This window comes from Antennarius striatus, chromosome 21 (assembly GCF_040054535.1).
Source record: "Antennarius striatus isolate MH-2024 chromosome 21, ASM4005453v1, whole genome shotgun sequence".
Lineage (NCBI taxonomy): Eukaryota > Metazoa > Chordata > Actinopteri > Lophiiformes > Antennariidae > Antennarius > Antennarius striatus.
The window spans coordinates 15,027,005-15,270,931 of record NC_090796.1 but is presented as its reverse complement, the minus strand read 5'-3'; the positions used below and the strand labels follow the sequence as shown (position 1 = coordinate 15,270,931).

General features: G+C 45.2%; 15 protein-coding genes, 4 long non-coding RNA genes and 2 other non-coding genes across 46 annotated transcripts; 9 read left to right on the top strand and 12 right to left on the bottom strand.

Moving 5' to 3' along the window:
- The first annotated feature begins 23,021 nt into the window (after nucleotides 1-23,021).
- Nucleotides 23,022-107,295, top strand: LOC137588470 (zinc finger MIZ domain-containing protein 1-like). 4 transcript variants are annotated; one of them, XM_068305581.1, is made up of 23 exons: nucleotides 23,022-23,157; nucleotides 45,989-46,075; nucleotides 76,691-76,800; nucleotides 81,633-81,746; nucleotides 84,210-84,315; nucleotides 98,555-98,690; nucleotides 98,933-99,047; nucleotides 99,273-99,490; nucleotides 99,576-99,777; nucleotides 99,877-100,152; nucleotides 100,228-100,410; nucleotides 100,499-100,573; nucleotides 100,651-100,819; nucleotides 100,902-101,043; nucleotides 101,478-101,688; nucleotides 101,773-101,878; nucleotides 101,959-102,119; nucleotides 102,199-102,266; nucleotides 102,370-102,438; nucleotides 102,519-102,763; nucleotides 102,842-103,005; nucleotides 103,096-103,380; nucleotides 103,470-107,295. In XM_068305581.1, exons 3-23 carry the CDS (start codon nucleotides 76,732-76,734, stop codon nucleotides 103,575-103,577), a joined length of 3,222 nt encoding a protein of 1,073 aa, XP_068161682.1. In that variant the 5' UTR covers nucleotides 23,022-23,157; nucleotides 45,989-46,075; nucleotides 76,691-76,731; the 3' UTR covers nucleotides 103,578-107,295. The 4 variants fall into 4 exon arrangements, with proteins under 4 accessions (XP_068161682.1, XP_068161681.1, XP_068161683.1 ...); XM_068305580.1 differs by having other exon boundaries at nucleotides 100,496-100,573; XM_068305582.1 differs by lacking the exons at nucleotides 23,022-23,157; nucleotides 45,989-46,075; nucleotides 76,691-76,800; nucleotides 81,633-81,746; nucleotides 84,210-84,315 and adding an exon at nucleotides 89,122-89,223 and having other exon boundaries at nucleotides 100,496-100,573.
- A 716-nt stretch (nucleotides 107,296-108,011) lies between these two features.
- Nucleotides 108,012-110,544, top strand: ppifb (peptidylprolyl isomerase Fb). Its single transcript, XM_068305176.1, has 6 exons — nucleotides 108,012-108,242; nucleotides 108,390-108,420; nucleotides 108,689-108,777; nucleotides 108,856-108,952; nucleotides 109,403-109,478; nucleotides 110,138-110,544. Exons 1-6 carry the CDS (start codon nucleotides 108,093-108,095, stop codon nucleotides 110,268-110,270), a joined length of 576 nt encoding a protein of 191 aa, XP_068161277.1. The 5' UTR covers nucleotides 108,012-108,092; the 3' UTR covers nucleotides 110,271-110,544.
- Nucleotides 110,545-111,386: 842 nt separating this feature from the next.
- On the bottom strand, nucleotides 111,387-125,351 carry LOC137588712 (zinc finger CCHC domain-containing protein 24-like). 2 transcript variants are annotated; one of them, XM_068305944.1, is made up of 4 exons: nucleotides 123,886-125,310; nucleotides 122,866-123,066; nucleotides 113,085-113,249; nucleotides 111,387-112,660 (listed from the first exon to the last, which is right to left on the bottom strand). In XM_068305944.1, exons 1-4 carry the CDS (start codon nucleotides 124,096-124,098, stop codon nucleotides 112,547-112,549), a joined length of 693 nt encoding a protein of 230 aa, XP_068162045.1. In that variant the 5' UTR covers nucleotides 124,099-125,310; the 3' UTR covers nucleotides 111,387-112,546. The 2 variants fall into 2 exon arrangements, with proteins under 2 accessions (XP_068162045.1, XP_068162046.1); XM_068305945.1 differs by lacking the exons at nucleotides 111,387-112,660; nucleotides 113,085-113,249 and adding an exon at nucleotides 116,403-117,472 and having other exon boundaries at nucleotides 123,886-125,351.
- Nucleotides 125,352-125,643: 292 nt separating this feature from the next.
- LOC137588711 (annexin A4-like) lies at nucleotides 125,644-132,512 on the top strand. Of its 2 annotated transcripts, none has more exons than XM_068305942.1 (15): nucleotides 125,644-125,790; nucleotides 126,977-127,367; nucleotides 127,483-127,520; nucleotides 127,683-127,817; nucleotides 128,678-128,765; nucleotides 128,841-128,935; nucleotides 129,020-129,133; nucleotides 129,260-129,350; nucleotides 129,808-129,887; nucleotides 129,964-130,020; nucleotides 130,096-130,189; nucleotides 130,300-130,395; nucleotides 130,492-130,550; nucleotides 130,634-130,756; nucleotides 130,839-132,512. In XM_068305942.1, exons 2-15 carry the CDS (start codon nucleotides 126,986-126,988, stop codon nucleotides 130,896-130,898), a joined length of 1,512 nt encoding a protein of 503 aa, XP_068162043.1. In that variant the 5' UTR covers nucleotides 125,644-125,790; nucleotides 126,977-126,985; the 3' UTR covers nucleotides 130,899-132,512. The 2 variants fall into 2 exon arrangements, with proteins under 2 accessions (XP_068162043.1, XP_068162044.1); XM_068305943.1 differs by lacking the exon at nucleotides 125,644-125,790 and adding an exon at nucleotides 125,851-126,180.
- Nucleotides 132,513-133,996: 1,484 nt separating this feature from the next.
- On the top strand, nucleotides 133,997-134,790 carry LOC137588713 (uncharacterized). The gene is made up of 2 exons (XR_011034089.1): nucleotides 133,997-134,423; nucleotides 134,516-134,790. It is a non-coding gene; the product is annotated as an uncharacterized lncRNA (long non-coding RNA).
- A 3,941-nt stretch (nucleotides 134,791-138,731) lies between these two features.
- On the top strand, nucleotides 138,732-142,695 carry LOC137588609 (cerebellar degeneration-related protein 2-like). Its single transcript, XM_068305765.1, has 6 exons — nucleotides 138,732-138,953; nucleotides 139,658-139,770; nucleotides 140,491-140,639; nucleotides 140,725-140,880; nucleotides 141,416-141,626; nucleotides 141,707-142,695. Exons 1-6 carry the CDS (start codon nucleotides 138,872-138,874, stop codon nucleotides 142,271-142,273), a joined length of 1,278 nt encoding a protein of 425 aa, XP_068161866.1. The 5' UTR covers nucleotides 138,732-138,871; the 3' UTR covers nucleotides 142,274-142,695.
- Nucleotides 142,696-142,840: 145 nt separating this feature from the next.
- Nucleotides 142,841-150,909, bottom strand: polr3e (polymerase (RNA) III (DNA directed) polypeptide E). The gene is made up of 21 exons (XM_068305764.1): nucleotides 150,662-150,909; nucleotides 149,397-149,499; nucleotides 149,102-149,152; nucleotides 148,914-148,991; nucleotides 148,710-148,825; nucleotides 148,503-148,585; nucleotides 148,204-148,311; nucleotides 147,842-147,891; nucleotides 147,622-147,741; nucleotides 147,383-147,468; nucleotides 147,198-147,242; nucleotides 147,008-147,099; nucleotides 146,667-146,787; nucleotides 146,486-146,567; nucleotides 146,312-146,371; nucleotides 146,026-146,183; nucleotides 145,868-145,929; nucleotides 145,326-145,786; nucleotides 144,056-144,133; nucleotides 143,827-143,949; nucleotides 142,841-143,746 (listed from the first exon to the last, which is right to left on the bottom strand). Exons 2-21 carry the CDS (start codon nucleotides 149,433-149,435, stop codon nucleotides 143,690-143,692), a joined length of 2,070 nt encoding a protein of 689 aa, XP_068161865.1. The 5' UTR covers nucleotides 149,436-149,499; nucleotides 150,662-150,909; the 3' UTR covers nucleotides 142,841-143,689.
- Nucleotides 150,910-150,957: 48 nt separating this feature from the next.
- Nucleotides 150,958-151,039, bottom strand: trnal-aag (transfer RNA leucine (anticodon AAG)). The gene has a single exon. It is a non-coding gene; the product is annotated as a tRNA-Leu (tRNA).
- A 410-nt stretch (nucleotides 151,040-151,449) lies between these two features.
- Nucleotides 151,450-161,819, bottom strand: eef2k (eukaryotic elongation factor 2 kinase). Of its 7 annotated transcripts, none has more exons than XM_068305921.1 (19): nucleotides 161,561-161,819; nucleotides 160,666-160,973; nucleotides 160,313-160,372; nucleotides 159,276-159,376; nucleotides 157,287-157,347; nucleotides 157,168-157,205; nucleotides 156,775-156,946; nucleotides 156,532-156,681; nucleotides 156,319-156,451; nucleotides 156,119-156,246; nucleotides 155,356-155,551; nucleotides 155,184-155,248; nucleotides 154,584-154,661; nucleotides 154,180-154,236; nucleotides 153,325-153,456; nucleotides 152,741-152,929; nucleotides 152,525-152,649; nucleotides 152,234-152,412; nucleotides 151,450-152,155 (listed from the first exon to the last, which is right to left on the bottom strand). In XM_068305921.1, exons 2-19 carry the CDS (start codon nucleotides 160,909-160,911, stop codon nucleotides 152,046-152,048), a joined length of 2,220 nt encoding a protein of 739 aa, XP_068162022.1. In that variant the 5' UTR covers nucleotides 160,912-160,973; nucleotides 161,561-161,819; the 3' UTR covers nucleotides 151,450-152,045. The 7 variants fall into 7 exon arrangements, with proteins under 7 accessions (XP_068162022.1, XP_068162019.1, XP_068162021.1 ...); XM_068305918.1 differs by lacking the exon at nucleotides 154,180-154,236 and adding an exon at nucleotides 153,945-154,010; XM_068305920.1 differs by lacking the exon at nucleotides 154,180-154,236 and adding an exon at nucleotides 153,945-154,010 and having other exon boundaries at nucleotides 160,666-160,919.
- Nucleotides 161,820-162,699: 880 nt separating this feature from the next.
- trnal-uag (transfer RNA leucine (anticodon UAG)) lies at nucleotides 162,700-162,781 on the top strand. The gene has a single exon. It is a non-coding gene; the product is annotated as a tRNA-Leu (tRNA).
- Nucleotides 162,782-163,204: 423 nt separating this feature from the next.
- Nucleotides 163,205-166,971, bottom strand: LOC137588555 (uncharacterized). 3 transcript variants are annotated; one of them, XM_068305696.1, is made up of 7 exons: nucleotides 166,649-166,971; nucleotides 165,449-165,532; nucleotides 165,041-165,129; nucleotides 164,762-164,947; nucleotides 164,540-164,677; nucleotides 164,059-164,251; nucleotides 163,205-163,974 (listed from the first exon to the last, which is right to left on the bottom strand). In XM_068305696.1, exons 1-7 carry the CDS (start codon nucleotides 166,944-166,946, stop codon nucleotides 163,670-163,672), a joined length of 1,293 nt encoding a protein of 430 aa, XP_068161797.1. In that variant the 5' UTR covers nucleotides 166,947-166,971; the 3' UTR covers nucleotides 163,205-163,669. The 3 variants fall into 3 exon arrangements, with proteins under 3 accessions (XP_068161797.1, XP_068161795.1, XP_068161796.1); XM_068305694.1 differs by having other exon boundaries at nucleotides 164,762-165,129; XM_068305695.1 differs by having other exon boundaries at nucleotides 164,540-164,947.
- Nucleotides 166,972-172,379: 5,408 nt separating this feature from the next.
- Nucleotides 172,380-174,672, bottom strand: LOC137588810 (uncharacterized). The gene is made up of 7 exons (XM_068306097.1): nucleotides 174,549-174,672; nucleotides 173,860-173,943; nucleotides 173,694-173,782; nucleotides 173,420-173,605; nucleotides 173,187-173,324; nucleotides 172,769-172,961; nucleotides 172,380-172,684 (listed from the first exon to the last, which is right to left on the bottom strand). Exons 1-7 carry the CDS (start codon nucleotides 174,670-174,672, stop codon nucleotides 172,380-172,382), a joined length of 1,119 nt encoding a protein of 372 aa, XP_068162198.1.
- Nucleotides 174,673-189,464: 14,792 nt separating this feature from the next.
- socs3b (suppressor of cytokine signaling 3b) lies at nucleotides 189,465-193,049 on the bottom strand. The gene is made up of 3 exons (XM_068305575.1): nucleotides 192,829-193,049; nucleotides 191,816-192,161; nucleotides 189,465-191,718 (listed from the first exon to the last, which is right to left on the bottom strand). The coding sequence occupies exons 2-3, from the start codon at nucleotides 191,942-191,944 to the stop codon at nucleotides 191,161-191,163; spliced, it is 687 nt and encodes a 228-aa protein (XP_068161676.1). The 5' UTR covers nucleotides 191,945-192,161; nucleotides 192,829-193,049; the 3' UTR covers nucleotides 189,465-191,160.
- A 2,816-nt stretch (nucleotides 193,050-195,865) lies between these two features.
- Nucleotides 195,866-209,368, top strand: LOC137588008 (CDP-diacylglycerol--glycerol-3-phosphate 3-phosphatidyltransferase, mitochondrial). Of its 2 annotated transcripts, XR_011034003.1 has the most exons (12): nucleotides 195,866-196,017; nucleotides 198,417-198,627; nucleotides 199,177-199,254; nucleotides 201,250-201,349; nucleotides 201,437-201,626; nucleotides 202,112-202,290; nucleotides 204,578-204,774; nucleotides 205,425-205,716; nucleotides 206,588-206,736; nucleotides 206,914-207,036; nucleotides 207,275-207,447; nucleotides 208,625-209,368. XR_011034003.1 is itself a non-coding variant. In XM_068304702.1 (11 exons), the coding sequence occupies exons 1-10, from the start codon at nucleotides 195,902-195,904 to the stop codon at nucleotides 207,031-207,033; spliced, it is 1,632 nt and encodes a 543-aa protein (XP_068160803.1). In that variant the 5' UTR covers nucleotides 195,866-195,901; the 3' UTR covers nucleotides 207,034-207,036; nucleotides 208,625-209,368. The 2 variants fall into 2 exon arrangements, 1 of the variants encoding a protein (XP_068160803.1); XM_068304702.1 differs by lacking the exon at nucleotides 207,275-207,447.
- LOC137588012 (uncharacterized) lies at nucleotides 197,947-198,389 on the bottom strand. Its single transcript, XR_011034005.1, has 2 exons — nucleotides 198,235-198,389; nucleotides 197,947-198,122 (listed from the first exon to the last, which is right to left on the bottom strand). It is a non-coding gene; the product is annotated as an uncharacterized lncRNA (long non-coding RNA).
- Nucleotides 209,369-209,513: 145 nt separating the features above from the next.
- LOC137588010 (cytohesin-1-like) lies at nucleotides 209,514-218,632 on the bottom strand. Of its 10 annotated transcripts, none has more exons than XM_068304703.1 (12): nucleotides 218,530-218,632; nucleotides 213,825-213,907; nucleotides 212,924-212,988; nucleotides 212,678-212,744; nucleotides 212,429-212,547; nucleotides 212,055-212,248; nucleotides 211,530-211,678; nucleotides 211,334-211,446; nucleotides 210,754-210,832; nucleotides 210,597-210,668; nucleotides 210,272-210,426; nucleotides 209,514-210,192 (listed from the first exon to the last, which is right to left on the bottom strand). In XM_068304703.1, the coding sequence occupies exons 1-12, from the start codon at nucleotides 218,615-218,617 to the stop codon at nucleotides 210,114-210,116; spliced, it is 1,263 nt and encodes a 420-aa protein (XP_068160804.1). In that variant the 5' UTR covers nucleotides 218,618-218,632; the 3' UTR covers nucleotides 209,514-210,113. The 10 variants fall into 10 exon arrangements, with proteins under 10 accessions (XP_068160804.1, XP_068160810.1, XP_068160813.1 ...); XM_068304709.1 differs by lacking the exon at nucleotides 218,530-218,632 and adding an exon at nucleotides 216,598-216,755; XM_068304712.1 differs by lacking the exon at nucleotides 218,530-218,632 and adding an exon at nucleotides 215,255-215,396.
- LOC137588011 (uncharacterized) lies at nucleotides 215,239-216,111 on the top strand. Its single transcript, XR_011034004.1, has 2 exons — nucleotides 215,239-215,377; nucleotides 215,460-216,111. It is a non-coding gene; the product is annotated as an uncharacterized lncRNA (long non-coding RNA).
- Nucleotides 218,633-220,766: 2,134 nt separating the features above from the next.
- Nucleotides 220,767-223,208, bottom strand: LOC137588544 (uncharacterized). 2 transcript variants are annotated; one of them, XR_011034063.1, is made up of 4 exons: nucleotides 222,699-223,208; nucleotides 221,967-222,090; nucleotides 221,770-221,884; nucleotides 220,767-221,671 (listed from the first exon to the last, which is right to left on the bottom strand). It is a non-coding gene; the product is annotated as an uncharacterized lncRNA (long non-coding RNA). The 2 variants fall into 2 exon arrangements; XR_011034062.1 differs by having other exon boundaries at nucleotides 220,768-221,884; nucleotides 222,699-223,176.
- Nucleotides 223,209-224,237: 1,029 nt separating this feature from the next.
- On the bottom strand, nucleotides 224,238-232,428 carry timp2a (TIMP metallopeptidase inhibitor 2a). Its single transcript, XM_068305526.1, has 5 exons — nucleotides 232,026-232,428; nucleotides 228,694-228,794; nucleotides 228,506-228,614; nucleotides 226,605-226,729; nucleotides 224,238-225,987 (listed from the first exon to the last, which is right to left on the bottom strand). Exons 1-5 carry the CDS (start codon nucleotides 232,153-232,155, stop codon nucleotides 225,790-225,792), a joined length of 663 nt encoding a protein of 220 aa, XP_068161627.1. The 5' UTR covers nucleotides 232,156-232,428; the 3' UTR covers nucleotides 224,238-225,789.
- Nucleotides 232,429-233,665: 1,237 nt separating this feature from the next.
- Nucleotides 233,666-239,863, bottom strand: sfxn2 (sideroflexin 2). 2 transcript variants are annotated; one of them, XM_068305237.1, is made up of 13 exons: nucleotides 239,796-239,863; nucleotides 239,308-239,462; nucleotides 236,317-236,553; nucleotides 236,033-236,203; nucleotides 235,858-235,956; nucleotides 235,652-235,727; nucleotides 235,018-235,103; nucleotides 234,791-234,851; nucleotides 234,638-234,704; nucleotides 234,513-234,562; nucleotides 234,387-234,436; nucleotides 234,253-234,300; nucleotides 233,666-233,961 (listed from the first exon to the last, which is right to left on the bottom strand). In XM_068305237.1, exons 3-13 carry the CDS (start codon nucleotides 236,469-236,471, stop codon nucleotides 233,862-233,864), a joined length of 963 nt encoding a protein of 320 aa, XP_068161338.1. In that variant the 5' UTR covers nucleotides 236,472-236,553; nucleotides 239,308-239,462; nucleotides 239,796-239,863; the 3' UTR covers nucleotides 233,666-233,861. The 2 variants fall into 2 exon arrangements, with proteins under 2 accessions (XP_068161338.1, XP_068161339.1); XM_068305238.1 differs by having other exon boundaries at nucleotides 239,308-239,431; nucleotides 239,796-239,850.
- Nucleotides 239,864-239,904: 41 nt separating this feature from the next.
- On the top strand, nucleotides 239,905-242,860 carry arl3b (ADP ribosylation factor like GTPase 3b). Its single transcript, XM_068305375.1, has 6 exons — nucleotides 239,905-239,937; nucleotides 240,440-240,583; nucleotides 240,698-240,814; nucleotides 240,898-240,948; nucleotides 241,568-241,753; nucleotides 241,911-242,860. The coding sequence occupies exons 1-6, from the start codon at nucleotides 239,935-239,937 to the stop codon at nucleotides 241,956-241,958; spliced, it is 549 nt and encodes a 182-aa protein (XP_068161476.1). The 5' UTR covers nucleotides 239,905-239,934; the 3' UTR covers nucleotides 241,959-242,860.
- The last annotated feature ends 1,067 nt before the right edge of the window (nucleotides 242,861-243,927 follow it).

Here is a 243,927-nt window from a genome sequence, read left to right as displayed (position 1 = left end):
GGAATTGATGAAGAGAACATTGTACGGTATCAACAAACGGTGTTCATGTGGTTTGTTTTTGGCTCTAATATTCAGCTCAGACTGTAAAGTGCGATCTGCACAGCTGGAAACTGTTCCATCTATAAAAGGAAAATGAATAATAGAATGTTTTGTAAAGGTATGGCGTACAATCCCATGCGAGATGCCTTCTCTGTAATGTTCATATTTATGCTATGCAAATAAACTACAGCAGCAGATTAGGGAGATTCGTAGTGAGTCACAGCTTATCGCATAATTGGTTGAATAATGTATGAAATAAATGTGAACAAGTAGAGTTGAAACACCTAAATGAGAAGGAACCGTTTTCTCTGGTGAATCCTGAGGTGGCTTTGACGAGAAAATCTTAGATTCATCCAACGTGTTGTTTTTGTTCTGCTAAAATGTCGGACGAATGAGGGTTTCTGCTCGATGGTTCGGCTCCGTTCAGCAGACGGTGAATGGTGTTTCATTCTGGTGGTGTTTGTTCCCCTCCCGTCTCCTGCAGCAATCTGTCTGAAAAATGCATACATAACATCCTGTGAAAATAGCTTTCTGCAGGGACTCCACTAAAAAGCGGCGCTGCATCAAATGTTCCTGTCATTCTCCGCTAGGCCGACTTGATGACAAAATATTTGCATACTGCACAATCTGAGCGATTGTGTGGAAGTGTGTGCTCCCTGAGAGTCTCTGGGCGTTTTAATAACAGGATCTTCTTCGTTCATTAAGGGTCACTTCACCTCAATTAAGAAGTGTTACGTTTTCGGAACCCTCTTGGTATTTAAGGAGCTTCACTGAAAATTAGTTTCTGCTCTGGGAATAGAGGTGTGGGGGTCTCAGGATGTCTGAGGGGTAGGGGCAAAAGCGATGAAAGAGGGTACCACCTGGACACATATCTAAAACCATTTGGAGCAACATAGAGACCTTGAGGGGCATCCTACAGGGCAGATGACCATCAAGAGGGTTAGGGTAAGGGGTGCATTTGCCCCCTTGACCCCCTTTCTTGATCTTCTTGGAACCACAGTAGAGGTGGTACCAAAAAAAGTAGTTCCAGGTACTTGTTACCCATAGGAAACCCAAAAAAGGTGAGTGTTTCATCATTTCGTCGTCGTGTCGTGTTCCTCTACTTTTGGTGAACTGTCCCTTTAAAGAAGCACATCACCAGTAACGACTGATACAACCACATCTGAACATCTTTACCTTGATTTATTAGAAGCTTGATATCAATTAATCATTTTACTGATTCCACCAGTGTGGGGGAAACAAAAAAACCCCAACTCAACTCAAGAATTAGTATGCAACTGGCCAAAAAAAAAGACAACTGAGGCGGGGAGGAGGGTTATTTCATTACTGGCTCCTCTCCCTGGTTGAACAGGAGTGAGTGGATTCGATTCTCTGGCTGTGATTACCCAGCCCTCGGCTGGCGGATGGATGACTGTGAATCAATTGTTTTCAAGGGGGACGCTCTACGGGCGCTGTAGTAGTTAAAGATGAGAGGGAGTCTGGTGGAAGAGCCGACCTCCAGGTAGTCTCATCGCACCTTAAATATTCATCGCACACTTAAGGGCAAGGGGAAACCAACGTTGGCCCCTTCGCCTCAGCATCTGCCACGGTTAAACGAGCAGTCGCCATGACTGAATGGGATATGTTTAGTCTTGCTTTGTGTCATCCAATCAGGGCTTAATATGCACCCAAGACAATACTAATCACACCAGGCTGCTCCTCATTATGGGTTTACGTAATGCCTGCGAGAGAAGTCTAGGCCATGTCTCTGCCGTGTTAAAGACCGGAGAACAACGCCGAACATCACGCCTGCAGCCGCCAACGCGCTAAGGTCTCGATGTGAGGTATGAGTCCAGGCTGCAGCGGGAATTAGATATTTGCAGGGAGGCTTAAAAGATGCTGCCTTCCTCTGAATCACTCAATACCACCCAATGTTATTGACGAGACGTATTGACGACATGTGAGGGAGGGAAAGGCCGCTAAGAAGCCGGCGTATCGAACGCGCAGTTGGACGATTTACAGCTCTGGAGAGGAAGCTAAAAAACAATAGATGGATTCACCTCGGAATGACACGATGCAAAACATGACCCATGCAGCGGGTTTGTCAGTGACAGCAGTGTGTGGGTGCTACCAACAGGTGGCGCTAGTTCACCAGCCTTCCTGTGTAAATCATCTGACAGCTCCTTGGCTCCAGTGGCGCCACAGAATGAATGAAAACATGGATGCAGTGAGAAGCAGCACGTTTCCCTCCCTTTACAGAGCCTGACACTGAAACGAGTCATCCCACCCCCAAGACACACACACGCATATGTGCACACACCAATCCCATCACGCTCTCCCTCCCCCATCCCCTTGAGGAATAAGAGGGGATTATGTCAAAGCAATTCAATTGTATGAGAGGAGGTAATGAACTCCTCCTTTTATCTATTCATTTGCGTATTAAACTATTTATTTGTGCCTGTTATCTGTTAGATATAAATCAGAAACGTGAGGATGGGAGGATGACAGTCCTTTTTGGCAGACGTTCCAGATTGAGCGGCTTTTATGCATCACTTTTTTCTTTTTTTTTATTGAGGATGGCGCTCAGAGGCGGGGGCAGGCTCAAGGGAAAGTATTTTAATCGTCCATACACATAACACTCATGATTTTCCCTCCAATGACGAGACACACACTCCTTGTTTAGTCGTCCCTTCTCTATATAGGTCAGTGGTCTGCAGTCCATTTCATGTTCTGTTGCCTCTACGCCATCTAAATTGCCCAGCAGGAAGGTGCCATTAGAGCAGTTTGTTTGCAAGGTAAGCAGCTATGAGAAGTGACAGCGGTAGAATTACTAATGCACTTTGGCTGTCATTTCTCCCAGAAGCCCCTGCAGGGAGGGCCTGATTAAATTGATATTCAACCTCCTGCATGTTGTGGGCCCGGGCTTCATTAGCATAGGACTAAGATGACACAGAGAGGGACGGCATGAATGTTGTAGGAAACAGTTTGACACTTTGCTGTAACTAATTTTCCAATTATGATGGGTGCCTGCAATGTTTCGTTTTAATGACTCAGAATCACGCTATTCACAGGGCATGTATGTTTTCAAAATCAAGACAGACGGCTTGAGAACACAGGAAGCGTTACTCAGGGTGGCAGCGGCGCTATACGCTTAGAGAAAACGCCAAAAACGCCATGGAGGAGGCGCCGCAGAGAAAGCTAGCGAGCATCGACAAAATAGCAAACAGGTTTTGCTCAAGATGGAGATGTTTTCATGTTGCTTAAGAAAAATCATATTAAGTTGGCTAGGAAGTTTTTTGACTTGATGTCAAACAATGCATTTCAAATTAAAGTCAATTTTTATTTCATGTTTTGTAATTTTCCGTTAACTTATATGTTGAGTTGAAGTTTATTTCACACATGCAATTTCTATTTTACGCCCTCATGATAAGTCAGTAAAATACATATTTGAATGGTTTTAGGATATGTAGTCTGGAATCAAATTATTTGTTAATTTAATGGTGCGTTCAGGTGGCGTTAGAATAAGAAGTTTTAGGCCAGAGTTTCAGTTTGACATAAGATCATTAATCAAACAATGAGTTAATTAACTTTGACTTTTTAATATCACTAACATAGAATAGTTGATTGCAGTCATTTCTAAATCTGATCAGATGCGACTCTTTTATTCAAATAAAACTTCATTTCTCATTAGAGAGATTTTTAATATTTCCTTGTATAAATAGTAAGAGTCTGAATGAATGACTAAATCATTTATATGTGATAGTTATGTGAATATTTGAACCCTCCAGTTGTGCACGGTGCTGCAGAGGAGGCCGGCTGACCTCCCTTTAACCTGAAAGGCTGTTTTATCGAACACACGTGTGCACAAAACGGCGTCACGTGTGCACAAAGGTGTCATCTAGTACCCGAACCCCTTTAGTGAACAAACACGCTGCAGGTTAGCTTGACGCTGTTTACTTAAGATTTAGCGTGGAGTAAATCCAGTTTCTTCTACAGATTAGAGAAAGAAGCAAAAAAACAAAAAGCTCTGATATGGAGCGTGGATTTCTGATGTTATTTTTCAGGTTTAACTCATATTTGCTTTATGACGTGTTAGAAATCTCCTTGATAGCATCTTCATTTAAAGCCAAAGAAATCCTCAGAGGTCCCCCCCAGCATTAACATCAGCAATCTGTGGTGAAAGCTGTGGTTAGCACTGAGCAAATATTTAACACCGCTGCTGAAGACATCATCACCACTGCAAATAAATGAATTGAATTCTGTTTAGAGCCGCCCCCCAACCCCCGCTTCTCTTACCTAAATGGATATTTGATCCCAGGGGAGCACCTAGTGCTTTGCAATCTGCGCCAGCTTCCTGATGGCGCTTCCCCATCTCTCTGAGAAGCAAGCTCCGACTCTGAAGTCTGTGTGGTGGATGATAAATATGCTAATGTGTCTGGAGGTGACTCGACATAGCAGATAGCACTGTGAAGGGAGAGTGCCACCAATCGTTTAAAATATGGAGAGAAGGGAGGACAGGGACTCGAGGGGGGATGGAGAAGGAGGTATGACAGATAAGACAGAATGAGAGAGACAATTGGGTAAAAGAGCATCTAAATTTGGTCTGATTCAGGGAAACAATCTTTATCTGTGACTGTATTGTCACTGATGGGGTATATGGTTACACGTTTAGCTTAAGATTTCAGCTTTGTAATGGCATATTAGAGCTTCAAGAGGCCTTAATTGAATCTTGTGAGTTGAATTGAGTTATATTATCTCTGTTTTGGTTGTAGTTTTATGTGTAAATGACCAAAAAAATAAACAGGACAACATAGGAGTTTAGCATGGTTATCCTGAACCGTAGTGGTCCAAGTTGCATAGCAGCTTTGAGGAGAATGATAAACCATGTCAGTGGTGGTAAACTGAGAATCATTTCATGATTGGGACAATCTGGAATTACAGAACAGGCTAAACTATTAGAACTGCGTTACCACTCTTTGCTGATGATGTGATGGTTTCCTTGGATGCTCCATGCAGCCCAGTCCGTCTGAGGCTCCAGTTCTCTTCCGGGACTATGTAGATCGCTTAAGATGCCCCTTGGGTGCCTCCCTTTTGAGGTTTTACAGGCATTTCCAGCTCGAAGTAGACCCCAGGGTAGACATGGAATTTACTGGAAGGATTACATATCCCATCTAGCCTCGGAATACCGCGATATTCCCCCAGGAGGATAGGAAACTTTATTATGACTGGGTAGTCCTGCTTAGCCCACCGCCGCCACTATGGATCGACCCTGTATGAACAGAGCAGGAAGTCTCAAAGAGGAAATGAATGTTGACAGTGTCAAAACTGTTTTACTTCATATCTGTTTGGATTTAAATGCACCTCAAACTGTAGTCAATAAACAAAATGTGCCACAGTAATATTAGACTATCCTCCGGCGAGGTGTTTGCGATCTTAAACATAGCCTGTAGCTTTCAGAGGGTTCCAAGACACAATCAACCCAAAAAAAACTCTGCAAGAAATGCTGGGAATGAAACGACAATCACTGAAGTTGTGTGAGCGTGACATCAGCTCTCAAACCGCCATGAATTATTTAGAAGTGCGAGTGAACCAGATATTCTGAACCAGAAAACTTCCACATCAACCTGAGGCTTTAAAAAGTACATGTGCCAGTTAATGGAATTCTGCAATTCATACATTTTTTGCCTCTGGGCTTTTTTTTTCTTTGCCATTCTACCACTGTTTACATCTGACGGAGGCCTTCTCCTTGGCCTTCTCCTTATGTCTGCAGCTCGGAGCGTGCCGAGCTTCCTCGGTCTGAACAAAAACTTCTGTTAAAGTGACAGCGGCGGATATGTCAGAGGCAACATCAGGGTCTTCAGGAAGCATCTCAGCAGCAGCACAGACATATTTAGGATACAGAACAACACCTAAATCCTCCAAATTGTTGGCACATGTCTGGTGAAGACAAGTTTCATCTCTGCTCCAACTCGTCCATCCCCCTTTTCTTACCTGCGTCATAGTTTGCATCAGAAACGTCTCAATGGGTTGTATAAAAATGACTTCAACCAGGATTCAGGTGTATGTTCTGACACAGCGTCAAACTGTAATGTTGAAGAGGACCCAGTTTCAAAATGTTATATTTAATGCAAGACTAAAAATAGTTGTGGAGTGAAATCAGTGTTTCCAATGAGCTACCGTGTTAGCATGTTTTCGTTAGTGTTTTGAGACTTCACGTTTCAGAAACAGTTCAACCAAAAGACAAAAACATAACATAAAATATAAAGGAAATGAACACCTCTGAACATTATTTGTTCAGCATACATATGCCACATGTACAGGTATAACTAGGCTTACATTGTTTTGAGATATGTCTCTTGATTATATCGTTTTTCAAAGAAAAATACACAGATAAATAAAAATCGAGTTTCGGTCATTTTTCGACACTTGATGTCTGTCATTAATATTGTAATCATAAAATCACTAGTAAATCGTTGAACGCACATAATACCATGTTACTGTACAATAAATAAGAATAAAACCATATAATATCATGTTATTAGTCCATTGCAACCTAAGTGACCCACAATGAGAAGCGGCAAGAAGCGACTGAAGACGTTTATTCTTTACTAAATCAAAAAATAAAATTTAATTGTTATTTATGCATTCATAAATAAGGTTCAGTACAGAACTGGGAATAGTTATCTTCAGTTAAGCCTGGAGACTAGATAATTTAATTTGTTATTTTTCAACTTATGTCGTGTCTCCTCGAACAAAATTAACGAGGTAAGCCGAGTTTTACCTGTACCATGATAAAAGATAAAGCCACGCCTCGTTATTTCTACTGAACGATCTTCTTTGAAAACTTAATGTTAGTTCTTCTGACACCTTCACTAGAAGTTTCCTGTCTGGAATAGAAAGACTCCATTCATTGGAGTCAGAGCTGTCCAGAAGCTGCAGCTTTAATTTGGGCTTTCCATTTGCACCCAAATAGGGGTGAACGGAGGAGGTTAATGCAGCACGAGTAGCTTCCCACAAAGAGGGAGTGTTGGCAAGCTGTAGGTGTCACTGTCGACGTGGGTTTGAGCTCCGCCAAGCGTGGACGTTGGGAGTCCAGAGCGCCACCCAGCCCCCTTTGGAGGAGACGTGGTAAGTCAGATGTTCAGGATGCACGGGGCATTGTCTGCCTGGATGTTCGATGGGCTGGCAGCAAGAGGTGACATCTGGTGACTAATGTGCTCAGATGTGAATGCTGCTCCCTCAGTTCTCTGGGCAGCAGCTGCTCTGCAAAGGCAGAAATGAGATGGGGTGGGGTGGGGCAGGGTGAGGAGAGGGACCCGGGGAAAGATAAGGGAAGAGGGGGGTGGTCGGCAGGCCGAGGTGGGGGGTAGCACTCGATTTGCGCACCGTGTTTGCATGCGAGATGTTCACCAAGCCAGCCGTCTGACACTGAAGGGGTGTGTTCTGGGGGGTTGGGTATGTCAAGGGAAAATCAATGACTTTCTGTCTGATTTTGGAGGAGGTGAAGCACGCCGGCCTCCCCCCTCTTTGCTCCCCGCTGCCTCCCCACGTCCGCCGAGAGACCACACAGATCAGGCATGGCCCTGGTTTGGTCTGCTTTTGTGTTTCCTGCAGCCTTTTAGTCACCAGACGTCTTGCTTGAGTCATGAGCGAGACAGATGCAGTAGCGGCGAATGTAGATGGATTTGCGTTTGTCAGCTCAAACCAATGAAAGCACATATGAGGGAACCAATGAGTATGCCCTTTCAGGTAATCTTCATCATCATTCAAGAGGAAACGACCTTTATTTTTGGGTAATGGAATAAACCAAACAACAGATGATTGACCACGGCTGGACAGAGAACATCTACCTTTGTTAAAATTCTAAAACAAAAGTCGTCAATGAGGAATCAGAGGCACTGGCTCATCCTTTAGGCAGGAGAGATTTCCCATGAGCCAACAGGATTTGAGATAACCGCTGTAACAGCTTCATCCCATCCTGTCATCCAAGAATCCCTTATGGTTTGGTGTTTGGATGACGGACAGCTGTTCCAGAAACCTCTTCCTTTCGTCATTTATGGTCGTGCCAACCCAGAGGTCACATCGCTGCAGAGGTCCCCCCAAGACCCCATGATTTCTCTGCTCCAATCAGGAGCTCAAACATCGTAGGAGGAGGAGGGACACGACCGCAAAGAAGACCAAAATTACAGCAGTGGTTTGGTTCCACGTCAGTCAATCGTCTCTAAGGAGCTGATCTCGCCACACATGTTTTCGGCATTTCGGTCCCGTAATCTGGGCAAAATGATTTGTCGCCTCGCACTCTCGAGCGAGGGCACAACTTGAATCCGGTGGTGGATCAACACATTCAAACATGTGGTGATTTGTGGGTATTCAAATGGACATGCTACTTCTTAGGAGACACTTGAGCTCCACTTGAAAGGCGTCATGGGCTGCTTTAGATTAGGGAGGCGGTGGGCTGCTTTAGATTTGATGAACAAGAAGTGCATATGTATACCACAAGGAATGTTAATGAAACGCATTCCTCCCTGTTTCTCATGGAAACCGGCTCGGATTTAGGGATAAGGAGGTGGGGAGAGAAATGGGGTCCCCCCACCACCCCCTTATACTCCTCCCCGAGAGAAAAGCTTACAAGATGCATCCGGGAACGACTCCTCCAGGCTGAAAGGGAAGGAAAATGGTGTGGGACGAGGGCACATTGAGAGACTGTCAATAGGTGACATGGCTGGGTCACACGATGAATGTCGTGTTTGTTGTGATGAGCAAATACAACACACAGATTTAAGAGGGGATGATACGACAAACACCTCGCTGTTTTCACCTGTGTGCTTCATATCGTTGGTTTGTTTGTTGGTGAAGTCAGACAAAAGCTTTTCCATCAACCGTTGATGTTTACACATCCTCTTTTTTCAGCGTTCTGTAATATAGCACTCCGGTTTGTTCAGAATCCCCTCCGCGAATCTCCATCCAATCCTGATGCAGGAGTCTGAGGGCCAAAATGATCTGAGGAGCTTTGTCGTCCGGGGCAAAGTCTCCAAAGTAAGTAGTCCTCAATCCTTTTTGCGACACGGAAATGTCTAACGTCAGGAAACATTTTCACGGACCGACCTTTAAGGTATGAAATAAAACAATACGACCACCATAAAAACAATTTTATTTTAAATATAACAAAAACATGAATCCAGTGTGAATAACCTTTATTAGTAGTGTTCCCGTAGCATCACAAAATCGTAGTTTTTGGTTGGTTTTGCAAGCTTGGGAGTTTCAGTTTAGCGGTAATGTATTCTTTGTTAGCCTGCCGGAGCAGCCCCTTTAAGAAGGTAGTCATGTGACTGAGGCAAGCATCAAGAGTAACTTATAGACAGATGTGGAGGAGAGAATCCACTCAAAGCATTGTTCAGTATCAGATCAGAAAGAAAACAGAAATAATGTAAGTTCTGGATTCTTTCAATTTTGAATCACCTTTATAACTTAGCTTAGATTTGCATAATATTTGTTCTCCTCCTTCTCTTTTATTTTTTTGATTTTTTAACAGATCCTGTACGAGAGACCTCCTTCATGTTCTCCAACTGCAGTATCTCTCATAATTAGATAATTAATTATTCTGAGTTTGCATAACAGAATCTTTTCGGTCATTAAATATTATTAGTCATGGAATTCAATAAGCGCCTCGAAGGCAAAGTCACTTTTTTTAAGGAGACTTCTCCCCGCCAAACGCACACACACTATTTAAACCTTATCTTTTATCCTCGTCCTGTGCGGTCGTGCGTATTATGAGCGCCCTTTAAATTGCAGTTAAGACCAGGATTGTATATCTGCAGGAATCTTGTTGGAATATTTCCATGAAACGGCTCTGCATTACCTCCTGCGATCAAACTCGTGTTTTCAATCCAATCACAATGGCTTCCATCTCATGCAAATGAGACGGTTTCCCGGTTAATGAACGAAGCTGTCGTTTGAAACCCGCTCGACATCGCCAGCGCCGGCTCTGATGTCAGAGCGATTATTGACCTTGTGTGATTATTTTCTTTGTGCTGAATATACTGAACGCATCCATCACCGGATCATTTATACAGTGTGTCCGGATCATAATTCTATTTACCGCAGGCTCTGTAATGTGGTATTGATTGTCGAACCATTAGCATTTATACACCCATCAGTAGTGAGGAGTTCTCCTGCCGTTATAAACGAGCGTGTTATTGAAAATTCCTCTTCCCTCTCGGAGAAGAGGATGAAGAATCCGACCGGCTCTCTATTAGCACACTGGGATTTTCTCCCATGTGTCACATGGAGTGTAATTGCAATGTCACACTTCAAGGACTTCATGTGGGCGGACGGGTGGTCGACCACAAGAGAGAGGACTGTAGTCAAAATACCAATTAATGAAGGCCAGGGAAATACGACCTGAACCGGTCCAGGTCTGTGTCGACGGATGACGGAGGCTGTCCGTTGAAATTGTATCCCATCAGCCCTTGGTCGCGGGTCAGCGCCCGGTGTCAGCGCCGGCAGATTGCACCATCCTCCGGCTAGATCCCGGCTCGTGCCCTTGAGCGTTCATCCAGAAGTTCATCCTTTAATACGACCTGATGATGGATTCACAATTTTATGCAGAAAATGAACTCCAGCTCCTCAGAAACTCTTTTATTATCATTCAAAGCGGTGAGTCGAGCGCCGCCTGAACATTTTTAACTCCTCCAGGGGTCACAAAAGTCAATGCACTCATCTCCTGCCTCTTAATTCACCTCCGTGTAAAGGTGCGACCAAACCACTTGTGTTCGTACAACACAAAAGAGAATATTGTTGGCTCTGCAGGGGAGGTTACGTCTTCACCCACTCCCTGAGTAAAAGTGGAATGAGGTTTTAGTGCAGCTGACATTGGCTTCTCTGTGGAAAGAACATCTGACAACCGTTCTAGACTCACCATCCCATCCTTGTATACGTGCTTTTGAGGAAGTTGGAGGATGGATACAAAATCAGCTGAGACCGGATCTCGTTCTTTACCACGTGTCACAGAATGGATTAAACTCGTATCTCGAGGTTCGACTATATTTTATCCCTTTAATCATTTTCTGTTTGGAACTTTGGTGACCGACACCTGAAATGAACTTTCCAAGCCAATCATCTAGCGTACTTACCGTGAAGATAATTATACATTTAGCGCTCGCTGGCGGGATGAAACCGCGAAACAGCGGTGGAAACACTTTTGTTGATGGAGTCTGGGTTTGTGTTCCTAACAGCTGGGTCCCATTATGACTTGAAACCGGAGCGTCCTCCGGGTCCATCGAGAGGGTCTGGCACTCACCAGTTATCAAAACACATGGTGGAATCCAATCGGAGCCGCATCGCTGCCTTCAAGTCAGGACCTGGCCGGTGGGAGATGATGAGACCGCCATCGTTCGCAACAGAATGGGAAGGGAAGCGGTTCAGAGAGGCAGCATCTTAATGCGGATTTTGTCTTTTTGGTCCGGTTCTCAGTTGAGAGAAGACGTCTCGTCTGTGAACGGATGTAAAATAACCAGATCATCCTTGATCCGGAGTTTAAAGCACCTGAAGAAGTCAGCGCTAACATTTACATTCTGAGCTAAGCTAATATTACCTGAGCCGCGGCGTTTGCTTTACTATAATTTCATGCTCAGACACACCGACTACATCTCATCTGAGGCCGGAGCGCCGGTCCTCATCTCCTCCTGAACAAATAAGGTTTTAAATTCTTTAACGTTCCGCATTCCTCCACACAAATCCACATGACAGATATACTTTGGTTCATGTCGTTTTGAGTTACGTCGTTCTCAATTATATGTCGATTTAAAAAAATACATTGAAAAATATAAAATTAACTATGTCTTTAGATTAACACATACATAATATCATGTTACTGTACAATAAATCACAATAAAACAAATAATATCATATTATTTTCCCGTAGCAACCCCCGTGACCCGGAAAGGGGAAGAAGAGACTGAAGACGAGACAGAGACATTTCTTCTGTTATATTAAAAAATTAAAATTAATGGTTAAAGTACAGTACAAAACTAGGAATGGTTACCTTCAGTTAATCCGGGAGACGTGTTAATTTAACTTACGATGCCCCTCTTGGAACCATTTAACGACATAGGATCAGGTTTACCTATGAAGCACCTTTAGGTTAGCGGTTACGGTGAAGAATATAAACAGTGTCATGTTTGTTTTTTGCTCCTCATCTTCAGTTATTCAGACGACTCCTTTAACACCGTTTTGCTCCAGTATGTCTCTATAAACACTAAACGACTCGAGCGGATCCTGAAGGAACTGGGTGAACCTCCCTTTTAAGGGCCCTCTGAACTGGGATGGAGTGAAACCAGCGGGGACTTTTCTTTTGGAGGCTGGTGATTGGATGATTCATCGGCGTGAATGGCAGACTGAGCGCGTGGGATGAGACCCTGCGCTATCTTTACCCTTTCCTCTTACACCTGCTCATCTCATCCTCCTCTCTGTAAGCGGCTCTGCAGTGCGTAGCAGCGATGCTACGCCGCAGCCCACGGGGGACCCCCTCTCTTTTTACACCAGCCTGCACCATCTCTGCACAAAGGCAGCATGAAACGACGAAGGCAGGGAGGGTTACGGCTGTTTCACCCTCAAATGACTACAAATACTCAACATACACTCAAACAGAGATGCCGCGCGACTCCCCGCGTCTTTGTTTTCCTCACCTACCAGAAAGCTCTGCAGCCGTGAGACAAATTGCTGAACGGCATTAGCACTACAGTGAAGGATGAAAGTGCAGCGAGCAAGGCAAACAAGCATCCCATTACAACCGCCACTTAGCAACAAACACATCTATTACAGCAGCTGAGCGGGGCTGGAGGTGAGCCCGCACACACCTCAAAGGTGCCGCAATCCAGGGCAATGAGATTCAGGATGCGCGATGCTGGGAATTTCAACGAGAACACGAGGAAAAAAGGAAAACAAATGGCCCTCCTGCCTCGCTCCCTGCTGAGGAATCAAGGGCCACAGCGACTATTCACACTCCCTCCCTGAAAGAGTCTCTTCATCAGACGATGTTTTCTGCTTCTTTATCAGCAGCTTCTTTCCCAGCATCATTTTTTTACTGCCGACATGAGTGTGACATCACTTCCACTGAGACGCTCTGCTGGATTCATTGGTTCCGCTGGATCGCAGTGATTAATAGAGGTCTTAATAAACCGACTAGCCTCCTCTTTTATACCTCCATGATTCTACCCACAAGTTCTTCCCCGGGGCTGCACCTCACTCTGTGATGTGTGTCATATCAATCCTCAGACAAAAACCCTCCTTCTTCTTCAACACACTAATTACTGTGGTGCAAATCCTGACTGCTGTTGTCATGGTAATTGCCTTTCGGGGGCCGAAGGCACAGAGAAAGCTCAAGTGACTGAGAGGAAACGACAGGAAGTTGGGGCAAGATTGCCGCCCGTTGTGCGCCGACGTATGTCGTGTTTCGTCTTGTTTTACGGCGTGTACCGTCGGCAGTTTACCTTGACTGGAAATGATGGGACCGCCGCCGTCAATGCCGGGGAATGGATTTGATGCGGGTGAGCGGGGATAAGTGTCCATTCAGCGCCGAGCCGATTGCCAAGAGGTCCCCAGAGCGGAGACTGGCTAGTTTATCCGCCGAGTTTAATGGATGTGTCGGGTTCAAGGAGGGGTCAGGGGAATAGAAAGGACAACACATGTCAAACAACATATACAGGATGAGAAAAGTAGGATCATAAAAAGACGTTTATTGTCTGGGCAGCGGATGCATGAAATAAAAAGCCTCGCACCTTCATCATCATTATGGATCAACCGGAGACGCCTCTGACAGTTGGCACCGGCGCAACGCGAAAATGAGGAGCTTTCACTCCTCCAAGGTCTTAGAGTTTGGATCCTCGTTGTGTTTGCTTGCGTTTGTTTGTGTTTATCTCTTCGGGACGTCCTTGTTTGTTGTCATTCATCCTGCTGGACCCCAAGCATGGGTGGCTTTCTGCTGCGAGACGCTTCATCATCACGTCCCTGCTAATATCATTTTAATTAACTGCTGCTGCCTTCGTTTGCGCTGCCAAGTCAGGTTGGGTTGTGTTTGGATACCTCCACCAATCAGAGACGGAAGGAGGTCACGTGACTTGTTCGGAAGAAAAGTTGCCGGCGACAACTTGTGCAGAGTAAACCATCCGTCCTCTGATAGGTTGATCTTCATCATGTGACGAACACCCAACGGTTCGGACAACATTTATCCCACATATGGAACAGAAAAGTTAAGAAATTATTGACAAATCAATTTTTCACACAGATGATCAACCGAGAGTAAAAAAACAGGCTAATCATTCATGGATGGTGTTCGTTTCATCCATTACCTCAAAACATGTTTGTAGTAATTAAAGTTCGAGTTCAGAGAATAATCTCTGAAGTTGTTAGAAATCATATGATCCCTCATTAAGAGCTTCATCAGAAAATAAATTTAAACAGAGGAGCATTAAAATATTAGTTTCAACCTTGGGGGGGGATTACTGCACTTCATTCTAATGGAAAACAACGACTTTTATTAAACCTGATGACGTCATTGAGATTCCTTCGACCTGAGGCATTCCTTGTTTTTTTCCTGAACCAGAAAACTGATTCCGAAATCTAAGTCACCGTGCCGTCGCCCTGGCGACGCTCCTGTTCCAATTACAACTGATACCCTTGGGACAAAACTACAAAAACAAAAGTCAGACTCCATTTTCTTGCTCATTAACACTCCTTCCATGTAGAATAACGGAACCACTTTTCCGTTAATCTACATTATATTTCAGGCTACACTGCCTCCTACTGTCCCGGAAGACACATTGCAGCTTCTACAGGGTGGATTGGTGTATAAAGAACTTTTCGTGAAGCTTCTGCATGTTCAACAAAACCAGAGGTGGAATGATGATTTTCCTTAAACCCCTCCTTGCAGGAATTATAGACCTTCTAAAAGAAGGTGTAACACCCGGCCATGAGCACGCTGTAGATGAATAATGCTCCAACCAACCACACATCTGTTATCTATGTCAGGTAAACAGAATAATAACTACTATCCCCCTTTTGTGATGTGAATCCAATAAATCCCTTCCAACCTCATGAATGCTCCGACAACGCCTCAGAAGCAGAGGACGGAGCTGGCGGAGCCTCGGAATCTCTCCCTCCATGTTTTCCAGATTAATTCAAAGCATCCCACTGCTTGGGAAATGACAACACTGAAGCGACAGCCTGAAGTTACACTTTGATGGACACAGTGGTCTATCTCTCCCGTCGACTTCAGCGGTGGAATTGTGACCCCCGGTCATTCTGGCGGGGCCTTATCTTCGCCGGCCAAATGCAGGGAGTCTGATGGAAGGACTAAGGAGATGATTTGTGGACAGTCTGGCGTGCTAACAGTGCTAACGCTGCATGCTGTCTACGAATATACTGCAGAACTAGGGTGGGGGGGGGTCGCATCCAGTTTGATCAGATACATCAGATATTAGATGGATGGAATCCAACAGGGAACGCCGGGATCCTAACTAAAAAGTTGACTTGGGTGGAGCTGATGTCTCTTTAATTCAGTCAGCATCCTTCCTCATCGCTGGATCAAAGGTCACGTGTTTATTTATAGAAATTAAGCTTTGTGCATTCTTCTCTCATGAGAAACATAACATACAGAACATTCAGTCAACGGCGTTGCCAGGACACGAGCGTCAGCGTCCTCCATGCCCGACGTCAGTGACATGAGGAAGACGAGGATGACCCGGCTTCCTCCTTCAGAGCGGCGCCAGAGTGTTTCTTATCATTAAACATGTGGTTTTTATAAAAGACTTGCTTACATTTATTTGTGTGTACTCCTTTGTGACTTTATCTTTTATTAGATTAAACGACTTCTCTGAGGTCATTACACTGTTGATTCTCTCACGATAACATTCCTGTAATAAAACACATTTATGATTTTATTAACGATATTCTTATCCTCTCGTGCGTCTGCGAAGGAGTGCCTGAAGTGAAGCCGTCAGCTCCTCGGCGGGAAAATGCAGGATCCTCCTTTGATTCCATGCATGATAAGTGTGTGTTTGTCAGTGCAGTCGACGGAGCTATGCAGACGAGCGCCTGACGCCTGGTTGCTCTCTCTTTCGACATGTCAGGTGCCGTGTTTACGCAGCCTGTTGCCTGGCAACCGCTGCCAAACAGACCGGCGGATGAGGGAATCTGTAAAGCAGAAGTAGATGTTGTCATGAGGGCGTTTGTACGTGTGTGTGTGTGTCCACGGAGCATTTAACATCATTACCTCTGCCAACCAGAGCGAGGTTGTGTGATCACTCGTGTTTGTTTGTCTGTCTCGAAAACACGTCAACAGATTCTGATGATATTTTGAGAGGGGAGGGGCTTGGAGCCGAGGAGGAGGAGGTTATTGGATTTTCAAACTGATGCAGGATTGTTTATTCGTATTATTTTCTGGTGTTTGTTGACAGGATGCCTGAAGATTGACTGGGCGTTGGGCCATCGAGAGGCGGGGCTTCGGACCAAGATGGACCCTATTTGCAAGTTTCTCGTTAAGCAAAAGGCTACAGGTAAAAAAAAAAGAATTTCACTTTTTTGCAGCAAAAAAACAACAACATTCGTACAGAAAATCTAACTGTGACTTATCCAAAGTTGAGTAGGCGGGGCTGGAACTTACATTACCTGTGATTGGGCAAGAGGTGGGGTTTATCCTGGACAGGTTGTATGGACAGCTTTTCACTTCTATGGAGTATTTTTAGACCGTAGGAGAAAAGGTTTGAAATATTTAAATTACTATTAGTAAATGTCAACAACAAAACATTCACACTTTTGGTCTGAAGGTCAACGACCTTTGTGATGAGAACATCAACCCAAGAAGGCCCCAGGGCCAGATTCAAACCTAGAACCTGACCGATACAGGAAATACCACAGACTACATTCTGGACTAGAGCCTAGACTAGTATTTGAGGTGGAGGCTTGACTTGAGTCTAGACTAGAGTCTGGACTAGACTCTTGACTAGACTCAGGACTGGACTCAGTGGTGGAAGTTCGACTTAGTCTGGACTTGAATCTGGACTGGAGTCTGGACTAGACTATATGGTGGAGTCTGGACTGGAGTCTGAACTGGAATCTGGACTTGAGTCTGGACTTGGCTCTGGACAACTGCGATTGTCTCGTCTAGCCACTTATCCGCCTTGCAGGTTTGTGACTCTGATGAAGCTCATCTCAGCTGGCTATGGGTGAGAGGTGGGGTACAACCCGGATCGGACGCCAGCTCATGGCAGCGTGGAACCACCTCTTGAATCTGCAGGAACCTGATTCCTGGGAATTCAAGGCTGTATATTCACTTCATGTGAGATGGCGTGCGACGATACCTGCCGGTGGAGTAAATCATCAGGAGGGAATCACTCAGCTGAGCTTCTTTGATGAATAAACGCTGAAGAGATTCAACCTGACCTTAAGAAAACGTGACATTTCCCAGGTGAGGAGCCGGAACCCATCGTCTACGATAAGAAGAGAATCTTGCTGAAATGTCAAGGCGCCGGACGGACTGACAGCTCCATCATCAGGGGACCGGCTTCTTTCTTTATGAGCGAATATGAAACGGAAATGTAATTTACTGTGGTATCTCATTACGCCCTATAACGTCTTGCTAATAATTAAATGCTCACATTTAGCAGAAAACGACTCGTTGGAGGAGATCGCAAGCCGGGATTCTGACAAACATGCGACGCTTTGACTATAATTGACTTTTCAATCTGCCCTGGAGTAACAGGAGAATAATGGGGCTGGAAATAGCTAGTTAACCTCCTGTCAGGTGATACATAAAACCAAAACAGAAACGTCTTCATGGCGCCGCTATATAGCCAAAGCTTTTCCAGCCAGCGGGAACAGAGGGGTGTCAAAGTGTTAGTTGTTACACACAAGTGATTTTATTAAGTGGAACACCCGCTGTGAGCTCAATCTGTCACGCGGGGATTGTTTGACGCAAATTATACATAATTCCCGGCGCATGGCAACAGGTTCAGTACGGAAAAACAGCGCTGCTCTGTATAGGAAGCCATTAAATCCTAAGTCTTTGTGATCATCTAGATGTCTTTACAAGAATGAGTAATACAAGCTTCTATGAACAATATCCATGTTTTATCCTTTATATTACTTGATTTAATGCATCCAAATGTCGACAAAAATGAATTGAGACCACGTTTGTGGCTCTAAATTGCCCATAGTTGGATATGTGTGTGTTAAACCTGAAAAGGTGAAAAGTCAACTGGGACCGTCAAGAGAATCAACATTTCTAAATAAATAATGGATGTCCATAAAGGGTTAAGAGGAAGAAGGAATAATATTCAGTATTGTGTTTTGTGAATTTAAGGGAACGATGGGATTGATTCCTTTCTGGCTCTTCGCTGCCATTTTTCTCCTGATCCTGATTTTTGTGGAAAACTACCCAACAAATAAACAAATGAATAAACATCTGCAGGTGAAAGAGGAGCTAATGGATGATGAATACTGATATGTAGGAGTAATAGACTAAAGAACAACACAGTCCACACTTTTTTCATTTTATTCCAGTTAATCTGTCATGAAGAAAAACGCTGCCTTCAACTTGTGTGATGAAAATAAAAGTCAAGCTCACATTAAAGTCGCCCCAGTGATGTCATCCTCTCTTCTTCATCGCCATCAGCCCGGGGGAACCGTTTCTGGCTGCCTGCCCCCCCTTTTTGAGCACACACTGATTGGCTCTATCTCCCCCCTCCCTGCACCAAAGAAAAGCAGAGCGACTCGGGGCTTCATAGTAAAAAAAAAAAAAAAAATCTGGAAGAAGAAACGGGAGGCGGCAAATGATGGGGAGGCTTGGGCCCAACCTGCCAGCGTCTGTCGGTTCTCCTCCTGCCTGCCTCGCCTGCTGTAATGAGAATCAATGGGCTTTATCACATTTCCCTCATGTCTTTTTGTCAAACTGAGTGCAATCCACTGTTTGCAGAGCCTCCTCCTCCTCCTGATTCCCTCCAATCCTATTTGTTGACTCCCTTTGCTCAGTCTGCTGTCACCAGGTCAAACACAATCCCCATAATAACCCAGATGTTTGGAGAGGACCCCACCCGGGCCTGAGGGACGAGCATCTGCAGGTAGAATTTAACTCACATTTTCACCTCTCAGCAAAATAACCCGACGGATGTTCAGCTCTCAGGATAAGGAGACCCTCAGGAATCCCGTCCGAACCCTTCGGAAGCGCCGGCGAGCAGCGTGGGCTCGCCGTCCGCAGCAAAGAACGCCCTGTGAACACATTTGGACTGGAAGATGGCCAGTGGTTGGTCGGTTGTGGAGGATGTGGGTCGGTCTCTGGAGCCTGGCGGTTGTTCATTCATAAACCAGGTGGGAACTGTAAATGAAAACGCAGACGTCTCCCCGCTGACACTTTGAATGATCACACTGTTCTGTTTTTTGTGTGGCGGTGGGACGTCCGCGTCCAACATCCACAAAGTCAGGCTTTGTCTGGAGGTGGCGAATAGAATCTGGACTGAAAAGCTATTTTTGTAATCAGAAGTCCGGTCGGACCTGATGTTAAACTGGACGTGCTGGTTCAGTCCATTCGTCTTCATGACAGCCGTCTGGACGACGTCCAGGACGTCCAGACAATCTGGTCTTTAAGGGGCTGTAAAGACTGGACACTGTCCAGGACTGAGTTACGACCACTTTAGAACCGATACCAGAACTGGTAACTATCAGTACACAGCAGTATCTCCGCTGTAGTTTGAAACTACTAGGATCTAAATTGTTGTGTATGTCAACTAAAAAATAAAATTGTTGTGTTGTAATGGCGATGTTGCTCCACACGGTGGCGCTGTTTATGACCAAGAGCAACTGAGGACACGTTTTTGACCCAAACCAATGGAACATCGTAAAAATATATATAACTATCAAACAAACATTGAGTAAACAACACTAACTAACAGCTGTTCCCTGAAAAGGAGCGAACATGATGCTTGTTCATGTGAGAAAAAGGACCAATCAGCTGTCGGCTAGGCTACCATTGGTTTGGATGATGCAAATAAACAAAGGGGAGGATCCTCGTAACAAAAAATAATTTATTCAGAGATATTATTGGTTGATTTTTTTCCCCACTTCCTTAGCTGCTAAATGCTGCTAGCAGCTTTTCAAAGGTGTACCAGTCCCACGGTGAACAGTCTGTGTAAAAGGGGCTACGATCTGCTAGCATGGCTATAGACGTTGGGCTTAAAAAGAAACAGATGAAAACGGTGAACCAAAACAATGAGCTGAAAGACAATAAAACGCTCAAAGGGGAAGTGCAGAGTTGGGTGTAAGATAAAATGTTAATCATCACAGCTTGATATCAGCAAATTGATTATTATTACTCTCTTAAAGCCTCCTTAAGAATTAAGTATTTTTTGTAATTACTGGTGAAACAGAAAAGGCTGTCTACAGTGAAGTACGTTGGGTAAGTTCGGCACCTGCTGCTGCTTCACTCTCATGAAATTTTAAAACATTTCCTCTGACAGACTGCATGGTCTCCTTGACCCAGATGTGATGAGGACAGAGTCCCGTCTATATTTGGATGTCTGGCCTTCATGGCATCATCGGCAGAGATGTCACAACATCGTCATCAGGCATCTGACAGGATGCCCCCGTTCATAGGGGAGGTTTTGTGTATTCATCTGTAGTCCGTCTCAGAAGATGTACCTGTAGTTCTTCCTCTGGTGATATTTAAAACTAGCGAGAGCATTAACGTCTAACTGCAAATACTGTACATGTAGCTATAGGCTGTTCACTATCTTATGCTTTCACTTTAGATGAATAAATACTGAAGCTTCATGCTCAAATAGTGCGTAAAATGTAAAATGAATAAGTTCATTCTATGTGTGATCTGATTCTTCAGAAGCTGCAGACTTTAAAGCGTCTTAAAGGAACTCTATCTTTGGGGTTTATTGATTCGGATCGGTGGTGATGTCATACCGCGGTTTTTACCTGCTAGCCAATACCTTTAGCTCGGAGGCTAAAGGTTCAAGCTTCGCTACATCTTTTCAGATCAGTTACAGATCCTGGGAGACGTTGTCTGTTTGAGTTTTAAAACTAGTCTCCATCTGCTTCACATGGGTTTTTTTTGTGCTCTAAAGCGCCATGTTTTTTGGTGGACTTGGAAACCTCCCCAGATTTTCCATCGGATGGGAGGTGAGGAGAGGATGAGTGACTTTTCATTTCTGGGTGGTGGACGTTTCCTTTGAGATCGGGAAACTTTTGACCTATAGGACCAAAGACTCTTCAGTAAAATGAGCACAAAGTATTTTCTGGTTAACAAGTTTAATTTAATATTTCAACTTTATAAATTCCCTACACCTTAAAATGCAAATAGTCTGGGTAATAACATGTCAGTATGGTAGAAAATAGCTTGAGTACATATACTTAAGTTACTTTCAAACAGCTTAATGTCATTAAAAATCATAATTCAACATTAAAATAACTTTTAAGTTTATCAAAAAAGTATTACAATTTTCTATTTTAATTTATTAGTTTAACTTTTTTTTAATTTATGACTATTTCACATTTAGTTATTATTTATATATTCATAGTTTTTTCCTCCTCAGGCACCAATAAAGTATTTCTGGTAGTGATTTTTGTGAGGATACCTCCAGGAATAGAACTGTAGATTTTGGGTGAATAGTTCTTTTAAACGTGTTTCGAGTCGGACAGGTGGGTTTTTATCCTAAACTCATCCCAAACGGCGGCGCTCCGTTCGTCTGGACTCCAGCGGGACCTGGAGCTTCACGTCAGCCGCTTCAGGGACGCTCCTGCCGCTTCCCGTCACCTTTGAGCAGGACAAATGGTGCCTATTGTTCCAGGCGTTCCCTCCCCCTGCAGAGACAGCTGTGCTGGATATCAGGGGACCGTAAACGCACCGCCGGAGCCGAGCACCGCTCAGACTCAGCATGACGAGTCTGTCAGCAGCGGGACTTCTAACTTTGGGCTCCCGACCGGCGGCAGCGGAGGGTCGGAGCGGATGCTGCTCGGTTCAGTCGTGGCTGTTTGACGCTACTGCTGCGGCTTGCGCTGTCGCTGCCGCTACCGCTGTCGCTATCGCTGCAGATACGGCTTCGGCTGCCGCTACCGCTGCCGCTGCCGCTACCGCTGCCGCTGCCGCTACCGCTGCCGCTACCGCTGCCGCTGCCGCTGCCGCTGCCGCTGCCGCTACCGCTGCCGCTGCCGCTACCGCCGCCGCTCTCAAACATGTCTTTGTTATTCAGAGCTTTCCGTCAGAGAGCGGCGACCTGCAAAACCCGGAAGCCGGATCTCCGGGCGTGCGCGAGGGAGACGGCCGCCGGGCGTTTTTCTAATGTCAATTTTTATTTGACAGATTACACGAATATATATTTTTAACGGTTCATTTTCAGGCACGTCATTATAAAACGATCATTTTCATTTTGTGTTTATATCCACCTTTTCATTATTATTGTTTATTTTACGGTTTCCTTTTAGTTTTCTTATTTTTTTTTTATGAATGGAAATCAAAATGTTTTGTTGGATATTATATTCTCAGGTCTGTGTTTTTGTAAGAAAAAAAAACAAACCTTAATTCTTTATAGAGGCAGTTATGAACATTAAACGTACCTGTTTGTGTTATATGATCGAACAACAACAATGTGCTATTAATAGCACTACTAAGTGTAAACATTTATTTATTTATGACCTTTGTTTTTGTTTGCTGCTGCAATAATACAAAAATAATTGTTATTTTTGACCAGATCAATAAAGCGACACGCAGATTGTCTGATCTCCATATTAATACGAAGACCCCCCCCCCCTCATATCCGTCCTCCCTCCCTCCCTCCCCGGTATGAAGCGCTGTTGATGAGACGGACCGGATCGGTCGTCCCGTTAGATCCAGTCTCCCGATTTGCCGCGGAGCTGTCCGGCTCCGTGCTCCTGGCGCTAAAATCCGCTGCGGGTTTTGCGGGCCGCCGCCGTGCGTGAGTCCCTTTGGTAATAGAATAGCCGATGTAATTTGACACTTCAACTTACTGCGCTCTCTCCGAGTCTGTTCAGTTACTCACTGACGTTGAGCCAGTTCTCTGAGGGGGAAGATATTTAAAAACGGGAGCCGAACATTACCGAGGACTTTCTCCGCTTCATAACCGGGTGAGTAACTGTAAACTTAACGGCTGCGTCTTCCCGGTGTGGCGCTGCGAGGCTCCGGTGCGGGGACGGTTTTGTTTCCACTTTGGCTCAGATTGTTCCCAACAATAGAGTGACCACTTGAGCTGACACCGAGGCGCACGGCGGAGCCGGAATCACCCAACGAGCGGCGGAGGTTTTGCGCGCTGTTACGCGCCCGACCCGTGCGCCGTCGGTCGGGACCGAACCCGCACCGGCGGGCTGCCGGGGCAGGTTGTGCATTCGGAGCCGCGGCGGTTGTCCGCGGCGCTGGAGGAGGCTACATTGTGTGCGTTCGGGTCTGCAGAATGGATCGCACCGCGCGGTGTGCGAGGCGTGCGTAAAGGTTTTCTATCCTTTCTGGTTTGTGATGTACACAAAGCACATGGTTGGTCCGATGTGGGTCGGCTTGTTGAAGCCGGATTATTCCCGAATTGTCTTTTTTTTCTCTCTCTCTCTCTCTCTCTCTCTCGCTGCAACGTGTTGTTTAATAATCTGCCTTTATGTCATCACTGCTTCTCAAGGGGTCGAACAAGTTGGCTCCCCCAGATTCCTGCTGTCCGAATATGGAACCAGTTCGTATTTAGGGAGGGAGCAGTGAGGGAGGGAGGGGGGGGCTCCACTTGCTCTGCATCTGTCCAGGAAACCAAAAAAAAAAAAAAAAAAAGAAAGATGAGAGAGAGAGAGAGAGAGAAAGAAAGAAAGCATGGGGCCAAGTGGAAAAAACTCCTCTGCTCCCCATTCCAATGAAACAAGCTGTTTATGTTTCGATTGTTTTCCTGTTTGTTTGTGAAAAATCACTAACAAACAATCTGCTCCTTGTTTTTCCTCTGCTGTTGTTCGAAACTTCCTCCTCCTCCTCCAGCAGCATCTAAAACGTCTCTGATGATCACCTCCTTCTCTTTGTTTACATTTCTGTCCTGCCCCCCCCCCCCCCCCCCACACACACACACACACCTCACCCCACCTTGATGCGGGATGTGAAGCTGCCATCCTTTTTTTGCACCTGGCGCTTTGATTGCCCCTTCATGGGCCAACCTTTCAGTCCGCCTTGCATCCCGAGCGCTCGCCGGCGCTGGAGACGGAACGCTCAGGGGGAAACTTTCAGTGTGGATCAGACTGGGGGGGCCCCCTCTGTGGGGCCCCAGGTTGGGCTCCTGAATAGCCATGGGCCAGACCCCACCAGGCTGACCTTCTTCTATTCAAGTTGAGGATGTTGAAACACCAGCCGTCAGACAAAAGACACATTGAGACAGGGATCTAGAACCCAGCACGTGCGTCTGGGCCCTGAAGTAGACCATTTATTAAAGCCGACCAATCAGAGGCGTCGGCACATGGCGAGGCTTCTGGTGCTCATCCTTGGACAGAACCAAACTTCATCTATATTTACAACTTGTAGAGTCAGCTCCGGGCGTGGGCGACACGTTTTCGTCTGGACATATCCACTTGAAGCTGGAAATATCCGCGTCCACACGGGAAATAATCGAACCCTCAGATCAGAGAAGAGACCTCATTACCTCCAGACGCCCTACTCCGTTCTGTCCTTTCACACAGCAGCGTGGTGCTCCAACCAGAAGGATGATGTGACGGTGTGTAATGTCGTAATGTTATTGATTCCACCTGGGAATTCCTCTTGCGGCGCTCTAAGAGGAAAAAGGCGAGCGGCCGCTCGTCCTCCGCGGCGGGAGGTTTGTGTCGAGGTTCCCTTTGTGTCGATGGAGGAGATCCTGGGCTGGAACGACGCCACCGGGGCAGCTGGAGAATTTTAATCGTCAGGTTTATTTTGGTGTTTTAATAATCCTGTTATGACGTTTATGAGCAATCGTAGAACTTTATTTGAATAGAGCTCTCCGGCAGCGAGTTTAAGAAACACAGTTTGACTCTGTTGTGTTTGTTTTATGGCCTTCATGTCTTGTTGTGCAGCAGATTGAGGTAGAACACAACTTGTTTCACGTCTCTGAACTAACTTTTTCGTCTCGTGAATCTCAGAATAACTTTTTACTGCTCCCATCTCGATCTCTCAGTCGGGTCAGATTCCACCGGATCTTAAAGGAGCGGTTAAACCAAAAACGAAAACTTTCTCAGCCCCCAAAAATTACGGATAACGTTTCTTCTGCAAGAAATTTCTGAAGCGTGGCGGCAAAACTGCGTCCTCCTAAACCACTGAAGAAGATGAGGACTTGTTTAAAATGACTCTCTGGGATCCCAAGATGAGCTTCTGCTCAGTGAATTAACTAAATCAAAACTTCACGTAGGCTAGTAGGATAGTAGGTCACAAAGATAAGTTGGAACGACTGAAAACAAGCAATCAAACATCGGGAAACCAAAACCTGTCACCTTGTTAGTCAGGTTTGGATCATCCTCACTTCCATCGAAGTGATTTTGGTTCTAAAAGGAGGATGTCGCCATTGACAAGTTTTGTGTCGGTTCCCTCTGGTGCTGTGGGAACCAATATGTGGGCGTCGGTCAGGAGGACGTCCCACGTTAACACACGTGGACGTACTTAAGAAGGATGCAGCCGCTCCAAGTACCAACTAACTGGATGTACGGAGAATCGGGAAGACTGGAAGCAAGGATGGACGGCTCGTTGTCCCGTCTCCAGACTCGGCCTCTGTCCACCGTCCCAACCGATGCTCAGTCCGCCTCTCGGGATACCCAAACAAGCTGCATTCCTCACGTACGTGGTGATTTACGGCATGCTAACACGTGCGGCGACGTCCGTAGAGAGGATGGCCAGACTGTACCCGACAGCCGACTGTTGACTGTTAATACCAGGATTCTATTTTGAAAACACGGCTCAGGCGAAGGGAATCGCTGCTCGTGTTTGTGTTGGTGCAGCCGGGAGATACGGAGCGACAGGAGGGACGCCGTCGGAACGCCGTTCAGCGTGCAAGGCCACTTTGTGCGGGGTTTTGTTTGTCTTTTTGTACCAAAGTTGTGCACAGAGACAGTTTCAGGCGGGAGTAGATTGATAGAGGAAAGTAAACTAACTTTCTTTAGATTAATTCCGTCTTCATGACCCGAGAAAGGCAGACAGGATGAATTTAAAGCAACATGTCAGACTTGTTAAAAGTTGAGCCTGTGCACGTCTGACCGTTGTGCATATTAGCATTGGATTTAAACGCATCCTTTTGCCTTAATCCCATTGTTGACTCGCCTGCTAAGAGCTGAGTGTGTTATTTTTGCTCTTTTTAGGGAGCCCCTCTCTGCATAATCTCACTTAATCTAATCTATCCCCCTCTATAATAGACTGGGAATGATGTGACTTTTTAGGAAAAGCCTCGGTTTAGATGGCCCAAACGCACGAGCGTGCCGGCTTCTTCGCCAGCGCCTCTGGCAAAGCTCTTGTGAAAATGCGAGTGACCTCTGTGCCCTCGCCGCTCTGAACAATAGACCCGCCTCCTCTTACAGCTGCAGCGGCGCTGAAGGGGAAGTTAGCCGTAACGCAAAACACACATCTCATCATTAATATGTTTCATGCTGTATTGTTAGCTCGTTCTCATGTCAGCTGGATACCCCAGAAAAAAATTCCCTCTTTAGTTCTAAGATCAGTTCATCTGCAGTTTGTGATCATTTGCACGATTAATTGTTTTATTTTTAAAATTTGTTTGACCCAAATGTTAGTGAAAGAGGACAAAACGATCATTTGATGGATAAAAAATAGTTTCAGATTTCACATTAATCTTCAACATTAATTTGGAATGAAAAAATAATTTTGCAAAAAGTACAGTTCCTGCAGTCTGAATTTTGTCCCTAAAAGGTTCTTTTTACATAAAGAGAATTAAAAGTTCTTCAGGGAGCAGAGAAAGGATGCATGTCGATGATGTCATCAACAAGAAGAAGTCAAGCTTGACTTAACTTTATATTACAAGCTTGGGTATTTTGATTCTAGCTTGCTTATATGCAGATAATCAGCTTTCAAAAAGACATATTTACGTAATTTTCTTTGCAGGTCTTCTGATTTTTGAGCTAAATATGTTCGCGATCCTTCAATCTGAACATTTTTAGTTGTGTGCTATTACCTCGCAGGTTGCCAGGTTTGTGCACAAATCATTGAGTCATGTTTAAAATTCATGTCTGGAAAAATATTTGCTATATTTGTTATTTGCTGAGAGGTAAAGTCAAACAGTTGTCATGTGACTCGAGTCCATGCCTCAAGTACGAAGGATGACAGTAGATTAACATTCAGCTTCAGTTTATCCAGTAAAAGTCTGCTTCCAGCTTTGAAAATGATTATTTGTCAGTTTCCTGCTGCTGTCGATAAATAACTGATATTGATCCCTGTTGAATCAACAGCTGATCTCAACTAGGAGCAGAATTGTTGCATCATCAGGTTTCCTGGAGGACTTGAGAGTCAAAATAAACTCCAGTCTTTCCCTACAAAGGGTATAATTGGAGCCTTTGAGGCCCCCCCAGCAGCCGCAGCCTCATGCATGTTGAATGCGACATGCTGGGAAAAACACGCGGCGATGATGTCACAGCGCAACGTGCAAATGAAAGGATGTGGATGATGAAGAGCAGCCGGCGTCTTCGGCTTCATCGAGGCGCTTTATGTTTGTGGCGGGGGTTTACTTTCTACATTTCAAATGGGGACGTCTCGGAAGGTGTGATCTCACTATCAAATAAGGGCGCGGGAAAGACTCCCGGAGACGGAGATCCACACCTCTGATGAGTAATGAAGGTGATTCTGGGCAAGTGGTGGAATTACATTTAACAGAGCCCGGGGGGGTTCATATCTCATTGTTCTCTGACATGGAAAATTAACTGGGATTTACTAATACACCGGGAACGTCCTTCCCTCCATCCTCTCCCTCGCTCTCCAAGAAAAGCTGCGAGGTTAATCTCCCCCCCCCCCCCGGCAATCTCAGTCCTCCTCTTTCTCCCCACCTCAAACGCAAACGTCGGTTTGCTGGAGATGCAAAACACAAGTAGATGAAATCCCCACACATGTTGCGCGCTTGTTGTCGACACACAAGAGGCTCGCATTCAAATTTTTTTTTTTTTTTTGCATTTCGCTTGTTTTCCTTTTGCATAGTCGCCGTGACGACGCCTGCACTGACCCGGAGCAGAGAGAGGCTTTACCTCCCGTCAGCTCTGACTCGTCTCCTCTCGTCATTCTTAAGATTCAGTTACACCAAACCTCTTAAATCTGCTTCATGGGGTTGATTTTGGTTTGATTTCTGTTTGCCGTCATCGCAGGTTGAAGGTATTCGGGTCATTCTGGGATCAGTCGTCATGAGTGATAAATTAATTGTAGCTGCTGTGGGTTTTTTTTCTGTCCTTATGCAAGGAAATCACTTTTATTATGCTCATTAAAAGCTGTTAGAAGAGTTCACACACACACACACACACAAAAAAAAGATCTTTTCAAGTGGTTTAAATGTGGATTCACTCAGAAAGAAGCTGGAGCTGTGGACACAGTTAGCATCTATCAGCAGTTAGCATTTAAATCAAAAATGAAGAAAGTCATACAAAATAAATTTGCCTTGTTTGCAACTATGCGTTGAGAAATCTGATCAAAAAGATTTGAACACACTTTTGTGGAGTTTGGATGGTTGGTCTTTTAAATCTCTCTACTCTGTCGATCCAGATTCAGGGTTTTTTTTTTTTCATGTCTATCGACATTGTGATGAATTTTATTTACATTTTACTTTGTTCAGCAAAAACTTCTTGAATACGTGTCACTCAGACTGAAGGGATCCGTCGGATCAGAACCCATTCGGGTCTGGTGTTGACCCGGATAGAGAGGACATTGTCCAGATCGAGACCAGAATCAGTGTGTGTGTGTGTGTGTATGTGTGTGTGTGTGTGTGTGTGTGTGTGTGTTGACTCTGGTCTGTTTCCTCATCCGGCGTCTGGCGGGACGTCCCGTCTCAGCGGGACACGCTAACAGCACGACCACACGCGCTGCTGATGAATGGATGAGTGTGTGATGTAAACACACAATCAGACACATATGTAGACTTCACGCCACTATTTTTAGGCGCAGATTGTATGAGTGTTTCTTTTTTTCTAACAGCAGGGTGTTCTCGCTTTGAGAGAAGCTGTAGCTGACCACATTATTTTTACACACACACACACATACACACACCCCTACTCCTTCCTGGCAATCGTTGCGTGGTCCGGCGTGTCCTTCAGCTTCCAAAAATGTTGACGGCGGCTGCTATTTCTGACCATCTGCTCTAAAACGGGGGCATGTTGGAGTGGCAGCGCCGGAGGGGACGAGGGCGGGACATGATGGAAACGGGGGCGGGATGCATCTTTTCCGGCTTGAGCGTTGAGGATGACGGGGGGGGGGCAATACCGGGGCTCGGTTCTCCTCCTCCTGTGCTCGACTCAACGAATCAAACATCGGTGAGGTGAAGGAGTCTGAGGTCAGAGGTCAGCCTCGATCTTGTGTGTGTGTGTATTTGTGTGTTGGTGTGATACCATTTCTATCTTCTAAGAAATCTAACACAAAGGAACTTTTGTGTTTCCACCCAAATCTGCTTGTTTGTTTGTTAGTTTTTTGGCAGGAATCAGTAAAAACTACCAGATGGAGTTTGATAAATTTTGGCGGCAAATCAGGTCACGAACCAGGAAGAAGGAAATGCGCCAAAGAGTCGCTATTTATCTAAAATATAAACTAGAAACATCTGTGATAAGAAAGAGTTTTCAGGATATAAATAAAGTTAGTTTATACAGTTTATGTTAACGGGTAAAACACGCACAAAAAAACCCCCAGCGGAGACGTCGAAAGGTTAATGCTAACACGCTAGACAGGGTTGGTAATATTAGTTTTGAAACTTTATTCCATAGTTTTTTTTAATTTATTTAAATGTTAGTATGCAAAAAGGAAACAAAACCTGATGGAAAGATGGGATGAATACTAATGAAGCTAAAGGGGCGGAGCCAGGATGTTTTTCAGTTTTTTTTAAGAGTTTTTAACATTTTGGAGTTCTTTTTTAAAAAAAAAAAATATTTGTAACGATTCTCCCAGGTAGATAAATTTGAGGTAGATAAATTTATTTTCTTGGTGATAATTTGAATTTTAATTGCAAATTTAAATAATTGTTTTTCAGATAAACAGATAAAAACTGTAGAAATATTCCTCGGGGGTAAATTTGAGACGTTTCACTCGTGTCACGTTTGTTACGGGCTGTAAAAGGCGGCGCCTCCCGCCTCCTTCAGTTGGGGGGGGGGGGTATCAGACGGTCATGTGACGGGTAATTATATTTATGTTGGTCCCGTTTAATCCGTCCCGGCCTGACTTGTCTTGGAGTAAATCTTTTCAGCAGATTAGATGCCGGTTGTGAACTCAAGCGGCCGGGGAAGGATTCCCTTTCTTTTTTTTTGTCTTTGTGATCTTTGTTTGTTTTTGACAAGCTAGTTATGGCGCTATTAGCCACGCCGCGCCGCCTTCCTGTTCCCTCGCAGTACAGTTTAATTGGGAGGAGGACGTCGCCGACGACCTCTTTTGAAGAAGAAGAGGCCGCAAGAGTGCCTCGGCGTTCCACCACCGCCCTCAGCTTTTTTTGTCAAGGATTGAAAGCGGACGACAGGAAGTTGGAGTCCGATTCTTCTCCAGCTCGGGGGCCGGAGCGGGACGGATCGCTCTGCTCGATCTGCAGAAGTTGAGATAGAGATCGACCGCCGCCTGCAGCAGCCGCCTGCAATAAAACCCATAAATATCCCAATGATTAGTTCAGTCCCACATTCATTAGCGCGCGGCATGAATCATTACCCCTAAATGAATGAATGAGGATGAATGAACTTTTCACGCACAACAACAGCGTTGTCAGGTTTTATCAGCCCCTCGTGAGTTTACGGGCCGACACCCCCCCCCCCCCCCCGAGAGGTCGCCGATGCTTTGATTAATATCTCTGCTGGAGGTTTGGGAATTCCTACAAGCCTTAAATGCAACACAAGGGGCTTCACTTTTCTGCTAAAAGTAATCTTGTTAAAAATCTGTTTGGTTTTACATCGCCAGGTTTTCCAGGCACCACGCTGGGATGGTTATTGGTTCAAAAGTGGCGTAACTGCACATGCTAGTTCCTGAATTCATCCAGATTATTTAAAATTGAGAGATTTGAGGCCGTATAATCTCTCATTTGTGTTTAGCAGCCTTCTATGAAGTTTTTTTTTAGCAATCAGCGATGCGGGTTTCACATAATTAGAGATAATTAATTAGATTGGAATAAAATTCCCGGATCACTTTTGATGTAAATCCCGCTGACAGACCCAGAGACGGAGCTTCACATGAAGCAGTTCCTTCATTTGCCTACAGAATCGCTTGTTTGGAGAAGCCTTGAATGTTGCATCCCCCGATTTGTATGCAAATCATCTCTACCTAAATAAAGCCTGCAAAATTTCCCTAATGTTTACTGCAGCAAAATCACATTTCAGCCTTATTTACGCCGCCGTCTCCACCTGAAGACATCGTTTCAGAGTTAATCTCTTCCCGACTCGTCGTGTTTTTACGCTTTTAAGAGGAAGTGATGAAGCGTTTGTCTCTGATGGAGTGTTTTGCTTCATAAACAACCAACGTTAATGTCGCTGATGTCGCGTGCTGGCTCTGCAATCAACCATCAGTTTAGGTAACATCATTATTCTGCCAGTTCACACGACAGGAGGAAGAACCATGAGGATGACACGAAGGAGGAGGAGGATATTTGAGAGGAGTAGTCTACACTCAGCTGAACTCCCAATGTGTCTTTTAATATTTAGCTCCTGTCAGTTAAAATCAGAAAGTTTTTCACTTCCTCTAAAGCTTGCAGAGAGAGGAGGAGGGGTAGGGGGTGCTTCACGGGTGAAAGCCCTGGAACATGAATATTTAATGGTTGCATTTTAACCAGAGTCATAAAATCCAAGAGGATGTGGCTGAAAAGGGGAGCAGTGAGGAGTGCAAAGTAGGCTCCTTGTTTCTTTTATATGCCTGAACGTCATGCAGCTCCTGTCTGAATCAAATATGTGGATTGTGTCAGGATCGTTAAAAGCCGGGGCCTTATTCGCCGATGTGTTTCGGCCTGTTTTTTTTTTTTTTGCAGTGTAAGGAGCTTGTTCTACAACACACAGAACCTAAGGGTTTCTCACTCTGACACTTCCTCTCTGCAGAAAAGGATCCCATCCAGATCCAGATTTAAAAACCACTTTGTGCAGATCGGAGCCTGATAACTGCAAATGCAACCTTTTCCTTCTCCTGGCCTTGTCATGCGTGCGTTTTTGTAAGATTCGGGCCGTCCCGACAGACGGCCAGCAGATTGTTAGGTTTGATAAAGCTCCGTCTTTCTGCATCGCCCGGTTATTTTCATGCGTGTGTAAGCTTTATTCTGCCGAGGTAATCATTTGTCAGCCAATATTGAATCTAGTTAAATGGAGTCATAAATTGCACTCACTTAACTCGGCCCTACAATTACGTTTAATATTGCTTTGTGGAAAAGGTCAGCCGGCAGCGGATCATGTTCTGAGCTGGCGTTTATGAGTCTTTTTAAGCTCCGGAAAAATCAGAAGCCTGGCAAAGTGATTGTGCAGTACTTAACGGCAGCGCTGTTTGTGTTTTCTATCCTTAGATGCTGTTAATGCAGTGTTTAAAGTGTGTGTGGTTGGCAGCTTGCAGATAAACCGCGCTGGACGCCCTCGAGGCTTTCCCCTCTGAAAGGTCCAAAGTGCAGTTGTCCAGTCTGTACAGCAACAATGGAGTGGTTGTGCAAACGGAGTCATCAGCGCCACCGGCGGGCCTGGCAAACCAGCTTATCAGGAGGGACGGGTGGCGGCGGCGGCGGCGGCGTCAGCAGTGGTGGTGGTGGTGGTGGTGGGCGTGGCGTTCAGTGGCGCACAGCCTCCCGGTTCATTGGGGCGCCGCTGCTCAGGCTGCAGAGACACAGCTGGGTGGCGGTCGACGTAACGGCGGCTTTGTGATGGAGTAACAGTATGCATGTGTGTGTGTGTGTGTGTGTGTGTGTGCGTGTGTGTGTGTGTTTGCATGCTTTCATGTATAAAACTCGTACTTGTTTGTGCACACTTGTTGGACTTACTTCCATTTAGTCGCTTGGACGCTTCTTGATGACATCATTTGTGTTCATTCTGCTATTAGCACGAGTAAGTTAGCCTTTAGCAGCAACGTTAGCATTTTGGGTCATTTAATACACGGGTCCCCAACCAGAACTTCCATTATATCTGTTTTCTTTCTGATCTGATTCTGAACGATGTTAATGAGGCGATTCTCTCCTCCACATCTGTCACTTTTGATGATTGTCGAGATGCTCGCCTCGGTCACATGACTACCTTCTTAAAGGGGCCGCTCCGGCTGCTAAACAGAACACATTACCGCTAAACTGAAACTCCAAAGCTAGCAGAACCAACAAGAAACAAACGTTGGTGTGATGTTAAGAAGACACTGCTAATAAAGTTGATACAAACTGGATTCGCCTTTATTATTATATTTAGGAAAAAAAATACGTTTTTATGCTGGTGGTATCGTTTTATCTTGTTGGATTTATCCACCGCACCTCAAAGTTGATCCAGCATCGAGTCACAAGCATTTGTTGATGTGATCAGAAACAGTTCCGTGTGCCTGGTTGTCATGGTGATGACATCTTGGATGCAGAGCAGCTTTGCTGTGATATCATCCATCCATCTGTTGGCAATAAAGGTTGCTTCCAGCTGCGCTCCTGACCCGTCAGGTCCACCTCCTGACTGTTTCATGGAGGCGTTTGGAAGCCTCTCACCTGGCGCAGGTGTCACACGCCCCCGACCGGATGGGTCCAGTTCACGACCGCCGCTATCAGCGTGTCAATATTTGCATGACGTTCCTTTGTCAGCGTGACGCGTTTTGATGCAGTCGTAGCGGATGCTGGAGCCGCTCTGATTTTAGTTTCTCCCTCTGTGAGGCGTTTGAGTTCTCGCTTTCGCTGCGACTCCTCTGGGACGCAACAGTCGGAAGCGGGAATCTCCAGGTGCCGTGTTCGTCTTCAGATGTGACTCTGAGCTGGTAAATATTTAGAGAGCAAACTTTTTGATACCAGCAGGGATTAAAGTTGAGGGAAACATGTTTTTTCAAGGAAAGTAAATGTCAGCGTGCGCCACTGCTACGTTTTCTTCGTTTTAACGCCGGGCTCAATCCCACGGAGGAAATGGGATTGTTTTTCCGAGTCCGGTTTATTTTGATGTGGCTCGCCCACTGGAAGCTCGTTCCCTTTGTTCCAGAAGCATCCAATCCATCAACGGGGATCACCGCCGCCCACAAACACGCCACACATTTGTTCTGCTGCTTCGCCTCGCAGGCTTTGTGGAGGGGAAGGTGCCAAAGGTGGATGTTAAACATGTCAAGTGTTATCTGCCTTATTTATTCGCTCGCTTAATATTCATGAGCTGGGCAACTTCAGATCGTCTCTCAGGTCACGTTTGTGTTTGTTTGCAGTCAAAATCACTTCCTCTTTTCATTTTTAAAGGAGTGTATGTCATTTCCCCCTTTTGCACGAGTCAGTGAAGGCACCACGGGCTGTCACTCGCCCTTCCTGACACCTCCTGGGACACATTCCGACTTCTGCGTGGTTCTCGCTTCCCTGTTTGCTCGCATTCACGCGTTTCCTCTCGACTCAAGAGGAAGGCTAACCCAACTACTAGCAGGGGCTTCTGGGAGGTCCGGCCGCCGCTCGGCCTCGTCTGGACCGCCGTGACCGTCGTCTGGCGGCGGCCTGCAACACAGGGGGTCAGACTCAGCGTGGAAACCGAGATCGCAGCGGTCGCCTGGTTAAATATGTTTCCGGTGTTGAAAGAGAGACTCCCTCGACTGGCTGCAGCCTCTCGGAGCCGGACGCCGTCAGCATGGCGGCCGCCGCCGGAGACGGATGGGTTTCCTGGCCTTGCAGGGAGATTTGGGCTGAATTAAGGCGACCAGATGAGCGCGCTGCAAAAAATAGAGCAGCTAAAAGGCAGCAAAAGCGCGGAATTTATAGCAGAAAACACTTTAATGGTCACGAAATAAGTACTGGTCTACTTCCCACTGCTGCGTTTGAGAGCGTAGGAACTCAGAGCTCTGGTTCAGGCTCTGAGATCTGATACAGGAACGTTTGGCTGCAACAGATGGAGTTTCATCTCCTGTCGCCTCTTGCTTGATTAGTATTGATCGGTCGGGCTGAATTGGCTTCTTGAATCCCTCATTCTTGCTTCCTAAATCCATCGCGAGTTCTGCACAGCGATCCGAGGACACGCTGAAATATTTCCCAGAACAAGACCATTTTCCAGCCTCAGTGCTTTACGCCTAAATGAGTCTGGGGGATTGTTGACCTCCAATGGTGATCTGGGTTTTTTTGCGCCGTCCCCCTTTTCACGGTTCTGTTTTTAAAACCCTCGCTGCACCTGCGGTTTGTATAGGCATGAATCTTACCCCAGACAAAAGCAGGAGTTCGCTTCAGCTTGGAAGAATTCCCCCCGCGGTGCCCGGATGACACGGTCCGCTGTGCCGCCGCTGCCGGTTGGCTCTGGAATGGGCCAGCTTGAGTGGAATGATGAAATGGAAAAGTTCCAGCGCAGTGAACACATGCACGCAGGAGGTAATTGGAGAATTTTGCCACCATAGAAACTCCACGCCGGGGAGAGACGGGCCGCAAAGTTTGATTGCGTTCGCTCGTCGACGGCGGCGGCTTTGGCTGGAGTTTCATTTTTAATCTGAATCAAGATTCAATCATTGAGATACAGAACAGGAGGCAGCACAAATAGGTTCTGGCACCTCATTATTAATTCATAAAACTTGAGCGTTTGGGTACGGGATGATTGACGGGTAACAGTTACGCTGGATCCTCGCGTTAGCGTAGCGTAGCGTCGGTGGTCGTTTCCAGAACAGGTGTCTTCTCTTTCAGCTTGGTTTAATTAAGTTAAGACTCCTCATCGCCACTTCCTTAGCTACTTCCTGTCTGATCTGATGCTGCAGGATCGGAGCGTGTTCAATGGAAAGCAAATGAATGATTGATAAGAGAAGCAAAGATGCTTCAAGTCCTGCTCAGAGGCCATAAATAATGAAGGACGGTGGCGCATGAAGACAAGAGATTTCATCTCTTGCTGGATTTACCGCTAATATTTTTGTGTTTTTACGCTATTTCTTTTATTTCTTCATTGCCTGTTGTCATTTTTCTCAAGATTATTTTATATACTTACTAGATTGTACTGAATAACTCTAGATGTACAGTAGAACCTCGAGATGGAAGTTAGTTCACCATCAACTGGATCCAGGATTTTTGTAGGGAAATCCTTTGAGAATCTGTCTACGTACTTATAGCACTTAAGTGTTCCTGTGTGTTTCAAGATATAGAACATTCATAAACTATTTATACACCATTATTTGTATTCCTATCTATGAATTTATGCATGGTTTGTGCATAAATGTAAACAGTAAATAGCATATTGCTATAAAATACCTCTGACAGTGATGTAATGGTACCAACTGGAGAATTAGCCGTTTATCTCATCTCTGTCTTGAATGGAAATGTGCATTTATTGACATTTTATGTCGCCAACTTTCCATTTCAGATTTGTTTTAGATGTGGACAAACTGTCGACACCTTCTAAATTAGATTTAATTAGCCGCCGCTCGTACATCCAGCTCGTATTGTGCTGTACTCGAATGTTCGCTTTGGAGTGGAGCGGAGGTGCCAGAAGGTATAAAAGATGTTGGAAGAGGAAGATGAGGAGATGTTTCTGGCGGCGGAGCTGCCTGCTCCTGTCTGCTGTCAGGCTGGGTGTCATCCTGCCATTGTTCAGGCCAGAAATCAGCTCCGACTCCCATTGTTCTGCACCCCGATCAGCAGCTACAGGCTGTTCTGCCCGATATCTCTGCACTTCGTCATGTTTGTAAAGTACAGTGTCATCCCTCAGCCGTGATAAGAGGCTTCTGCTGCCTCTTTGTGGCTCGGGAAAACGAGAGGAACATTAAATTCTGCAAACCGGCCATAATGAGCTTCATCTTATTACCTCCACCGGGGCGACTCGGTTTGCACTGCCGTCTGCTTCCCCGTTAGCAGATCGCCGTTAAACTTGATGGAGTTTGGTGAAACTCGATGTAAGTGTTGAGCAGGTGTTAAAGGTGTGGGTCTGGGAATTTTGGTGGCAACAGGTGACAAGATTTTGAGAAGACTCTGCCCAGCAAAAGGCGGAACTCTTCCAGGATCTAGATGTCTGTTGGTATGGTGATACGTCAGGTAAATAAGGAGGATTTGATGTGTTTAAAGGTGACCTCACCTGTACCGGCTGTGACATCATCCGATCAGAAGGGGTGGCCTCCAGCGCTTCTGAACGGTACCTCAAAGCGACACGTTGACGGGTCCTTGTCATCGACCCGGTGTTTGTAGAGGAGGATCTCCCTGCGACTCGTGGGAAAACACTCGTGCTAAAAAGAAGCCCCGCTGTTTGTTTTCCAACGCCGTTTGTCTGGCGTGGCGTTGAGGCCCGGCGGGATCATGGAGCGTGAATCTTTCTGTTGTACGCCGGCGTTGATGTGAGCCGCCTCCTCTTATGTGAGCTGATTGTCTTCGCCGCTTTCATGTGGTTTGCACTTTGTCAGACACCTAGCTTTTAGTGCAGCTGCTAGTCCCATTCAGCGTCTCCTGGACAGGCTGCAGCAAGTTGTAAATCCTTTTTTTCTCTGGTGCCCCATGTATTTTTCTCGCCGGCCTGACGTGCTCTCACATTTAGCAAAATAAATGATTTTGTTTGCATTTATTCCTGCTGAGCTGAGCTCGACGCTACAAGAACCCTACAAGAATAAAAATGCAGTGTAATGCTGTATTCGGTTGCAGCCACAGTCGTGAACAGGAGTTATTTCTGCTGTCGGAGGCATTGGAAGAGAAACTCTTGAGTCTTTCTCTCTATGCAATGTTTTGGTGAATCATCAGAACAAAAGATCAGCAGCATATTAGAAAAGTTTCTCACTTCCTTGACAATAAGGCAGAAGTACGAACCGGAGGTCAACGGTGGTGCCCAGGGAATGTTTTACAGGAGAATAAAATCTGTTGTCAGCCAGAGGAAGAAAAAAAAAAAACCTGCTTTACTTTAAACAATTTACTTTTTCAGTTTTGGATGAATCCAGCAATTCTGGCACAGGGGTCCCAGCGCAACTCTAAACACACCGAACGTATGATTAGATAATCCTTTACTGATACCCCACTGGGGAAATTAGAACTTAAACCATACAAGAGCAATTAAACACAAAATTACAGGCGTTCGCAGCGAACCCACAACTGGTGTTGTAGTCGAACTAATTGTGCAACACTGTCAAAGTGAAATAGAGTTGGAATTAGCAATTACTTAATTTGCTCCAGCCTGGGTTTCAGCTGCGCTAGAGTGGCGGCCGAGGGCGACGACGGCCCTAGAAAGTTTTATAACCAAACCAAAGAATCTTATTAAAATCATTTAAAGTTTGCCTTTTTTAAAAATTTAATATAATACTGGATCATAGAATATGACGTTAAATGACTCAACTTTAGAATGAAGCAATTTTTTCCCATTAGAAAGGATGTAATGTTTTTCTGGCCACTAGGGGGCGAGGCAGTGACCACAAAACATTTGCATCTTCTTTTCAGCGCTGTTTTGTCTCCTCCAACTCCTGACAGAAATCTTTGACTATTTAGCTGCTAAATTTGTAAAATTTATGTGTTTTTAGCTGATAGCATTCAGCAGATTTGTCAAAAAAGTTTAGGGTGAACGCTAACTGTCTGCTAAGACGAGGTTAATGAGAATGAGTCAAAGGAGTAACTTCATTTGAACTATGAGCTAAAAGAAGCTAAAACATTATGTAGGTGTATCACTACGACGTGTCAATTCATAGGTTGCGAGCATAAAACTAATTTCTGCATTTTTTAATCAGTTCCTGTTGGCTAAACGTTCATTTTAATATATCGTGCTAATTGCAGTTCGGCTCCTGATATAAATAAATATTCTCACGGTAACAGCTTGAACTCAACATGTGATTGAGTTGTTCATTAACTCGATTGATCGAACACGTGGCTCTGCCGTCTTTAACGGCCCGCCGCCCTCTGATGTTTCACTCCAGTTAGCCGCCTGACGTTTGGCTGCCGTGGCGACGACACACAAAGACGCTGCAGATGAGAATCACCTGTCACCAGGAAGCACAGCTCATCTCCTGTCAAGGCGGCTCGTCAGAGCGCCTATTAAGGCTAATGGCGGCGGCCTGTGATGAGGGCGGCTAGCTGGATCTATGACCCGAGCGGCGGCGGCGAGATCTTTCCCACTTGTTTATTTTTCTGCTGATGCGTTTAATTTCTACCCCGTCCAGTGATGTGACATGAGGGGGGAAACCAGAGAGTAGACAAGGGAGGGGAAGTATTGATCGACGCCACCCGGGGTGAAAACAAACGCACACAGACCCCAGCAGTCTGAAGTGAATCTGCTTCGTTTTGTTTTTCTTGTTTATGGTTTGTGTTCTTAATTTAAATTCATTTAAAAAATCCCAAAATGAAGCTTCTAAAAAACATTAAATTCTCTCAAGTTATTCTTTTTGCACAGGAAGTCAATGCCGAGATCTGATTGGCCCAGCCTAGCGTTAGTACAGAATCTGAACCAATAAGATGCTTTCCCTACATTAGGCACAAGTTAAGTAAAATATAATTAAAGTGTTTAATCGCGTTTTAACTAGTGAAAATAAAACCGTATATGAAAAATTATGCAGTTGTAGGAAACAGTTGAATTTATGACATCTCAGCGTTGATTTTTTTCCATCTTGTTTTTTAGTTCTATCCACAGTAAAGTGCAGATTTAAGTTTGGTGGAAACAGCTTGTGCTTGCAAAAAAAAAAAAAAAAATCAAATTCGATCATTTTTTAATTTGTTTTAAAAAATAATTAATGCATCACCATAGTAACATTCCCCTTACCATCAATCATTCTCTAGTTTATAACTCCTTAAGAGCATCCGTAAGACGTTATGAATGACATCCATTATATTTAATGACTGCTGGTGTAGCTTTAGATGTGTTTATAATAAATAGTAATAAATGTTCACTTGAATGATTCCACATTTAAAAACACTCGTCAAGCAGATGTGCGTCGGTAACCTCCTCCCGCCTGGAGCCATGAAGATGATCTGCTTCCCTCACGTCGTTTTTTTTCTACCGTTTTGGTAAAAATTTAAACCTCTTCTTGTTTCTTCCGACCAAAGATGTTCCTATAAAGGTCATTTCTAGAGGTCATTTCTGCCAACCGGCACTTTAAGACGACACGATTGAGTCGTTTGTACAGTAATCCCTCAAACGGCACCTTCGATATTCGCCGAACGCTCTCCGATTTCTTCTCCGGTGGCCGCCGTAGCCGCGACGGTGCTCCTGCTCCTCCGTCTCAATGGCGGAGCGTCCCGCCTAATGCATCGTAATGGTTGACCATTATTTACGTGGCGTATAAACAAAGAGAAGCGAGGAATTGATGGAGTAATCCACTCTGGCAGTCATTAGGCGTGGAGACAGAGGCGCCGGCGCCGCTGCCTCCTCTTCCTCCCGCCTCTCGAGTGGAGCAGCTAATAGAAATGGGACTCATTAAGACACCTTATACTCCGACGCACCCAAGATCATGAGCAATCGCTAATTGATTGTCGTTAGCGCTCTCAATGAGACGCTCGGCCTGTTTTCCCATTTGTTATGAACGGCTTTGTTTTCTTCCGCGTCTCCTTCTCGTCATTATTGATGTCGCTTCTTTTTTCATTCTTCTGTTTTCTTCCTCCTGGAGATGCTTCGCCGCGACTCCGACGGCACTTTTCTGCCCGATTAGAAGTCGGAAATGTTTTTAAAATGTCATATTCCGACCCGTGGAGGAAGGGCGGGTGTGGGGGAATGTGCTTCTGCTGACATGGTCACAGTTGAATAGTTGTGGGGGGAGAGGAGGCACGTCTCTGATTATTGGCTTCCTCTTTTCCTCCAGAACCAGCAGATTGCGTTCATCCCTTTAATCATTTCTCCCTCCCGATGGTAATTTTCCCCTCTGTGCATATGTCTGCTCCCCACCTTTCTCCTTCCTTATGACGGGAAGGAGGGCTAAAATGCAAATGCGTGGTTCTTTCTGGTGACAGATCAGGCCTCATTACTCCCGCCTCTCCTTTGGAAATGGCCTGGGACCATCTTCCCTCCTGCTCGTCTCCGTCTCACCTCCAGTGAACCGTCCTCTCCTCCAGGGCCGGAGAACGTCCAGGTGACCACGGAGGAATCTCCAGCTGCAGGGCATCGGATCTGCTTTGCAGATGAAGCAGGAACCGGAGGAGGGGAGGTGTGTTTTTTTTTAGTTTTTTTTTACGGCGTTTCTTTTGCCAGAAGCCTCCACCTCCATCTCCATCGCCCTCGTGGGAGTCGCTGCACCTCCTCGCTCTGATAGGGAAAGACTGGAAACAAAGGAAGAAAAATAGAGGCGCCCTCTCCGGGTTCTCCTGCTTTTGAAATCAGATCCAGTGAAGACAGAAGAGGAGGAGGGAAAAAAATGCAGGCCATCAATTCATGGGACCCCCCCCCCAGTGAAATATGAAACAGAGGTATTTAAAGTGTTCGTACCTCCACCAAGACCCAGAAATGACAATACATTAGCCTAGCTTACCTGACCCACGCTCCTCCTTTACAGCCCCCAAATGTCCAAATGCATTCTGGTTAGCGTTTAGCTTTCCAGCTAGCTCCACGAGGGCAGGTAAAGCAGGCGCTACTCCCAGGTATGACAAGGTTGCCCTTCCTGCTCAAGTGGCTTGTGAAGAGGCTTAAAAGCTGAGCTTGAATGCACCATAACTAGCGTAACTGACGGGCAGGTAATAGTCCTCCTTACCAGCAGGTGGCGGTAGTGGTTTGACACTTGTGTCTGATAATTGTTGTTACAATAAAGCAAAATCTTCCCACCCATTCCGAATGCATCGTCTGAGTTAGCCGAGTCAGACGAGTCAGACGTTCACCTGGAAAGTTCTTAAGCCTTTTTTGTGGCGTCACTTCATTACCTGCATTCATTTGAACAAGAGAATTATGGGTATTAATTGTGATTTTTACCCTTAAAATACTTCTTCTGCCAACACTGTGTTCACATGTCTTGTGAAAGCGGACCCTCCGACTTCTGCGTCTTCACAAGCGTCTGGCTCGCATTCTGGGAACGCCAGGAATGATGTCATCGCTCAGATTGTTGAAACAACGGAGGGGCGGCCGTTTGAGGTCGTGAGCTTTATGTTACAAAGCAGCACCGCTAAAACGTCACGTTAATGCTAATGATGTGAACGCAGCCTGTTTTTTGTTGTTGTGATGCTGCGTTCACATTCCTCTTCTGGAACTCATTTTTCCAATTGTTCTGACTGCACCTGAATCAGTCTCAGTAAACAGAAAAAGGTTTGTTTGAGTGTTTAATATTTATCACACGTGTCTTTATGACCTGTTTTAAATGAGAATTTACGGTCGAACCAATTTAGAGGAATAACATTAACGCAAACTCATTATTTTCTAAATCAGTAGAGAGATTGATGTAATTCTAGTCAAATAAAACAATGAAAGTGTTCTATGACAGTTGCTCCTTAATTAATTTGTCTGTAATCTCCTCATTAGTGTGGATGTAAATGGACAGACGGCTCGTCTTCATCGTTCTGCGCCTGGAAAGCAACCACTTCTATTGTCCCGCCGTTTTGTCCTCTGACTCGGCGCGTCTTTGTCGCGGCGTCTTTTGAAAGCGGGGTTTGGTATCTGGGTCGATCTCTCATGTCTTGAGCGCGTCAGCAACAGGAAACAGCCTAAAGGTTTGATTCCTGTGCCGAACCAACTCCAAGTGGAAAGGGGACGCCGTGGAGGGAGGTGAACTAAGGTCAGACGCTTCAGAGCCGGTGAAAACTTCACGCTGTTTTTGTTTGAGTTATATCAGAATAAATTTCAGTCTGCAAAAAGAACATTCAACACAATCGACCCAAAGCTTTTGTTAGAGCCAATAACATAATAGCAGTCCATAATGTCATTACAGCCAATAACGTAATAACAGCCAATAACGTAATAACAGCCCATAACATAATAACAGCCAATCACGTCAAAATAACCAATAACAATAACATAATAACAGCCAGTGGCGTAATAGCAGACAATAATGTAATGACAGCCAAAAACGCAATAATAACCAATAACAATAACTTAATAACAGCCAATAGCGTAATAACAGCCAATAACAATAACATAATAACAGCCAATAACAATAACGTAGTAACACCTAATAACGTAAAAAAGTCCTGAACCGATAATTACATTAGTAGCCAAAAGTTATTGCTACTAACGTAATTATCGGTTAGAGTTAGTTTATTAATAACTCTAGTAATAAAGAGTTAGTTTATTACTAACTCTAACCTTACCCTAACCCCAACCCCTAACCATAACCCTAACCCCAACTTTAACCCTAACCCTTAACCCTAACCCCAGTCTATAACTCTAACTCTGAACTATAAATAGCTTTTATTATGTTATTTCATTATTAGATTTGGGTAGATTTTATCACTTTATTGGCTGATATTACATTAGAAGCTTCTTCAGCTTTGCTGGTGATTCTGTTCCTGACCCGTGAAAATGCTTTTATTCTAGCCTCTAAAGAGTATTTACCAGTTAGCATGCTAACGTAGCCTCCTGGGAATCCTGGCCCCGCCTGTGTCCAGATCCAGGTGAGCAGGCTTTTGTAGTTTTTTTTTTTTTGCAGTTCCTCTTGCAGCTTGTGGGAACCGGTGCTGACTGGGGAGGAATGAGTCCCATTTTGACTCCATGAGGACCCAATTAAACCGGGTCGGGCCCGTCTGAAGGAATAATAACCATGATGAATGCTCCTCGGTCGCCGGCTCAAAGGAGGCGGGAGGACGCTTTCATTGTCCCGCCTGTCGCCGCACAGTTTGTGTTTTTGTGCTGCATCAGGAGGTTTAAAATCCCTTTTCTGTTGTCTTTAAAACAGTATGACTTTTCTTCACGCGACTCTGGTGTGGGTGTGTGTGTGTGTGTGTGTGTGTTTGTGATGCATTTATAGACTTATTTTGCAGCTTTGAAAGAGTCCGTTTTTCAAGTATCCCTCCAGCTTGAGACAAAACGATGGAGCTCTGAAGCTGGAAACCAACATGACATAAATCAGAATCAGAATCCTTTATTATTACTTTATAAAAACTGTTAAACAACCACAATTTCCCGATCACACACTTATAAATTTACAGTTTAAGGACATTTATTTCAAGGATTTACCCATCCTGACTGGGATTGTCAAAAACCAGGACTTGCGGGGATCCGTCTCTGGCGAAGCTTTCCTGCATACATGTTCATCAGCTAACAAGCAATCACACAAATTACTCACTTCCGAGGTGAAACCCATTAACTGGTCCCATAGGTGTGTGTGGAGGGGGCGGAGCTTGCTTGTCAAAAGAGGTTCACACCCAATTTCCCCACGTTAAGTTTTGCAGAAATCGGTTAAAAGTTGCATTACTTTTAGAAAGAAATTTTTTTTTTTTTTTCAAAATCAGAACCAAATTTTCCAGGTTTCTCTCCTTCCTCGGAGTCTTGTGGGAACCCACCAGGTGTGTTACGTCATCCTACTTCCTGTCTATAGGGATGCCTTTCCATTTTTCCCTCCGATCACTAACAGAGACGTTTTGCTTCATTCCGTCTTCATGAATCCCTCTTCCTCGGGTCGGCCTCGGCGCCGTCCTCCGAGACAGAGAGTATATTTTTCTCTGTCGGGGTAATTCAGAGAAAAACTACTTTAATTAGATAACATGCCTCTGTATTTCAGATTTGCACTTTGCCAGCAGTTTGTCAATTACTGCTTGTGGTTTCGTGCTGCCAGTCAGTCTTTGTCTGGCGCTGGAGCCTCCTCCTCCTCGCCGCTGCAGAGCCGTGTTATTGTACTTAAACAAATCAATTCTGTTGCAGTTGAGCTTTTTTCCCCTCCATCCCCCGTCATTATGAACTGTTTGCAGTGCAGAGCACATTGATTTTTCACAGCCCTGGAAAAGCTGTTGATGAATAGCACAGGGGTGTCTGGGGAGAATCTGGCATTAAAAAGGAGGCGCCCAGCATCAGCCCTTCCTCCTCCTCCTCCTCCTCTCCTGACCCGTCGAGCCCCCGGTGCTCCTCCACTTTCCCTTTTCAGAGAGCGCCGCTTCCAACAGGGGAGAAACGCAAGCTTCAAAATCTAGCAATGATTTTAAGGAAGCGGGAAAAGTGTCTTGGCGCCTCCCGCTGAACGAAAACCTCGTTTTGAGATTTCAGCTTTAGCTGCACGTCAGAATCATGACTTAGAGACGGCTAGCATGTGGCGTCGCCATGCCGACGCCCGATGAGATGATACAGGATGCAGCTGCTGGTGTTAAGGGAGCAGTTCCCCCCAAAAAATGTAGCATGTAGCCTGTTTGAGGCTACATGCTAAGGCTGTTTGTGTTGATTTGATGCTAACATCCTTCGCTGAATGTTGACATTTGAAAAGGCCTGAAATTAAAGTTCCCATGCAGGAAGCTTAAACGAAGACGTTTTGTCGTCCTCGGCTTCTTTTAGTACTTGAAGGTATTTCAGCTCAGCTGCTGTTAAACATTAGCACTGAACTCTCCTACGCTCCCGGTGGTCTTTAAACCTGACATAATGTTAAACCGAACTCCTTCTTTAAAACATTTTTATGCTTTTTTTTTTTTTTTTAACCAGTGAAAACTGAACCGCCACACGTTTCCTTTACGCGGGATGGTGTTGATGATCCGTCACCGCCACCACCCGCCACAAAGGGGGCGTGGCCAGCACTTATAATAAGATATGATTGACTTTCTTTGGGTAGTTGATGGATCATGAGGAGATAATTGATGGGTTTGTTTGTACTTTCTCTTAGGGACCGAAGGCGTGAGGCGCTGAAGTGTTTCTCCTGGCGTGTGAATGGGTGGGGGGGTCGAAGAATCAAGGACTGACGTCGACACAGGTGAGTTCTTACCGGCTAGTTTGCGTGTTGCGTTGTGCTGCATTAGCAAAGAAGATAACGCAAGCGTGTCGTTCACTGATGTTCCTTTTGCCCACATGCTGAGGAATTTGCCCTCAGACAGAAGGTCGTCCTTTCATCGGCGACCACCAAATCCGTCCTGACGCAATATGTGGCGGTTCGGCTAAAAGGGAGAATTACGGCGTGCAGAGGGAATGTAATTGGTTTGTCCAGAGTATTATAACACACAGCTATGACTTGATGGATTAGGAATTGGGACACACACACGGCATAGATAAGAGCGCTTAATCTTGATTAGAGCGGTATGAATGCTGAGAAATATGGCGCCCTGGCAAACATCTGCCCGCCACACAAGCCGGGTTGGGATAAAGCAAAGTGATTATTGTGGAAAATGTCAAGCGAGGTAGGACAAAGAGGGGGCAGGCGAGAGAGGAAGAGGGTAGACGACATGAGAGCTTCGCTGACGGCTCAGATTGTTTGGCTCTTACCGCTGAGAGGATAAAGATGGTTTGATGTGACGGCCAACGCTTTTAGCTCGGATGCAAAGCAAACCTGTGGTATCTACAGAAATGCCTGACGATATATATATATTTTTTAAATTAAAAAAAGAGAGACCGGAGATTTAAAACTGGCATACATCTTCTTCTGTGCTTTAAGACAAGGCCGTTTTGTTGGAATGCGCCTTTAAACGCGACTTAAAATTGATCGACAAGCCCGTTGAAGGACGGGTTTCTCCGCGTTGGCTGATGTCTGAAGGTTGCCGGGTCGAACCGCGAGGCGATGCTGACTTTCTGTTAACCTTGCTGAAGGGAAAACAAGGGAGGAAAGAACTCCCCTTCCTGTCAGCCGTCTCTCTTTCTGTCTGCGCTCTGGTGAGATCTGGAACTGATAAGTGCGAGGCCTCTGGTAACCCAACAGGAAGGATGGAGGGCCCGGCCTCGAATCCCCTGCCCCCTCCCTCCAGATTCCACCCCCCGCCCCCGCTCAGGCAAACAAAGAGAGCAGAGGCTGCCACTTAATCAACGTTCAAAAACATTTAAGCCTATTAGACGGATTATTATCACCAGTCTGAGTGAACTCTAGTTCTGAAGAGAGTTCTGTTGGATGTAATAACGGGGGAGGCGTTTTGATGATTGGCCAAATTACCGCTTCACACCCAGGCACAATCCCAACTCCCTTGTTCCGCTGAGCGGCGTCGAGTCAAGTGGAAGTACTTTATTAAACAAGCGCACGGCGGAGAAGTGAGAGTGTAACATTCAACCCCAACACCCCGACGCCTGAATGACAAGCTGCTAAGCTGATAACGGGCGGCGGCGGCGATGGCGGTGGCGCTCCGTGGCTCCCACAGCGGGAGATTTAAAGGTGGAGAAAGGAAGAAAAAGGGAAATGGATCTTCTTGACGAACGCTTCCGGCCTGCTCGGGTTTTGTTCTTCTAATCAATCAAGGATTCAAGATTATAAATAAATGAAAACTTGACCCGGATGTTGTGTTACCATGGCGATGGAGGACGCTGTTGTTGCACCCTTTCATTCATTCATTCATTTATTTCACGAAACGCTTCTTCCGCTGTCGTGGATCACGGGGGTTGCTGGAGGACTTACAATCAAGAGGCGGGGTACACCCCAGATGCGTCGCCAGCGCATCGCAACACCACACAAAAGACCAACAACCACTTGTACACACACTCACACTTATGGATAATTTGGAACCGATCAATTCAGCTAAATTTTGTGTTTTTGGAGGTGAGAGGAAACTGGAGAACCCAACGCTCCGCTTATTTCCACCAAAATGTTTCCCATCATTCCTTGAAGTTTCCGTGTTGCTCAGAGATCCGTCGTGGACGTCCGGCAAACGAGTGCATCTGACATCTGAGATGCTTGCGTCCCGTCTCCGAGTGATCCTCTTCTCTTGTCGGAACCTTTTTTTAGATAAAACCCAACTGAGGGAATCTGAGGCGGAGATGTTCCTGGATGGTATTCCTCCCGTGCGATAGCGTGAGATAACGTTCCGGGGCGACAGCTGAATAATTAGCCCATTAGTCAGAGAAACGACGTGGATAAACATGACACCCGTCAAGGAAGCGCCTCTCGTTTTTTTGGCAGATATCCTCCCCATATCCGCCCCAGGAATCTTGTAAGTCTCTCCCACTTGTGGAGGAGCCTGAGGGTCGGGGTCAAGGGGGCGGAGCCTGAGCTATCCCAACGACCTGGATGTCTGACGAGCTAACTAGCTGTAGCCTAAACACCAAGTGGCGTTTTGTCATATTTAACACGCCTATAAGACCACCAGCAGGGCACCACTCGCCCGTCTCACCTGTCTTCACATTAGTTCATAACAAAGAAAAACGGCGACGCGCTCGCCGCTTCCTTTGATGGGAAAACTACACCTGGTATCCCCCTTTGACATGCCTTCCTCAGCTAACGCGTCAATTTCCTGCTCATTATGAAAAAGCCCTACAAGCCAACGCATTAATTACCAGCGCGGTGTAATACGTTAAAGAACACTTGGCATTGAGACGCGCTTGGCGTGAATGGTCCACCTTGAAGCCGCGTCTGCGATCAGATCTCATTAAGGAGCCTTTCTTCCTCCTCATTGTCGGCTTCCTCTTTGTCGTTGGAGGATGTTTCTCTGCTGGCGTGCGGGAGAGACGTTTCTGTTGTAGGATATAACTCAACAAGTTTGACTTGACTCCGCGCCGCTTCTGCTAAACGCCGTATTAGTAACGCGTCCGCAAACAGCAAAGGTCATAACAGCGATGGCAGGCTTGAATCAGTTCTTTAGCGGATCTGCTAGGAGGACACATTGAAGACCAGATCCTTGAAGATGAACAGGAATCAGAAGATATGGTGGAACCAATCAGGTGATGCCAGAGGAGGGGGGTAAGGATTGGGTACAGGGCGAAGGAAACGACCGTACATCAGAAACGGAACTTCATGTTTCAGGATTAAAACTGGACGATGAGGATGATGCTAATCCCGACGTTAATCCCAATGAAAGGGATGATTGAGTCATCAAGGCAAAGCAGCTGTTTCGTGCGCCGCCTCTAATGGCTGATGGCGACGGCGGCGGGTAAACGGCGGTGAAACATTCACGCACCTGGGGACAGCGAGGCGCTAATGAAGTCAAAACAAGACTTTTAACGGCTTTGTTTTGTCCTGAGATGAGATTAGCGCGGCCTTCGTTTGGCGATTCGCGCAGAAAGAGGCTGCTGGGTAGAGAATATTATTTCCATTTGGACGTAATCTAATTGGCTGGGGGGGTAATTGGTGCCACAGGTGCTCGGCCGGTTTTATCCGGACGGCAGAGGAGTTATTCCCAGGCGGAACAGTTGTCCATCCTGACCTCAGCGGCGAGGACAGAAAAGGCGAGAGGAGGAGCAGGAATGAGGCGATGAAGAGCAGGAGACAGGAGGAATATTTAGACAGCTGCACGTGGAGCGGATCGCTGTCAGCCGAGGGGGGAGTGGGCGGATATTTCCCCGAGCCCCGAGGCTGAAAGGAAGGGGCGTGGCCTGACTGTCCCGTACGGTACCGGCGCCGCCGTGAGTCAGCCGGTCACATGTCTGCAGCTGATTCACCCCAGGAGGTCGACTTGTGTCGTCTTCCTCACAATCGACGCAGTCTTCCGCCTCTAGCCGTCCATCGCTCGCCGTCATCTGGGGAGGGGGTGGGGGTGGGGTGTTTGACTCCTTTGTCGCCGCGTTCTGATGGAGACGCCGGGCTTTTCTCATGACTCTGAGGTTTCATTCCAGGGGGGGGCGGCATCAAACAGGCAGGCTGTCCTCGTGTCACGTGATGTCCTTTTGTGTCCCGTGCTGTCTTTAGGCTCCTCCCTAAACCAGCGACCACATTAAAGCTCCGCCTCCAGCCCCATCGCAGGCAAACGTATAGCACATAGACACACACACATTGACACACACACACAGATATGCACACACAAAAGGAGACACAAAGACACACACAGAGACCTGCGTTAATGAGCTTAAACATTTATTAGAGCAGGAAGTGAGGCGGTACAGATTAGAGCCTCGACTCTCGGTGTTTACATCTGTGCTGCTGCTGTTCAGCTTCAGCCTGACGTAGAGTTGTGTAGCACTCGTCGCCGGGTCGCTCCTGACCTCTAAGGGTCACACGGCACTGGGACGAATGGGAATGTGATCTCCGGCTGATGAAAACGGTTTAAATGATGCATTCAGGCACAATAAGATAAACAGAGTCAGTGTGAACGCTCCAAATCTGAAATCAGTTCAATCCGGTTCAGTCAGCTGCATTCATGGAAGTTATTCATTTTAATCGCATTTAACTTTAAGTCAGGTTTTATATTTTTACCTTTTAATTTTTAGAACGGATGGATCAATTTAAAAATAGATTAAGAATACATTTGATTGGATTTTAGGAGCATTCAGACACAATAGGTCAAAAACAAACAACAGTAAGGTGTTGTGTGTTTTTGTAATGAAGAAATCCGTAAATAAACAACAAGAGTGGGTTTTTCAGCAAAAAAAGCAAAATATAGTTATGAAGGAAATGAACAGAAATGAGGAGGAGGTAACAGATCGGGTACAAGTAGACTCTAAACTGCTCCCTGAGAGAAAATCTATTGATATGAGTGGATAAAAGTGGGAGCGATGACACCCGGGTGGGAACGGAGCGCCGATGCTGACGTCGGTCGGATTTCTCTCCCGACTGGGGAGCGTTCAAACAATCCGCTGTGTGTTTCCAGTCACATGGCTCTTGAGTGCCAGAGAGGCAGCGTGTACATCCTGGAATTTCCTGGAGCTTCGTAAACATAAACTGTCTTTGTTTGTCCCCGTCGCACACAGGAGGCTCTTTCAAAACGAGACTGCTAAGTCCAATTCCCGCACGAAAAACGTAATAAACTTCACATAAAATAGAAGGTGGATGTCATTTTTCTGATCGGCTCCATGCAGATGGAAAGTTAGCTGAGGTTTCTTCTTCTTCTTCACGGCGAGACGTCATCGCAGCGTTCTGCGAAACGACAGAGGAAGATGGAGCTAATTTTAAATTACATCGTCTGCAGAAGATCTCAAAAGAAGATCAGTTCCGGATCTCAAGCTTCCATGGCGCCGTTCGGCCCACGTGTTCACATAGATTCATAAAGTTTTAACATCCAAGAAACTTCTGAGAAGTTCTCAGTCGTTTGTGAAGGAATTCACTTTTTTTTTTACACATACGAGATGCTAATGCTAAAGTCCTTATTAACAAAACCGGGTTTGGAGCACTTTTTTTTAGCTGGACTGAAGGAACATCACGGAGGTAATATTTAGCGTATTTCATTCTGACTTTGACTCACGCTTGCGGTTACTCCTGATTTCAGATGGAAGAGAAAAACAGAAGGAAGTGTGTGACTCAACCTAACTTCTCCTTTGTCGATCGTCTCATCCTGGACGAGAAAATATATTTACAGAGGCGGATTAAGGCCTAGTTCAAGTTCCAGAATGCACTTTAATCCCATTTATCTCACTGAAACGCATATTTTTTAGCAGTTAAACTAAAGCCATTAATGCGTGAGTGGCTGGAGGATGGCAATGCATTAAATCATTATTGAAGTGTGTGTATGTGTGTGTGTGTGTGTGTGTGAGTGTGTGCTGTAATTGATTGGGGGTGTTAAAGTCAGGGTTCAATGGATGCTCCGATCAAATACTCGGTTAAAGACTGAAGAAAGATCGACTGCGTTTGAGGCTCTAAGCGGATCCGTGTGCGTTTTAGCTCCATTTCATGTTTAATATGCGTATATATAGTTTATACATAGTTTATATATAGTTTGTATCTATTTATATCTAAACTATGAAGACAAATGTTTGGATGTGTTGCGCTGGCATAAAACGAAACGGCCCACATTTCAACCTCCGGATGTTTCCGTGTCTCCTGTCGCTAATCTCCTTTTTAGCCGCCATCTAACACAATTTCATGGTGTTGATAGTGAATCTAAAAATTCAATAGCTGCTCATGTATGCCGGGATTATAATTTGGAGTCTCTGTGGGGGATGTAGGTCAGCTGAAAGGCTCTATTTCCTCAAATATTGTAATCCCCATTTGTTCTGCTTTTCCAGCAGCTTTGAGGTCTCTGTCAGACGCCGACGCCCCGGGCGGGACGGTGGCTCCGAACGCCGCCGTCTTGTTTCCAGATGATTTATCTAGTCATTCTGTACCGCCGTCTGTTTTCAGATATTTGTTGGCTGGATTACGTAAAAACCACCTGATGGATGCTGATGAAACTTGGAAGTTTGAGCCAGATGTGAAACTGTCAGATTCTTGGGAACATTTTTCCATCCAGAAGGTCACGTTTGTGGTGGAACTGGGGAACGGTCGGGGGGTCGGGCAGGATATTCCCAGTTAACCTCGCCGTAGCTCCACTCAGGGAAAGGAAGTCATCCATTCAGGGGGGGATAAACCAGTTTACCTCTCATTGATTAAAAAAACTGATCCCGCCATCAAACTGTTCCGCTAATTTGGCCGTCCTCAGCCGAACTCCTCCGGCGAACGTTTCTCTGAGCTGCAGGAATAGTTTTGTGAAGCCAAGCATGAACATAAAAAATTGATTTGTTTATATATCATTTCAGCGTAATAGCTTCGTGCTCCGATTCAGTGACAAACCCTGATTTACTTTGCAGAAGAGGGGGAAAAAAACCAAACAGGGGGTTGTGGGGAGGATTACTCCTCACTGACGGGCTCATATTCGGCTCCTGTGTTGTATAAACCTGATAACAAGTATGGCACAAGACACAGCTTCTTTTTTTTTTTTTTTTTCCCCAACAAAACTCATTATGCCGGATCAATGTTCCCCAGAGAAACAGCAGACTCAAACGCCACACACCGAGATGGAGGAGGGTGTCGAAATGTGGAACAGCCCCAGGCTGCTTTTTGATGGTTCAGAAGGCCGAGGTACATACCACACACCTGCAATTAGGTGGATGCTTTTATTCAGCTGGCAGAATGCATCTGTCACACACACGCACGCACACACACACACACAGGCTAAAACAATCAGCGTTTGTTTGCCCACTTCATTCACCACCCAATAAAAACAGAGGTGGATCTAAAATGTACAGTTTAGAGCGTAAACATCCCAAAAAGCGTTGCTTCACTGCAGAAATTATTGTTTGCAAAAAAGTTGGGGCGCCGAACTTTAAGAGCAGCAACGACATTAACCCGTTTAATCAATCGGTATCAGCACTTAGTATCCAGAAAAACAAGGCGCTATTGCGGCTACGGTCTGATAATTTTTATATTAAATGTTTTTATTCTGATTTATTGCACAGTAACATGATCTTATGTGCTTTCAATGTTTTACTAGTGATTTTAGGATTCCAGTATTTGTGGCAGTGGAGTGAAATGATGTAAACTTGATTTTTATTTTTCTTCATAATTTTTTATATACAGTAATCCCTCGCTTATTTGGCTGCCAGCATCTTCTGTTTTAAGACAGACTTGATGCTACTGGCGTGTTTTTGCAGTTTTATTGTTATTGATCATTTATTTTAGAGCGAAACAAACCAATCCTGTGACTCCACTTCAGCAGGAAAATCTGTAAAAACCAAACAGGTTAAGAACGACGACCCCTCCAACCACCATCACCTTTGTGCCCTTTCATACAAAAAGGTGAGGTTAAAAGCGCTCCCACCTCAAACAGACTTAATCTACTATCTCTGGTGACCCCTGCGACCCTTTCCCGACCCTCCTACCCCCACCCCACCCTCAGCAGCGCCGCAGCTCCAACTCCTGTTTGGCATCATTTGTGGCTCTAAATACCTCCATCCAGATCAAAACATAGCGTGTGGATGAATCCACATTAGCAGAGTTTGCCTCGCAGCGCCGGCGGTGGATGTGTGTGTGTGTGTGTGTGCGCTCTGAAGTAGGTCATTGATTTGGAACCTAGACTCTGATTACGTGCTGGCCTAGAAATGGGCTATAATCGGTGTCTCTCATACCAATACAGCTTTTCATAAGTGGCAGATATTTCAAGGTCAGGACAACAGTTTGCGTCTCGAGCAGACGTCATTTATTTTCCCGGGTTTAACGGATCCGTTCTTCTGGAATCATTTTCTTCTTGTGCGTTTTTACGATGCATTACCACCAGGTGAAGAAAAAAAAAGAAACCAAAACGTTGAATATCATGTTCATCTCTCTTCATAGGGATGGGAGGATGCCAGATCTGCAGGCATGCCCCGTTCTGCCCCTGGTAGGGGCGCGATGCGCTCACTGGGATGCCATTTGAGACAATAATGTAAATATTCGTGGTCTTTGAACAAGACGGGACGTGATCTAATCTGCGTCTCTGCAAAGAGTTTTCTCCTCGACCGTGTTGGATTAAATCCTGCAGTGGGAATTAGCTGTCAGCTAGCATCGTGACGGCTCCTGTGCAGCTGGAAGCGGGAATCGGCGTGGTTTCGTTAACGTGGCGGCGTCTCGATTCGTCTGCTTGTGTTTGGGCTGGTAGAACTCCATGTACTCTCTTTGTGGTGATTAGAGGAGTTTAAAAGGGCATGTTTGTGTACTTCCTGTTCTCTTCCCTTCGTCCCGACCCGCGTCGGGTCAAGAACAAACATTGGGAGCATGAAAGCATGAATGGAGGTTTGAAGGAAGCTGGTGCAAAAAGTGTTTTCAGGGCGACATGGGGAAACGGCTCAGAATCGGGAGTTTGCATATCATCCTTTTGTATGAGAGCAGCGGTCCCTCCTCCTCTTCCTCTTCTTCCTCCTCCTCCTCCTCCTCCCCTCTGAGCATCCCACATGAAAGCTCCTCAGCAGCGTGCGCCTGTTTAAATGAGCCCTCGCCATGTTTGCATTTGTTTAGACAGAGAGGCAGAAACCAACAAGCAAGCAGAGACAAAATCCCATCATAGGGAGGGGAAGAAAAAAAAAAAAAGCATTAGCAGCAACAGCTGCAGGCTGTGGCTCCGGGAGGAAGAGGAGGAAGAGGAGGAGGAGAACAATTGACCAGAAGCGACACGGGAAAGAGAGGTGACCTGATTGCTCAGCTGGCCAAGAGAACGGGAAGGAAGCAGCAGGAGAGGCTGGTCGCTTCGGTCTGGACGGGCTCTCCGCTGCTTCTGGTGGGTCCCTCTGAGGCCTTCCTCCTCCTCTTCCTCCTCCTCCTCCTCCTCCTCCCTCCCGCACTGCTGCCTGTCACGGCTCACTACATCGGAACAAAATGATCAGCTCTCACCTCCTTGTGAGCACGGGTCATCATGGTAGCCATGCAAAGGCTGGGCCCTTTGTATTAGATAGGGATCAGTGATATCTGGGGGGAGGAAGACGAGGAGGAGGAGGAGGAGGAGGAGCAGCCAGACGCAGGAGACAAATATAAAAGCGTGTTTTCATTCTTATTATTTTATTACAGCCACGGCTGCGAGGTTTACCAATTTTGCGGCGCCATTAATTCCATCTTGTGGAGGAGTTATCGGCGGTTTGATTGGTCTCTCCAGGAGGAAGCGGCGCTTTCACACTTCCTGTTGCTCATAATGTAATTAATTCTAATCGCAATCATAGTAATAGCTTTTCACATCAAATACCCAAGAGCAGTGCTAACAAAATAATCCATTCCTGTGAAAAACTCCCTCCTCCTCCCTCCTCCCAGTCAGTTGGACGTGGGGGGGGGTCAGAAAACAGAAGGACCTGCACATTTGCATACCTTTTTAGCATGTGGCTGAGGGAGCCTTTATTAAATTCGACACCCCCCTTGTGTGTGTGCATGTGTGTGTGTGTGTGTGTGTGTGTGTTGGGGGGGGGGGTTAGGCTAAACCATTGGGAGGGGGTTGCTGATCTCATCTTGGAGACAGGAGGCACCATCTGAGCCTGCAGACGGACTTTGTTTCCAGACACGAGGACGAGGGGGCAGCAACAGCGAAGTCGTTTTCCAACGCTGACCCCAGTCTGCTGGTGGAGAAGGGGTCAGCAGCGGGGGGTTGTGTGTGTGTGTGTGGGGGGTGAGGGGTACAGGATGTTTTTAGGGACAAATAAGTGCAATTTTTATGACTGTTTAAGCTCTCAAACCAAAAACTAAACTAAAAAGTTGTTTTTTTTCTCCAACTTCTAAAAATCAAGATTTTCCACTTTTCTGTTTAAATAATTATAATTTGAAATAAAGAAATCAAAGAAATCAATTTTATTCCCCCGTAGAGAAAATTACTTGTCCACTCTAGAGTTAGTTCTTGTTAGACACACACACACACACACACACACACACACACACACACACACACACACACACACACACACAAGCACGCACAGGGGCCCTGTAAGCATGTAAGAGTGGCCCCAATGAGCAGCTTATAAATGAGATGGTGCTTTGCTCAAGGGCACCCCGGCAGTGCTCGGGGTAAACTGACACCTCTCCACTTACAGTTCACACTTGGAAATTTTTAGTCCAAGTGGGCCTTGAATCAACCTCTGAATCTATTTTTGGTGTTTGACTCCTTTTCTCCTCTCAACACAACATCGATGACAAAAAAATAAATAAATAAAAGAATCAAGACCTTCTAATCAGCAGCGCCCAGACTGCTTGTTAGCCTTCTGTGTGAATAAGAGACAGTGTGTGTACCTGTGTGTACCTGTGTGTAATACAGCTGAGGAAGACGAGCTGTCGGTATCTGTCGGAGCAAGCCGAGGCAGCTTGTGGTCGGTGGGAGGCGTCCAACATAATGGATGGATTACAGGTTAGCCGTCAGTTAGCGCCATTAGCCCTCCACCGTCTGCTCCCAGTGATTCATTTTTTTCAGATGACATGAAAAATCATTTAAGTTTGATAAAACAGGCAACATCTCCATTCCTGTGTGACTTTATTATTTCTTTAGAGCTGTAATATATCAATAAAAACATTAGAAAATACGTATTTAGACATTTAGATGTCGAGAAGAAAGGAAGGAAACAACTATTTCACCCAAAAAATCAAATCAAATCAATTTTTTACAGGATAAAATCTACATTTAATTACTAGGTCTTTTTTATCGGTGCACTAAACATAAATCCAACTCCACTTCTCATCATATACTTCATTTGATATTTTTACTGATGTCTTCTTTTAGCCAGCCTAAAAAAAAAAATGTCGGGACGTTTAGCATTCTACTTTTCTTGTGCAGAGTAACTGAAGCTGTTTGAGCTTTAAAAATAATTTGATCCCCAGAAAGTGTAGGGAGCACATCGACACTCACAACACTTGTGGTAACCAAAAAATACCCTCACTCTCAGTGTTTTTGTAAGCCCCACCTTAGCATTTGGCGCACCCAAGGCTAAGGGGGATGGGAGAACAAGTATGAAGTGAAGAAATATCACAGATGTTAGCCTGCATGAACTCCTTCCCCTTTACAGGCTTCCTGCTCAATATGGCCTCTTCAGCCCCCGTTTTTTTCCCCACACTCTCCCTGCAAAAAGACAAATGACTTCTTCTAATCTAATTTCATCTGCAGCATGCGAGGGTCTGCCTCCACGCCTGCCGGTCAGTTGAGTTTGTGTCGACGCTGTGCAGATTCCTGGAGCCCAGTCGGCTCCGTTTCTACCCACAGAGTCCTGACTTTTTTACTCAAAGAGTATTTTCTGTGGAAAAGTCCACTTTCGGTTTCTGACTTGTTTTTGTGCCCATATGAGAACGGGGTTTTCTTTCTTGCACCACATGCTGCAAGGGCCAGTTGTCTTTGGACTCCAGTGGAAACAGCAGGGTTAGGGTTTCAGTCTATACTGCGTGTCTGACGGGGGTCACAGTTGCGTGACATGCCAAACCCAGTCTGGTGGTGGTGGCGGCGGCGGTGCTGTCACTCATTTTGCCACGAGTCGGGCCAACCCGTCCCGTCATCCTCTGGAGAATCTCCTGTTTAATTTGTTCAAAGCAAGCAAAGCCGAGACACTTTGCGTTGCTCCAGACCGATGAAGGGCAGGAAGTGGCGGAGTGTCTGTGATTATTTGGCCTTTTGCTATTTCCCCAGGGAAACGTTGCTGCTTCATGCCTGGTGAAGTCTTTGCCATGACCAGGAGGGACCTTTGATTGGTTCCTGATGTGTGGACGGCATCCGTGTCCACAGCAATTTATCCAGAGGATATTAAATGACCTAATGGCCATGCTCTTTGCACGGAACCCACGTCCATGTGTAAGGTGTTGCCACGTCTACCCAAAGTCCTGCCTGTGTTTGTCTACACATTCCGTTTTCAAGCCACCGTTTCAACGGGCTGGACACTTTTAATGAATCCTAGGCGAAGCGGTCGGGAGGCGTTGCAGTAAAAGCTGTGCTGCATCAACGCCGGCCTCTCTTTCTCTTCCCCCAACAGGAACTGGCTAATTTCCTGAACTTGATATACCATTTGGTGGACACAGAGGGAAACATCTGAGAGAGGTGGATCTCGGAGAAGTCTCCACTTTAAAAGGCCTAATGAGTGTTCAAATCTCTGGGCCGACGCTTTTTAATGTCTAACAGGTGACGCGGGAGCTTTTTGGAGGGGAAGGAGGGCGGTCAGGAAATTAAAGCTTTGCAGCATAAAGGAGAGAAAGGGGTTTTTCAGAAGGAGGGGAGTGGGTTCTACAGGTTCCTTTCGTGCTAAGTCGTATCCTCATTTATAGGTTTTCACCTGCAAAGCCACCAGTGTGCAGCATTCAAACACTTTGATGCTTATCTGGACTCAGTCTTGATTTATGGAGAGAGTTGTTTTCTCTCGTGTCAAAGGTCACAACCTTAGCTGGAGGTCTTCTGATGGTTGGCAGTTTGACCCTCTTTCCTGAGGGACTGACCTCTTCCCCCCTTTTCTTTGCCATGCTTTCCTTTCCTGGTCATCCTACAAGGTGATTAACACATGTAGCTTCCTCCTTTGGTGTAGACAAACTCTCCTTGATAGTCTTGATAGTCTTTGAAGGCGATGTCGGTTTTTAGCAGGATAACCTAAAGAAACGACTGAAACTGTTTGGTGCAAATCTGTTTAAAGGTGAGATTTAGTCTTTTGCACGAAAATGGATTCTTGTTAAACTTGGTCTTTGGTCAGGTTAGCTCAACACAAGGTGTGGTGGACGTTTGCGCTCTCCCAAGTGCCCTTCTGGTTGCCTTTGTGCCGGTGCAATAAAAAAGGAATAATTTCCAGACAAAGCACTTGTCTGCCTTTGTACAGCTCAAGCATTAAACTTGTGCAGAGTATTACTTGAGCCTATTGATCGGAGTCCTCTGCAGTAGAGAGGCCAGTGTGCAAAATCAATGCTTTATTTTCTCCTAGGCCGGTCGTATTCATGCTTGTCGGTGAAAATGAGAGGAAAACAAGGGAGAACTCATTTACTTCCACTGTATTTCTTCCTCTCCATCGACTTCAGAGGCTCATTTTGCTAAATTTGGTCTCGTTCCCTGTTGTCTCTCAGGCCCTTGCTTCCTCGTCACTCCTTATCTCCATCTCATTCAGGAGTCCACCTCTCGTGTGTGTGTGTTCATGGTGTAGCTTGTGTAAGGTTGTGTGTGTGTGTGTGGAGGTTTTTATTGCTGTATCATCTACACCCATGAGGCAACTAGATCTGTCCTTTAATTGATTATTTAGTCGATAAAACGTAGAAAAATACTCGTCACATTTTCCTAGAGTTCTTGCTGACATCATCGGATACGAGTTCCCAGAGAAAGCCAGCAAACGCTCAGGAAGTGCAGCAGATTATTTTCACATCTCCTTTAAAAATCATAATCAAGGAAGTTGCTGATTAAGTTTCTATTGGCTGGCTGATTAATGATGATGTCAGGCAAGGTTTACACAACACTAAAGTGAGCAAAAATCATCTAGAATCAAACAAATCAATCTGATTGGAGATTCCTGCAGTCGTAGGTCAGGTGTAGCTAAAATTCACCTCTTCGGCGACACGAGTCGCTCCTCAACGCCTTTGGCTCTTCTCTTCCAGTTTGCCGTCTGGGCCGTGAGACATCCTCTGGTATAATTCGCAATCAGCTCCTAAATATGTTTGAATGAGCAAAGCTCAATAGCTAGAGGAATAGTAAGAACTCTTAAAAGTGCAACTAAAGATTTTTAGCTTCTGGATACAGAATATGGAAATTTGGATAAAAGCCTTCTTCTTAAAACAACACAAGTTGTGTCTGCAGCTGTTTGAACCTCGTCCATTGTGTGGATGCGGCAAGTTGGACGTGAGTCCCGCAACAGGATGGCTTTGGGGGTGGGGGTGAGGGTGGGGGTGGGGTCATCAGGCAGGAACATTTCCGGTGACAAGCTGTCTTCATGTGGGGCGCGTTCGCTAACGAGGAGCAATCGCCCCGTCGGTGAAGGTTAACTCTCCGATTCAGGAAGGCAGGAAGTGTTAGCTGCCTCCCCTTCACTTTTCCCATCCGCGGCCTCTGCCAGGCCTCCGTGGAACAATCCAGCCCCTGTGACTAAGAGGGAGGGAGGGAGGAGGGGAGGGAAAGACAGAGTCAACCAGAGGACCAGAAGGGAGGAGGAGGAGGAGGAGGAGGGAGCTCCAGTTCTGCAGGGTAACATCAGGCTCCTCTACGTTATGCAAGCGTTCCCTTTTTGTTCGCCTCACCCGGGGTTTTGATGCAGATTGCATGAAGCATGATGGTAATGCAGAACACCCCACCACCACCACCCCACCCCTCCATGTAAGGCGTATTCTCCTCTGCGTCCGGAGTTGCAAAGTGGCCAGTTGCAGCCTGGATCCCAACACCTTGAAACGGGGAGAATAGACATCTCAGGCGTGCACGGCAAAAAAAAACAAAAAACCACACACACACACACACGGAGAGAAAATAGATATCTCACAATATGCGCACGCCTCATACCGAATCAACAATCGTATCTTTGTTAAATTGTCCAGGAAATTGTTTGCGGTGCCTTGATAACACAGGTGTTTATATGGTAATACCTTCTGGAGGCTGCAAAAGAATGAAACAATAAAGTCATTAGGGTGTTACAAGAAGAAATGAAAGCAGGCGACTCATCTCACACACACACACACACACACACACACACACACACACACACACCGGCTGAACCCCGATACACAAATTCATTAAAAAACACCTTTGTCAGCCGCCTTAATGACCCCTGATGTGTGTGAACCGGTGCCAAGTTGTCCGTGGAAGGGCAATTTATCTCCACCAGCCCTAAAAGAGAAAGGAAAGCGGCTGGAGGAACGGGAGATATAACGGATGATTCATGGGTAGGTGGTCCGTTCGTCTCTCCTGAACCGGTGGAACAGGAAGGAAGCACTTAAACCCCTAAGTGGGGGAGTTTAGTCGTTACTAACGTGAGGTGCTATGAGGTGATGCTACACCGAGAGGCTGATTTCCCATCCGACTCCCCACCCGTCAACTGGTGCCTTTTGATATTTAGGAGCGTCTAACAATTTTTTTTCCTGTTTTTCATGGTCATTAACTCAAAAACTGTTCGATATTTTTTCAGAATAAGGACATAAAACTTCACAGATTTCTTCCGGGCTGGTGTGAAGGAGAGGGATTCAAAATAAATGATGTTAGATGAAGGTGAAGGATTAAAAAGTCACAAATAAATGATTCTGGAATTTTGGAATTCTTCATCCAAGCTCCAATGTGTCTCCGTAAACACCTCTTTTTTACTGGGGAGATGTTTTTCTTGTCCGCTTAATTTAAGAAGAGAAACTTTTTCCAAATTGTCTGTAGGTGTGAGTTGTCGTTCGTCTTTTGTGTGGTTCTGCGATGTGCTGGCAACGTGTCCGGAGATTGTCCCCCGGGGAAATTTTGAGAAAGCAGTTCGGAAAATCAATGAATGAATGAACTTTTTTTTGTTCTCAAGTTGACTTTCACACAAAAATGAAACTGAAAAATCAATTAAAAACATTTCCCAAAAAAAAAAAAAAATTCCAGCTAGAAAAGCAGTGAATGAATCTGAATAAATTCTCCTCCTCGCTGCCACTTCAGCTCCTCAGACACTGACATCTTTTCTTTTTTTTTTACTTTATTTATTCAAGAAGAAACTCTCCTAGAAGTGTGAGATACGACGCGTCAGTCCTCCTTATCGGGGCCTTTGTGCGGCGCAGATAGCAAGCGGCGAGTGCGTCACCGAGAGGCCGCGATTGGAGCCGGATTCGGCCGTCAAACGGCGTTTTATCTCCTGTATATCACTCACGGTGCGCCGAGGCCCTTCGCACGCGAGCACCACGGCTCGCCGCGCGGTTTGTTGTAGCAACAGTCGTCCTCGGAAACGGTGTTGTGGTGCCCTTTAATATTCCTCATAAAGGTTATTGTTCTGGAATCCTGGAGGTTGAAGGATTAAAATCCACTCTGGTCGATCCTCCGAGGGGTTTTGTGTGAACACCAGACAACATGGTGGCAAAATGAACCGCCGTCATCAAGCTGCTTTTTTCCCCTCGCTCACGAATGTTTACTGGGCTGCAGGAGCGGATGGATGGAAACGGAGAACAACGCCGGGTTTCCTGTCTAGTGATTCGTAAAACTCCTTGAATTAATTTGGACCTGGAACGCCGACTCTGCTTCCAGGGAGCGTTCCCTATAAACAGTGGAAAGGACTCTCCTGGCCCTCCAGTTCTTTCCGTTCTTTCCGTTGTGTATTTGTTTGTTTGACAAACACGCACTTCTAGGGTTTAACTTTTTAAAGGATGATTAACTTCCTGGTCCTGCGTTGTTTTGGATCTGAGGAAACAGCGAGCAAAAGAAACCAAATCCATCGTCGGATGATGAAACCGTTTGCAATGTAAATGACTGCGTATGTTAGCGTGCATCAAACGTACGTATTCTAGGACGTACTTTAAAGGAGCGGTTCACCCGGAGGTGATAGCTCTCTCTTGATCTACTCTCCCCTCGCGTCAAGGAAACAGAAAACAGTCCGTAAAACGTTTGTGGAGTTTCTCAGCCTTCCAGCGTTCTGATGGAAAACAGATGTGGACGCGGCCGCTAAACTAAATGAGGAAGGTGCACGAGCTCCAACGTGTTAACGTCCCACACATCACGATGTCTGCGTCGTTTAGCTGCCATCTGAAAGTTAGCGCACACAAAACTAGAAAAAAAGAGAAACTTTTTTTTTTTGCGTGGAATGGTTTTTGTTTTGCTAGGTTGGACACGTTTGAGCGTGTGTGTGTGACAGGGCGAACGTTAACAACTTTAACTTAACTGCTACAGTGAGATGAGGCGTAAAAAAAAGTCTTTTCAAATCGATTGGGCGATTCTTGAGTTCTGTTTCCAAACCGGTCCCCGTAGGCTTCAATTCTTTACCAAAATAACTGGTTTAGAAACTTTTTTTTGGACGTAAAAATTTCAGCAAAACTTTCCCAAAACATCATCTGATGCACAAAGAAGATAAATCTAGATGTCATATTTCTGAATCCTCTCTCGATTCATCGATCTTGTTCCTGCTTGCTTTAGATTCCAGGGTTTTTTCTCAGCTAATCAAATTCTTAAAGCGTTCCATCAGCCACGCCGTTATTTTTATTATTATTACTAATATCACTGGTGTAAATATGTACGGAGCAGCTGAAGCCGTTGGAAGTCAAACGTAATCGACGGGCCGTTAATGAGCCCACACGTCGTCTTTTCGTTCGCCCGCCTTCCTTTCTGCTTTTTTGTTTGGCGCCGTGTGATCAAGATGCTAAATCCTTTCGCCCGAGGCGCTCCTCCGCTTTTTGATGTTGCTCTCGACAACACTCAAACCCGCCGAGGCGAGGAAGGAAAAAACAAAAAACAAAAAAAAAACAACTTTTCCAAGTTTAGTCGTTGAACATAATATCGAGTCTTGAACATTGATATTGACTCGGGTCCCACCAGACCAATTTAATCTGTGATTCCGCTCAGCACAGCGCATCCAGCAGGAAGAATCACGTTATTAAGCCCCCTTAATGAAACAGTCAGGATGGACCCTTCATATCTTCCCGCACTAAAAACAGCTCATCTAAATGGAAAACACATTGTCTTCATTATTTGCAAGTGTTGAATGAAGGCAGTTGCCATGGTTACAGCCGTCGGAGGCTGAAGCCTGGTTTGAGGCCACGGGGGCTTCAGGAACAAAGTGGCTGCTAATGGTGAGATTGTACAAATGGCTCTCTGAGAGGGTTTTATATCGCTGCTATTTCCATGTTGGCCAACACACAGTCGCTGCGCAACAAATGATCAGCCTCACATCATATCCTGGTGTCAGCGCCGGCGCCGCTTAATGAAACAAGATAAATCTCACAAGTTATTAGCTCTTCCACCGATGCGCTCCACTCCCGGAAACGCGGTTCCGAGCGGCTCTTCCTCTTTGTTTTCTGCTCTTTTAAGAGCCTCGCGGAAACTTCCAGTGTACACCAATCAAAATGCAGATTGTCTCCACAGCATGGCGTCCACCCAGGAGAGTTTACAGCGGAATACTAAGCAGGAGAGAGCTCTCCCCGTTCTGACTGCGGTTTATGATTTGGAGACGAGAAGATGGGAGGCAGAATTAGGAGGCGAAAGGCAACGCTTGATTTATTTTTTCTGGTGTGAATGAGGTTTAAATTTCCTTCAAATCCCACACAGATATTTCAGGTCAGTGAGAGTTTTGGCGGCTGATAAGAAGCGGTAAAGACTCACCAGGAATCCGGGACAGGGTGTCTTTATTTGCGGAGACAGACGAGACTAATAATAGAGGAAGTGGTCATGTGGGACCTCCCCGCTCCACGATTCATGTCAGGTAATAATTGGTTTACCTGCTACCGCGGCCTCTGTTTGGACGGCGATGGAACAAATTACCCAGGGGTTGACCTCCGGTGGCGAAGGGTTGACCTCCACTAGGGAGGCGGTCTGACAGGAACACCGACAGAGCCCGGCGCTGTAAGGCCAGTCTGAGTGTCACCGGGCAGAACCGTGTAAATATAACTCCTATGTAGCTTAATAATTTATAGGAAATTATATTCTTGAATATAATTCAATATATGTTCATTTTTAAACCCCTAGTCTTGCCTGCAGTTCTAAAAAACTCAAGCTGTGCGCAGCCTGGCAGACAAAACCCAGGGAATAAAATTCCAAATGGCACTTTCCACATCTATATAAGGATAATTACCTCTGTTAATGAGGGGATGGGTTGTATTTCTCTCTATTTTTACATCTTTAGGTGTTTTTAGACTCTTTTTGTTAGCCTGTTCTAACTAGTTGACGGCTGGAGGCGACCACGTTTAAGCAGACGGACACAAACCAGTGGCCTAGTGACTCGTGGGTGTCGCCCTTTGAGCCCATGAACGGGAGGTTCATTAGGACTGCTTTACACTCTGGCGGCGGGGGCAGCCTGCCTGCAGGTTTATTTAACTCACAAACAGGTCGCTGAGCGTTTGGACGCCGGCCTTCGAGCTCGTTTCATGTCTTTGTTTATCCGGGAACAGAAGAGTTCTCAACTCTCAAGACTTGTTTGTCCTTCCTCGGCGGATCGGCGGCGACTCTTTTCTCTCGCCGTTTCTTGTGAAGTGCGATGAAAGGGATCCGTTGGGATGGTGGAGGCGAATGAAGGGGGGTGCTGGAAGCCCCGGTGCAGCTCCTGGACGCCCCTGTTTCTGTGGATCCGGCTGGGAGATGCTTCCCAGTTTGGATTTAAATCCTAGCGAATCGTGGATCAATACTATAACACAATCTGCACGTTAAAAAGGTGCCCCCCACCCCCACCCCCCCCCTGTTGTGTAGATGTGTCTCTAAGTGTGTTTGTATGCATATCGACCGGTGCAGGATGTGTCGCTGACGGGGCAACCTCTCCGGTCATTGTGTCAGGGAGTGGGGGGCGGGGGGTTGCTTTCAATCCATTATTGACTAATCTCATTAGCTGAGGATCCAAACGCTGGAAACCGACCCCACCCCCACCCCTACCACCATTTGTCGTGTCACGTGCACACACACACACACACACACACACACACACACACACACACACACACACACACACACTCATTCACATAGGCGAGGGCTTGTAATTACAGACGGTGGTTTTGCAAGAAGAAGTTTTTTTTATTGGTCTTAATTAATCACTTTAATGAAGTGGCTGCCTATCGGTGCTCTCCGCTGGATTAGCTAATCATATGTTCAGTGCTTTCCTCGCCTCCTGATTGGCCGGCGCTGCCGCCGCCGCCGCTGCCTTTTGTCCCATGTCTGTCTCACGGATCACCTGTCCATCTGCAAAAACCACCGCTTTGCTTATCGAGTCGCTCTTGACAGCATCATCAAGGAGATGCAAAGTGTCTTTTAGATTTTGCACAGCTTAATAATAGTCAGCTGCTCATTTTTTTTTGTTTTTTCCAAGCACTCCTCCTCGCCCCCAGGTGTGGCCCCGGGGGCCGCCCACCTCTGCAGCGACGCCACTGCAGAGAGAGAGAGAGAGAGAGAGATTCACGATCCGACTGGCCGGTAATTGCTGATGGTTCAGCAGTTTTTCCGGAGGAATTTCTGGGGCTTTTTCCTCGCCTTACAGCCTCTCCCCCCCCTCCTGCGTCTCTCCTCCTCCGCCGCCTCCCACGCCGGGGTTGTTTATGTTCACCTGTCAGCCTATCTCAACTTCCCTGATGGATGACGCGCAGCTCTGTTGTTCGCCAACAGCTAGAGATGGGATGCAGTTAAATTACACCCGTGAAGATACAAGATAGGAATATTACAGGAGACATCAACCCGCAGGTAGACGAGGAGGAGCCCACCCGAAGTGTGTGTCGTTCATTTGGAGTCGAGCGTTTCCCCGTTTTGGCGTCTTACGTCTTTATTTTATGTTACTTTCTGCTTATCGACTTGTTTTTCGGGAAAAATGGGTGATTTCGGCCCTTTTGTGAAAGCCAGAATCAAGCATCTGTAGAAATGGGGGGAAGGTTGGGTTTTTGTCGGAAGAGAAACCAAAGACGTGTCGTCAACAACGACGACAATGTCAAAATTGTAAGAGCTCCTTTGATTTTATAATTTTCTAATTTTTTTTATTTATTTTTCTCAGATCCGGTGTCAGTTTCACTAAATTCAAATCAATATTCTGTCAGCTATGGGTCTCATAACAAAATACTCCTGATTGTGCGACAATGCCTCAATATGTGGACGTGATGGAATACCTAAGAATAAACGTGTGCGTTATTAAAATCCTGCGTCTTACAACCAGAAGTTGTGACAATAACAAAATCTTAATATCTCTGTAAGAGTTCAGATTGATTTCTGTTTCAAAATTAACTCTGTCTCCTATTTAAAAGAACTGATTTATCAATAATGACATTGAAGTGTGATGCAGGCCATTATAAGCTTCTCTTGATTGGCGTTGGCGCCACTGAAGCGTCTCCGGCTCACCGCGGCTTTATTTAAATAAGCTTAGAGCGCATGACGATAAAAATAAACAACTCCGCCCGTTATGAAGTATTTGTGCAGGTATGAAAGAGATTATGGGATGTTTGTGTGTCTCACAGCTTCATTTGACAGTCGTGGATTGCATAACGTCTCTTCTGTCCCGGCATCCAATATTCATTTGAAGCTATTTTTAGCGGTGGGATTATATAAAATGAGACATATTGTCCCACAAACATGTGATCCGACCGGAGACCACGGCTGTTTTTACTCCGCTGCTCCGGCAGTAATAATACGTCCTGAAAGGGACGACAAAAGAAAATATTGAATTAAGGTCTTGACAAACCCTAACCCCCACCTCTGAACAAATTTCTCGCGACTGCTGGAGATACAAGATTCTTCTCGATTCAAGTCCAAAAACTCCAATCAGAGCGGGGGTCGCGTCGTGGAAACGGTCCGAGGTCGGAGGTCTGTCTGTTGCATGGGATCCATCACATGCCCCCCCCACTCCCACCACCACCACCTTCTTTGTGATCCCCATTAAGAAGATTTGTGACACAGCTTTACAGCGGCGTGTGTTACCTAACCTCTAAATCAACCCCCGCCCCTCCACATGGACGCCCTCCACCCCGGTCGTGGCGTGGAGGCCGGACGGAGTCCAAGCGTCCGCCTGTCTAGTAATGTGTTGTCATTGACCAATTAGGAGCCCCGGATCAAACGGGGGCCCCTAGACGGGCCCCTCAGTGCGCTGTGCTCTTTTTAATTGAACACATTGGTGGGATGACTGATGGCGGCGGATACGAGCCTCCAACGCCGAATAGCCTCCAACGCCGAATAGCCTCCAACGCCCAATAGCTCAGCAGGGCTATCAAACCATCTGCAGATATAAAAAGTGTACTTCCATGAGGTGGAGGAGGGCGAAGCTGGTCTGAGGGGGGGGTGTCGGGGTAGATGGGGGTTGGGGGGGGTCAAATAGAGATGTGGCCGCTGACGGTTTGATGGTGTGTCTTCTCATGTTGCTGCTGTCCATCAGCGTCTGGGCAGGTTGAGCTCATGCTCTATTTAAAAGCTCTCCTCTCCCCTTCGCTTCAAAAGGCCAAAGGTCACTGGCACAATGGAGGCGAGGGGGCCCTCCATCCCCCAACCCCTCGCTGGTTACCCCCCCCTGTCGTGAACATGAGGCACTAACTTATCCCTGCCCATGCACCTTGCTCCATTGCAAGGCGGCAAACACACCCTTATGTCCCGCTCGCGGCCTTCTTTGAATTCCTTTCCATGTATTCTGTCACTCTTCCTCCCCTAGCGCTATCACCCCCCCCCCCCCCCCCGATCTCATAATGGCTCCTCCTTGGTAGCGGCTGCGTCTGCGCCTCCTGCTATTTCAAAGTTTTAGCCGGCCGGATTAAGCGTGGCATGTGGAAAATGAACAGCCAGTCGCAGGAGGGACATATGAGCTGAATGCATAATAAACCAGGAGAGTGGCAGCAAAAAAGAGCAGAGGGATAAAAGAGGGGGTGGGGGGTGGGAGGGGCTCGCTCTCACGCCGTCTGAAGGCGACACCTGCATGGCAACAGAATCCCTCGCCCGAATGGACAGAAAATACCTGTTTGGCTTCTCCGCTCGCGATCAAAGGTGGTTTATCAGACGGGGGGGAGTGCGAATCCGCCATTGGTGCAGGTTTGCATCATTCGCCGCACGCCGAGGCCGACGGGGCGCCGCAGTGAGGCTAACCGCTAGCTGCTAGCTCCACGCTGCTCTGGAGACGATGTGCAGTCATGTGGCTCATCTGTGCTGCCTCCAGCACACACACACACACACACACACACACACACACACACAGAAGCATGGAATGGATGGTTGTAGCGGAGGACAAACCGGAGAGGGAAGAACTTCGGCGATGCTCGTCACGCTGGGGGAAAATAAAAACGATCAAGACGAGAGCGAAGAGTCAAGTGTGACAGCAATAAAAATCTGGACAATTTTGCAGATGCAAGGAAGTGGAATTCATCGTTTCCAAACGCTCCTGCTTGAATCGTGGCTGCGCTGCCCCCTACAGGTTCCGATCATACTGCACCATTCACACCCGTAACAAACTGGGTGTATACTGTATATGTGCGAAATAAACACACATCTGTTTTTACCTCTGCTGACAACAAGAATACCCCTGTGAAAGCAAACATACTAAAATTGGAATCATACAATCAATATATTAATATATTTATCACTTATTTTAGCTTCTTTTTTTTTAACTTCTAACTGATTGAAAGACGCGTGGAGACGTGTTTCATCCGACCATCCATGACTGATCTGTTGAACCTGGAAATTAAATCACTTTATTCTTCTTCATGCTTTTCTTGCTTGAACTGGTGCTACGCTGCCCCCAGTGACCTCCGGTGGTACTGCAGCCAAAGAGCAAAAATATTTTCATTTTCTAAATCGTTGGTGAAACGTTAACCTCGGTCGGAGGCGAGATCTTGTTTGGCCCCGCTGTGATCCCTGGCCCTGTGTTTTCTTCTTCTACCGCAGCAGCAGCAGCAGTGGGGGTTTCAACCACCACCTGCCCCCCCCACCACCACCACCACCACCATCACCTCCCTTTGCTTTTCTAATCACACTGCAGATGTGCCTGATGGCTGAACAATCTCTGTGTACTGAACGTGGGGCTCCCGCAGGAATCCAGGAGGGTTGCTTATGTGAGCTGTCATGAAAAAAAAAAAAAAAAAGTTGGGGGGGGGGTCTGCATGAGAGAGAGAGAGAGAGAGAGAGAGAGAGAGAGAGAGAGGAAGAATGGGAGAAAGGAAAGAGCGAGAGATCAGTGAACGGCGACCGGAGCGGCGGGGGTCCCGGGATTGAGTGTGCCCACCCTCGCTCACGGGTTGCCGCTGGAGCTGCAGACCAAACCACATTAAATAAAAGAAATCCATTCCCAAGCCTGTTAAGGAGCCATGTGGGGAGGTGTGAGAGTGTGTGTGTACTGTGCAGCAGAGGAATGGGGGGGTGGGGGTGATGGAGAAGAGGGAGGTGGAGCAGGAGGCAGCTCATATTATCCTCCGTGCCAGCGCTGGATGGAGGCTGCCGAGGATTATTCCACATTCTGTGAAGCAACAATGGAAGCGGCGCCGATTCGTACACATTTCCATCCGTTCTGCTCTTTCCTCCGTCGAACAAACACAGCTTTGTCCGTTGGCTGCTCACCAGGCGGGGGGAACCAGGCAGACACCTGGAGTCCTAGAGCCTCCTCCACCCCCTCCCTCGGTGCAAGAAAAACGGCGTCTCCACAATGTTGAGATAATTAAAGGGGAGCTTTCACGCCGGCCTCGGCCGACAGTCGGAAGAAAGCAACACACACATCTCTGAATCAGGCCTCATTAAAATCATGAGGGTGAAGAGATGCTTCCACCCCCCCCCCCTTCCTCTTCCTCCTCCTCCTCCCCCCTCATCTTTATCACCCTTAAGCAAGTGCTACAAACAGCCGAGCCCTCGTCAATGATGGCGCCGATTAGTCCTTTACTGCCGGATTCACCTACAGCAGAGGACGTGTGTGTGTGTGTGTGGGGGGGGGGGCGTCACCTTGAGCGCCGCGTTCCCACCAGGTGATGCTGATCACCGCCCCGCTCGCTTTTAATGGTGTCAGCATTGCTTTCGATTAGCAGTAGGGTAGGGGCGGGGGGAGGTTGGGTGAGGGGGGGGGGGTGTTTTGCACGGCTCTGCAGAGGTGTAACACCCCCCGCCTATCATGTTGTTGTAAAGCACATTAGGAGTGACTGAAGGTGTTGTTATGGTATCATGATGCTGGTCCGGAGCTCAAGAGAAGGTGATGTGTGTGTGTGTGTGTGTGTGTGTGTGTGTGTGTGTGTGTGTGTGTGTGTGTGTGTGTGTGTGTGTGTGTGTGTGTGTGTGTGTGTGTGTGTGTGTGTGTGTGTGTGTGTGTGTGTGTGTCTATAGAGTCACACACACACACCTCCTAATTCACTGGGTGTGGTGCAGAATGAAACAGTCCAGGTTTGGGTTAAAGCGTTCAGACCACCAGGGGTCTCACCTGAGTCAGCCCCGCCCCCTTTGAGTCCATAAATGGGAGTGTGGCACCAAAAGAGAGCAGAGACAGTTTCAGAGCAAGAAAACTGCTAGAAAGGAGCATTGCTTCAACTTCACTCTTCAAAATAAAAGTTAAAACATTAGGTTTCCCTTCTTTTGGAAAGCTAGAGGGCTTTTAATTTAAAAATTGATAGTGTTTAGTTTGTGTTTGCATTTCGAGTAACTGGGTATACTTGTGAATGAAATGGGGCATTATTATTATTATTACTCAATAAACAAGTACAGAAACAACAAAGAAGAAAATAGGACGGGAAAAAGTGAGAAAACTCCTCATTCTCTTCTTCTATTGTTACTGTCGAGACCTTTGACTCTTCGCTGCCCTCTTGTGGACGCATCAACAGTGACGTAAAAGTCAAATGGACGCGAATCGACATCAGAAGACAGTTTGTTTGCATTAACGGAGCGTGAATGCAGCACAAACACTAATTATTAATTGCTCTTAAAATGCGACAAATCTTTCAGTAACATTCAATTAAAGTCCTTTTTCTTTGACGTAGCTGCTAACTGTAGCTAGCTCCCACATGGCCAGGATGTCAGGTCAAATCCCAACCCAGTTTAACCACAGTAAAACGTTCCCAACCCATCGATGTTTCCGCGTTCCCTAAGAGGAAAACATTATAAATGGAGGCCGCGTCGTCACCGACTTGAAATATCCTCCCCCGACCTCGGAGTGGTTTCAGTTCAGGAGCCGTTAAACGAATAAATTAAATCTGTTTAACAAATCTTTGCGCGCTGGCAGCTCAGCTGTGCGAAGCGGCGCGGGTTTGGCGATCCATTTGTTCTGCCATGATGGCGGGATAAAGCTAATCATTGTCTACGCATTCCCCCCCCTCACCACCCCCACTGTTTCCATCCTGCCGAGCAGGAGGCTCACAACTCGTCTACTTTACATTAACGTCCTCTTTGAAGACGCCGGGTTTGGTTTCGCCGTCTGAAATAGATTCCGAACTGTGTGACAGTTCAAACAGCGATCGCTCTTGCTTATCCCGCCTTAACGCCTCCGCTCCTTGTGATCTAACGTCTTCCATCCTCGCGCTTCGGAACGGCTTCTGTCGGCAAACTTAAACCCGAAACGCGCTTACGTAACGCGATCATGTGAGGAGACAAACATGGACCCCCGTCTAATGGGAGACAATCGTGTCCTCTGCAGGGCGCCGCCAGGAAACAAAGCCTTTTAAAGTGGAGGTGTAAGGGGGGGGAAGAAAAACATTGTTTTACCCCAGAGGTGGGCTGATAGCGCCGTGAAAAGCCCATTTGAAGAGCGAGGCCTCATCTGTCACCGGGCAATGGAGGAGGCAGCCATGCAGAAGCCCCCTGATTATAAAGAGATAATTCCATCCAATCCTCCGGTGGTGCTCCATCACCTTGGCGCCACCCTCCGCTGCCTTTCATATTTGTTCCCAGAATGCATCGCCTCACCCGTTTCGTTTTATTACAGCTCCCACTCCATACGTATATCTTGGCTCCCGCCTAGAAGGAAAGCAGGTCCTCACCTCCCATTCTCCCCCCCCGTCTGGCTTTTGTTGTTCAGGAATCCACAACTTGTTGTGTAACGCCTGCCCAGTAGCGGGGCAAATGAACCTGGGGTAACTTCATGCATTTGCACCGCATTCAGCTGGGGGGTTTTCTGGCGTGGACGGCGTGAGGTAATGAAGCGGAGAGCCGAATAAACCAGAAGATCTGAGAGCATGTAAATAAGCAGAAAGGCTCATAATTGCATCTGTTGTCATATCTCGTAGCATCGCGAGTTTAATCTTTAATTTGGCTCTTGTTAGTCATTAAAGATATAACAAAGGACTGGTGTTTAATTAGAGAAAATGAATATCTGGAAATTTAATTACTCCCCGGTTCTGTCGTGTAATTCTCCTGGAAAAACGAGCGAATGAAGGAAAGACGCGAAGGCCGGTGGAGGTCAGGAGAACCATTACTGCGTTTGTCCAACAGAAACAACAGGAGTGGTAAAAAAGAGAGCAGTCTCTTCTCCCCCCCTTCCCCCCTCGTTTTTAACTCGCCGTCGGAGGCGGAGAGGGATGACACGGACGGCGAGAGCAGCTCGACTCGCTCATCAATAACCACAAGGTCAGACAGGCAGCGCCGGGCTGAGTGGGCCCTGTTAGGAAGCAGCAGCTGAGGATTTGTAGGGCTTGTAAAGGCTTAAAGCAACACCGCTCCACCTTCTTTGTGCCACCGGCCGGGGCTTTTGCAGGGGCCAGGGAGACACCTGCTGGCGGCGGAGGGGCATCAAGGACCCGGGGACGCCCCCCGCCCAGGGCGGCAGGGGAAGAGATGGAGGGTAGAGAAACGTAGGACCTCTGAGAGTGATGGTTTTAGTCCTGGTGGTACATTTGGTAAATCTTTTGTCACGTGATCAGCATTTGTTTGTTTGTTTGTTTGTTTGTTTGTGTGTCTCCAAAGCTGTTTACATCTATGTATGAAGAAAAGTTGGGTAGACATCGAGGCAGAGCCAGGATACTGTAAACATGACGAAATTGGGATGCTGTTAAATATTTATACACGTAGAATAAATCAAGTGAAGTCAAAAAATGTAAAGTTGACTCAACTTATTCATTTTAAATAGCTATCAATCAACTAAAAATGCTCATTTCTTTCACATATACTGAGAAATTCACAAATATTTTCAGATAAAATAAACTAATCTCGGTTGCAGATCAAAATATTTTACTGTTTGTTGGAGATATTTTAACAAAGCAAACAGACCAAAACGACCTCGGTCTAGATAAACTGTTGGTTCTGTTGGTTAAAAGTTAATTCAATGCCACAGCTTAGCTTGTTAGTGTCTTGTAGTTTAACAGCTGCTGATGTGTTCTACGATCTTTTTTCACAAATTTTAAATTTAAAATCTCGTGAAATCTGGATATTTTGTATGTTGCTTCCTGCTGGTAAAAACCTTAAAAACCTCTAGTCTGGTGTGTCTAGACCTCCCCTCGCTGTCTGAAGTCACCCACCAGATCCTTGATGTCTGCAGAGAGAGGAAGACACCCGCCTTGATGTCTTCTTCTCCGTGAGCGTTCTAATTTATGGGATGGAATGCACTCGTGTGCCCTCGTCTCCTCTCAAGTACAGGCATGAGCGGCTCCAGCAGCTAGCATAAAAGCTCTTTAGCCGTCTAGTGGAGTAGATTACCGGCCCCGCCGTTAAATCCGGCCCCAGACCCCTAAGTGAGCATTATCAGTGTGCTGCAGCATGCTGCCTCCTCTTCCTCTCCCTCCATCCTCACCTCGCCGCCGCTCTAGTCCCTCATAGTTCTCTCCCTGTGATGCTAATGGAGGAAGATGGCGCAGGTTGGAGTGACGGCGGCGAGCGTTTGAGCGAGGGATGAAGGGACGACTGCAGCGGCGGGAGGATGGGTTAGAGGAGGAGGGATGCAGTAGAGATGGAGGGATGGAGTAGATGATGGAGGGATGTAGGAGGTGATGGAGGGATGTAGTAGGTGATGGAGGGATGTAGTAGATGATGGAGGGATGTAGTAGGTGATGGAGGGATGTAGTTGGTGATGGAGGGATGTAGGAGGTGATGGAGGGATGTAGTAGGTGATGGAGGGATGTAGGAGGTGATGGAGGGATGTAGGAGGGATGTAGGAGGTGATGGAGGGATGTAGTAGGTGATGGAGGGATGTAATAGGTGATGGAGGGATGTAGTAGGTGATGGAGGGATGTAGTAGATGATGGAGGGATGTAGTAGATGATGGAGGGATGTAGTTGGTGATGGAGGGATGTAGGAGGTGATGGAGGGATGTAGTTGGTGATGGAGGGATGTAGGAGGGATGTAGGAGGTGATGGAGGGATGTAGGAGGGATGTAGTTGGTGATGGAGGGATGTAGGAGGTGATGGAGGGATGTAGTTGGTGATGGAGGGATGTAGGAGGGATGTAGTAGATGATGGAGGGATGTAGGAGGTGATGGAGGGATGTAGTTGGTGATGGAGGGATGTAGGAGGGATGTAGGAGGTGATGGAGGGATGTAGGAGGGATGTAGTTGGTGATGGAGGGATGTAGTAGGTGATGGAGGGATGTAGTTGGTGATGGAGGGATGTAGTAGGTGATGGAGGGATGTAGTAGGTGATGGAGGGATGTAGTTGGTGATGGAGGGATGTAGTAGGTGATGAAGGGATGTAGTTGGTGATGGAGGGATGTAGGAGGGATGTAGGAGGTGATGGAGGGATGTAGGAGGGATGTAGGAGGTGATGGAGGGATGTAGTTGGTGATGGAGGGATGTAGTAGGTGATGGAGGGATGTAGGAGGTGATGGAGGGATGTAGTAGGTGATGGAGGGATGTAGTAGGTGATGGAGGGATGTAGGAGGGATGTAGTAGGTAATGAAGGGATGTAGGAGGGATGTAGTAGAAATGGCGTTGCTAATGTTATCTTTATGATAATGTATTGATTATCAAAAGGATCGTTGAAAAAGATTGTTTAGACACAGAGATGCATTTTGGGTTGTTTTGTTGACCTCCGACAGATAGATGGCAGCGTTATCATCTGTAGGCTTCTGTTTGCTTTTGAACTATTACCTAGAATTCAGTGGGCGATGGACTTCAAGTGAATTTCTCTAAGATCTTTTTGTCAAAAGGAAAACGTTTTCCATCATGCGGTTCATTAAAACCAGTCGTGGGCTTTGCTGGTGGGAGGGGGAGGGGCTGGTGGCAGGGGGAGGGGCAGGTGTGAGGGGGAGGGGCAGGTGTGAATCATGTCTGGGCTCAGGGTTCAGATAATTGTTAACCAGAGATTACATAACGGCTGAGTAACGTAAACACACCGCCACATGCCAAGTTAATGTTCTCACCGGCCTGATGGAAGGGATTCACGCATTCTGAGATCATGCTGACAGTGTGTGTGTGTGTGTGTGTGTGTGTGTGTGTGTGTGTGTGTGTGTGTGTGTGTGTGTGTGTGTGTGTGTGTGTGTGTGTGTGTGTGTGTGTGTGTGTGTGTGTGTGTGTGTGTGTGTGTGTGTGTGTGTGTGTGTGTGCGCACCCTGAGGTCCTGTAAACACACTCAGACATCCTCTCCAAGTGGTAGATGGCGTAGCGTTCAGGGCGGCCGCCAGGACTTGTTGAGGAGCTCAAAGGAATGTCATCCTATGGGCTCCGTGGAGCGCCTGTCAAATCAATACCACACACACACACACACACACACACACACACACACACACACACACACACACACACACACACACACACACACACACACACACACACACACACACACACACCTACTGTAATGTAATGGGATTGGCAGCTCTAACCCTGGTCTGTGGTTCTGTTACAGTTTAATGGCTGGGAGGTAGAGGCCGACGAGGGACAATCAACATGAACTCCATTCCGTCGATGGACAGACACATCCAGCAGACCAATGACCGTCTGCAGTGCATCAAGCAGGTGAGACGCTGCTGCACCTCTGATGCCTCTTCATCTGCTCATTTACACAACAAAACAGCTGTTTGAGCTCCATAATATCACATTCTTATGTTTAATAGTGGAAAATTGCGGGAAAAAAGAAAGATTTTCAGCCTCTTTGCAAATTTTACCATTCCCAGTTCTGTACTGAACTTTATTTATGAATGCATTTTAATAATGTTTGGTTGATATGAATCTATTTTAAGCTGACAAACAATTATTTTTTAATATAGTGCAGAAAAAATGTCCCCGCCTTATCTTCCGCTGCTTCTTCCTTATTGTGAGTCACGGGGATTGCTACAGGCTAATAATATAATATGTTTTATTCTGATTTATTGTACAGTAACATGATATTATGTGCTTTAACATTTTACTATTGATTTTATGATTCCAGTATTTGTGGCGGACGAACGTAAAGTGGAGTAAAATGATAACTTTTATTTTTCCGTGCATTTTCTTTAAAAACCTACATATAACGGAGAACGACATAACTCTGAACAACGCAATCCGAGGTTTACCTGTGCGGTAAATATTTCCATTTACCAATTCTGATCTCCTCCTCCTATTGGCTGTTAAGCAGCTAGCCGCTAACTGCTACTAGCCGGATTGAGCCACACGTGTAATGTGACGCTCCAGATGTGTCTGTTGCTGTTGAACAGATGTATGTAAAAACACTTCCTTACATTCCTGCGTGTGTGTGTTTTAATGACGACCCGTGAATCATTCGTGTGATCAGACGTCTCCTGCTGGTCTTTCACTACCGGAGGACGTCTGTAGGTTCGTCTCTGAGAGGTTCTGCCCTCCGTGTTTCTGCTGGGTTTCTCTCTATCCTGGCCTGGAGGTATTTGAGCCTTCCTGTCGGGCTGCAGTGAAGTGACTAATCTGTTGGGTCCTATTATCGAGACTTTCAGCGTGACTCCGGTTACCCATGGGGGTCAAAGAGCAGAGGCTCCCCTCCATCCCCCATCACCACCCTCTCTCTCTTTCTCCTCTCTGCCGGGCGAGTCCTTTTGTTCTCGCCGGCGTTTGCTGCGCAACGAATCTCTGGCAGAATTAAGCAGACGTAGTTGCGTAACCCGGGGCGACGGCGCTCACCCTTTTGATCCGTGTTCTTAACTGATGGCTGGTTTTTGTTTCCCGGATCCATCATGCAAAGCCCCTCCGGGACGACAAGGTGGACGTGTCAAACTTACCCTCGACGGGGAGTTCCCGGCAATTAGAACAGATAGCAAGACTGGATCAGGTAGAGCAAACTCAAGGCCCGGGGGCCAAATGTGGCCCTCCTCATCTTTTAAGAGCATAGATGGTCAGGGTGTCTAAAAATAAATAGGTCAAAAGTGTGCTACATTTCCCACAATGCAAGTAATTCAGCCCATTTTAACTTTGACAAAAACATTTTGAACAAAGTTAATGTCCTAGCTTGTGTTTGATGTTATTTTTTCTTTATTCTCTTGGATAGTTTGATCCTTGATTGATGGAGTTCTGTGGGTTTAACAACAAATTAAAAGGATTCTTGTTATAACAGAGAAACAAACAAACTTGTTTTTTTCTGTGCAACCTGTAATGTTTGTAACTTGAATTAGTAATAAATGTAGTTATTTAACATTAAGGAGTAGTTACATTTATTTTAAATTACACTGAGATTACATATAGTTATATTTATTAGTTACATCCGGCCCTTTGGGGACAGCTGTTACGCTGACGTGACCCTCGATGAAAATGAGTCTGACACCCCTGAGGTAGAGCGATAAACACTCCTTCTTCTTCTTCTTCTTCTTCCTTGGTAACAATGAAAGGCGAAGCGGAATTCTTTAAATCTCACAAACAAAATTCTTACACAAAAGTCGAGACGATTCGGATGTGGTGGGGTTAATACATTTAACCCCTCCAGGAAAAGATTTAAACAAACACGTCCCCATGTTAGCGGCCGGGGAAGCAGCACATGGGTAAACATGCCAATTAGAGAGATCCATGGCATACAAGGAGGCCTCCAGTCTAATAAATGGTTAAGCACTGGGTCATTGCAAACCAACTAGTCAGAGCCAGCACCCTGCTAATAGAGGCAGCTTTGTGCTGCAGACAATCAGCGTTTGGAAGGCCCGCATAATAAATACCATTTATGTCCTGCCAATTAGACGAGCGCTGAGCCCATTCAGCCCATCGTCTATTTTCATCCCCCCCCTCTCACAAAGATGATCATCAGGGGAGATCAGAACAATTAACTCACTATCCTCTCCCCCCTGCTCTCCATTGTCCAATATTCAAGCCATTAAAATAATTAAGGAAATATTGTAAACCAATCCAGCTGTTTGCTTTAATTGAAAGTGCACACACGCTGAAATTTTGGCATCTCCGGCGCGCCACCGCCACCGCCGTCGCCGTGAAGCAGGAATACAAATGAAGGCGCCTCCATTGTGTTGTTGTTTTCTGGAAGATGTGACATGTCTGTGTGAATGCTCCCAGCCAGAGCGGCGGACAGGGGAACAAATTGATTTTGTTGCTCAAATGATGAATTACTGCCGAGCGCCGTGATAAAGTAAAGGAAATTGGAATCTGTCAGCGTGATTGAATCATGGGTTTGAAAGTTAAATCAGAAATCATTATGCTGGTAATTTTTAAATTGCTGTCTTGTTGCAGGATTGTAATAATATGATTTATAAACAGTAATTTAAACCAAAAGTCTTTCGTAAGCAATGAAAACGCGATACTTTTTCATCATGGGGAGGCTAATTCTGACGCTAACATCTCACGTTTTGGTTTGAACTGGCGTTGATCAACAAGTCAAATGGTTACGAACCGGTTTACACCGGACCAGGGTCACAGATTTTCCAACGAGCTCAGTATGGCCTCCATGGATGAGTCCCAATGAGTCCATGAACGGGAGTGGGATCCAGTCTCAATTCAAGCAGCAGGAGAATTCCAAAAATTAGATAAATCTGTTTTTCGGAGAGAATTTTGGAGACAATAAAAAAAAAAACACATATCTGATTTCATTTCACCCCCCCATCCCTAACCCCCCAGCTCCATTGGAACACTCTGTGGAAGCCGGGCCCTGAGATACTGCCGGTGTGTGTTTCAGAGTGTTTTCCTCTCGCTGTGGGGAAGCCGGTTTGCTGTCAGACTCTCCACTCGCTGATGTGAACAAAGGTTTGGTGGAAACTCTGAACTCTCATGTCGCGGTGGGGGGGTGGGGGGGTGGGGGGGATGAGCGCTTCTTCCGACTGGAAGCGTCGGAGATAAACTGCAACACAAACCCTCTCTCTGCTCTGCTCGGCTCGCGGATTGCAGCAGCTCTTTCCGGGGGTCAATTGTCTCCGTTGATGTTTTTTTTTTTTTTTTTTCCGGTGCTCTGGGGTGTCGCTGAATGACAGCAACCGACAGAAACACCAAACACTGGGATTCTGAGGGAGGGATGGAGGGAAGGGTTCCAGACTGAGCGCGCTGTCACGTTCGGTTTAGCTGGAGATGCGTAGATCGAGTCGTTTTCCAGTCGAGGATGGGGGAGGATGATTGCATCCGAAGGAAGCTGTTTTCCTCGGGTCCCGTCCGTCTTTGTTTGGCTCCAACTGAGTCCCGACTGGAGTGTCGAAGGATCACCCAGGGGACGGGAGCGGAGGCAGCGAGGGGGTCTTTTGGCCGCCGGTTTGAGGTTTGATTGGTGGGTTTTGGCCGGTGAAAGGGGGAACATCTGTGGCGTGGCAGTGCCAAGCTCTCCATGTGACAGCCACACGGGTGGGACCAATTGTTCTGAGTGCAAAGAACAGTAATCACTTCAAGCCAGAGTGTTGGTGGTATGTTTTTGCCCTCCCCTCTTCATATTCTCCCCTCTTTCCTCGGTGTTGCTGATTGCGTGCACGGTCTCGCTCGCAGGCTCATCTAAATTTAGCATCTGTGGATGTGGAGTTTATCCACCAGCAGAATTCACATGCTCGGTCACACCGCCGCATCTCGTCTTAGCCTCCACTCGACCAGGGGGGGGGGGGGGCGCCTGGACCGGGTGGGGACTGAACAGGGGGGAAAAAAACCAAAACAGGACTAGTTTCATCCAGCTCTTGTCAAACACTGGCTTTGTGAAGTGATATGAAAGCTGCCTTATCAAATCCTGACCTCTGGTGCCCCCTAAAGAGCAAACAAGAAAAAGCGACTGTAGCGCTGTCACATCCTTCAGCGGAATCAAACCGCGCAGTCAACGTTAAGACGCCGGCTTGGCTTTAAGCTCTATTTACATTCCGCGCTATGAAGTGAGAGCTTTGCACAAACGCGCCAATAAAGACTTGTGTGCACAGACTTCAGGTGAAGTACATGAGCTTTTACCGACGGTTGGAGGGCCCATTCTCCAGTTCCACAGCGGGCTGCTTGGCTCCGGTTGGGGAATGACTGTCACCGAGGCGGTTGTTGGTGGATAAAGTTGCAGTTGGAGCTCGAGGCCTGCTGGTGAAACAAGGACTTCCTGGGCCATTCATTCATGCCGCCGCATGGGGAGATTTATGGCGCCCAGCGGCACAACAGAAACCTGAGGAGGGCCGAAGCCTAATGGAGACACACCCCCTCAGCCCCCGCATGAATACTTTAAAGCCACGACATAAGTCATGTTAAGTGTAATAAGATACATTTTGGGGAATGCGGTCGTAAAAAAAGACGGTGTTTTGTTTTTAAGTCGCCCTGAGTGCTTTTAATTATTCATCAAGTTATTGGCGTGGCCTCCTTGTTCCGATGGCGATTCCACCTCATCCACAGTCAAGGAGTAATAGCTTGTTATAACGCTCTAATGACACTCATTAAAGAACATTTCTTTACTCCTTTTTCCCCTCCAGCACTTACAAAATCCAGCAAATTTCCAAACAGCAGCGACTGAGTTGCTGGACTGGTGCGGCGACCCCCGAGCCTTCCAGCGGCCCTTCGAGCAAAGCCTGATGGGATGCCTGACGGTGAGCGAACACACGAACACGAGAGTCATCGGGTTGATGACATTCACCAATATTAACTTGCTTAAGGAAATGTTTTAAAAGATGACTCCTAAATGTTTGCATGTTGCTTTTGGTGAAGGAAGCTAATTATGTAAATCTAATTATTAGATAATATTAGAAAATATAGCTTATTAGGTGCGAAGACAAGGCGTTTAGGTGTGTTATGGGATTTTTTTGGTGTCATTTTAGCAACGGTTCTGGGTTATTTATGTGTGAATTCAAACGGAAGGATTACCAAACCAAAGTATTCCTCTTTCTCTTTCATTTCGGGCCAAGAAACAGAACAGAACATGAGTGAAATACGGTGGCCTGGATGTGCCACTCACCTGTCACCTTGGGCCATACTGTGCTTTAACGTACACGTTTCCATGGCGCCTCCAGCAGCAGATAAAAGAGATACCTATAGCGCCTGTTGAGTGTGATTTGTAACCCTGAAGAGAAAGCGTGGCGGCAGCGAGCGAAGGAACCCCAGAGATTTGCACTCGAGCTAGCAGTGAAACTGTTGTGACATATCCCTGCGTTCGAGTGATTGTTTGTGTTACCGCCGTAATGCGCGGCAGCAGGTGCCTTTTCCTCCGTTTCGCCAATTCAATTTGTTTCCTGCCGTGAAGATCTCAAGGCTTTTCCTTTTAGTTTACGAGCTGCACAGACTTTAGGCTGAGCCGCGATGGGAGGGAGAATCTGATGTAATTGTGAAATTAACCGCTCTCGGTCTCGGTGATGTCACACAGGTAGCGACGCCTCAGATGTCTGCGAACGGCTAATATTATTATGTCTGGATTCACTTCAAGAGAGTTTTAATGAAAACGCGTAAAGCTGCAGAAAAAAGGTGGTTGGTCTTTTGAGTTATGTTGAGTAAATAACACGTTGTCTGCTTCTTTACACACCGACTTCCACATTTTTGCACTCAGAAACGTGGAAGAATCAACAAAAAAAGCAGTTTGAAAGGGACATTTTTATTTCTAGTCAAGTGAAATAAACAAATCTTTGTATTTAACTTCTTTTAGGGTCACTAAACAAATTTTATTCCAGTTTTTAGGTCAAAATTATCAGGTTTAGAAGATGTTTCTTCTTGTTTTTTATATTTATTGTCTAAATCAAGACAACTGATAAACACAGTTTATGTTAGCAGCTTCAGAGATGTGCTTCCAGGGATGTAGTCTCGTTTATATCTTTTATCTTTAATGATTTATTCTATTTAGACTTCTTTTGTGACAGTAAAGCTGTTTGTCTTACATTGTAGAAACTTTAAACTCCTAGAGGATCAGCATGTTTGTGAAAACAAAGCAAAAACCAGCCTAATTATCCTCAACGGCACAGCTCAGAAGAATGAGTGATATATGCTATATGGTGAACAATCCGTCACCACCGCTGCACCAACTGTGTACAATTTAAGTCCTGAAATTAGAACTCCTTCTTATAACTGCTTACACTGAAATTACCATTTGGCGAGTTTAGATTCTAATTAGACAGCCTATGCTCATATATTTTCTTCTTAATGGGGGATTCCTATAAATAAAGGCCATATATACATATTCTGTTTTGGTGTCACGTCAACACTATACTTACAGGAGGTAATGATACGGTGCAGACAGCAGGGTTCAGCTGTTGTACCTCGGGGCCAGTCCTGAACTACACAGTGTGACAGCAGGCTGTGAAAACCCGGTCAGGGAGAAGAATTTGTCCATGCAGGTTTTAGTTATGTCCTAAAGGTCTAAATGTCCCGCGTTGGTCTCTTTGAGCTGATAATGGCGACGCTAAATCAAAGCCGCGTGTGCCTCAAAAGGCTGATTTACTTTACCTCCTGTGGCATGTGGAGGTTTCTCTTTAACTTTGCTCCCAGCGGGCATCTTCGCACCGGAGGCCACGTCTTCTCCTCGTCTCGTCGGGGTGATAAACCGGTGGCGACTTTTTTTTTTTTGGCCAGAATTCAGCTTTTTGTAAAGGTCAGAATCAAGGTAAAGTGTTAGCATGTGTTGCTACTGTTTAGTTAGCATGATATCTCAAGAAGGAAACCACAAGTCAATGATACTTGAAGATACTTGAAGACTTTTGAGGATAAAGAAAAACTTTTTTTTTTTTTTGCCCTTTTTTTGCGGATAAAAGATGGAATGAAAAGTGAGAATAAAGACTGAGTTAATAAACCATCTGAAAACCTCAGTTTGAAATAAAAAGAACTCCTCAATCATCTGGCGATCCGTAAAGCACCATTTCCTACAGTAACGTCAGTGTGCAAAACCTCCAAACCAAAATAACGCTGCAGTGTCATAATATTTGGGTAATGTCAGACATGCCAAAGTTTTCCAAGGAATAACATATCAGTCTTTAAAATGCTAATTCAGTCCTCGGGAGGAATCAACCTCAGTTCGTTAAAGGAACAGAATGTCGGGTGTTTTCCTGACTGCATGCTGTCGTTGTGTTCAGGTGGTGAGTCGCGTAGCGGCGCAGCAGGGCTACGACTTGGACCTGGGCTACCGGCTGCTGGCGGTTTGCGCTGCCAACAGGGACAAGTTCACTCCAAAATCAGCAGGTAAGTCCAGAGTTTTCCTCAAACCGCGTCTCGGACCATCTGGCCTCGCCGGACCGTCCGGCCTCAGAGTTCCTGTCTGGATTTTTGGCAGCGTTTCCGTCTACTCTCCCATTGCTGGGGGAGATCCTGATACTCCAACGTTTAGCAAAGCGGTTGCGTGTTTTTTTAGTTTAATATTGGACTCTTGCAAAGACAGAGGCCCAATCTCGTCAAGTCATCAATAGACGAGTTCTGTTTCAGATTAGGATTGGAACTAAAAGAGACAAACGATGATCTGGTATCATTTTTACGGCTCTTTCCGACTTGTTCTTGGCACATTCCTGGTTTTTCCAGACCTTGTACAGTAGAATTTTCCATTTGTCACTGGCAGCCGAATACTATTGAGTTAATGTTTTCTTATGACTCCGTCATCTTCGCTCAATGATGGATTATTTGGGTGGATTTATAACCGCTAAACGTTGTTATCAAACCGGCGAAAAAGTCCCCGACGCGATGAAGACGCATCGACTGTCAGCAGCTCCGAAGATAACAAAAATATTTTGTGCTTCCTTTACAGTTTTTGATTTGTGGTTTCCGCTTTACGGCTCGCGAGCCGTGCTTCTGTGTGTTTTCGGGCCTCCAAGTCGACCGGGACTTGAAAGTGGGCGCCACATATTGTTCTAGTTTTTTCTGGTGTTTTTCTGATTTACAGCACCCCAGTTTTTCATATGTGGTAAACGGGAGACTTTTAAATCATGAGCTGTCATTCTCACGTCAGCCACAGGAGGGGAATCATTCTCTGCCGACAATTAACTTCCACTGCCAAATGTTTTAATTCTACTTAATGCTAAATCAAATCTCAGGCCCTTCTTTATGGGCTTAGTTGAGATTGGCAATTGATTCTCTGTCGGGATAATTCCTGCAACAGTATTCATTTTGGAAAGCTGCAAGTACTCCAGTCTAGGCAGCATCCCAAAGAGCATTTCATGCACAATTATGTACCTGTAGTTTATATGCATGAAGGTTTGGAGAGTCGATGGAGCAGGCTGCAAAGAAGCTCTTCAGCGTGGAGGCCCCCCGGTCAAGGAGGTTGTTAAGGCGGAACTGAAAGCCCTCCCTGGCAGCCAAGGGAGATGTCTCTCAAGCGAGACTCCCACCGGGGCCCCACGAGCAGGACGAACCCCCTGATATCCAACGGGGGTCGTTGCCCGGCGACGAAGTAAGGGGCCGGAATGTCAGCAGCAGGTCGAAGCTACAGCAGGCCGAGGGAAAATTTGAGAAACCAATGTTTTAAATCGATGTTACACCCTCAAGTTGACTTTGTTTTAATTAATTTAGCCAAATTTAACAGTTTCCCTCTGTGCAGTCCAGGTTTTTGTTGACTTTTCCATGAAAGAAAAAGTGTCCAGGGAACATCTGAAGCCAAAATCTCACTCTAATAACCGTTGGCCTGCTCAGTGGAATCATGCATCTTGTAATCTGCTCTGAAATCTATGTTAGAAATGTGTGTGTGTGTGTGTGTGTGTGTGTGTGTGTGTGTGTGTGTGTGTGTGTGTGGGGGAGGCAATGAGGCACAGTCGGCCTCAGAGGACATCAGGTCAGTGGATGAGCGCTAATAAGTAAATGAGATTTAGTGTCCCATTTTAACCAGGCCTAACTCGTCTTGGCTCTGACACACGGCCGCTCGGGGTATTACGTTCCCGTCCTGGACGTTGAGAGGCAGGCGCTCCGAGGGGAGGAAGGAGCTGAATTCAGTCGCAGGAAGTCGAGGTTTGCAGCCGACCTACAGCTGAAACAGGTTGTTGGTTTGACGCAGTGGTCCCTCAGGAAATGGCTGGCACAGTTTAAGGCTGGTTTTTTTGTGTGTTTTTTTCCCCATTAGAGCTCAAAAGGGCAAAACTCAAAAAAGGAGTTCATACCTGGTTTTACGACTCGACTCAGAACAAATAAACATGTCAACAGAGTTTTAGTCTTCTCTTAATCAACCTGAAAACAAGCATTAAAGACCCTAAATTGTTTTTAAACTCTTTATTTGCACAATTTTTAGCTGGATTCTTTTCTGTAACCTCTCAGCTAGAAGCATTAGCATCAGGATTAGCATCTACCGCGTCTGAGGAAGGGGCGTGACCTTGAAGGCACCATTGGATGACCCGTAAATCCATGCGTACCTCGGTGTCACAAACATGGTGATTTCGTCCTAATTTTCAGGACCTCAAGAGCAATAACTTGCAATTATTGCTGAATTTGACATAAAATTTGTGTAAACTAAATTAACACCGTTCAGACGTTCAGATCTCTGCAGGAGTTCAGACCCGTATCGGATTGAGGACACATGGAAGTCGTTAGAACCAGGATTGAAAGGATCCCAGATTGTTCTCCATCGATGAAACAGTCAGCTGACGTACGCTTCGCAAACATTTAGCCTGATTTCTTTTGGCGAAATCCTTGGCAGGATCAACCTGTTCTGGTCCTTTTGCTGTTTTGCAAGCGGCCCACAATGCCGAGCTGGGGGGAGGGACGCCGGCCTGCCAGTAGTGACCTCTTTGTGAATGAGATTAGCCTGCTCTATTAATCTGTGATTACTTGGACTGTCTTACTGCAGGGCGAGGGAGTCGAGGCGGCGTCAAAGACGGGAGATCGCCGTCCCCGCGTCGGGGGCCTCCCCCCTCGCCGTCACTAACCTTGTCTAGGCCGCCGTGATTTGGTCCGGTTCTGGACAAAAACCCTTCATGGGGGGATTTTTCTCCTCCAAGAGGGTCAGCGCGACGCATTCCCAATCGTTTGCGCCTCACCAAGCTCTTGGAATTCCTCAGCTTGAAAGAGTGAAAGGAGGCACCAGTTTCCGAGGGAGGGGTGGGGGGGGTGGAGGTTCCAGCTCCTCCAGCCGGTCATTCTCTCCCATAACAAACGGGTGAAGCGGCCATTCAGCAGATAATTAGTTGGGCTTCAGCTCTCGCTCCGGCGGGCCGGTCCGTCTGAACGCTGAACCGTTCTCGGGTTTGATCAGCGGACAATGTGGGCCGGATCGAACATTTATAGAAGTCAACATGAAAAATAACACCAGAGAAAAACAGATTTTTTTATTTTTTTTTAGGTTGGTTTGAATGGAGGCGGAGCTTAACGCTTGTTTGGGCAGGAGACTCTGATGAGGAAGGGAGTGTGTGAGATTATTTAGCCGTAGCTACGTGCTAATTAACTTATTTGAGCCATTTAAAAAAAACATGGTCAAATTAATTGTAAAGTAAATAAATAAAGTTTTTGCTGATGAAATTCCTTTGCTTGATTTGGTTATAATTTCAGATAAAATACAAATATATGACATTTTTTTAAAGTTAAATAGACCTTTCAAGTGAACTGACTTCCACACACGTGTTGCTCCAAATTCGCCGTTCAGACTTGTTGTCACTGATCCTACACACAATAAAGAGGTCAGAAAAAACACACACAACAGCCTCTAAGACTGTAATTTGTCTTCCCCTTTCCCGAGCGTCTCTCCAGCCGCTGCTGCGCTTCAACACGTGGTTTTTTTTTCCTAATTAGAGAATAAGTCGGACGCCTCCAACGGCGCTGGTGGCCGAAAACCTCGCATCAGCCGCCTTGGAATAAACAGGTTCATCAACCATTCCCTTCTCCTGGTCCCAGGTGACATCGTGTCCTCAGGTGGCGTTTAGTCCCCACCCTCTTGATAAACACTTCCTGTTTGCACAGTCAGACAAACAGAAGATGCACAAACATGTTTTATTTATTCGCTTCTGTTTACAGAGGAGCTCCTGAACTCGTCTTGAGTCGATCAGATGATTACATGATTGGTCGGTTCTACGTAACAGTCGCTACCACAGGTGCGTGTTGCAGCCGCGTCGCTGCATCAAATGTGAATCTTCTACTTTTAATGAAGTCAAGTTTGCAGTTTGAAAGAGATTGGAGCTCGTCCGGCTATAAATCTCCTCTGCGTTCATTCTGGAGTATGGTTGTGTTTTACACTGTATGATGGCTGCATGCGGAGCCTCCCAGCCAGCCATGATTGATGTGTTAACTTGCAGCGGGGGTGTCGGGGCTGTAAGTCATGCCGTGCCCTCAGCTGATAGTAAATACTAGCTGAACAAATACAAACAGGAAAGACCGGAGATAAGAGCGGCGGAGCTCCTCCGTCCTTCTTCTTCTTCTTCTTCTGTCGCAGTTATTCCGTCCGCGGCCGACCAATCGCGTTGACGCCTGCTGCTCGGCTCGACTCCGCCTGATGATGATGTCAACACCTGAACGGAGCGTTTCTGTTTGCAGAGCCACTCCGGGTGATGTTTTACTTGGGTGTACTTATTTATCCAAATACTTAACTCCTCCCTCTGTGATGGCCAGCCTCCTCCTCCTCCTCCTCCTCTTCCTCTCTCCTTAATTACACCGACTATCCTGATGGATTAAGTCGACTGTGTGAAGACAACATTTGGGTGTTTTTCCACTCCAACCATCCTTTGCTAGTTTCTCACTAGTGAACGCTGCTTTAAGTGAAATGATTGAAGCTTCTTCTTCATCTTCGTCTTCTCCCCCTCCTCCTCCTCATTTTTCTTCTTCTCATCTTACTCCTGTTACTCCTCCACCATCTCCTACTCCTCTTCTTCTTCCTCCTCCACCTTCTTCTCCTTCACCTTCTTCTTCTTCTTCTTCCTGGATTCAGGCCAACACACAGGCTTGTCTTGCACATTAGGCACCACCCCCCCCCCCTTTTTGCAGGTTTGAAATGTGAGCTGCATTTCTCCCTCCTCCTCCCTCCCTCCTCCTCGCCTCCCCTCCCCTCCCCTCTCTCCTCCCCTCCCCTCTCTCCCTTCTGGCGAAGTGGCTGTGGCTGCTTCTGTGTGATGTGTGTATTGGGAGAGCAAGCAATGGATCACTAGACAGAAAAAGGAGATACATCAATAACTGCTGCATACATCCGAGGTGAGGAGATAAGCATTTCTCTCCCCCACCCCTCCGTCCCACTCCCTCTGTCTGTCTCCCCCCTCTCTCTCCGTCGTTAACCCTTTTGCTGCTGCAGAAGCCGGCTCCTAATCCTGAATTATTTGTACCTTTTCTTCTTCTCTGACCACAAACGTGCGTCCTCCTCTTCTCCGCTTAGTGCCGTATGAAGTTCCTTCCTCCCCCCTCTTCTTTCTTTGCCACCCCCGGTTTTTTTTTCTACCACCCCCCCCCTCTTATCGTCTCTGGGGTATTTGTTGCTTGAGTGCAAAGAAGCCGGTGGCAAGTACAGCAGGAGCCCATTAGCGGTGACTCCATCTGTGATTGGTTTTGCCGGCGAAAACGGAGAGAGCAGCCATGAATAATTGATGCGTATTGTGCAGTCAGTCACTGGACATGCAGGGAGAGGAGAGGAAAACAGAGAGGAGCTGCTGCCCTGAGACACGGGGAGGGAGAGGAGGGAGGGAGGGAGGGAGGAAGAATGTTAGAGAGGAGAGAGGGAAGGTGGGAGAGACACTGAGAACGCTTTAAAATAGCTGCTGGCTTCAGTCGTGCAGAGATTAATGCCGCCCTGCGCCGCTTTTGTTCTGCCGTGGAAGCCTTTTCTAGATTTCTGGATGAATTTGTGCACCAGGAAAGAGAAACTTCACTTTATTTCACCCCTGGGGGGTGGGGGTGGCAGATAAAGGGTTGATGGGTGCAGACGGGGGCACCCTGCCACGTCTTAAACTAACGGAATGGGGTTTGACGGTATGACGAGCGCCCGGCCTGATAGAGTTGCAACAGCTGACTGCTGCGTTTGACCCACTTGCAGCTCACACACAAGGGGTCAAAATGGCCTTGATTATCTCTCCGAGTCGCGCTGACCTACTTGAGGCGGCGTTTTCCGTGAGACTCTTGGCAGTTTATCACACCCACCCCCTACTACCCCCACCACCCCCCTCCGGTGCCACAGATTCTCCACCCATGCCGTAATCCGCCGGTGTCGGATCGCATTCGCTGTTTCTCGTGGTCCAATCGCGTCTCAGAGAGGAGCAACAAGTTTAGACGTCTAGACCTCGCCGGGATGCTGATGCACCTGTTTTCTGCGTGTTCGGAATAAAAGGAACAGTCCGCCCAAAAATGGATGTTTATGCATTTATAGAGCTAAAAAAAAAAAAAAAAGCATCGTCTTAAACACCTGATGAACACCTAGACAGGAAATGACTTCCTGAAGCTAGTTCAGCTGCAGAAGACCTTTAATCTGTAACCTCCAAAATAAAAGCACAGCCTTAAACACACAGGATCATTTATCTCTCTTTTGTTTTTTAAATTTGTCTCCATTTTCTTCAGGTGTTCCTGAAAATGATGCTATACCACGAATCTGCAGAGATGCTGATGGGGATAAACTAACTGTAACCCCAAACATACTAAACATCAGCTGGTTGTGCCATCCACAAATTATATAACAAATTCCTTTTATTTTTATCTCCTGCCTTATTATCGAGATGGTAACGCACCTGTTTGGCTCATGTTGGTTATAAATTAACAGATTTTACTTTCATAACGGATTTTCGGTTACCTCGGCGATGGCGGCGTCTCTTCCTGGTGTGTTCTGTTACTTTTCACTCGTCTCCACGTCGAGGGGTTTTGGTTAAGCTGTACAGTAAAGTCCCGTCTGTGGGACGGCTCCCAACATGCTAAGACAGGAGCGCGTGTTGGTGAAGAGACGTCTGGCTAGCCGCTAAACGCTCCACGCTTCCAACTATTCATTACTGTTGTTTTGTCAGCATGAATTCCTCTTTTGTTCTCTGCATCGAAGGCAGTTTTTTTTGTTGTCCCCCCCCCCTCCAAATTGTGAAATTGCACTGATCTTTTCTTCTGAAGCTTTTTCCAAGAAAATTTCCAAATCAAAACTGCAGCAGCAGTTTGTGCGTTTGTGAAACATTCGGGATCCTTTCATGTCGATTTTTAATGAAAGAGCATCCAGTTTAGCACTCGCAGGACCTTTTGTTGTGTTGTGATCATGTCATCAAAAACGAAAGTCGGATTCTGATCGTATTTGATTCTGAATCCTCTGAAGAGCAGATCTGATGTTTATTTTTTAATATTATCTGGGGTAGCATCCCAGTTTGTGATGCTATGATCGCTCTCAGTGTGACATCACAGCCAGGAAAGTTCTATAATTGTATTATTTCTGCCAGTTTTGGTTTTGGAAGTTATTAATTTTTATTTTTTTTTCAGTTTAAATATCTGTCATTATCTTTGATGAACACATTGAATAAATTATGAGCTTTTTCCTCCACATTTCGATATTCCATCATTTGGTGCCAAAAATACTCACATGTTAGCATCTTGCATTAGCATCTTCTTAACATCCTGAAGTCACTTTTAGCTGCTGAGTCCATCTAAATGCTGAATCCTGACCAAAATCGTCTCTGATGCATTCAAACCGATGCTGCCGTGAAGATGAGGCAGAAAGAGGATGAAGGCCTTTCCTCGTCTTCTTACTGCGATGCTTTTATTGTTTGAATAGCAGCAGGAAGCAGAAGTCGGCGTTACGAGTGGCAATGAACGGCTGGATCGGATCGTTGTAAAGAGCGCATTAAAGAGGCGTTTAGTGATCAATGACTGGGATTCAAACTACATCAATAGGACTTAATTTGTCTTTATCAAGCATGCAGCACAACCCCACACACCCCCCACACACACACTTACATAAACATCATGAAAGCATAACTGCTGACACATCATTATCTATTATTATATCGATGCTTTCATTCATTCACATCTTTGACAGTTAAATTTGACGTGAAAACAAACTGAGGGTTTGTTCAGTGAAGCATCATGCAGCCAATCACCAGCAGCCCTGAGTTAGCTGATTAGCGCTACGAGCTACACGCTGTGTCGTTTTCATACATTTCATTTTAGGTGGTGAATGACATCAGATGTGCAGGCGATGACATCAGATTCGCAGGTGACATCATACACACGGTCACAAACATTTATGAGAGTAAAGAAAAGTTAAAGGAGCTTCCTGTGAGAATAATTTTGAAAGTGTTTTCATGGAAACTGAAGCATGAATCATAAATGACACTAAAGCTGACAGGATTCGACGATTCCTCGTTTTTTGTTTCTTTTTGTCATACATGTAAAAAATGTCTCGGTGGTTTGAGCGTCCGACCGTTCATCTTTTATTCCCATCCTGCTCTGCTGCACATATGGACGCCTCTAATGAGCCTGGAGGGGTGTCGGGACCCGACCCCGGCTCCTCCGGTGTCTGTTCCTACTGCACGGCTGAAGGGAGGCCCCGACCCCAGGCCCGCTGTGAAAAGGTCGCAGGTGAATCCGCCAGCGGCGTTTGCCAACCGTGACGCTGCCGGTCCTGCCCAGAACCCCGAGGTGGGCACCAGTCTGGGCACATCTGCTCCGCGCCTAATTAATATCACTGCAGACCAGGGCTTAAGGGCGTGTCTTGGTTAATAGCAGCCTGTTGCTCGGGAAACCGTCTGCCTCCCGTAAGCCGCTTCTTTGCTCATCTCATAATCTGGCTGCAGAAGTACACGGTTAAAACACGCTTAAAGCACCGCCAGGCGATTGGGGCCGGTTTTAGGAACCTGGAGGCGGATCCGTCCCGTTCAGGAAAATAAGTCCAGGTTTTATCAGTCGGTAAAGATGCTTTTCATCATTTTTAGCTGCTCAGTGACAAAATATATAATCAGCAGTCTTGATTTTTAAATAGTCATTATTTAACCCTATAAAAATCTGTCAGCGGTGTTGAGTAATGACTCATATTAAGCAGATAAAGTTTGTTCTGATTGCACTTAAAAAGCTTAAGAAACGAAACAGGATAATTAGTCAGCATTTAAACAACAGTAAAAAAAAAAGTTAAATTCCCAATACTTATATTCTCATAATGACAAACGTGGCAGGAATGCACAGTTAAAGAAACTCCAGAGAGTTCATAAAGTCTGCTCATTTATTTTCATGCAGTAAGAAATGTAATGGAAATAAATGAAACAGCTGGAAACACAAATCTAAATTAAAATGTAAAATATGCATCATCTACACTGAACGGCGGCGATTTGACACTTAAATATACCGCCAGCATATTTTACCTCCTGATTTAAGACGTAAAGATGTAGGTTTAGGAGTGGTTTTGCTTAAATCAGCTTACAGGGAGCGACATACAGTAACAGATGAAGATGTTTGGCTTTAATGCAACAGGAATTAATTCTCACCGGGGGGCTGGAATGCTATAGATTTCCACCTTCTTGTTTTACACGGACCCTGAATGGCGTGCCCTGCTTTTAATGAAGAGATTTGTCGCTCGTGCCAAAAGAGATTATGTTTGAAAAAGCTGGCCTGCTCTGGAGAAGGTTTGGGAGTGACAGCCAGAGCGATGAGATCTGCATAAATCGTATTTTATGTGTTGCTCCAGTTTCCGCCGGTGCCAAGTGGATTTCTTTAAAGATATACGAGATAATCTTCATCTTCAATCTACCAACACACAAGATAAATATCTCTTATCCTTGACTTTCTTTTATTTTTATTTAGAAATCTTTAATGTTTATAGAAAGAAATTAGCGCCACAAACATGTTTGCTATTGGCTCGGATTCCTATCTGTCAGTTCTGGAGCTGTTTGCGGTTTTCTGAATGCAGGATTTGAAAACAGCAACCCTAAAACAGCTTTTTCTTTTCCACACATGGCCACATATGTCTGTGGCCTCAGTAAAAACCTTTCTGGCTCCACTCCAAGCGCACCCCCCACCTCCGAATTCTCCTCGCCGGATGGACATGGCACGACATTGCGGCCATGTGGCCAGCAGGAGGCTGTATTTAAGCCGGGGCAGCCATAAAACCCAGCCAGCAAGTCTGGCTCCCCATGAGGCAGCGGGCCTAAGTACTCATTGACAAGACTCCAACATCACTGACTTTCCAAAGAGGAAATAGTGCCACAGACGACGACGAGGTGCAGACAGGAGGCAGTTGTAGCTGCTCCCCTATACTTTTCCACCGCTAATGAAGTCGTTCCTTCAAGGAACAGTGAAGAAGACGAGGGCTAGATTGAAAAAACAAACATAGAATCACTCCTTTGGGGTCATAAAGTGTAAAAATCTCCACACGATGTGAAAACATGTTCTTTAAGCCACATGTGCCAAACTCAAGGCCGGGGGGCCAAATGTGGCCCGTCACATCATTTTATGTGGCCCGCGAGAGCGTAAAAGGTCAGACTGTCGAAAAAAAGGGTCAAAAGTGTGCTTTGACCAAAAACTACATTTCCCACAATGCAGTAATTAAGCCCATGTTGAACAAACTTAATTTCCTAACTTGTCCTAACTAAAATGCACACTTGTTTTGAGTTCATGCATCCGCCATAGACAAGTGTTTTGTTGTGAAACTCCAGAAATGTTTTGGGGCGTGTCACATGACAAAAGGTGGGGGGGGTGTCACATGACATGAGCTTCACATCTTTCCATTACATCCTGCATCACTTTGAAATACGTGACCAAATCTCACCCACATTTAAAACGTTAGCATCTGCACTAACAGGTTTAGCTTTATCTTTCACGGGTTTTCTGTGCAGAGAATGAATCTTATGGATGAAATAAATCGCGTTGACGCCTCTTTAACTTTGTTATAGCTGCTCTTTAAAACAGTCTCTTCCATTTAATGATCAAACTGCCGTTGATGAAAAATGTGTTGCATCTGTGGAAAGACATGGAGGTTTGATCGCTGCCAGGCGGCGGCCGCGGCCGTCAGCGAGGAGGTTTATGATCCAGCCGGTAGTTTACACAGGCTAGTTTGGCATTCGTAGAATTTTCCGTGTATTATGAGGTAAATCCCAGATTTTTATAGTTCCGGGAAGCCGACGCGAGGCGCATAAATGAGGCATTCTTTGGCTAAACTAAACATGTTTTTTTTTTTTTTTTTAATTTCACATGGCTTCCCAGTAATCAGGGATGCGAGGGTTCCCCAGACGCTCCTATTTTAATTGACTTTGGCCTGCAGGAGGCTGGTGTCCATTCAAACCTTTCTGTAACGGAGGAGGAGAGCTCCCTCAGAAACCAAAGAGCGCAGCCCGCTAGCGCCGCTCTTGTTAGTTTGCTGGCGGTCTTTGTTCTGCTTTCGGCCTCCTGGCTAAACGTCTTCAAACAGGCCGTCTGGGGGCTCTGAATCTTTCCGACAGGTTTATGAGGAAAAATTGGACTTGGTATTTACAGTTAGTGTGGGAGGGGGTAGGTGAGGACGTGTGTGTGATGGGAGGATTGGTGATGTGTGGATGTTTGGTGACCAGGCTACAGCAGGCGATGCCAGGTGGGAGTCGGGGTTTGACAAGGGAGCAGGTGTCTATTAGATGCTGAGTTTGGAGGGGTGTGTGGCGGGGGGGGGATCATAAGAGCTCTTGGCATCTGCCTTACCTGCTGCCTCCTTTCAGTCCTCCTGCCAGCAAACGGAGGGAAAGCGAGTGAATGAGCGACCTCCATATTGGTAGCCATTCAGGTTTTGTTCTCAAGCTCCGAGGGTGGGGTGGGGTGGAGGTGGGGGTTTAAACACCATTAGACCTGAATATAACGGATCATTTGTTAATCATTGCAGAATAAACACAGTTCTCGTGGCTCTTCCTTTGGGTGAGCTGAACATGCTGTCAGCAGTTTTTATGGCGACTATAAAAACACGCCGCACTAAAAGGAGGCTCGCTGTAAATACCTGGAGTTTGGATTTACGGCTCTGCTGTCCGCTGACAGATGTATCTGTAATGAGGCTGAGATATGAGGCCTCGTCTTCATCGTCAGCACTGGACGTGACTTTGAAAGTTGGAGACCGTCCAGTGTGACCGGACAGTGATTTCTAGCCTTCTGTTGGTATCGTATACGTCTTAAATGGGCCTAAAACAGGAAATATCTGATCTATTTTTGCTCGTCTACATCCTGAACTGGTCCAGTGGAGATGCATAGGTAATTGTTGTCTCCTAGTTAGCATATTCTATTAGCATGGACATCCTGGATGAGTTCTTGAGGTGGATCCTAGATGTTGTTTGCAGCCTTATTAGAGGTAACTTGCATCTTTTTAAAGGTATTGAATCTGCGAGGTAGGACAGGGCGGGATTGAGTTTCTAAAAACAGGACGTCTTTTGCTGCCTGTCTAAAAATCACAGTAGTTTTATGCCTTTCCTGAGTGAATAAAGGCAGCGCAGTGACGGGCGTTGGTCGCAGGGCGATTCCATCTTTCTTAGTAGGACAGAAATAACCGACATTGTGCTGTAGGCTCTCTGCCTGCACTTGTGGTGAAAGGTGGGATGTGGGGGGGGAGCGTTATCATTGGGCAGAGCATTGAACAACTGTCAGGGATGCTCTCCTCGTCATTTGTCATGCCTTCCCCGGGGGGGCCCCTGGTGACAGAGCGAAGCTGGAAACTGTAGTCCCAACTAGCGGAGCCACCCATCTAGTCCCAACAGATGCGTTCACAGCCCTCGATTGTGGATGACCATCGGCGCCGCGCAGCTGAGCACCAGAATATCAATATGGCTTCAGAGCCGGGACCGGGGCCCCTGGGACCCCTCTGCAAGGCAAACAGGATAAGGCCCCTGTCCTGATGGAGGGCCCGAGACGAATGTAAACACAGCAGAAGGAGGCTGTGTGTACCAAACGGCAGTTTGATTCACTCCACACAAGTGATTGTGAAGAGCGAGCCACAAAGGCGCTCGTCTCCAGTTCTGGCTCCTCTCCGGGTGGGAAACAGATGAGCCGTCAGGGAGGAGGAACGTCTTTTGTGTCCATCATCCAGGCTGTCCCTGAGAGAGGCTCTTCCTGTCGGCATTAGCTAACCACTACGGGATCAGCTGTGCAGGCGTGTTGAGCAACAGAAGAAGTGCAGGTTACCTCTAGTTGGACGGGAATAATGGGAGCTAATTGAGCCGTAGCGCGCTGGCTAGTCGCCAGGCCCTTGGAATTGAACACTCCCTCCATCAGAAGGTCTAGAGAAGAGGGGAGGGTTCTCCTAACAGAGATGTGAAACTCATAAACCCATTACCCGCTTACATTTAATTAAAGCTAACGACAAATCTGCCTGGCGATCGTGGAAGAGCACCTTTTCTGTCAACTGAAGCACAGCCGGCGTAAAAAAAAAATTTTTTTTAAAAAGGCAGATCAGTCCTCCGGAGGAGGAGCAGCCTGTCTCCTGGCACCTGCCTCGCCAAAAAAACAGGAGGAGGATGGAGGGAGTGGGGAGGAAGAAAAAAAAAAAAAGATAGAGAGAGCAGGAACGGATGGGAAGGAGGAAAAACCCAGCTGCCTCTGCGCCCCAGCCCCGTGCTGCTTTTAAAGGAGGTGGGGGGGGGGGGACTCCTGGCACCATCTGTACATGTCTTTTGTATTCCGGTCCTCATCTTTGCACAGAGCGAGAGGCTGGTGTGCTCAAAGGAGAGGAGAGGAGAGGAGGTGCCTTTTGGAGCGCAACGATAGGAGAAGGTGTGTTTTTTTTTTTTGTCCTCAGAAAAAAATTCAGCGCGCTCAGAGGACGTCTCGCGTCCCATTTATTTTACCTCTGCGGGGGTTAAAACAAGCCGCCGTTGGCGTCGCTGCTTCCTCGTGTCGGCCAGCTCTCGCTCTGTTCGCAAGCAGTCATGTGTGGTCAAATCTCTGGGTTGCCATGTTTGTGATGTGAGTCAGAAGCTTTTGTTTGTTCCTCCCTCCCATCAGCCCCATTAGCCTGATGCCTCCTGCCTCTCAGACTCACTCGGCCTCCTTTTCTTTTTGGGGGATGGGGGGGTGGGGGGACGGATGTACGTATGTACGGGCCTACGCTCCTGCACCGTCTGCTGTCACGTTGACGTGGCTTTCTGAGCAAAAAGAAAACCGCAGATGAAATCACCGTTTCCCACCCCCTCCCCTCGCTTGCTCGCTCGTCAGCCTACAAGTCCTGTTGAATCATGGGAGGCGACGGCTGCCCCACGCTTTGATTTAATCCACCCCCCCCCCAACCCCCCCTTTCTTCCTCTGACACCGCCGGGAGAGGTGAGGAGGAGGCGAGGGAGAGGAAGAGGAAAGTGAGTCTTTTGTAGTTGGCTCGGGACAACAACATGCGCCGCAGATGAAAAGCATATGATTTGATCAAACGCGGTCTGTGGTGACTGCTTAAACCAGGCGGTAGGTAGGGATGGGAGAGGATGGGGAGGTCTGGGGGACATCTGCAGGCCCAGAGCGACCCCTAGTGGCCAAAAAGCTGCAACGAAACGCCTTAGCTTTCATTGTAAAGATGCCTTGTTTGGATTCAGGCATTCTGAAATCAGATAAAGATTTATTCGTTTCATCGTTTCTCCTCTTCCTCCAGCTCTTCTGTCCTCCTGGTGCGAGGAGCTCGGGCGCCTCCTCCTCCTCCGTCACCAGAAGAGCAGACAGAACGAACCTCCGGGGAAGGTGCCCATGCAGCCGCCAATGAGCTCCATGAAGCCCAGCCTCTCACACGGGTCAGTGTTCGCATCCCTTCACCTCTCCACAGGAGAGCCTATAGGGTCAAACTGTACCCCTCAAACCCCAGAACATGTGGCGAATACGGGTAGTATTTCAACAGGAAGTATATGCTTTTATTTTCTAATCCAGACACTAAAAGCTTTGTCTTTCCCTACCTTTCACTGCAAACAGATTCTGATTGAACAAATGTTTGTGAAGTGACGTTTGGGCCGCCTTGACGTGTCTTTGTCCCTCACAGAGATGGCTCTTTTCCCTACGACTCCGTTCCCTGGCAACAGAACACCAATCAGCCTCCGGGTTCATTGTCCGTGGTGACCACCGTGTGGGGCGTCACCAACACGTCGCAGAGCCAGGTGAGGTCCCACACCTGTCCAAACACACAGGAGTGTGTTTGAGCCACCTGATGAGATAGTAGAGCTGCCTGACCTTAAGTTGACTCCACTGGGAGTGAGTCTAGAACCAAAAACCTTCATGGAAACCAAACCAAACCCACTGATGGAGTGAATCAACAATCTGTAGAACTCCGTCTGGTTCCTGACCTCCTTTCCTCCCAAAGTTAACCAAGACTATCTCAACAGGTGTTGGGGAATCCCATGGCGAACAACAACAACCCCATGAACCCCGGGGGCAACCCCATGGGCTCAGGGATGTCAGGTAACAACCCAGGGATGAACTCCCCTCAGTTCCCCGGCCCCCAGCAGCAGTTCCCCAACAAAGGCAACTCCAACCAGGGCTACATGCAGCAGGGGATGTATGGGCGACCCAACTACCCTGGAGGGGGAGGCTTCGGTGGCAAGTAAGTGGACCCTCGACCCCCGCCCAAGATCTACTTCTGACCCATCCAGTGTGACGGGTCTAAGATCACTTCCTTTCCTCTCCAGCTACCCTGGGGGGCCGAACGCTGGTCCTGGAGGAATGGGCATCCCTCCTCACTCCCGTCCTCCTTCAGACTTCACCCAGCCCGCCGCCGCCGCCGCTGCCGCTGCAGTCGCTGCCGCCGCCGCCACGGCGACTGCCACCGCCACGGCGACTGTTGCCGCGCTGCAAGAAACCCAGAACAAGGACATGAACCAATATGGACCGGTAGGACCAGACTAACACCTGCCAGCACCTTAGAGACCAGCGTTTGCCAGGTGACCGGTCGACTCACTGACGGTTGGTTGAACCCGTTTTGTCTTCCAGGTGAGTTCCTCGTTCCAGATGGCCCCGAACCAGCCGTACAACAGCCAGTTCATGAACCAGCCGGGACCCCGCGGCCCCCCGTCCCTCCCTGGAAACATGGGCTCAGGCATGAATGCGTCCAACATCAGCAGCCCCCCCATGGGGATGAATCAGCCCAGAGGCCAAGGAATGGGGCCTTTCGGGGGTCACGGTCAGAGGATGCCGCAGCAAAGCTACGCGGGCCCCCGGCCCCAGGGCATGCCCATGCAGGGCATGAAGAGGCAGTATCCTGGGGAGGTGGGTGGATGGGACCCCAACCCCGTTTTATCTTCATCTTTTAGCTGCTTGTTGAGTTTACGATTGTCGTTCCAGCCGAGCTACGGCGGGCAGCAGTACGGACCAAACAACCATTTCCCCCCCCAGCAGGGCCAGTACCCCACACCCAATGCCTCAAGGCCGCTGCCGTCCCCCAACTACCCCGGACAAAGGATGCCGGGGCAGCAGGTGCAGGGCCAGTACCCGCCGCCTAGTGGTGCCATGGGGCAGTACTACAAGGTACAGACGCCCCGATTCAGCTATTATGATGGGATTGGTAGAAATGTTGGGGGAGGGTTTTTAATCTGTTTCGATCAAATTACAGCAGGAGCCGCCGTTTAACGGCCAAACAAACAACTTCTCTGGGAGCGGCTACCAGTACAGCCAGGGCAACATGAACGGGGTAAGTCCTGGTTTGGGCCAGCCTCCCCCCTTCAGGTCGGTTCATGTTGGTTCACTCACCCGTTGTCCTCCATGCAGCCACCCAGACCAGTGGGGAACTACCCTCACTCTCCGGTGCCGGGCAACCCAACCCCTCCAATGACCCCAGGAAGTAACATCCCCCCCTACCTGTCGCCAAACCAGGACGTGAAGCCGCCCTTTCCTCCTGACATCAAACCAAACATCACCGCTCTCCCTCCGCCTCCAGGTCAGTAACCAGAAAACAATCCCAACAGTTTTTTGTTAATTGATTGTTTCGTGACGGTCTGACCGCTCTTCAAAACCTGCAGCCAATCACAACGAGGAGCTGCGCCTGACGTTCCCGGTGCGGGATGGGGTCGTCCTGGAGCCCTTCAGGCTAGAACACAACCTGGCCGTCAGCAATCACGTCTTCCACCTCCGACCGTCTGTGCACCAGACGCTCATGTGGAGGTAAGACGACATTCAGTCCGCCTTTAGATGTTTAATCTCCTCTTAAAGCTTCATGATTGCTTAGTTTTCCTTCCTTTGAGCTCCGTCGACCAAACATTCCCTGGCTGAGTGAGGATGTTTTCACACCTGTACTTTGGTTCATTTGCTGTGGACCAGTGATCCGGGTCCTGTTCACACTGACTTTTTACTAACGGACCAAGAAAAGTAAACACAGATCAGATGGTTGGATGGTTCTGACACCTGTTGTCTCGCTTCATCCGACCTTCATGCATAGCGACGCTGCAGGCACTCCCAACGGGTTCTGATTATTTTCCCACTGGGAAGGTTTTGTCCACTCCGTGATGTTAAAATCCTGGCGTTGGTGTCCGCCCTGCTGGTTCACATTCTGGATCAAAATCCCCCGTAACACTTCAACTTCTCTTGTTTGCTCGCAGATCTGACCTGGAGCTGCAGTTTAAGTGCTACCACCATGAAGACCGTCAGATGAACACCAACTGGCCGGCGTCAGTCCAAGTCAGCGTGAACGCCACGCCGCTCACCATCGAGCGAGGCGACAACAAAACCTCCCACAAACCCCTGCACTTGAAGCACGTCTGCCAGCCTGGAAGGAACACCATCCAGATCACGGTCACCGCCTGCTGCTGCGTGAGTCTCAGATCTTCAGACGGACTTTAAAGACTTCCGGGGGTTAAACATGATGTTTAACAAACGTTGTTGTCGCCCTCCCAGTCGCATCTGTTCGTGCTGCAGCTGGTCCACCGGCCCTCAGTTCGCTCTGTGCTCCAAGGCTTACTGAAGAAGAGGCTTCTGCCTGCAGAGCACTGCATCACCAAAGGTACGTCGGCAAGAACGCCACCTTTTACATCCTGACCTGATCGGTCCCTTTGCTTACACTCGTCTCCTTTTGCTTTGCAGTTAAGAGGAATTTCAGCAGCGTGGCGGCGTCATCGGGCAACGCAACGCTCAACGGAGAGGACGGCGTGGAGCAGACGGCCATTAAGGTTTCCCTCAAATGTCCCATCACCTTCCGGCGAATACAGCTTCCAGCTCGAGGCCACGACTGCAAACACGTCCAGGTAAGCAGAGCGGGGATCAGCAGAGACACGGCGAGGGTAGACGGGTTCCGGTTGACGGGTTTCCTTCTACTTCCTGCAGTGTTTCGACTTGGAGTCTTATTTACAACTGAACTGTGAGCGGGGGACATGGCGGTGTCCTGTATGCAAGTAGGTTCATCCATCTACATGGGAACATCCCATCATATGTGATCACTCTCCGTGTGCATGACCAGTTTTCACATTTTAAGCCCGGCCTCTCTTCTGCCCTCAGTAAAACGGCGTTGTTGGAGGGGCTAGAAGTGGACCAGTACATGTGGGGAATCTTGAACGCCATTCAAAAGTGAGCCGAGACCAGAGTCACTTCTTGAACATGTATTTGCATTAGTTTCTCTGGGTGATGACCGTTTCTTGCTTCACCAGCTCGGAGTTCGAGGAGGTGACCATCGACCCGACGTGTAGCTGGCGGCCGGTGGCCATCAAGTCCGACATCCACATCAAGGAGGATCCGGACGGACCGCTGGCCAAGAGGTTCAAAACCATGAGTCCAAGCCAAATGATCATGCCTAATGTGATGGAAATGATAGCTCAGCTCGGCCCCGGGCCCTCGCCGTACCCGCTACTGTCCTCCCAGCAAGGGGGCAACAACAACGAATACGGCGGCCAAGGTAGAAAACGAACAAACAGCCAGACCTGCTCTGAATCAGGTTCGCCATGTGGTGACCGGTTTCTATTTCCTGCTCCAGGCAACAGTTACCAGGGGCACGGGAACTTCGACTTCCCCCACGTGGCCCCCAGCGGTACGTCGATGAACGACTTCATGCACGGCCCTCAGCTGTCCCACCCGCCAGACGTCCCCAACAGCCTGATGGCCCAAGACAAGCCGCTGTCCCACAACATGCCCGACTCGGTGAGTGCTCCGTCGCTAGCTTTCACCGCTAAACGCTTAGCGACCGCCTTCATGATGCACCCCTTCCTACCCGCCCCCCCCTACAAACAGATACCTCACTCTGTCAGCAACGACCAATCACACGGTCCTCTGCAGCAGAGCTTACACGCATCTCCGCACCCTGGGAGCCAATCAGGGCAGCAGCTGCACCACAGCGGGCCTCCTCAGCCGTCGCGACAAGCTCCGCCTCCTCAGCAGCAGCAGCAACAACAACAACAACAGCAGCAACAGCAGCAGCCCGGCCCCAACAACCACCCCCACGGCGATCTGGCCTTCAACCCCTCCAGCAGCTTGGACGGCCAGGCGGGGTCGGACATGCCCGAGCCGTCGTTAGACGTGAGTGCTGACGCCCCCTGTTGGAACGTTCGCCGTCCGCCTGAAATAACCAAAGTAACCGCGTGTCTTTTTTTTTTTTTTTTCCTCAGCTTCTTCCAGAGCTGGCCAACCCCGACGAGCTGCTGTCCTACCTGGACCCCCCCGACCTCCCCAGCAATAGCAACGACGACCTTTTATCGCTCTTCGAAAACAACTGAGGCAATCCAGAACCCGTGAACTTCTTTCTGACTGCCCGCGGCGTCGCCGAGGCGGTCGCTCGCTCCGTACTTGACGAACACAAAGATGCACTCCTTTTCTCTTCTTCCTCTTGTACAGTTTTGATTGGCCAGCGCAGATTTTGACTGACGGAGGTCAAAACTCAAAGACACGGCAGGATCTCACCCCTCCTCCACCGTGGCAATACTTCTGAACTGTGCAGCTATTTGGTTGGTTTGTGTGCACATTAGGAACCGGTTGTAGCATTTTTTTATCCATGATTTTATTTCCTTTTTGAGAAGAAAAAGGAATTTGCTGTACAAAACAAACTGAGACGAGCCTGCGCTGTCTGGCCAGTGCGTTTTAAAACCACACTGTTATTCCAGTCTGAGAGGCTTCCCGGTGTCACAGCTCCATTCCCCGACCGGCCCTGGTTAGTTGCACTGTTTTTTTGTCCGTCACACATCATTTAAAAGCACAAAGAGATTTTGGCAACGAGGAAAAAAAAAAACAATGAAATCAGTCTGTCTTTGACAAACATCTTTTTAAAAAAAAAAAATTGCTCTTCTGATAACAAAACCTTTTTGGGAATGATTGGCTTCCACTTTTTCCACAATTTGATACGTATTTTTGTGACAAAAAAAAAGCAAAAAAAAACAACAAAAAAAAACAGATCCCATCCTTCATCCCTGCAGGAGGAGGAAGAGGAGACGTCTGAAAGGAAAGGAAAAGGTACGACCTGAGAGGTCCGGGCTCCCGTAACGATCCTGCTGCGTTTATTGCTTGCTGCTACGACTTCCTTCCATGCCGTCTGCTCCGCATGAGCCTCGCTGTCGCTCATGTCAGCGTTTGTTTTGCAATATCTCTCTCCTGTTAAATGATGTGCTGTTAAAGTAGTCTACAAAGTGCATGTGTGCCAAGCCCTTGTCTAGTGCTGTTCCATGTGGTGAAGAACCGTTCGTGTGGAATTTCCTTTTTCTAGTATGATTTATTTAACGCTAACCTTGAAGGGATGAAGCGGAGGACGGCGAGACGTTCATCCAGTCTCCGTTGGATTGTCTCGTTTTTGTTGCTGCGACATTTAAACGAAACTTTTTTTGGGGGGCGGGAAACTGCTCAACATCACCAAAGTTAGAGGATGAGAATGGAGACGTTTGCATTTGCTTGGTCCTGCGTAAGACTGCGTGTATGAGTGTGTGTGTGTGTGTGTGAGTGTGTGTGTTGGTGTGATGGGAGGTGATCTTATGTTAATAGGAGGACGAAGTCGGTTTATAGTCACTGCTGTTTGGGAAATGGCTTTGAAAGGAACGGTTCACCCACAGATTAGAATTCAGTGACGCTCTGATGGAAAGTCAGGTGAAGACACAACATTTATGGAGCTTTGCTGCATTTTTGTCGCTACAGTAACTCCAAAAGTGGATAAATTCGATCTCAAAAGGTCAAGATGAAAAACAGCAAAACAAAAAAATAAAAGAAGAAAACGGCAATAAAACTACGAGTCCCAAAACTCCGACCTTTGAACTCTCTGAAGGAAGGTGGGTACTTTAAGGCGTGGAATGACTCCAAACAGCTCTACTGTATATTGCATTATCCAGTCTCCAGATCCAAAATACATTTGAAAAGACTTTACTCATACAACTCAATAGAAATATCCATTGTGGCTGCTAAGCTAACGGCGTCAGAGCCCGTCTGAGGATGGCGCACAAGCTCGAACGCACTTGTAGACGAAACCAGGGAGAACCTGAGATCTTTACATACCTCATTACGGCTCACATGCACACGGTCAAGCCTCCTCAGATGGGTCGCGTGTGAATAAAGTCTTTTCCTGTCTTGACTTGGATCGCTCCATACGAGCTGAACTTCTAAAGACCATCCCCATCTTCTTGCGTCGTTTTGCAGAACGTTACTTTTTTGCTCCAAAAGCATTGAGAGAATTAAAAAAAACTTCACCCGACTCTCCATCTACACAGGCCTGAATTGTGACTTTGGGGCGGACTGTTCCTTTAAAGTTGTGTCACGCAGACCTTTTTACCACATCTGTTGTCAGTTTCACATTTCGAGGAGAGTGCTGTTCAGTATGCAAATGTATTATTTTTTAAGAAATGCTATTGTACTGTAAATATCCTTGTGAATATTTTTGTATCATCTCGGTCATGTTTGTCCTTCCGATCATTTGTCGTCCATCTAACCGCGTGCGCTCCCGTCTAACCACTGACTTTGTAACCAGCATTCGACAGTCTCTCCTGTCAACGCGTCTCATAAGCTACCACCTGCAGGTCGTCGTGTCATCTAGTCAGCTTCCTCCCAGCGCACCTGCAGACAGGTGTTCCTCTTCCCGCGTCGTTCCGGTTGGTCGTGCATCTTAGTTTTCGCGGATCAGACATTTTCCGTCACGCTCGGATGAATTGGATTGAAAATCTTGTCTATTCACAAGTTTATGTTCACATTTTATCAGTGATACTGAAGAGTAATGGATTTAAAAGGATTGCTTGCAGTGTAATTAGTGAGCTATGTGAATATCATAATTGTTGTCAATACACAGTGGTATTTTAAAGATATATCACAACCATATTTTAAATAAATCCATGATTATATTTTTTTTATAGAAAATTTGGCTTTTTTTAAAAGCATGAGACCATAAACATTTTTATCCCCTTTTTAGTTTTGGTAAATTATTTTGTACTGGTTTTTCTTATTAATCTGTAAGGCTAGAAATCCAATTTCTTTCAATTGTGTGTAACGGTTTTATGTGAGCATTATTTTAAACGTCATTTAAGAACTATTACAAGCATCAGCTGACATGTTGTTTCATATTTATGTCACAAAGAGACAACAAATAATCAAGACACTGCCACTCTTCACGTTTATTTACTAGTTGGATTGAAACTCTTTATCGATTGTCATCTTTTATCATGTTCTCATTTTAAAGTGGTTGATAAGGCAGCAGCCAAAATTTTTAGTTGCACAATCACGACCAAAAGGGCCATTTATCTGGGGTAAGTTGTTGAAAATATAAAATGAAAATAAAAAAACATGGAGTAAGGGCACGCTCATTAATCTGGCCTGGAGATGATATTCCGAGCAAGGCTAGAACAAACGTCCCAACATGCCTGTATATATGTAAATGAATATAGAGACATGTGAACTGAATTGTATTCATGTTCCCTGGGAATGTGCATTGTTTCTTCAGAATAATAAAAAGCTTGCAACCCCTCTACTGGAAGTGGCTGAATATGGAAAATGAAACCCGTTAGCTAGTGTCTGTTAGTATCTCAGCATTTTGTTCCCCTGCTGTAATATACTTTCACCTCTTTGGTTAGGGGGACTGGGACAGCTATGTTTTACATGTAATATTTAGCTTAAGTGTTCTAGTTTGTCACCTGCTAAAGCTTAAGAAAAAAAAAAAAAAAAAAACAAGGTTACAAAGAAAACAGTTGGGGAGAACGACAGATGAAGGGACGGGTCCTGAAGATTGTAACCGAATCCATAGTTTGTACAATTTTTGATATCATGAGCGTTTGGGAAAAATGACACAATCTAAGGTGATTCATGCGATGTGGCCATTGTCTCTATTGTGTACATTGTATGTACAATCATTTCATATTCTAAACTGGTCAGAAAATAAAGGAACTAATTGTGATTTTTAGTCTTGCAGAACTGTATGTAGTTAGATGATGTGACATCCTAATATTTATCTAATAAATATGTATTCAGATGATACCTGTATGCTGTGGTCTTGTCTTTTGTGAACTTGCAGCACAGTCAACAGGGTGTCTATCTAAACAAGAAGTGTAAATTACGGGTGGCAAATTTGAATTAATCTTTCCACCACTGGGAGTGTGAGTTTTTGAAGAAGTAATATACTCAGAATTTCAATTTAAAGAGGGAATTACACATATATGGTCTGTACTAATTTTAAATTATGTAATGAGGTGAAATTGAGTCAGAATTTTAAATGTTTTTAAAAAGGCTTAAGTTTATTGTTGAATTTTAACATATTTAGCTTGAACATAAAAATTTATAACAATATTCATGACAGTCCAACGTGATTTGACAGAACGTTTAATCCATTTCATCTGTTATTATATTTCTCAACGCTTTAGTTGCCGAAGAAAGAAAAAAAAAATCGAAAACAAATACAACAACCAGAATGCCCTGGAGCAGCAACGGACCAATCAACATTCAAGCTAATTACTGACGTACTACAAACAGGGCGGTGCTTGATTCCTGCATTTCCGGTATTTCCGGTACGGCAGCCGGCTGATATACTATAAATTCTTTTTTTTTTAAAGCGTCATTATTGTTTTATTTTCTCAACTGTTTGTGTTGAAAAAGGCTTTAACTAAATTGAGGCTGTGAACATGTGTAATTTCTGTAAACCACGTTTATTATCGCGAGGTTTCGTACGATCTCACTTCCTGTTTCGTAACGAAAACTTCCGGTCTTCTCACGTGTGGGTTTGACTTTCGCCGGCAGTTGTGACCTGAGCTGTCAGAACAACCACATTATTCAGTAAAATGTTATTAACGAACAGAATAAAGTTGTGTTCTCTGGCGTTCACCGCCGCACGCCTCTACAGCACCGGGCCGGCGGTCGCGAACAAAAACCCGACGGTGTTCTTTGACATCGCTGCAGACAACCAGCCTTTGGGAAGGGTAACCTTCGAGGTGAGACGATGAACCAATCAGTTCGATAACATTTACTACTAAATAAATGAGAAATAATTACGTTTATTTGCACGAGTAATTTGCTTAGTCATGGTTGTGCAAAGAACATCGTGTTCACATGTCTATTTATTTATTTATTTTTTGCAGCTCAACGCGGATGTGGTGCCAAAAACAGCAGGTGATCAATGAGTCAAATTTTCATACAGATTGATTAATTAATTGATTGGAAATTCAGAATGAAATAAAATAAAAACAGATGGGGTTTTGCTTGTTGTGCTCAAAACGCTTCAATTTCAAAAAGATTTCATAATGGAAAACTGGCAGGAATATCCCCAAGAAATATTTCCCATGAACTTTTAATTACTGCCAGATTTTAAAAAGTTGCACTAGAATTTTATCCCTGTTTAGATAAAACAACCTCATCGAATCTTTAATCCGTTCTGCAGAGAACTTCCGGGCGCTGTGCACTGGTGAACACGGCTTCGGCTACAAAGGTTCCATTTTCCACCGAGTGATCCCTCAGTTCATGTGCCAGGTAGGACTCCGTCTGTGGGTTTTGTGGGGTTCAGCGTGTTGTTATGGTGCTGCAGCAGTAATGCGTGTTTGTTTGCAGGGAGGAGATTTCACAAACCATAATGGGACTGGAGGGAAGTCAATCTATGGACTGAAGTTTCCTGATGAGAACTTCCAGCTGACGCACACTGGACCTGGTAATCATCCTGTTGTGCTTTCACGTAATAAATATTGGAGTAGATCATGTGCAGCAATTAATTCCTCCATCCATGGAACACTCAAATTTTACCAAAAAAAGAAGAAAAAAAACCTCATCTGCTCGATCAAACTTGATTTTACACAAATTTCCCTTGGAGAACTTCTGAATGGGATTAAGTATCCATTAATCTACTCTCCCTGAAGTGTGAGATACTAGTTCACTGTTTTTGATAAATACTAATGTTTAACTTTGGGTTTTTTTTACTATCTTTAATAATATTAAACAGGAAAGCATCATTTTGTGAGACCGAAGGTTCAAAATACAATTTCATTAGGGTGCTGTTCCCTGAGTTTACCAGCAGGTGGCAGCAAAATACTCCTGAGAGAAGTTAGTCATTTTTCCCCATCTCGCTAATACCATTAATAACATTTCCATGTCTTCGCTGCAGGCATCTTGTCTATGGCCAATGCTGGACCAAACACCAACGGGTCCCAATTCTTCATCTGCACCATGAAAACAGATTGGTATGTGCAGACAAACACTCCATTATAAGGCCTGATGCTCCGCAGGGTTTTCCAGCACAAGTTGCCATAACTGGCCTTAATTTAAAGGCTGTGACTGAACAGCCTGTTGAGACATATGTGTAAAAAAAAAACACAGAAAGGCCTTGTGTAATGAGGACAAAACGGAATTTAACTTTGCAGAATGATGATGCAACACTTTCTGTTCTGTTTTCACAAAGTGACAACTTTTATTGTTTGAGGATTTAAAGTAGCTATGCTTATCTGCTATTTATTTAGATGGTTATCTATCCACCCAAACTGGTGTGGGTTTGTGAGATGATGCCTCATTTTACATTTAAAATGTGAACATCTGTCTGCTGAGTACATGTCAGTTGGTCCGTGTGTCAGACGCTCGTCAATAAAACACGTCCTTTATTAAAAAGGGTTGTTGAATCGCTCCCAAAGATTTCAGTCTAAAACCTTTGGAAATTTTTTTATGAATTTTTTATAACTTTAGTCATGCCGTCATAACTTTAATGGAATAAAACTACTGATGGAACCATGAATTCTGATGTGGAATACAGCGTCTCTGCTGCCGTGGCATCACGATGATTCCAGCGGAGCGTGGAGGATTGTCTTGCCGTTCGGGGGTAGTGATAACAAATGTCCTCTTTCTCCAGGCTGGACGGTAAGCATGTTGTCTTTGGCAGCGTGAAGGAAGGAATGGACGTGGTCAAGAAAGTGGAGTCCTTCGGTTCTCGGAGCGGGCGGACCTCCAAGAAGATCACTATCACAGACTGTGGAGAGCTTTAGTGGGCTCCATGTGCGCGGCGGACACGTCTCATCTCCTGCTGTAATTTAATGTGAGAGTGAAAGAGGCTCTTTATCCGGCCGTGTGGGAGTCTAGGACTTTATATCTCTAACGCACTTAACAGAGTCCTGCTGCAAAATGTGTTTTATAAGACTAACCTCTTAATTCATTAAGAGTAGCTGAAACTTGTTTGTTAAATGGGAGTCTGTTTGCAAAAAAAAAATAAAGTCACATTTTCTAAAAGCTTGTTTTTAGCTTCTATTAAAAATAAATCGACAGACATCAACAGAAATCCAAAAGTTTGGAATTTATTTGATTATGTTTCTGTAGATGAAGTCTGTTGGATTTTGGTGGTCATCCTACAATGAATCCAGTGTTCAGAATTCACTTCCTGCTGATGGAAGATGAGTGAAGAGGAGCTGCACCTGCAGTCCTCCTACCAGGAGAGGGCACCAAGCTTCATTACAGGTGTGTTAAGAAAAGGAAGGTGTTCCATAGGGAAGTAAGTGAGCCTCACAGGTGAGCCTGAATCATCATGGTGGTTGATGGAGGGTTTTTTGGTTGTTTGGGTCTCCACAATCTCGTCTACCTTCACCAGGACCAGGACTCCGGTGGGTTTAATAAAAATGTAGGAAAACACTTGAATTGGTTTTACAGTTTAAGGTGTGGCAGTTTTTGAGGGTTTTATCAGCAGCTGAGGAATGAAGTTAGTGTTGCGTCATTCTTCCCTCCTACTCCTGTTTTCCTCATCATCTTCAGTTGGATAATGATCCCATTCCTGGTCCGGTCTGTCTGGGGACATTTTTCATGGAGGGGTCAGCCCGCCGGTTGTTCGCTGGTGCCGTCGCTGTGGTCTGGTCATCGGCGCTGCACCAGAAACACAAATCTGTTTCTGCTTTGCTCTGGGTAAATTTTACCAGATGCCTTAAGGACAGATCTAGATTGTGCAGTTTTATGTTGTGGGAAGATAGAAAAAAATAAAGTGTAACATCTGGATCAGTTAATGTGGATGTGGTATTTGACTGTATGTCCACGTACGGCCCAGAATTCCAACTGCCTGATCTCATTGGTTTGCGTTTTTGTTTGAGATCAGTAAGAAAACGACAGACACGCATGTTTTAATGGATTTTATTTTTTTTTAAAAAGAGGTCAAAGGCTCAATCTGGGTCACTTTAAGGCACAGTAAAGGAACAGGTTTCCCAAAACACTAAAATTCAATATTTTTATGGAAAGTTTGCAAGATAAAACATTGGTGGAGATTCGCAACAAAACTTGCTTAGCTTCCCTATCCCATGATGCATTCCTTCATCCTTTTATCCAGATCAAACCTTAGTGGGTCTTTTTGTGGCCTTAGTTTAATCCTTAAACCAAATTTTATGGAAATCTGTTGTGTAGGTTTTGTTTAATCCTGCTAACAATCAAACTGACCAACTAAAGGTCACAGACAATATAAAAAAAACTATCATATATCCATATTCGTGGTAGTCAAACCAATATATGTTAATGTTGACCGAACAGTAAAACTCCTGCAAACTATTCAGGAGAAGGTCTTTTTTTTATTTTGCACAGTACTCCAGAATTATTTTACAGACCAACAAACATGGTAGTTGATGAAATGATTTTTTGCATGGACGGTTCATTTAATAGTCATTTTACTTTTTTTTTTTTTTTTTTAAGACACAAAACCCCTGAAAGGCAACCTGCAAATGCCTCGAGGACCTTTGTTCTGCTGAGGTTTTATTCCGTTTTTGTCTTGCGTTGCTTTGAGACATGGAAAAGCACCTCGGTGATTCTGTCTCTGGGCACTGAGTGCCTAAATAAAACTGTTTTGTCATTCATCTGACATCAGTTTTAAAACTAAAACTACATAAAGAGATTTTCAGAAATACAAGTATATAAAGAATAAATGTTAGGTGGTATATTCCATAACAAAGTCTAACAAGTCATGGCTTCAAAATATATTCCAAAATCATGTACCCTCCAGTACTTCCAATACACATTAATGCTGCGTATCCTTCTTAGTAAAGTTTTGTTGCATAGTTTATACAGAAAACAACATTAAGTTACCTCTGGAATATACAAACATAAAGAGCGTCGTCATCTGCAAACAGATGTAGTTTTCTTAATTCACAGTTGTTCATATTCTTACGATAAAAAAACAAGAACCCAGCAAATCCCGAGTCAGGGAGAATAAACTGTTAGAGGCGTTAAAGTAGAATAAAGTATATCCTATTATGTTTTTAGTGAATGAAATGTGTCCCTTTTCCATAAAGGCATTTTATTGCACACGGCGGCAGTAGTAGCCGAGGACTTTGCACTTTTCACACAGGTGTTGAGGATGCTCTTTGCTCTGATCCGAAACGTCCAACCCGTCCGGTTTCTCCAGAGGTCGCTGGGGTGAGAGGAAAGAAGCTGTGATTGTACAGATATCTTAGAATCACGTATGACTTTGACATTGTCTTTAGCCATGTTAGCGGAGGTTGTGATGTCTAGCTACCTCAACTAAATGTTCATTCGGATCGTCATCTGGATCCAGAATGTTTTGACATGTTTTCTTCACCATTAAAGGGGCAGCTATTGTCTTTAACTTCACGGATAATGACCGCCATGATAAAATGACATCGCTGTGAGCTCTGGCACACACCAGATCCAAGTTATTGTCTAGATTTGGTGATCTGTAATGTAGAACCTGGTCATTCCTTGTGTGCCAGACGGAAGAACTAAGAAACTTGGTTGAAGGATTAGTGGGTTATCAGACAGGAGCCCCTTAAATGTCATAAATAATAAATATTGTGATCCAAAACGTCGGACGTTACCTGTTTATGAGGGTAAACATTGATGTGGCACTTGATGCATTCTTGACCCATGTTGGCCCACGAGTTCCCGCTCATCCACTTCCTCTTGCATTTAGGACACTTGTATTCACCGAAGCACCTCTTCTTTCCCTGATACGGGGTGAGGCCTTCACCTTTGGGTCGAGCCTGAACAGAAATGTGCAGCAGACATGAGTAGGAATCCCATTTAGACGTGAGATGTTTCAATCATTTTCAAATGGCATCAACGGAACGAGAAGAAGAAGTCACAGAACGAATCTAGTGCCGTAACCATGGAAATGCAAAAAAATAAAAGCAAAAGTTTCCTCAAGAGCAAAAAAACCACAGGGTGGACGGCGCCCCTCCTTCCTTTGGCATAAAAGAATGAGACATTTCTCTACGTCTGAACCTCAAGGCTTTGCAAACATGTTGGTTTTTGCCTCTCACCACCTTTAACTGGAAGAGACCTGCCGACCTATTTGATTTCTTTGGGCTGCAGCCAAGTCAAAGCTCTGCATGATTAGAGCGTGGACCGATAGCGGCCCCGTTGGTGGTCAAGAGCATCGGGCTTGTGGGTAGATTTGTCTCAGGAATGAGACGATTATTTATGTTTTCTGTCAGCAAACATTAAGAAGCTCGTTTTCTTTGATACTCGAGGACTTGGGCGATGGAAGAGGGATCTTTACGTTCTGTAGGAACGTGTGTCTCGTCTAACTTCTAAGTGTAGAAGTACAAATTCTCCTCATACTGAGGAGGAACATGGTTTATTTCTAGGAATTTGGGTTATATTGTAATGATTAAGTCTAATTTATTTGTTGGACAGAAAAGAAGGAGTCTCAGCTTTCCCATTAGAAATGAGCTCCCTCCCTCCAGCTGTGTTCCCGAGGGACCATGAAGGAGGCCCCGGCCTGTGGGGCCTCCCTGCTATAGGACAAATACCTCTGGCTCTCAGTCATCCCTCCCAGCTGGCCCCTGACCCACCAATCAGGACGCAGAGATCTAAGCAGGGAGGAAATAAAACCCAGATGAACTGTGCACTTGTATAACATGACAAAATCCTAAACACATCAGAAAGAAATCATCTCGAGACCGGTTTGAATTACCGAGTAACTAGGGCAAGGCAAAAATTAAGAGCGAGTCCTCCGCGCCACCAGAACGGAGCATGCCAAGTGGTGTTTTGATTTCGCGGCGGGGAGCATATGTCAGGTAGAAAAAAACCTCTTACGAAACACGTCCACGGCCCCAGCAGTGGGGTCCCCTTGACTGTAAGGGCCAAATCTGAAGCATTACAGGACCCGTGTGGACATCCACCGCCAGGCTCCGCAGGGGGGTCACGGAGCATCGCTTTCCTGAGGGAGGAAGCAGCTTTCGCTCTGCAGAAGAAGCAAAAACAAACTCCAACCGACCGTTTGGTGCCGGCAGGACGGCAAAGGCTACGGCACACTCCTGCGTTTCCACCGGTGGCATCAAAGATGTTACCGCTGACAACCGACAAAAAAATCAGCCGCCACGGCGAATGGAAGCTGTTAAGGGAAACGGGAACGTTTGAGTAACCCCATAAATCCATCATCTGTCATGAGCACAGCAAGATTCAAAGAGTTCATAGTTAATCTTTTTAGAATAATATTTGGGACAACTAAAAGTCGTCTCTATGACAACGTAAGGACGGGTCACACGGTCATCAATCAGCTTTAAAGCAATTCAAATGATGCCGGTGGGCATCATGTTAACAACACAAGCGTGACGTGATCACATTTTGACAACACGCCGGAAAAGTCTGAACGAATGAGAGTCGTGCTAACTCATGCTAATTATCGCTAAAACATTGGAAAAGCAACATATCTAAATGGAATGTTTCCTCAAATATCCAACAATGCTAAACAAGGCTAAATAATGCTACACATCTGATGCCAAAGTGAGGAAAGTTTCGAAGAGCAATCTCTCCAAGCATTGGAGAAAGTGGGAAACAGATCGACCCTCCTTTCTCCAGAAATCCGCCAAAATCCTGAACAAATCCATCCAACAAACAAACCGACTAATTAAAGGTGTACCTCTGCCGGCGCTGCAAAAAACATTCCCAGAATCTGCATCCGTCTCAAAATCTAATCGCCTCTTTCACAATCGAAGGCCACAAATATTCGCTGCGAACCGTCAAGACATTCTGCTAACCAGCAGACAAACAAGCGATGGAAACGTAACCTCTTGAGGAATAAATCCTTCAAACAGCTGTTGAGACATTCAATCCTCAAATATGAACGTTAGTGTCAGCAAGACGAAGAGGACTACATCCTCCGTGGGCCATGAGTCTTCCCACATCTGAAGGGAATCCATCAAATACTTGTTAAAATCATCCCTACATTTTTGCCCAAACCCAGATTCCTCACATTCCGTGTACCGCATGAGAAAGTGTTTTGTTTTAAAATAAGTAAATATATTAAATTAAGCTGTTACGTGCAACAAAACCGGGCCCGTCCAGCGGCCAGAACTTCAGTCGGGTAACTTGAATCGGCGCCGGAGCACAAAGTGCGATGTGACGCCAGATTTTAAGGCTGCAGCAGATAAGCCTGGCCCGGATCCACGGAGCCTGGTGAGAGGGGCCCGGGAGGTTGGCCGCCTCCCCCCGCCATCATCTGGAAACCATCAGGATAAACAATGGGCTCCTCCAAACCCCAACCTCCTCCCCACCCCCCACTCCCCTCACTCGCTCACTCCCCCACCTCCATCCTCCCATCGTACATCCATCCTGGAGAACTCAGCTCGCTGGAAACCATGTGGACCCTCCACCCACTGGGTTACTTTCCTATCAGACCCCCCCCCCACCCCCCCAGCATCAAGGAGAAGCCCAGCTGTTCCCAAAACATCACATGACCGCCTGGACTGAAGCGACAGGCCTGAACGACTCCTGTGACGCTTTCATTATCTTGTGAAATCAATTTTCTCCACAAGGGTTTAAACCAACAAACGTCCACTTCTCTTTAAACAGGAGGAGCAGAAAGAGGAGAAACTATTAGTGGAGTGGTAATGAGGTTTATTTAGGGGACAGGAAGTCCAACATGTTCAGCTTCCTGCTTGGAGATGTGAGGATTTATGACGTTTCTCTGGTTAATGTCATTGTAAAAAAAAATCGTCTTTGCATAATCGTCTTAAATTCTCCCATTTGGAGAAAACCTATTTTATAACCAGTCGTACATTTTTTCCTAATTTACATCAGAAACTTTGGATAAACCCTGTCGAGAACATTCAGGAGCTGCCAACGTAATAAAATCACAAACTTCTTTCGTCAGTCTCGACTCCTTATCTTGAAATATTTGACCTCCTGACCTCTGTGTGTTGTGTCAACGTCTGCCTCTCAGATATAATTCACTTCCTCTGCAGCTTTTCTGAAAGTTGCACGTCTGCAATAATGAAAATGATGAGAGAAAACAGCTGGCGGACAAATACACACACACACACACACACACACACGTAAACAGAAGGATTAGCATCTCGTGTGGTCGCGGATGACATTTCCAGCTGCAAAACCGGCCTTCTGTTTCCCGGGTGACGGGCCGGAGCAGGTGGGCCGGACAAATAGACGGAATATTCTTCAACTTCAGGCCGAAGCAGCCGTGAGACGAGAAAACGAGTCTGATGTCATCATCGTGTGAATCTGACCTCGGGTCAGTCCGGAGTGGATTTAATCCCATAGATTTCAACATTCTGGATTCTAGAGATCTGTTGTAAGCTCCCTTCTGCAAAACTTCTCCTTTTTCATATCAGTTTGGGATCTTTGGCGAACGATAGTTGAAGATTTCCTTTTTGGATAAAGCGATCTTGTAAATGTTTGCATCTACAACTCCTTGAGAAGCTCTCAGCTGCTGATGAGGATGGTGCAATAAAACCAGAATCTCCATTACAGCTCATAAATCAAACGGGGGTCAGATTGTTTCACCATCTGCTTAGGATGAGCTCAACAACGTGAGAATAATGTATCGTTGAAGGTCGTGTATTTAGAGCCACCGCAGGGAAACTTATCATTTCTCGCTCCGTCCTCTTTCCTTCCCCTCATATTTCACCTGAACGGGGAAAAACTTTAATCGACAACAATCAAATCCTCCAGGATTTTAAAAAAAAAGTGATTTAATCTCTAAAACAGACGACAATGTTCTTTTCCTGCAGATTCATTACTTCTGATCGGACGACGGCTGTTTGTCTGTATCTGATGCTCCGTCCAGGGTTTCCTCTCTCTGTCCCGTTCCTCACCCGTCCAAAGGAAACAGACGGCGCGCCGGGGGGGCCGGTAAGTCATCAGACTCATCAGTCTTTCCTTCGGATTCACCCGTTACATGTTTGGCCGCCAGCGCTGCCAGATTCCGAGAACCTGTGTGATCCGACAGAACGAACGTCCCGAGCTGCCAGATACAAAATGTGAGGGAGTGAAAACCCAAAAAACACAGATTCAAAACCTGACCTGGGTCAATGCAAGGTTCTGATTGGCTGCAGGGATGTTGATTACTTCCTGTTAACGTTCTTCTCAGCGCAGTGATTTTCTAAACAGACGTTAAACGTAACTAAAGTCGCGCTTGTCTTTCTGGAGCAACCCACGGTTTCCTAAAGCGCTCCGGCTGCAGACCGCCGCCCGCTGGCCCTTTAACTGACCGGAGCGGTGAACAATACAGCGTGACTTCCTGACCTTTGACTCCCCGGCTCCTCTGGGGAAACAATGCGCTCCTTATTTTAGCCCAGCTCTTCCCACCAGACTGCCGGTTACTGTCGGAACACTGGTGCTTGTGTGCTCGCTGTACTGTAACCGGGATCAGCCAGTTAATTGGAAAGGAGTCGTTGGGATGTTGTGATCCCAGGTTAAAGGTGAACGCTGTTAAACTCGCAACGTATTCGCTCCTCTGGCTGGAAAGGGAAAGTCCATTCCAAAAAAAATGTTACTTCATGTTGAGTTTCATTAAATCAGAAGCAGTGATTTGGTAAAGCTTCAGTTGCTGCACAGCTTAAGGTTATTTGGAGGTCTCACGGGACGCGTCTGGACTGCAGGTCAGCCAGAAAAAGATGCCCGAAGGGCTGCTGGGAAATAAGGATTTGTCTGATTTCTTACATTTGTATTGAATAATCTGGAATATGAACAATTAAAACCACCTCCACCGACATGTGGTCCAAACTGAGGTCCCGCCTCTCTCTAGTAGCACAATACATGAGGGCAATTCATGCTCAACGGGCGGCGTAGGTCCATGTTTGTGCACATTTTCTCCATGCTTAGATTCATACGTAACAGTACAATACCACTGGAGGCCTCAGGAGGCAGCGTTGTAGCATCACAACTTCCTGTATCGCACACACAAGTCTTAAAGTTAACAAACGTTGGACTCATCGCCGCCCCCCTGTGGATGTATCGATGCTAACAGAAATGAAGGCGTTAAAAGGATGCATCGTTTGAAGTACACGTGTTTTTTTTTTTATATAGAAGGGAAAATAAATAAATTAGCTGCTAAGGGAAACAGGGTGGAGCTCCAGGTGGCCAATAAGAGTTCAGATTCCGCCTCTGCTACCAGAATGTTTGAATAACCATGTGAAACCACCTGTTTAAAGTTACCAGAACACAGGAAAAGACATTTTCCCGGTATAAGACCCGCTCACACATGTTCAATACTTCCTACAAATGTGCATGTCAGTTTTATAAAGTTTTTTTAAAAAAGCCTCAGATTCCAGCCAAAAAAGAACAAAAACTAGTTTGTTCATTAGTTCCAGCTTCAGAGGAGCTTCATCTGAAGAGGCCTTGTCATGAAAACGTCTCCATAATCGCTGCTTTGGTTAGAAAATATCAGCAACACGTGCTAAAATCTGACATCATCTTTCTGAAGCGGAGGAGCGCGGCGGCGAGCCAGAGAGCAGAAATGCTTTCCAGACTTTTTGCGCTTTTTTAGAGGCGTGTCGACAAAGAGGAATCGTAAATATCTCGTTGTAATCCTCCGACGTCTTAACCTCCTCGTGAAGCCAGCGGTCCGGCTCTCGGCTCTGCTGTCAGCACAGGATGTTTACCGCTCATAGCCGGGCGTAGCATGGATAGCATGTCTAATGCCTTTCAGTGCGGATGGAGATGCATGGACTCAACCTCCACTGGCATCATTTTTCAACTCCTCAGGCCTCCACTGATTTTGCCATGTGTTTCTTTATCAGGGAGGTGGACTGAGTGTTGACACGGGCCCCATTTCACCCCGAGAAAAGGCTGTTAAAGGCCCCCGCGCACCCACTTCCTGTATGCTTCTTCTCTCAAGTTACTGAGCCATGACATTCTTTGATTCCTGCTCGCTGCGGCTAACCGGTGCAAACCAGTTAGCTACGGTAGCACGCAAAAATGAATCCGCTGCTGATGCTAATAGCTGTCCATAATAGCAATCTGTAGCTATGTGGAACAATTACCAATGCATCTTCCAGTCTGACGGCGGCTATTTCATATGTACAGAAAATGGGCTCTGCAACTTTGGGACACGCCCACTTTCTTCCCCAGGTGTGCACAGATGTGGGGATTTTTAGCGTTCGTCGCAGCTCGCCGCGTGGTTTTCTCCACATTCTTCAGATTCCTCTGCTGCCAGCGAGGCGTTCAGCACCGACCTCCTCGGTGTTTGCAGGAGATGGAGGAGAGACGCCAACCAAACCGAGCCGCGTCCCCATTCCTCGTTTTTGGGAATATTACAGATGTTTATTCGCTTTGCTCGTAAACAGGCGGGACAGAGCTAGGTTGTTTAGCACCGTTCCAGAAATGGGGAAAAATGTTTTTCTTCCTGTCAACACTAAAAAAAATGTCACTGCTTTTTGGCAAAGTTATCATAAATCAGGGTAATTGGGACTCAGCCACACTTGCCTGGTAGCGCCTTCCAGTATCTAAGCTAAGCTAAGCTAACAGACGACTAATATATTAAGATGCAAAGGTGGTGTCAGTCTTATATTATCTGATCTATCAATGTTGTTTGACCCTTGGCAAGACTGGCAGTAATATCTCAAAATGCCCAAATATGGCATTAAAGGAACGTTTCACCATAATTTAAACCCTAACCCTAACCCAAATTTTACCATAAGACAAAACATAAAATTTAATGTCTTCTGCATGATGATGAAAATGTAGTCGCGTGGAAATTCTCACGGGAATGTGATGCATGTGCAAGTGTGTTTCAGAACCGTTTCCCTGTTCTAGTCTGTCAATGCGCGGGCATCTTTCAGATCCTCATGAGGCTTTTTTAGGACACAATATATTTCTGTTCCTTCAAGTCAAAAGAAGAAATCTCCATAACAGCACACAACTCTTAAACTCTTTACTATAGCCGCTAAGCTAATAGTAGTAGAATGCATCTCATCTGAGGTGGGTGAAAAAACTCAGACTTTCATAATGGATGAGAAGAAGTGACACCATGAAAGCTGCAAGTTATTATGGAAGCTCACTTTACTTACACAAGTCCCCATCTTCTTCATTTATTTGCTAGGATGCCTGAATGCTATTTTGCTTGCAAAGCTACACCCATTTTTCCATCGGCGCAGAAATGAACCAAAACAACCTCCTTTAAATTTCAGGTGAAACGTTCCTTTAAGTAAATACAGCAGAAATCCAACACACGTGAAGAAATGTGGCTTCCTGTTGTATAAATTAAATCTTAAACTTACAAAACTAACAGAAAAAGTCTGCTAAAAGATGACTCCGTAAAATTCTACCTGAATCTGCATGAGAACGTCGCACCTTTCACACTTAACGCTCTGTTTGCCTTAGAAAAGGAAGCAATTAAACTTCACTGACTCCTTTTTTTTATTGAGCGTTTAAATTCGGCTTGCTGTTTGAACTCCTACTTCTTTCTACCTTTCTTCTTGGGTACATCCTGTCTATCCTTCATTTGATTATTTCCATTATACCTAACAAATGTCAGGCATTTCCCTCTGAAGGTGATCAATGGCGAAGCGCAGCTGTGCATAAAGTCCTGGTAATATTTCTTTGGTGTTGGGAGCAGAGGTCGTGCCTCGTTCCACAGAGAAGACGATCATCTTTCATTAAGGCCGGCTCCGGATCAGATCGGACATCTGCTGCTCATTACCAACCTGTGGTGGTACGGCTAACTCAGGCGTGTGCCGAGGAATCGCTTTCACTCCCAAAAATTGCAACGCAAACATAATAAGCTCACTTAGAATGATGTTTTGATAGCATTAAATGAAATAAAGACGAACAGTCCACCTCCGTGGAACATGGCGCGAGCGGAGGTTGCCGAACCGCACCAGACTCGTTCAATTAGCCGAAGCATCCTGGCGTGGTTAGCTTCTAACTACTTGATGCACGTGTCAATAAAAACATTATTGCCCAATAACCCCTTGTTTGGTAGAACACATGCGGGCTGCTCCACATGTGTCGCGCTGGTGAAATCCCATCACGTTTTCACCCATCTCGCATGGGTGTGTTTGTTTATTTGTTAGCAGGATTGCATAAAAACCACTGGCTGGATTTCTGTAAAAACTTGCAGAAGGGTTTCAATCTGGTTGGACTCCCCGTCGTGGCGAGGAGGTTGGGGTTCAGGTAGAGGTCAGGAGAGAACCCTGGGGAATTCTGGTGTGGATTAGGATTAAAGGATGGATCCACAGATTAATTGTCTACATTTGTTTTTTAAATGTGTGTAGAGACATACTTGCAAGTTAAAAACAAAAACAACTATATACAAGTAGTTCTCAACATATGAACACAACTGGTTCTGAGAGGTTGTAAGTTGAATTGTTCATAAATTGTTCATTTTTTAACTTTAATCTAAATTTGAGGTTATTTAAATGTCATTACTACTCTAAACACTAAAGTACTATTCCCCAAGACTGTCCAGAAACAATTTCAGGACATTAAAACAACACAGAACAAGAACCAATGCAGTCACAGACTGCAACATCCTGCAACACCCCTGAATTCAAAATTTTACCCTGACTTGCATAGGTCAAAGATCAAAGCTAGTGCTCTGACCTACTTTCATAGAGCATAAATTTCATAAAGCATTACCTTTGATCTACGGTCTTACTCACACTGGCCTTCTACCTCGTCTTCTTATCTGGTTCCTGAGTGTACAAAAGTTGAAATTTGACCTTGACCTAGTTTTCTCAAGGTCAAGGTCATCTCATTTTCATCCCCTTTGCTGCCCGAGTAACCTGCTTTTTGTTTCATCTTTCTATCTGCAACGGTTGCGAAGATATTTGGTGGACATACGAACGAACGGACAAACGAACGGATGAACACACGAACACTGACACATTACAGGGAGGAGTTCTTGTCGGATGTGGCCGCGCGCGTTTGTTTGTAGCTCTGAATGTCTGTAAGTCGGTTGTTTTTACCTCTATTCATCTCATACCAACCTACCCGTGAACTCACCTGCATCACATGACCAAAACAAAGATATCGCCGTGGCAACTTCAATAGCAACACAGCATTCCATTAGCATATGATCTGTGACATGCTGTCTAATCAACAACAACAACAACAACCTTCTATTGCTGAGCCAGCTGCTAACTGCTAACAGCGGCTTTTTGACCGTCATTCTTATGTCAAAACAACAAGGTGAAGCGGAGGCGTGCCCATCCCGCCTCAGACAGGATGTGTAAAAGGTGAACATGCCAATGACTGGGGGCACTTTGCATGTCCTGCACACATGTTCTTCATCATACAGTATGTGTTCTCATTTGACAGACAGCTCCATCCAAACACGGCACAGCTGCTTCGGTTTACACCTCTGTCTGCCTGGATCTCCACCTGACTGACGTACGGCATCTCTGACCGGCTCACCTGAGGGCAATCTTTGATGTAGTGTCCTTTGTTGAAGCACAGGTGACACAGGTAGTTGGGCGGCGGCCTTTTGCTGGGCTTGCGGGTTTCGGGGGACAGCGAGAGGTCAGAGAAGTGATCAGCCAGCGAACTCAGGCCGTCCACGATGTTGTTGAGGGACCCGTAGGGCGAGGAGCTCTTGTAGAAGTTGTTGCTGAAGGCCTGTTGGAGACAGGAAGGAATAAAAAGCACGGCACAAACAGATTCTTCTCTCTCATGAAGGAATCCATCAGCCAGCTCTGCACAAAAACGTCTCTCACAACAGACACGCAAATTATTGTCGTGACTGTCTGATGTCAGGCCATCGCTGTGATTGATTCTCCTGACAGCAGCCCACATTATTTCATTTCTGCAGATGCTGCGGCTGCTGCGTTCACACTGCTGCACCAATAGTGTCCATTTCCTCATCAGAACAAAATGCATTCTTCTAAGCAGCTCTATTGACACCACACAATCAGTGTCTTTGTGCCTCTTGAGGAGACGGCTGCTGTGGCACCGCGGGGCTAACGTGAGGACGAGGAGCCTGGCTGTTTAATCTGAAGGCATCATAGAACGATAATTGTGATCAGATGCTTTTGAACCACGCGACTGCGTGTTCGAGAAGTGTGTGAAGTTACAGGAAAGTTCAAAAGTGACTCAGTGAGTGCAGGAAAAATGTGTTTTAAACCCTTATTTTTTGCATTTCGAAGCATTTTCCTGAATGTGGCCGCCTGAGGCCGGCCAGGGCGACCTCGAACATTTTTAAAAACCTTGTGAGAGTTCTTTCTCAACCTGCAGCTTCACACTGACACCAGAACAGTCTGAACACACTTAGGCACTATACCAGGATACAAAACACATATTCATATGCTGCCCGCTCGACCCATGAAGGCATGCAGGTGAGGGTTACTGTATGCAGCAAAAATAACCTGGAATGAAAAATGTGTTTGACGTGAAGAAGTAAAGGATGATTAATCACTGCGATCCGAACATGAATTCTACCTCAGTCCTCAGGTGGAAGAAGTTGTTCAGATACTTGGAGCTCAGATCAGCTGCGCTGCGCTTGGAGATGTTCAGGTCCTGAGGAGAAGTGTCCGACTCGGCTTTGAACGCATCAAACGCGCCTTCCTGAGCGTCTTGCAGAGACATGTAGACCCAGTTGAGCAGCTGAGCCGGTTGGTACACGGGGGTACCAGGCTCCACGGCAGACATCATGTTGGTGGAGGACTGCGCCTCTTGGAACAAGCACCGTCAGAACCTGCCTGGTTGTCTGGATCAGCCAACTTCTCTCAGTCATCCCCCCGCTCCGGGTGGATGGGCGTGAGCCTGGCGCTCACCCTGAGGACCCGTGGAGGACCCAGCGAACCGGACAGCCAGCAGTCACCGGGGAGAGCGCTGTGGAGGCATGAAGCGCAGGAGGCTGAATGCCGACGGACGCAGGGCGCAGCGCCGCGGCCAGGACTGCGGTTGCGTCACAGCGGATAGGAGGGCCATCCCGCGCCCCCCGTCCCGCACAACGGCAACGCAATCTTTATGAAACACGTTCTGTACTATTGAAAACACATGTCGCTTTTGCAACGTCGAACCAAAACATCCATGCGTTTCTCTTACATTTGGACACGAATGGAAAGTTCTCTGCGCCTATTGTTCAAAAGTAACCACAAGTACATGTGTTTGTCTACATTCTGAATACGACCAAGAAGATGTATCGATTTCACTGTTCGTTTATTATGTTCGATAAATTGCTCATGTGCATTCCGCACGCAGGGCGTTTTATCCGAGTTTCTGCGCTCCGCAGATTCAAACTGTTCCAACTTCTCTCCTCTGGTTGGCGCTACAGGGAAACGCACGAATGCCTCCACCCTGATGACACCCACTTAAATTAAACCCTGCACATTTATTCAATACACACAAGCACATAAAAACTGTGTGTATGTTGACCAAGACCAAGTTAGAAAACAGCCTTAACCTTTATTTTTGTTTGATTTTCAGTATTTGATTAAACTGTTTCTTGAACTGTTATTAAAGTCTGTTGGTTCCTGATTTAATTAGTTGAGTAAAATAATAAATCAATAAAGAAACTGGGGGTTCTTCAGGTTTTAAATGTTCCACAGTCATTAAACGAAGTCATTTTCAGGATGGTCCTTCAGGTTGACCGTAAACCTCTCACGTGATGCCTTCACTGACCACTCACCATACGTTTACGTGGGGCTGAATGTTTGGCCCACCAGTGGACTGCTGCCATCTAGTGATTTTGGTGATACAGAAACATTTACTAAAACACTACGCCCTTGTTTACAACAAGAGTTCAATGATTTAAAAAAAAAACTTTATGTGAGAAAGTTTTATTTATTTTCTGTCAGTCATGGGAAACATTCTGAAAAAAACAATTACAAAAGCCCCAGTTATTTATTTGAATGCAGCAGGTAGGACCTCATGTGGGCGGAGCCTTGTGTGATTAAGGGCGTGGCGTTCTCTAACTTGGTTATTCTTCCAGAAATGAATCGCTTTGCTTTTCCTGTGCTTTTTTTTTAATAACTTTAGAAGCTAGATATTCATTTGCAATATCTGGATTTTTATTTTTATTTTAATTTAAAATTAAATTTTCATGACGATAATTGAATGTAAAATTTAAAAGCGTGTCTCTGGTTTCCAGGACGACTAAGCTGTTGTGTCTCATAATAAATGTCACCAGTTGTTGTGAACAACTGTCCCAGTGTGGGGGTGAAAACGACAATCACGTCCATCTGAGTCAACATCACCCCCCCCCCCCACACACACACACACACACACACACACACTGACGGCTCAAGGTGATTAACACACAAGCCGGAAACAACGCCCAGGCCCCGCCCACTGCTGCAGCCTGCCCCACTCTTCCTGGAAGCACGAGCCCGCGTCAAACAAGTGAGTAAACAGAAATATTAGCATTTTAACCTTATTTTTGCAGAAACACAACGATTCAAACGCGTAACAGACGAGTCCCGCAAAGTGTTGAAAGTGTTGCGGGGTTTGTCTGCGTCCTCCCCGGCCTGAGGAATGCAGCTACGCCCAGTTGTGGAGACAACCTGTACCGAACTGATTAACGGGAGCGGGGCGTCTGTATTTAAAGTCCGAACATGGCTGCTTCGCGTTTGAACGCGTCTTATTGCGTTTAGCTAACTAAATGCTAGCTGAACGTCCAACGCGAAACTCCTCGCAGGTTATTACGTAACGTTAACGGATTGGAGTGATGGCAGAAGATGGAAGTGCTGAAGCCAAACCTTCGTTGGGGTTCATACTCTGATTACTTTTGGAGTAAGTAACTCGGGAAACACCAACATTAATGGCTAACAATATTTATCGTCGCTTGTTAAAAGTAAACGGGCCCGTGATGTTGTGCTGCGTTCAGGTGCTCTCGTTCAAGTAAGAACGAGGAGATGTTGCGATTATCTTAAACGATCTAACTTGAACTATCTAATTTAATTAACTAAAATCGTGAGTGAGTGTAGTACAGTATTGTAAGGACCTACCGATATTGTAAAAGTGGATTATTTTAACTGTTCTCGTAATGTTAAAATACTGACGGAACAAGCTAAGTGTTGATCTGTTACATGATAATGATGCTATTATGTTCTAATTTAATTATTAAGCCATTTTATAGAACTTTCTTCCAGTTTATTCCCAAATCCTATCATAGGATATATTCGATGCTGTATTTACGGTAATATTTAATCGCCACTTCCTCCAAGCAGTGGTGGAGATTTTAAAATTTACGATAGTTTTGAAAGCATCATCGTAGCAGGGTCCAAAGGAGAGGGGCTAGGAGCTAACAGGAGACGGCTGACAAACACACGCCCTTCCTCAGGTCACCTCTGACACACAATCAGTTCAAAGAACCCACTTTAAGATGTGTAATATTAAAATGTTAACTTTTTTAAATATTAAACCCAGTAGCTGCAAAACGTTTGGCTTCCCATGGATGAAATATCTATATGGCTATAAATATCCGCAACCAGCCATATATAGATTTGATGGTGTCTCCGTTACACAGGAGTTATAGGAGTCATTATGCTTTACATCACAGTAACATGCCTGAACTTCTTGTGTCCAGGGTCTGAAGATGAGTTACCCAGGATACCCACAACAGTCCGGTGGATACCCGCCACAACAAGGAGGGGGATACCCACCCCAACAAGGTGGATATCCACCTCAAATGGGTGGCTACCCCCCTGCGCAAGGCGGATACCCTCCCGCACAAGGCGGGTACCCTCCCGCACAAGGCGGGTACCCTCCCGCGCAAGGCGGCTACCCTCCTGCACAAGGAGGCTACCCTCCTGCACAAGGCGGTTACCCCCCAGCAGCAGGCGGTTACCCCCCAGCAGCTGGGGGTTACCCCCCAGCAGCAGGGGGTTACCCATCACAGGGTGGTGGCTATCCTCAGCAGTCAGGAGGCTACCAGCCACCACCTGGAGCTGGAGGTTACCCCTCCATGCCCCCTGCAGGTGAGGGATAAATTTACCACCTGTTCTTTGTTTGTTTTTAATTGAGCAAAACACCTTTCTAATCAGTTCTGTTGTTGAATTAATTTTTAGTGATGAGTCAATATTTTCTTTGCAGGTGGAGGATGGGGTGCAGCACCAGGCGGCTACGGAGCGGTATGGAAATTCTTATCTCGCTCTTCACCTCTGACCTTCGGTGTCATTAATAACGCGTTGACTGACTGACGTTAAATCTCATGTTTGCTTAAATCACCTAATCTTCCCTCTAAATGAGGCTGATCACCCTGGACTTAGCACTTAGCTGTCTTCTGTTTGCAGGCAGGAGGTGCTCAGCAGGGGTATCCAGGGGGTCCCGCCCCAGGCCAGCCCATGCCAAATTACCCTGGAGCTACACCCTCAATGCCCGGACACGGAGGCGGAGCCCCGTCGCACTCTCAGGGGCCTGCCGCTCCTGTAAGGTTAACTCTTCTTCACACTAGCTAGTTCCTGTTGTGTGTTCACACCTGTATTTCACAACCGCTCTGACTGATCACATGTGGTCAGTGCTAAGTACAGGTGTGACCTGTGACACATTAAGATCTAATTAACAAGTACTGTTTACCACATTCAAAACGTTTTATTAGGACTGCACCAACGCCTGTGAAACAATAAACCACAACCACACGCTTCTGACACCACAACAAACCACCTGCTCACATCATGAGCTAACTTCCCATCATTCATGAAAAAACGCCAAAGCAGAACTCCTTTGCTAGAGGCAGAAGTCCCATTTAAATAATGTCAGCTTGTCATGGCATCGGTCTGACTACTCTGTGTTTAAAGACTACGGTAGAACCTCCAGATACAACATCAGTGTGACCAGATATCGTTCTCGTTGGTGGAGCAAAGATGCCCTCCTGACTTTTATGTTTCTTTTCATTCTTTATCATTGTTTATGTAACTTATACATAATTATACACAGGTAATGTCTGCATGTCCATTGGTTGATAAAAATATGTTGTTTTTTTTCATAATTTAGGGGGTTTTGGACTTTTTTTCAAGGCTGGAATAGATTAAAATGGAACGGATTCAACTTGTATGTCCAGATTCTACTTTCCTTGTGTTAGCAGTTTTCGAACACACTGCCTCAACTGATTTCACCTTTAACACCAACTCTGTCTCATTCATTTGTGAAGTTGTGTTAATACAGTTAATACCAGGACCTTCTTTGGTCCCTGTTTGCTCCAGGGATGTTTGAGTAGACGTTAAGGCCCGGCACAAACATCTTTATTTAATCTTACTTTAATAATCATCTTTTATTGATTTATTTCTAGAAAGGGTTCCGTGGGTCCATTAAAGACTACCCAGGAGCCGACCCACTGAGGGACGTGGAAGTTCTTCGCAAAGCCATGAAGGGTTTTGGTGAGTGTGGTGTTTGAATTTGACCCCCGAACCCCTCAGAAGCAGCACTCAACATAAGCCACACTTTATTAACAGGCACTGATGAGAACGCCATCATTGAGCTTCTGGGGAGTCGTTCCAACAAGCAGCGGTTTCCAATGGTTGCAGCCTATAAGACGACTTATGGGAAGGTGGGTTGTCCCACATTTTGTGTGAAACCCTCAGTTTTCCATCCAAACTGACTCTTTTTTCTTTCATTCCGTTTTCCTCCTTAGGATTTATTCCATGATCTGAAGTCAGAGCTCACTGGAAACTTTGAGAAGCTGGTTCTCGCCATGTTGAAGACGCCCTCACAGTTTGACGCCTGTGAGCTCCATGAGGCCATTAAGGTCAGCAAATCAGATTTGTTTCCTCAGAAAATGCTTTGGTTTTAGTTCAGTGACACATCATGTATGATGAGGAAGTAAAGAAGGAAGCTGTGTGAATGGTGACATCATTTCTGCTTTTTCCTTCAGGGAGCGGGAACTGATGAAGCCTGTCTGATTGAGATCCTGTCATCACGCTCCAATGCAGAGATCCGTGAAATCACCAGAATCTATAAAGCCGGTGAGAAATTATGCTGCATTATTTAAAAAAGTGATTCAGCATTTATTTGTCTGTTCTCCAAAAATCCTGAATATTTGAGTATTTGTTGCCCCGGCTCAGGTCATGTGGTGACCTGTCCCTACCTCGTGTAAGGACGTGATGTTTTACCTTTTTGAAAATAAATTGCCATGAACTCTTGTTGAACGATCGGCTGGGGTTCAAAGTGGATTACATTTTAAAGCCGATATTGTGATCCCATTCAGATGTAGAAGTTTTCAGTCCTGCGTGTTGTTTGGTTTTGATGGAGTCAGAGGGTTGGACGTATCTGAACCAATTAAAGCTTACAAATGGGAGAGAATGTGCATGTTAGCATTTCCCAGTCGACCTTTAATGTATGTGCTGAAGAACCAGAATGATTTAAATATGCCAACACGATGCAAACAAGCTTACGTACCTTAAAGACACACCTTCCTTCTAGAGTATGGGAAGAGCCTGGAGGACGCTATCATCAGCGACACATCTGGACACTTCCGCAGACTCCTGGTCTCCCTCTCCCAGGTAGCTGCTGCACATTTTCCTGATAGCGAACGAGAAGTCTGAACTTCCTGTTCTCACACGTCTTAATCTAACCCAGGGGAATCGAGATGAAAGGGAGACGGTGGACATCGCCCTGGCCAAGCAGGACGCTCAGGTACGTCTTTGGTGTGTTTGTGGCACCAAACCTGAGTGCGTTCCTCTCAAACCGGGTTTGTCTCCATGACGACAGAAACTGTATGCAGCCGGGGAGAATAAAGTTGGAACTGACGAGTCTCAGTTTAACGCCATCCTTTGTGCTCGCAGCAAGCCTCACCTTCGAGCAGGTGTGTGTTCGATAACGTCTTCTGCCGTGGTGTTGCTGTTGTTCTTCCTCATCTTTCCAATTTTATTTTTATTTTTCTTACCTTTTTCCACCTATGATCGTCCTCTTCAGTCTTCCAGGAGTACCAGCACATGTCTGGAAGAGACATCGAGAAGAGCATCGTCAGGGAGATGTCTGGCAACCTGGAGTCTGGCATGGTGGCTGTGGGTATGTTCAGACGTGTCCCGGTGTTGATCCGGATCAGGGCCAGAATCTAGCAGCTTGTTGTTGAGCCGTCTGTGAACTTCTGCTCCTCTGTCTCAGTGAAATGCATTAAAGACACCCCGGCCTACTTCGCTGAAAGGCTCCACAAAGCCATGAAGGTCAGCTTGCTTTCAGTCCTCATGTTTGATCCTTATGGATTTCTCCACTGCTCTGAAAATCTTCATGTGTGACGTTCTGACAGGGAGCAGGGACGAAGGACACGACCCTGATCCGCATCATGGTGTCCCGCTCCGAGGTGGACATGTTGGACATCAGACAGGCGTACGTGAAGACTTATGGGAAATCACTGTACACTGACATCTCAGTAAGTTGCTCTGAACACGTTGTGGTCATGTGACCCACGCCGAATCGTTGAGAAAGTTAACTGATCACGTCTCGTTTGTCAGGGCGACACCTCCGGGGATTACAAGAAGTTGCTGTTGAAGCTGTGTGGAGGTAACGACTAAAGGAGGGAGGACAAGCCTTCATCAGGACGCTCCTCGTCGTCACTGAACCGTTATAGGACCTTATATCACCTGTGATGCATGTCGTTCACTCTCCTATAACAATCAATCACTATAATCGTTGTTTTGATTTTGTTTTGCTACTGTTTTGTAGTGGGTTGTTGCCAAATGGTAGATTTATATTCACATGGATTTTTCAGTTGGATGGATGAGAAGGTCAAAGGTGGAGGAGGTAAAAAGGGTCTGAATATTTCACAACTGGAGGATTTAGTGGCGTTTAGAGCCAGTGGGACATTTCTAATCCCAACTTTAATATATTATCAAATATAAAACTACAGTCAGTTTAGTGTAACAAAAGTGTCGACGTTTGGCCACAGAGAAATCTGAGTGACTTTATTTAGTTTCTGCCACTACATAGTAAAAGGTTGCTCTAATAGAACCGCATTATAGAACCTGAAACATTTTCAAGTTCACTAAATATTAAAACTCTATTTGAAGGAATGTAACTGTAAAGAGATGCTAAGGGTTTAACAGGAAAAGCTTCAAGACACAATGAAGATTCTGATTGATCAAATGCTTAAAATCAACATTTTATTTTATAAATGACTGATCATGACTGTTACCAAGGTAACATCGTCCTCGCTCAGGCCATGTCCATGCATGGTTTTCTAAAAGCGAGTGTTTTCCCCCTCTGTTTAGAAAAAAAAATCGAGATAAACGAGATTGTGTGGATTCGATTTTTTTTTTTCTAAGCAGATGGGGAAAATATTTTTTTAAGATAACGCCCGTCTATGCCTGAAAATGGCCTCAGGTTTCAGTAGTATCCATATATGGTCATGCTAAGATAGTATAGCATCTAACACAGAATATATAAACTCACTGTTAAATTAAACTCCAGGTAACTGAATGTAAGATGAAATGGGGCGTGTCCAGACTGTGACTGGGTGGGGCATGAAGTATTATTACCCTCCTGTGTTTGTTTACTGCTTTTAATATTGTGCAAACAACCCCACCAATACCAGCGCAGCAGAATGGACCCAAACTAACTGTAACTGTATATCCAAAAAACTAAAGCTCCGCCTCCTACTGTGCAACCATCCAATCATAACTCGGATGGATGGAAAGCAGTTAACCAATTAGATTGTTTTCTTGCGCCTGTCCCCACCCAGAGGGGAGAAAAAGACACCTTCGCTGTCTTACACTATTAGCCCCAGGCCCCGCCCCCCACATCCGGACACACCCCTGACAGGAAGTAGAGCTGAAGTCTCTCCTGTGTTTTTAATCGAACCAACAACCAGTTTTATCGTTGTTTTTATATCCGCTTCTGTGAACGTTTGAACTCACACACGTGGTTGCCTTGTTGACAAAAAGCCAAAGCTGAACAGGTCACGTGCCTTCCTGACGCTCACGCGCTCACCTTCCAACACGGAAGTGAATGAGTTTGGTGCTCCGCGTCTGCTCCTGCTTTTACACCTTTGGTCGCCACTAGGGGGCGCAGTTCCGTGTGGGTTTGCACAAAATTATGTGTGTCAGTCCCGCGGGTGAAACTCCGTGCAAACCTTTCAGTGTTCTAACATTTGATCGCCCCACTCATTTCAATAAACAATAGGATCTGGATCTTTGTCGTGTTTGTGTTTTGCCTGAAACTTCCTGCTGCTCGGAGCCGGAACACGATCCACATCTGCATTTCAAAGCCGGGTCGGGCTCGTTTTCACTGCTGAAGGTACGACGGATGCGGCTCGCAAGTGCTGCTGATCGTCCACGTCACGGAGTTTATCTCAAGGCCAAGTGCGTGGGAATGAGTAACATTGGGGGAGTTTAAGACTCTTTTTCATCCTCACTTTGGAGGATGAAATGGAACACGTCCCAAAGTTACCACAGGTGCAAGAAACATCACCAAAATGTTTACGTGACCAGGTGAAGAACCATTTCCCCACCACAATGAGAACCCGGTTATGTCCTCTCACATCTTTCATACCTATGATCAATGTAGCTCAGTTTGCATGTTCTCAACCAGACACGTGGAGAACATGCAAACTTCCTGGAAGTTTGGAAAAACGCTGCTGCCTGGAAGCTGATAGGCTGAGGGGTTTTCACTTCTGCTTACAGGGAATTTTGTAAATGTTTCTAAAGGGTTAACACTCATGGGACGTTTTTTATTTTATAAATCGTTTTTAAATCATTTTAAATAATTTTCACTTGGTCTGATTTTTTAAAAAATACAACCAAGTAGTGTAAGAATATTGAACAGATTTTATATCCATGGAGAAATTATATTTAGTTCATATCTGCCACTAGTTCACATTTACTCATGACACAGCAGTTTGTTTCTTAAGACATTACAAAAAAGATCTTAGTGGAAAAGAAAATATCAAATGAATAAAAGATATTAATCAGGTTGAGGTTGGAAATGAGGTTGGAAAGGCTGTTTATTCCCGTTTTAAATGCTGATCCCGCTAGCATTCAGTAGAGTTTATTTCAAATATTTTCTTTTATTAAATTTGATATATGACATGATCAGAGGAAGTCACGTAACATCCGCCAGAGTTCGGGGAAAGTAAGTTTTTTTTCCCGGCATGAATTTCAGTGGCGGCTGGAGGACATCTTTGTCTTATGCGTTTAATTTTCAGCAAACATTCAAAGAAGATTTAATGGAGAGGGGAAAAAACGAAGTTATTAAAAACGCATCCAAAAAAAACAAATAACTTCATTTGGAGCTCCCGTTTAGACGCGTCACCTTTCTCTTCCCCAGCAGAGGGCGCCACCATCAATAAGACACCCGAAACGAACATTCCCGACTTTAGCCGAGCCCGGGAGGTGACTCGGTGTTTCATTGAACTTCGACCCTGCTGAAACAAGCCGTCATGAGAAACGTTCCGCTCGCCCATGATGAAAAGCAGGTGGATTTCTGACTCCAGCGAAGATTTGAAAGCTTTTGTTAACCGGAGAAAATGGAATTTAAGCGTGTTTTTGTCTACCAACCAGGAAATAACAGGAAAAACACGGTGGGACATCTAACGTGGAGTGGTTTCCGAAGAAAAAATGGCTAACAGTCAGCTATCGGCTAACGGGTAGCTGGCAGCTAACAGGTAGGAGGTAGTGAACAAGTAGTGAAAACCTTTTTCTGCATCGGATGTCCCTCAGACAAAAAGCTGTTCAATTTCACTTCATGGAACCAACGCACTGCGGTGTGGTTCTCCTGCTGAGCCCCTGTGTTGGGTTACATCTCTGGATTCAGGCTGGGTTCGAGTCCCTTCAGTGTTTTGTCTTTGTGTTAACAGGAACAAGAATTAACGAGGAAACACTCTCAGTGTCACTGAATGACTGCCACTGATTAAACACACACATCTGAATGTCTCCTCTCCATCTTTTCTCGTCACAGATGATCAACCTGTCGTTATGATTATTGTCTGTACAGGAACGACGCTCGCTGCGCAAAGGATTCTGGGTAAAGGGGGCGTCAGGAAAGCGCACATGTGTGTGAACATGGTCAGAGATGAAAGCTGGAGACGACGTCTTCATTTGGAGGTGCTGCTTTGGACGCCAGTTATTTGGACTGGAGCGTGTCCTCCATCAGAACGTGGACTCAGAACCGTCTCCTGTCTCTGTTTTGTCCCCAGGTTCAGATGTCGAAGCTCCTGGAGATCCTGAACCCGGAGCTTCAATAACAGAACTTGATGCTGCAGAATCTCCTCTGGCCCTAAACTCCACCTGGAGCTTCAAGAAAAGACTAAAAACATGTTCCTTCAGATTGTCAGATGGTTTTGTTGTTCCACTCAAGTTTGTGTGGTTGACTTGTTTAGTCGCACAGAATTAACCCGACATTTTTAAGATGTGAACATCATAAAACTTTCCAGTTGAATTTCTGATGCTCTTAATAAAAATGTCAAGCGGAGTGCTTGTGATACGGTTAGTACTTTCAGCGATGACTACAAACTTCATCTTACCCTATAGGCGGCGGCTATAGCGACATTCTTAACTTTACGTGCAGGATTAGAGTATCCTGTGTATTACAGTAATTTAGGTTACTAGTAGAGTTGGTTTCGTGTCGTTCATGTTGGCGGTAAAATATCAGCCGTTTCTGGTTTGAGGCTCCATAACCCCATCTTTCAATACCTCCAGAGGGCCAGGAGGGGACAAGGCCCCCTCCGGCCTCATTTCTGTGAGACACAGCTTTGATCCAGAACCCGCAGCGAGTACGGGTTGGGCTCATTGTGGGAACTTACCCACCATGCCACGGGTTCCTTCACACTCAGACCTTTTCTCCGCGCGTATTTGTCTTCGTCTTTCAGGAAATAGCCTGAAAAATAATGTGGGGAGTGAGATTTGATCCTATAACCTCAGATCTCAGTTCCTCCTCTCATCCCTCTGAGCTAAACCTCCAGCTGCAGTGACTTAGTTTGGAACTTCTATTTATGGGGTTTACAGGTGGAGGAAACAACCAAAAAGTTTCTATAACCAGGTTAAGAACCATTTCCCCACTACAATGACAACCTGGGTGTGTCCTCCTTCCTATATATGATCAATTTAACTGAGCTACGTGCATGTTTTTGGATCCACCAGACACGTGGAGAACATGCAAACTCCTCACAGAGAGGCCCTCAGTGGGGTTTGAACCCCAGACCTCCTGGCTGTGAAGCCACAGCGTTACCACTGCGCCACCGTGCTGCCCTGATGAGAGGACAAGGAGAACTTGAAAGGAGAAATCACGCTCCCAACATCCTCTAAAACCCAAGACCTTCTCTTTACTGCCTGCACTATTTGACTGGACTAACTTCTGCTTTATTTGAAAATGTTTGAACCTTTTTCTTGGTTTGGACCAGTAGATTTAACCCACAACTTTAACTCTTTATTTGGACGGTAAAAATCGTTCAAAAATGATGTAAAAACATTAAAAACTCGTCACCAGTTTTTGTTCGTACTTTTCTCCTGAAATTGAATCAAATATATTTCCTGTTCGTTTGATACTTTTATTTTGAGCGACCACCAAACATGAACACAAATTGCTGACACTGCCCTCCTGTGGTCAGTAGCCGCATTACACCCAAAGCTGTACAAATCAATCCATTGGACTTTAAGAAAGTTTCATGAAAACGTTTCGTCTCTCATCCAAGAGACTTCTTTTGTTCTTCGTGAAACTTTCTTAAAGTCCAGTGGATTGATTTGAACAGCTTTGGATAACCATGACCTGGATAACAGAGAACGTACACAGACATATTTTAGTTTTACTCAGTCTCCAAACCCAGACGAACGATCATCTGCTTTACCTTTTGTTAAGATGAACGAAACAAATCAAAATATTTCCTCAAAGTTGGAGTGCATGGGACGCTTTTGGTTCGATGTAAATGGAGAAATATCATTTCAACGTGCAACATTCTTGATTGACGGATCGGTTAAACCAACAATTAAAGCATATGACTCCTGAGGTGAATTCAAAAACCGACCCCCCCGTCCCAAAAAATAAAAATAAAAAAGACGAAAAAACTTTCAAAAGAAAAAAAATACAAGCAAAATAAGACATGCAAGCTGAATTTACACTTGAGCCCTGACTCAAACCATTTCCTGCTCTGTAAATACATTTCCTACCCTCTCGTGGTCATACTGAGTAACTACAACAGCAACAATGAACACAAGTACAGTACTGATATGCTTTAAGCACAACATCACCAAAAGCCTTAAGACAAACATGACAGTAACGTTGAATTTCCTAGCTTTATGTCTGTTGAACTATTCAGTGGAAAACCACGCAAAAAAGTTGTTTCGGAAGACGTGTCAATAATGTTATTCTACGTTCTTGAAGAATCTGTAATCGTGATGCCCTCTTGTGGACATAGTGGGTAACTACAATAACATGGAAATAAAGTTAGACGTTGTTTGATCGTCAATAGCTTCCGGTTATGACTATCAAAATAATGCGTGTTGAAAACAGACTTGTTTGCCTCATTATTTGTATGCGTATGTTTATGTTCTCATACATTTCTTTGGTAAACGTTTATGTTTTCATACACTTCGGTCAACTGGGGTTCTTTTTCCTCTTCTTGGACACGATTTCCTCCTCTTTGGAGAACCCCCCCCACCCTGTCACAGGGCACAGAGGAAGCTGGTGTTGGTGGTATTGATTTGCGAGGAGGAACAAGTTCGGATAGGAGCTTCTGGGATCTATACCCAATAACTCACAGGATCCGAGGATCTTTCAGGTGGAGGTGTGGACAGAGCCGCTGCACCTCCACGATGGCATCAGCAGTGGCTTTTCTGGAGGCTCTCACCTCTTTAGCATTTTTGTCAAACAGCCTCCATAGGTCAATGGCTGAAAATAAAATAATAGAAAATTTAGTTGGTAAATAGATAAATACAAATGAACCTATTATTCTATTGTTTCCCTACCTTGATAAGATGCAGTTGGTTCTGGCTGAGCTTCAGTTGAAAAGGCCAACGAAAAGACGGTTGTGGTCTCACAGTACTTCTCATTGACCTTTGCATCATCGCGTCTTTGAATGAGGAAATTCAGCCTAAATAAGGCGAAGGCATGCTGCCCCCAACTGGCGGAAAAACTCACTGCAGCGATTTGGAGGAAGAATAAAATTTAGTTAATATCAACGAAAAAGGGTGAATACTGTATTTGGGATGACGTTTTTATGCTTGCTTCAGGTTTTGTTCGTTAGATCTCTTGACTAATGATTATCCAAGAACCAATTAAAAGAAGTGTTTGAATGAAAATGGTGCGTTTGTATTTATTCATTCGGTTGGATTTTCATTTAATTAACGAACCAAAGTTTAAAAAAAAAAACGAGTTGGATTTGATTGCTCGTTTTAGAGAATTAAACCTTTTACGTTCTGAATAATAAATTGTTATTTTTTTTAATGTTCTTATTTTTAAAACAATAATTAATAAAGAATGAATTTTAAAAAAAGAAAAACAATAAGAGGGGTTTTTTTCTTTTCTTCCAGAGACCGGATGTGATTTTCTATCTTTAAAATAAGAGCCTCAACGCTAATGCGGTACTGCAGGTACAGAAGAAAATAAAATGTTCCGTGTTACCGGTATGTAACGAAACCTCAGCATCTGTAATTTCATTCTCAGGTTTAAATACTGTCAACATTTTCATCCCAGCATCCGTTAGTTGTAGCGTGTTGGAATTAATCAGCATCGCTGGTTTGCAAGCGCCCCCGTGTGGTCACTCAGAAAAGCGTAGTTAACTGGAAAGTTAACTGAGGTCTATACCGGAAAAAGAAAGCTACGTCTTCAAAATAAAAGCAAAGATTTCATCTCGTGTTTTCACCCGTGATTATTTCATGATGGTAAGGATGTTTACGGATGTAGTGAAAGAAGACATGAAGGTAGTTGGTGTGAGAGAAGAGGATGCAGAAGACAGGGTTAGATGGAGGACACTGATTCGCTGTGGCGACCCCTGAAGGGAAAAGTTAAAAGGAGAAGAAGACGGATGAGGATCTTACAATGGACTCCTTTAGATGTGAGATGGATCCACACAGACTTTCTTTTTGCGCTATAACTTCCATCTTTTTCATTTGTAGACTTTTTAACAATTATAGATGAAAAAACAAATTCATATTTGGAGGTCATTTCATTTGATACACGATGTGATAAAAATGGAAAAACTGGATTCGTCAGATTAAAATAGATACGGATACGGCAGACTTTTGCCATTTTAGTAGTTGTTTTTTTTTTTTTTTACAGTAAATTTTTTTACTGTTGCGCGTAAAACTTTATCTCTTCAAACTTGTTTACTGTCGTCACACGGCAAACTTAGCTGCTTTTATTTTGAATTCCGCATCCGGAAATAGATCGCGAACGCGGCGTAAGCGGTCTGTCAGTCCCCGGAGGCGCTGACTCCGGTACCGGCTTGCAGGTGTGCTCGGCTGTGCAGGAAGCAGACGGAAGCGTTAATGACCGGTTTTCAGCTTTTTCCTCCTCGTCATGACTAAAAATCGATCCAGCTGCTGATTTGACGCTGAAGATGCTGACGGACATGATCGTGGAGGAAGAGTTTGAGATCAAGGAGGAGGAACCGTGGTATGACAAGCAGGACCTTGAACATGGTACAGCTCTTTCTTTGTCTCGAAGGATAAATATCTTTATTGATCCTGCTTTTATCAGTCAAATCAGAAGAACCAATACACGTGTCATTGATATATTCAGGCCTCACGACCAACGAGCCCTGCAGGTGGACTGCAGGTTAAATCTGCACCAACATCTTTGTGGTTTTCTGGAATGGTTATTTGTGGACAGGATGTTTGATTTCTAGCAGTGTTGGGTCAGCAGGACGTTCACAACATGCTGCAAATAAAATAAAATAAAAATAAAAACAGAAAAGTCAAATTAAAAACCACTGAAACTGCACGCGTTTGTGATTTTAAAGTGTAAAAAAAATTTCTCTTGATAAATTAAATCTTCAGTTTAATTGTTTTTACTGACTTTTTTTAAAAAAAATATGTTGGCTGACAGGAGTAAAAACTGTCTGCTTCTGGAAAAGGAGATATTTCTGAATGAAGAGGGAATAAAAGTGACAGCAAATTATCTTAAATTCTAGTTTTTGCTGAAATCTGTGGGCATAACTCGTCCGAAAATAAATTTGTTTCTAATTTTTAAAAGTAGTCTACTTAAATTCATAATAAAGGTTTCCATAAAATCCAATTAGCCAATTTTTTATGTTTTAAGAGAAACTACAGTTTTAAATATAGACAGTTTGTTCCGGTCCTCATGTCCACCACTTTGACTGTGGTTCTTTGCATCTCTCCTGTAGATCTGCAGCTGGCAGCTGAACTGGGGAAGAGTCTCCTGGAGCGAAACAGGGAGCTGGAGCAAGGTCTGCAGCAGATGTACTCCACCAACCAGGAGCAGCTGCAGGAGATCGAGGTAACGGATCAGAGGCACCGTCTGGAGCCTGAGGACGTCCTGCAGGCGACACCCAGGGCTGACAAAACTCACCTGAGCTGTTTATAACTGAAGTGATCATCAATCACAAATCAATTTTAACAAAGATGAGCTTGTAAAGGTTTAATGTTTCTGTACAAATAGTCATTTTTTAAAAAACATTAATCAGATAGCATCCGTTCTCCATGTCCTCACAGCTCCTGTCTGACATTATGCTGAATGGAACCAGAACCATGAGGGCAGCTCAGAGTTTGGGTTTAATTTCATTAAACTTGAACAATCTCAGCTTGGGTCGTTAATTTTATCTTAATCCCGTTAGCATGATCCCCTCGACGGCGACAGGAAATCAGGATTTAATTTTTGTTTTTGGAGATTATTTCAAGATGAAGCTCTGATGTCTCGGTCTCTGATGTCTCTCGTGTTTGTGTCTGATTCCATCTCATGACCCCTGTTTCTGTGTCCAGTTTGACGCCTAACCGCTAACAGGAGACCTGTTGTCGCTGCGAAGGCAGATTAGACGCCTAAAAGGTCCAAAGTGTCCCGGCTGATAAGCGGCGGACGTAGATAAAGACGGCGTTCCTTAAAGGAGCCACTGATGGAGCGTTTAGAGACGTTTAGGTGTTGCTGGGAAATCACAGATGTTAAACTTATGGTTTACTATTGGAGACATGGTAGATGACGCACGATATTTCTCTCCTCCAGTACCTGACGAAGCAGGTGGAGCTCCTCCGTCAGGTCAACGACCAGCACGCCAAAGTGTACGAGCAGCTGGACGCGTCATCACGCGATCTGGAGCTGACCAATCACAAGCTGGTCCAGGACAACCGGACAGCCCAGCAGAAGATCCAGGGGTGAGTCAGGAACAGTGGATCGTCTGTTCCACATTCTTCTTTTTGGACGGACATCCCACAATGCCGCTGTGTCGTATGCGTTCAGGCTGACTGACACGGTGGAGCTCCTGCAGACGCAGGTGGAGGAGCTGCAGCATCGGGTGGAGGAGGTGACGCTGACTCCTCGTCCGCCTCAGAGGAAGTGGCCTCAGCGCGGCGCGCAGAGTGTCTCCTGCCTGAAGGAGCTGCAGGGCGCCATGAGGTGAACGCAGTATTGTTTTGCTCACCTTTCTCCTGTACAAAAATGATCACTCACTGAATTATGATTCGGTGAGACTCGCGATCCAGCTACACGCTTGACTTACATCTCACACACACTTCCTGCTGCTTGGACCGTTTGATTTACTATTTGGGGGAGGAAGTGGAAAGAAAGGCGCTTTTCATATAATCCAGATTCAACGGAGTTGTGATCGGTTCTACTGTTTTCAGCTGTGCATCGATTTTCACAGTAATATTCAAAAAACATGCAAAGGAAATAACAAAATTCATTCCATTGAATGTTTTTCTTTCCAGACTGTTTTTTTAGCAGATACTGCACTTTGGCTCTGTAGTGGGTGACTCCTCCAGCGTCTCTGGCTCGGGTGACCTTTGGTTTTAGGCGTTTATCACCTGTGATAACTGTCAGGTGGAAGATGTGCCGTTTAATATTGAGTCGAACTGATTGAATTGTGTAAAGAAATAGGTGAAATGTCGATCTAGATGTTTATTGGTGGAAAAATACCTTTGATCCGCCTCAGGTTCGATGATGACCCGGATGACGACCCGGAGTCGTGCCCCGTGTCGTGGCGTGAGGAGGAGCAGGCGTCGCTCCAGCAGTCCCTCCGCTCCCTCCAGACGCAGTTCGCCGGCGAGCGATCTCGACGGGAGGCGTCGGAGCGGGAGGCCGAGCTGCTGGCCGGCGAGAACGCGTCGCTGGAGCGGCAGCTGGCCGGGATGGAGGGCTGTCGGGTGAGTCCGAGGACGCCTCCTCATGCAGGAGTTGAGGTTTGAACGGGACGACGGAGGAAAACGGCGTCCTTTTGTTTCAGGTGCGGGTGACGGAGCTGGAGCTGGAGGTGGAGGAGCTCCGGCAGCTCTGGAAGTCGTCCTCCGGATCCTCCTGGGCGGACATCACCCACGGCTTGCTGCCCTCCAGGATGCTCCCGGAGGAGGAGGAGGGCGAAAGAGACGCCGTGAAAAGCCGCCGGGCTCTGAAGCGCTGGGACAGCGAGCGGCTGCTGAAGGAACCGGACTCCCCAGATCGGATCTACGACCACGAGTGTTCCTGCGCCCGCCGGGCCGAGGTGATGAAGTTCCGCGGGATCTCACTGCTCCACGAGGTGGACGCCCAGTACAGCGCCCTGCAGACCAAATACGACGAGCTGCTGCGGCGCTGCAGCCTGGAGGAGGAGGAAGAGGAGCTGCAGGACGGACGGGGTCACAAGTCGATCCGGAGCACCTCCCCCGCTCCCACGGACGCGGAAGACGGCTTCCACCAGCCGGAGTACAAGGAACTCTTCAGGGAGATCTTCTCCCGCATTCAGAAAACCAAAGAGGACCTGAAGGAGAACAGGGGGAGGCTCCCCGCTGGAGAAGAGACGCAAACATCCAGTTAATCATTTCCAAATTTAAAATTCACCAGGCTGTGTAAGTGTCTTCTAGTCTCGGACTGAACCGACCTGTCGGTCAGGTGACGGCGACGTCTCCACGGATCGCTCTTTAGTTCACAAACTGGATCAGTAACTCTGACCTGATCTTCTGAGAAGATCAAATTAGAAGTTAAAATGTCTTCCTCTGAGACTATCTGTTTTGAGCCCGGAACCATCAAGTTCTGCAGATCCAGATGATATCACCCCTTTCCTATTACTATCAGAATATTATTCTAAAGTAAATATCACTAATGACTCAGAAACACAGCTTAAAAGATGTCATGTGACCACCAATGTGTCACATGACCTGTAGATTTGACTTGTATCACGATACGATTGACGGTGGAGCCATAAAAACATAAAGCAAGCTGACTCATCACATCCCTGTCTTTCTTTTGCCCATTTCTTTAACTTCTAATGTCAATCTCGTCGACTCCTTAGCGTTCCCTTTCTGCGTTGAATCGAATGAACGACCTGATTGGTTGTGAAGAACCGACGACTTGATTAGTGAAAGCCAGAACGTGACAAAACCGCTGTTCGAAACCGCATCTTTATTGACCATCCATCCAAAACCAGGTCTCAAAAGGAAACTTTCAACCACAAACCAACATTTCATCCACTTGTTCGTGTTTCAGCACGCATTCCACTGAAGCTGGGTCAGTTTCCAGGTTCACGATTGGATAAAAAAAAAAAGTGTTTCAGTTCCACGATGAGCTCACTTTACTCCCATTATTCTCCCTTTTAGCTTCAGCTTTGCTGATTTGTGAGGTTTTTCACGTCTCTTGAACACGTTTTGGTGAGTAGCGACATCGTCTTAAAGGTCACGCCTCTCCTTCGTTTTCGTGATGGATCAAATCTATTTAGCACAACAATGTCAGATGTGAATGACAAATCAGGAACTGCTTCTTCAACGTGTTTTACCCTCAAGTTCTCAAACAATATTTTGCGTCGTCGATTAAAGTAAAACATTCCTCGGGCAAAATGTACAAACCAGGAGTAAAATGAAAGAACCGAAGCTTTCCTCCGAGCAGCAAAGACATTCCTGTCTTGAATGGGATTAATCAAACATCTACTGTAAAACAGCTTAAATATGGTGCCATCTCTTCATTTTTAATATTCATACTTCCTCCTCAGACACTCCAGCTCTCAGTCCCGAGTGTCGTGGAAGTTCTGACCCTCCATCGAGTCCTCGCGTTAAAGTCCGATGCGTCAGAAGAAGCGTGAAGCTTCGTGTTCCAAGCCGACAGCTGACATCTTTGTCCTCATAGCTGGGCGAGCTGTGATTGGCTCCGATCTGTCTGTCTGTCTGTCTGCCCTCCCAGTGGACACCAGGGAGGAAGATCTGATTGGTGGACGGTGACCTCAGGGGGCAGGCTCTCAGGGTCAGGACTGTATGGTGCCTTTGAGGTACCACATCCCGGCGTGGCTGCTGCAGCACTCCTGGAAGGAGACGACAGGTCGGATCAGAGACGGAACAGAAGCTTCTCGTGCGCCTTCACCTGTCCGGTCGCGTGTCTCACGTTCAGCAGCCGGTCCACATCCACCTTTGGGACTTCGCCTAGCTCCTGTGCCAGTCTGGACTGGACCATGGCCCTCCTGACCCGGTAGTTCTTGGTGAAGAGGTCGTACAGCAGCCGGCGATGCTGCAAGAGGAAACGCAGCATCATTTAAAGGAGCGGTTCACCTTTCTAGCACATAACGTGTTTATTTGATAGATCAACTGGAGATGAGTGATAAAACTAGACTCACCTTGTCGAAGTCCTCTCCGCTCTCCCACAAACCAAACACCTTCTGTTCGTCGGGGGCTGCTTTGCTGTGAGCAGGAAACTAGAGGGGAAACAGTGATGTTAGAAACACGCCAGTTCAAATTCCTCAACCTGCAGACAGGAGAGGAAACACGTCATCAAGATTCCCAGCGATCATGGAATTCAAGATCCTATCTTGAAAGGCACGTGTGATCCATTCAGCGTAACGGTGCATGCAGGTTTGCAGTGTTATCTGAAATTTAAGCACTTTTCACAAACTTTCAAGGCATGTAAACCAAAGATTCCAGGCTGCACAAGTTACTGTCGTCACTTCAAACTTCAAAAATGGGTCATAATTATGTCATTCTCACTATTAAATAAATATTTTCTTTACAGCGATTATAGCGTATCAGCAACACATTAAAAATAAACTGAGGACATTACAATATTTGAACAGGACTAAAACCAACACCCTCCAGCTTTAAGAACGGTTGCATTAATCTGAATGTTCACTTCCTCCTCTCGGATGATTAGTCTGATCTGGGTGAGGCGACCAGGATTACCTCCCAGACACAATCCATGGACCACACCTGAGCTCTGAGCGGTCAAACACCTAAACAATGATGTCACCAGTGATTTAGCACCACAGTCTGCGGATTCCAGCTCTGCCTGCATTTGGAACGACAAACCGGATTAGACCCTGAAGCGGTAATGAGCTTTAATTTCAGGCTGATAATCCGTTGCATAACAAAGATGGCGTCCAGCCATTCATTCCCCTGTGGGGGTTTCAAATCCTCCGAGGAGCTCACGGCGGGACAAAAGCAGGACGAGGCCGGTCCTGGCAGGAGACCCGGCTTCTCCCTGAAACGAGACGCTTCCCAGCAAATCTTAAAAAGGTAACAGATTACATCCTGCAACCTTCAAACAACCGCCAAGCAGAGACACGGAAACCGGAGCTGAACCCGAGAACCAGGTTTCCTTCGCTTCAGAGCACTAAAGACTTGCCAGTAACAAAGAGCTCGCGAGCAAAACGACGGTTGAAGTCGTTTTTGTCCGTGAGAAAAGATTTTAACCTGAGAACACGACCCGCAGGTAAAAACAGAACCAGTGAGTTCCGTTGAACGACGAGTGATATGTAATCCACCAATTGTTTCCACCTCAAAAGAATTGGTGGCAGCAGTTTTTTTCCAACGACGCCTTAATATGAGAAACCGTGAAGAAGAACAGAACCCAGCAGCATCCAGAGTGAACTCATCTTCTCCTCAAATACTCACAGGCACCATGATCTGCTTGCAGTGGCTTAGCGCGATAGCGTCCGTTAGCATGTGGTCGGAGACGGAGTGGAAGCCGCTCTGTCCCGCCGGCATGGAGGCCAGGTGGAGGTTCAGCAGCCTCTTGAACTCATTGAGCGTCAGTACAAACTGCTTCCTGAAAGTCTTGATCACAAATTCCTGCAGCTCCGGGGACGACGTGTGGGCGGGGCTCCCTCCGTTACCGATGGCGTGCTCGAACGCCGGGGAGGTGGCGCCGGGGTATCCGTTGACAGAACCGTTGGGGATGGAGGAGGAGGAGGTGTCCATCGGTTCGTCCTCGGCGTCGCTGACGGGTTCCTGCTTGATGTGCACGTGGCCCCCCGCCCGTCGGGCGTCCAGGTCCTTCTGGAGGGACGCCCTGTTTTCTTGAGCGCGTTCCTGAGCCGCCTTCAGACGCTGGGCTCCGCCCATGTGGACGGGCTCTGGAAAGAACACACCGGCGTCAGTGACATCATCAATGAAGATCAGATTTGCATCAACAGGAGATAGAAATCTGTGCTCACCAGGATGAGGAGAATTCTTTGGCAGGAAGTCATCTTTAGAGAATTTAAAGACCTTTTCCAACCTTTAAAAAAAAAACAGAGGAGCAGGAATTAATTCCACTATTATTAAAGACTTGACTTGAATCCAGAGGAGATGGTTCTCTCCAACGGGAACCTACTTGCTCTGGATGCCGAGCCACAGCATGTGTTGTCTGTGGGCAACATCTGGGTGCTTCTTCACGAAGTCCACGTCGGTCGGCAGCAGGAACTCCCAACCGCGGTTGACGCGAGGAGCCGCCACGTGCTCCAGGAACTCCTTCACGTCCTCCGGAGGAAGCTGGGAGAAGGACGATCCGATATGTCAGGAGGTTTTTCAAGAGGCTCAGACGGACAGAACGTAAATAAATTCAAGTATTGGGGGGTGCAAAGATGAGCTGAGTCGTCATTTAGGGACGACGCTCTTACTTTGATGATGGATGTGACGTCCTTCCTCATCACAGAGCGCTCAAGGGTGAACCTCCATATCTGCAACCAGGAAAAACTGGTTGTAGTCACACAGGAATAACCTTTACAGGATGTTGAAGCTCAGGACATAAAAAGAGCGTGGAAAAAAAAAGCAAAAACTCATGAGCAGCTCACCACAAAGTCTCTGCCACGACAGAGAACCTCAGCAGGAACGCCGCTGTGAGGGCTGCAGGTGTTTTTAGGATACAGGACGTCACTGAGGGAAACAAACACACGCCGCAAGTTCAATGTGACCCACGTTAAAACATTAAGGTGAGACGCCGCCGCTCCTCTGAACTCGTCTGCATGTTCTCACCTCTTCACCACCCAGTTCCCCTGAACCAGCAGCGCCACCTGCTGGATGCAGCGCAGCACTGCAGTGGAGTCGGTCCCCGAGGCGAGCAGGCCCATCAGGTTAGCAAACGGCATCACCTTGACTGCAGATGAGCATTAAGAACTCTGGTGTTAGGATGCATGGCTCTTGCTATTTTAAAAAGACGTTTAAAATATTTCAATATTTTAAATGTGCTGTACATTCCTTTCCCTCACATTAGTACGATCAGACAGTAAGTTAAACTGCACGTGTTAAGCAGATTAAAGACTTTTTAAACACAAACCATCACATCAAATGAACCCAGATGTTTCTGGTTGGCTCACCGTTCTTCATCAGGGTCTTGACCTGGTCTCCCAGGGGCAGAGTGCGGAGCTGAGCCATGGAGAGTACATTACTGGGACCGACAGGCTTCACACTGACAAGAAAAAGAAAAGACAGTCACACATAACAACGCCAGTGAAGCCGATGTGTTTCCATCTCACAGCTCTGCTTGGAAACGTGAGGGAAACTTACAATTTTTCCTCTTCCAGCGGCGGCATCAGCATGGTCAGGTACTCCCTGCAAAAGATAAGGAGAGGTGACAGTACATCAAAAACACAGCATGGTCCAACCTTATTTTGAATCTAGATGATCTTTTAAAGTCAGGACAGGAGTCAAAAGTAATGAAAGTCTGTCACGCCTCATGTTTTCATACTCACTTTGGAGTTTTGACCAGCTCAGAGTTCTCTGAGGCATCTGAGGACTGACAGAACAGATACTGTCGTTCGTGCTCCGAGCGTCCGTCCTGAATTTAAATCATAAGGAAAAAAAAAACTTAAATAATCAAACAGAGGAAATAATAATGACCCAAACATAATTATTAAAGAGCATATCCAAATGAGCCGAGATGGTTTAGAAAAAAGGAATAGACTAAGCGCATAATAAGAGCGCCCTCTACCTTGGCACCATGGTAGTGCAGGTGGACCCAGGGCTCCTCCGCCTGCTTCTTCTGCAGGAACTCATAGGACTGGATCCTCCTCTGTCGGGCCTGTTCCGACTCGGGTCGAGCAAACCTCACCTGGATTGAAATGGTAATCCCTATTAACGTTGAGTTCACCTCCACTCGTAGCCTCAGTGTTAGAAAGAAGGTGTGTTTGTTATGGAAAGTGTGTCCTCACCGTGATGGCCTTGGCCTCTTCCTCAGCTTCATCCTGTGAGGAATCTCCACCTGCAAAAGTGAAAACAACATATGATGTCATCATATCTGATAACAACACTCATTACAAACATCTAAAAACATTTATTAAGATGATAAAATACCTTATAATCAAGAATTTATTTCCATTTTCGCAATTGAGGTTTTAATATAATGTGATCGTTGATGAAGGGACTCAACAGTTTGACAGGTTGCAGTTATTCCTGTTACTGATTTAATAACTAAAGCTCTGTGACCACAGAATCCAGCGTTTGTTAATCCGAAATGTTCGTATAGAGAACTAGTATGAACCCTGGATTACAAAAACAATACAAGCAGACACACCTTCGTTAGCAGCCTCCCTCTCTCTGGTTTTGCTGTCAGCCTTGTCGAGGTAAGAAAAGTTGGGCCTCATCTGGAGGATTCCTGTCAGAGGTGTGACGTGAAGCTCACCTGGTGGCACGAAGGACACAACAGTCAGCAACACAAACACTAGTTATCACCAGCGGTCAACCGATCAGACTGTCATGTTCGGTTATCTTGAAGGGAAACACGTAACTAGACAGTGACCTTTGCATTTACAAGCTTCAGGTTAAACAAACAAAAATAAATTGGGTGCTAATAGCAACAGAGCTATGTCAGACCTTTGCGAAACACAGCAGCAGCGTATCTGGAGATGTTGGTGGTGGCCTGGATGGAGGAGAAGGTCTGTTTATCCATCATTTTCCTGGAGAGGAAACAAAGATGGTCCTTTTTTTAAATTCCAGATGTTCCTGTTTCCTCATGCTATGCTATGTGTTGGGCAAAAGCAGCTTTCTGAATGGTTGCAGGTGAGTTTGAAGAGGACATACGCTGAATAGGTGTTGGTTTCATCATAACCCATGCCGTCCACGTTGAGTGCGATCTGCTCTCCTTTGCTGCGGCAGTAGTTTGGACTCGTTGTGTTGATCGCGATCTCCAGCTCCACCTGCATCAGAAGTAGAAGAAAATTACCAAACTATTCCTACACCGATGGATCACACCTGATGGGAGAAAAGGTTTTTTGTTTTTTTTACCCTTTGCTGTTTGGGTTTGATCTTCGCTCCCACATGGTTGATGTCATCATAGGTCATGGTGGATGGCCGGACGGGGTACTACGTCAGAATAAACGGTGAAATGGTTTCGAAGATTTGGTACACTAACAAAACACACTGATGACAGAGAAGTTCTCTTTGGCATTAAGCAGAAGAAAGGAAATCATTACCTGGAAAAGATACAACTTATCTGCGAGGCTTTTGGCCAGGTACACATCAATCTGAAATGAAGACAAGCATCGTTCTGGTTATGCTACAGAAAACAGAAGCAGGTACATCGTCTCATTCAGCTCCCAGACGAATACACGACTGGGAACCACAACTAGCAGATGAAAGCAGATGTCTCAACGTGAAGCTCACTGAAAGTATAAATAATGTTTGGAGGCACAGTATCAAGCTTCAGCTACACCCAGGACAAATTCACTCTGAATATCACACACTTTTTTTGTTAACCTGCGTGCATACCTCCTCTATAATGGGGTCATCATCATCCCCACTGGCCATATTGATGAGAAGAAGGACGGGAAATGAAACAGGAGGGAGTGGCAGCAGATCGCAGATATCCAACCTGAAATCAAAAGAATCACTCGGTTAGAGACTTATTCTACAGACACACTTTTATCAAGACGCTCAAGCCAGAACGGCAAAAATCTAAACTGATGACAAGCAGCGTATGCTGTCACAGCTGGAAGCAAAAGCATCTAAATCAGGTGTTGCTGTGTCTGGGGTTCAGATGAGCTTCAAAACAGCTTTAAATTCCAAACACAAATCTTGACGCTTCTGATTCAACCTTCAACCTCAGAGATCACTGGTCATTCCAAAAGGACGATGATCCCAAAATGACCTTAAGAGTCCATCAAGGTTTGGATTCAGAAGTTCTGGATCATTACAGAGTGAATCCCATGGAAGAATGGGGTATTTACCAAAGAGGAATGGGCTAAGATTCCCCAGGAATGCTGCCTGAGCAGGTATGTAACTACAGTACACATCACAGGAATGTTAGGTCATAGCAGCTAATAGATGCTCCATTATGTCCTACAGACCCTTGTTATTAAGGGACTGAATAGTTTTCAGAGTGACATAATCAGTAATAGACGGGTCACATTATGGCACAAGAAAAAGTTCTTTTTAATGGGAATTTGTTGTAGAGGGTCTGGAACCCACTACGTAATCCCCACAGTAGATCAATAATCTCGGCATGGTCCTGTAGTCTGTCCAGTGATGCAGCCAGATAAATCAGATGATGCAAGACGACGTAATCCATATTTTACGCCTGCGATTCACACAAACACTGCATGGGGAAAATAACCACAGCTAACACACAAAACGGTGGATTTAAACTGATGTTACTCATTAAATGTAGGAGGAAAAGACAACAAACTCAAGACTACGTTAGCCTGATTGACAAACTAGCACAAACACATTTCAACCACTTGTTCCAGGCCTCGACTAGGACTACAGCTGACATGTTCATTCACAAAATAAAAAAAAAAACAGGAACGCTCAACCTTTGGTCCCACAGAAACAGTTCTACGTCTTACTTTCATGCAAACAAACGAACCAGCACAGAACCTAAGCTAGCTAACGTAGCTAACGAAGGATGCTCAGCGTAAGGCAGACAACTTTAGCCAGACGTTTGCTAGCTAGCTCGTGCTAACATTCACATGCCAGTTAAAATTAAGACTCAAATGCCCAGCGGGACATTTCTCTGGACTACAACCGGCTCTCACCTCCGCACCGGACCGAGCGCTTTGAACTGTCACATCCGCGTAAGAATGGCTCTGAAATGTGAGTTAGGCTTCAGTTTATCTAACGCCGCACAGGTCTATCGCGTTCATGTTGACTCTGCTCCTCACGGGCACGTGGGGAGGAGCCTGTACCCACAATGCACAGCGCATCCAACACGTCTTTGTCGTTTGGTATAGTAGAGTTTCTTTGTATGTATCGTCAGTCACTTGTTTATTATGTAATGTGTTTTACATGCATTAATTTGCACCGTTAAGCAACAGAAATTATAAAAATATCTTGGCAGCGGTGGGATTCGAACCCACGCCCCCGAAGAGACTGGAGCCTTAATCCAGCGCCTTAGACCGCTCGGCCACGCTACCGATGGGGATAATGAACACCTGTTGTGCTTATGAATATATCAATATATCATTACACGTCAGGGATGTTTTATGCTTAAACTGTACAGTATAAACTTGTCAGCCATCCCGTCACGTCACTAACATAAAGACCAGCCAGTCAGATACAGTTTTAGCTTGAATTCAGGTGCGCATGCGCAGACAACGGTGCCAAGTCAGCAAAACCAATGCAGCGTATCCGAACGATCGACCACGCTGCCTGTGAAAAACAACACCACCACACGAGGGCAGTATTTCTTATTTCTTATGTCAGATTCGTACAATCCACATTTCTGTACAGGATCTCATCCTGTATTAAATACATTACTACAAATAGTTTGTTTGGTGCATTCTGTGCTGCAGTTCAAAACAAGACATTAAATAAACTACATTCATCATTCACTGGTATATTTATTCAACATTATGTTAAAATTATGTATGTCATCAAAAAGTTTAAGCAAAGCCAGCCGACACATTTTTAAATGTTTTGGCTGAATTAGATCATTTTAATCCTGGATTTAGATTTAGATTTCAGATTTCAGATTAACACTTGCAAGATGTCTTGTTCTGATTGTGTCTGTGAATACAAGAAAAGAAACGGTAGGAATAACGACAGATGTTAATACAGTACATATAAAGCAATGCAAACTTTATTTTAGGGTCTGAAAACCTGCAAATTTTTTTACATACATACTCAGTATGTTAAAAGTTTTAGACACATAAGTAAACCATGTTCTTCGTTTGAATTGTTTAGATTCTCTTTCATACGTAGGGCAAAAGTCATCAGAAGTGGGAAATTAAGGGAAGAGCCAAGTCAGGATGACAATCACACACACACACACACACACACACATATACAAACACATACACACAAATCTTTAATAATCTGTAAACTGTAACCATTCAAGATGTATCTTGAATATTTAAAATCAGCATAGCTATCAGGAGACACGATAGCTGCCGTGTCCTGATCCCGATAAAAGCGTGACGTTTACTCCTCCATCAGCGCCCAGGCCTCTTCAGCTTTCATGTAGTACTTGTTGGCCAATCGACCTTTCATGGCCGCCATCGCAGCTTCTGCTGCTTCCGTAAAAAGATCACCTACAAGGAGGGACGTTATGAAAGGTTAGGATGCGTACCGTGTACTGTGAAGCCCGTTTAGTGATTCTCCATTCAGACCTGCTCTCTGAGGGTCAGCATCCAGCGAGAAGCCTCCCTCCATGTACATCTCCGCCTCTCTGGCCAGCAGGAGGTAGCGAGGATCGTCTTGAGTACCGTCAAAATCTCCTCCTTCGTCAAAGTCCGTCATGTTCAAGGCACTGTCGTACCAATGAAGCGCTTCCTCCCAGTCCTGCTTCCTGGTTAATAGAGTAATAAAACCCAACAATGCACAAATCTTCAGAAAGAAAAGCTCCTTCTATGGAGCGTGTGATCATCAGAACTTTTGGATCATGATTTGTCTTCCCTGACCTATCAGCTGAAAGCCGGTCTCCTGTATCGAAGGCTTTGGCCACGATGATCATAGAAGATCTGTCACCGGCCTCAGCAGCCTGCAGGAGATACTTGAAGCCCTTCATGCGGTTTCCTGCGTTGTCCTGCAAACCATAAAAAACAAGAAGAAAGTTAAGACAATAATTACACAATTTGCGTTGAAAAAAAGCTGAGGGGAAAACAAACGGCAACTACCTCGACCTCCATCTCCGGCAGGATGTGGTGAGGCAGCTGCATGTAGCACTGGCCCAGGACTATGATGGCCTCCAGCTCTCCACACAAAGCAGCTCTATCTAGATGGAACATGGCCGAGTCCTGGTCCCACTGCTCGTTCTTCTCGCAGAAGCGACCCGCTTCGTGGTACCGCACCATCGCAAGGTGGACCTTAGTGAGAGAAGTGATGAAGGTGAAGCTAAGCATAAAATCACCAGAGTCTCCTAAAATAAAACCCTTTTGGCAGATTAAAACCCTGAATGTCTAGAAAGACATTAAGGCCTTTTCAGGATTCCTGAAAGGTTTTTGGTTGCATGAAATATAGCAACAAAAACATCTGAGGAAAGTTCAAATATTGTGTAATACTAAGTGTTCAAAGTGCACAAAATGTAAACTCCAAAAAGTCAACTTGTTAAAAAAAAAGTGTGAGCATGCAAAAGTGAACAGAGAGGAAAACATAAGGTCCATGAAAATCTTGGGAAACAAAAAATATGAAATCTTCAGAGGAAGAACTTCAGTCTTAATTTTCTGACACTAAACTTTTGAGAGCATTTTTTTTTTTTTACCTTTCCAAGGATGGACTGTCCGATCTTCTTCTGCATCAGAGCACTGAGCCGCTCCACCTCAGTGGCAACACAAGAAGATCTGTGGACATGAGCGCGAGAAGAATGGTAGAAGCTCCACTTCTCCTCCGTCAGCTGAGTGGGAAAAAAGACAGTAAAGAAACATCAAGGACAGAGTATGAACTACCAGATGAGAGAAACTATATAGGATGAGGGTAAAATCCAGTGCAAGAAACCACACTCTCAGGGATGTACCCATCCAGTCAGCTTCAGCTGCAGTCAGCTCTGGGCTGGAGGAGTATATCCCTGCTGGTTTGTCACTCGGAAAATGCAAAAATCACATAAAGCAGCAGGAGCGAAGACATAAAGACAAGATAACGAGAATCATTAAAAAGAAAGTGAAGGTGGTGAAACAGAGGCAGATGGTGTTTCAGTTCTCAACTCTTGATTTCTTTGTATTTTCAAATAAAGGAGGGCCTGGAAATGGTCAATGTTTCTGTAATCAGATGCTCAAATCTCAACCGGAGACTCATGCTGGCCAAAGCAACAAGACCGCACAACAATGCAAAGGCAGGCGGGGGCAGGAAGCGCCTGGTTTTTGCAGCCTCCATGCAAATAATCACCCCTCTGTTGTCAGGACTGTTACAATTTACGAGCACTGAAACTCTTGGAGGAGCTACCATCTTCCTCTAGGAAGGGAACACAAAGAGAAGGAGGAGGTGAGTGAAGAGAGGGAGGTGAGGAATGGATTTCAACGGGGGGAAAGAGTGAAGAAAACAGCGACGAAGAAACTCAGAGGTGGGTTATTTACTGACGGCGGGTGAGGATGAGATGTACAGTTTGCCTATGTTTGTTTACCCGTCTGACACTGTCCTCATCCGACTCAGAATACTGCCTTTTGCAGCGATGATGGGCCTATATGACAATACAACATGCATTAAAACCCCTGCAGTCAGGAGGAAGACCAACTCAGTATGGAAAAGAGCGCATGTTAACAGAGGAGGAAGTAAGCGCCAGACAAGACATGTCAAGGTTTACGTTAAAGATAATACAGTCATATATGTTTTACTTCTAATTTTAATATATTTATTGAACATATTTACACATATTAAGTCTATTTGGTAAAAACTAGACAAGGTAAAACAATCGTTCATCTATATATTAATCAGGCGTCAATGACTGTTTCTTTTGGGTCGTATTGCAAACAAATCAGACTTTTCAGGCTGAAATGACGTCAAATAAACTTTGGATGGAACTTTTACCCCGTCCACGTGGTCGTTGGGGTCGCCTTCGCTCCTCCTCTCGCTGGGGTAGCCGCTGTCTCCGCCGCTATCAGGCTCCTACACACACACAAAAATACATCACACAATAAGACAGAGCCTTTGCGGTCACGAATCCTCAGCTGTCCACACCTGGACACATGTGTTTTTTACATAAATAACTTTTCAACCACTGTTTTATCCTAGCAGCAGCCTCCACAGATAAACGCCGCAGTTTCTTGAATGGCCACAAGAGGGCAACACACCCATTAACCTAAATATAAACTTTACAGCTGTAATAAAAATGTTTACAGCCAAGTATGGAACATTTTAAACCTCTTAAGTGAATATACCAAACACATGACAACTAAATTTAGATTATTTTTTTTTTACTCACTTATTTAAATTAAATTAAAGCATAACTGAGCATTCAGGAGAATTTTTATTGCAAATGTTGAAAAATAATAGGCACTCCAAAAAGTATAAATTCTATTCTGCTGACTTTTTTTTTTAGTCCCTTTCATTGAAGTTAATGCTTTAATATTTGTTAACAGCTTCTACTTTTGTTTTGAAATCTTTGCATCGATTGTGATTTTTGCTCACCTTGTGTTCACCTGTGTGGTAATTGTGACATCTTTCGATTTCATTCAGTCCAGTAAAAGCTGAGCCTGCAACATGTAAAACATTTTCATTGAGAAAGCCCTTCCACCCACTAAATTCCATTGAATATACCTTTATACCTGTGCTATATGTGATAAGGTGTTCAGGTACGTACTGGGAACAGCCAGCGGGGAGCAGGGGAGGATGAGGGGGGAGCAGGGAACCGAGTCCACGTCGCTCATGCTCTCGTCTGCGGACGACGTCTCGGACATTCGGGACAGCAGCGGCGGCACGCGGCTTCCCGACATGGTCCGAACACGGGGAGATCCGCAGACCTCCTCGCAGCCTCTCAGAACCGTCTGGGCAGACTTCTGGAATAAATCAAGAGTCTAGTTTTAGGACTGAAGGTCAACATCCCACAAGTATTTCTGGTCCAGAAACTGTTCTTGAGGCTTTTCCTGCAAGGTTTATTTTACAATCCTGATGTGGAACACTTCACATGAACACTTTTCTTTCACTTTCTGCCACTGTTTCAGTTTCATATTTCATTATTTTCTGAACAAAAGTGACTTTCATTACAGGAAAAAAGTTCCTAGAACAAAAAAGTCCCATTTATAGCTTAACGTGGTCAGAATGAAATACACTGTTTTGCTTATTTTACTATGAAAACCACTGGAAATAGTTTCCTTAAATTTAATATGAGAAACCAAAAACAAGAAGACACACTTCAGTTTTGGAGTAGATCCAGGAAAAAGAAGGAATTTAGGGTTAAATTCAACATTAAAAGAGATCTTTGGACCCTGGGGGGTTTTATTCTCTCTAAATGCTGTCTAGGGGTTAATGTGATGAACTTCCACAGATACTTTAAGCCTGGCCCCCCTACTGATTTCTGTCCCTGCCTGAGTCTTTATTTATTATCATGAATATGCTAAACTTACGAGCAGTTTGTTGGTGCAGTCCAGCTGGGACCTCTCGGCAGACGAAAGGTCAAAGGGCGTCAGGCCCATGCTCTTGCAGATCTTGTTGCAGAGATGAGAGTGAAAGAACAGCGCCATGCCTCGCACACCTGCAACACAGTCGCGATGAAGACGAAGCTTCTTGGAGCGTCTCAGTCAGACGTCTAGCAGCGGTAAATCACCTAGATTTCCATCTCCAAAGTCGGTCCCCTGCTCGGTGTGGATCTGTGGGTCGGTGTACAGATCCCCCACGCCTTGGATGTCCACCACTATCAGCTGGTGGCCCGATCGCTCGAAGGTGAAGTGACTGAAGGCCTGATGGGTGCAGAGGATCGGAGATTAGGTGACGGTTAGCTGAGCGCCCGTCACCACCACCAGCAGGCGCCGCCACTCACCTGTGGAGTGAGCCGAATGTTGTCGTCCCTCACAAAGCCAGAGTTGGAGTTGTATTTGATGTACTTGCCCTCGATGTAATGTTCCAGGTGGAAGAGAGGTTTACCGGGTCGGTCCTTCATCTCCACCACACACATCTGCATGATGTCCACCTGAGGAGGAAGAGGAGGAAGAGGTTGCTACCTCACTCAGGACGCTTCTGGTATAAATGGTGGATAAAGATCACAAAAGCAGATCTCCGGTACCTGTTTCGGAGGTCGATGGCGGCTGTACTCCTCCCCCCAGAGTTTGGCCTCCATCTGCAACCTGACGTCCTCAAAGTAGACGCTCCTGTCCACCGTCTCCATGTAACTCTTGGCAACATAATTGGACGCCGACTTCCAGTTGCTGCTGTGCGAAAAGTTTGACAACTTCTTCCTGGCGGGGAAATCAGGGTGACAACCGTTCCGATCACTTTCAAAGCCGAAAACCACAACTCCAGAATTAAGGTGAACACGTTTTCTAACTTTGAGGGAGTTTGTCGGATTTAAGCTGTGGTTCGTGTCAATCTGGGTGGGGGTTGATGAACGTACAGGTACAGACATGAGGGTAAGAAACCCCCCCGGAGGTGAACTGATGGATGCGGAGAAGAAACTTACGTTCTGAAGCACTCCCTCATGGCCCCCCTCCCAAAGGGCTGTGAGAAATGAAGCAGAAATAAGTTCGACAAGAAACACAAAAGAAACGAAACACGTCTTCCTCTCGAGAGCGGCTGTACCTGCGCCGCCATCTTCAGGTGGACCTGGTCTTGAGCCCATTCTCCTGTGATGGCATTGTACCTGCAGAGACAGAGCATTTAAATTATGAAGAACGGCATTATGGGAGTTTCTTTTACACATTTTAGTTAACACATGCAGAGGGAAACTAAGAGAGCGTCATAAACAGACCTTGTTGAAGGCTAAACTTAATCTATCTGGAGGAAGATAAGATAAGGAGACTTTTAAAGTTTACCTTTTTGAAATAGCAGCAAAAATGTTGTTTGACTTTTCCACTCTCGCAAATGCGGACATTTCTTATTGTTTTTTGCCTTTTTATAGACTAAATAAACGCCGTGCATTAAAACTACAGGGTACTCTCCACATTGTTGGCCTCACAAGCCCTTTTCACTGAAATGAACCCTGAAATAAATTTGAACAAGATGCCTCCCCAGATTGGCTTCCCAGTCCAGATCCACTTCCAAACTCAATGGCTCCTTTCCTGTCACACGCTCAACCCTCTTATTAAGTTTCATGAAAATCCAGCTGGCCGGTTTTTGTGTAATCCCACAAAAGAGACGCTGCTTTGTTTCTCATCGGCCGACGGTCCTTTGGGCTTCCTTACCCAACACAGAGCTGAGCTATGACCGCTCTCTGCAGGGAGGAAACCTGCTGCGTTAAAATGGCACAAACTGGGCCTGGTGCAAGAACCTAAAAGTCTGGATCACTTGAAACAAAGGCGGTTAACAACACGTTATAAAGTCTGATTGCAGAGGCGCCCAAGTTCCCTTTGGAAAAACAAGGAGAGAAGCTTTTTGTTCCAAAATGATTTAAGAGTTAAAAGACTTCATGCTTCCAGGATGCGTGTGTTTGTATGCGTGTGTGTGTGTCTTGGCAGGTTGTATGTAAGTTAACAAACACTATGCATGAATTGTAGGTGCGGCTGATAGTCTTCCCGGTTGAAACCCGAGAGCTTTACAGCGGGTCCAGTTCCATTTCCTTTAAGTTAGGATCTAATCTCAGCCGACAAAACGCTTCGAAGAGAAAGAATCCCGATGCTCGACAAGGTCCGACTGCAGGAGGGGAGGATATATGTGGGTAAAATTAGCACATGAAAAGAGAACGCAAGTCTCTCTATGGCTCAAGCTCTGTGTGTTATGTAACACACACACACACACACACACACAGAAACAAAGGAATGTATTTTCTTCCTGTCTTTTTACCTGACCTGACCTTTGGAAAACACCGCCCACTCTGGGTATTCTAAACGGCCCCATAGTCGACATGTCGTCCGCAACAACTTAGTATACAGTTCAACTTCGACTTACAGCGAGATATAAAAAGATCCGCGGGACGCCAGAGGTTCATGTTCCCACTGAAGGGGCAGCGATGTCAGCCGACAGTGGAGATTTAGCACCGCTGGCCCGGGACAGTCGATGTGGTAATCTGTCAACGCCAGCTAAATCTAATGTTTGCGTTGAAGCTGGTTTTATCTGGGTCAGCCTGCATGCCGTAAATATTTTGTGTCCCTTGCACCTCTTTTGTTGAGGAACCCCGGATAGCTATGACTTGATCACCCAGTATTAGAACGTTAATTTTCACGGATGAAACGGCCGCTTAAACCATTTTTTTATTTGACAAATTGCAAACTTGAGGAAAATAAACGAGCCTCCAGACTGTTTTAGCATCTTTCAGCTCCTTGTTTTGATTCACGGCCTCAGCTGTCGAACCAGGCGTTACATCCAGCACCTCCAAGGGTCGGATGTCACACCTTTCACTGACGTTAACCACAAATATCCGTGTTGTGTTTACACTCCTTGAGCAAAAACAGAATTAATGAAGCTTTTAAAAGCCTAATTACATCAAAATCTGGTGAAATATAATTAAATCACAATTAAAACCTGCAGGCTGCTTTCGTACTTTTACTCTCTGTAGATATGAACATCAGTGGCACAATTTTTCCAGCTTTGATCAGCAGAAATGCCGTGAAAACGGTCCATCAGTGCAGATACCTGTAACGGATGCAGGATTCCGTCTTGATGTCCTCCAGGTGGAACTCGGCCCAGGGGTCGGGCATGGCTTTGGCCTTTTCAATCGCATGTCTCCATGTCTCCTGTCGCAACAAACAAATGTGAGGAATTAGCCATACGTGTTGTAGTTTACTCACTTTTTCCGTCTGAATTCCTGCACTGCGCTCATGAATCAAGTAAATTAGTTTAACATTAAATCACTGAACACCTTCCCTTTAAACCCACAGTGCAGATTGTTCACCAGGAGAAACACGCCAATGCAAACTGAAGCTTCCATAAAAGGAGGAACATCTTTAGTGTGTAACAGTGTGCAAATAAAGAAGAAGGGAAAGAAATGGAAGAAAAGAAAAACCACAAAGAGGAAAGAACAATGCTTTTAAAACCCATTAAAACCAAGTGAACATGAAATATGAGCTGTGAGCGTAAGCCTGGCGTTACGTGGATTAATTCCCGGAACTCCTGTTCCATGACGACTTAAAAACATGAATGTGATCAGTAGTTGTGCTACATTCAGTTCCCAATAGGAATCATCCATCAAGTGTCAGCGGTAACCCTAACCCTGACCTAACCCGGGCTGCACAGCAGCATGTCTCCCTCGTACGCCGGCCACTGTTCCACAGCCGTGAGACGCGTTTATATTTAGAACGAAGTGTCTGGATGAAAGGTCGTGTTATTAACTGATAGAGTTTTATGGGTTTGTGATGAGGAGCAGACCTCGTTCTGCAGACACTGATAAATATCATAGAATCCAGGATTTAGTAGTTACATCTGAAAATTCTCCAAACACGTCAGAACTAAAGATCTAGGGAAATAAAAATTCTAAATTTCCGGTGTTAGATGTGAGATTAAATTAAATACTGGGATATTGTTGTTGTGAATGAAAGGAGGAAATAAAAGAATTTTAAAAACAAGACAAGGGAGGAAGAGTGGACTACAGAGCTGACATGGGACAGGGAGGCGTGCAGATAGTCACGTATGAAGAGGGAGCTGGAGGAGAGAGAACTGGATCTGTGACATACCCGTGCGCTCTCAGACAAAACCTTGTACGACGGAGGTTCTGCCGCTGTTTCGTGTTCATTCTATGCAGAAAGGTGGAAAAAAAACGGACGCCGTTTTGTCAGCAAACAAGAAAACACGTATTTAACATTCACATCACATCCATGATAAAAACACATCAGAATTATGAAGAGGCGGCTGGTGGACGGCCGATCCGGTAAGGACCTAAAATGAACTGATGATGTTTATGATCAACATAATCACACGAAAGGAAAAACACAGTCTGGTACTTCCTGTTTCTTTAGAGACAGAAAAGTTAAAATCATGAAAACAATACGAGCTAATCAAACTGTTTCTATGCGTTTGTTTGGCTCACCTTGAACACAAAGTTGCTCTTAGGGAGAGAGCCGGACAGCTGGCGTGTGTAAACCCGATTCTTCAAGTAGTTGCAGATCTCTCTGGCGGAGTCGTCCAGGATCGGGGCGATGAACTCCTCTTCATCGTCACTGTCATGGGCATCACTAAGGGAGGAAGCCCGCTGGTTGGGGACGCCACGTTGGGCCGGGGGTCTCTTGGCGCTCCCGTCCTCTTCCTCCATACTGAACATCAGATCATCCTCCATGATGTCTGCTGGTGGAGAGATGTAACCAGACGTCAGGCGCCGTGGGAGATAAAGACAGACAGCTGAAAGGAAGTAACAACACTCACATCACTTTATAACTGAGGCCTTCAGTGTGTTTTTGTTTTTTTTTTGGTAATTGCAAATAGCTGATAAAGATGATTTATATAAAGATGGTTTATATACTATATAAACCTGCAGGAGCTTGAATTATTTACCTACCAACTATTATCTGTGGAAGCCATGTTAGTGTGTGGTCACAACCACCGTCACGACTGCATAGCTGTGCTGTGCCATCCGTGCATGTTTTTATTTTGCACATAGCTGCACAGATCCCGTGTAATTTCCACAGACACTAAAGTGCATTATAGATTTATCTTTTTTTTTTTTTAAGCAGATTATCACCTTCTGTTCTGTTTTAATCTGAACCGATCGGTTCCACTGCAACCAGGAACAACAAGAGTTGTGTTGTGCAGAAAGTAGCAGCTGGCAGGAGGCGAGGAATGCGAACCCAATAAGGTCAAATAAAATTCTGGTAGAACGTGCAGTGGAATTTGACGTTACTACAAGCTGCAATGCGATATTCATAGAACTGATCTACCATTAAATGCATATTAAATAAATAATCTCCTAACTCCAGGCGCAGACACACCTTTAATGAGTTTATCTTGACAGGTCGACCCGTCACTTCGGTCCTCTTCTGTGTCTCAATGTGGGTTCGAATCTCGGAAGGACTGTGGCTGTTTAACGCTCCACTCGGATAAAACAAGTGTCGGTTCCGGTTCTCCGGTGGGTCCTGACGGTCCAGGGACGAGCCTGGCGGCGGGGAAGCAGTTCCAGAACGGTCCACCACGGCAACGTGAGCCTTCTGCACGTCCACACACTGGAGCGTTCGATAGCCACGCCTCTGATGCGTTCGCGTTCACAAAATATAAAATGTACACGGAACAAAAGATGTGGGAGGAGAATAAAGTTCGGACGCAAACTGCAGGAGGGAGACCCTTTGATAGACCCAGAAGGCTCAGAAGCTATGGATCTAATATCGAGGGATCCCAACAATTGTTGATTTATAAAAAACAGTAATATTTTAATCATTTTATTGTTATTTTTTGTAGGATATTTCACAGCACATAACAGAAATGCGGTAGCTAAGATTGCCGAAGAGCATTTGAATGCAGCCGTGGATAAATTATGGCTACCATCACTGTCTATAGCTACACTGTAGCTATGTGCATTAGCATCATGTGAGCGGTGGCAGTTTGGAATCCTACTACTGTGAAGGCAGGCCTTAGCATTTTTGTGCCTATGATTGGCTAGTGTGTTTAGGTTGCTTAGTGGGATTGGTCAAAAGTAGCCATTAGCGGCGATGATTGGTTAATAAGAGGGGACTGAGTTAGACAATCTTAGTAGGCATAGGGGGCGGGCTATGGCGTCGCCATAGTACGAATCTTACATCGGCTGCCTGTATTTCACCAGTGTCACGACAAAATAAGAGTTTTGTCAGGGATTTTAATGTCGATGCATAAATCATTTAACCAGCAGCTTTAGAGCATAGTGAGAAATGCAGGTTTATAAAAGTCAGCTTGGACGTGTTAGCGGTTGTTACTTGTCTCTGTGAGCTAAGGGCAATTAAACTAAGCTAGTGACGGAAACTTCACACGTCGATCATTTTTTATCGTGGATCGACATCAATGATAATAAACATTTTCACAATTAGTGTTTACAAGCTTCCCTGTTTTTATATGTATTGCATGTTTTATATAGTGTCAGGCTTACATTTACGATAGACATGGTAGCGTGGCCGAGTGGTCTAAGGCGCTGGATTTAGGCTCCAGTCATTTCGATGGCGTGGGTTCGAATCCCACCGCTGCCATTAATTTTATTTTACTCTTTCCCCACCATGTGGGCCCACAGGTCAGCATTTACTGTGTACATATTCTGCTTATGCTTTCTACTTCTTCTGCTTTTCCTCGTACTTTCGTACTCAGATGAAAAGTGGCATTATACTTTGATCCCTAAAGTGCAAGTATTTCTAAAGTGCAGTTGTTTTGTTATGTCTTTCTTTGATCTGTTCTTACATTGCAGCTGCTATATTTATGTTGTGTACTGTGACTGTATGTATATATGAATCTATGTATTTACTGTAAACAGATGATGTATGGAATTTGCCTCTGGATTAATAAAGCATATATCTATTTATAGTCAGTCACTTGTTTGATATGTAGACAAGCGTTTAACTGCAAACAGAAGAATAATAATACCACAAAGATATTAAGATAACTTTTTTTATGCGCAATCCAACAGTCATATATGTATACTGTATATAAATATAGAAGTCACATAGCACTCACATTAACCACAATGCATGCAGTTTGGTTGCCATCAATTTTTTAGTAAACAGCAGTATTAATAACGAATATTACAAACAATACTGTAAACTTCTCAATCAGGAAGTATTCCGTCTCAAATAATAAATTCAACTTAATGAGTGAAAATGGAAGAGGAGTGTCCTGCTGGTAGAGCCCTGAGCTGCAGCATCCCTGCCTGACATTGGCAGGGAAATGTTAGTGTCTGTGTACCCCAACAAATATTTTTAAAAATATATGACTATGATTCATTAAATTTAATGAATACACTTTTTTAAAAAACTGAACAAAATTACAGTATATAAAGATGATCAATATCTAAAGTTACCCTGGTTGTATTAGATTAACTTTTCTGGATCAGTCCCAGTAATTAGATCAGATTTAAATCGGCTTATCTAGACTTTAAATTTCTCCTTCAAGTATTGAGAAGCCACAAACTGCATCTTCCTGATGGCCAGCTGGGTATCTTCAGGGGAAATCCCAAGGTGCCAGACGGCCCGAACTGAATTTCCAAAGTGGGGAAACATGAGGACTTGTATCCCCTGTCCCAGCGCCGCCTCCTCGCCCTCGCCAACCTTTTCCATTCGAGTGCAGAACTCAGTTGGACTTAAACCTGGCTCCCGTATGAAGAAACGCAGGATGTTTGTCTCCACGGTAGTCATGTCCAAAGCGAACAGAGGCTGGCCAACGTCGAGCACGGCTAGGTCGGACAAAAACCAGAAGTTAACAGCCGTGACTGTGATAACTGACAGGTAACCGTTTCATTTTCAAATACTGAGCTGACCTTGAGCAAAGGTTTTGACATTGCAGTGGTCCTCTTCCATCCTCCCAACGTTCTCCAGCAGAGACAGTTTCCCAGCTGCTGCTAGTATGCCAATCTGTCTCATCCCCCCACCCAGGGCTTTACGGCACCGCACCGCCCGGGATATGAAGTCTTTGGGTCCAGCTAGCATGGTTCCAGCTGGGGCTCCTAGCCCCTGTCACACACCAAGAAATAATTGAAATTCAACAGGATTGGTTCTGACTTTACTCTCTTGCTGAGAGCAGAAGGAAGTCAGAATATTATGCTATTGTAAAGCACTTTATGCTTCAGCTACCTCTATGAAAAGTGACTGAATTTGATGTTTTGTGTTGCGTGTGTCTCCGCGCGTCGCACCCCTAAGTCTGCTGGGAAAGGCTACAGCAACCCCAATGACCCACGAAAGCTGAATAAGTGGCTAAGAAGATGAATGAATGAATGTTGTGTGTGATTTCTGTAAACCCACCTTAGACAGACACACACTGACGGTGTCTACATGCTGCAGGATGGTGGATGGATGAACACCCTGAGCCACGGCGGCGTTCATCAGCCTCGCTCCGTCCATGTGAACAGACAGACCGAATCGATCCGCTAAAGCACGAACCTTCAAGATGAATCCAAAGATTAAGCAACAATTAATTCTGTTTTCTGATGTCATAACGCTTGTACAGAACACACATACACACACCTCCTTCAGGAAGCTCAGAGGAAGCACACGGCCTCCCAGTATGTTGTGTGTGTTCTCCACACATATGAGACGTGAACGGGGGTAATGGGGGTCAGGATAATCGTGGCGGATCTTGGATTCCAGCTGCTCCAGATCGAACGTTCCATCGGCAAGGTTGTTAACTGTTGTGGAGTGGACGCCTGCCAACTGTGTCAAGATCACACACACACACACACACACACAAACACACAGTGGGTGCAGAATGGAGGAGATGCAAGAAGGTCCAGCTGGTGCACTCACCTGAGCGGTCCCTCCCTGCTCATAGATGTGTATATGGGACAGGTCTCCGAGAATGACCTCGTCATCCCGCTCCCTGCAGTGCACCATCACTGCCAAATGAAACGCAAGAGAAAGATGAGCGTTCTGGTCTCAATCCATCTTCTTTACAACCATCTCAAATTCAGCCACTGTTTCACTTCATGGGTCTGCTGGAACCTATCTCAGCTGACTATGGGTGAGAGTTGGGGTACACCCTAGATAAGTCGCCAGCATATAGAAAGACAACCACTCACATACACACTAACATCTAGGGATAATTTGGAGCACATGGTTTTGGAGGTGGGAAGAAGCTGCAGAACCCTGAGAAAAACCCACGCAGACATGGGGAGAACATAAAGAAAGGAAATCAGAAAATAATGAGCAGCTCACCTGCAATGAGGTTACTCATGGTCCCAGAAGGAATGAACAATGCATCCTCCATCTGGAACGTATCGGCTGCAATCTTCTGTAACTCTGCAGAAATTAGATGATCACATACAGGAGAACCTTGACATATGAGCAACTCAGTATAGAAGGTTTTCAAGATTGTGTTTTCTCGTGATTTTTGTGTTTCTTTTTATAATTTAACATTGATTATTTAACTTATCTATAATTAATTATGTACAGGAAGTGTATGCATGTCAACTGGCTGATAAAAAAAATGTTTTGTCACAATTGAGAGGGCTTGGGAGTTATTTTGACAAGGCTAGAATGGTTTAAAATTGTTTTAGTTATGTTAATTGGGGAAAATTTCATTATATTGTTTGATTTACGCGCTAAGTCAAGGAACGGATTAAACTTGTATCTCAAGGTAGTCCTGTGCTCACTTATCTGCTGCTATACAAACAGTCATACCACCACAATTTAAACATCTCAGCACAACAGAAAGTACAACAGCTCATCCCAAAATAACAGCTACTTTTCTGGAGGAAGACGAACTAAGCCGATGCTGAAAGAACACCCTCATACAGCAGAGCATGGCGGTGGCTCGCTGATGCTCTGGAGCTGTTCTGCTTCTTCACACACCTGCAGCCTAAAGAAGGACAGATGGATTCCATCAAGGATCAGGAATCCAAGAGGGAAAAATTCTCCATCTTGAGGACGATGAAAGTCATGGGATAATAATCTCAAGATGACCTAGAGGGCCACCAAGGACGGTTCCAGAAGACTGTGTTCTGTGACAATCGAGGGTGTCACTTGACTGGAGCCCTCCAGAAACTCTGTGGGTGGATCTGAAGAAGTGGACTGCAGCACAGTTACATTACATAACATATATATTCATTACATAATGGGTTAAGGATGGTGGTCATCAGTCAAACACTACAGCAGTCAGTAAAGGTAACATGTTGTGTTAGAACACATGTAATACCTGCTTTATTTGAACAGCTGTTAAAAGGCAGGTATATGATGTGGTTTCAATAAATTTGCAGGATTAAAATTTTGAAATAACGAAAACACTTATTGGAGATCTGTTGTGCGTGATTTCAGTTTATCTGCTCCAAAGACAAACAACAATTCATCCATTTATAGAGAAAAGTCTGGTTTGATTGTAACTTTTCATTCAACAATGTTGGGCTTTAAGCCTTTTACCGTTTACTGTCGGGTCTTCTCCCATCACGTCATCGCCCACCTCAGCCTCCGCCATGGCCCGACGCATCGCCGCCCCGGGTTTGGTCACCGTGTCGCTGCGGAGGTCCACTACCCGTGTCCGAGTCGAGCCATCCGGCCCGGTGTTACCGGGTTTAAAGCTCTTGTGATACCCCCGCAAGGAGTTTCTTCCCATCATGGCGGCGCCTACTTCACGTGTACCGATCAGTTTACCCGAAGATTTCATTCCATGACTAAAGAGTTTATACAAAACTCTGCCGGGAAGTGTTTTCACAGACATGATAGTGCGTCCGTCTGAGTGCAGCGATGCCGTCGCTAATGAACTTTGGATCAGTCCCATTGCCAAATCATCGATCACAAGGGAAGTTAATGGATGACCGATCCACCTGCAATCATGCACTGATCAGTTATAACCACTAGGGGGCGCTTGCCTATAATATTACTACAGCACAGTAAATTACATCAGCAGCGACAGCCACGTCTTCAATGTTGGATCAATCATTCTGAATCAGTTATCAACGCCTCCAAGGAATATTAACAGAGTAGTAGAGGCCTCAAGGTGGCGCTATTATCATTATTTTCGGACCTGCTATAACCTTTCTGAAGGAACGACAAATCAATGTAATCCATTACAACAGATATGTGAATTTGTCTTCATGTATTAGACTCATTTTGGATTCAAAAATTTCATTTTACTATTTAAAGTGAAATTTATGAAGATGCAGTCTCTAGTCGTGACTTTCTGATCAGATGCATTAATAATCCAAATTAAATCAACAACTCTAGGCTAAATAAACCAAAGAAGAATTAAAATCCTAAAGAAGAAATAATACAACAGCCAGATTACTGTATTGCAATATGGGTTGTCATTTTACTGTATCTACCATAGTTGCGTCTATCACTTGTTTTAATTACTAATGAATTAGATTTACTTCTGTGATCAATGCAATAATTTATTTAAAGCATTGCAGTACTGCAGTATTTGGATAGAAAATCCCATGAATTAAAAAAAATCGTATAATGTTTTGATTTTAAGTGTTGAACATATTAATAGAGTACTAACTTAACCCCAAAATATAGAAAAGTATTAAATAAATTAAATATCAACATAAAGACGTAGAAAAGATGAGTTAAGTTAATAAAAGATTACTTTATTGATCCCAAAAATGGGGAAATTCAATTGTTGCAGCAGTAAAAAGGTGTACAATAGTACAGTAGTACAGTACAGTATAAGTCTTTCGAGAAGAACACACTGGATCATACCTCACGTCCTGAGTACATCCTCTTCACTAAAAAAGGCAGACCGGTCTGCAAAGATAATTACATCACTAATGTATATTTAAAATGAGAATGTGAACCTGTCAATCAGGAAATTAAGAAGTGTTCCTGCCTAATTCAAGAATGCATCTTTACGAAAGAAAAAATAGAAAAGGAATATCCTGCTGGTAGAAGCAAACCCTGAGCCGAAGCATTCCTGCTTGACTTTGGCTGGGAAATGTCAGTGTTTGTGCACCGAAAAATACCAAAAATAAAATATAAAAAGAGGAAACGATTCATTAAATTCAACTTTTCATGTTCAAATTATGAAACCCTCAGTTGGGATTTTTTCAAAGTGAGTTTTGACTCATTGTTACATGTAACAAACAAGTTTTGAAAATATAAATTCAATGTATGTACCGGTATTATAAAGACATTTTTCAAATATAGAAATATGCAAAACTTATAGAAACATAAACAAGTTGATTTCCAACTTCAAATAAGTCCTTACACAGAAAACTGCAGAATTAATTGGATAATTGTAATATATGAATTGTTGTTGAAATAGAGCCAGTGATGCATGATGGACAGTTAGTGGACATGTGATTGATCGGAATTTCCTCCAATATAAAATCAATATATGAAGAAAATTGTGCAATTGCATTAACAGCTTAGTGGGTCCAGCTGTTGGTTTTTTTTGCCCATTTTGGTGTCACTCTTTTTTCTTTTCTTTGGTTTTACTTGCAAAAAGATAAGATTGTACTTAATTGATGGCCTTGGGGAAATTACATTCGCAAAGCTTACTAGTGACGTGTACTGGACCACATCAACCTTTATGGGACGCTGCCACTTAAAGGCAGGGAGAGAGACAAAAGAGAGGACAGGTCAGTGGGGAAGGGAGGTGGTTAGAAAAAAAAGGAACTCTTCACTACGTTTCACCGGCGTAATGAGACTGACAAAAAAGCCCCTTATTTCTAAAAAATATTTGCACAGACATGTAATGGAAATTTGTATTGTGTGTGTGCGGATGCAGCGGATGATTCCCCCGGTGCGTCGGCAGGCGATAGACGGGGCGGGCAGGCTAATGGTAGATGAGCATGGTCAGGCTATCATGGTTGATGAACCCCAGCCGCAGCCAGACCCCGAAATTTCGCGAACCTTGGAGGATTACACCTCCGAGGAGGTGGTTCATTTAACGTCTCGTTTCCGGCAGAAGCCGGACGAGCCGCTAGACTTGTGGCTAGTGCGCTTGTTGGATGAAGGAGGGTCGCAAGCGGAACTAGACGAGGGGGACGGGATGAGATTTGCAGGGTTATCACGAGATACAGCAGTAAATGCGTCGTATCGACAGCTAGTACGCGATCGCGGAGCAGATATGACGACAGTTCTTGCTCTGTACTCGGATGCTATCCGCGAACAGCACCCCCTGCCCTCGGACTGGCCTCTGCTAGACCGAATGTGGCATACCATCCGTGAGGGGATGCAGCGATTATTGAGGCTCTGTGTGCGGGAGGCATTAATGGTGGGACTGGTGGATGACGTGACTGCTTTAGCTGTCCCCAAAACGGTGAGGGACATGATGATAAAGACCTCACCCCCCCCATACAAGTCTTTGGTTTTATCCCTCATGTTGGGATCACCCGATCGCCCCATGGGTGAGATTCGGAAAATGATGGCGGAACTTGGGTCGTTAGGAGACTGGGACCAGGCTCCTGTTCGATACCGAGAAGACAGACGGCGCGTCCCCGAGCGGGAGCTGTCTGTGCGTGCTCTGAGAGCCCCCATGTCCGGCCCCTCTAGGCGGGATCTGTGGAAGGCATTGATAAGATCGGGAGTCCCCGCATCTGAGATAGATGGACTCCCTACAAATGAGTTGAGGAAACGCTATGCTAAAAGAGGGTTACAAGTACATTGCATGACAGAAATAAATCAGTTCGGGCAGCTTTTGAAAACCCTAAAGGAGTTAACCACGGTAACTCCCTCCGCTCCTCCCATGGAGGACCGGAACCGATCCCGTCATTCCGGCATGAAAAGGGAGGAGTCAGAGAGTTCAGATTCAAGGGAGGAGTCAGAGTATTCAGATTCAAGGGAGGAGTCAGATTCAAATCACAGGTTAGTGAGAATCGCTAAACGGAAGAAGGGGAAAAATAAGGGCAAGCGTAAAGCGCACCTTTACCCCGACTTGACTGATTTACTGCTTGATATGTAGGACCAAGACAAAAAAAGATTCTTTGCCCCAAATGGGGCAGAGAGATGTGCAATTGTGTCTCTTATTTCTCACTTACAGATTTAAATGTTCGAGGCTGAAGTGACGACATGGTCACAACGGAACTCATACACCATGAAACCGGAGGACAGCCCAGTCTACACAGATGCTATTGGCATCCCATGTGGAGTTCTAGATGAGTATAAAATGAAAAATCAAATTGCAGGTGGACAGGTCCCGACCAAGTCACTGAGCAAACTGGAACTGCAGTCCGGTTGCTAGGAAAGGGGGACACGTGGTTCCACATCTCATCTACCAGACCAGCCAGATCCGACTCAGGATCTGCTCTTCCTCCACCAGCTAGTGAAGGTGCCACTCCAGACCCTGATCTGGAAACAGAGGTTGCAGCTCTTGCAACCCCAGAGAGTTCCTCGGCTAAGGCAACGGCCTCAACTGAGGACATCGTGTGTTGAGTTGTTGAGGACGTCGGCTGTTTTGGTGTGAGTCCCCAACGGTGAAATAGAGAAGCATCGAACGGGCGGTGAGCAGACTGGAAATGCCCCCGTCATTTCAGAAGGCAGAGCGGGAGGCCCTATTGGCGCCCGACTCCAACGTGGGAAACACCGCTGGCATCATCCATTCCTCTGCTGGAAAGGGGGGCCAGCTTTAGTCAGTGAACATATAGGATACATATAGGATCATCACACTGAGGTGACCCAGTGGGGCCACGTCTTCAATTGGTAGTTACACACATAGGTAACACAACACTTATTGTTTCTTATCTACACTTAAGTAGTTATAGCTCACCACATTAAGATGACAGGCCAAGGGGTGGAGTTTAATAGAGATGTCCTGATTGTACTATGAATGAAGAGTCAAAATCAGGCCAAGGGGTGGAGTGTAATGGAAATTTGTATTGTGTGTGTCCTGATTTGACTCTTATCATGTCATTACTGAGAACTTGCTTCAAAACCTCTCCATGCAACCGCTGGGCTAAGTCACATCTTAGTTTGTTTGGACAAAGAGGTCACAGCAGGTCACAGCCCATTAAACCAGATGGAGAACCGATGGAGAGGAGATGGAGACCTGTTTTCAGTCAAGGTGTAAGATGTTTTATGGGTGCATGAAAGCCTTTAAATTACATTCCGATGTGTAATAAAGATCTCTTAGTTTTCTTAGTTTTGGTGTGATAAGTTTGGTGCATTCCAAAGGTGTAACGTCTCCTGATACAGATGGTTTACGAGTGCGTGAAAGCTTCCTACACTGCATTCTCGAGGGTGGTGATGTTTATTCCTCAGTGGGGGGTACCACCAAAAGGAGGGCTGCCTGAGAGCTGGAACTGGCCACTCCTGCTCGCATGCAGGCCTTTCTTCTTAAAAGGTATAAAAGGTGAGGAGTTTCAGTCTCAAAGAAGAGCGAAAGATAGTAAGAAGAGAAAGAAAGTAAGAAAGAGAGAGTCAGCTGCGGGTTACATACGGACGCCCAGCCTGGTTGAAGCTACTCTGCCTGGGTTGTAGGCTCTCCTTCCCTGTGTCAAGGTAAGAGGCCAAGCATATTTGGAATGCCACCATATATTGCCTTAGCTCAACCAACTATTTGTTTGTTTCTGTGCTCTGTGGGGAATTAAACTACAAGTTTATTCTAGCATCATAGAATTGTTTCTGTGCTCTGTGGGGAATTAAACTACAAGTTTATTCTAGCATCATAGAATTGTTTCTGTGCTCTGTGGGGAATTAAACTACAAGTTTATTCTAGCATCATAGAATTGTTTGTTTGCATTGCTATGCGCTGCGGGGACTAAACGACACATTTGGTCTAGCATCATAGAGGTCTTTTGACTTATTGTTTGTTTGTTTGTTTGTACTTATTGTTTCTTAGTATTTCTATTCTCTGCGTGTAATAAATCACACATTCATTATAGCCCTAGAGGAGTGGCTTGATTCATTGTGTGAGTGAGTTTTCTGTGTACCCACCTCCTACGAACCTATTTATTAAAGTTTTTCACAAAACAAGACATAACACCAATCACATGACGGGTAAAGCAGAGAGCAGATGTGTGTGTAGTTATGTCTAAAGACCGATAACATTGGGGGAGGGGGGAATAGGAATAGGAGAATAGGAGAAAAAAGACAGTTTTGGATTTGAGAGACATAATCCACTTCAGTTATAAGAAAACAGCTTTTCAAAAATCTTTTCAAAGATCTTTTCTAGATCAGTCCCAATGATGAGATCAGATTCAGATCGGCTTATCTAGACCTTAACTTTCTCCTTCAAGTACTGAGAAACCACAAACTGCATCTTCCTGATGGCCAGCTGTGTATCTTCAGGGGAAATCCCAAGGTGCCAGACGGCCCGAACTGAATCTCCAAAGAGGGGTAACATGAGGACTTGTATCCCCTGTCCCAGCGCCGCCTCCTCGCCCTCACCAACCTGTGCCATACGAGTGCAGAACTCAGTGGGACTTAAACTGGGGTCCGGTGTAAAGAAACGTAAGATATTCGTCTCCACGGTAGTCATGTCCAAAGCGAACAGAGGTCGGCCAACGTCGAGCACGGCTAGGTCAGACGAAAACAAGAAGTTAACAGCCGTGACTGTGATAACCGACAGGTAACCATTTCATTTTCAAATATTAAGCTAACCTTGAGCAAAGGTTTTGGCATTGCAGTGGTCCTCTTCCATCCTCCCAATATTCTCCAGCAGAGACACTTTCCCAGCTGCTGCTAGTATGCCAGTCTGTCCCATTGCCCCGCCAAGGACTTTACGGCACCGCACCGCCCGGGATATGAAGTCTTTTGGTCCGGCTAGAATGGTTCCAATTGGGGCCCCCAAACCCTGTCACACACCATGAACTTCAACAGGATTTGGTTCTGACTTTACTCTCTTGCTGAGAGCAGAGGGAAGGCAGATTGGCGGGGTTCAGGATGTGGGTACTTTGATTTTACTTTATTGTTTTTTATAAGGAAAGCACTTTGTGCTTCAGCTACCTGTATGAAAAGTGACTGAATTTGACATTCTATTTTTTGTGGGTGTGTGTGTGGGTGTGTTTTGCTATCCCACCTTAGAGAGGCACACAGTGACGGTGTCTACGTGCTGCAGGATGGTGGATGGATGAACACCCTGAGCCACGGCGGCGTTCATCAGCCTCGCTCCGTCCATGTGAACAGACAGACCGAATCGATCCGCTAAAGCACGAACCTTCAAGATTAAACCAAAGCGTACAGAAATGAAAGCCGTGAGCGGCGTTGGGTTCTGCATTCTGATGTCTTAAGACTTGTACAAAACACACACACCTCCTTCAGGAAGCTCAGAGGAAGCACACGGCCTCCCAGTATGGCGTGCGTGTTCTCCACACATATGAGACGTGAACGGGGGAAATGGACTTTGGGATAACCGTGACGGATTTTGGATTCCAGCTGCTGCAGATTAAATGTTCCGTCGGCAAGGTTGTTAACAATCATGGAATGGACACCGGCCACCTGCGTATCCACACACACAAAAACACACACAGTGGATGCAGAATAGAGGAGACGCAAGAAGACCCAAAGGTCCAGCTGGTGCACTCACCTGAGCGGTCCCTCCCTGCTCATAGATGTGTATATGGGACAGGTCTCCGAGAATGACCTCGTCGTCCCGCTCCCTGCAGTGCACCATCACTGCCAAATGAAACGCAAGACAAAGATGAGCATTCTGGTCTCAATGGGAGGACATCAGAATACAATGAGCAGCTCACCTGCAATGAGGTTACTCATGGTCCCAGTGGGAAGGAACAGTGCATCCTCCATCTGGAACATATCGGCTGCAATCTCCTGTAACTCTGCAAAATTTAGAGGATTAGATATTTTGATAATCTGCTGCTTGCAAACAGTCACACAACCAGTTTTTTTTGTTTGTTTGTTTGTTTTTCATTTGTTTTGGGGGGTTTTCCATCAAGGATCAGGAATCCTAGAGGAAAAGGCTTTCATGTCGGAGGACAATAATCTCAAGGAGGACAATAATCTCAAAATGACCTAGAGGTCCACCAAGGATGGGTTCCAGAAGACGTTCTGTGACAATTGTCTCAATTGCCTGGAGGCCCCCAGAAACAATGTGGGTGGATCTAAAGAGGTGAACTGCAGCGCACAGGTACATTACATAACATACATATACATTACATAATGGGTTAAGGATGGTGCTCATCAATCAGACACCACAGCAGTCAGTAAAGGTAGCATATGGTGTTAGAATACTTGTAATACCTGCTTTATTTGAACAGCTGTTTAATGGCAGGTATATGATGTGGTTTCAATAAATTTGCTGGATTAAAATTTTTGAAGAAAGCAAAAACACTTATTAGAGATCTGTTGTGCGTAATTTCAGTTGATCATCTCCAAAGACAAACAACGTGTCATCCATTCGTGGAGAGACACTTTGGGCCTTTACCATTTGCTGTCGGGTCTTCTCCCATCCCGTCGTGCCCCACCTCAGCCTCCACCATGGCTTTACGCATCTCCACCCTCGGCTTGTTCACATTGTCGCTGCGGAGGTCCACCACCCGTGTGCGCATCGCGCCATCCGGCCCGGGGTTCCTATGTATCCAGGTCTTGTGATACCTCCGCCCGCAGCTCCGTTCCATTATGACCCCTTCTGATCCACGTGACCCGATCAGTTTACCCGAAGTTGCAATTCCATTCTTGAAAAGTTTATAAAAAACCCTTCCTGGAAATGTTTTCACAGACATGGTCGTCAGTGGTGGGTCGGACAGTACCGAAGCTTTGGAGTGTGTGTCAAGCGATCCAGCAAGTTTCTCTTGAGGGGTGTGTCGAAGCCTATAGTTTATTGTTGAGTGACGTCACCGAAGTCGTTCGCAGCCTTAATCTATTCGGTATTGACAGGGTCGTTTATTCCAAAAAAATAAAAAATAAACGAAACAAGATGAGGAGCAGAAAATGAAATGAATCACCAATTCTGCAGAGGATCCATTCAGTGTCACCAGATCTGACCAAGAGGAAGTCCTCTCGTTGAAGAACAAAGAATCTGAAGTATGCTCAGAACTTTTCAAGAGTCTTTCTGGGAGGGTCTTTTCCTTCTCCTGCCTGTTCTGTCTAGTCTGACCATTCTGACATTCCAGTTTTACATTTATCACCCTGTTTTGGTGACAAACAGGACATTCAAGGTTAAACACATGAGAATATGCAGAAAAATAAGTGATCTGACTCCATTACACGAGCTGAACACTGACTGAACATAGTTATAATGTTCATTCATTCATTCATTCATTCATTTTCCAACCCGTTTAATCCGCTAACGCAGGTCGCGGGGTAGCCAATGCCTATCCTGGCAGTCTCAGGGCGTGAGGCGGGGGACACTCCGGGCACGACGCCAGTGTACCGCGGAGCCACATACAAACAAACATACATTCACACACACACTCACTCCTATGGTCAATTTGGGACCGGCCAATTAACCTGAAGCGCATGCTTTTGGAGGTGGGAGGAAGCCGGAGAACCCGGAGAGAACCCACGCAGACACGGGGAGAGCATGCGACAGAGCTCCGCACAGAGCGGGACTCGAACCCGTGTCCGCCGTGTTGTGAGGCAGCAGCGCTAACCACTAACCACTGCGCCGCCTATATATAGTAAAATGAAATTTTTAAATCCAAAATGAGTCAAATACCGTGCCGCCCTAGTTATAATGTGTATAAAATTATAACAGGATTTAGCAAGAAACTTATCTGAGACAAAACTGCTCATGTCTTAACTATTTATAAGACTAACTTAGTAATCGATATAAAATCTTATTTAAAAAGCAAAATGGATCCCACAAAATTTGATTGTACATGATCGTGGAATTACGTTTTTTTTATCAGCGATACCGAAGAACTGACCTTATTGGGAGCTGACCTCTCTATATAATAACTAGTTCTTCCTTTCACTGCCATTGTCTGCCAAGAAACACGTCATCAAGCCTCAGGCATATTTGAGCATATCATGAATTGAATGTAAAGAAGAGATTGGCGGGCTCCTCCCTCTCAAACCAATAGTTAACATTCCCTCAATGCAAATCACCAATTGGTTTTCTTCCCTGTACTTATATGATCTCTCTCTCATTCCATTATTCCTCCATCTATCTCAGTCTGCAGGTCCTCTTGTCCACGGAGCTGCAGAACCTGGACCTGTGACTGATACCGTCACTGCCAGCAATAGCATCTGTAGTTTTTTTTCTAATAAGCAGCTTCATCGCCAGCTTCCACCACATATCAAATGAAATTTAAAAAATGAATTGAATTGATAAAAGGCTTTCCCCACTATGAGCTGGTGTCTCATCTGGGGTGTACCCTGTCTGTCACCCATGGAGATATAAGCACCAGCAAAACCTGTGACTTGCAAGATGATGCCTGGATGAAAGGATGGATGGATGAATTAATTACTACTATTATTACTACTTCTCTCTCTTTGTTTGTCCTCCTGATATTAAACTAGACATTTTGCTTGCAAGATACTGCCACTGTCTTTGTGCTTCTGCTTGACAGGTGGGGAACAGCACATTGTCAACCAATTCATACATTGCATGTCACAAATCAATTTCAGTTATTTTATTCTGGTACATTGTTGTTTTAATCCATCTATTTAGTCCGATAGGCATGCATCTTTGCACACCTCTTTGTCAATTCTTGAGAAGAGTCCAAATTTTGTCAATGTTCATTTTGTTATTCCTTTCAAGGTTGTTTCTGGTCAGTAGTGTCCTTGTTTACTCTGCATTCTTTTCCTATCCACTTTCATAGCTGTCATAACATTAGGTTACAGTGACATTTGTTTCACAGGATTGACAACATGATGTTTAATTCGTCATAACAGTGCATTCCTTTAACCATCATTCACGTCAGAATTATATTTTTTTAAATCCTTTTTTTAAAGGCAGTTAGAGTTCCCATACTCCTAATTTCATTATCCAGTTTATTCCAATGTTTGACACCAGTGAACGATAATGAAAATGTTTTTAATGTTGTTCTTGCTTTTTTCTGTACAAATGCTGTGTTTTCTCTAAGTTGGTAATTGGATTCATTAATCTGTATTTGTGATTGTATGTTTTGAGGTAAATTGTTATTGGCTGCTTTATACATAAGTTGCACAGTTTTATAGCTGATGATTTCATGTATTTTCAGTGATTTAGATTTTATAAATAAGTGGTTTGTGTGAGCTCTATAATGTTCATTGTGAATAATTCTCAAGGCTCTTTTCTGGGTCAGGAATAAAGGTTGCAAGCCACTTTTAAACGTGTTTCCCCAAACTTCAGCACAGTAGTTCAGATAGGGCAAGATTAGTGCACAATATATTATATGGAGCGCCTTCTGATTTAATAGTTTTTGAGTTTTCCAGGGTATGGATACACTTCTAGCTAACTTAATTTGCAGTTGTCTTAAATGAGGTTTCCAATTTAGCATCTCATCAATAATCACTCCTAGCATTTTAAATTCATTAACCCTTTCAATATCTACATCATTCACCTTAATATTGATTTTGTGTTTGCAACTTTTCTTCCCAAATAACATATACTTAGTTTTGGTTAGGTTCAAGGATAATTTGTTTATATCAAACCATAATTGCATCTTGGCTAATTCCTCGTTTACTGTTTGAGTTAGTTTATTTATATCATTTCCTTTGCAAAGGATGGTTGTATCATCCGCAAAGACTATCATTTTAAGTACCTTTGAAACCTTACATGAATCATTTATGTAAAGTGTAAATCATTTTGGACCCAACGCAATGTCTAATGTTTTTGATGTCCTCCAGCCCAGAGTGACATATTGAGACCTCTCATGTAAATAACTCTTTATCCAATTTAGTACTGTACCCCTAAATCCAAATTGTTGTAGTTTCTCAATTAAAATTTTATGATCAATTGTGTCCAAAGCTTTTTTAAGGCCAATAAAGATTCCTATGGAGTACAACTTTTGATCCATGGCATCAGTAATGAGTTCTATTGTTTCTGTCAGCGCTAAGGCAGTGAAATGATCCTTCCTGAACCCATACTGACTACAGTCAATGAGATTGTGCTTTGTTATGAATTTATCCAGTCTGTTATTGAGCAGCTTCTCTAGGATTATTGATAACTGTGGTAGTATTGAAACAGGTCTGTAGTTTGTAAATTCACAAGCATCCCCATTTTTATATATCGGAACCACTTTTGCAATCTTCATTTTGTCAGGAAACACCCCAGTTTGGAATGACAGATTACATATGTGTGTCAATGGTTGCAGAATTCCATCCAATGTGTCCTTGATTAGCTTCGTATCAAATCCATTCACATCAGTAAAAGTTTTTGCTATGCATTGACTGACCAGGTGACTTATCTCTGTGTCCTTCACTGGCGCAACACTTACTATGTTTTATAACATCATTGATTATGTCCCATAATGTTTTGTGTAATTTTTATTTTCTGCAAGCAGATTACTATAATATTCTTTCTTACATGTTCGTATTATGACATGTAATTTATTTCTATATTTTTTGTATTTGGCTTCTGCTTGTTCTGTTCTTTGTTTAACAAACCTTTTATATAATGTATTCTTTTTCTGACAGGCATTGATCAATGAATTAGTCATCCATGGTTTCTTAACACCTTTTTTGTTTACATAAATTTTCTTCGTTGGACAATGCAAATTGTAAATTGTTCTATTCTATCAGTGAGATAGTCATATGCAGTGTTAACATCCTCAGCAGTGTAAACATCAGACCAGTTTGGAGCTAATAGATCATTTCTTAGTGCATTCATTCTTTCATCAGTCTTGACTCTCTTGTAGAATGTTTAGACCTGTTCCAGACACACAGTTTGTTTCCAGTCATAGTTGGTAAATATTGGGAGGTGATCACTTATGTCATTGATCAGCAGACCGCTCATAGTCTCATTAAGCATAACATTGGTGAAAATATTATCAATCAGGGTGGCACTATGAGTAGTTATTCTACTTGGTTTAGTGATTAAAGGCTGTAAACCGAATGTGTACATCGTATTAGTGAAGCTTTCAGTTTGTGCGTTTTTGTTGGGGTTAACAGTTCAATGTTGATATCACCACATAAAAACACATGTTTGTGATTGATTTTTGAGAGTAAATTTCCCACACATTCAGTAAAATCTTTTAGAATCAGGTGCTCTGTAGACACAACTTACAACAATATTTTTATCTTTTTTCACAAACACTTCCACTGTTACACATTCCATTATATTATCAACAGTTATCGACATATTTTTTAGAGTCTCAAATTTAATATTATTTTCAATAAACAGGGCAACCCCCCCCCCTTTGTTCCTCCTGTTCACACAAGTCATGTTGTATCTATCAGCTTTTCTTCAAGCCTCTTATCAAGTTCACTGTTGAACTTATCGAAGTCACTCTTGTGCTTGTCCACAGTGCGGGTTAGCGCCTCCAACCCAGAGACCACCTGTTCCAGGGTTTTATTCTCATATTTATTCTCAGACTCCTCTGATTTCCCTCTTCCTTTGGGCGTTTTGAAGGAATCAGTGAGAGTTAATGACTGTAATCCAATACGAGTTCGAGAGAGATAGCAAAGTTAGCAACAACGAGAGACAGAAGTAAAGACGTCTGCTCTCATTGAAAGCCGGAAGTATATATTAAGCGTTATATAAATAAAGTTTGATTGATTTATTGATTGATTGATTGATTGATTGATTGATTGATTGATTGATTGATTGATTGATTGATTGATTGATTGATTGATTGATTGATTGATTGCTTCATTCATTCATTCATTCATTGAGTAAGGCTACAGGGACTTTGTAGCAAAATTGCATCCAACCTAACTTTCTCCCAATATGGAACCTATGTGTGGTGACATACATTTAGGCATGAGATGAGTATTGAAATAAATAATCTTTATTTTCTTTCTTCCCTTTAAGCTGTAATGGCCATGGAGGAGGACAGAACCCAACGAGACCCACTTGCTGCCGAGCACCGCTGCGTCCTCAGGTTTCAAATGAAAGAATTTGTCTCTTAAGGAGAGAAGAGAAACTGACTGAGTGAAAGTGCAGTAGAAAAAATACTGTTTGTTACTAAAACATGAATAAAGTCACCATCAGCCCAGTTTCCATTCAGATAATCACTGTCTCGTGTTTAGAAAAAAATGTTTTAACAGTTTTAACATGAAGTTCTCGTGCCTTGTTTGATTTATTGTGACTGAAATCATACTGAAAGTGATTTGACATTAATACACCCCCACATTATCCACATATTATTCAAAGATAATCATTCAAACCTGACAGAAGCGTACAGGAGTCCAATTTAAAGCCCCCCCCCCCAATTCATCCTAAGAGTCCTCGACCTTAGATAGTTCATCGATAACAAGGAAAATTAATGGATGACCGACTCGCTTGTGCTCATGTACTGATCAGTAATAACCACTAGGGGGAGCTCACATGCTGTAAAGCTAATATCATTACAGTAGTTCAGCAGCAGCAACTACTAGGTCTTCAACGTTAGAGTGATCATTCTGATTCGCTTATTAATTTCTCAAGGAATATTAATGAATGAGGAAGGAATATAAATAAATAAGCGTCAGGCTTAGCGCTTTGAGATACGAGGTTAATACCTTCTCTGATCGAGCTTGTAAATCAATCTCCTCTTATCTGGGAAGACTTTTCCCCATTTAAAATAACTTAAATACCTTTAATCCATTCCAACCAAGTAAAAAAAGCCCTAAACACCAGTGGATTATGAAAAAAACAAAAAACATTTTTTTAATCAAACTGTAGACATCCATACTTATAAATTACATAAAAATAAAAAAAATCCTGCCTGGAAATGTTTTCACAGACATGAACGTCGGTGATGGATCTTACAGTACCGATGCGTTGGGGTGTGTGTCGAGCGAACTAGCAAGTTTCTCATGAAGGGTGTGTTAAAGCATATACCTTATTTTCAGCAAAGACTACATGTTTATTCTGGAAATGTCTTACGACATTGTGTTGACAGCCATTATGTTGACTATGGCTTTGTATTGTTTGCTTGCTCCTTACTACATATTTCAACACATTTTATTTAGATGTTACTGAATTGCCATAAGCGGTTAGGAAAATGAATGAATGAATGAATGAATGAATGAATGAATGAATGAATGAATGGATGAATGAATGAATAAATGAGGGAATTGCCATAATCTTTACATATAGAATTACATTGGAAAATTAAAGAAATTAAAATTAAACAAATTTTAATTAAATACATGTTAGTCACATGTGGCTCTGTAGCCGTAGGCTGTCGTCCTCTTCTTTAGGCTGTAATGACCATGGATGATAAAACCCAACAAGAGAAAGAGAAGATCCAAAGCTGGGACTCAAAAAGTTCCTGCAGTGTGTCTGCAGTAACTTTCATAGCATTTTATGGTATTTTTTGCTTCATTTATGACTGAATGAACATTAACTGTACTTCTCAGGAAAAAACCTGCAGAGTCATCTAAAGATTAAACCATAATCTTTAAATGACTCATAATTAAACCATAAAGATGGTCGCAGAGACAAGAAGATCACAAAATGCCAGAAGTGCAGAGATAACTGGAAGAACAGCATCACTAGAACGGAGGACCCCATTCAGTCCTGCATGGGAGAGGCAGAGGTGCATATATTCACGCATATATATATGTAGGCGCTAGGGGGCGATGTTGAATCGATCATTCTGAATCGGTTATTAATGTCTCCAAAGAATATTAATAGAAAACCTATTTGCCTGGACTCATGCACAGAGTAGTGGAGACCTCGAGGTGGCGCTATTATCTGTACAAAGATCGTTATTTTCAGGCTGCTGTAACCTTTATAAAGGAACGACAGACCAATGTAGTCATTACAACAGACAACTGAATTTATTTTCTCGTATTTTATTAATTTTAAAGTTAATAAATCATAAGGCAGCAGTTTCTAATTGTGGTTTTGTGATCAACTGAATTAATAACCAAAAATAAGTGAATTAATTTAAAAACTCTCAGCCAAGTAAACTAATAAAGAAATAAAATCCCAGATGAAAAGAATAATACAACGGTCAGATCATTGCAGTATGGGCCATTATTTTATTTTGTCTAAAACAGATGAATCTATCATTTCTTTAAATCTTTAATCAATTAATTAATTAGGAGATTTACTGCTGTGATCAATTCAACAGTTTATTTAAAGCAATGCCAATACTAAAGGATTTAGACAGAAAATAACAGAAATTAAAACATCTTTTAATCTTTTAAGTTTTGAACATATTCATAGAATTCTAATGTAATCCCAAAATATAGAAAAATAAAACAAACCAATAAAATAAACACATTAAACATCAACATAAAGACATTCACATGTGGTTCTCCAACCAGAATTCTGTTTCATGTGGAACTGGAACACACCTCACGTTCTGAGTAAATCCTCTTCACTGAGGAGGGCGGATCCGTGTGTGATGTGCGTGATGTTTATGATATGCTGACACCATGTTGTGGTCATGCACTGAAATAACTGTGACACCCCTAAATTCTTCGGGGGTCACGGACCCGCCTTTGGCTTGACCTTTATCCATGCGCTGAGCTGTAAAGCTAATTCTACCTCAGTGTTGCAAAGCATTCACCCGCCTGTAGGACAGAGAGTGCTGATTGGATTTCAATTGAAGTTGTGGGTGGTGGTGGTGGTGTGTGTGTGTGGGGGGTCCACTCCAAATGTGCCTTGTTGGTATTAAATTATTGTTTAATTAATTTAACAGGGTTTGTTTGCCCTCGGTGGAGGTGTGTGCTCCATTGAGTGCCATTATAGTTTACATCTACTACTGTAGGGCATACACACACACACACACACACACACATACACACACACACACACACACACACACACACTAAGCCGGTAATATCCAGGCCCATCCTCTAGCTCCAGTTCCCTCATGCCTCATATTTGGAGGTTGGAATAGATCATGTGTGGACAGAGATTACTCTCTATGCACTATTATAAAATGAGCCACCCCTCCCTTTCCCCCACTCCCACACCTTTTCTTCCTGACCCACATCACAAGCACCATCTCCCTCCCCTCCACGCCTGACACATTTCCCACTTCGCATGCGTGCTCCTGCTGTCTTGTCTGATTTTAATCACTCGATAAGCGTCCCAGTGTGTGTTATCAGGACCGCACCGTCCTGTAGTTAAAGCTGATGCTGCCGGTAACAGAGCCGGGCTTTATGGGCCATAACAAGTCGTCATTAAAAGTCATTAGCAAACATCAGCATCGTAAAAAGGCCACAGTCGGTCTCGAGAGCCCCACAAGAGCTGTGAATGGAGAGAGATAAAGATGCATTTGTGAGCAAGACAGAGATGGAGGGGGGGGGGGGGGGACGCTTCAAGCAGGAGTTCTTCCAGGATTCCTGTTTCTGCGCTCCGTTCGGTAACCTCACTCTTTTTGTCTGTGTGTGCGTGTGTGTGTGTGTTTTAGTCCTGTTTTTGTTTCTCCCAGCATTCCTAGGCCTGGAAGGACGGCAAAGAGAGAGGCGTTTGGGAGAAAATATTGAATTAGAGGAAAGAAAAAAAAGAGGCAGAGAGGGAGAAATGAAGGAGAGGGAGAAATATTGACTCCTTCTGGGAAGGAGCGAGACGGCAACGCCTTTCCAATAACCATAAACCCGCTGGGCTGAAAATAGACGGGGCCAAATGAATAAACGAATGTGTTCATCCCACATGAGCTCTTCTCTTTCACCGAGGAGCAGCAGAGAAGAGGTGAAGCCACCCCCCACCCCTCACCCCCATCCACCCCCCAATCTCAGTCACTCCGCTTCTCCTCTGCCCTCCTTCACCGAGACCATCATTTCTTCACCGTGACGAAAGCGATTAACCGGAACAAAACAGGTGTTTATGGGAAGCCTTCCCTTTGACATAATCACACACACACACACACACACACACACACACACACATGCTCACCAATACCCTGGGTAAAGGTGTCATCAGTGCCTGAGAAATTAAAAAAAACACATCTGTTTCACATTTCATATTGCAACCCCCCCCCCCTTTTTCACATGTCATGGGCCATGTGGACATACTTTACTTCACACAAACACACACACACACACACACACACACACACACACACACACACACACACACACACACACACACACACACACACACACACACATACAGAGGAGGCCCTTGGTTTAGTTTATCTCCAAACAGAATGGGGGGGCCTCTCTGCCTGTTTTCACATTTTGAAAGGGATTCAACCCAAAGGATCCAACAGATTTTTTTTTTTTTTTTGGTCTGGCGCCGCCGCCTCACACCAACAGGGTTCTGGTTCAAAACACAACGTTGGGCTTTTCTGTGTGGTGCTTGGACGGGATCCCTCTGGTGCTTCCTCCCGCAGTGCAAAAACATGACTCCGCTACGGGTTCACGTTAGCGGGCTGAAGGGTTCTGGTTCTGGTTCTTTACCTGAAAGTGTCAGAAATCAAAGATTCTTGCAGATAAAATCGGAAAACAATGTTTGGATATGTAAAATAGACAGGAATACACACTCTGTCCTTTGTATGCAACATCCAAAACCAAGTCAGCGTTGGCATGGCAACCATTAAAGTAGGACAGACATGCCTACATTAGCGTCGCACATAGATTGCTAGTCATGGTGTGACTTGTAACTTTTTACACAATGAGGGGATTGTTGTGTGGAAACGGGAAAACGGGTTCTTCCGTCATGAAACTGGCAGGATCACTGTTGTCTTTAAGAACCAAGATGTCCTGTCATCACACATAACACACATATCATCTTCTGTCTCCACCCGGTTTTCCGTGGAAACCATCCAAGGGAGATGACATTTGCAAAGCGGCGTGGTTCGCCTCCACCGACGGTTCCACCGTCAAGTCTGGACCGGGACGCACATGTGGGTTACGGTCAGCAGAAAACTGCTGCAGAGACACAAAGGGGTTTAGAATGCCTTGAGTGCTCAAACTCCCTGTAATTCATGTGCACTTTAACATCCAGACACTAATGTGTGCTATAAATGATGTCGTCATAAAAGCATAAGTGGAGAAAATAGTCAAAAATTTATTAAAAGTGGTTGAATTTGTCCAATTTATCCAACGTGGTGGGGGATGAGGTCAGGGTGAGGAAGTGGGGTTAGAATGGTTTCATCTACTCTTCTCTTTCTCATTTTGTGCTCTAATTATAGTATACTCCCACTCCCTCTCTGTCTCTCCTCCACCTTTCATTTCATCTCCATTCATTTACCTTCAATTCACTCATTCTTTCACCCTCCTGACCTTCTTCTCACTCCTCCTCCTCTTCAACCTTCTTTCCCACATTGCCCACTGCTCTCTCTCTCTCTCTCTCTCTCACACACACACACACACACACACACACACACACACACACACACACACACACACACACACACACACACACACACACACACACACACACACACACACACACAGACAAACACACACTGGGAAGTCATGTGACTTCTCTGAAGCTGAGCCCTATAAACCAGCGGTACTTGGGGGGCTCTGTGTCTGAACGGCTCTCTGATTGGTTCGTGTATCCAGATACCGCTTTACTGTTCGGTGCGCGCGCACACACGCACATCACACACACACACACACACACACACACACTGTTATATTTTCAAACATTACCCATGAAGTTGTTTTGGTCACCTTATTTAACTTCATTCAAAAACAGTTTTATCTGACTCAGATTAACCGTAAGTGTCGAACCAGAGGTAATGATTTATCGGATACAGAAGCGATAATCGGATCGTATTGATAAAGGCACGCGGCTGTAAAAAGCTCTCTTTGATGCCAGTCATCTATTTACTGACCGACACGCCACACACACACACACACACACACTTTCCACAGCTGTTCCGTGGTGACGTAGGCTTCAGGTAAACACAGGTGAGAGTCAGAGAAGAGCCGCGGAAATGGGATCCCTTCATTCTTCCATCATTCCATATGGACATGAGTTGGCTAGGGGTTGAGTTTAGGTGTTCCCTTTCATTCACGAACATTTACGCACTACAAATGCGCGTGCTCGTGCTCGTACAACCCTTTGCGCGTGCACGCCTGCTTAAGTTTCAAGGTCAAATATTGTGCAGGCCTGTTTGCTGGCTGAGGGCGCGCAGTGACACCTGAGAGTGTTGGAGAGGGTTTGGTCGGAGTCCATGTCGTTACAGTAAGCCATTTGGCATCTGAGCGTCTCTACGTTTCCCACAGCTGTGAATGGAAGGTTAAAAAAAAAAATTTTTTTTTAAAAAGAAAGAAAAAATTTAAAGTAGCTTCTGGGCAAAACAATGCGACAGTGTGTGCTGAAGCACGTCCTACAACCTGTTTTGTGCTTTTCAGGTCATCCGGAGTTGTTTTCTTTGTTCCTAAAGCCAGAAAACAGCCTGAGCGAACCAGGTGTTACTGGAAAACCCATTTCAGAGATGATTTCAGTGAAAATGAGGGGGTTGGTGAATGTGGGGGGGTGGGTGGGGGGGAGTCAGATTAGAGAAAATATTGCGGTTTGAATGTGTGTGTATGAGCTCCACACATGCATACACACACACACACACACACACACACACATGCATGTCCAATGCGTTTTACTATCTGCATACTTCCCATATGTTTTTTATTGATCCGTGTCCCGGCTATACCCCTCCTGTTCCCTCCCGTTTTCTCCCTCCGCGCTGATGGTGAAGGAATGATGGAATGCTGGAGGGTAAATCTCTGGTTTCCTGGAAGCTGGTCTGACTTTATCAGAAGCGGCTGTGACAATACTGGAGCTGATGGGCCAACCTCACGTCTTTCCTATAAGCGCCGATCAGCCAACAAAAAGCCTTCCTGGAAGCGCGCAGCGCGCAGCGCGTTCAGGGCATACTCCGAACCCCCTTCAGTTTTTGGTTTTTTGTTTTTTTTTTCTTTTTCCAGCTCCTTCCCTCCAAAAATATGAAACCAGGAAAAAAATAAACACATTCTAATCAAGTGTGACGTCACTTCTCTCACTTTCGCTCAGTTTCTCCTTGTTGCGTTAAAACACAAAGTCGACGCCCAAAGTTTTTTCTTTTTCTTTTTTTTGTTTTTTTGGTGTGAATGTTTTGATTGCTGGGGGAGAAAAATCACGTGTTGTGCTTGGCCCGGCGCTCTGTTGACAACTGTGGAGCTGGACACAGTAAGTCATTACCCGAAAAAATGAATCACGGTGGAAAGACTTTCTGTGAGTGTGTGTGAGACTCACACGAGCAGAGAAGGATACAGGAAAATATTCCAGCCCCTGCTAACACACAATGAGTCATCCAGAGATGAGCTGGCTTATTTAGACAATGTGTGTGTTTGTGTGTAAAACTGGATTATTCTGGTTGGATTTTGGGAAGGAGGCTCAGTCGTCTCTGTTTGTCCTGTGAAGTGCGTCAATCCAATCCATAATTACCCTTCTCTCATGAGGGAGCAGTGTCACACCAACACGCACGCGCATACACACATTTTTTCCTTTGAGTGTCATCGTAAAATAAGGAATCACGGTGGTGAGTTTTTGAATCATTGTAATTACCTGTTCTGAGGTAAGCTGTAAAAACAGTTGTTAACCATTATCCTCACTTGGCACTTCCTCAGAGGTCTGTGGCAGCCTCAGATCCAGATGTGTGTGTGTGTGTGTGTGTGTGTGTGTGTGTGTGTGTGTGTGTGTGTGTGTGTGTGTGTGTGTGTGTGTGTGTGTTTGCCACAAGTTGAACATCAGAGACCTTCAGTTTGTTTCCACCGTTTAACACAGAAACTGAACATCGTCCCTCATCAGAGACACATGTTGAGCCAACCTGTTCATCCAGGCTCCACGCCTGAACCAACACCATCCCCACTGCTGGCCCAGATAGAACCAGGGAAGTCAGAACCATCTAGATCAGAACCCAGAAGGTCTGGGATGCTGTTCAGTAGAGACATAAAACCAAACAGAACCTCCTGGGGACTCTGGAGCAGCGGTATGTCTGGAGGAGGAAGAATGAAGCTGACGCTGCTTTACTTCCTGGTCCACTAAAAACCTGCAACCAGTAGCGGGTCGGATGGATTCCATCAAGAATCAGGAATCCTTGAGGAAAATGTCTGCATGTGTGAAGAAGATGAAGCTTGAACTTCATTGGATGTTCCAGAAAGATGAAGATCCCAAGTGGATCCACCGATACCTGGTTCCAGAAGAAGTTCTGCTTCATTCTAGAGTCGCCTGAGTGGAATCATAAATCTCTGGTGGGATGTAAAGGAGGCAGCTGCAGACAGACTCAGGAAGCAGAAGCTGGATCTGGACCTGCAGCACCTGCACACATTTTGTTAAAGGTATATTTGATCAGTGTTTTACTTGATTTTATGGATGCAAACATCGGACTAATGGTGTATTTTGCTAAGAAACTTAATTTTCAATGACTGTTGAAAAATGTTGGATGATTATATTTCAAAAAAATCTAGTTTCACATCATGTTTGTCCTTCAGCGTCAACTTCATGTCCGTCACCCAGAGGTGGCTTTTGTACAAATTCTATTATCTCTACGTGGAACTTGTCTCTCTCTCTCTCTCTCTCTCTCTCTCTGTCACACACACACACACACACACACACTTGCACAAAGACACCTCACTCACACTTTCTCATACACACACACACACACTATCAGCAGTCAAGCCGTAAAAAGTCAACTCAATTAAAGTGCCTCATTTCCTGAAAGCCAGCCTCAGACAGAACACTAGGTATGCAGGGAATGAGAACTGTGTGTGTGTGTGTATGTGTGTGTGTGTGTGAGAGAGAGAGAGAAATGGAGAAACTCGCCTCGTGCTCAATTTTACCTAAAGCAATCGACGCACACACACACACACACTCTGTATTGGCTGCACACTAAAACCACAGGCCACCATAAATCTCCTGCATGTGCACCCTTTAACCTATTTGACCTCACACACACACACACACACACACACACACTGGAGGACACCATCCTCACTCAGCCCCTTGGGCAGGATGTATAAAACCCTGCTGCATGCCTTTCCAGTTAGTCCAGCCCAAAGTCAGCTTTCTACACAGTAACTGCTGTGTCAAAGTGTGTGTGTGTGTGTGTGCATGATGTTAACACAACTGAGTGCTTCTGGGAATCCCTTTGTTACAGCGTGCTGTGTACAAATGTGTAGCCGTGACCCCGCCTCTTCACATGTTCTCTGACACCTATGGAATTTACCCACAATGCTCTGCAGACAAGCAGGCGGTAGTCGTTTGAACCCGCCGCTGGAGGTGCATCTTCCTGGCGGCTCCTCCTCGTTCGGCTCTCGTCGGTTGGAACACACACACACACACACACACACAGTGAAGGAACACACGGGGGCCAAGGCGTTGACTTTTGTAAAAATAGTGCTCTTTAATATAAATTATTGAAATATTTTAGAAATATAAATATGTGCAACGTTCCTTTTCATTTATTTTTTTTGTAATGCTTTGTTGTTTCAGGTATTACAGCTTGTATTATGCCAGACTAGTGGCCAGCCTTCTGCAGGAGTCTTTATAAAAGACAAATCATTTGCACACGCGTGTCCCGCTGCTGCCACACATGTACAAAACTCGCTGTTGGTGTAGAAAATAAACACCGGGGATCCGATCCGAAAACGAACATCACCGAAACGTTCAGAGTCCGACATGGACACCGGCGCTCCGCGAAGCCGTTTGGATCAAATCACCGCAATCTTGTGTTGTGTTTTTACAAAAAAAGGCTTTTTGTTTTCAGGAAGTCTTGCGTTCCCCTTGACATTCAGACAGACAAACCCAAATGCCGGCTTCAGAGGTAAAGGTGGAAGATCAGCTGGAGGAGAAAGTTGTCCTCCTCTCTTATCTCCTTCATGAACGGAGACGCTCGCACACCGACGTTAAAAAAAAAGAAGAAGTTTGAGATGATAATGCAAAAGAAGAGAATTAAGACGAAATCTTCCTTCCCCACACGGGACCAATCTATTTAGGAGCTCCATTTCCTCCGACTCTGGGACATCCATCCATCACGTGGTGTTTGTGTTTAGCTGTATACCAGTATGTCTCCTCCCCCCATGGACCCCCTCCTGTATAGTTTCCTCTTCCTAATCCCATTCTCCTTATTCACCCCCCCCTCCACCACCACCACCATATTTCTCTAGGTTGGTCGTGGTTGTCGATCCCCCAAAGAGCTCGACAATGTCGCTCTGGTCGGGGTAAAAATAAGTTCTGCTGTTTTCTTTGGTGGGGTGCCAAACCTTTTGTCTCAGTCACAAGCTTTTGTCTCGGCAGAAGAAGTCTGCGTTCTGTCACTGTCAAAGATGTAACTCAAAAAAACTAGGCGGTGGGGGCGGGGGTGGGGGTCCTTTTTCAGGGAATGTGTAGAGAGGGAGAAAAAAAGATATGGAGCCTTTTTCTCTCAGCTAATCCTACATGAGGGTCCATACCTGTGTGTGTGTGTGTGTGTGTTTTGTCTGTATGTGTGTGTGTGTGCATGGCCTCCTCGCTCCCACCCACCCCCCCTCTATGAGGCAACACTTGCGGGAAGCAGCAATGGAAATGTGTGCGCCACCACAACACACACTAACACACACACAGACAAACAAAAAAGTGAACATTCTCTGCAATGGGCCCCTGGTTCGGACTTTGCTTTTTTCTGACTCCAACCCCCCCACCCCCCCACCTCACACACACACACATCTTTCCTGCCTATCATTTCAAAACACACTGAACGAATTGATGGAGGCTCTCGCACGGATGGCGTCGCGTGTGTTAATATCTACCAATCGGGTTAATCTTCTGCGAGGCTCTGCTCTGCGTCAGAATCGCTGATAGGAAAAATTGACCTCTGACCTCTAGCACTCATCTGCCCACCGGCGCTAGTGGTCAGTCTTTGCAAAAAAGTTAAAAAAACAAAAAACTGGACGAGGTAAACCGCACTCCTCATCCCAGAGACTTCAGGTAGATGTTGTCTATCAGTGTTGAGCTGGGATCGGCGGATTCTGGACCTCATGTTGGCATCTAAGACTAACCGCCCCCCCCACCACCCCACCCCATTGTCCACAGTCAGTCATATAGGAGCGTCGTACTCCTCCAGGAAGTCTCTGAGCGTGTGCGGGAGCTGCTCGGCTCCCTCCGACCCCCCCAGGCCTCGGTTGTTCAGGGTCCTCCTGCACAAGTGCTTCAGGGACGAGAGAGAAGTCAAGAGGGGGCGTCGTAATTCCAAGGGGATCCTCTCTCCACCGGTGTGGATCAGGTAGACGCTGCGTCCCTTCATTTCTGCCTCCCCTGAATTGCCCCCGCACGCCCCGTCTCTGCTCCTCCCAGCATCCGGCCCCTTGCCCATGTAGTGCGCTATGAGTTTCAGCACGCAATCGAACTGCGGGAGCTCTTGGGTGTTCTGGGGGTCCGGCTGTAAGAAGAAGCCGCCCCCCTCGCTGTGGATGCGCAGGTTCTTGGTTCCTCGAGCCGTTTGGACAGAGAGGGTGAAGAAGTGGTGGTGGTCCGAGGAGTCGCGGATCAGGAAGGTGCCCGGCGGCTCGGAGCGCAGCCTGGAGCTGGCTTCCCGGCCCCCAACGGCCCCCCAGTAAAACCCGCTCTCCTGTAGCTTACGGAATGCACACATCACCTGAGGAAGATGGAAAACACACACACTGTCTGTTAGCATGAGACGACAGCGAGCACACACACACACACACACACACCTCCGCCCAGGTGACACTCACCTGCTGGTAGTGCGCATGAGAGCTAAAGGGCTTGTAATGATGTGGGGTAAAGTTCGACCCCTGGACCCTGCCTTCCGTAGGGGTCACGTTGCTCATGGCGAGGGGGGTGCGTCCGTTGAAGGTTACCATGGCGCCATGGCCCCCTGCCTCTGGCCGCTTGATGGGAGGCAGGGGGCCCTGAACGGGAGCGTCGAGTTGGGCAAGCGGGAAGGAGTTGGGGGCAGAAGGGGAAGAAAGAGAGGGGGAATGGGGTGAGGGTGGCAGGGTCACACACCGGGTCCAGGGCCCCGGGGGAGAGGAGTCCGATGCATCCAGAGAGGGGCTGGGAGAGAGCACCTAAACACAGCTGGGGAGGGAAAAGGTGGGGGGGGGGGCACAGATTAGCCATATGTGATATGTAGCTGCAAAATCAGGCACCAACATGGACGCACTGGAGCTCAGCTTTATCCCCCATTCATGCAGTTATGGCGGCTGTGACAAACGTTTTCACGGGGGGGTGGGGGGGACATGCAGCTTCTCTTTACTCGAACCGAATCTTGCAGCAGCTGCTGCATCGTGCAGCCAGACAGAAACTGGATCCTGATTTCTTTCAATTGTCTTCGATCGTGCGCACCGCAACAAGGGATTTCAGAAACGGGGTCACCGGCGCGCTTTCCCCCCCTTTTTCCCCCTCCCCTCTTTCAGGCCGGCGACACAGAGGCCCCATTCTCCGGTTTCACTCTTGGCTAAAAGGGTGTCCCGTCTGGGGCTGGCTGCGCTCCGATCCTCTGCTGGATGGATAATTAGAATCACCGTTTAAAAAAAAAAAAAAGAAAAAAAAAAAGAGTCGGACCGGGGATTCGCTTTTGCGCGAAAACAATTCGATAAATTAATTTGCATCCAAATCCGGGCTGCGCTGCACCAAAACATCCCGAACATCTCCAAATAACCGGAACGACGCACCGCGACCCGCATCTTTTTCTGTCCTTCCATCCGGCTCGGATCGGACGCGCTCCGGATTCGCTGGAACTTACCTTGCGGATATGTTCAACCCAGCGCCGCAGCCGCTCGTCGCCAGAGGAGAGGATATGCAAACTACCCGAGAGTAGTGCTAGAAAAATTATTAATTCAGGCATTAAAATCCAAAAAAGAAAAAAAAAAAGTGTCTAGAACGCGTGTGGGGTTCGGGTCTGAGCGGAGGAATGTGGCGGCCGCGCCGGAGAGATCCTGTCCCAGTGTGGACGAAGGTTATTGGAGGTTGTTCCCAATGAGTAAAGCCGATGTTCGTAAGGCTCCGCCTCCTCCGTTCAGAGCTCCTTCCAGTAAACACACGCACGATCCTGCGCGCACGCCACGCACGCCCCGCACGGCCGCGCGTAAAAGAACAGACGCAAGTGCTCGCTCTCTCTCTCTCTCTCTCTCTCTCTTCTGGAAGATTGCCAATAAATAATCAACGTGACCTTTGCTGGGCTGTTTCCTGGTACTGGTGGGTTCCCTTCTTGACAAGGTGAAGCGGTTCAAAGCTCGACATGCGCTAAATTATCATCTTGTTAAATTATCATCCGTCCGCCGCAGAGCAAGAGCTGCGGCTTGTGCAACACCGAAACATCCGAGTCCAAAGTATGAGGATGAAATGATGGGATACACGCAAAATATTCACCACTGGACTTTTTCGTGTTATCTATATTAAATACAAAATATTTAACTTGGATATATTCCAGGGTAGACGTGTTATATCCTTTATTTAAGGGCTTTACACCTCACCTGATAACGTTTTTGTCTCAGATTATAGTCATTTTATTTATTTATTTTTTATTAATTTATGTTTTATGAGGTTTTTGTGTCAAATACAATGGGATGAAGCTATTTTCTTCTTATCTGTATGATTTGAAGCTTAAAATAGAAGTATTTAAATAATGCACAAAAATTTAAAAGTATCTCTAAAAGCAACACATCCTGCACGACTACCTCTACCTATAATGTAGTCTGATGTGATGGATGGTGCTCTGTATGCAACTTATACCTATATTAACCATATATCCATGTATATGAATTTTGTGTGTTCTTCTGCTATAACTAGAGCAATAAATAAATGAAGCCTCACCTCAGAATATTCACTTTCAGATCAGGCTTTCTTGACAGCTTGATAGATGGTTAACTTGCATCTACTATGAGCTGGCTAATGTTTGACGATAAAGAGCCTCAAACGTTTGCGTCGTGTCAGGAAGCATCTGACTTACTGTAAGTGCTCTTGAGCAACATCCAGCTGTCGTACGCTACTCTGCTGCTGGTCCTGACCTTAAGTGCTCCAGAAAAGAAGAGCTGTTATGTTAAAAATCACAAGTATGCGTTTAATAACTAAAATGCACCGAGATTCCAGCACTGACAGTTCTTAATATTACATACAGTATTGTCATTGTACTGTATTATAGTTTACTTACTAGAACTGGTTTATTTGTGTGTGAGCAGATTTTAATTCTTGTCTGGTCAGATGAGCTTTAATAAATAACTTATGATGGAAGCATTGATGTTATTATTAGTAGTACAGTTGTGTGATATTAAAAACACTCTTCATTTTATATGTCCATTAAAGGTTTACAAGTTACTCCACTAACAAATACTCTGAAAGTAATCTGTACAGCAAATGTAGGGCAATAAAAACTGCAGCATGTTTTAAAAAAGTAAAGTAAAAGTATATGAATAAATGAATACGTGAACAGGAGAATCAGGAACAGGATCGTTTTAATAAAATAAACACATAAAAAAGGGTACCTTTTTATGTGTTTATTCAAACCTTTTAAACTTTTTTATTTTAATTTAATATACTATATACTGTAGGGAATTTAGTTTTTCCACTTTTATAAAACCACACACACACACACACACACACACACACACACACACACACACACACACACACACACATACAGGCCCGAGCACAAACAAACACACACACAAGGGGCCTTAAGTATACTAATTAAGAGGATGATGAGCAAGAAGGATAACTAGCAACTTGTGGGGGTGGATGCCTTGTTCAAAGGCACCTCAGCAGTGCTCAGGAGGTGAACTGGCACTTCTCAACACCCCATACTTTTAAACCACGTGGGTCTTGAACTGGTAACTGCTGCCAACAGCAACAGCATTCATTTTAATTATTAATAACCAATGCATGCCACCAACATTATTACCACCCTTTAACTAGTGGGTTTTAAATCCTGTTCTGCTAAGTAGGACTGATAGGTAGTTTGGGAGGAACACTCTAATACATTCTACTACTGTGCGAATCACATGACTGCATACCTGAGGTGACAGCTGCAGTGACACCTTTCATAGATTAGACCAAGTGTAACCAGGCATTTCAAAGGCATCTATTTATAAATGAGGAACTACTCACTCCCATTAGTCATATTCTGTAATTGGAACTTTTTTCCCCCGTTCACATAGGGAGCATTTTAAGATTTGTTCTGTCTTCAGGGATAATGCATTTTAAAAGTTTGAATCAATAAAAGCAATGGAAAATTGTGAGATAAATATCAATGATAGATTTTAAGATAAAAAATTTGTGATGAATTTGATGCAACTTTTATCGATTTGAAAAACAACACAAGTAGTGAAATGTTTTCTTGAATCCCTGTTAGACTTATAATGATGTGATAAAGGAGTCATGTCATGAGGGATTATCACATTTAAATGTAAAACAGCAAACCGAGCTGCCTTGGCAGAGCCTTGGGCTCCTGAGTGCTTTCTAATTTATGAGCGTTTGTTACTCTGTTTAACACTGATAGCAGCCATTTTTAATCAAAGTATCTGAAGTTTACATTAGAATTCATTTTAATTAAAAGGAACTGGCTGATTATGAAGTTAACTGTGTCATTATCTTTTTTTTAATGGATGAATTTGACCAGTAAGTCGTAACAGAAAAAGTTGATGAGTTAGTAAACTAGAAAAAAAATAGAAAACATATATTTTAAACACACAAAACATAGTTTATTTCCTTTATTTATCTTGTATATTAGAATCGGTATACTGTTTGCGGCTTTTATCTTCCTTGTCTGTGAACTCTGGCTCGTGTCAATAAAGTTCATTCAAAACCTCGCTGCAGCAGCAATGGCGGCTTCCATGTCCTGGCGGAGGATAGTGCAGTCTGTGTACTCACCGGCCATCGCCGGGATTTTCAACCGACTTTCCGACCGCCTTCTCCGGGCCCGGGACAGGGGAGGAGGGTGAGACACACCGCGTTCACAGAGAGACACCGGAATGACGATAAAACCGAGAATCGGAGCCATCATGCTAGCCCGTATCCCAAAGACATGCTAATGTTGTCACCGCTAATTCCGCTTTTACCCCCCTGTTAGCATTTAGCCACCGAAATTGAGCGTGTTTTAGGTTCACATATTACTTTAGATGGAAATCCAGACATATATTAAAGTAAATATGCTTTTACCGGCACATGCCGAGGCTGTCAGTTTAGCAAATAGCGGCTAACATTTAGGGGAAGTGATCGCTTCCAGCTTTGAAGGACGATACGTCATGATCTTGACAGTTGTTATGTAATGTGACATATCGCGTTCAAAGGCACCAGTTCAACCACCTTTACTGCGCCTCCCCACAAGTCTTTTTTAAAAAAATAAAAAAATAAAATAAAAGTAATGCTAATGATGAGTTTGATCATTTTATATTGGAGGCTTCATTTCATGAAACGGATCCTAAGATATTCCATGTTTGTTTTGATCCTGAGCTCTATTCCCACTGCAGCCAGCCTCCCTTCATGTGAATTGTGGGCTCTGACTTTACACGCAGGTGAACACTGATTACCTGGGGCTAAATTACAGGGCATGCTCTGGATCTTTTAAAAAAAAAAAAAACCTGTAGAATTACTTGTTGTTATGACTCATCGTTGGCATTAATGATTACAGCAGACGATTTGACTGGTTGTAATTGAAGAAACTCGTGTTTACCTCACCCTGTAACAATAACATGTAATAATCACAAGCCGTGACAGCAAACATAGTGACAGCAACTAGGTGGATCGCCCATGTTTGTCTTTAGGATCTCAGAATGTTGCCAGTAGACTCAGACTGATGAACTAACTTTAGAAACATGTGGATTCTGAATCGCTCATATACGTCACTTTGCTCCTGTTGTGTCTGCTGGCAGCAGCGTATATGGAGTTACTGTACAGTACTTGTATAGAGACAGGAGGAGGAAAACATAACAGGGACGATGCAGACTCGAGAGGTATTCCGTTTTATTTCCTGTCAGACAGAATTCTGTCGTGAACTCAAAGAAGATAAAAACACGATCCCGAATGCTTCCTCCCAAATTCTTGGGGAAATCACAGAATAAACATCCTTTTATTGATGTTCTTCACTGTTAATATCTTTAGTTGAATGTCATGTTTAATATTTAAATGACTCTGATTATGAGCACTCATTCCGCTTATCTCCACCACGTCCACCTTGAGTCTTCACCCTGTTGATTTTAGGTCAAAGTTGATTTTTTTATCGCTCACCTCTGTCCTGAATTTAAAAGCAGGCACACACACAGTGTGTGTGTGTGTGAGTAACAAAAATCTGAAGGGTTACCTGAGAGCTCCATTTCATTATATGGTTACAAATCAGAGTGTTGGAGGTGATAAAGTTTGTATTTTGCACCATTGTAAAATATAATTGGCAAACTTTGAATGGATATGAGGAAGTTGTCTGGATTTTATTGATGTAGTATCTATAAACATAAATGTTCATGATCAGCCCCAGATACCAACGGTGGGGACGTCCCTTCTATCCGGGAAAGAAGCCCTCAGCTGTGTTTTCTACTTTGATGCACTTTTGTTCTTTTTTTGTGGGTCAAACACCAAACAGTCACATGAAAAAATATGATTGTGTTTGTGTTCTAGATAAAATTAGATCACAGTTTCTACACAGGAATTCAGTCAAACCACCTCAAACAGTTCTCCCTTGAGGGTCACAGTCTTCTCTCCACCTCTTTATTCAATGTGGTTGTTTGGGTGAATAGTGAGACAAAGAACAACTAGTCACACTGTAGGATCTGCGTCCTTCAGGACATATGACACATTATTTTCATTGTAGATAAAAGACAGTTTAGTTTTGTGAATGTTCAGTAAAGGATGAGAAAACCTTGATCAAACCATCAACTTTGCATAATCCGTTTAATTGTTGATGACAATAATCCACGTTAAATTTAATGCACCTATAAATATCTCCGGCTGGTGGTGAGGTGTCGCTCCCACTCTGGACACGTGACTCTACGATGTGTTCATGTGCTGTCAGAAAACTCTGACATCTGACACTTGAGAACCCGCTTGTTGCTGTAAGACGAGACGAAAGCAACCCATCAGCACAACGGTTGTTTCCCGCAACGCAAAGCACAACTGGTTCATTTTGTCTGTGAAGGCAAATTACAGTATTCCGAAAACCCACCTGTAGAGACTGAGTACTTGTGAAAACTCCTCAGGCGGTGACTCTGTCTGTTAACCCTTCATGTCAGCTGAAGTCTGGAAAATCACTTTTTTTTTTAGCCCATTTCTCTCCAGTTAAACCAAAGCTTTGTCACGCTTGAAGAACGTCGATATGATGTGAAATGAACACGATGTCTCCTCCAGGTCCTCGGTGCTGCTTCTGGCTCCCCTCTTGGCGGAAACTGACCCAGCCCCCCAGCGTGTGTTCCGGCCCGCGGGGTCAGTCGGAGCTCAGAGCACGGACGGCCTCTTCTCCCACTTCCAATGGATGGCGGATCACTCGCCTGCGTTCCGGGTGCCAGGAAGCCACATTCACATTCTCAGCTCACCGGACCAGTTCTACCAGGCCATAAAGGTCAGCGTCTGTCTGAAAACAAACGTTCAGTTCAGTGTGACGGAATGAAAATGAAGCAGATCATCTTTGTGACATTTTTAGGAGTCGTTTCTCAGCTGTGTCCCGTTGTGGGCGAAGGTCAGACCGATGTTCCTCTCTGAATTGTTCCATCTGTGTGTCGTCAGACAGTTCAGTCTGCTTGAGAAACAGAATTGATTCTCAAAAAAGAACTGGATCAATCGTCATGACGCTAACTTCCATGATTAGAAGCCTGATTTTTGCTGACGAGACCCCAGCCCTCCCCGTTGAAAAACGTAATAAACGTCATCGACGTCACTGGCAGCCATTGAGGGAATAATCAGCTTCTGCTTTTTGAATCCGTGTCCGTATGGAAACAGTTTTTATTGGTAGACCACTGATGGAGATGTCATCAGTTTGTTTGTGTTCCTGACCGACTGGATGTCTGCGCTTCACTCCCACTTAATCATATCTCAATATGATGTAAGCAGATGCTTCTCACCCACGTCCGCTCGCACAAACTCACCGCCAGCTTCTCTTTTTTTTCTCCAGGCACGCATCAAGACTGCAAAGAGGCGAGTGGTGATGGCCTCCTTGTATCTGGGAACGGGTCATCTGGAGCAGCAGCTGGTGAGAAAAGCGGCGACTGTGTGTGAGAATTTAAGATTTTATGTTTTTAGTTTTGAGGCAGGTGAGAACAATGACACCCAAACACTGATGCGGGCCAAAGAACTGGTCAGACATCCCAGAAAATGTGAGTCAGCGCTGTCTTCCAAGAGAACCACAGTGTGGTTTTTCCTCAGAATGAAAGCGCACTCCAGACCAACTACAAGGAATGACCCCGAAATGCAAGGGCTTATGGGAATAAGGAGACCAGTGTTGGCATGCAATAGCCTGTTATTCTTCTCGCTAGGCTTTCCGTGCATGAAAACACTAACCAAGAACTAACCACAGTCTGGACCGGCGCTCGCATTCAGCTGTTTTTCATGCCTTTTCGACCTGTAAGAGAAGCAGAATTACAGAAAATGACAGAGACAAATTAAACATACTTGATTACATGAAGATTTAACTCAGCGGAGGCTGCTGGCAGCGTTTGTGACCTCACAGGATGATGGATTACTAGAAATGTGAGTCAATGAGAACCGGTGAGTTCATGAGGCATTTGTTCTCAGCCAGGTTTTCTCAGAACTGAATCCCCCGTCACTAAAATGTGAATTTCGATTAATTTAATCTGTAGGTAGGATTTTATCTTCAGATTTGGATCTACTGACAGACTAGCAAAGTATTTAACCGATGCTAAGAGCGTCACCTGTGTGGAGTGGATACACAGGCGCAGGGATCGTGAGAACATCTCAGGACAGCCACGCTTGTCTTTATAGCACAACCTGTACAGATGATTTTACAGCTTAGAGGCTGTGCACTGAGATCTGCCTTTGGTCAGATTGAGTCGACCAGAAAGGCTCCTTTTGACAAAAAGAAAAAGAAAAAAAGAATGTGTGGCATGAAGGAGACATTTGGTTCTGCTGCATTTTTTTCAGGTGAATTCAGATGAAGAACTCTTTAGTTGTTGGAAAGTTATTTTAGTTGTTGGAGGACGTGTTTTGGGTCAGATTTGTTTTAGTGTTAACAGAAATATGGAAATAACCCCATCCCAGTGAACCCATTAAACCCCTCGTTCAAACGATGGGGCGGACAGGGAAGAGGGGTGAGTCAGGTTTGAGTGTGAGCTGCCCCCGCCCCCCCCCCCCCCAAGGCTGTAGACAGAAGGGTTGGGCGAGCGAGTTGACTGGTGAATGGAGAGAGAAGTAGAGAAGTAGTATATCTTTATTTTGATCATCAATTTTCACCTTAAATTTTGACTCAGCAGCTCGGCTGATGAACCAATCAGGAGGAGTCGTTTGAGACTCGCAGTAAAGAGAGGTTTAGAGAGGCCCTCTTAGTTTGAGATCATAGTGAGTAAATCCTGCCGATTTGAAATGATGAATCACTCTTCATTGTACTTCAGAGTTCCATCCCATGATCAGATTTCTCTGCGGAGCAGAGCTCACGGTGTCGGCAGCGCAGACTTCCCCTAAGAGCTCTCTACTGGAAAGAAGCAGCGTTTTACCGGCATGAAAACGGGCTCTGGAGTGACGTGTGATGAAAGCGTTCCTCCGTTCGGTATCAGGTGGAGACGATGGGCAGACGCCTCTCTGCTCCCTACCTGCGGTTTCATCTGACGAGCAGCCGTTTCCTGTCGGCCTGGAAACGGATCGCGTTCAAGATGATGGCAAGAGGATGCTATTGTTTGATCAATGTTTGCTTGATTAATCAATAATCCATACGTAATTAATAAGAATTAGACTGATGCATGTTTAACTTGAGCACATAATATGCAAAACCATTTCTGACTGGACCTCTGTGAGGTATCATCCCGGCTTCAGGCAGGCAGCTGGAGGTTGAATTAGCCGCGTTAGCTTCACGTCATCGGGATAGGCGTGTTGTATTGTGGGACGGCCTTGACAGGGAAGTTACGGAGGAATCGTTTAGAATGTGAAATAATTTTGTTGGCTCTGTTGAACTGATTTTGATGGAACGTCCGTCAACACTGGTACCGAAGCGTTAGATTAATATTTGCTTTTGCAGGTCGACTGCATGATGGAAGCCTTGCAGCGCTCGCAGGAAGACGGCCGCGTTCCCAACCTCAGAGTCTCCATCCTGCTGGACTTCACCCGCGGTTCGCGAGGTAGGCGTCCTTTTCCTTTGAGAGCTGTTTGGGGCAGCGAGCGGCGCTCATCGCCTCGATGGCGTGTGGCTTGGTTCTCGTGTGCAGGGCGGGTGAACTCCAGAACCATGCTGCTGCCGCTGCTGCAGCGCTTCACGTCTCAGATGCGGGTGTCTCTGTATCACACCCCCGACCTGAGGGGTCTCCTGAGGCTACTCGTCCCCCAGCGCTTCAACGAAACCATCGGGCTCCAGCACATCAAGGTCTACCTGTTTGACAACAGTATCATCATTAGCGGGTATGACCTTCGACCCCCGAGTTGACAAGTCCTCCGTCTGCTCTCGCCGTTCTTAATCCCATGTTGCTTCATGTTTGCTCAATAACTCCCCCGTCGACATGCGTGGGAAACGTTCTCACCGTTTACTCGAAATGAGCGCATTACCAGGTCGCTATGGTTTCCATCAAGGCCACAAAGCTGCAGCAAAAAAGAGAAGCGTACAAATCAGACAAGTGGATTACATGGAAAAACATCCCACTTCCTTCTCTGGAAGGATACTTGAGATATTACAACACTCCGACTCGTTCAGCCGGGTGAAGTCCCCTCATGTTTGAAGCCTGTCCTGAAGTGAAATTTGAAATCAAAACAGGAAGTTAATCCATCACGATTGTCACGCGTCAATCTGACATCGTCTTTCTTGTATGTGTGGAGTTTGATCAGTCAGAGCTGAACTCCTGGTGCTCTGTTCTCCCTCTGTTTTAAACACCCTCCCTCTGTATTTGCAGGGCTAACCTGAGCGACTCGTACTTCACCAACAGACAGGACCGCTACGTGTTGCTGGAGGACTGCGGCGAGCTGGCCGACTTCTTCACCGACCTGGTGGAGGCCGTCGGAGACATTTCCCTGCAGCTGCAGCCCGACGACTCCGTCGCCCTGCAGGAGGGCAGTGTGCACCCGTATAAAGGTAGAGAACCGCCGTGTGTGTGTGTGTTTGTGTGTGTGTGTGTGTGTGTGTGTGTGTGTGTGTGTGTGTGTGTGTGTGTGTGTACAAAGACACATGTTTACCCTCCAGCGTGTTTCACTTCATGCCGCGCTATGGTGGCACCAGCAGCGTTTTCAGCAAGAGGAGCCGATGGATTTTGTTAATGGAGCTTGAAAGCTCAGACAGGCGAGGAAATGTTCGGAGAGTGTGTGTGTGTGTGTGTATGTGTGTGTTGGGGGGTGGTGTACAGTGAGAAAGATGGAGAAAGCTCTTGTGGTCGACTAGCCATGCAGGCGGATGTGAAATTGTCAGAGTTTTCTTTCTTTGGACACACACACACACACACACACACACACACACACACACACACACACACACACACACACACACACACACTGACTGAGAACTACGTACTCATACTGTGTCCGTAACTGGAGCACAGGATGTTAGTTTGAGGGATGAATGACATCATGTCTGCAGGACTGGACCGCCGTGGTAACGAACACCAGGAATAGAGTTGTGATGTCACAACGTTGCTGGAAGATGATATGAAGTGGGAACGAACACACACACACACACACACACACACACACATACACACACACACACACACACACACACACACACACACACAGTGGAGGAGCTCTAATGAAAGACATTAGTGAGGCTGACGATGGAGACTTGTAATTATCCCAGGATGCTCCCTGACACACACACACACACACACACACACACACACACACACACACACACACACACACACACACACACACACACGTGTCAGGATGTTGTTGTTTTGTTTACAGTTTACACAGTTCATTAGCTGTGTGTGTGTGTGTGTGTGTGTGTGTGTTAGCTCAGTGTTAGCCTACTAGCCATGTCCAGCTGGACCTGTCACATCGAGGGGGTAGAGTTACTTGGACCGGGTGGAGGCGGCGTTTTCATGTGTTGCATAACCGATGCGAGCGTGATTACATCAGTGAGAGGATTCATGGGTAATTATCAGCCCTCATATCTGTTGGATTAGTTTCTTACTCTAAGCCCGAGGCGGTGAACGTCTGCTGACGTCACCGATTGTTACTGTCAGTTGGCACGGAGAGAGTTTTTCATCCCAATCAAAGAGATCATGATGTTTGGACTTCCTGGTAGCTTCGTGGGAACTCTGTGTTTCAGATCTTCATCACTGTTCTGAACTGTTTCAGATCAGTTTTCTGACCTGAAACAGTTCAGGAGACTGACCTGAAACAGTTTTCAACGGAGAAAATAAATATGAAGACTGACCCAAGACCAGATCATTTTTCTACGTTAAATATTTTTGGTCACAGACACAAAAAGCAGGTATGCTGCGGCTCCGTTTGTCAACAGGAAGTAGATTCCCTTCATAACAATAGAAGTTATTTATAGACGCTCTTCAGACAACGTGACAGTTCATTCACATGCCTGCAAAGGTTCCCATGCTTTTATTTCTTAATTTTTTTTTTTGTGGAGGTGTTAAAGCATAGCTGGAACGCAGAGCAGTTGAAAGTTAAAGGTGTGTTTGACACATTTCACCAACGAACACTTTCACCGCATGTCATTGTTTTCCTCCTTTTTCTTCCTGTTCCTTGTCTTTTTTATTCATCTTTATCTTTGTCATTTTGTTAGGCTTTTTCTTTCCCACAATGCAGTAGTTCAGCCCATTTTAACGTTGACAAAAACATTTTGAACAAAGTTAATGTCCTAACTTGTGTTTGATGTTATTTTTCTTTATTCTCTTGGATAGTTTGATCCTTGATTGATGGAGTTCTGTGGGTTTAATAACCTGATAAATTAAAAGGATTTTTGTTATAACAGAGAAACAAATTATTTCTGTGCAACTGTAATGTTTTAAACTTGAATAAGTAATAAATTCAGAGTTATTTAACATTAAGTAGTTACATTTGTTTTATATTACACTGAGTTACATTTAGTTACATTTATTAGTTACATCTGGCCCTTTGAGGACAGCCTTTATGCTGATGTTGCCCTCGGTGAAAATGAGTTTGACACCCCTGAATTAAGGCAAAGGAGGAGCAGAAATACGTCTGTCCTGACTGCCTCAGATCAATAGTCCATATCAATAAAGCTGATTCTCCAGGTGACAAGTTCATCGGAATGATTCCGTCCTTCACCATCAATGTTTTTCTGTCTCTAAGTCACCGAATAAAGTGATAGAACAGTCAGAGCGGAGCGTTAAGACGAGTCTGCTTCTCTTCATCAGGCCTGAAATTCACTCACTTCTGGTTTCCAGGTGACAGGCAGGAGTTCTCGGCGATGGCGAGGAGGCGGATCGCCGAGGTGATGGACGCCGCCCTCGTGAGGCAGCAGCTGCTGAGCCAGTCAGACACCGAAGAAGAAGGGATGAGCGAGGAAGAGGAGGACACCTGGGTGTTCCCTCTGGTCCAGATGAAACCTCTGGGGATCCAGGTGGACGAGCAGGTCACACAAGTGAGGACCCACGCCTGATCATGTGATCTCTGTTACCACTTCTGATTGGTTAAGAAGCGTATAAAAGAGTCTTTAGTGCCTCTAAATCATGATTGTCACTGGATGAAAGCTCTGTACAGTCATTATGGGATGTTTAAACATGTGACTCATAAAATATAAAAATGTGACTGATAAATTCTGAATAAATATTTATTCTGGGTTTAATGGTCACAGATGGGAATAAATGCAGTACAATGAACATCAGATTAAACGACTAACTCAAACATGAAAGCATGCATAAAGCCGTCGGATCCAATCCAGTAATTTGATTGGTTGCACCACTGCACCTGAAAGGTAGACACGGACGTTTATAGACTCTCTCTTCTGATTGTTTAAGTGAATAATTCTAGCGGCGATAACGTGAGGCCAGCGTCTGACCACAGAGGAAGACGTTCCGACTCATAAATGAATTCATTAACAGCAGGAAATGAAACCCGAGCGAAAACGAGGAAGAACAATTAATTTATTATTAATAGTCATTTGGTCTAATGTTCCTCAGCTGTATAATAAACCCTTTGTTTTCAGCAGTAATAAAGTCTTAATAGCAGATCAGCAGGGTTGCATAGCAACCACTTTAACTTGAAGTCTTTCCTCCCGCCCCCCCCCTCCAGCGCCTGCTGACGGACGCCGGGCCGGACTCCACCGTGTTTCTGACGTCGGGTTACTTCAACCTGACCCAGGCGTACATGCGGCTGGTGCTCGGCTCTGGAGCCGGGTACCGCATCCTCACCGCCTCCCCGGAGGTCAACGGGTTCTTCGGAGCCAAGGGCATCGCCGGGGCGATCCCTGCAGCCTACATCCAGATTGCCAAGCAGTTCTACAGTCAGGTGTGCCAGCTGGGGCAGCAGGAGAGGGTTCACCTGCACGAGTACCACAGGGCGCGGTGGACCTTCCACGCCAAAGGTAGGAAAAGCGTGAATGCATTTTGTTGTTTTTGTTTCTCCATCAGATGCAACTATTAAAACCGTGCATGTATTGTAATTAAAATATAAAAAAGCACTGCTTTAAAGTACATTTTAAATTTATTGGAATCTCCCCCGTTTGTTGGACACAGCTGGATTTCCAGCAGAAAGAATGAGGCTAAATCTCACAGCATAGGAATGATTTTAAGCCGCGTATTGATTGAGTGGAATACACTAACGTTCTCGTGCCCTAATGATGGGATAGAGATATAAGAAGCCTATTAATTTCTGCATTCATTGATTATTTTTTCTGTCCTTCCTGCATTTGGCAGCTGCAGCCGTGTTGCTTTTAGCCTTGTTTAACTTATCATTAGCATTCGTTGGATATAGTTAGTGTTTCCCGAAACGTGCTGCTGCGTTAGCGTTGGGCTACATGCTGCCTCTTTAAGGCGAGTGCGGTGGAAGCAGCCTTTGTGTTCCCTCTTAAGCGAGGCGTCCCGGGTGTGTTTGACTCCCTTTGTCTGGAATCGAGTTAAATCGTTCGCCGCTCACGTTCTGCAGACGTGTTGACATCCACACCTTGAACGTGGAGAGAATCCAGCTACGAACATCTCCAGTCGTGCTCTTCTGCTGTTCTTGTGGTTGCGGCGGTATTTATCGTGCGAGCAGAGGACTTGTACAGTCATCCTGCCGTAGCCTCGGGCCGAGGATGTTCACTCACACTCTCGTTCTTTTGGGGTTTTGGATCCTCTCTGGGGATTTCTACATGTGTTCTCTTTTAGATGTGGTCTGGGCTGCAGAAATCCCTGCTGGAAGCTGCTTTCTGTAGCATTCCCTCCCGACCGGCTTACTCTGCTTTTCCTCTCCTCCAGGTCTGTGGTATTACCTCCAGGGGCAGGATCGGCCTTGCCTCACTCTAATTGGCTCCCCTAACTTCGGTTACCGCTCAGTTCACCGTGACCTGGAGGCCCAAATTGCCATCGTGACGAAGAACAAGGAACTGCAGAACCAGCTGCAGGAGGTTTGCACTTCTTTTTCCCTGTGACCGCAAAGGATGATGAATGAGTGTGTGTCACTTCTGAATAACACACACGTGTGTGTGTGTGTGTGTGTGTGTGTGTGTGTGTGTGTGTGTGTGTGTGTGTGTGTGTGTGTGTGTGTGTGTGTGTGTGTGTGTGTGTGTGTTTTAAACTCTCAGGAGCAGGAGATGCTGTACCAGAGGTCCACTGAGGTGTCCAGCTCCACATTCGAGCAGCCCGACCGTCACGTCCAGTTGTGGGTGAAGCTGCTCACGCCCCTCATCAAGAACTTCTTCTGAACGGTACACGAGACCTGCACATGAAACACACTTTTTTTTTTCTCCATACAACTTGTGTTTAGATACATATCCACTGGATAGAAGCCAAGAGAAGAGCGAACCAGGATCAGTTATGAGGCACAAATCTTTCCGTTTAGTAATTAAAATGTGAAATAAGCGTTTAGAAACCCGACAAGACCGGAGGCTGGATTCCTCTCGTCCCTATGAAATGTCTTTCAGCACATTGTTCTGGTGTTTACAGTTTCAGCGTTACATACTGGCTGGCTTTCACTGCTCTCATCATCGTTGTGCCCTGAGGGGGGGCGGGAACGCTGTCAACCCGACAAACACGGCTGCCTCAGAATAAAAGTTTATGGAGGTTGAAACAGACCTGAATTCATGAGCCGGGCAGAAGCATGACGTCAGGAGCAACACGTACGTTTCTGGATGTATTTGTGAGCAAGTTTAGGCAAAGACAGTATATGGTGTATGTATTGTGTTGGTATTTTGTACTGCTGCCCCCTAGTGGCAACAAAACCATCACTGCTGAGCACCCGTTCCCTCAGTACCGGAATGTGGATACACATCTCCACCGGCCTGCGTTCTGTCTGTTAATATATCACAGAAGATAGAGGCAGAGACACTGAGGCGTGGTGGGAGGAGTCAGATCGCAGCAGGAGATAGAGGCGGAGACACGATGATTCTGTCGTTTCTCAGAACAGGAAGTGTGACAACGTGAATGACAGTAAATAGGCGGTACTTCAGTGTTAAGAGAGAAATGGGCTGAGTGGAACGCTGCCAGGAGGAAACACCTGGATCGTCTGACGGAACCGGGCTACGGTCGTGAGTCTGCAGGCTGGTCCTCTTCAGACGATCCGAACACAATCAGAAACTTCTGGTCCTTGTGCTAGTTTAGAATGCCTTCTGACATCGCTGGTGTTCTGGTCCAAAGATGAACCCTTAAGTGTTAGCGCTGATTAGAAGCACCGATAAATCTTTGCAGAATGAGTGCAATTATTGTGAGCTCACGGTTCCTCAAAGGACTGGTAGATTCCCAAAGAGCCACATGACAAAAGACAGAAGTATCACTGTCCTTAGTTTCTCTCTAATTGATTCTTAGGTTCCGACTGATTGGTTCTGTTTGTTTTTGGTTCTTTTTTTTGGATTTCCCCGAAGTCTTTCTTTGGATTGGTTTAGATCCAACGATTTTGCATCACAAACAAAGTTCTATCTCATTCTGTTCCCGCTCAGGTTATTTCTGGCTACTAAACAAACAGTTTGTTCACCATCACATGTTTTTAATCTGTCAACAATCTGTTTTCTTAATCTCTCATCTTTTTATCTGCTGGTGGAAAAAAAAACAAGCCGCTGCTTCCGATAATAGTTCTACAGTTAAAAGGATAAAGCCCCCATTGGCTGATCCAACACCAGAGACAACAGGTTAGATCAGGTCCAAACGGACTCGGGACAGATTGTCAGCTGATGTCAACGGTCCCGTTCACATCTAGATGACTAAAAACCAAAGGCTCCTCCATCTTTTCACAAATTTAGAATAGAGAGATCCTTTTCTTTTTAGGATTCTGATTAAAACTGAACCCGTTTGTGTTTTCAGCTGGAGGCAGGTGGCTTCGGTTCCCTCTGGTCCAGAGGATGAAGGTCCCACTGGTGGGACGGCAGGCTGCTGCAGACGGGACGGCCGGACACACTCGACTTTCACCGCCATGCCGGGAGTCTTCAGCTCCGACTCGGATGTGACCCACGTCAGGACGTGACAGGAAGTGACTCCAAAACACACACACGGATGTGTCAGATGTGGGTCATCCAGAGTCGAAACGTCGTCTTTTCATTTCCAGGTTCTGTGGTTCGTTCAGGTCCGATATTCCAAGACATTGTGTGTGAAGACATTTATTTTTTAGTTTTCTACAGTGTTGACGTACAGAAACAGACTGAATGAGATGAAGAACAAATGTGAACAAATGTGAAGAGCTTTACCTCAGCTGGAGACTAACTCACCCGTACTGTTACCTGCCAAGTAAAGATTTGACTTTTAAAGACGTGAAACGTGATTTTTGTTGTGTTAACTTATAAAGACTTTTGAAAGGGACAGGAAGCCAAAAAGAGGATTTTCGTGTCACTAAACAGACTAAATAAAGAACAGGCAGTTGTTCTATTTGCAACCCCGTCTGTTTAATCCAAGTTCTGCTGAGGTGTTGGCCCAGAACGAATTCTGGTAAAAATGACGTCTCTTCCTGGATAGAATCTTCCTGCTTGGCTTCGTTTGCTTTCGTCTGTCAGCAGCGGTAACAGTTTAACCTGAGGTGCGAACAGATCCGTGACGAGCTGGAAGGAAACGCATGAAAACAAGACCGACTGATGACATCTTATGTGTGAGAAAAGATTAACGATCTAAGAGCCACAATAGATCTGTTATTCTGACAGTCACACATCAACACTTACGTGCACACACCCACACAGCAGTTTTCTGCTTTTGAACACGAGGCTGAATTTCAAACTTTTATTGAGACAAAACTTAAAATAAATTACAAGAAATGTGGATAAATAAATATTTAGCTATTTGTGCTTGACCTTCATTTCTCAACAGCAGTAAGAAACTAGTTTTTGAGGAAAAGCAGGAAGTCCAGCAACCCAGAACAGTCCTGCGTTTGTTCCAGTTACAAAAGTTCTTGATCCTTAGAGGATCAAGAGACGGGTCAGAAACTTCAGACCTGCAGGGTGGGACATCTACGTTAACCCTGCTAACATGGTGATGATGTCATAACTGCTCTCGTCCTTCAGAGATACAAAGAAGTCTTATTTTATGAAACAGACGTTACGGGCGAGGATTTAAACGTAAACAGTGTAAACTTGTTTCTCCTGTAAGACTCGTCCCGACAGCAGAAGAACCGGTCCGCGTGAACCGAATCGAGGAGCGGAGGGTTTGTTAACGGGACGTGTTCAAAATGAAATGTTTGAGGAGGAAAAGTTCTTTGAGTGAATTGCTTTGACATGAAGTCGCTGCTGGAAGGAGGTGCCCAAGAGGAGGAGGTTCCTCCGAGGTCCAGCAGCAGGAGGAGGAGGAGCGTTGCCTTCAGATCCCTCCTCTAAAGCCCCTTCAGAGAGGAGACCCTCTTCTTCCGAGAGGCCAGCATCTCGTAGAACGGGTCTTTACTGATGGCGGCCCTGTAGGGGGAAGATGAGGGTTAGATTGACAGGACATCATCATCATCGTCAGTCATTGTCGCACACCGACGTGTCTCACTTGATGCTGTTGATCCATTCGTCTTTCTCCTCGGCCGTCGGGGCGGAGATCCGGTAAAAAGTGTGGTTTCCCTCGACGACGCGGCCGTCGGCCTCCGTCTTGCAGGCCTTGATCACCTGATCTTTGTGGTCTGGGATGAAGAGCTCAAAGCAGTTCTGAAAGCAGAACAGATGAGATGGGGGAGGGTTATATGACAGTACCGAAAAGCAAAAGGGGAAAACACAATTTGTTTTTGGTTTTGAAAGAAAAAAATATTCCTGATGACAGATTTAGACTACAAGCAGACGAATGAAGCGGCAGCAGAAATGAATCAAGGAGTGCTTACTGGTTTCTTGGAGTCTTCAACTTCTCTGATACTCAGATTTTCCAGTGGGATGATTCCTCTGGGTTCTTTATCCTGGGAAAGAGGAAATAAATCACACTGAGGGATCGGCGTCTCACCGAAACCTTCATAGAGAATAAAGAAAACAGGAAGTGCTTACAGTGGTGAATTCAAAGTAGTAGAGGCAGTTATCAGTGAGGATAAACCAGCGTCTCTTCCAGGTCTTAACTCGTCCACCTAAGAGATGATAGGCGGGTGAAAACCTCAGGACAGACAAGCTTCAACGGCTTCACAGCAGAAAAACACCGAAGGCACAAATCAGCAGGTTAAAGAGAAACGAGCGACTGGAGCAGAGATTCAAGCTTCAGCCCAGCAGTTAGAAACATAATTGAGGCTGAATGGCGAAACAGCACAGGGTGAAATTAGAAACAAAAAGAGTCTTTATGTCTGAGTCAGATGTGTGATGCGAAGATGGATGAATGCTCAAAGCCGATGGAAGTAAAAACAAAAGCAGGGAGGTAAGAGGAGAGGCAGATCAGAAGCAAAAAGCAGTGCATTAAAGCTGGAGAGGTGGGTACGTACCTCCTGGAATCAAAACCCATGAAACACAAACAAACAAGAAGAAGGTCGACATCAATTATCACAGCAATACTGTCCTGTCAGGTAAAGGTGTGGTGACACAACCCGTCCACTAGAGGGCGGCGCAGTTCACTGACAGCAGGGAAGGATGGATTGACTTACCGAGCTTCAGCAGCCATCCTTCTCTGTCCGGGTTGAAGAAGGTGTGCGTCAGGTCGTTCCCATCATCCTCTGGGATCTTAAAGGGCTCGTTCTTGATGCTGTCGTACAGATTCTACAGAAATGGAACATTATGAGTCTGAGTGTTTACTGTGTTCTGAGTCTGGATGCATGATTTGTAGAGCATCGCCGTCCCACCCTGAGGAGCTCGTCCGGCAGGTCTCCTCCATCGTTGATGCCTCGGTTCATCGCCGTAAATCTCTGAACGGAGGGCTTGTCTTTCACGTTGGGGTTGTGGAGACTGGTGTTCAGCATGATCACGGCGAAGGACAGCACGTAACAGGTGTCTGAAACACACAGCAGAGGGCATGTCACTCTAGGAGTGCCCGAGTTATCGGGTTTAAAGCCGCAGCGGCACAGCGGCGTCTGGCTAAATGATCCAGGATGCTGACGTCAGAAGATCATCAAAGATTTAAATGCCTTGAAAGATAAACAGCTGGTGGAGCAAACGGCTAATTTAGGAGACCCGCAGCCAGATGAGGTCATAAAGATGCAGCAGTTAAACATCAAACTGTTTCATCCAGCTACAGACGACAGAGGATAAAATAGTCTGCGGTGTCGTTTTACTGATCTCTACATGCCTGCAGAGAACAACCGATCCATAAACGCTTTATTTCTGGCTGCTGTGACTCCGGCTGCTCCTCCTACTTCCTGTCTGCGTACCTGTGCTCTGGAACACTCCGGGGTTACAGCGGCAGTATCTCTGGGCGAACGCCTCCATCATGCGGTCGATCTTCTGGGCTTCGCCCGGCAGCCTGAAGCTCCACAGGAACTGGCGGAGAGCCTGGACCAGGTTCAGGTCCGTGAATTCGTGCAACTCCAGGAAGGCGTGCAGAACCTCAATGTTGAAGTCATCTCTGCGCAACACGCACACAAACACACCCAAACAGGGAGTAAACACAACGGACCAATCAGATTAAAGACGGATTGTCGCGTATGAAGACTGGAACACTCAGAAAGTTCTAGAAGAGTCCATGTTGCCTCTGGAATGGAAGCTTCTAACTGTAAATGTGTCAGTAATAAAAAGATGAGGCTACCTCTCCCCTAGGTAGTCGCCTATCGCCGTCTTGTTAAGCCCCTCCCCCTTGTAGAGGAACTTGCCGATGTCGCCGCTGGTGTTCTTCAGGAGGGAGCTGTCGATCAGGAAGTGAATCCCCTGGAGGAAGAAACAGGAAAAGAACAATCAATATCAACTTTTTTAGATCATGCTTCTGGTTAAACTAACTGAGAACAAAAAGTTATAATAATCCACATGAAGGCGGAGCCTGGAGCAGATCCGTTCTCACCTTTTTGGGGTCCATGTTGAACTTCTTCCGGCCGATGGCCATCTGTCTGTTCCTCTGCATGCTTTTCCTAAAACAAGATGAAACAAAAACGAACCTCAATGAACGCCTCTGGAGACTGGCGACATCATCAATAAACCAATGATCACGGGTAATCAGATTTAGGGATCAAAAAGAGTCACAATCATGTAAAATGGACTTCCTGTGAATCCACAGCTGACAAAACCAGAACCGCCCACCCGGTCTTACCTCTCTTCAGTCAGGCCCAGGGTCTCGATTTCATTGGTCACCTCTGCTATCTCATCCTTCAGCCTCTGAGAGACGGAGGGGGGGGGGGCGTGAAATGAAGACAGACATACAGTACATGTGATGTTTTTCTGATGTCTGACCTTTCTCTCTTTTGTTACAGCACACGCAACAACAGTCATGTGTTTCAGCGACATCTCCCCGACCAGAACATTCAGATAAGGACTTCTTTCAAAAAAAGACCTGACCCAGAAAGAAACGACTGAGTGCAGACATGATTCACTCCCTCCCAGCCGGACTCTCTCTTCCTCTCGGCGGGAGTTATGTGGAACAGCCGCCGTCTGCAGAAAATCCTCTCTGCGAGCTGCAGCACCTGTTCTGGGGTCAGAGACGACCACCGTTCCCCCTCCCTGTGCTGACCCAGATTCATCAGCCAGCCCCCCCCCCTCTCCAACTCCCCCCCAGAGAGGGTCTGAGAGTTATGTAGGTGGGAATACGGAGGATGAAAGACTTTGGCTTAGTGGAGACGCTTTGGAGGTGTTAGAGGTTATGGGAGGAAAGAAGAGAAACGGATGGAGGAGACGAGAGAAGACAGACGAGTTCGCGTCTCAGTATCGTAGCACAGAGGCTAGCCTTGTGGGGGGGGGTTTTCTTCCGATCATGTTGCGTATAGGTTGTGGGAGGAGTCCGCAGGATTTGATCACACACACACGCACACACACTGGTGGTCATATCTCCTCCACCCACACGTGTCTCCTCCCTCTCTGCAGTCGTTGGCACAGGGGTTATAAACTGTTTGCTCACAATTTAAGGCGTTTGAGTCACCAGGCAGCAAACACACAACCATCACGGGCGGCTCAAGGAAGAAAAAGGCGACAAAAGACCAAAGAGTGTCGGTTTTTACTTGTATGTCGTGCAGCAGCTCCTGTTTTCGGCGCCGGATGCTCTCCAGCTCCTGTCTCTCCTCTGGACTGAGGTCATCGGGCACTGAGGAGACAGAACGGGCAGCGATCACAGATCAATAACCATCTCAAAGCACAGGCAGCCTTCGAAACACTGAAACATGGAAGTCAGACTCTTTAACAGACGCATCACAACTCAGGTTTCACACTTTTATTCACCTGTATTGAAAAGACAACTTCCAAAAAAGACTCTTAGGAGACATCTAAAAACTGGTTCTGTTTCTAAATTTTACTAGAAAATAATTATAATTAACAAAGAACAGTAGATAATATCTAAATTTTGAGCTCACGTTAAGTGTATGATGTATGATGTGATAGACACGCCACACGTCTGCAGAGCAATGATAAGAAAAAGGAGGGAAACAAATCAGAAGCACAAGAAGGAACAAAGCGTTGCCGTAGTGAGCTGCATGTCACGTTGAACGTCACGTGTTTCAGACATCACTTCTGGATGGAGGATAATTGTTCCTCATTAGACGGATGGTGCTGTGGTTCCGGAGAAAGCCTACTGCGGGTAACGAGCATCATCACACCTTGCCGCCGTGTTCCGGCCTCATTACAGGAGTCACGCTGAGGGATTCAGGTGACCGCCCTGTGACCGAGTTCCTCAGGTCACATACGTCTCTTTCCACTGAAATAACGACACACGATGCAGACAAGACCAATCAAAAGCAGAGCTGCTGGGCTTAACAGGTGCCACAGAACTGGAAGCTGATCTACATGGTGTAAAAACTCAGACTGTGACTCAGTCGCCACAGGGGACCGATCGGGCCGGCCGGAACAGATCTTATTATAAACTGGACCAGAATAACGCACCATTGTGTGCTGACGGCAAGCAGACTGGTCAAGACATGCACTTCCTCCAGGTGGGTTTTCATTAAAGAGGGGCAGGGGGTGTGGATCATGTACAACTTATAAATGCCATCCTGCCATCCTCTTATGAATAAAACATTTGATCTCATGTAAACAACAACAAACATTCCATCAGCTGCTCTGCTCCATCAGGAGGTCACCGCGCATTTGTATTCAGAAGTAACGGGACACTTTTTGTCCATGGGAGCACTGCTGATGACCAGCTGCTGTGGAAAACCCATATATCCATCTCAAGGGTCACGCTCCACACATCACATCCTCTGAACCCACACACGCGTGACGACAATCATTTACAGACGTTACTGGAAAAACGAGGTCAAAGCAGAAGTTGTAGTGACGCAGCGAACGCCTACACACCGGTGTCGCAACGCTGAGGTTCCTACCGGAGATCGCCGTCGTCTCCTGAGAGTCTTCACTTCTCAGCCAAATTAACTTCAGTTTAACCAGGAACAGCCTCCTGCAATCCAACAGAGAAATAATCCCACCGCGCCAAACCCACCAATCCCAATCCTGTGAACTTCAAATCCAGCCTCCGTGCTGCTTAATCCTTAATGCTCAGTCCAGCAGAGGGGAAACAGAAGGGGAGAAGACCTCCGGCTAAATGGAATGAAGGATGGCATGGGTGAGGTAAAACCCTTGAACTCTCATCTGTCTCACCCTCCCCTCTGTCCAACCTGACTCCTCCCTCACTCCTTTCCATACAGTAGCATCAGACACAGGCTCCCCCGCGTGGTCGCTGGCGTCCGAGAGAGGAAGAGGGAAGTGAGGGTGAGGAGGAGGAGGAGGAGGAGAAGGCTCGCAACAGCTGAACAGGAAAGAGGAGGATACGGTTCCTCTGCAGCAGCAACCAAAATGTGATAAATGACTAGACAAGAGTTCTCTGTTGTGTAAGAATTAAATCACCCTTCTGCACATTCAAACACAAACAAGCTCCCTCTTTTGTTGGTGTCATTATTTCTCTCACAGGATAGCAGCTGACCCAGCACCCGGGGCGAAGGCGTTGAGTCACGACGGGACAATGATCTGGGTTTCACACTGATCGTTTCTGTGTTCACAAGGCTACACTTGTCTGCTTAAATGTCCCGTGGCCCGAGGATAACCAGCTCAACTGAGGGAAATAATCCGCTGGTTATGGTGAACTCCCTGGTGAACGACAACATTCACACAGGCTTACGGTTCCAAAGTCCAAGGAGGAAGCAGGAACACATCCAGTAGAAATGAACAGAAGATTAAACAAGTGAATAACAGAAGGAAGGGAGGGAACAGGTGACTCCCCTAGGATGAGGAAATCATTCAAGGTGAAGCTTCAGGTGGGGAAAGAAGTCACAACCGGTTAATAAAACAAAATAAAAGCTGTTCGACGTGTACTTCTGATATTTTTTCCTTTACTTAAAGTCCATTTCATGCTGTCGTCCATCTATTTGACATCTTTTCAACACCAGGAGGAAAAAAAAATCTGATGTTTAAAAGTGTTTAGACTCCTATTAGAGTTATATCACGACCTTTGAGACCTAATCTCTTGTCTAGAAGACTTTAAAGTCAGAAATGTTCTGTTCCTGTGGTCAAATGTCTTCTCTGTTGATGTTTTTTCACCTCCTGACTGAGTCCTGGTTATTTATTTACACACAGAACAACACAGGAAGCCCCAATGACGCCAGAACGGGTCAATGTTCCTAAAACCTTAACTTAAACTAGTTTATCCAGCGAGGAATTACTGTTTTAGTGATTATATATATATCACAGACACAAACAGACAAAGCTAAACTAGCTAAAGATGTCTGTGTCGCTAGTTAGCCGCTAGCTCCTCGGTTAGCTGACTGTCCGAAGCGCAGAAAAACTCACCAACTCCGTCTTCCGACTTCAGAACCATGTTTGTGCTGCTGGTCCAGCGGCGAGGAGGAAAAACAGCGCGAAGTTTTCACTTTAAAGCAACTTCGGAGCTCGAAATGCGTCTGCTTTTAACTCTGAGACGAGCTAACGACAACTGTCAGCGGGGAAACAACCGGCGAACGGGCAGGAAGCCAGGGGCGGGGCTTCCACGACAGCAGCCAATCAGAGAGCGGCTGAGGGCAAACAAATCTTTGCACTGTTTGTCTACACATCTATCATAGTTCCCTATCTTGATTTTAAACCCCAATAAGAAGTTAAAAAATACAGAAAAGAAAAGCTGAGATTTATTATTAATTAAAAGTTAGAGATCCAGTTTAACATCCTGGATCTCTAACCTTTTAATTAATCAAACTCAACTTTATGTGATGAGGGAAAGAGGAAGGGAGAGGATTTAAGGCAGGATAGAGGAAGGGAGAGCAGAGCATTGCAGCTGTGTGCTTGAATCAAGGCTTTCTTCTTCAGAGTTGGGACACACTCAAAACAGGATATGCTGAGGAGAGGGGGGTAAGGGAAGAACCGGCCTAATTTAACAGTTTAAAGGGTCAGTGAACACAAAAGACATGTTTTTTCCTTTCTGCAGTATGTGGTAAGACACGGCGAGATGTTTTCATTATTTTCATGACTGAACATCCATCATATGTCAAAACTGAACAATGAGGTTTTATATGCAGTCATTAAAAGCAGAAACTGTAAAGATATTTTTCATTTTGAATGTGTTTCACAACCGAGGGTTTTATCTTTCTGTTACAGAGCAACAGAATCAAGCAAATTCCAAAAAAGCACAAGATGTACTTTATAAATGAAGTAAAGGTTATAAAAGCTGCACAACAATGGAGAAACTAAGCGGCAGTGAGATGTAGGTCACGTGACCCATGATGTCACTGCACTTGAATGCAACACGCTTGTGATAGTTTGACCCCCCGGGAGCGTGAAGACCTGCCTCCAGAACCTGGAACCAGATGGGTATCATTATTGTTGTTATTTATTATTGATTATACTGATTATCACTGATTTGTTCATTAGCATTAACTACAGGTGGAATCAGAACTCTAATGTGAATCCGATGAATTCTGGATCAGGTCCTGTCGGATCCAGATCATGTGGCAGATCTGATACATCCGATTACAGGCATTGATTTGAAACAAAACTAAAATATTGATATTCAAAAATATGTTGATAATAATCACGAACAGAGAGCGACTATAATTAAAGGTTTGCTCCAGCAGGATGGACACACCTGCGCTGTGGGGGAGCCGATTATGTCACCAGCTCCCACTCGGAGATGAGGATCCTGGACCAGACGCTGATGGGTGTGTGTCATGTTCACAAATCATGCCCACCATTTCACACAAACACACACACACACACACACACACACACGCGCGCGCACACACACACACACACACACACACACACACACACACACACACACACACACACACACACAAACACACACACGCAGAAACACACTTTCGGCTGACTCGTGTTTAAGTGAAGGCAGAAATGTCAAAAACACAGCATGGCGCACACACACTCCGGAGTGTTTTATGTGCATGTGGAGGAAAAATCACCAGGGCAACTGAACACTAATAGCACTTTGTACCAGTTTGCTCTGACTGCGTTCGTTATTTGTTGCCAATCACGAGTCGCACAGAGGAGGCATTTATCCATCACAGACGCACAGAAATAGAAATAAGAGAGACGACTTCTTCGGGAAACATGACGATTAACAAACACCAAACAGCAGAGTGTGTGTGTGTGTGTGTGTGTGTGTGTGTGTGTGTGTGTGTGTGTGTGTGTGTGTGTGTGTGTGTGTGTGTGTGTGTGTGTGTGTGTGTGTGTGTGTGTGATGACAGAGGTGATCCTCCTCCTGATGGAGCTCACCTGTTGCTGCGTCAGGTGCTCCTGATCGGACAGAAGGACAGAGGAAAGCCTGGAAGCTGGAGGCGCACAGCTCGCTCACCGTCCCCATCACCAGCAGGAGTAAGTGACGAACAGAGATGAGGGCGATCCGCTCAGCATCGCCTCGCCCCACTCCCACAGGTGGGCGTCACGGCGAATAAATCAGCTGCAGGACGGAGCTCCGGTCCTGGAGGCGAGTTTCTCCTCCAGACTCACCGCCAGACTGAGACCCGCTGGCGGGGATAGTCCCCCCCTCTCTCCCCCCTTCTCACTTAACCTCACTCCTGAAATCAGCATCACACACACGCACACGCACACGCACACACACACACACACACGCACACTCTACCATTGTGTCAATTTGAGCAGTTGTTAAATTATTCTTGGACAGGATGACAAATGTGAGCACATGCACATAGAACCGTGCACACACACACACACACACACACACACACACACACACACACACACACACACACGCACACACTGTTTTATAACATTTGAAAGTGCAGCATTTTTCTGGATTTTATCACCAATATATCTCCGTGTGTGACACATGCATGTTTCTTGTGGTTTTAAATCTTTATCCATATCTTTTTTGGATCGACTGTCAGTCCAGACTCAACATCCACCTCGTTTTTTTGTTTGACATTTAATTATGAATCATATCGTTTAAGTGGCTTCAAAACCTTTAGTTAATAGCAGGTCTATTGGTGCTTCTGTCACCGGTGTGGTTCTTTTTGGTTGTTATCAGATCACACACACACACACACACACACACACACACACACACACACACACACACACACACACACACACACACACACACACACACACACACACACACACACACACACACACACACACACACGCAGCAGCTGTTGCTGCAGCCCTCGTGTTGGGATGGAGACCTTCAGCTATTGATAGTCTGCATCTGCCAGGGAGGACAAGTGTGACTGACATGAATGGAGTGTTAAGACTTTGATTTGGTGCGTTTGATACACAATACGCTTCACAACTGTTTGGTTACGCTTCCTCATCATCATCATCATCACAGATCCCAGCGCCACTGGTGACGTGTCAGTGACACATGATCTTCTATAGCTGCAGATAAGAATGTACTTTATATTTAGATGTATATCTATAAATTCCCACCTTTTACAGATGAATGGATCCATTAAAATGAGTTAATTTGTATTGGATCTGGATTTATAGAGGATGTCATGTATGTCTTATTATGCTGTATATGTACGGACGTGTTGACTGCTTAAATTTTTCTGTACTTCTAATCAGAGACTGTAAAGTCTGATGGTGGTTCTGATAGTTATTACCATGTAGCTAATGCTCGCACTTTCTCACAGTAGTTACTTTATTTCTATATCACATTGATTTTAACCCGTTACTAAGCTGCAAAAATTTTGAGGCAGTCTTGCGACAAACGTGACTTATCTCAGACACCTGGAGCCAACACTCGCCATCGTTACACCAAATTAATCATGTATTGATGCAGCCATATTGCACAGTGACCCCTTTATATACAGTGATACCTCTACTTACGAATGTCTCTACTTACAAAATTTCTTAGGAGGAAAATATTACCTCTACTTACGAAAGAAATTTCGACTTACGTAATGTAAAAGCACAGTATCGGCTGATACTCGAATCTCCCACAGGTACCTGAACGCAACATTCTCATAGCTGCTCTGCCATTGGCTATTACCTATTACGTATCTTCCTGGCATCCCGTTGGCTAAGAGGGATGCCACTCCACCTCTGTGTGGAGCTAGAACGGTGCTTATGGAATGTATTGGCATTCCGCACTTGACCCGTGAGGTAGTCTGATAGTTTTGCACAAATATAATAACTTTTTGAGTACGTATTCGCTATGGACCCCAAGAAAGTGATGAAGAGGAAAAGAAAAAACGAAGAAAAGAGTTTTTTTGTCCATACAAACAAAGCAAGAGATAATAGAAAAGCATGAGAAAGGGATGCGTTTGTTTGATCTCGCCAAATGAATATGGCCAAAAATCTACAATCGACACGTTATTAAAACAAAAGGAAGTTTAAGGAGTTTAAGGCATTGCGTGGGTGGTTGGAGAAGTTCAGAAGGAGGACTGGAATTCACTCTGTTGTTCGGCAACGTGAGATAGGAGCGCATGAACCAAAGAAGGCAAAAAACAATGAGGACAGCAGTTAAAAGGTAAATGACCGTCAATATTCTTTACTGTATTCTTTGTTTTTTTACGTTATGCACAACTCTTTGTGTAATAATGTAATTGTAACATGTATTTGTTACATGTTTTGATGAATTTTTATGCTTTATAAAACATTTATGTCAGAATATTTGTGGGCTTGGAACAGATTAGGGCATTTGTATGGAAAATGCATGTTTACTTACGTAATTTTCTACATACGTAATTTCTTCCGGAACCAATTAATTTCGTAAGTAGAGGTACCACTGTACTCTGTATTTTGAGATATCCTCACCTTCTGTTCAGTGTACAGGTGTTCCTGTGGACCCTGTTAGCGGATGCCCACAGAAGCAGAAAATATCTGCTGTTTGGAGATACCAGCGGTAGCAAGATCACAGCTAAACCGCAAAGTTATGTCTCTATTTGGCTACTTTTACACTTATAATGCAGTAGCACATGAGAAATATAAGTACAACAAAGTCTAATATGTTGTATTTGCGACATCTTGATTTTTGTCTCATTAATAGACATGTTGAACATTTTTTGGTATTCACGATCCATTTCAGTTGACATATACAAGCATTTATTTACATAAAACAACACACCCAAAAACAGTAATAAGACATCTGGCCCAGCGCACCTTTCTTAGCTGGTGCTGGGGCTACTTAAGACGTACAATACGGATCGTCAGTCCAGCTTGAGTGCTCCTGCGCATATGCCGGGAGTTTCCTGAGGATGAAGTCCACTACGTTGGACTTAGAGTGAGCCTCGGCTGAACCTGGTCACATAGCTGGCAATGACCTTCTCCTTGTCCAGATGCTCATACTGGGCAGACAGATTCTCTGGGACAGGAACGGCCGACATCTCATTTGTGTATGGCATGGGGTCCACCAAGACTGTGTCATATATGAGGTCCAACACATCAGCTCAACCTGTTCAATAAAACACAATGACATATCTTTAGTTGTATTGATATTGTTTGATTTGCTTCTTTGTCAAGAAAAATTGTGTTCAAAATACATCTTGGTACTTGCTACGATGTCTCTTTGAGGGTCTCTTTACAGGTGTTGATGAAAAAAGAGAGGAGGGGTCTGCCGAGGATGTTCCAACACCAAAATCTTTGCAAGACACAGTTGCCTGAACAGCTGTAGAAACAATATTTAGAAAATATGTCTATTTGACCAAATTTATTAAAAACTTATTGTATGGAATATGATTTATACATACCTTTACTTCTATAGTGGCACTGAAGAGTCTTGACCGACAGTTGTGTGCCAACAGAACGAGTGTCCACTGGGTCAGTTTGGCATGCCTTGTCCCTTGATACTGGTCGCTCTATGGATGCACTTGCCTGTATATAAAAAAAATGTTGTATAGTTAAATTCAGTGAGGAATGCTCAGATGTCTATAGAGGAAAACAAATAGCCACTCAACAAATGTATGGCTCAAGAGGCAACGTGTCAGGAAAGGAGTCAGCAGGCATCCTTTATGCCGAGGAAGAGGGACACTAATCTCAGGACACTGAGGGGTATATGTGCTCATGTTGTAAAATACAACTCAGGATTTGCAGATTGTATGCATGGTTGCAACACTAAAACAAAAGGATGCAAATGCATTCTCCAGCCCCCCCCTGTGATGAGCCTTGAATTCCAGGGGGAAGTAACAACCTTCCATCTTTCTTTTTCCGACGGAATTGTCTCTGAGAGGGAGAATCTAACAATACTAATGTTCAGATTTTGGATAAGGAGGACAGACCTAAAAAACAAAAACAAAAACAAAGCACAACTCCCTACATAGCTTAGCATAACTTGACTTCATGCTAACAGACAACAGGAAAAAGGATCAAATGTAAGACCAACTTATGTGTGTTGTAGCTAGACAATGTAGGCACAAGCATAACTCGATCACCCATGCTAACATACAATTGCAAAAAAAAAAGATGAATGCGGTGAGACTTACCTGTGACCAGGGCGAAGCTGCTCGGTCCCGTATGGTTGGGAGTGATCCTGAAATGAGGATCAGTCTCGAAGCAAAGCCCCGTCTGAACAGACCCTCATTGCTAAAACAGGCTGGAGTGAAGTGGTTGGCACACACAAACAAACGTGCAGTCAATGTCGCCGGCACATCGCCATTAAAAATGAAATGCAACCACGGTCTCTTCTGTTCTTCCATGGATGGAACGGAAAACAAACACTGGTGTTGACTTTTACAATCAACAACTGAGCAGCTGTTATGCCTCCTTCTACCGAACGCCATCTCAACAGACTGGCTGCTAGCTAACACCGCTAACACAAACATGGCCACGCCTTTTTTGGCATGTCAACCAATCACCATCGTCAATCATTCTGTCCAATCACGGAGAGTCTCTTGAAACGTAACCAAAGGCCATTCTAGCAAAATCCGATCGTTTTTATTCGGTCCTGGCCATTAATTCCTAAAAGTCCAAATATCTATTGATGCAGGAAGTGTTTGTTTACCAGATTCTAGGAGTTGGTCGGGTTAGGGAGGACCACTATGTATATGTAGAGACCTGAAAAAGTGTGATTTTCATAATAGGACCTCTATTGTGAAGGCTGTACAGCCTCCTAGCGACCACTGAGTGAAATTACAACTACAACGTCAATATAATTGTGATTCTAGATCATGAGTGATTTCTCTACAGTATAGGTAATTAGTAAATGAAAAGATTAATAGAAATTTCCAAGTGAAAGCGTACTTTTAATCACCAGAACATAAAATTAACTTCAAGAAAACAGTTAGTTTATTATAAATAAGTGACTGTGTCGTGCCACATCATTAGAATTTATGGTGTTATGATTTGTCTGGATTTATTTACGCTTATTTGAGTGAACACATCAGCATGAATTCTGTCTTCCTGTTTGTCCTCTTCTCTTCTGCGTTGGGTAATCAGAGTTGCTGATTGCCAAAGCGAAGGTTGCAGCAACAGTTTCCATGTAATTAAGGCTGAAGTAAAAAAAGAACTGTGGTTTCAGACATTACTGCAGACATGGCATCAGCTGCCACCTTACAGGCATCAACGTGACCTCAGCAAAAGATCAGCTCCAACCTGTTTGACAGTTTTGAGGTCAAAATGAGCAGATTTGACAAAACTACTCCATCTGGGTGTTTTTCATATTCAAGTCGATTATCAGGTTTATTTAGAAGTAGATGTCTGAACGTGTCTTCCTCCAGAAATGATCACCATCCAAATGGAGGCAGTTTGAAGCACTTAGCATAGCAACATGACATTAAAAGATTTAATTTAGCAGGTCTTTTTCCTTTAAGGCAATATATTAAAAATCTAGAAATAATATGAGAAAAGTTTATTATGAATAAATGTTTTTCCAGTGCTTCTTTCCACTACAATTTATTTTAACTTTTCGTCATTAGCATTAAGTGTGTTTTGATTTTATTGCAAATTAGCAAATGTCAGCTGAAATAAGAGCAGCGTGGTTTATGGTTCAGCTAACAGCCAACAGAGACGACCCACAGGCAGCGTTTGTTCTTTCGAACAGGTTTTATTTGGTAATACTGAATATTTTGTCCTTTTGCTGGACTTACACAAAGCATCAAACACATGCACAGTCCTCTATTCACACAAGGTTAGCCATTTGTCACCTCTACACCCCTCCAGAAAGGATTAATCTCTCACTCTCACGTTACTCCAGCGCAAGAGGACCTTTAGAGCCCGACACTACAGCTACGGACATCGGTAGACGAAAACACACAAAAATCATGACACACTGGAAAAAATACAAAGTAATGCAAAAACGGGAAGAGTTTACTTTTAAATTATGCCCCTATACTCCATCATATATATATTTTGTTAATGCAGCTTGAGGTGTATAAAACAGCACTGTAAACTTGCTTTCTATGACAGCGATCATGATTTTCTTTAATAATTGGAAGGAGCGGGAAAGATGAGCCGAAGCTAATAATCAAGCGTGTTAAGTCCTTATTACTCCTGAAATGAACCGGATTGTGAAACCTCTGTTGGCATTTACAATCAACAGGCAATACGAAGACACTGAAATAACACCCTACAGGGTCGTTTTCCTTCCCTTTCACACATAAAATCTGCAAAAAGATCCCCTTATATCCAAGATATCCTTGGATATCTATATCCTTCACTGCAAATGCTGTGGTTCTTATCCTATCTGGAATGACAGTGATAGCAGGAATTAAGCTTGTGTGAGTGAATACAGACCAAAAAGCAACTCAAATGAAGCACAATCTGCACCTGAAGTCCATCAGATTGTTCAGGCTGTCGTCTTTACTGGGATTCATCCTCAAAAAGTGCAAAATCTAGTTCTAAAGCAGTAAATAATTATTATTAAGTAACAACAAAAGTATATGCATAGGTACTGTACAGCTACATGGAGAGGGTGACGAGGAGGTGAGGAATTTGGGATATTTCTAATTTGTTTTCTGTTTTACCTCACGTGCGGGTTTAAATTTGGAGCGCTTGCCTTTTAGCGGCATAGACTGGTCCAGTGAGGCCTGTGACATCACAGGCTTCAGTTATAAACCGCGACAAGGACAGACTTCCACCGAAAGACTCCAGAGACGATGAGGCGAGCAGCGTTTGAAGAGAGCGACACAATCATTTATAAAAAAAAGGCAACTTGGAATTTGGCTTTGGAATAAAATGGAGAATGAGGTAACAGAAGTGGAAACACGATGGGTGATGGATGAACGCCACAGATCAGGGATCGCTTGAAGAGCAGAGGTGAGAATTTACATCCTCCTGACGCCAGCCTCAGGAGGAAGTGACATCATCACTCGACCAGTCTATGTCTCATGATGCTATCTGATTGGTTTCTACAGACGCCGCTTCTGACAACAACCTCTGAGCAGCGTCGGAAACCGATCGCCGCCTCCTGACGACACACAAAGAAGGGCTAAAGGTTGTTCTCAGAGCAGCAAGTCTTTTCAGTCACATTAGCATTTTAACATTTTATATATAAAAAAAAAAAATCAAATTTGAATGGGATCACTCAGATCTATTTTATGCCAAGTTGTGCAATGGGCGCTCAGCTGTGCCGCCAGTTTAAGGCTCCTCCCCATCCAGGAACTCCTGTTTGGGCGTTGAGACGCCGCGGTACCAAGAGCAGGAGTTGTCCGCCCTCTTGATGCAGGCGAAGTTGTTGGCCTGGCGTCCGTACACCTGCTTGTCAATCATGAGGTCCGTCCACAGACACTCCTCAGGGGCGGAGATCTCACAGGGCAAAGAGGGGCAGCGCACGATCTGCAGAGACACAACACAGCGACCCGGTTCTGAACCCACAACCAAACCAGGAATCTATTTAAATGTATATACTGGCCTTTTCTGTTATTTCTATATTTCTATTTCCTATTTAATTCTATTTTTATTCACCACTTCATTTCTCTTTGCTTTGATCCGTCTTTAAGTACGTTAACTTTGTCTGTTAACGTATAGTACTTCGTAAACTCCTTCTTTAAAGGTTCTACACAAATAAAAAGTACTATTATTATACTGCTGAAGTACATTTTCTTTAAACTTCTGTTCTATTCTGGACATTCAGCTGCACGACAACGACTTTGCTCTGAGGGTTGTCTGGTGATGACATCACAGGTCGGAACACGATGTACAGAACAAGAAAACGGCGTGGACTTCACCGGGCATCATCACAACAGGATTAAAAAAAAAAAAAATCCCTTGTTGTTGAAACAATCCTGAAACTTTGGCGGCAGCGACTGCTGATAAACGGGACGTCCTCCATGGCGTGTGCTCAGCGTTCTCGTGTTCTTGCCGTGTTTTTAGACTCATGTCTCATCTTGTCTGTTCCGTCTCTTTCTGTTCTCTCAGGGAAGATAAAGCTAGACCCCCCCTCCCTCCCTTACCTTGCACTGACATCCCGTCTCGTAACGCAGGGTCAGGCCCTTCTTCTGGGTGGTGGTCAAGGAGTCCCAGGGCATGATGTAATCACACAGGGTCACATGCATGCTCCCGTCGGCCTCAGCCTTTCCTGGAAAAGAACGGAGCGAAATTAAAATCACCACAAGGACAGAAAATTCAGACAAAACAAGATTACGAAGAGAGGAAAGTTCCTGCTGCATCACTTTAAGGTCACGTCTGATAAGAGAGTCGGAGTCAGACAGGAAACGCCTTCAGACACGACGAACGCCGCCGTTTGTTCCACGCATGAGTGGCAGCAGTCAAAACAAGACCATATTTCCACTTCACGACTGCCTGCGGAGCAGCTCTTGACATGTTGAGCTCTTTACAGTATGTCCTGGCAGACGCGGCTGACTCACGTTTCGCTGTAAATCTTCCGACTGTTAACTCTTTGAACCAAAGAGAGAGAGGGGTGGGGTGGGGGTTGTGGGGGTGTCGTTTTAAAAGATGCTCCGGTCAGCAGAAAGCTGACTGTGTTTCCCATCGCTCAAGTCCTGCATCTTGGAACGGAAAAGAAGGTCTGAGAGCGAGGAAACGCTGGCTTCAGCAGTTCCTCCTCTTTACTACTCGATATGTAATTAGGGTCCAGCGTTTGTGGGTTCATGTGTCTGCGATGGGGAAACCAGAGTGAGCATGACATCATGATGTCTGCGCCGCTTTTATTAGCAATACCACCCAGATTTATTAGACAAACATTAAAGGAGCAGTTTGAAAATTTGGGAGTTTTACTCCTGGAAGGTCGGAGGAAAGGTTTTCAACGCTAAGTTAACGTAAAATGAAAAAAAAAAAAAACATAAGACAAAAAAAATAAAAATATGCACACATGAACAACTGATGATGGTCCACCAAAATGCTGAAGTAGATTAGTGATGAAATGGTGATGAAAATACTGAGGTTTGTGTTTCACCCATCTGATAAATTGTAATGATTCTGCAAAATCATTGTGGTTATTGTGTAATCGCAGTGATTGTGTAATAATTGCGACAGGAAGAGAAACGAAATCAAAACAGAGAAGTCAGACTCGTAAAAATCAGAACTAGTGAAGACGTGTCGCACGAAAAGACGTGCAGGGTTGTTCCACCGTCGGGGTAAAAAACGTCAAGGTTTCTCGTTGGGAGAGAAGCAAACATCTTTTGTGTGATAATAAAGTCGACGCATCGAACCAACGACCAACCCAACATCCCGCCTCACCTCCAGCGAGGAGAAGGAGATCAAACTGTTCTCTACAGACGAGGTCACTCCCTGTCTCCACAGCGTTTACCCACCAGCGTGTCATTACCCATAATCCATCAGCCTCCACCTCCTCCTCAATGCAGGTCTGTTTACGTCGGGTTCTTATCGTCCGTCTGCGTTTTTATCTTAGTTTGTCCCAACTCAACTTAAAGCAGACATGTTTGACTGGTGAAAACAAGCAGCTGTGTTTCTACACAACAAGTCAGCAGTCATTAAACACACACACACACATACACACACACACACACTTCGTCCTGGCTGGAGGTAATAACAGCTTTGGTCTTGTTGTTGATTCTACGTTATTTTTCAGGGGGGTGGCCCGTTGGGTGTCGTTGACTAGGAGGAGGACCTGGAAGCAGCTGCAGAAACGGTTAACCGGACTAAAATGATGGATCTGGGATTTCAGAGTTTAGACACACTTTCAGAGTGAAACGGTGACTTTTAGGTAAAAGTTTAGTGCCCTACCACAAATTTAAGTTCATCCCGATGTTCCATTGGCTAAAAGTAGTGACGATCAGTTGATTAAAGACCCGAGTTAATGACAATAAACAAAAAACAGATAGCAGCTGCTTAGCTTAGTTTAGCATAAACAACAAAATCCAGAAATACACACCTGAGATCAGGTACTCCTTCTTGCCGTTGGCATCCAGGTCAACGCCGCAGACGGCCGACACGGGCGCAGTGAAGACGGCCTCGATGTCCTGGTTGGGCCCCTTGAACATCTGGAGCAAAACCAGTCCGGGGTCAAAGGTCAGAAGGAAGCATCCAAAGCAGAGCTGAGATGTGCGGCCGCACTCTTACCTTGATCTGTTTGACCTCATACTGGATCCTTTTGATGGGGTTCCCGTAGATATCATTCCCAGAATCCACCTCTCTCTGTCCGACCACCTTTGCTCGAATCACTGCAAAGGAAAAAAGAGGAACAAGGTTTCAGGTTCAGGTCAGAAGATCCACCGAGGATCATCTACCAAACCATTCATCTGGTCTGCTGTCAAAGAATTAAACCCTAACGGTTGACATCAAAACAACAAATGTGAATATTTTCCAGATATTTGATTTATTCCACATTTCAAACAGAACTAGGAAATAAAAGAGACCAATCAGATCCGACCAGCGGAAGTTCCTCTCAAGCAAACGTCTCCAGTTTGGTTCCACCTTGATATTTATGCAAATATGCAGCAGTTGGAGTAAACACATAAACAAACACACAAACACAGCGGTTCACCTGGCTGCAGCTCTTTCCTGCATTCTTCCCAGTCTTTCCACTCATTTCCTGACCTCATTCCGAGCCACAAACTAATGAACGCCGCCGAGCAGCGGGACACAAACCCTGTTATTCACACAGGACACCATGATGGGAGCTCATCCGGTGGTGCATATTTATTTCATCCCCAACACCCCCACACACACCAACCCACCCCCCCACCCCTGTAATGAAGCCCTGGCGGATGGGCCAGTCTAAACAGCATTCACAGCGTGATGCTGAACGCAGCACGACCGCCGGCGACCCGCAGGTTGATCCTAAAGTCACCTGACCAGCAGCAGTCAATCAGCAACCAGGACCCCCACCCACCCATCCGCACCCCCCCTCCCTCGCCGTAAACCGCCGAGTGACCCACATTCGCTCTGCCCCCCTTCCCTCCCCACCAAGATGAACGGCTAATGACTTATACATGCGTATCAGTTGCATTACGCAATGTTTTCCATCCAAAACCCCTTATAAACACACACACACACACAAACACACACACACACACACACACTGCTCAATAATATGGTTGTGGGTACTCCAGCGACCACTAAATCATCCCTGACGGTTCTGGTGTGGTCCAGCGGCTCCAGACGTATGTGGGTCGTCTGTTTAAACGCTCCTTCACCTCCACATGGGAACAGGACCTGAGCCTTCATGGTGGCGACTGGAGGAGAAGAGAGGAAGAGGAGGCGGAACCAACGCCATCACGATGATGACATCACTGGCGTGCGCTGATGCTGCGGAGAATCGGAGATAAATTGGGGTTGTTTCTTGATTCCCGATGATTCACGTTCAGCGTGTTTCATGAACACGTGTGTGTTGTGGCGTGATGACCGGAATCATCACGCCACCCGCCCTCAGGCCCGTCTGACTGGGCAGGGCCCATCAGGGAGGGGGGGGTGGGGGAGTTCCCCTTTTGTGGGCGACAGCTTAGACGGAAAAGCAGGATGTTTGTCCCAGGCTCGCCAACATGTGTGTGTGCGATGGTGTGGTCAGCTCGTGACACCGCTCGGTCGTTGTGGGCGGCGGTCTGACCTGCGGCGTGGCCCCTGAACGGGCGACGAGCGGGAATCCGTCGCACCAAAAAAAATAAACACGGGTTGTTGTGTCGTTGCTCATCGTGGGCGAGCAGACAATGAACTCCTTTCTCCTTTAAACACTCCTCCAGCTTCTCCTCCAACAGCCCTTACATCCTCAGCGTTACCCACAATCCTCTGCCAGACTGGTCTGCAGTCTACACACACACACACACTGACTCACACACCCTTTTATAAACAATGCGGACACACACCTCTATGGCGACACGTCTTGGATCTGAGACCTGGTTGCGGAGTCACACCTGAAAACAGAGTCGCCATTTTTGCTCTAAGAATCTTCGAGGAGGGTAAAGATGGAAGGAAAATGATCCACCCTCCTCTGGAGATCAGGATTATATGTTATTCATGAGCTGTTCTCAAAAAGTTAAACGAATTTAAAAATAGCTAAATCCAATAGATTTTAATGTTAAATTATGAATCTCACAAAACTAAACATCAGTGATGCTTTGGAGCTGCTTTGCTTCCTGATCCTCTGGAAACCTGCAGCCTGTAGATGGATTCCATCAAGGATCAGGAATCCTGGACCATTCTAGAGAAGGAAACCTCTAGTGGGATCCGAAGGAGGCGGCTGCAGCAGGTAAAGCAGGAATATTCCAGAACTGGGGGCCGTCGTCTGCGAGGAATGAGATAAGATTCCTCAGGACTCCGGATCTGTATCAGGTTTGCAGCTGAAGGATCTCTGCTGGGTCTAGAAAAAGTTTTAAGGGACTGAATATCCGGAGCTCTTATCCAGCTTGTATGTGGAAGTGTGTGGTTTCTCATTCTCTGCATATTTTACCTTTGACAGGAACTTTTACAGCTTTTTTCCCTGAAACACACCCTGGACTGACAGCCAGATGTCATCCCTACACCCAGAGAGTGTGTGTGTGTGTGTGTGTGTGTGTGTGTGTGTGTGTGTGTGTGTGTGTGTGTCTGTGAGCGTCCACCACGCCTGGCAGCAGGCCTGCAGTTGTCTATTCCAGTTGTGAATGCTTGTGTGTGTGTGTGTGTGTGTGTGTATGTGTGTGTGTGTGTCCCTGCATTACACCGGAGTAAAAGTTGGGAAAATCCCAGCAGCATTCCTGTAATTCCTCCCGGTACCACCCCTCACAGGAAGAATCAGGGCAGGCATGGAAATAGAAAAAAAAAAAGACGAAGGAAAGCGTAACATATTCTGCGGTTGGGATTCAAACCAACCCCCCTCCTCGAAATCTCACATTCTCCATCCCTTGTCCTCCTCCGGGCTCTTTCCCCTCTCCTGTGCCACGTTGCCCTGCAGGATCCAGCTGGAGCTCCTGAGGGTGAACTCTCCTCCAGACCGGAGCCTCCTTCCTCTGGGAGAGTGAACGTTCACCCCCCCAGCTCCAGCTTTAAGGAGACTAAATCAGAAGGTCATGAGATCTATTAGAGCCCAGAAAGGAACATCTGCTGCTTCAGCTCATTTTAAGAAATGAACCTTGATTTGGACTTTCCTGTGTCCTTCATTCCTTCCTTGTTTTTGGGGACGCACGATCAATACGGTTTGATTCCTAAATGTCTACTTGCGCATCTTAAAGGTCAACATTTCTCAGGATGGTGTGATAAAGTGTGACAACTGAATCTGCGTGGATTTGCAATCTGAACGGGCCTCCACCAGTCTCCAACCTCCAAGCGGGCTCCGGGCGCCTCCGCTCGCCCATTCAGAGAGCGCAGGAGGCGGACTGAGCGGCTGCGAGCGCCCCGTCAGATGTGGAGAAGACTGGACGGGCCAGGTAAATAACAACAACAACAGCAGCAGCAGCAGCAGCAGCGGGTGCTGTACTCACCCACATCCGCGTTGCAGTACGCCTGTTGCGGATGGACCGGGGCGCAGCTGCACGCCTCCGCCGGCTCCTCAGCGCGCCACAGGACGAGCAGCGCCAGCGTGCAAAGGACGCCGTTAACGGACAACGGCATGATGGGGATGCGATGATTTCCAACCCTCTTTGTTGTTGTTGTTGTTGTTGTTGTTTGCTGTGCAGATGCGTCGCAGTCTGGATCCGGCGTCCCCCCCTCCGCCTTGTTCGTTTTTTTAAAATATTATTATTATTTTAAATTAACCGACAACCGACGTCAGCAACTCCGGATATTCTGCGCGCTCAGCTCCGGTAGAATGGTGAGACTTCTCCGTGGGCCCCCCCCCAGGTGGGTCTGGTCCTTGCTGTCTGGCTTTAAGGAGTGTTTTCGTTCCCCTCCGATCAAGCGGCTTTATAAAGCGGACCGTGCTGCTCCGCCTCCCGGTAGTACCGTCTGGACCGACAGGGGGCGCTGCAGCCCAGTCTGAAGCAGCTGCGCCAGTCCGGGGGCCACGAGCTCCCCGGGGCCCACAGACCTGCAGCACCTCTGCTGGCAGGGCTGGAATGTAGCGGAGAGCGTTTACTCGAGTACCGGATGTGTACTTTAGCACACCGGAAGGAGCCACTTCCCTTTTATTAACGTTACACCAGATCACTCACAGGTACATACTGTTCTCAACTTCTGAACCACACGTTTTCTTAACATGTTTGATTACTTTATGAAGCACAACCTAAATTTAAATTTGAATGACCTCATATTAAAAGAAACGTTGTAAATATTCAAGTGATAAAACAGGATCCACAGGATTTTTGAGAGATTATTTTATAAAAATCTAATTCTGAACAGGTTCAGTCAAACTTGTATGAGTTTTTTTGAGTTGTCTTTAATATGAGAGAACATTTCATGAAGAAATTAATCTAATCCAACCCGTCTGAATGAAGATAAAAAGCACATCATGACCAACAGCATGATGGAGGCAGCAATGAGCACAATTCAACTCATATTTGTTTTTAATGTTAAACTTTATTTACCTGTGAGGCTGGTTGAGTGTAGCCCCATGTGATGAAATCTTCAGGAAGTTGTCAGTCCAGGTGGATTGTAGCTGTAGTCAATGAGCCACATTTACTGATTCCATCACTCTGTCTCGGTGATGTCATTCCTCCTCATAACTCAAGTTAAACCAAAATCCTGACAACCTCGTCAGATTAAAAAAAACACAACAAGACACTTCATTTCAAATAATTGTGTGGTTTTAATCCGATTTATACTAAGGATTGTGGCAGGAGCCTCGTTTACAGGTAAATCACGATTACAGGTTGCACCAGAACTACCTCCACCCCTCCAGAAGAGGGCAGTGTCCTCCACCTTTATCTCTACATCCACAGCTCTGGGCCTCAACAGTTCATACATGCACGTTTATAATGTCACCATAAATTCAATACCAGTCTGAAAAGACAAAGTAGAATCCAGCAGTGTTGTAGTTCCTGTCACGTCGTGAAGGCACAGTTGTAGGAAAGCTTCGACAGTTAAGACTGCCGAGTCATGATTCTAACACTTTTGGCCAATTGGAACAACTCCAGTTTAGTCGCACCAGCGTTAATCTGGCATAAGTATGATTCCTGAGATATAATCGTTTGGTTTTTCAACAGACATGACCTCTGACCCCAACTCAAGATGAATCAAGGATGACCGAAACTACCATTAAAAAACACGAGTGACCAAAAATCACCAATTTCTGCCTGACTAAAATGTGAAAACTATTTCCTGATATCCGCCATGAGACCATTAAGATGAATGACATCCACAGATGAGGGAAGGCCGTCCAATCAGAGGCCTTTGTTGAAGTAGACACGCTGAATGGCGTCGCCGTACCGGGACACGATGGAGTCTCTCAGCTCGGGCTCCAGGTGAGACACCGCCATGAAGCTGGAGGAGACAGAGAGAAGGAAGAGAGGGATCAGGGAGACGGGATGATGGACAGACGGAAAAGAGAAGAAAAATTTGTCAGAGCGTAGCGTGAAATATTAAACAAGCAAATGCTGGTTTAATTGCTGATGATTCTGAATATTACGATCAAGAACTTTTCCACCATCCTTCACAAAACAGGTAGATTTATCAGTAGAAGTTGAATTGTGGGTAATGTAGGCAGATGTATTCATTAGAAAGGAGAACATGTTGACTCAGAGTTGTTTAAAATAAGCCCATCAGGCTTGTTACCATCTCTGAGGGAACAGAGAGCAGGCAGTCGGCACCATGAAGATCAAGCTTTAAAAAAAAGAATAAGAATAAAGTTAGATTCAAACCATGAAACCTTTGTACACATACAGATCTCCCCTCCCTGCTCTACTTACAACACTCCCACCATCATCACTTGAATCGGCCCGTGGAGGAAAGTGATTCTCTGTGAGGAGAGACAAAACGTGAGGAGGGACACAAACTTTCATGTTGGAGACTTCAAAGAAGTAAAAAATTCTGACCTGCATGAACTTGAACTTCTCCATTCTCTGCATGATGATGGGCATGATGACTGAGGGAGGAGAAGAAGACAGGAGTCAAGACAGGGAGAGGACGTCTGGGGTTAGTCAACGTGAACTGTACATACTCATTCCTGGTGCAGCCATGGTGATACGAGAGATGACCACCTGAGAGATGCCTTTGACTGCTGCTCTCTACGGGAGATGTTCAACAAGGTTTAATAGTGACGCATGAAATGTGAAGGAAATACTGATCGCTAAAGCGCGTCCACAGCTCTCACCGTGGAGTGGCCCAGCTTGTTCCCGTTTTCATCCGTCACAGCGATGCCACTCAGAATTTCCCTGAAACAAAAACAACAAAATGAAATGAAGAAAAGCAGAAAGCTAGCTGACGTATGCTAGGTGCTAGAGGGAGGATGAGTAACAGGTTTCCGTGCAGAGGTTGTTTTTTTTAAATAAGCTTTGCATAAATTAATCAGAGCACAAACAGAAACACAGCAGGACTCACTGTTGCCTCATCATAGGAATGTTAACACAGTTGGCTGCTGCTACCGCGACAAAGGGGACCCAGCGAGCCACGAGGGGAGGGGCTTTCTGTGGGATGGGGAGACAGATCGGTGTTAAGACGATGTCTTCTGAATGGATCGACAGCCCACTGCTAACCATGGTAGATAGTCACTGGCCGGAAGTCTCCTCAAGCTAATACCCTGCTAGTGAAGTAAAGTATTACCTCAAGATGAGTGACTCCACATACTGTCCATATTTTTGTTCGAAATATGAGGGAAAATCCAAAACAAAAGTACAAATACAAGTTGTTTGAGTTATAAGTTGTTGGACTTACAAGTTCAGTGACGGAATGGATTAAACTTGTATGTCAAGGTAGGACTGCACTCAGATCCAGCACCACCAAGAAAACTAGCGAGAACTAAGAGAGGTTGGATTTAAACCACTACAAGTCACTTATGTATCTGTAGCAATATTCTGTAGTAGAACTCCATGATGTCTTTATCAGACTACCTCATTACTTATCTGCTCATTTCATTTCATGTTATTATGAATCTAAACTCATTATTAAGACACAGTAAAACAAGGGTGGTAAACAGTCGTATAAAACAGTTTGTGTTGTGCGTGTGTGTGCACACCTTTGTGTAGAGGTTGAGTCCGACTGCCGTTGCTAAAGCTGTGCTGGTCGCTGTGACGTAAGCGACTCCGATCTGCCTGACAGAAACACCCCGTTTAACTTTAGATTCAGCTTTGTCCCGCTGCTGCCTTCAGCAGTCACTTCAACCTGGAGTCGGTTGACGTGATTCCAAACCAAAGGCCTCAGATCTCTGCAGTAGGTTCTTACTTGGGAGTGATGGGGGAGGCAGCGTTACGGTTCGTGTAGTTGACCAGAGCGTTGAAGGACTGATTCACCCACTGCCAGAACACCACAGCAGGAACAGTCCTGGACACAGACAGACATGAACCTTCATGCTATCCCCATCACGATGCGACCAAACACTTCGGTCGCTCCTCCGTACCTGTAGAACTGCAGCATGAAGCCGGTGATGGCCATGCCTCCGGGCACCTGGAACGACATGCGGCCGATGATATTCATTCGGTCACCCGTGTCTGGGTGGAAGGCAGAATCGTAGAGCTTCTTAGCGTAATGGAGCTGCTCCACTGTGGTGCCTGGAGGGGTGGATCCCGCCCTGAGGAACACCAAAAACATGAAGACTGACTTCAACACCAGCTACATACAGAAACATTCATGCATGGACTGTTTTCATAAAGCTTTTCCCATTTTCAGTTTCTGTCTCCTCACCTGCAGCTTTCGACCAAAGCTTTGGCCTCATCCAGGCGCGAGTCGGGTAAGACGGCCGTCCGACAGTCTGTGATGTTGAAGAAGTGTTTCAGTCGGCCCATAAACGTGGACTGATCCCATCGCGGAGCATCAATGTCAAAAGAACTCAAAGCCATTGTGGTGTTAACAAGCAGCCCCAACTTGATGCATGAAATAGTGTCCGTCTGCAGGAGGCGACTCAGCAGCTGCAGCTGAAAACTGAAAAAAAAAGATGGTAATTAAATATACTGCAAAACAAAGACATTACAGGAGGCCTGACCTCCTGTGAGACGGAACTAGCCAGGTCTGGTTGAGTCCATGATGCAACAAAACAGCTCCTTTGAACCTTTGAACTCCAATTTCTGTAACGAAAGCGCACGTTTATCGATAACACTGGTTGATTGATTAGTTGTTCAATGGAAAAGGAAGTATTTAGATTGATGATTCACATTTAAGTCATTTTAATCTTTAAGTAACAAACATTTGCTGCATGCACATTTTCAAATGTCAAGATTTGATGCTCTTCTTTGTTTCATGTCACTGTTTAAAAAAAATCTTTACATCTTAGAATCTGACCAGCACTAACAAGACACATTAGTTTGTTTTAGGGTTTAAGGAATTAAAGAAACTGTAAGTTCAGACCTCCAGGTTTCCCATCAAACCAAAATTTGTTAAAATTATGTTATTCTTGGGCTGGTCACAGTCGTTTTGGTGCTTTTTATAACAAATGTTCCATAAACAGCATGCGTAAAAGCAACTTGATCTACTTCAATCTAACTGGTAAATAAAGAAATACATCTTCTAATGATTTATGTCCTCTCTAAAGCAAAACTATCTGCATCACTTGGCTTCAGCTTTTCCAAAGTGAGAATTTCATATTATTTATGATTAATTGGTCACAAGAAAAAGAGACTAGTTTGACAATTCCACCTTGTGCTGAAGAAAATATAAAACATTATAAGTTTCAGATCTTTGGGGCAAAAGTATTAAAAAAGTGAATCACCAGAATAAACACTGGAGTCCTCAAAGGAGCCTGAAGGTTACTGGTTCAAATTTATTTTACAGCTGCTAAAACAATTAGCTGATTAAACACTCAGCATTAGAACTAAGAGCGTTTTTATGACTTTTTTTTTTTTTTTTGGTGGCCATATTTCACATGAATTTTTCAGAGGTCAGTGAGCAAACTATTTTTGTTGATGTCGCTTAAAGTGAAAGCAGTGGGTTGTGGTGTGAACCCGGTGGCGCTGCAGCCCCCTCCCAAACACCTGGACCTGCTGTTTGCACTGGGTTTGAAACCCCACACAGGCTTGAGCAAACAGACTCTTCTCCTCGCAAAGAATTCCTCCGAGCCAAACTTCCTCTAGAAATCATTGACCACATCCTGGTAAATGGTTCCACTGGTTGTCATTCTGGGTGTTTGCAGCTTCAGCATTTTTTTTCTTTTACTAAACCCGAAGCTGCTGACTGCAGCCCAAGATACTGAAGCACCCCACTGAGCATCCTCATCATAATGTTACTAGTAATTTACTGCAGTTATTCTACAAGGCCTCACAACAGAAACACAACCTTTGTGGTTAATCTTTCACAAATATAGGGTGCATGAGAAGAGGATTATATCAGTGCTCTCTGGAGGCTCAGTCCGGCTGTAGCTGGATTGTTTTCTTAGCAAGTAGGACGAAGGTCTGCAGAACCTAAAGGGAACCCCAGGATCAACAAAAGTCAATATTACCACATCTGCATCAAGGTCATGCGTATGGGCTCAAACTAGGTCATCAAAGAAGGATTTTAAAAACACACAGAATATGACAATATTAAAGCACATGCTGTAATGAAAATGGTCAATTGTTCAACTGATTCTTTGCTTACCCTGCAGAAAGTCTGAGAACTATGAAAAAATTCTCCTCTCTGTTTATCAGCGCCAAGAATGCAGTTGCAAAACAAAAAGCTATTGACAATGTAGATAAGGCAAAGGAAAACCGTAACGGTCACATTTAAAAAGAAGAATCAGTCAGTTTGGTATATTTTAATGATAAATTACTTTGGAGAACAACAAGCTGCTATAAAGACTGTCAGTGAATGTTGTGGTTCGTAACTAAAGCTAGAAAATACAATATAGGACGTAATTTGAAAGAATTCATATTGAGGTCACAGAGGTAGCAACAATCAGAAGGAAGCTATGCTGTGAATCATATCTTCATCTTTCAATTTACTCAGGAGCAACATGTATTGAATGAACTGAGAACCTAGAGAGACATATTGAATGAACATCGTGATGTATTGAGGAAAAGTTGCAACCAGACTGACATCACGAAATCACGAAGAAAATGTTTACTGAGATTATAAAGTTAGAAATGGGGTCAGTTTCTCATCAGCTTCTATACAACCAGACATCTTTGTCTATCATAGTCAACTTTATTTTCAAATGTACCATAAATGGTTCCAATTCCTCAATGGAAACATCTTCAAGCAGAATAACCTCAATGACTGATTTACCATTTTAGCAATTTTCCAAACAGAAACACAAAATAGTCTCTAGTTCTTATACATGGGGATTGTTTTTTTCTGCAGACACTAATGTTAGCCACAACTGCAGGATGGTGAGAAAGGTTAGCATGAACATACTGCACTTAAATTATTTCAGAGAGGCTGGACAAACTGGATCTGCAAGGTTGGATCTGCATATAGCTCTCATCTGAATACAACTCCAGACCAGCTTAAAACGCTGATAGCCTGTTTTAGGCGTGTATCTAACATGTACAAGTACACATCATATTACTGTACACTCATGTCGTGTCTGAAACAAAGTGAGATCTGGATCAAACTGCTGTTACAGTGAAGACACATCCAAAGTGATGCAACTCACCGCTCGGCTTGCCAGCGGAATGAGACTGCAGCACCGACATGGAGCCAACAACCGACCGAAGCATCAACACAAGGGGATGTCATATATGACGATAAATACAGAAAACTTACCTTTGTTGGTCTGTTCTACCACCCAAAGGAGAGCCGGGTCATGTCTGTCAAACGTGCTCGTGTGGCACAGTGGAGTCCTGCGCACGTGGCACACGATTGTCCAATCACGAGCCGGGGCAGCTCCCTACGTAACACCCGAAGGGTGACAACCAACACTAGACAAATAGTACAGTAATTATAGGGGTTTTTTTAATAGTAAATAAACGTGAAAAAAATTTAACCACTTAATTATCTCATCTAACGGCTACTACCTACTATTTAGTAGTTTGTAAAACTCTTCCACTTTCATATATTTACAAGAATAGCCCTGTAAAACTGTCCATTGTTATGCTAACTGTCAAGCTAATTACCTCTAAAAGACGGGTTTTTTGTGCTTTTGGTGAAGCAGCGACTTCTGTAAGTTGTTGCAACATCAACGAAAAATAAATATCCGTTTATTAAAGTGTCTTAACTAAATTTAATCCATGTTTAAATCCATATTTGAATACCTTTTAGCAAAGAGCTAACGACATCAACACCCCCCTTCCTCCACAATTGGACTCGCGCTCGAGTTTTGTGCGTAACTGTGCGTCTGACGTCACTCCCCTAGTAACCCTCGGCAGCGTCTCCAGGAAAGAAGGCAACAAGATGGTGAGGTTAATTTATCGGAATAATTAGCCATTATGCTCTCGGACGAAGTTTTAAACGCACACATATTCGACTTTGGTAGCTCTTCCCCGAATAGAGCTGCTCTTTAATGGCCACTGCTGTCCGCAATGTTCCGAGAAAAACAACGAATTGCAAAGGCTGCATTGTTGCTTCGTATCAGTGGAGATTAGCATTAGCTTACGTGTAGCTCATATTTGCGTACCGTTATGCAGCCCATTGAAACATTAGCCGCCAAGGCTAAAGAAAGCCGAAGATTGTTCGACTAACTAACTCTGGATCTCATTTTATTCTCATATATTTGCACCGTTCAAACATCTCTCTTGGAATAAAACACTTCCACGGCCTTTCAGTGAGGAGCGGATGGGAAGAGGAGCATTTCTACAATGGCGATTAGCTGCAGCAGTTCTCCCATGCCCCCCCCCCCCTCCTTCCCAGAGGAAAGTTAGCGTCTCATCTCATGGCTGTTTGTCTCTGATCTTTGCAGGGATTGCTGTCCATTCTGCGTAAGCTAAAGAGCACACCGGACCAGGAGGTGAGGATACTGCTGCTGGGTCTGGATAACGGAGGGAAGACCACCCTGCTCAAGCAGCTGGCATCCGAGGACATCAGCCACATCACCCCCACGCAGGTATGGAGGAACGTTTCATCACACAAACCCACCAGGGTGGCCTCACCCCGTGGGGGGGAATCTTCTGCTCCCCCCCACCAAACTTTTATTGATGTGTTTTTTTGTTGACTTCAGGGATTCAACATCAAAAGCGTCCAGTCTCAGGGAGTTAAACTGAATGTTTGGGACATTGGGGGCCAGAGGAAGATCAGACCGTACTGGAGAAATTACTTTGAAAACACAGATGTGCTGGTGAGTAGAGAAATATTACACCACATATTTATGTTCATTGAAGATCTGTTGCATACGACTCAAAGAGGAACCTTTCTTTTCAGATTTATGTCATTGACAGCGCAGACAGGAAGAGATTTGAGGAAACTGGTCAGGTATGTTGTTTTTTTTGTGTCCTGATATCCTGAAGAGATGCCACTTAACCTTGTGTTCATTATTCTCTTCTCAGTGAATAATCTGGTATAATTATTACATCGTTAGAGCAAATCATACCTTAGGTTATCAAGCCTTTCACGTTTCTAATCATGCACAATTAAATGACACTATTGCCATTAGAATATTTCCTTTATGGATTTACAATGTCAACAAGAGTGATTAAAAAAGTGTGTATTCTATGACTGAAATTAAATCCTTTTAAATCACAGGTAGTTAAATATTAAAGGTGAGCAGCTATACCTGTCTTGGCCTTTGTTTTTGTTTTTTTGTCATTCAATCCAATCCAATCTTTATTTGTTGAGCACTTTACCACAACCGCAGTCGATCTAAGTGCTGTACAGGCGAATTGAACAGGACAAGCTTTAATTTTTATGACTAAACTATCGTCAGATTTTGAGTTCAATTTTTGGTTTTACCATGTAGCATTGGAGGTTTCTAAGTGACTGTATGTTTAGGGTTAGGGTTGACTTAGAACGCTCTAAAACTCTTGTCTCCAAACGCTTTCCATTAGCGGACGACACCGACTTTGTACAATTCACAGATGATTGTGTGTTGTAGGAGCTGGCTGAGTTGCTGGCTGAAGAGAAGCTGAGCGGCGTTCCGATGCTAATCTTTGCAAACAAACAGGACCTCCTGACGGCCGCCCCCGCCTCTGAGATAGCAGAGGGTCTCAATCTGCACACCATTCGGGATCGCATGTGGCAGATCCAGTCCTGCTCCGCTCTCACCGGAGAGGGGATTCAGGTGGGTGCAGATGGGCTACTGTTTTGTTCTGTCTGAACTACAAACAAATTATTGATGGTGGTTCTTTTTCTTCGATAAAATGAACCTGAGTATTTCATGTCTAATGCAGCATATCCTCTTCCTCTCATACGCTGCTGTCTCTTGCATTCACTTTTAGGAGGGCATCAACTGGGTCTGCAAGAGCGTCAACTCCAAGAAAAAGTAGCTTTGCTTCAAGTCGTCTGCTACTCAAGAGGAACTGACTCAGCTCCCTCCTGAGCCTTAGTGCTATGGGATATCCCTGTGAATGTAAACACACTACTAATCCAACATGGACTCAGAGTTTTTAACCCTCCTGCATCACTGGATCTCTGTTTTTAACCAATCGCAAAACATCTCTGTAAAGTGAAGGGACTCTAAAGGGAAATCAGCTCCACCCAGATGACCCCCATAACCTCCCAGTCCCAGCCGATCCCCGTCACCATCCATGGCCTGTCAGGACATCAGAAATTCCCATTCCACTGCTGTCTCTTAATGGACTTCCATCATTATCTTCTTAACTCTTTTTTTCCACAGGTTGACATTTGTAGTTGTGTTTTTTTTAACCATTCCACAATCGCTGTTAGCACTTTTTGCTGCTGCGGCTCTGTTTGAGGTGAGGTATATTTTTGTAACTGTTTATTTATGGTGAAGTAGAAAGTAGAGTGCTTTCGACCAACAGCTGGTACGTGTGATTTTAACTCATGTCGGAGAAACGGTCCAACTGTCCCCACTAAAGAACGATCCTCTACATGTTAATATGTATAAAAAAAGACAACATTAAAGGGTTAAGAGCGCTCCATTTTTGGATTAAATGTAAATAGCTTGGCCCCGAGTTCACTTATATTCTATGCACGTGTTATAGAATATAAGAAACGCTGTTGTACTTTGTAGTCTATGATGTTGGAGTGTCTAATATTTGCTGGGAGGGTTTTCACAAGCTTAGACGTACTGTACATCATGATGCATTTCTCTGTGGTCTTTTGGCTAGTGAGGGGATTCACCCTTTTGCATTTCCTTTTGATATTACTGAATGTAACCGGTCCAGAACTGGAGGTACTGTATGTGAATAAAAGATGAGAAAAATAAGGAATAGATGCAGCAGTTCCTTCCTGCAGTAACCATGAGACATTTTGGTTTTTTTGTGATTCTCTCCAGGCTTTAGTGGTCACACACTCGCAGCAGGTGGAGCAGCTGTTCATGACAACCATAAGTTTGTGACGAATTTTCTGTTGGAGACAGCAGCGCTGCTAAATTTTACAGCACTGGACTCTTAATAAATCATACTGGGATTATGATGGGAATTAGAATTTTATATTTCTGAAAACAAAGCTCAGCTGCTCTGGGAAACGGGTCCTATAATTAATTACACATGGCTGTGTTCATAAGAACAATCTGTCTCCACTGAATAATTCAAATACTGTAGTTCAACTCCACCTTATTTGCCTGTGGATCAGCGAAGCATGACCTGCAGGACTGTCTGCTTAATAAACTCAGAGAAGGTTAAAGGCAAACTTGAAAATCCAATTAGGACTTTTATTCCCCATATAAACTACAAAACATTCAGAGAGCACAATACTTGAATAAAAGAATCAGAAAACACAGTATGTTCTAGACGATGGCAAAAAAGACAATTCTCAAGGCGTTTCGAATCACCTTCTCCGCACCCAGGGCATACTGTGATTTTTCCTCACGTCGAATTAAGTGATTAATTATTCTTTGACAATGCAATCATTTGTTTACTATTCTATGTATTTTTAATACATAGAACAGAATACATGTAATCCACGATTGCAATCCATGATTATAATCTGCTTTATTTGTTATACACTGATGGTCAGGGATGAACCTTTCTGTTGCCACACTCTGCCCCTCCAGATCCATATTTTAATCTCCCAGATTGGGATTATGATTGGAATCCATTATGAGCCAGATTGGAAGACATTTTGCAGACAAACAGATGAATCTGAGGAGATATGTGACGATTCAAAACAAGTAGAATAAAACAGAACTAACTGCTACCTGCTTTGCTCTTATTGTCTGACCTGTTCTAGTAATTTTATTTCACTACAAGCTTTTTAAATCAATAATGACACTTCAAGATCAGTTCTAGAACACACAGCCTGTGACCTGGAGGATGGTACAATCTGTATTAA

Coding starts and splice junctions, on each gene's coding strand:
- LOC137588470 (XM_068305580.1), top strand. CDS start 76,732: ATGAACTCCATTCCGTCGATGGACAGACACATCCAGCAGACCAATGAC. Junction 101,689..101,772: donor CGGTCACCGCCTGCTGCTGC/GTGAGTCTCAGA, acceptor TCGCCCTCCCAG/TCGCATCTGTTCGTGCTGCA. Junction 101,879..101,958: donor AGAGCACTGCATCACCAAAG/GTACGTCGGCAA, acceptor TTTGCTTTGCAG/TTAAGAGGAATTTCAGCAGC.
- ppifb (XM_068305176.1), top strand. CDS start 108,093: ATGTTATTAACGAACAGAATAAAGTTGTGTTCTCTGGCGTTCACCGCC. Junction 108,778..108,855: donor TCCCTCAGTTCATGTGCCAG/GTAGGACTCCGT, acceptor GTTTGTTTGCAG/GGAGGAGATTTCACAAACCA. Junction 108,953..109,402: donor GCTGACGCACACTGGACCTG/GTAATCATCCTG, acceptor TCTTCGCTGCAG/GCATCTTGTCTATGGCCAAT.
- LOC137588712 (XM_068305944.1), bottom strand. CDS start 124,098: ATGATGTCTGCCGTGGAGCCTGGTACCCCCGTGTACCAACCGGCTCAG. Junction 113,250..122,865: donor ACATCAAAGATTGCCCTCAG/GTGAGCCGGTCA, acceptor ATTTCTGTTCAG/GCTCGACCCAAAGGTGAAGG. Junction 112,661..113,084: donor ATGTTTACCCTCATAAACAG/GTAACGTCCGAC, acceptor CTCTCACCCCAG/CGACCTCTGGAGAAACCGGA.
- LOC137588711 (XM_068305942.1), top strand. CDS start 126,986: ATGAGTTACCCAGGATACCCACAACAGTCCGGTGGATACCCGCCACAA. Junction 129,134..129,259: donor AGCTCCATGAGGCCATTAAG/GTCAGCAAATCA, acceptor TTTTTCCTTCAG/GGAGCGGGAACTGATGAAGC. Junction 130,551..130,633: donor GGCTCCACAAAGCCATGAAG/GTCAGCTTGCTT, acceptor ACGTTCTGACAG/GGAGCAGGGACGAAGGACAC.
- LOC137588609 (XM_068305765.1), top strand. CDS start 138,872: ATGCTGACGGACATGATCGTGGAGGAAGAGTTTGAGATCAAGGAGGAG. Junction 140,881..141,415: donor GAGCTGCAGGGCGCCATGAG/GTGAACGCAGTA, acceptor GATCCGCCTCAG/GTTCGATGATGACCCGGATG. Junction 141,627..141,706: donor CCGGGATGGAGGGCTGTCGG/GTGAGTCCGAGG, acceptor CTTTTGTTTCAG/GTGCGGGTGACGGAGCTGGA.
- polr3e (XM_068305764.1), bottom strand. CDS start 149,435: ATGGCCAGTGGGGATGATGATGACCCCATTATAGAGGAG. Junction 147,742..147,841: donor AAGAGGCCAAGGCCATCACG/GTGAGGACACAC, acceptor ATTTCAATCCAG/GTGAGGTTTGCTCGACCCGA. Junction 147,100..147,197: donor CCGCTGGAAGAGGAAAAATT/GTAAGTTTCCCT, acceptor TTTTCTTGTCAG/TGTGAAGCCTGTCGGTCCCA.
- eef2k (XM_068305918.1), bottom strand. CDS start 160,911: ATGGAGGATGATCTGATGTTCAGTATGGAGGAAGAGGACGGGAGCGCC. Junction 156,947..157,167: donor ATGAGGGAGTGCTTCAGAAC/GTAAGTTTCTTC, acceptor TTTCCCCGCCAG/GAAGAAGTTGTCAAACTTTT. Junction 153,457..153,944: donor ACAGTCCTGACAACAGAGGG/GTGATTATTTGC, acceptor TTTCCCACTCAG/CTGACGGAGGAGAAGTGGAG.
- LOC137588555 (XM_068305694.1), bottom strand. CDS start 166,946: ATGTCTGTGAAAACACTTCCCGGCAGAGTTTTGTATAAACTCTTTAGT. Junction 165,533..166,648: donor AGAAGACCCGACAGTAAACG/GTAAAAGGCTTA, acceptor TAATTTCTGCAG/AGTTACAGAAGATTGCAGCC. Junction 165,130..165,448: donor CATGAGTAACCTCATTGCAG/GTGAGCTGCTCA, acceptor TTCATTTGGCAG/TGATGGTGCACTGCAGGGAG.
- LOC137588810 (XM_068306097.1), bottom strand. CDS start 174,672: ATGCGCACACGGGTGGTGGACCTCCGCAGCGACAATGTGAACAAGCCG. Junction 172,962..173,186: donor TCACTGTGTGCCTCTCTAAG/GTGGGATAGCAA, acceptor GGTGTGTGACAG/GGTTTGGGGGCCCCAATTGG. Junction 172,685..172,768: donor TGCCAAAACCTTTGCTCAAG/GTTAGCTTAATA, acceptor CGTCTGACCTAG/CCGTGCTCGACGTTGGCCGA.
- socs3b (XM_068305575.1), bottom strand. CDS start 191,944: ATGGTAACCTTCAACGGACGCACCCCCCTCGCCATGAGCAACGTGACC. Junction 191,719..191,815: donor CTCATGCGCACTACCAGCAG/GTGAGTGTCACC, acceptor CATCTTCCTCAG/GTGATGTGTGCATTCCGTAA.
- LOC137588008 (XM_068304702.1), top strand. CDS start 195,902: ATGGCGGCTTCCATGTCCTGGCGGAGGATAGTGCAGTCTGTGTACTCA. Junction 202,291..204,577: donor CAGTGTGCACCCGTATAAAG/GTAGAGAACCGC, acceptor TCTGGTTTCCAG/GTGACAGGCAGGAGTTCTCG. Junction 205,717..206,587: donor GTGGACCTTCCACGCCAAAG/GTAGGAAAAGCG, acceptor CCTCTCCTCCAG/GTCTGTGGTATTACCTCCAG.
- LOC137588010 (XM_068304703.1), bottom strand. CDS start 218,617: ATGGGGACGGTGAGCGAGCTGTGCGCCTCCAGCTTCCAGGCTTTCCTC. Junction 213,908..218,529: donor AGCACCTGACGCAGCAACAG/GTGAGCTCCATC, acceptor CTGTCTCCTCAG/TGCCCGATGACCTCAGTCCA. Junction 212,745..212,923: donor CTGGGCCTGACTGAAGAGAG/GTAAGACCGGGT, acceptor ATCTTGTTTTAG/GAAAAGCATGCAGAGGAACA.
- timp2a (XM_068305526.1), bottom strand. CDS start 232,155: ATGCCGTTGTCCGTTAACGGCGTCCTTTGCACGCTGGCGCTGCTCGTC. Junction 228,795..232,025: donor GTACTGCAACGCGGATGTGG/GTGAGTACAGCA, acceptor TTTCCTTTGCAG/TGATTCGAGCAAAGGTGGTC. Junction 226,730..228,505: donor GAAGGAGTACCTGATCTCAG/GTGTGTATTTCT, acceptor GTTCTTTTCCAG/GAAAGGCTGAGGCCGACGGG.
- sfxn2 (XM_068305237.1), bottom strand. CDS start 236,471: ATGGCTTTGAGTTCTTTTGACATTGATGCTCCGCGATGGGATCAGTCC. Junction 235,104..235,651: donor GACTCAACCTCTACACAAAG/GTGTGCACACAC, acceptor CCCATCCCACAG/AAAGCCCCTCCCCTCGTGGC. Junction 234,563..234,637: donor CATGGCTGCACCAGGAATGA/GTATGTACAGTT, acceptor CTCCTCCCTCAG/TCATCATGCCCATCATCATG.
- arl3b (XM_068305375.1), top strand. Junction 240,815..240,897: donor TTGAAAACACAGATGTGCTG/GTGAGTAGAGAA, acceptor CTTTCTTTTCAG/ATTTATGTCATTGACAGCGC. Junction 240,949..241,567: donor GATTTGAGGAAACTGGTCAG/GTATGTTGTTTT, acceptor TGTGTGTTGTAG/GAGCTGGCTGAGTTGCTGGC.